The 282,945-nt window shown below is 43.1% G+C and overlaps 16 protein-coding genes across 18 annotated transcripts in view; 9 read left to right on the forward strand and 7 right to left on the reverse strand.

Annotated features, from left to right (window-relative positions):
• Positions 1-18,506: 18,506 nt before the first annotated feature.
• Positions 18,507-26,226, reverse strand: prox2 (prospero homeobox 2). Its single transcript, XM_069718552.1, has 4 exons — positions 24,676-26,226; positions 22,693-22,800; positions 21,057-21,251; positions 18,507-19,267 (listed from the first exon to the last, which is right to left on the reverse strand). The coding sequence occupies exons 1-4, from the start codon at positions 26,224-26,226 to the stop codon at positions 19,100-19,102; spliced, it is 2,022 nt and encodes a 673-aa protein (XP_069574653.1). The 3' UTR covers positions 18,507-19,099.
• A 2,619-nt stretch (positions 26,227-28,845) lies between these two features.
• Positions 28,846-35,545, forward strand: dlst (dihydrolipoamide S-succinyltransferase). Its single transcript, XM_069718509.1, has 15 exons — positions 28,846-28,967; positions 30,137-30,170; positions 30,260-30,299; positions 30,550-30,611; positions 30,734-30,808; positions 30,896-30,951; positions 31,241-31,349; positions 31,429-31,599; positions 31,797-31,882; positions 31,960-32,057; positions 33,470-33,600; positions 33,990-34,063; positions 34,168-34,251; positions 34,361-34,528; positions 34,838-35,545. Exons 1-15 carry the CDS (start codon positions 28,905-28,907, stop codon positions 34,970-34,972), a joined length of 1,386 nt encoding a protein of 461 aa, XP_069574610.1. The 5' UTR covers positions 28,846-28,904; the 3' UTR covers positions 34,973-35,545.
• A 1,122-nt stretch (positions 35,546-36,667) lies between these two features.
• On the reverse strand, positions 36,668-42,271 carry rps6kl1 (ribosomal protein S6 kinase-like 1). Its single transcript, XM_069718508.1, has 12 exons — positions 42,205-42,271; positions 41,350-41,466; positions 41,010-41,183; positions 40,590-40,714; positions 40,272-40,364; positions 40,067-40,114; positions 39,485-39,617; positions 37,924-39,357; positions 37,756-37,845; positions 37,539-37,621; positions 37,338-37,433; positions 36,668-37,207 (listed from the first exon to the last, which is right to left on the reverse strand). Exons 3-12 carry the CDS (start codon positions 41,143-41,145, stop codon positions 37,097-37,099), a joined length of 2,349 nt encoding a protein of 782 aa, XP_069574609.1. The 5' UTR covers positions 41,146-41,183; positions 41,350-41,466; positions 42,205-42,271; the 3' UTR covers positions 36,668-37,096.
• A 2,930-nt stretch (positions 42,272-45,201) lies between these two features.
• On the reverse strand, positions 45,202-48,709 carry LOC138632762 (leucine-rich repeat-containing protein 74A). Its single transcript, XM_069718554.1, has 13 exons — positions 48,591-48,709; positions 48,274-48,433; positions 48,078-48,185; positions 47,872-47,965; positions 47,623-47,672; positions 47,451-47,532; positions 47,229-47,314; positions 46,967-47,161; positions 46,775-46,870; positions 46,515-46,658; positions 46,207-46,311; positions 46,012-46,097; positions 45,202-45,811 (listed from the first exon to the last, which is right to left on the reverse strand). Exons 1-13 carry the CDS (start codon positions 48,707-48,709, stop codon positions 45,202-45,204), a joined length of 1,935 nt encoding a protein of 644 aa, XP_069574655.1.
• A 5,360-nt stretch (positions 48,710-54,069) lies between these two features.
• Positions 54,070-56,930, forward strand: angel1 (angel homolog 1 (Drosophila)). Its single transcript, XM_069718534.1, has 9 exons — positions 54,070-54,188; positions 54,300-54,517; positions 54,615-54,684; positions 54,777-55,219; positions 55,373-55,505; positions 55,610-55,720; positions 55,843-55,876; positions 56,097-56,260; positions 56,368-56,930. Exons 1-9 carry the CDS (start codon positions 54,146-54,148, stop codon positions 56,523-56,525), a joined length of 1,374 nt encoding a protein of 457 aa, XP_069574635.1. The 5' UTR covers positions 54,070-54,145; the 3' UTR covers positions 56,526-56,930.
• A 1,393-nt stretch (positions 56,931-58,323) lies between these two features.
• vash1 (vasohibin 1) lies at positions 58,324-63,707 on the reverse strand. Its single transcript, XM_069718551.1, has 7 exons — positions 62,739-63,707; positions 62,154-62,242; positions 61,729-61,785; positions 61,286-61,360; positions 60,614-60,995; positions 59,832-59,941; positions 58,324-59,663 (listed from the first exon to the last, which is right to left on the reverse strand). Exons 1-7 carry the CDS (start codon positions 62,958-62,960, stop codon positions 59,591-59,593), a joined length of 1,008 nt encoding a protein of 335 aa, XP_069574652.1. The 5' UTR covers positions 62,961-63,707; the 3' UTR covers positions 58,324-59,590.
• A 472-nt stretch (positions 63,708-64,179) lies between these two features.
• On the reverse strand, positions 64,180-66,091 carry fcf1 (FCF1 rRNA-processing protein). The gene is made up of 8 exons (XM_069718526.1): positions 66,079-66,091; positions 65,757-65,821; positions 65,477-65,548; positions 65,247-65,395; positions 65,066-65,138; positions 64,892-64,979; positions 64,536-64,630; positions 64,180-64,432 (listed from the first exon to the last, which is right to left on the reverse strand). Exons 1-8 carry the CDS (start codon positions 66,079-66,081, stop codon positions 64,384-64,386), a joined length of 594 nt encoding a protein of 197 aa, XP_069574627.1. The 5' UTR covers positions 66,082-66,091; the 3' UTR covers positions 64,180-64,383.
• A 129-nt stretch (positions 66,092-66,220) lies between these two features.
• Positions 66,221-78,045, forward strand: arel1 (apoptosis resistant E3 ubiquitin protein ligase 1). Of its 2 annotated transcripts, XM_069718524.1 has the most exons (22): positions 66,221-66,771; positions 67,064-67,285; positions 67,573-67,741; positions 68,792-69,012; positions 69,696-69,767; positions 69,908-70,134; positions 70,291-70,528; positions 70,632-70,801; positions 70,944-71,124; positions 71,263-71,507; positions 71,636-71,713; positions 71,800-71,941; positions 72,038-72,159; positions 72,282-72,357; positions 72,480-72,589; positions 72,681-72,860; positions 73,194-73,319; positions 73,812-73,941; positions 74,068-74,126; positions 74,210-74,299; positions 74,376-74,551; positions 75,760-78,045. In XM_069718524.1, exons 2-22 carry the CDS (start codon positions 67,138-67,140, stop codon positions 75,860-75,862), a joined length of 3,063 nt encoding a protein of 1,020 aa, XP_069574625.1. In that variant the 5' UTR covers positions 66,221-66,771; positions 67,064-67,137; the 3' UTR covers positions 75,863-78,045. The 2 variants fall into 2 exon arrangements, with proteins under 2 accessions (XP_069574625.1, XP_069574626.1); XM_069718525.1 differs by lacking the exons at positions 66,221-66,771; positions 67,064-67,285; positions 67,573-67,741; positions 68,792-69,012 and adding an exon at positions 69,040-69,115.
• A 16,652-nt stretch (positions 78,046-94,697) lies between these two features.
• Positions 94,698-175,502, forward strand: LOC138632740 (latent-transforming growth factor beta-binding protein 2-like). The gene is made up of 41 exons (XM_069718527.1): positions 94,698-95,223; positions 97,872-97,945; positions 109,294-109,564; positions 125,448-125,713; positions 126,565-126,741; positions 129,713-129,919; positions 130,852-131,135; positions 132,191-132,293; positions 140,823-140,897; positions 144,523-144,645; positions 144,737-144,901; positions 146,289-146,573; positions 147,294-147,313; positions 147,555-147,591; positions 148,068-148,145; positions 148,967-149,092; positions 149,527-149,655; positions 149,845-149,964; positions 150,277-150,396; positions 152,811-152,930; positions 153,135-153,257; positions 153,367-153,492; positions 153,601-153,726; positions 153,931-154,056; positions 154,223-154,348; positions 154,856-154,981; positions 155,863-155,988; positions 156,252-156,371; positions 156,495-156,620; positions 158,309-158,431; positions 159,066-159,194; positions 164,559-164,687; positions 166,221-166,355; positions 167,422-167,619; positions 167,741-167,833; positions 169,789-169,917; positions 170,112-170,252; positions 170,384-170,557; positions 170,669-170,938; positions 171,372-171,530; positions 173,164-175,502. Exons 1-41 carry the CDS (start codon positions 94,763-94,765, stop codon positions 173,337-173,339), a joined length of 6,222 nt encoding a protein of 2,073 aa, XP_069574628.1. The 5' UTR covers positions 94,698-94,762; the 3' UTR covers positions 173,340-175,502.
• A 1,010-nt stretch (positions 175,503-176,512) lies between these two features.
• Positions 176,513-182,361, forward strand: pomt2 (protein-O-mannosyltransferase 2). Its single transcript, XM_069718555.1, has 21 exons — positions 176,513-177,200; positions 177,286-177,370; positions 177,450-177,554; positions 177,701-177,809; positions 178,101-178,209; positions 178,402-178,561; positions 178,661-178,767; positions 178,859-178,941; positions 179,277-179,386; positions 179,490-179,556; positions 179,661-179,721; positions 179,826-179,904; positions 180,097-180,248; positions 180,338-180,429; positions 180,524-180,600; positions 180,699-180,770; positions 180,862-180,921; positions 181,008-181,113; positions 181,217-181,357; positions 181,432-181,543; positions 181,690-182,361. Exons 1-21 carry the CDS (start codon positions 176,929-176,931, stop codon positions 181,793-181,795), a joined length of 2,265 nt encoding a protein of 754 aa, XP_069574656.1. The 5' UTR covers positions 176,513-176,928; the 3' UTR covers positions 181,796-182,361.
• A 773-nt stretch (positions 182,362-183,134) lies between these two features.
• Positions 183,135-194,524, forward strand: lin52 (lin-52 DREAM MuvB core complex component). Its single transcript, XM_069718545.1, has 6 exons — positions 183,135-183,191; positions 184,125-184,199; positions 184,295-184,332; positions 184,444-184,510; positions 184,689-184,772; positions 192,332-194,524. Exons 1-6 carry the CDS (start codon positions 183,173-183,175, stop codon positions 192,385-192,387), a joined length of 339 nt encoding a protein of 112 aa, XP_069574646.1. The 5' UTR covers positions 183,135-183,172; the 3' UTR covers positions 192,388-194,524.
• Positions 194,525-197,370: 2,846 nt separating this feature from the next.
• On the forward strand, positions 197,371-202,670 carry vsx2 (visual system homeobox 2). 2 transcript variants are annotated; one of them, XM_069718535.1, is made up of 5 exons: positions 197,371-197,907; positions 198,174-198,258; positions 198,815-198,938; positions 201,185-201,365; positions 201,715-202,670. In XM_069718535.1, exons 1-5 carry the CDS (start codon positions 197,484-197,486, stop codon positions 202,092-202,094), a joined length of 1,194 nt encoding a protein of 397 aa, XP_069574636.1. In that variant the 5' UTR covers positions 197,371-197,483; the 3' UTR covers positions 202,095-202,670. The 2 variants fall into 2 exon arrangements, with proteins under 2 accessions (XP_069574636.1, XP_069574637.1); XM_069718536.1 differs by having other exon boundaries at positions 201,778-202,670.
• Positions 202,671-214,684: 12,014 nt separating this feature from the next.
• Positions 214,685-222,140, reverse strand: LOC138632749 (synapse differentiation-inducing gene protein 1-like). The gene is made up of 4 exons (XM_069718539.1): positions 221,543-222,140; positions 219,263-219,758; positions 216,253-216,390; positions 214,685-215,558 (listed from the first exon to the last, which is right to left on the reverse strand). Exons 2-4 carry the CDS (start codon positions 219,686-219,688, stop codon positions 215,400-215,402), a joined length of 723 nt encoding a protein of 240 aa, XP_069574640.1. The 5' UTR covers positions 219,689-219,758; positions 221,543-222,140; the 3' UTR covers positions 214,685-215,399.
• Positions 222,141-236,115: 13,975 nt separating this feature from the next.
• LOC138632741 (RAS guanyl-releasing protein 1-like) lies at positions 236,116-252,009 on the reverse strand. The gene is made up of 17 exons (XM_069718528.1): positions 251,820-252,009; positions 251,053-251,228; positions 245,783-245,890; positions 244,181-244,241; positions 243,962-244,093; positions 242,986-243,139; positions 242,626-242,799; positions 241,682-241,798; positions 241,308-241,583; positions 240,821-240,901; positions 239,901-240,005; positions 239,613-239,722; positions 239,101-239,245; positions 238,972-239,008; positions 238,449-238,580; positions 237,457-237,782; positions 236,116-237,373 (listed from the first exon to the last, which is right to left on the reverse strand). The coding sequence occupies exons 1-17, from the start codon at positions 251,951-251,953 to the stop codon at positions 237,239-237,241; spliced, it is 2,403 nt and encodes an 800-aa protein (XP_069574629.1). The 5' UTR covers positions 251,954-252,009; the 3' UTR covers positions 236,116-237,238.
• Positions 252,010-255,109: 3,100 nt separating this feature from the next.
• exd1 (exonuclease 3'-5' domain containing 1) lies at positions 255,110-259,220 on the forward strand. Its single transcript, XM_069718584.1, has 10 exons — positions 255,110-255,239; positions 255,579-255,647; positions 255,844-255,948; positions 256,067-256,137; positions 256,247-256,333; positions 256,449-256,553; positions 256,639-256,719; positions 256,841-256,984; positions 257,067-257,258; positions 258,489-259,220. The coding sequence occupies exons 1-10, from the start codon at positions 255,110-255,112 to the stop codon at positions 259,218-259,220; spliced, it is 1,716 nt and encodes a 571-aa protein (XP_069574685.1).
• A 21,046-nt stretch (positions 259,221-280,266) lies between these two features.
• Positions 280,267-282,945, forward strand: part of LOC138632761 (delta-like protein 4) — a 6,979-nt gene continuing 4,300 nt past the window's right edge. The window contains exons 1-4 of the mRNA XM_069718553.1: positions 280,267-280,682; positions 280,787-281,038; positions 281,627-281,684; positions 282,188-282,442. Of these exons, the coding sequence (XP_069574654.1) occupies positions 280,629-280,682; positions 280,787-281,038; positions 281,627-281,684; positions 282,188-282,442 (619 nt within the window). The 5' untranslated portion in view covers positions 280,267-280,628. The remainder of the gene's footprint in view (positions 280,683-280,786; positions 281,039-281,626; positions 281,685-282,187; positions 282,443-282,945) is intronic.

Raw genomic sequence — 282,945 nt, forward strand, 5'->3', positions numbered from 1 at the left:
GCTGTCCTGCTGCCAGCTGGATGCAGGGCTCCTGTCAATCAGTGGCCGACCCCTGCCGGGACCTTCCTCTGCTCAGACAAGGTTCCCATTGATCCTTCCGTCGCCCCTCTGACAGGAAGCAGTTTCAGTGGGGGATATAAGCAGGTAAAATATTAAGTTATAAGTCAGCTTCCAATCAATAAACAGAGCCAGGAGGAGGAGGGGCCGCGCCAAGTCCCCACATCGGGAGCCCCACTAGCCAGGGGGTAATGCGATTGAGGTCTGTGGATCACCCCAAAGAGCTGCGGGCAAAGCCAAAACTACTTCTCTGCTCCCTGACTGAGACCATCACACTGAGTCCACTGCCAAGTCCTGCAGCAGCTGCTGGCACCCGCTCTTATTGTCCTCCGTTTGGCACTGCCACCCATGTTAGTGCCCAGGCAGAGCTGGACACTCTACAAACGGCATAAATAAAACATATGAGAGCTGTAATGAGAAAAGAGGTGCAGGGCCAACAGAGTCAGAGAGCGGTGTCCATGGGTATACACAGAGAGAAAGGAGTTACAGTGGTAACGGAAAGGCTGCAGAGCCAACAGCTCCACCTTTGGTTTTCACTGAGAGCTGCAGCGTGACATTGATCATGTGTCTGCATGTGCCTCATGTCCATTGTCCTGAGTAGTTTGCTTGAATTGGTGAGTCTCTGGCCCTGGGGTTGGATAGCTTGGCAGGTGTCAGCGGTTATCTTGGCTCGTCTTCTGTGGGCAGGACAACTGAGGAGGTGGAGCTGAGCCCCTGTCAGCCCCCTCCCTGTTAGGCCTGGAGGGGGCAGGGGCACGGGGGCAGTAGGGCAGCTCAGAAGGCCTTCTTCCTGCAGGGCTGCATCTCCAGGGCATGCTCCTCCAGCCCCCTCTCCACCCCCCTCAATGCATGTGCGTCTGACTGACAGCTATCTTCCAGCTGCGGGACATGCACCCCAGCAACCCACTGCTGATAAAATGTTAATGTAATTAACAGATAATGGCTGTTGTTTTTAGCTGTCAATACTCGGACTGGGAAGGGATAAAGGATTGAAGCTGCACAAAGTCACATTCAGATATCTGCCAACCATTGTAGAATTCAATTATTTCGGCAACGCTACCCCCACCTGTCTTCGGCGGCTAACCTCCACCGTCACAGGCCCCCAGAAGCACACATCTGATCGTCTTTATGTGATATTGACAGCATTTCCTCCGGCCAGCTATTCCAGCCGGAGGGTTACGTGACTGGGAGACATGCGGCCTCTCCGGCCAGCCGTTGTGAACTTTTTTCATATTCAACCACGTCTCCCTGCTCGCAGCTTTTTAGATCGTAAATCATGTGGAGGAGGCAGGCAGGCAGCCACGGGGCTCCTCTCACCTCGGACAGCGCGCGGACACAAACAAACCCAGCCAGCCAGCCAGCCTGCCACAAGACAAATGTATTTATATTTGTAACCAAAAACACGACGCCTATCAGGACATGGTCAGTGCTGCTTTGGACATCGCCTGCCTGACTATTCTGGTATTTTAATAAGTATCCAGCCCAAACAAGATTAGGCGCTTCCAGTTTACGAAATGTCAGTGAAGGCAGCGCTATCACTCATAATAAATGGGCTTATGCAAACATTGGGGTTTTTGCCATGCATAAGAGCTTGTTTGGTGTGCACCACAGTGATGCTGTATGCTGATATGCAATTATTCTAAAGAGTATCAAAGTTCAGGTGTGAGTCTACCATCCTTGCTGTAGCAGTGGGGGGATGCTCTGAGCAGCTACAGATTACCGCAGGAATATTCCATGAATAAAGAGGGGAAAAACAACTTGTGACGATAAGGGGGAGCCTGAGAGTATGATAAAATACATTCCATAATGGATGGTTCTCTGTGTATTCATATTTGGTTTTTGGTCCAGCTCTATAGCTGATGCGAGTGATAATTCTGCAGCTCTTACCCTTAGCTGAATTCACTCCAAACAATGTCAGACCGGAACTTTGATCAGTCCATCTCAAGTGTTTGTGCTCCTGCTCCCTAATTAACCCAGTTTGTATGTGCTAATGACACCTAATTATCATTTGTGTAACAAGATTGCTCTCATTGCCATAATGAGAAAAACTCCTTCAAATGTTGCGCCGCTTACAAGCGGGTTTCTGCTGTTATTAGCGGAGTGTTTATGCAATCACATCTAATTGAAGTGTTAATTAAATCAGGAATACTATTTTGCTAAACAAAGACACTAAGTCGTGGGAGTTTTAAGCTAATGCTAAAAGCCTATACATCCCGTTCCGCACCAAACATGACTTTAGGAACCTCGTCGCCCACACACACACACATACAAACAGCATCTCACCGTTTCCCCAGCAGCATCCACACCGGGAGGAAGGAGAACCAATCAGATGATTGGCACTTTGACTGGCTACTGAATTCAGGCAAACTTCCCTCCCTCCAACTGACTGAATGCTAATTGCAATGCACAAGAAGGTGGAGGGCCGCTGGCTCTTGACCTTGTCCTCCCATCGAGATCCATGCAACCGTGGATGAGGGCAAACTCAGGTGACCACATCCACAGGACGAAGCGAAATATCAGTAGTAAATGCAGACAGACGGTACACATTTTAGAACGTTTGGTAGCATATGTGCAATGTACACATTTAAATTTTTCTCTGGATAATATTTGAACTGTATTAATATGAATTCATGTTATATTTAATCATGTTATACATGGTGTAAGCACCCTATTTTGTATCAATGACTGAGTACAACAGTAGTTAGTTTTTCAAATTCAGTCTGATGAATTTGCAGCTTTATTCCAAATGTAATGCTTTCGAGAAACCCAGTGTGAGCTAAGAGATTGTAGTGATTGAAAAAAAAGGTTTTTGTTTTTTTTCACATTTGCAGTCGTCATTTAAAGGCCTGCAAACAGAGTGAAAGATCAATGCAGTCCCTAACCTAACTTTGGCCGCCAAAACAAACCCAAAATGAACCTCAGGGCAATTTAACAGAAGCAGACAACTGCTATTCCAAAAGTTAAAGAGGCCATCAGAAAAAGGGAAAACATCTTAGCTACATTGATTTACTCCTTTCTGGTGTTTTATTTACAATCTTAATATCCTTAAAAGATTTTATTTTTTTCCATTTTTTTTTTTTCTTATCAAAAACCATCTCCATGTACTTTCTTGATCTTCTCTCTGGAGCTCTACTGAAAATAGGCTGCTTTGCGTTTGTGTCTTTTTGGAGGGGGAGGTAAATTCCACTAGCACTCGTACCCAGGTGAGGGGGGCGGAGTCTATAAAGAGGGGCAGGAAGCTCACCTGGGCCTTTCTTCTGGTACACCTGAGAGAGCAGCTGCTTTAAAATCAAAAAAGAGATGAAACTCTGAATTTATTCAATATGAATTTTTTTGTTGTTGAAATTGGTACATGTGGTTACGTTTATTTCCTCCTCAACACCTACAGCTGATATTCCAAACCTCATGTTTCTATATGTAGGACCGAACTGCTAAAATTTGTAGAGCATTTGTTTGTCCTCCAGAATAAAACGAGCTCAACACAGCTCAGCTGTTGTTACGACAAAGGGAAAAAAAGATGAATTCATGTTTGTCAATAAAGGAGATCTTCAATGAAAATCTAAAAATGGAAGACTTGTGTTATTTCTGGTGTCTACTGAGGTTATGAGTGAACCGATGCCTTTCTACTTTTCCAGCCATCAGATATATCTGCTTGTCCATGAGGGTGAGGGGCTGGAGCAAATCCCAGCTGACACCTGGTTATAGGCAGCGTACACCTTGTACAGATTGCCAATCACATGGCTGACGCGTAGAGAATGACAACCGACATGTGCAGACCGACGCAACCACGTTTACTCAATTAAGATGCGTCGTGTTTTTACACTGAAGACAACAGCAACCGGAGCGTTTATCCACGCAGGTGAGATCAACATGGTGCTAACCACTGTATAAAATATGTTTGAATGTGTATGGGGAAAGACTTTTAAGGTATCAACATTTCATTCAAACCTCTTTTTTTTCTTCTTTTAGTTACTAACTTCTGTCCATTCATTAATTCATTCATAAATGGGTTTTTTTACACACGGTTCCTTTGTGTTTTTTATAAGTGTGCATCTACACCATTTGTACTTTGGTTTTGTTGCATTAGATAAAAGTACCTCTTGGGGAAATTGATAAATACATTGTTCCCTACAATGTCCAGGAAACTACAACAGTATAAATGGAGTATTTAAGTACGTGTTGGTTCTGCATTGGTTTCCCTGTAATTCTCTCACCTTTTCTCTGCCACAGACGGACGATCCATTTCTCTCCTCTGTCTTTACGTTCCTTTCCTCCTCCTCTCAATCTCATTTCATACCCCAGTCATTATGTCTCTCCCCCCTTCTCCCATCCTGCTCCTGAACAGGACCCATTGGCCCTGATTAATCTGCTGCATTTGACTTAATGAGAGGTCATTCACATATCTGATCACAATGGCTACAGGAATCAATGATAGATGGCCACTTGGCAGAAATACTGAGGTGCTGGGACAAAAAAAAAAAAAAAAAAAACGGAATCTGTTAAGACTTTATTAGATATTCCCCCTCTGTGCTGTGTACCCGAGACTGTTGTATTACCGTGTGTAAAATATCTCCATCCAACCTTTTAAAAGCGTCTGAGATCACTTCTTTCCGCTACTGTGGTATTATAGTAACTTAAGTGTGCTGTTTAGATTCCCAGTGCAACACTCAGGAGCTGGATGCAGCGAGTGTTGTGACTGAAATGCGTGTTTGTGTGTGTGTGTGTGTTAAGACTAGATATACAATAGGTCATTCAATAACGTAGCGTTGTGATACACACATCTTCAAAGACAGATATAGCGGGTATTGGCGCACACACAGGAAAAGCTTCAGTTAGGAGATTATGAATTGATTTCTTCCGCCCTATAAAGCCCATGTCTTCCTCGGTGAATGCAGTAATGTGTCCACTTGACCTTTCTTGGTGGGCTCCTTTCTGGTGAATTGACTCCTAAGTGTTTGGCCCTGGCCTTTTCAGCACCATGGGTGTCCTCCATCTGCAGTGTGGCCTGGCTGGCACAGACATCAGCAGCCTGTCAGCACATCAACCTCACTCGTACGAATGCAAACTCTCTCTCTCTCTCGCTCGCTCTCTCTCTCTGCTAGAGACGTGGCAGAGATGTCCTCAGTGCAGATTCTTGTGCGTTCCTCAGGCTGTAAAGATGAATTCAGCTGCATTTTATTCACACGTGCAGTGTAGGCAAATGGAAAACAAGATGTTGCATGTGAGTAGGCCTCCCACATGACATTTCTATTTTGTTGACCTACATGTATGTAGCCTAACAAATATGTACGGTATAGCTCCACCCATTGCACTTAATAGCCTCCATTATGCAGACTGAGACATGTGTATGGAGTATTTGCTGCCACTGAATTTCCTGGTCCTTGTCCAAGTGCCATCTCAGGTCTGCGCAGTGTGGTGGCGACGAGAATGGTCAGTGACACTGAGGTCCCGGGCATCTGAACTAGCATCTGTTGCGGACGGGAGCAGCACAGCGGCCGCCCTGTCCTCGCTGTTGGCCCGACACCATCCCGCACCATCCACTGTCTGTCACACCCAGCGCCATGCAAAGTTAATTGTGAACTAGAGTGGCGCGTTGGGGCCCTCTCGCTAAGCAGCCCCTAATGACAGGCAGGGAGACAGCTACACATGTTCGCTGACTCTCCCTCTGGAGGAGGCTACCGATAGCGCTCCGGCACAGACACTGACCTGTCACAGTGCTGTCAACAGCCAGCCTGTCAGCCATGCAGCCCAGCACGCAGCCCAGCTATCCCAGGTGCTCGGCTGACAATCTCCGCACCCTGTTCTGTCTGCTTCTCTGCCAAGCCTGCTGCCACTAAGATTCATTAAGGCTTTATTCGAAGCAGCCTTGGTCACTTCATGGTGAACACACTTAAATGTGTGTGGGACACAAAGAAACACCTTTTTTTCATGCTTTGAATGGCTGTCCAGAGTCTTCTAGAGTCGATGTTGTTCAAGCATCTTGTAGTGATGTTAGATTTCCAGAAAACTCTCGGCACTCTGTTCCACTTGGTGTCCGTTGTTAAGAGGACTCCTGAGGTGTGCGTTTTGTGTTTATGAAGGATCCTCCTGGTCGCGTAATGGAGCTCAGCACAGACGTATGGAACACATGTGCTAATATCTCCTCATAGGAGCCCAAATGAGCCATTACAGGAGCTAATCTGACAGGCACACTGCTTTCACTTCCCCATCTGCCAGCCACGGTGCTGAGCGCCACAGTGTTTTCCTCCTGAGTGCAGAGCCGGGATGGATGGGCCAGATGGAAAACACTCTACTTTAGAAGCGAACCACTGACCATGGATGCAGAGAAATGCAGGGAGTAGGAGGATCGAGAGCGTGGTCACACCACAGATGAGCCATCTGATCAGGGCGTGAAGTTTGGAGGGAATCAACATCCAGTTCAGCACGTAAGTTTATTAGGTTGTGGGAAATCCTTGTTACTGTATCTTCTTTGGTAGGCTGGCCCTTCGCCTCTTTCCCTTCCATGTGGTTTCCAGTTTCTTCCACCCTCTTAACCCACGGAGATCGGGGGGAGGAAACGTGGAGGGAACAAAGGGCCAATACGGGCGGCTGTCTACCTCTTGGGGAAGAAGACATATAACATTAATGGTATCCGTTAACATCTCCTTAACCCCAATCCCCCTTGCTTTCGGAGCAACTCCCATCCCCTTCTCCCCCCCCCCCCTGCAGCCAACCGCAACCCACTCTCAACCCCACCACGGTCGCCTCTGCCTCCACCCCCTCAGGCTCAGCTCCCTGGGGGCCTGTTTGTTTCCCTGCCAGGGGCACAGGCGGCGGAACACTGATGAGGTGCTCAGGCCACCGTGAAATGCGCCATAACCTGCCAGCGCAGGGGCCTGGTGAGATTGCCGTATTTACTTTTTAATCTGGCTGCCTTAATACATGCGATAAAAACTTTGTCACATTAGATGGTGACAGATGGGCCCGGAGATGTTATTACTGGTCGGGGGAGGCAGGGAGAGAGTGTGTTGGGAGGAGCGGGTGTGGGATGGGAGCACAGGGCGGCAGAGGAGGGTAAGAGAGAGAGAGAGAGAGACAGAGAGAGGCAATGCCTCCAATCACGATAATTTTTCATCACCCCAATTACATTGTTGAGTGCGTCTCGGCGGTGGCATGTGCACACCCAGTCCTGCTGCTGGGAGAAGAGCGAGGCAGAGAGACATAAATAAAGATAAAACGAGGTGCCCTAGGTCTTCTATCCCGCTGACTATTCCTCTGCCATCTCTCCAAACTGATGGAGGCCCTGTTTAAATGAAGGCTAAATCTTATTTAGATAAGAGAACTGAACTGCTGCCCGGGACGAGAGCATCATTGTTTGTTACTGATGGCTGGAGAGGTGGAGGGGAGGGGGGACCTCGGGAAGGGTGGGGGTGGGAGGGGGAGGGGGGGGGGCTGGTCTGTGCATGTTCTTATGCTATAAGAGAGATTGAATGTTATTTTTGTTTGTAGGAGTGCAGGCCCGTAGACCACAGGAGGAGAATATCTGTCACTATACAGGTAGACAGGTTTGGTTTTTGTTTTCTAAGTGAGCGTTTGTGAAGTCAGACCTGTGGTAATAAAATTTCATTGTAGTATATCCATCCTAATGTCATTTCCTACCTGGGAGCTCTTTGGCCGTGTGTTGCATGGAATACAATATCAAAATATAGCCGTTGTTTATAGTTTCTCTTTGTAGCCAAACATCAAAATGTGTGTTTGTGCATGCGCGGGTGTGTATTTGTTGCACAAACATTTTTCTTTGAGCCATTGAGCACACGGTGCTCAGCTGCCTCAAGCAGCACAAGTTTAGCAACTGTTTTCCTTTTTTAATTGTTGTGGAAATTAAATAAGAGTGTTTGTGACATGAATGTTGCAGGTAATGAGGGCCCGAGAGCAGCTGGGAGGCTGCGAGCCTGTGTGTGCATCATTAGGAGCTCAGAGGCTCCCAGGCTCCATGCTAGCGTAAGCCGCTAATGAAAAGAATGTAGTCACAGATCTCATTTTTCAGGCAATTCTTGTGTAAACTGGAGATTTTCCAGTGTATGCACAGTGGAACCGGGGCCTCACATAAATCACACAGGCTGGCTGCCTCCAGTGAAAGAGAGAGGGGGTTTAGAGCACATGCTAACCGTTCAGACATATGCTGCAGGAAACAGAAAATCTGCAACGTTACAGCTAGAGGGAGAGAGCCACTAACGACACCTACACCTGGGTTACCCCCCCACCCCCCTCCTTAACCCCCCATGTCTTCGAGCTCTCTATCCATCTCCACTGTGCTGTCCACCAGCCCAACCCCCATCCTCCCCCCACACACACCCCCTCGCCAACATCCCCTCCTACCCGCAGGCGAACCAACCAGCAACGCCTGCATGCAAGCCATTGAAATGGGTCATTTTTTAATTAAATACAATATTAATTACTGCGAGCATCATTACCGATATGTGAGATTTGACTAATTAGTGTAATAGTTTTGGAGTCACGCTCATTAAATATGAAAATTACAGCAGTAGAAAGGATTGGTTCCGTGATCAATCTTGTATGGACAGAGAGGAAATGATTTAGAGAATAGCTTTTATTGTACAATTAACTCCATTACAACCTGCCAGACAAGAATAAAGAGAGCAGGGAATTTGGTCAGTGTTAAGAGTTTCACACAAGTGCCGCCTTCGGGTGCTGGCTCTCGCTCACTTTCAAATGCAATCTTTTGCCTGTAACTAAACGAGACACTTGCCAAAGCATACAATACCCTCCAGAGAAGCCGAAGCCTCATCACCCACTCAATTGGGACAGCTGCTAAATGGAAGACTTGTTGATCTCCTCTATTTGACACCCTCAGAGTTCATTGTACTTGAGTTTGGCAGCTTTGCACTCGAAGAAAAAAAAACAGAAAAAAAAAAAAACAGGTCATTGTCAGCTGACGGGGCTGAATTGCTCTGGGGAACTGTGATTCATTTTGAGGTTCATATAAGCTTCGAGGCTGTCTCCGGAAATGGCAAATTGACCCTCAAGCAAGACATAAGAAAGAGGATTTAGTTATCTCAGGGTTTTGTCAAAGAAAATGAAATGAAAAGTTGAAATAAAGCAAACATATTATTCTACAAAAGAGAACAACAGTCCTGGAAATAGAGTATGGATGGTCTCCAAGGTGGCCAGCGGCTCCACTGTTATTTGTGTGCATCAGGGTCTCTCTCCACTGCTCTGGTAAACACATTGCATAGGACCACAGCCAGTGCATAAGAGCTGAACAGAGCTCCTCTATGTCCTCACCGTGTGTATCGCTAAACACCGAGCAACAGAAATTGGCCCTTTTGCTGGAGTGGGTTTTGTGTGTTTAGCATATCAAAGCTGTGAAAATAACTGTGTTTGCATTGCCTCTTCTCATTCCAGGTGGTCTATCATATCTGGGCCCTCAGACCGGGTGGCACGAGCTGTGTGTGTTGATCGCTGTGGCATCTGGGTAAGAGGAACACCCCTGGCTGGCACTGCAAGTGTGTTAGTTTCAATAGAAGTGATGGCAGCCATGGCAAAACAAACAAGTCACAGACCTCATTCAAATCGGGCCTCTTTTTACACAAATGTGAAAATTTTGACAGGCAAATGCCATCAGTTATAGTTCTGAGCAAAGATGTCCTTGTAATGATTATTTAATAAATTAATAATATGGTAATTCACCAGATAAATTACTATTTTATTTTTTTAATTAATTATTAAAAAGATTTATGGAAAGCATTTATCTGTCAATGGTTGAATAGTAAATAAATTGGATTGTCATTTCTAATCACTTTAAAAGGGATTTAAATATTATTTTTGTGAAGTGTTTTGTATTAATTTTGCATTTTATTGGCATCAATTTGAATGAAATTATAATATCCTTGTAGTGAAACTACATACTGCTTCTGACCTTGTACCTTCAATGTCTTTGAGCACCTCTGCTTGTATGTACCATAAACATTTCCCTCTCTTTGAATATATGCAATAATCCTATCTCCAGCCACATGAATACTGGCCTTCCATATTATTGTAATGCTAACCTCCAGACTGCATGCCTGATAGCCAATACTTTATCACAGCTTTGCCTTTTTTATGGGTCTGGTGTCTCTTTAAAATGATTGCCCCTGTTTTGATCTGATTAATTTTGTGTGAGCACAAACAATTACTTTTCATCTTTATCTGCTCAAGAAATCACCCTTTTTTTATGGGTATCATTTATTACAGGTGGACAGCTACTTGTTTATTAGAATTTCAAGCAGCCTATCGCCGCCGAGATCTCCCGCGGTCTATATTTACATTTCAACTTCAGCTAAACAGGTATGACAAACACACACAGCAAAGGGCCAGCCACGGCCACACTTCATTTTCATATTGCCTCCTCGCGAACCAGACGGGCTGGACTTAATGCAAAAGTTCCTGACATGGTGGCAGAAGGTGCTGAGCAGGAGGGAGAGAAAGAGAGAGAGGGAAGCTGAATGAGGAAGGAGAGAGAGAGAGAGAGAGAGAGAGAGAGAGAGGAAGGAGGTGGGATGGTGGGAGCAGGTTGACTGAGTATGTATTTGAGCTTTCAGGTGAGTGTCCATCATTCAGGGGAAGAGGATGGGTTCATGGCCTCTGAAATCCATCCATGGCAAGGGGGTCTTCACAATGAATATAAATATATATGTGTGTGTGCCACGGCCAGGGCCACTCTTGACAAGCCAACAGCTGTTAATTATGAATTGGCCTGCAGAGAGGGAGACAGGCTAGTGAATATGCAGAGCTGAAGGAGCGCGCAGAGCCCATGCAACACAAGTGTCAGACCCCGACTGCACCCGGAGTGGCAGGGGTTGACCTGGGTGTCAATCACTAGCACCGGCCAAGCAACAGGACAGGGATTACTTGGAATGCACCCAAAAACCTGCAGTTTGACTCAGAGAAATTAACTTTTTAATTTGATGGTGGAGAAAGAAAGTTAAAATGTTTTTACTTTTACATGGCTCGTTGATGCAGAAAAATGCCAGTGCGGTAGTCCGTTTTCTTCTAACTCCGACGGCAGGTTAATCATTTTCTGAGCACATTAAGCAAGTCAAAACTGCTGTTTGCATCCATTTGGAAGAAGGCAGGTAACACTTATTTAAATCACACGTGCGTAGATGTCACAAAGTGCTTCGCATCAGAAGACGTACACAATTTGAAAGTAAAAGATAATAGTCTGAGGCTTTAAACTAATTTGTCATACTCATAATTACAATGCCATTTGTAATTTCTACTATTAGCAAAACATTTGCCAATACGCTGATGACCTGAGGTGGTCAGTTGGATGTCATTAGTTTTGCATGTATTTGACAGTGAAAATTTGACCCGATGTTGGCACTTGAAAAAACATCAAGGGATCAACGTACACTTCATCCCGTGTGGATGAATGTCTGCTCAAAATTCACGAGGTATTTAGTTCATACCAGAGTAATGGACCAACTGACTGATGGCTGTCACAGCTAAAAATGCATACAATTAAAAACAAAAGGCTAATTTAAATAGGCAAGTCTTAAGCTTCTGTTTAAATGTACCAAAAGTACCAAAGTATTCAAGGTTTAAGCCTTGCACACAAAAAAGCAAAGACCTACTGACACAAATTGATAATTGAGATGAAGTCTAACAAAAGGTGCCTGATCATAATAATATTGAATTGTAATCTGATTTTGATCATAACCGAGTGTAAAGAACTTGTGTAAGGAAAAACCTAAACAAATGAATTCCAGTACTGAAACCTTAATAACCCGCCTTAAATGGGGACTTTTTAAAGCTTATTTATCATCGCCCAAAAAAACCATATATCTCCTTCCAGTCACTGTGGAGATACCCTGTGTGCACACACTGTTCACAGTAGGACCAGGGTTAACAGGGCCTGTGCCTTTAATGACAAGAATATCTTCAGGAATTTTAATTAATTTTCCACTCTTAGCAGCTGAATCTGCGTTAATTTCCCCCTCAAGGACTTTTATAAATTTCATCATTAATAAAATCAGACATTCAATTAGTCCCAAAATCCAGATTGCCAACTGTTTCATAACAGTCCTGGTCTGATTTTCCCTTTTTTATTAGGTTGGGTGAAAAAAAGTTAAAACTAATTTCATTAATCTAATTGTCATAACTTCGAACCATCTCTTAATTAGTTCAAATTAATATGATTAATCACAATAATGACAAAAACTCATTCAATTACAGGTTTTCAATGGCAAGTGGATGTGTTGGGGGTGATAGGGGCATAAAGGATGAGGGCGGGAAGCAGAGCTGGCTGTGAGAGACGGGATTGGTCGTGATTATTCCGATGACTGACAGGTTATCAATCATGCTGCACATTTAATAAAGGCCGCTGGAACTTCAGTGGAAGGCCTGGCTCGGTTGTCCTCTTTCTTGTTTTATTTCTTCAAAATCCTTTGGAACTCTCCTCATTCCTCTATGAAATATGATCCCGCTTTGAATGACTCGAGCTGCACATTTTAATGAAGAGAGTGGTGTGCATGAAAACAAAAATGGACTCATCCATATGTAAATAAAAAAGATGGCAGTGCTCAGCTCCACTACCCCATTATTGCAGAAAATTGCATACGTTTATGCACTGGAATGATGGCGCTTTATTTTCATTTGTCTGAGCTGCAGACGAGTCTGCCCCCTCCTGTGGTACTTTTTCCCAGTTTCTCTGCAGACATATGGATCTGAGAGATGCCTGCTGCTTTGCTTTCAATCAGGCCACCCATCTAACAAAGCAGAGGAGCAGAAGCATGTCACCATTTGTCACATGCCACTGGGGCACAAGCTGAGCAGCAGGTACACCCCCGGGTGTGTTAGGCCATGAGGGAGTGCTGCAGCTGCCAGTCCCAGGCAGGTTCCCTCTTGTCCCATGCCGTACCCCTGGGACCAGCCACCCAAATGTCCCCAGTCAGTCGTCTGGGACGATTTGACCTGTGATCCACCCATCTGGGGAGACGGCTGCATTCAAAACGCTGCTTAGCTTCCATCACCCCGAGGAAGGAGTCAGATGATCAGTACGCCCATCTGGGGAATGAGATCCCCCCCTGGAGAGTCCAAACCTGGGAGTCCTAAAGATGCCCCTTCACCGTACCTCTCTTGGCTGTTCACGTCAGCTCCTTCTCAACATTACTTCAGACATTTTGATCCCTTCACTCATGCTTTGCTTTGGCACTGAACAGGGGAATTCGCCTGCCAGCCCAGGTGAGTCAACCGAAGCCTGCTGAAGCATTGAGCAAAGCATAGCATAGATACATATGTTATGTCTCTGACAGTGCTTATCATGCAGCTCAAGGGCTCCCATCCTTTACCCAATGGTTGTATCTCACACAGCACTGGATCCATGTCTGATGCATATCTTGGCTGACAACATAGTTGAAAGCCTGGAGCATGACAGACATGTAAAAGTAGATATTGTGTACCCATGTGCGCCAAGCACTGCAGCTTTTAGGTTCCTGTGCTCTGCTGTGGCATGTGTTTACCACTGGCATTGTTTAGAGACCTGAGTGATTAGAGGCTACTGGAAGTGATGCAGAACCACACTGAGCGGTGCCATACTCTCTGGATGCTGCGACCACATGGGGCAGCATATGGAGCCATTTCCTCTTCTCTCTCCAGGACTTTTTAGACATGTCAGTTGGGCCTTAATCATGCATTTTTCTGCATGAGGGGACAACTGGAGTATCTGTGCCAAGCTGGCTTTTGTGCCCACCATCACAGTCAATCAATAGTGGCCAGTATCACTGTGAACACAACACATATGCAAACACAGACACGTGCAGACAAGTGCAGTAAGACAGACGCACACATACAGTTTACCTCGGTCCCATTCAGGAGCCTGTGCTTACTCTGTCTATTATTCAGGCCTACATGCTTTAGACCATATCCTTATTGTCATCATGCTATTTAATTAGAGGAGAGTGGGAACTGGTGGATGGGGGACCATACCTCAGTAGTTCAGCCTTCCAGAGACTCAGGGACAAAAAGGGCATTTTTCAAGGTCTAAACCCACCCTCCCCTCATATGCACAGCCATCTCTAAGTCCCCAGCCACCCTTGAGAGGGAAGCACAGCCCTTCCATGTGCATAAAGTTGAAATAAACTGCAGTCTGTATTTTCATTGGGGAAAGTGAACCCAATTTACACGCTGCTCCATTGGAGATGAGCACTCTAGCGTACCCTAGCTGGTAATCTTGCCCAGATTCCCCCTTTGTGTCCCGCATTATTGTTGAAATAAATAACCTTTCACTGCAATCAGTGCGTGGATCTTCACTTAAATTATCGCCCCACAGATAGCTCACTCATGATCTGCTTCTATATCCATTAACTATCCGGGAAAGTGATTTATTGATGAAGGGTAAGAAAATGGGAATGAGGAAAAGCACGAGAGTCAGTTTGGTTAGACAATAGTGCCCTCTACTGTTTACAGAGTGGATCGCCTTGACAGAGGAGAGGCTCGAAACGAATGCCTCTTCAACAGTGATGGAGTTTTGGAAAATGGTTCTGTATGTCTTCCAAACTAAAACCAGATCCATCAAAGCCTTAAATGGTGCAAATCTTCAATTAAGATGATCAAACTGAAGGAAGACAGGTCAACCACCTGCAGTTCAAAATAATCTGGAGACCAAGTCAAGAAAAAAATTATGTTAATGCAGAATTTTCTCTGTATAAAGCCACAAAAAAAACTGAGCTTGTGTGCAGCAAACTGTCATTTCAGAGGGAAGCATGGACATTGTGCCCTCTCTCAGCAGCAATTCAAGCCAAGGCTCTGGTTCGTACCCCCCCGCCCTTCTCCCCCCATCCCTCCATCCCTCCATCCCCTCCTCCGCAGTCCCTCCTTCCCCACACTCCTGTGATGTGTCGTTACACGCTCGGCTGGCTCCTCTTCCATGACAGACTGTTACTTCCTGGAGCGGAAACGCATTTGATTGTTAACATCTGGGCCATTACAATTGCAAACTAGGGCTCTGTACATCAATCAGGAAGTGATTTCAAAACAAAGAGACCGTCCTCCAATCAATCTATTGGGAAGCGGGGGCATTACATGCTCCTGTAATCCCGGCTAATTAGCGGGATAATGGGAATGAGATTTATGAATCTGCCGAGGAGAGTGGAGGTGCGAGGGCATACTCAAATTAGCAGGGATGCGCGCCAGCCAGGGCTGCAATAAGGAAGATGTGATGTTGGTTTTTATCAACTTCTTGCTGCCTGGCCACCTTTGGCTCAGTGTCACTGTGAGGGGAGAATTACAGAGTTATGTACAGGTCCTGTGTAAGGCAGAGGTACAGTCATCACATCTGTTTTAAAAGGACAACCAGGGCCAGAAGATGCATGTTTCTGTTTGACATCTACCACTTCACACGCAAAGGAACATGGTGCACAGGCTCTTTAAGTAGCTTATTATTAGAATGAATAAAATAGATATATTAGATGTATTTTATATCTACTTTGTACATATACCAGTGGTAGACCTGTAGACCAGTGGTTCCCAAGCCTTCTCAAATGAATAATTTTTCTCTCATTGCCCCCTCTCATCCCCTTCCCCCCCACCCCGCCCCACCCTACCTCACCCATGCCCACCCGACACATTCATTTACGTCCTTAGCTAAAGAGTACCCACTTTGTGAGCCATAGCTATCAGTCAGTGTTGGTGTGAAGATAAAGGAGCTCTTCTGATTTGAATGGGATGCATTTTGGGAGTTAAATCATCAACTCTCCCCGTCTATATCTCTATCAGAGACAATTTAAAGGCTCGAAACCTTGTTCCATAAATGATAATAATCAAGAGAATAAAGTAAACCCTAAAATAAAATGCAAGATGCTGATGCACATTTTGACTGAAATATAACAAACAGTCTGCCTCCGAGTGAGTGAGAGAGTCTGTATGACAACACGTGCTGTGTGGCAGTGTGTGTGTGTGTGTGTGTGAGGCGGTGTATCCCCAGAGGTAGCTGTCTTGGTGGCACCCACCCTAAAGCCTCTTCCTCCCCAGCGGCCCTGGGCCTGACCTTGCCCGCTGGCGGGGGGACATCTCCCATTAAAGCAGTGCATTGTGATAAGGCCATTTCTTTTCCTTCAGCATCCCTTTAATGTCATCCCTGAAATATGAAGTCATTAAGCGATATTAAAACAGTGCTGACAAACTAATTAACAGAAGACATTATACGGGATGGGCTCGATTAATCCGCTTTAATTGCTCTTTTAAATGGGGGCTCCAATTAAAATTAATAAAGATTTACTGGTGATCACACCAAACTACAGCAAGAAGTGGTTGTCTGAAGGGCAGCCTAAAGTCAGCGGCCTCCGTTCTCAAGTTACACTCCCTTTTGCTCCCAGCGCCCTCCCAGTGCGAGTGTGCCAAAAAGACCATATCTATGAGCTGGAGATTAAACGGAGGGTCTGTCCCAGTGCCCCCAGTCCCACAGCTCCTATTGTCTCTAGCTCAGGGGCGTTTGATCCTGCCTTTGTCTTCCCGGGACCTCGCTAAGGAGACACCAGCTCCTTCTTTTAATTTCACACCACACACACACTGACTGCAGCATCAGCCATGCTTCCTCTTAAACACCCAACTGTGTGGAATTAATATGTTGGCATGTTGTTGATGGAAAAACGTGTGACGATAAAACACATTTTAAAATATTCCATAGTGTCCACTTTTCTGTTTTAGTTCTCTCAGCAGCATCTCCATTTCTACACAGTGACAAGTGCACCCCTGTGTGGAGATTTGTGTACATGACAGAATATGATGCTGCACGTTTAGTAGTTTGAAATCTATGGAGCAAATTCAGTTTGAAAAGATTTCTATATCGGCTGAAATTTAAAACATTTTTACACACTATACACCAAAAAAAACACATCTTATTTGTGATGTTGGAGTTGAATCAGTTGACTTTGAGGGAGGCCGAGTTGTGTGCATTACAGCAGCGATTCACTAGATGATGCTGTTACTCCTCTGTGAATACGCTCATCAATCTCCAAGAAAAAAAAAGAAGCAATTGGCTCTGATTTTGTTTTTACTGTCTCTTTCAATGTTAAATGTGAAAGAAATTACCAAACAGCATTTCATATGTATGTGACTTCCCAAGAGCAGAGCACCTGCTCAAACGGTGCTTTTATTTTAATTTTATCACGTCCTGTTGCCTTTTACTTTTCATTTCATCTTCATTACAAAACCTGCTCTGTTTTATCTGAGACTCCACAGAACATAATTTCATATCGTACTGTTTAAGTTGAAGCCTTGTCAGCCGGAGGCAGTTTAACAACTGAAGGTATTTTCTTTGTTTTCTTTCATTATACCAGAGGTTACCAAGTCGTGTTCAGAAAATGTCACACAACAAATTAATTTGAGCAAAGCACTTTGGTTCAATCAGAGGCAGTTTAATTGAGTTGAGAATGTAAATCAATTTACTGAAGAAGACTGATATAATTGAAAAGAAATGTCTATTAAAAGATTAGTGAGGTTTATTGTCTCCAGTCTTTGGCATCAACCAATCCAACTAATGTTTTAATTTCCTTAATGTTATCATTTCTGATGTAATTGGTGCTTGGGTGCCTAACAGGTTTTCCAATTAAATGTTTGGTTTTGGGCACTGACATTGTAATCTCTCACAGTGACAAGGAAAGGTGTACTTTTTAAAAAAAAAAAAGTCATCTTTATTATTTGTTCTTTTTTATTTTTAATGAATGTTTTGGGTGTTGGTAAAAGTTTTAATGTTTAAAATGACCTGTAAACATGCAATAATAGTATTGACAATGTGTTCAATACTTCATTCATATGTGTTCATTCACAGTGACACAAACAGGTGGCAGTGAATTTAATTTATCATGTTTAATTCGCTGCTGTGATTGTCTGGTTTATATTAAGTCCAGCGAATGAAGAGTAGCCCATCTGTGATTATATAATGACATCATCTAACTTGGCCTGTGTGTGTTTGCGATCAGCTTGTTCTGAGCGGGTGCCTGGAAGAAAGAGTCAACGGGTTTGTGGAATTTTGCTTTGGTGGCACAACTGCGATATGAGGTCACCTCGGGCATTAGTCATTAGGAGGGAATGCATTGTGGCTGTTTTTAAGACATGGCAGTTGTCCGCATCCGCACCGGCCACACAATGAATGCAGGCCTTAGAAAGTTGACTTGAATTGGCTTCGGTGAACAATGTGAACAGCATAGTTTGGGGGACATTTAACAGCTGGCTGCTGGACGTGGATTAGAGGCACCTTAGGGGCTCGGCACTGGGACACAGTATTTTCACTGGATAGTCAAACATTTGCAATCAAAAATAGAGCATTCACCTGGTGAATCTTGTTTCTTATAAACACTGAAATATATATTCATTTATTGATTATTGCTGAAGAAACACACCAGTCTTAGATTATAATTTAGTGCATCTTTAATTTCCATAATCCTCCAGTACAATGTTTGTCACTGAAATATCTGAAAATGATTGTTCTTTACATAACAAGAGCCGTACCTTTACACATGATAATAAAAACCATGACCTGCATTATTTTTCACATGCATTCTGCCAAGCTCATAGTTTACAACATATTTTTAGTACATTATGCAACATATAACAGCAGCGCATGCACATTTACACAACACACACAGGTCTGAAATGAAATAAAAACAAACTAATACTGACGGTGATTTCCAAATAAACTCAAGCCGCACTATGAATGATCACATCTTCATAAACATTTTTACACATCTACAAACTCAATAATTCTCTAAATGCATTGAGGCAGATTATATATGTAAACACTAAACAATAAATTCACAAGAGCATTACTACAGTATCTATTATTATTTGCTTTTGTCATAAAAGCACAGCACAATATTTCAGACTATAGATTTGTAACTTTTAAAATGGTGTGTGTGGAAAGGGAAAGTTTGGTTGTTGTTTTTTATACAAATTTCATCTACATTTCACCTCACTAAAATGCACTACAAGAAGTGATGAAATAACACTGTCAAGTGACTAAAGTCAGAAATCACTTTTTCCTTCACCGTTTCTCCTCTTCGACCTATAAGTAGGAAGATGTCTTGAACTCCTCGGGGACGTCGCTGTCCAGTTTACAGATTACCTTGTATATGGCCTTCTTCCAGGAGGGGTCTGAATCTTTGGCTGCAGAGATGGCGTTGTAAAACTCATGCAGGGTGATTTCAGCAACCTCCAGGAACCGGTCGGGAACCTGGAAAGTAAGAGAAAAGACTCCAAATTAAAAGTCAATCTCGTTATTCACGTGAAGCTGTGTTACAAATGTACTGACACACACTGAACTGTCTTCAGTTTTCTCAAAGTCCAAAATTCATGAAATGAAGACCTGTAGCGCAGGTCTTCAAACACTCCAGCTGATGAAAGGCAATGCAACTCTTTGTTCTCTGCAGTCGTAAAATAAATGCAATGCTGCGATCATTAACTTTCAATTAGAGGCCTCTTTGATTAGCTAGTCTTGTTTTCTTGAACTTGAACTAACTATTGGTGAATGTTCTTTCAGGGGACTCTGCCCAGCTCCAAAACAACAAAGCGTGGTTATGAATGCGACCAGGAATATGACAACAAGCTAAATATTGAAATGAATAGGTTCAGGTATGGGACTTGAGATGGATATGTTTAGCTGCGAAGAGAGGCTTTTATGTAGTTATTGTGGGGCAAAGAATCTGTGAGTGGCCTGTAAGTACAGCAAGCTCCACAAAAACACGTGAATAAATGAAGGCCAGATGCAAGGGATGCTGGGAGAAAACCATCCATGCTGCACTTGTTTCCCATCCACTGGCCAGTTAGCACAACAGTTGTTGGCACAAGTTATTTTTCTTTCCCCTCATCTCCTGACACAAAAGCATCCCTGGGAAAGGAATGTCTTGGTCCCAAGGTAAAGAAAACGGTCTCATCCCTTTCCCACCGAACGGCCTTCTCCCTCGGAATCCACAGCGTCTTTCTCAGCATTCCGCATCAGTAGCAATCTCGGTCTCGCTCAGGCGTACTGGTCCTCTAATCCTGAGTTGTTTTAGTGGGATTTTGCGGCTTCCTCTTCCCACAGTTTGATAAAGCATCACTCTGGAGTTTAGATAATGGCTGTAAAGGCCCGGCCAGCCACAGGTGCAGTGTGACACACAGGTCAGCACGCAGACATACATGACCACAGCCACATGCTTTCAGGCCTGACGTACTTCTGCCGGTTAGTAAGCGATGAATGTGTCAACTCTGGCATTTTAAATGAATAGTTTGACATTTTGGGGTGGGGGAGAAATACGCTTTATTCACTTGCTTGTGGTGAGTTAGATGAGATGACTGATATCTTCATATCTGTGCGGTAAATATAACGCTACAACCCACAGCTGTTTAGCTTAGCATAAAGAATTGAAAAAGGGGTAAACATCCATTTTTTTCCAAAAGTAACTAAATCTGCCTACAAGTCATACACCTCAAAATCACAAGTTAGTTACAAAAATCCTGTTTCTTTAATCCTTTACAAAAGCCAAACTGTCATTTCCAATTTGATGGGAGTTTATGTGTTTCTTGACCCAGCACAGTGCCTTCCTGGAGGCTCTGCACAGACTCAGGAAATACTCTGGTGCGCGTAACCTCTCCAGTAAAATGGCAAATTGAGTGTGTTAATTAGTGACCTTCCAGTCTGTGCTTGGCTCACTGGCTGCTGCTGGTTACACAAATCAGAGAGGTATCGACCTTCTCATCAAACTTGCCGTCAGAAAACATATTTGTAAATTTTCCAAAGTGTTGCACTTTTGCCTTAAGATTGAGAGTCTGAGTAAGGTTTTTTTTTCTAAATATATGGCAATAAAAATGTATTATTCCAGATGCTTTTTTAAAAAAAATGAAGATTAGGCCTGAAAATATCTCAGTCGCACACCGTATGGACAATACGAGAGCAGCAACTCCCATCAGCAAAACAAATCAGCTACCTTTGTCAAACAATTCAAACTACAGCATTAAAGAGGGATGACTAATAAGTGACTTACGTGAAAGTCGTTGGCTTTATTGTAGTGCATGTTCAGTGCCCGGAAGAGCTCAGAGTCCCTGCTAACTGTGATGTCTTTGACAACGCTGATGCCATCAACGATGGCCTGGCGGGCGAACTTCTCCATCTGGATGTAGTAGAACTCCCGGAAGTTACTGAACCACTTGATCAGCTGGGAGGTGATGCAGCGATTGAACTAGAAAAGGAGAGAAAACAGTTGTTGACCATTAAGACAAAAGTTTACTGCAAAGGATTAAAAGGCCTGCATGCAACTGAAGCCACGACAAGAATCATCCCACTGTAGCTGTGGAAGTGGCTTTTGTTGCTGACTGTGACTTTTGTCCTCCTTGTGAAGATGGCAAATAAAAACAGATCATTCTTAAAATGCAATATATGATTTCAGGTTTCAATTTGAAAATTGACGAGGTATAATATAAATATATGATTCTTCATGCCTTTTTGATCAACAATCTAATGGCTGTCTGATGTATTAGAATTAGAAAACCTTTCCATTATTGACCGAAAACCTGAATTTGGTACCTGTAGGGCAAAATGCCTCCTAATGCTCTGTCACTCTACGCAGCATTAATTGCTCTGATCTTTTCCCACCAATGTCCGGGATGAAAAAACATCTGTCAGGGCTCTGTATTTCTAAACTCAGTCTTGACATTAGTCTTGTTATTCTATCTCGTCATCCAGAAAGACAGAAAAAAAATGCCTAAGGGCTGGGCAGGCATCAAAGACGCTTCTTCTCTCTGGTGTGGTGGGTGAGAAAGCGGCAGCATAAGGAGAGAAGGAAGCTTCCCTCTCATTGACTCGGGCTGATAGGATGGAATCAGACACTGGGATTAGGTGCTCTTTTGTCCAGTGCCACTTCCCACCACAGAATTGTAAGCAAGGAGGAGACGTTCGCAGGGCTGCAGCAACAGCATCCTCCCCCCTGACCCCGGGGGTCAGAGCAGATTGAGAGGCAGGGGCCCGCGCTAGCTTAGAGATCCAGGAGAGAAAATGGGAGAAGAGGTGGAAGAGAAAGTCGAGAGGTGTTTTGGGGAAAATTGGACGGAAGGCAGCAGAGGAGGTATAAGTGCGAGCTGGTGCGACAAGCAGGAAGGTAAAACAAAGGAGGCTGAATGAAAAGAGCTAACAATGGGAAAACAGAGGAGACAAGGGCGAAGACAAAAAGAGGAGATAGAAAAGGATGACACGAGACCAAGGCCAAAATACACAGGATGTTGTGTTTAGGACCAGCTCACCGCCGCTTGGTTGCTACCGCACAAGTCTCTAATACCAACTCTCTGTTGACACTCAATAGCAATGCCTTGCCTACAGAGTCCTTTGTCACTCCATTTGCTGACTGGAGTGGCTTTTTTAAAGAGAGAATGCCCCTGTATCTCCCTCTGCCCCCAGGACATACTAGCAGCTCAGTGCCTTTGTTATTTAAACCCTCTGCGTTTTTGTTTCTCTCCTCCGACACACTGCTGATTTTTTTTCTGGCCCAAACACACACTGACAAGTGGATACCAGGGAGCTAAACACAGGACAAACAATTCTGTAGGCTGTTTGACATTTTAAGATAAAAAGTGTGTTTTTTTTTATTTTTTTATTCATGTATATATGTAAAAAAAAAAAAAGAATACCTTGACATCAGGGAAGAAGGTTTTGAGCACATTGGAGCTGGGGTAGCGGGTGTAGAAGAACATGAGCTTGGCCTTCTTCAGATGACTCGGGGTGAGACCCTCCTGGATGTTCACGTTTACATTAAGGAAAAACTGACAATTAAATATAACACACAGCATACAGTCCAGTGCAAAGTGATAGCACAGCAGGGTATTGTGTTGCCTCGATCTTCAGCTAAATTCAATTTCACTAAAGAACAGCTCGGCATTAACCAGGGAGTCAATAATGACCCTAACATGTGCTTATTGGCAAAACAGAATTACGAATTAGATTAGGGATTTTTAATTAGAGAGCAAAGCACTTCATGCCTGGCAGTTAAGACAGCTTGTTTGGAAATGTTTTGAAAAAAGAAGCTGATTTTTGGATATAATTGAGTTGATTTAAAGAGAGCATATGTTGCTATATTTTTTTTTTCTTGGGAAAAACCCTGCAAACATGTTGGAGCTGAAGTATATTTTAAATAGTTTCTTTGTTTGTGTGTCGTATTTAAAATAATTTAAGTGGTCGAAAGAAAGAATCCGTTTATCATTTGTTCAGCACGCGGTATATAAAAACATTTTCGATATTGCAATAACTAATAAATGCAATTCTTTCACAAGTTTTCCCCCTTTGGCCATGAAGGTGCCCGGGACCAATTCCTCTGTAGTCCACCACCTCGCCTTAGGTCATAATATTTCCTTATCGGGTCATCACACCACACATTTATTAGGGAAACCTAGCTTTGAAATGAGGAAGTTTGGATGAAAGATTTATGTGGTATTGTTCAAAGAGAAGCAGAGCTCTTTGCACAGTAAAGATGAAGCGAATCCTGAGAGGAAGACCCACATTATATTCCTTTCTAATACCTTGCAACAAGTCAATCAACAAAACTCAACACTTCAGGGATTATTTTTAGGATTATTTACTTTATCATAAACAATATTAAAGAAAGTAGTTTTTGGTGGATGATGGAATTAAGATATTATTCAAACCATATTTGCTGAAGGTGTCAGCAACCCCAGAATTAACAGAAATATATTTAAAGTTTTCAAACAGTGTCCAGATTTTTTTTTTCCTGAACAAAACAATCTGATTTTCTTTGAGTTGCTACAAAAGCAGAATTATTGTTATCTTGCACTTCAATCATGTACATTTTGACAAAGGTATCCAACAACAAATGCTCAAGACAAGAGCTCAAGTGTTATGGTTGGGAGGCACTTGTGGTTTCCACCAGCACTCAGATGTGACCTTTTAGATGCTCCCCTATCACTCTGATGATGGAGAAATAGATCCTGCACCTTTTCAAGTCTGAAAAAACGACGCTTCCTGAAACAGAAACCGATGCTTTCTCTGCCTTTGAAAAATTGGCTTTTGTTCCTGGCAATTCTTATCAAAGCCTTGTATTCCTTTTTATTTGTCTTTTTCTAGACTTAAAGTCATTACTCTGCTCAGATTAAAGAAGATGCTATAATTTTCTATGGGGTTAGCGAGATCAAAGAAAAAATTCTCCTTGAAGTTTGTTACTGGAACTGCCCATGCTGCAATGAACCTCAACCAGCCATTGTTCAAAATGGAAGAGCTGAAACATGGGCAGCTTGTATAAAATAAAAGGGAAATGCTGTATATATAAGAAATTATCAAACATACTCAGCTGTGGGAATAGTACACAATATTACAAAGTAGCATCAAGGTTTTCACTGCCGATCGTGTCGATTTGAGCAGATAAATAAAATAGATAGTTTTAAATATATATACTGTAAAATAAAATATAGTAATTCCTTAATAGATATTTGTATTTAAACATTAAAGTCACATCTCTACACTTTCAACCTACATCAGACTATTATCTATTTTTCATTGTGATTTTGAGAATAGAAAAATACGAGATTGTGAGTTCTTAGTTCTGCATCAAGAAAAGGCAAATGCTGCTCTGACTCAACTGTTACATTCAAGTGAAAGGATATGTTGAGAGACATGTAGGGGTTTCGTTCAGCCATGCTCTGCAGTTCACTACACTCGATCTTGACGTGAGGGAGACACAGGTTGTCGACTGTCACCGCCCCCAGGGTGGAGGGACGAGGGTGGTGGCCGAGGTGGCTGGACGTCACCTTGGACCTCATGGCGATTGTGTCCCAGGGCAGGTCCACCGAGTCTGGGGAGGTCCTGTCCATTGATGGGGGCATGCACGGGAGACCCCCAAAGTTGGAATGGGGCCCATACTTGAGAAGGTGCTCGAGGATGTGGCTGTCATGCAGAGGGGTGCTATAATTGAACTGAAAGGGTGTCTGGTGCACAGGATAGGGCCTCTTCACTGTCGGGGTGATTGAAGTCAGAGGGGCCACTGCCGGCTTGCGGACCACCAGTGACAGGGCCTCTGTCTGGTCCTGCGGGCTTTGAGCCTCAGAGCTTTCATAGTAGTCCAACGAGTGTGATTTTACTGCAGCCTCCTCAGCCTGGGGCTGGTCGAGGGTGGAGCTGGCCTGCCCGCTTTTCCTGTCTGCACCCATGCTGATTTGCATCTCTGGCGATGAGCACATACGCTGAGGGGACATGTCCAGCCCTGTGGAAGACACTTTCTTGAACACCCTGTCCACACAATCATTTACAGCCCTGGAGAGCTCCTGCTTCAGGGTGTCCTGTAGAGTCTGACTTTCTCTTTGGTGAACCACGTAATCTACTACTTTCATTCTGCCTTTACAGTCTGCAGTCACCCTGCTGCTCTTCCTCTCAAAATCATCCTCAGCGCTTATGTAACGTGACTCTGTGCTTTCTCCCAGGATGTCATGCTCAACACCCACTTCTGCCTCATCTCTGCTGTCATATTCAGGATCTTCCTGGTTGTAAACTTGAAGGAACTTTTCCTGGAGCTGACGCAGGAGCCTTTGCATGCTGTGGAGCTGCTCTTTCAACTTGTGACACTCCTCGTCCTTGGTGTTGCAGTTATCGCTGTTGCTGCTTGCAGGTTTTCTGCTCACCTGTCCAGCAGCACTATGCTCCTGATGCTGAGGCAACCTCTGCTTACGTTTGTTCTCCCTGTATGCTTCTCTGGCCTCCCTGGGGTCTCTGGCATCTGTGTCACACCTCTCACTGTCTCCATGCGGCCTGCTGTTGGGAGAGCCAGCCATGACCCTGATAATGTTCTCCACTCTGGCCCTCTTGGCCTGCAGATGATCAGTCATGGGGAGCTCTGCCTCTGGGCTGGCTCCTGCAGGGACGTGACCACCGGGGGATGCGGCTTCCACTGTGCTGTCTTTAGAGGAGACGCTGCTCCGGTCCTCCTGGCCGGAGTCAGCGGCAGCGGAGCCGGAGAGATAGAAATGGCTTTCATCTAGTGCTCTCTTGTTCTGGATCGTCTTTCGGAGGAGTTGAGAAATGATGGAGCTGTTTGAGTATGAGGCCAGAGGCTCGTCATACATGTTTCTGCGGAAGCAGGGCAACATGACATCAGGTTTGTCGTCCTCTCGGCAGCCATCACCCGAGTTGTGCATGTTCCGGTCAGGAAGACTGAGGTTCATGCTGACTATAGGGCTTCACACACACTTTGATGAATGTGAGTTATGTGATATATAAGAATCTGAAAAGACAGAAATTCAGAAGAAAGTTCAGATTATAAATAATAAAAAGCAACATTTTGAATACATATATATATATATATATATATATATATAAACATATATAAACATGTATATCTCTTTTTTGTTCTTAACTCCTGTATGTGCTTTTTTTTTTTTTTTTTTACATTGCCTTGTGTCTATTACAGGATAATTAAAAAAAATTACAGGTTTATACAACTTGCAGATGTCAGCTGCTGGATGGTGGACAGAAAAAAAAATCATGCCTCGTCTTGTGTTTAAAAAAAAAAAAAATTAAACGCGAAGACAGAGTATATTAATGTGAGTAGAAAAAAACGAATTGACATAACATTTACTGCTATCATTTTTTTTATATAAAGAAGCTACATTTTAAAATTACTTTAACAAGGAAATGTAGTCTTAATGTTACACTGATAGAAAACCAAAGAGCCTTACAATATTTTCAAGATCCTCCCTTCAGTTAAAAAAAAAAAAAATCAATAAATACTGATCTTAAATAAAGGAGTGTATTCTTTTGTATCCTTTCATCTGTGGGTTGTAATAATTGTTAACGCAAAGGATAAAAAGAATTGTGATGTAACCATGAAGGGTAAATTTCAGCTCATGAGAGCCACAGACCACGCAAAAGAAACGGGCTGCGTATATATTTTATTTACAAGAGAAACTATCATGAAAAGGTCTTTATTTTTTATGGTTTTCATCTTAAGGAATAATCAAGACAATCATCAGTGATAAAAAAAAAAAAAAAAAAAATGTTTTGCCCGGTTCTCGGGTCACTGGCTTCATTCTGTTTGAGCTTGTATTTTAAGTTGTGTTTCTTTTCTTTCTTTCTTTTGTTTTTGTGCAGTAACACTATTAATTAAATAAACACAACTTTACAAACAAGGGGAATTGATGGACTTGAGAAGAAAAGATTCTACTTTCTATTTTTACAGGAGTCCCAATTATGTGTCTGTTTCTTACTTTTGATATAAATAAACATTCAGACTACTATAAGAAAAATAAGTACACTTACTTAGAACACCAAGAAAAGCCTGAGCTAATTCAAATCTTTTACAGTAATTTCATTGTTTATAAATTTTCTGTAAGGTATCTGGCTGAACACCAATAAATGTTGAATTGGCTATTGCCTAGTGCATGAAGAAGAGTATACAATTTACAATTACATTTAAAAAAAAAAAACTTAAACCTATACCTAATGAAGGTAGACTCTTTTCACTATCTGAATTTATACTGAAAGAATAACCATAGTGGTTTTGATTTATAAAATCTGAAACACTCACCAAACAGTAAAAAAAAACCCACTTAATAATTCAATTAAAAACTCACCAAACATTTTGATAATAGTTGTCAGAGTAAAAAAAAAAAAAAAAACCCATACTATAAAGAACATACGTGAGTGTCAAAAACACCCACAAGTGCAAATCTCTCGCAAAAAAAACCCCTAAACTGAAGTGATGAGTTTTGAAATGAAGCGAGTTGGAGGTATGCGGTGTATCCCACTCCCACGGGTCTGCAGCCTAACCACGGTTCACAGAGACAGAGCGAGCGGCACTGATGGGACCTTACCTGTTGCGCTGGGACGTGGTGCCGAGCTGATGGCCTGCGCAGACTGTGAGTGGGTGAGTGGGTGTGCAGGAGAGTCGATGCATCAGACGGAGCTGGGGCGTGGCCATGTGAAAGCAACGAGGTGGTCATGGGCTCACCACCCATATGCACTGTGAAAAAGATGCAATAGTGACAGCCTGGTACATAATAGTTGCATTTATTCAAACCGAACGGATTGAAATCTGCAGGGAAAAACTAAAATGACTGCGGCAATTTGGAAGTGCACATCCATATTCATAGCCCAATAATTGTATCCTAATTTTGGATTATTTCTGGAAAACACAAACTTGATCAGATTGATGTCATACATGATGCAGGGCTAAATCAATATGGACTTCTCTACTTTTCTCATGTCTTTATTAATAGTGGTAATAAGAGTACTATCATTAAGACTTTGTCTCCAAACTCCAAACAGCAATTGATGGCCCAGAGACAGGTGAAAACTGTGTAGACTATATAACAACAACAACAACAACAACAAAAAAACACAAAGGCAAATCGAGGAAATAGGCTATGTTAAAACCAGAGTAAAGAAATTTCAATGAATAAACAAATAATTTCCTGAATACTCTTGGCAGCATCTTTGAAAATAGATTACCAGGTCATTTGAAAAAGTTACCTAACTTATTTGAGCCTTACCGTTTTCTATTAAATTACAGTTTATTCTATTTACGCTTTACTATTGTTACATATAAGATATCTATAAGTTTGGCTGAACTGTGTTGCGTCTTGCCTTAATTTGTAGAAGATTATTCGTATTTATCTGGAGTAAAGCGGGCCAGAGCGTACCATAATAAGGACTCCCCCTCCCTCCCCCCCCACACTCCCGAGCACTTGGATTGTCCCACACCGCTTTTCTCGGTTGTTGCGCGCGCCGCCTGAGCCTCGCTCGTCGGTGTGTGTGTGTGCGTGCGTGCGTGTTGTGTTGTGTGCGCGCGTGCGAGCGACTGGAGCTTCCCTTCCCGTTGACAGCCTGCTGTCACACAGCGACCATGTTATCCCATTCCCGGTGTCTCACCAGGAATTTCGGCCGTTCCCTCTCTGCCATCCGCCAGGTAGGCAACACCGAAATAAAGCGCCGCCGTTGCCGCCCGCGGCGGGACTCCTCGCCGCCTCCCGTCGCGGGGTAGCGTTAGCGTTAGCCCGGCTCGCTGTTACAGGCCGCGGACAGGCCGAGAGCCAAGGACGGTCTGACGCCTCCCTCCTCCGGCCTCTGGTACACTTAAAACAAACAAACAAACAAACAAAAACAAACCGCTGTTTATATCAGGGTGACGTTGAAAGCGTTTTGACCCAAAGCAGCTTCCATAGTCTTCGTCCAATAACATTCAATAACACTTGAGTTAGCTTCCGAGAACTAGCCACGCTGAGCTACATACAGCGGTAGGTCAGCTAGCTGCTCCTAGCTGTCATGCTGAGGTCATATTAGAAAATAAAACTCAAAAAGACCTGTTGGGCTTAACTACGTGTTAATGTTATAGATATTTTATTTTTAAATGGAGCTGCAATAGAAGCTAGTGCAGTAAAGTCACGTCAAAACTAGTTGGAAATGAATTATCAGCTCGTTAGTAAGATTAGTAGATAATTGAACTATGATGCTGCTGTTATTATAGCTATGAAGTTAAAATACTTATATATATTTATATATATTCTTTTTTACCTTTGTGCTCTACAAAGCACTTTTACCATGTTTTTCACCCATTCACAATCACACACACACAATACACACACACACACACACACAACTCACACACACACACACACACACACTAATGGTGACAGAGCTGCCATGCAAGGGGAGAAACCTGAGGTTCAGGGTCTTGCCCAAGGACACTTTGAGATGTGAACAGGAGCGAGTGAGGGTTTAACAGTTAACCTAATTATTATTAGTGGTTAACTCACTGTCGCCCCTATCCGTCCCAATGACTGTTCCCGTCCTCAGGCTGCACCACACAGACCCTCTTGTCTGCCTGATCATTTTATTGATCACGTCGAAGCTCATTGTCTGGCATAGTCGAAGTGACCTTTGACCTGCGGTGCAGATTTCTCTCTCCAACTATGAGACGTTAGTATTTAACCAGATGTTAACGTAAACCGATTTATGAGTACGTATTATTTTTTATTTTTTTTTACAAGTATTGTTATGATTGTGAAAATCTGCAAAAAAAAGTTAAAAAAAAAAAAGGTTGCCTATGTTTTGTAATGCTTGACTATCTTTTCACAGGGCAATAGTGTGTTCGCTCGTCGGGCCACAGGAGGTACGTGTGCTTACCGTTGAAGCGTGGACTTTTATCTCGTTGTCACAATAAGTTATTTACACGGTTCCTCCTGTCTTTCCTCTTAACAGCTCTATCTGCCGGCCACTCTATCACATTCAACAACAATGTGTAAGTATACATGCTCACCAGACGTACAATTAAAGAGTGACTTTCATGCCAGATGTGTTTTCAGCCCCGAGCTGATGAAAAGTCCGTTTCCTCTTTAAGCGACTCATCAGAAATGAGTGCATGTCGCTTCTCACGCAAAAGCCAGATCCGAAGGAGAAAATCTTTTAAACCTAATTTGATGATTAATGTAATCTGTTTTCGGATTTCTGTTTCTTCTCTGATTTTAATTTTAATTTTCTTTCATCTTCAGAAAATACGATCCCCGATCCAATGTCTTCCAGATCCAGTACTTCAGGACTTCTGTAGCTTACAGTACGTTTTAGCCTGTTCTCGTCTTTCAGTTTTACACGTGTCTGAATCTGAATCTGAATCACACTCATACTGATGTGTGGAGTGAAGAGATGCATTTCCATTCATTTGTCTTTGTCCTCTAGGAAATGAAATTATCACAGTCAAGACCCCTGCATTTGCAGAATCTGTCACAGAGGGGGATGTGAGGTGGGAGAAAGGTAATGCTTTTCATTAATAAACATACATTAGTTGCTTGTAATACAGACTGCAGCCAGACGCTAAAACAAGGTTTTTCTCCCTGACAGCTGTTGGAGACACCGTCTCTGAGGATGAGGTGGTGTGTGAAATTGAGACTGATAAGGTAAAACTAAGACAATGGCATACAAATTCATTATGTGTGAGATTTCTATTGATTGTCAGGCTTTGCCTTTAAATAAGAAACCTTTAGAGTATGAGGCGCAAAAACTGGAATATTAAACTGTAACAAATGTAAGGAATTTGTCATTTTAGTTATGTTCACGCTTAAGTTTGCATATAATATTTCGGCACCAGCCTCATCACCAAGGTATTCTGCACGGCGTCTAGAAAACGGCCTTGAACGTGTGATTAATTTAGACTTTTTTTTTTTTTTTCTATTATTATGCTATTAGACATCCGTGCAGGTTCCATCTCCGGCTGCTGGAGTGATTGAGGAGCTTTTGGTCCCAGATGGAGGGAAGGTTGAGGGAGGAACTCCACTTTTCAAGCTTAGAAAAGGAGGTCTGTACATTTTTTTTTTTTTTTTTACTTAACACGTTACTTTTAAGCCCGTGTTGTCCTAACTGTTCTGTATCTTTAGCCGGAGCTCCCAAAGCTGCAGAAGCTCCAAAAGCCGAGGCCCCGGCCGCTGCAGCCCCTCCACCACCTTCTGCTGCTCCTCCACCTCCTCCCCCTTCAGCTGTGGGCCCCATTCCCACCACCATGCCCCCTGTGCCACCTGTGCCAGCACATGCTATGGACACCAAACCAGGTTAGTTGTCATCAGCCAGACGGTCTTTGTCATGTGAGAACTGTTTTGCTTGACATCTGTGTTCTTGACCTCCAGCTCGCATGATTAATCATTGCTTGGTGTTCTGTAGGCAGCAGCTTTCAGCAGTTCCACTTAATCTCTGTATCTGGAGACACCGACTACTTAAAAAAAAAAAATGTTTTATGTCTTTTTCATAGTTTCCGCCATCAAGCCCACTGCTGCTCCAACTGCACCGGCAGCCCAAGCAGACGGAGGAGCTAAAGCAGGCAGGACAGAGAGCAGGGTAAAGAGCTTTTAGGTTGGTTTAATAGTGTAGTAGTGTGGAAATTGTTTACTCAGACTAATGACGTTTTTATTTAGGTTAAGATAAACCGCATGAGACTGAGAATTGCCCAGAGACTGAAGGAAGCCCAAAACACCTGCGCGATGCTCACTACATTTAATGAGGTCGACATGAGGTAGGAAATTCAAAATTATTTGACCTACATTATTAAACCTTCAATGCTATTTTAGATAATAAACGCAAAATGTGCTCTGCTACATTAACACATGTAAAAAGATGCGACTGAAAAAAAGGAGTCCAATTCTGTCTAAATAGACATTTGTTTGCAGTACGTGTACATACGGTAAACATGTATCAGTGCTAAAAGCTAAAACAACACTTGCACAAATGGTTATAGATTGGAATCGCTCCAATAGGAAAAGCTTTTTGAAACCCAATATCCTCTTAAACGGGGGAATGTAAATATTTGGTCGTAATTCCATCTAAAACCAAGATAAGAATTGTTAAAACAGGTTTTATTAATTTACAAGGAAATGTTATTGTCTGCACTTGCCCCCTGTGCCAAAGAGGACACTTTGAGGATTTCTTTTCCCCGCAAATGTGCGGTGTCGGCTTTCGGCTATTCAGGGTTTTCTATGCATCCTAATTGGATTGACATTGACGGTCTGGAGGAAGACTTCCCAGGCCAGAGCTCATCTGGAGCCGAAGGAGCTAGTCAGAACAGGAGGCTGGAGCATCTGCGGAGGCCCACAGAGACCTGTGCTCTGAGTGGGAGAGCTGCCTCAACCGATATGGGCTTTTATGACAGCCCAATAAGATTTACAGGCTCTAGAAAGTGAAGATTTTTATCGCTTCTTCTCTCCTTTCTCGGAGAGTCTGTGTCTTGGGAGGGGCTAATTATGTTAGCGGAGAAACCCTAGAGCTTCAACAGGGTTAGAGACAGGAAAACAAACAATTAAAAAGAGAGATACAAGAGAAAAATGACCAATAGTGAAACAATTAGCAGGCCAATTTCAATAGCTTTATTCACCACTATCTGCAACAGCATTTTGTATAGCCATCAAAAAAGTATGTGTTTTTTCTCCTGAAAATGATGTCAGATTTATTACCCAATATTGAAGCTTGGTTAAAAAAAATTAAAACTATTCCCATGACTTGTTTGTATATATTTGTGTGGTGGCTTGACCACAAAAAAAACATGAACCAACTTAACAACCTGTCGAGTACATGGAAGACTTTAAATAACATGAGACAGTTGATCTGTCAGCGGCTGTGGTCGGCCATCACTTTCAGAGATTATGAGTCACGGGACAACATGAATATAATATTTCATGTTTTTTAGTGATAACACCCCCCCACACACACTTTTTTTTTGTTTGTTTTTTAGTCTATAATAAGCACAATTGTAAATTTTGTGGAAATATGTATTCAAATCCTCAAACCGTGCCAGACTTATAGGTCCACTGGTAGTTGTTTTTTTTGCCCTCCTTTATTGTCACAACTTCCATCAAATCCAGTGTCTGCTTGTTGCCAGACTGCTGGATGATCTCAACAGTTTTTCTTTTCTTTTTTCCTGTTTTCCTGCAGCAACATCTCGGGGATGAGGAATTCGTACAAAGATGCTTTCCTGAAAAAGCATAACATCAAGTTGGGCTTCATGTCTGCGTTTGTGAAGGCTGCTGCGTACGCTCTGTCTGACCAACCTTCTGTCAATGCCGGTACACATTTCACCCTAAAAGACTGAACCACCTCACGTTGTGGTGCCAGTATGACTGTTTCTTTGCACGCTTGGTGTCGAGTTGCTGCAAGTGTGTGTGGTGAAGGACAAGATTTAAGTTTCAGTATCTTTTATTGCCCGACCTCAAAATCTACTCTCAACTTATTTCCTTTCCTTCAGACCACTCTGACCTATTTAGATAGACCACAGTGTGACAAGTGGGCTCTCATTGCTGCCTTTTAAAAATCTATACCGGTCTGTGGGTTTTACATGCCATAGCTTTTTACTTACATGCAACAGAAAACGGTGCACACAAAAACAAACGTAATCTTGGTAGCAAATGTACTGATGATTTAATCTGTAAATATGTTGGTTCTTTTATGTTTCCAGTAATTGATGACACAACCAAAGAGATTGTGTACAGGGACTATGTTGACATCAGTGTGGCTGTGGCCACGTCAAAGGTAAGGCAAGTGCATTATATGGTGATGCGAAGTGTAAGAGCTCAATACCTCACTTGTCTCTAACAAGAAGGGCAGAACCTTCAGTAATGGGACTTCCTCCTCAGGGTCTGGTGGTTCCTGTAATCCGAAATGTCGAGGTAATGAACTTTGCTGATATTGAGAAGGCCATCAACCTGTTGGGAGAAAAGGTAACATTTTATGTGACATGTTATGAGATATTTTAAGCTTTTTTTCATTCTGTTCCTCGTTGTGAAACTTTCTCACTGTGTGATGGGAATTGTCTTTGCGTGTTTCCAGGCCCGTAAGAACGAGCTGGCTGTTGAAGACATGGACGGAGGAACGTTCACCATCAGCAATGGTGGCGTGTTTGGGTCCATGTTTGGCACCCCGATAATCAACCCACCACAATCTGCTATTTTAGGCATGCACGGCATCTTTGACAGGCCTGTTGCAGTCGGTGGCAAGGTTGGTGTCTACTGTCGGACAGGCACATTCCTAATAAATATGCGCCTGCTCTGATACATCTCTACGACTAATGACAGTTTGTATACCTCATTTAACATGCACTGCCTCGGATGTTATTCATAAGTCACACCGAGTTTAATCGAAGCATCTTTTCAGCCGTACAATAGATGCAAATGAAAACAAGCTTTTTCTGTCCTTGTTTAAAGTTGAAAATGAATTGTTATCAGTTGAGTTCTACCTTCACTGCTTGTTCAGCAGGTCTGTTTGCTGCATGACGAATTTGGTCTGAGTGTGTTTTCTCTCGTCCAGGTGGAGATCCGTCCCATGATGTACGTCGCGCTGACGTACGATCATCGTCTGATCGATGGAAGAGAGGCCGTCACTTTCCTGCGCAAGATCAAGTCCGTGGTGGAGGACCCCAGGGTGCTGCTCCTCGACATGTGAACCCTCGTGGACTCCAGGCCCAACCAAACAAACCACCCTACACAAACAGTGGCTGTACTCACCTGATGAACATTACCGTAACTGCAGTTCATGTATTGTGTTGTTGGTTAAAAGTAGGTGCGAGGATTTTTGGGGAACAGTCGGGTTGTGCAATGGACATTTGTAAGGCTGGTAGTGATTTAAAGGTTCGCTGCTGTTGTGGCGAAACGTCGGGCTCTGGGTTTTCTGGTGCTTGTCTCTAGATCAAAAAAAAGATACTCTATAACTCGTGTGCGCCATATGTCATTTTCTACATACAATTGAAAAAGTTTCCACTTATTGTGAGATGAATGGTAATTACATGCAAAAGTGCATAGTATGATATTATTTTGGTTGAGAAAAGAACAATGAGCACACATTGGGCCACAAACCAAGACACACTATGTTTTAAAATTTCTAAAGTGAAGAAAGCCTCAGAATTTTTGCGCCATCTGTTTCACAAAATATGAGGAAAATTCTCTTTTTGCTGTGTGAAAAAGACTATTTAAAAGAAAAGAAAGTTTTAAACAATAAAACCTGCATTACTCGACTGGACTTGTTGTACGGAAGTTGTTTTTATGCTTTTATATTGACGGCAACACTTTTAGGAATAAACTAATGGTAAAATGGCACTTTGTCACCTTACGGTCTCGAAGCACTTTCACAGGATTTTCCATTCACACACTAATGAGACTGAGCTGCCGTACAAGGTGTCACGAGTACTTTCACACACATTCAAGGACACTTAGACATGTGGACCGGAGGAGGTGGGGGTCGAACCGTTTAGTGCGCAACAGACTACCATCTGAGCCACAGCCTCCTAATGGGATTGATAGCTTTAAGGATGGCTTCACTAAAATCTTAGATGAAGGTAGCTGCTTCTGCTTTTGTGTTTCATTTATGGAGGTTTTTCCTTTAACTTGTAGTGCTGTGTAATAAGTTTAAACAAAACAAGTGAAGTGAAGATGTTGAAAAAAATAACATTTTTCTTTAACAATGTCACATAAAGTCGTCTGAAATATGATTAAAAAAAAGTCATACTATAGCATGTCGTCTGAAATGTGATTAAAAAAAAAGTCACTATAGCATGTCGATTAAAATATAAAAAAGTCATACTATAGCATGTTTCTTTCCTCCTACTCTTTAACTCACACCTCACCATCTTTTTCTCTCCCATAGTTTCTTCTTATTATCTGTTGTCTCCATTCAGTTCCTTCACTCGCTTAGTTTCTGTTCTTTCTTTTCCAGATGTCCCGTCATGGAGCTGCATGTCTCTGCTCTGCGATTGTCGTCTCCACCAACAGTTCTTCTCTTGTATCTCTATACTGTCCTTTTCGCTCTCTGCTCTCCTCTCACCCCAACCGGTCGAGGCAGATGGCCATAGGTACGGTCTACATGTCCACCAAATTTTGTGCATGTAGGTGAAACTAGGTGTCGGGGCTGCAGTTTAGGGGGCGCCAGTGAGCCATTTGGCCACGCCCACTCGCGAAACCACTACAATACGTCAATTTTCACCACGACTGACCAAGTTTCATGAGTTTTTGAGTATGTTAAAGCAAAAAGGCGATTAAGCTTAAGGAACGAGAATAAAAGGGAAGAAGAATTCCTTGAAGAACAATAGGGCTTTCGCACCATTCACAGCTCGGGCTCGAATAACAACAGCTTCAAAACAGGAAGTAAACATTCAGGGATATGCAAAAAAGATGCACCAAATTTATTGCCCATTATTGTTGTCCTTTAACAATAATTGATGGTAGGTAGTTAAAACATTTTAAATTGTCAGAATTTAGGTTTAAGTGGTGTCACTTGTAAAGCATGCATCATGGAGTTGATAAGCTGATGTGTTAAACTTGATGCAAATTGCATCAAAGACATCCAGAAGTCTAAAAAAATAAAGTAATGAATCAGTTTCATGTTGTGTAGTTCACCAGATCCGTTTCAGTTTTTATTATGTCATTTTTTTCTTTGGGAAGCACAAAATGTGGTTAAAACCAGTGTCTGATGCTACATCCATGTGGGCCACGTTAGGACGCTGTGATTCAGCTGAGTGTCCATCATCGTGTCCAGTGTCTCCCACAGGGATCAGAGGTGCAGCAGCCGCTCCTGCTAGCAGCTCAGAGCTTTCCAGGACACTGCGCTGAAGAAGGGATGACACTTGATGTCGCTTACACCTCCACCTCCTGAACCCAAGCGATAGCCGGCATCGAACTGAAGCAGCTGTGGAGCAGTGTAAGGCAGAGTGCAAACACTGTAAGATTCACTGCCAGTGTTGTCGGTGTGTGTTGTAATTCCATGTCACCAAACATAACATTTAAAACAAAAACCTGTTTCAAGCCTTAAATCTAACCTCGGTGAGCAGCGACGCAGCTGCGGCGCTCAGGTGGTCGGGGATGAGCAGCTGCGTGTGGGAGTGGATTCCTGCTGGGTGGAGCTGCCACAGGGGCTGCAGGAGTTTGAGAAGCCAACGCCAGAGGAGTGATGAAAAGTTAAACAGTGGCACACTTTACTCTGTTGAGTTCTGAATATGCTTGCCGAGCTTTCAGCTTACCATTCCTGTTAGAAGTTCAAACAGCAAAGCCCCGAGACTCCACCAATCACAAGCCTCTGTAACCCTGGACACCCCTCCGATTTCTGTCAACAAACAATGACATGAGTTTACTTTTATTAATGCTTAACATTTTCCCCTGTGAGTCACAATAAAGCGGACCAACTGCATATTGCCACTAGGTGGCAGGTGACACTAAGGAGTAAGCAGTGGTGTTTACCTGGAGCACAGTACATCTGTTCCATGGCAATGGAGCTGATCTCTGACTGGACCTCACTCCACTGGCTGACAAATGTCAAACACACCTTTCCTGTGAAATCGTCAGGCCGAGTTAGACTCTGCAAACTATAGTGGGTGTCTACATGTACTGTTATTTCGTTGGGCTCACCGTTGCTGGTGAGCAGAACGTTTCTAGGGTTGAGATCCCGGCACAGGATGCCTTGCTGATGCAGACTCTCCAGGGCCAACAGGATCTGCGCCCCCCAGACACGCACCTCTGCTTCAGGAAGCCCCCAGCAGGTCTGCGTGGTCTTATCTGAAGAGCTGGAGGGCTTGACAGGGAACCGAGGCAGGTGGCACCAGCCATCCACCTCTATGATCTGGTCCTCTCCGTGTCCCTCTGGTTCTTCTGGTTTAAGGAACGCGTCCACGTCCTCCCTCTCTCCGTGAGTTGGAGCTCCATGAACACTTGAGGAGAACCAGCCCACAAATCCCTGTTTTACAGGCGCTTTCTTCTCTCCAGGACTAAACAACTCACAGGCCTCCTCTACACCGTCTTTAGCCTCACCGGCACATGTGTCCGCTTTATATCTGACCCCTGTGAGGGCCACGGGGTCCCCTGGAAATGTCCCCTGTTTTTCTACAATGCCGAGTGAAGCAGAGGAAGGCCTTGTGTCCGTGTGGTCAGAAAACACCGCTCGGTCCGTGCTCCTGATGACTACCATCCCATTTCTTTCTTCTGCAGTGGGACTGCTGCTGTCTTGCTTCGAGTCTGTAACTATTTCTGCACAGTCGCCACTTAAAACAGATCCCTGTTGAGAGCCGTTGGTATCCCACAATGCCCTGCCACGGATCTGAGTTTGGCAATGGAGAGGAAGATGCAAAATGGCAGGGGAGGAACTCAAGCAAGAGAAATCTTGACTGTTTGCTGATCCTGCTTGTATAAATGAGGTCTGATTTGTATGAGGTGTAGTTTGTCCTATTGTTCTTGGTAAATCCCTGTCAGTCACTGCATAGGAGAATCTTTTCTCACAGTTGTGCACTGGATCAGCTGCTTTCCAAGCCACTTCAAAATCAGAGCTGCACTCTATCAGTCCCATCCCAGGCTTCTTTTTGTGGAGTTCTGACATGACATCAAGAGCTTGACTGACACGAGCGCAAGAGAGAGGAAGAGCGGACTTTTCCTGAGTTTCACCGGATTGCAAACACAAACTGGGAGCTGGTGGATGGAGGTGGGTGTCGACCTGTGTGCTCGTCGGGCCAGAAAGGAGAGTGAGCTTATCGAGCTTGGTATAAAAGGACGCCGCAGAGCGCGTGTTCTGCAGACAACCTGTCTCCTCGATGTAGGAGTGAGTCCCGCAGCTTTCCAGTCGCTGCTGAGTCTCATGCCATGAGGTTGGGAAGTCCGTATCCGGGCTTTCGTCGCTTAACTTCTCTGGAATCGGCGCTGCGCTCCGGTTGATGTGCTGGTAGTCTGTGCTGATTGTGGGGGAGGTGTGGCTGGTCTTCAGCTTGATGCTGTGCTGGCCAGAAGTGAAGCATTCTGGGTGCTCCTTGGCCTTCTCGTTCCTTAGCTTGTGAAGTTTTGAGAAGAGCCTCCCACCTTCAACAGTACAAAAAAAAAAAAAGACATTAGATTATATTGTTGTTAATGGTACTGTTTATAAGTAAAGCTTGAAAATGCTTCCAACTTTGTCCCAGCAGCAGTGAGAACGGTGGTTAAAGCTCACCTTTGATGTGATCAAGATGCAGATACACAGCATCCTCACTGACATAATATCTTAGCAGCTTAACCATGTAGGGCACCCCTTGAGGAATGATGGTTGACTGGTCCCTGCTCTCCCAGCTTGACTTGACCAGACTCTGCAAGAAAACATGGTGACGGATCTCTTTAGAGAGGGAAATGTACACTTTCTTTCAAAGCAGAAAAATGTGTGTATTAATATGGAAAAAGTTTATTCATTCAGACATAGAAAAAAAAAAAATGAATGGCTGCTTGGATTTCACCCTCGACTGTCTGTTATTTCTCTCTTCTAGCTGACATTTGAGGTGCACTTGAACGGGCTAAAAGGGTGAGAGCTCTCAGGCGGATCAATGCAGGGTGATACTCAGGGAGACAGGATGGAGAGAGCTTCCATCGACTGGCCTGACATAGAATAGACGGACTGGCTTGGTGCCAGACGACAACCCCCCAAACGTCTCCACTATCACTGGACAGATGTTAGCCAATGGTCACGTCTTTTTGTTTTTGTTTATATATACATGTTAAAGCGTAATGTCCATCAGATTTTTAGTCTGGAGTGCATACTCACCTTTACCACAAACGTCTCTTTGTTGACCATACTTTGCACGATCAGCACCTTTGGGATGAAAAATACCGTCCTCAGGCTCGAACTATTGCAGTTCACTATAAACAGCTTTTATTGTTGAAGTGCAGTTGATCATTTACATTTTCATTGTGTTGTTCCAGCAACATTTATGTTGCAATAAATACTGTATGTAGTAGGTCTGTCGTACCTTATCAGTCACTCCTACCACCTTACACATCTCCAGGTCCTCTACAGGTGAACTCAGGTGTCTGATAGGACGGAATCTCAGGCTGCTGTAACCCTGGTGATGAAAACCACAACGGATATTAGCTATAATGCGATGCAAGAATATATTCAAAAATATTTCCTGACAGCAGGCACTAAATGTTTTATCTCATGTAAGAAGCGACACCGAAGTCCTATTTAATGTTCATTCAACAAGAGTAAAAGCCGAGACACGACACTAGTCAGCAAGACTTCTTTTTTTAATCTTTTTATATAAATGATTTAATGGTGATTGTCTTACCCCTAAGTGAGAGCTCCCCTTTCCTAAGTTATCCTGTAGATGTGTGATGAAGATTTCCTCGGCTCTCTTCAGATACTGGGTCGTCTTCCTCTTCACAGCCTCCCGCCGCTCCTTGTTTGGGTCCACTGTAAAACAAGTAAACTCTATTTGACACTGAGCGAGAACAGTATTGTAGCTCTGTGAATGTAATAAAACTCACAGACAAGCCCCTGACTAAACCTTTAAACTAGGACAAGAGACAGTAACACGCAGCTAACTACTGACACTGTGGGGGGTAAAAAAATCTGTGCTGAACCTTTGGTTTGGGACTTCCTGTTTCTATTCTGGTCCAGAAGTTCCCATCACATGTCTTGTGCAATCACTCATATTCTCCATTCACTGTATCACATAGCATGTAAAGAGCAGTTGTCGTCCACTTACGCTGAACCCCATTCAGCAGCAAGTCCACCCCGTTCTTGTAGTAACTGAAAGCTGCTTCATAGTCCTCATTGACCTCGCTGTCCAGGGCCATGCGGATCTGTTTGGCCGCCTCCACCAGGTAATCTCTCTTTGCCATCGCTGCCTTGTTTTGGACCCGTCAAGGTCCAGATGGGCCTGAAAAGTTAGAAACGAATGTCGATTGAGTTGGTTCTAGTGCAGAAGCAGTAAAGATGTGAAACATAAAATTAGAAACAGAAAGTAAATCTCAAAGGAATCATACTGCTGCTGTTTGGCTCCTGAAGTGTAATCAAACACTATAACTGCTGAACATGGGACTCACCTTTGCTCCTTGGTCTCATCAACAGCAGGAAACATCTCTGTTTGTTGTCACTGGGCTCGGTGTGTGTCTGCCCCCCGTGACTCTGTTGCTGAGTTCTTCGCGGCAGAGCATGATCATCTGAGCCAGAGGAAACAAAGAGTTAACCTTCAGAGCAGCACAGGAAGTGAGTACAAGCTGCTATCTACTATTTTGGATGAATGGAAAGAAGCAAGGCTGCAAACGTCCAAGATGACAGAGAGATGACTCAGAGCACTGAAGCACTGTTGTATGTCTCAGGGTAATTACATATATCCTCACAGCATGACAAACACCCACTGATATACCTAGAAAAGAAGTAAACACCAGTGACATTATACTAGCGACATATGCAACAAAAACATGTGTCTGTGTATGCTACTGTACACACACTGATGTAGTCTAAGACTTAAATCCACATACTTACACAAATCACATGAAATGGATGTTTTCCAAGGAAATTCCTCGCTGACAAGAATCTTGAAAATCACCATTATTACACCATGAATCTTTGTTGCATTATATAAATGTATAACCGGTCTGACACTGACACTACCTTGCAAACCTCCCATGTATAAAAATCTGCTGTTCACTGTCCCCCAGTTTAGCCAACAACACAAACATCACACACATACACACCACATCCTGGTTACAGCCATGGAGGCGACATCATCTAAGGAGTGTGATGAAACCCACAAAGCCATCTTCAGTCTCCTCCATTATCCTCCTTCATCTTCTCAACATGCACGCCCGCAGCCAGCGAGTGAGCAGTTCACCACGATAAATCAATGCCAAAAATAGCACAGAAAACAAGTGTACACGCACAAATACACACTGTACCTGACGTGAGGCGAGCGTGGACTGGACCGTCCGCCCCAGCAGCAGCGGCAGCAGCGGCAGCGGCGGCGGCGGCACGCAACACTCTCATCCCAGAGGAAGGAGAGGAGGAGAGAGATCAGGCGAGGCCGCTGATTGGCCGAGCATGATGTCACTTTAGGGTACCATTTTACACTTCCTCCCCCTCTCATCCTGAGATGCTGGAAGGTTTAAAGAGACAGTGCTGTTTTTGTGTGCACTGAGCAAGGGCCACTTTTTAAGCTTTGATTTTTACTTTGAAAATGGTTTGGGTGTCAACATTTTTTTTGTTTAGAATCGACAAATACCATAAAGAATTACTAATCTTATGAAAAGAAAAAAATTCATTGTTTGAAGTCTGCCATGCCGTGTGGGATCACCCTGCCCAGATTTGATAATCTGCTGGGTCTTGGTGCTCAGTACCAGATGGAGCCTAGCTCCAACCACAGCACAAAGGAGAGTCGCCCACCCCAAGGGAGGGCCGGTTTACAGAAGGGGGAGGAAACTCCGGCTTGGCCCAGAGAGAGGAGGAAGAGAGGGACCTCAGAGCAGATGCTGCAACCTTATCCAAAAAACAGAAAGGGACAAGTCTCATTCATCCCATAGTTTCCTTCTCATTCAGTCTTATGTCATTTTGCACACTTCTTCTTAAACTGAAACAAAACAGGACACTCATTTGAATGCCTAATTTTGATTTGATTTCAGAAACAACAGTATAGTCACAGATATCAGAGTATTAGAGAAGGTCAGTGCAGATCATTTGTTTCAGTCACAGTACAGCAGATCAAGAACAAGAGGCGTCAGTCTTTGCTGAACCTCATGCTGGGACACATAATCGCCATCGTTGTACATGTAGAGCCTCTAAACAGTGAGATTGTAGTGCAATACCAAATCTATTTTAGCCATCACAATTTCACCCTTTGGCCTCCTCTGTGGAATACATTACCCACAATCCTTTGCTCGTCAGCTGAAAAGTCCAAGTACTGTTTTAGTGAATAAGCGTAAGAGAATCTTTCGTTTGCTTCTGTGATTTGTCTGCGACTAAAAAGCGAAGAAGCTTCTCAGTAGATTAGCAGCCTTGTAATATACAGCGTTACCACGAACAATGTAATTATCACCAGCACCATCGCAACCTTGTGGCAGATTGTCATAGTTAGAATACAAATAGAAATTCATACATTATGGTGTCCTGTATGCACCATACCAGTGCATTGATTCATTGATTTGAGTCTTTTCTCCAGCCCCTGAATTGGTAACCGGTGTTCAGATGAGCATTTGGCTGTTGGCCTGCTGACACTAATGACTCCTGTGTGGTTGCAGCTCTCTGGAAAGACAAGAAAAAAGTTGCCATCACTGTCACATATTCAGTCTGTTTACTGGCGACTCCATGTAACTGTCTGATGCTCTCACCAGTCTCAGGCTGGATGAACTCTTGCTCTTTCAGACACTCCTCCAATTTCCTCTGAAGCTCAGCAAACTCAATGCGGATCACTTCCAGGTCGCTCTTGTCAAAAGCCTCCAGTTGATTTATAATGAGGGTCATGTTGTTAATCTGACACAAACAGGCACAGTTAGGCACATAATCAATAACATCACGGGAGTAGCTAAGCTGAGTAGTAAACTCTTTTCACCTCAGTGTACAGACCGTCAAACATGGGCGAGGAGGAGTTGAGGGAGTCTTTGAGCTGAGACACGAGAGCCTCAAACTCTCTTCTTGCATTTACGACAATCTTGAAATTGAGATTTTCTTTACATTGAGAATTACAAAATTCAAAACAACAAAAAGGATGGATTATATTTTGTTTATGTAGTTCATAATCTTTATAGACTACTTTTATGGTACTCTGAAAGTTAACAAAATTCATAAATCTCATAAAATGTCTATTTTGTTGCTGATCAAGACACAGTAGAGCCAAGACCTGAATCTGTGCACATAAAGCCTGCAGAGACTTGAAATGTGATGTATTAAGCTTCTGTTCCACTTGGTTCATTGCATAATGTCATGCATGTGATTAGGATGCTGCTTTTATGGTTCACAGGGAGGAAATATTGCACCACAAGGGAACAAGGAATGAACTGGTGACTCAAATCACGACCAAATAAATGTTTTCACTGACTGACTCTCTTACGTGAAAAACAAACATTTGAGCAGAGGAAATCTGGAATCCAACAGTGTTTAAGGTTTCAATTTAAATTAACAAAGGCGTTTGATTATCATCTAAAAAAAAAGGTTGTGGTTGATTGTTGTGCAGATACCATATACATATAAACGGTTGATAAATGAACAGAAACACGTATATAAAATGAGTGGAGGTACATAATGAATGCAAATGTTGTGATGAGACTGAGGAGAGGAGCCGGAGGAACAGAGATCAGCTTACCTCGACTGTGGTGTAGAGCTTCAAAGAATAAAGGATGAATGAGTTGTCGTATATGCCCCCCAGGCCACCGTGGAGCTCAGCAGTGCTGAGAAACACAGCGTGCCAATCATCCTGGTGCAGTCAGAGTGGTTATGATGGAGATAGCTGGATCTTCACAGCGTATATAGCGCTATTCCTAAAGAGTGCAGGATGCCAAGTTCACAGCATTGTCAGCCAAGACACGTGTCAAGATGTAACGCTTCCTGTTATCATTAGCAAACAGAAATGAAAGACTCGGATGTTTGATTGAAACTGTCCACGAGCGTGTGGAAGTGCATCAGAATTTGAAGCCCGATAAGAGTTCCCATGTATTATAAAACATTTTGTGTCTGCAGACGGCCCATCTCTCTCCGCAACAAACTAAATTAATTGACAGAGAGGATGAGTGTCTCACTTGAAATAATAAACAGCTGATTACACCGTTCGTGTTTTTAATTTTTTGAGATTAGACACAAGATAAATAATTAAATTCCTTTTTTCATTTAACAAATGTTTATGACAGAATCAAGGCCAAAAAACCAAACACATGACATGGATAATCCAGTATTACACCGACTTCACATCACTTGACAGTTTGTGCAGGATGCTTGGAGCCTTTATCTGCCAGTTTTTTTGGTTTCTTTTTTTTCACTTTCTTGGTTTTGACTTTACCCTCCGGCTGCTTGGCATTAAGAGCCGGCCTGGACCTGGTCAGGCTGTTAGCAGTGGGACTTAGCTTCCTGTGGCCCATCTCTGGATCTGAGCGAATGCCCTGAGCACAGACGGACTTGCCCGGAGCAGAGCGAGGGGAGTCAACCAGCAGGTTGGGTTGGGAGTAAGAGCGCATTGCCGGGGAACTGGTGGGACGGTAATGAGTGGCGCCCCCTAACGTTGGCAGGTGGACATGCTCATTGCTCAGATTAGAGACAGAGTAGCGACTGCTGGTGGACATGACGATGTGGTGCCAAGAGCTGAGAGGGGTGGCAGAAAAGGGTTGGGGGCCACTTGAGTCTTCTTTGGCCCCTCCTGGAGATATGACCATGGAGCTGCGAGGTGTCACCGCCTCCACAGCGCTCTGGAAGGTTTTGAGGATGCGGTCGCTCTTCTGCTTCTCTTTCTTTTGACGGGACTCGACCTTCTTCAGCTGCCGGCGGTGATCTCTCATCATTTGTTTCCTTGTATCTGCCAGGCCCCTGCATAGGAAACATCCGATGACTTTGTGGGGCCAATGTATGCATGTCTGCACCAACATCATACTTTTACAACATCCTTTCTGAAGGTGTCATTCAGGGTGAAGATCTGGATAAAACCAGCAATTGTAAAATTGCACAGCAATATTTTTTTTTACTATTTTCCAACAATAATCCTCCGTAAAGCAGTTAGGAAGGCTCACCTGTAGTCGACCATTCCTGTCCTGTCCCGATCGAGTCTTTGAATTAGCTCCTCGATCTGATATCGATCCAAAGGAATGCTTGATTGCTAAGAAAGTTTCACACAAAAAGAACAAATAAGAGTCAGTTTAAAAGTTGCTTCATGGATCATTTCATAGTAATTTTCCACAATGAAATGTTTCAGTTTGTTTGGAAACCTGCACGGCCTTCCTGAAGTCAGCGACAGGGACTCGCATGGTGCCATCTTTGTCAATGTTCCGAAAGAAGTCCCACAGACGCAGTTTACGCTGATCCAGATAATCCTTCGGAAACATGTGTTGACAGTAATGAAATACAAGCAGAACCAAAATATAAGTGAATAGATGTTATTTTTACCAGAGTGAAAAAATACTTATTATGCATGAGACATAAATATGACATTACATTTTTCAGAGAAAAAAAAAGAGGCAAGTTTTTGTCAGGTATTTAGAACTTTTTTTTGTTTCTCAGATGAGCGAACATTGACCTGGATGACTTTCATCGGATCAACACGTTTTGGTGGCTTCTTGGCGATGAAGCCTCCGACGCCTCCGTACACTACATCCAGAGCAGGGTGTTCCTGACATGTCAGCTCCAACAGACGCACAAAGTTCTCATTGACCAGAACATTCTGTTCACATAAAATACACACACAACAGAGCATGCGTTGTGCTTCATGTGTCAAAAACTGTCAAATCTTTTCTTAAAAAATAAAACACAACATGGTCGGAGCAGCACATCACTCACACATATGTCGATCTCCTCCAGGGCAGTTTTCGGTGTGTTCTTCACCACGTTGACCAGGGACAGTGCTCCCTCTACCGTTAAAGAGTTATACGCCAACTACGGAAGCAAAAGAGTACAGAAGTGTCATCTTGCAGCGTATTTGAAGTCATACCGATGTTTGTATGGCGCCTAAATGCAACCTCGTCCACCCACCAGCAGGACTCGGAGTGTGTCGTTAAATTCGAGACCTCTGCACAGCATGCTGACACCCTCGTTGGTGAGACGGTTGTTGTTGAGGCTCAGATACACCAGAGTGTTGTTGAATTTTAGGGCCTCTCCCATGGCCAGCGCTCCCTCGTTCCCAAAACCGTTCCACGATAAATCCAGGTGTTGTAACATCATATTCACCTAAACACGGACATTGTGATGTCACGTTCAAGTCAGTGATTACATTCATTGTGCTCTAGAGCTGCACCTTCAGGCCAGCACAAAAAGCCACGGCTCCTTTCATTCGGAGATGATTCCAACTGAGGTCCAGCAGCTCTAAGCCTTCATTGTTCGCTGAAAGAAAGAAAGAAAGAAAGAAAGAAAGAAAGAAAGAAAGAAAGAAAGAAAGAAAGAAAGAAAGAAAGATTCATGAAGTAAGGTAAAGCATGTGAACACATGTGCAGTGATACTAAGAACCAGTGAATTTTACCCAGCAGCTGTCCCAGATGCTCTCCTCCTTTACCACAGAACTCATTATGACTCAGGTCCAGTTCTTTTATCTTGGAATTGGTCTGAACATAAACATAATAGCAACATGATCTTTGTCAGTAGAAAATTAACAACCATCACGATATAACAAAACACAGGAGTTGGTAACTTACTGATAAGGTATCTGTAAAATATTTAGCATCATCATCTGTGAATTTATTGCCTGCAGGAGGGAAAAACCTGTTTATACGTGCAAAATCAACATTATTATAACAGAATTATCACCATAAAACGACTGATATTATTTTTTTCATCTTCTCTCCTTCAGTAAACTGTCTGTCTCTACTGTGGATGCTCGAAACTGCAACCTCAGCAGTCTCAGCACGTCTACCTGCCAAAGGCAAAGTTTAAAGATGACGTACCTGAAAGTTTCAGAGATTTCAATGAAATGTTGTCCAGCAACATTTTAGCCACAAACTCAGCTCCAGCAGATTTCAGATGGTTGTTGGAAATATCCTGAGGGAAACAAAAAAAAAGAGAGAATTTAGTTGGTGTTTACCGCTGCAGTTCAGAATATGACCTGGAAAACACTTGCGCCCTCTAGTGATCAGTTTGCGGTCTTACATACTAGGTGCTGGATGGTGAAATTCGCCCTCAACATCTCCACAAGGTATTTGGCTCCCTCAGCTTGAATGTGATTGTCTCCCAGTTCCAGAGTGTTGATATGCATGTCAGACTAAATAATAATAATAAAAAAAAAAAGAAGCTCATCAGAAAACGTCATAAATATCTCACTCTATGACATGCTTGCATTTTAAACTTACCACCAAAGCAATAGCAAGTGCCTTGCAGCCCAGAGGTCCGAGCCCGTGATGGGTGAGTGTCATCGTTGGAGAGTGAAGGTTTTGAATGAAGTGAGAGACTGGCACCACACCCACCAGCTGGCAGGCCTGAACGTACACGTCAGCTGTGGACATCGCCTCGCTGATCTTCTCAACTTCTGCATCTGAATAAGCCCAAATAATGTGAGCACTTCTGTAAAGGCCTTCGCCAATAAAATACAGTATTTAACATTTTACAACACAAGTCGAAACAAGCCTTTTAGTTAGATTTTTGAAAAGAATAAAGGCTTTAGCTTCACAGCCATAATTGAAAGAACTTACCGTCTGACTCGCAGTCTTCCTCTGAGTCTTGGGGTGGAGTTGGGGACAGACAGTCATCATCTTTTAAGCAGAGGGACTCAAAAGACAGTGCTGACATTGCAGTCGACCGTCAAAGCTTATATGCTGTCTTTGACATAAAAAGACTTTTGGGGAATTTGTTCAGTTGCTCTGTGAGCTGGTGTGGTGAAGTGAAGGCCGTGCAGCAGGTAATTCTACCCTCCAGGTAACGTGTCACGTATTGTGACATTAACAATTTATGCCTCAGTAGGGTTTTAACCATCTTGTTATTTTCAGTAACTCAAACTGCAAGTAGACCAACTTCAGCAAAGTACAGCCTATATGTGAAATATTATTTGGCATATTAAAAATTTCATAGGGTATTATCTTTTTGTATTTTGTATTTTATTTTCCTTTTATTTTTTTACCAGATTTGGACAAATTAAAATCGAAAGAATCACAATGAGGAAACAATAAGTGACAGTTGACACTTATTTAACGTATGACCCCACCCCACCCCACACCCCACCCCGCCCCCCACACCACCACCACCACCAGCTTCACATTGCGCATGCGTAGCTTTATGTATAGAAACATGATTGGCAGCTTGATGTTTTTTGCCCTCTACCCTTTATCCCGGTACCTGACACGTCGACCTTCAGGTAAATCTTTCAGCACGTGTGATAAGGTATCTTGAGTTTACTGTCGCGCGCTGAGACGCTGTGTGTTATATTAAAAGTGCGTGTTCATGTCTCCTGACCAGCTGACCAGCTGGCGGTGGCTGCGTTTAAGTTTGCTGCTGACTGAGCAGGTTTCTGGACATTTGTTGGCGCCGCCTGTTTGGTCGGTAGCTCAAAGTCTTTTGGTCTCCAAACGCGAGTCCTTTCTGCTTTGTGCAAACGGGAGCATGTTGCGTTAGTGCACTTTAGTTCTCGGCAACTTGCTAGATTGCAACTGTTTTGAGCACTTGATGCCGCCGCACCCCCCCGTGACGTCAGCACGCCACCACGTGTGTGTGTGTGTGTGTGTGTGTGTGTGTGTGTGTGTGTGTGTGTGTGTGTGTGTGTGTGTGTGTGTGTGTGTGTGTGTGTGTGTGTGTGTTTTGCTGTGTGGTTTATGTTCAGTCAGACCGATATCCATGTTTCACTTTGCACTAGTTTGTCATTATTTACTCTCAGTATGTTTTGCCACAGTGTGGACGAGTCACTGTTGTCCTTTGTGGACATTGTCTTACAGATGCCTCGGAGAAGGATCTCCCTCCTGCACCACTGAATGACTCGACAGAGTCGGATGGTGGTACTGTCACAACCAGGAGGTCCATCCAGTCCCAGACGACCCCGCCGGACCACCGGCTCAGCCCACACGGTGCATCGAAGGGAGAAACGGAAGAAAGGGTAAAAGCATCAAGCCCAAAAATGGAAGACAACACAAGGCCAGACATGGACAAAGAACTGCCGATTGCTGTCCTCCACGAAGACACAAATGATGGCACAGCTTCAAAAGTGAGTGAGGTGCAATCTGCAGTGAAGGAAACCGACCAGAGACAAGTGGAAGCTCCCACACATGAGGATGGGGAAAGAAATATCCTCTGTACCATGCTGCATCAGAAACAAGACACAGAGGATGGAAGTAGTTTTCTAACTGAAGATGATGGTCCAGCACTTGGGGCGCAATTAAAGTGCCCGCAAACAGACGACAGCATACAAGAAACCACCTGTTCAGTCCTGGAACAAATCCAGATACAAACCTTGGAAGAATCAGGAAGTTTAACTGAAGACAACAAACAGAAAATCACCTGTTCAGCAGAGGAACAAATCCAGATTCAAACATCGGAAGAACCAGGAAGTTTAACTGAAGACAACAAACAGAAAATCACCTGTTCAGCAGAGGAACAAATCCAGATTCAAACCTTGGAAGAACCAGGAAGTTTAACTGAAGACAACAAACAGAAAATCACCTGTTCAGCAGAGGAACAAATCCAGATTCAAACATCGGAAGAACCAGGAAGTTTAACTGAAGACAACAAACAGAAAATCACCTGTTCAGCAGAGGAACAAATCCAGATTCAAACCTTGGAAGAACCAGGAAGTTTAACTGAAGATAACAAACAGAAAATCACCTGTTCAGCAGAAGAACAAATCCAGATACAAACCTCGGAAGAATCAGGAAGTTTAACTGAAGACAACAAACAGAAAATCACCTGTTCAGCAGAGGAACAAATCCAGATTCAAACCTCGGAAGAACCAGGAAGTTTAACTGAAGACAACAAACAGAAAATCACCTGTTCAGCAGAAGAACAAATCCAGATACAAACCTCGGAAGAATCAGGAAGTTTAACTGAAGACAACAAACAGAAAATCACCTGTTCAGCAGAGGAACAAATCCAGATTCAAACCTTGGAAGAACCAGGAAGTTTAACTGAAGACAACAAACAGAAAATCACCTGTTCAGCAGAGGAACAAATCCAGATTCAAACATCGGAAGAACCAGGAAGTTTAACTGAAGACAACAAACAGAAAATCACCTGTTCAGCAGAGGAACAAATCCAGATTCAAACCTTGGAAGAACCAGGAAGTTTAACTGAAGACAACAAACAGAAAATCACCTGTTCAGCAGAGGAACAAATCCAGATTCAAACCTTGGAAGAACCAGGAAGTTTAACTGAAGACAACAAACAGAAAATCACCTGTTCAGCAGAGGAACAAATCCAGATTCAAACCTTGGAAGAACCAGGAAGTTTAACTGAAGACAACAAACAGAAAATCACCTGTTCAGCAGAGGAACAAATCCAGATTCAAACCTTGGAAGAACCAGGAAGTTTAACTGAAGATAACAAACAGAAAACCACCTGTTCAGCAGAGGAACAAATCCAGATTCAAACCTCGGAAGAACCAGGAAGTTTAACTGAAGACAACAAACAGAAAATCACCTGTTCGGAAGCAGAAGAACAAATCCAGATTCAAACCTCTCGGAAGAACCAGGAAGTTTAACTGAAGACAACAAACAGAAAATCACCTGTTCAGCAGAGGAACAAATCCAGATTCAAACATCGGAAGAACCAGGAAGTTTAACTGAAGACAACAAACAGAAAATCACCTGTTCAGCAGAGGAACAAATCCAGATTCAAACCTCGGAAGAACCAGGAAGTTTAACTGAAGACAACAAACAGAAAATCACCTGTTCAGCAGAGGAACAAATCCAGATTCAAACATCGGAAGAACCAGGAAGTTTAACTGAAGACAACAAACAGAAAACCACCTGTTCAGCAGAAGAACAAATCCAGATTCAAACATCGGAAGAATCAGGAAGTTTAACTGAAGACAACAAACAGAAAACCACCTGTTCAGCAGAGGAACAAATCCAGATTCAAACCTTGGAAGAACCAGGAAGTTTAACTGAAGACAACAAACAGAAAACCACCTGTTCAGCAGAGGAACAAATCCAGATTCAAACATCGGAAGAACCAGGAAGTTTAACTGAAGACAACAAACAGAAAATCACCTGTTCAGCAGAGGAACAAATCCAGATTCAAACCTTGGAAGAACCAGGAAGTTTAACTGAAGACAACAAACAGAAAATCACCTGTTCAGCAGAAGAACAAATCCAGATTCAAACCTCGGAAGAACCAGGAAGTTTAACTGAAGACAACAAACAGAAAACCACCTGTTCAGCAGAGGAACAAATCCAGATTCAAACCTCGGAAGAACCAGGAAGTTTAACTGAAGACAACAAACAGAAAACCACCTGTTCAGCAGAAGAACAAATCCAGATTCAAACCTCGGAAGAACCAGGAAGTTTAACTGAAGACAACAAACAGAAAATCACCTGTTCAGCAGAGGAACAAATCCAGATTCAAACATCGGAAGAACCAGGAAGTTTAACTGAAGATAACAAACAGAAAACCACCTGTTCAGCAGAAGAACAAATCCAGATTCAAACCTCGGAAGAACCAGGAAGTTTAACTGAAGACAACAAACAGAAAACCACCTGTTCAGCAGAGGAACAAATCCAGATACAAACCTTGGAAGAACCAGGAAGTTTAACTGAAGACAACAAACAGAAAACCACCTGTTCAGCAGAGGAACAAATCCAGATACAAACCTTGGAAGAACCAGGAAGTTTAACTGAAGACAACAAACAGAAAATCACCTGTTCAGCAGAGGAACAAATCCAGATTCAAACCTTGGAAGAACCAGGAAGTTTAACTGAAGACAACAAACAGAAAATCACCTGTTCAGCAGAGGAACAAATCCAGATTCAAACCTTGGAAGAACCAGGAAGTTTAACTGAAGACAACAAACAGAAAATCACCTGTTCAGCAGAAGAACAAATCCAGATTCAAACCTCGGAAGAACCGGGAAGTTTAACTGAAGATAACAAACAGAAAATCACCTGTTCAGCAGAAGAACAAATCCAGATTCAAACGTCGGAAGAACCAGGAAGTTTAACTGAAGACAACAAACAGAAAATCACCTGTTCAGCAGAAGAACAAATCCAGATTCAAACCTTGGAAGAACCAGGAAGTTTAACTGAAGACAACAAACAGAAAATCACCTGTTCAGCAGAAGAACAAATCCAGATTCAAACGTCGGAAGAACCAGGAAGTTTAACTGAAGACAACAAACAGAAAATCACCTGTTCAGCAGAAGAACAAATCCAGATTCAAACCTCAGAGGAATCAGGAAGTTTAACTGAAGACAACAAACAGAAAATCACCTGTTCAGCAGAAGAACAAATCCAGATTCAAACATCGGAAGAACCAGGAAGTTTAACTGAAGACAACAAACAGAAAATCACCTGTTCAGCAGAAGAACAAATCCAGATTCAAACCTTGGAAGAATCAGGAAGTTTAACTGAAGATAACAAACAGAAAATCACCTGTTCAGCAGAGGAACAAATCCAGATTCAAACCTTGGAAGAACCAGGAAGTTTAACTGAAGATAACAAACAGAAAATCACCTGTTCAGCAGAAGAACAAATCCAGATTCAAACCTCGGAAGAACCAGGAAGTTTAACTGAAGACAACAAACAGAAAACCACCTGTTCAGCAGAAGAACAAATCCAGATTCAAACCTCGGAGGAATCAGGAAGTTTAACTGAAGACAACAAACAGAAAATCACCTGTTCAGCAGAGGAACAAATCCAGATTCAAACCTTGGAAGAACCAGGAAGTTTAACTGAAGACAACAAACTGAAAATCACCTGTTCAGCAGAAGAACAAATCCAGATTCAAACCTCGGAAGAACCAGGAAGTTTAACTGAAGACAACAAACAGAAAATCACCTGTTCAGCAGAAGAACAAATCCAGGAAAAAAACACGGAAAAGTCACAGGCTCCAGTTGAAACTACAGCTGAAGTGTCCGAGTGCTGTGATGAATCTAGAGTTCCCACCGCTGATACTTCTAAGCTTGTATCAGTCATCTCTCCGACCCACCTTAAACTCAGCAAGGAACACCATGACCAACCTGTCTGGCACTTCCCTTCAGGACCTGGTCTGGCACAAGAAGTGCAGTGCCTTCGGTGGCACTTTCCTACCATGAGCTACTACCCTTCTGTGAAGATCACAGTGCCCTTTGAAGGTGAGAGTTTGTTTTCTCAGCTTTACTATTTTCCTGGCAATGAGATTTCTATAGTTCAATATCAAGCTCTGTGTTTGTGTTTGTTTGGATGTGCGTTTGTCTTGCACATAGCCGTGTGGAGAATATGGGAGGATCTGGCTGAGAGCACCCCGACACCCCTCCCATTCACAAAGACCTCAATAGACTTCACTGTCATGTCCTACAACATCCTTGCTCAGGACCTACTGGAGACCAACCAGGAACTGTGCATACACTGCCCCCCGGAGGTGCTGGACTGGAACTACCGCTACAGCTTGCTTCTAGAGGAAATAAAAAAATGGGGACCAGATGTGAGTACAATTTTTGGGAAATTTAAACTAGCTACACGTTGCGTCTAAACTTACATGTTGGATAATGATTTGTTTGTTTGAGTCCTCTTCTGTGTAGATTTTGTGTCTCCAAGAGGTTCAGGAGAACCACTACCGTGAACAGCTGCATCCTGCCCTGTGTCAGATGGGTAGGTCACTGCAGACGAACCAGTGACTTAGTCATGTTTGTGGATATTGTGACAAAGATGTTACACGTCTTCTGTTTACGTTGTTTTTCCAGGCTACACCTGTGTGTACAAGCGGCGCACGGGGACCAAGACAGACGGCTGTGCAACTTGCTATCGTAGCAGTTGCTTCTCTGAAGTAGCTCTTACTCAGCTGGAGTACTTCAGGCCTGAGACGGAGCTGTTAGACCGCCACAACGTGGGCATTGTCTTGCTGCTTCAGCCGTTGGTCACGCTGGGGTCAGAGGTCAAGGAGAAGGGCCCGCCCCTCTGCGTGGCCAACACCCACCTGCTCTTCAACCCCAGTAGGGGTGACATAAAGCTGGCTCAGCTGGCAATAATGCTGGCAGAAATTGACAGCATGATCAAGTTCTGCAAGGCCAAAGGTGAACGCTGCAACATCATATTATGTGGAGACTTTAACTCTGTGCCACGGATGGCTCTGTACCAGCTGATCATGACCGGCCAACTCTTCTACCGGAATCTACCAGCGTGGAAGGTGAGAGAGAAACCAACTGGTCATCATCAGTTGCTCCCACATTACTGAGTGTAAACCGGAAAAGCAATTTCAAGCTCTTTATTTCAGGCTTCTTCCGACAATCCTTGCAGCAGTTACCTCTCTAATAATGTGTTTATTCACCACATCCGACAGATATCAGGCCAAGAGGAACTGTCTTACAAAACCAAGTGTCTCCGGCTGTCTCGTCCGCTGTGGCCCAGCTCTCTGGGGATCACCGACACCTGCCGGTACACCAAGGCGCTCAAGAGCCAGAGTCCGAAGCCAGGTCCGTGTTTGTGCTGCTATTTTGATCCAAGGAGGGGGCTTCAGTAGGAAGTGGTGTATTTCCTGTCGCTCACTCCACTTGTTATATTTGTTCTGCTTGTGTAGGGAAATGTCAGTACAGCCATGACTTCATGCTGCGGCTGCGCTATTGTCCAGCTGCATATATCCGTCCTCAGGACCTGGAGCTGCTTCCAGGAGTGACTGACGACAAACCAGGTGATTTCCAACATATAACAGAGAAACCACACAAGGACTTACAGTCATTCCACCATTTACAATACCTCATTTCTTTTACTGTTCCGTGTAAGAGCTCTGTATTTTCCTCTTGTTGTGCACAGACGCTTCAAAGGAAAATCAGCCTTTTGATAAAAGGTCAGTTTACCCGCAGGTTTTTGCCATATATGTGATTCTTACCTTAATGTCACAGCAGCAAACAGGAACACTGAACAACACAATAAATGTTAAAGCTACTCTACTTAATAGGAATTTTGTTTATCTCCACCTAATCGTCCTGCCATGTCTAAAAAACAGGAAAACATGTAAAGGGTCGTCAGACTTCATTAATTGATCATGAGATTTTATGGTTTCACAGGATCATACACATCATCAGTCATAGGTTAAACCTGGAGTCAGTCTACAAACACACTCTCCCGGGTTCTGGCAATCCAGAAGTCACGGCGTTCACCTCTCAAGGAGGAAATACAGTCGACTACATATTCTACTCCCCAAAACTCGGCTCCACCTCCTATCAAAAAGGTCTGTGGGAATGACACGAAGCAGAAGAAAATCTGAGATGTTGCAGCTCTGAATGAATTATTTGCCACTTTAAATAACTTATGTGTGTGTTTCTTTCTTTTCCCTAGCTGGTGGAGACGTTGCGAGTGAAGGTCTGAAGCTCATTGGTGTTCTCTCTCTCCTATCTGAGGAAGCCTTGTGGTCAATGAACGGCCTTCCCAATCACATATTCCCTTCTGACCATCTCAGCCTTGTAGCCAAGTTCCAGCTGGACATACTGGAATAATAATACTATAATATGATAGGAAGGACTGTGGTTGAACTCAGTGAAACGGACGTCAGAGGAAAAGCATACATCCGGTCAAATTACTCAGCTCTTGCTCCGACGCTTGTTTGTGTTAGTGTGAATGCCATTACTTGTGGTTAACTTCTGGAAACAAAGGATTATGGTTTTGCAGCTGAATAGAAGTTAAAAAAATTTGTTCAAAGAGCAAGACAAATAATAATACCAAAGCACAGTCTTCCTCCACATGGTTTTCATCAGATAAATGATGCCGAGCCATTACTGGGATCTGACAGTTCCAGTTTAATGTTGCTTGAATAGTTTATTTAATAAAACAGATGTCGGTGGTTGCTTAGATTCTTATTGGTGTGATAATGTGTTCATTTAGCTGTTTCTGAATACAATGTCGTGGGGTTTTTTCAGATGGTAATAAATATTTTCCACTTATGTCTGACTCTTTCCATCTGTTTGACCATGACAGAAAGCACAAGCGTGTCTCCACGTTGTTTAGTAAGAATTGAGGTTATTTCTCCTGGATTCCTGATGCAGCACATTAAACGCATCCACGAGCACCACATCCTCCGGTTGGTGTCGGGCTCTGTTTTTTCTTGCCCGGTCTCGTACTGAGACGGTGACCTGGATGTCGGCTCCCTCCCCTCCCCTCCCCTCCCCTCCCACCGCACTTAGCTGCTCAGTTTGTCAGTGTGCATCTGTGTGTCTGGCTGATGCATGAATGAATAATTCATGTATATAGTTGAGTATTAATGCATGAAGGCACTTAGTAAGGCATTCTTTTGTTTGTGTTGGCTGTAGAATGTCTGCAAAGGTGATTGTTGAGTAGGATTACTTTCTCTCACACCACCTAGCTGTCAATATATTTGCCATAAACAATTGCTAAAAACTTTATTATGGAGAGGAGTCAGACTGTGTGACTTAATAAATCCTTTGGGAATTAAGTATGTGAAAGAAAATGAAGTAGGTCAATGGGTTTTTAACCAAATAGAGCATTATGCCTTCTGTTTCCATCTCTCACAAACACTGCTGCATGTTTTGATGCCTGGAATCCACTGGAAGGAAGATACGGGTTTGGCAACTGATATAATATTGACAAACCCATATCTCACCACACTCTTAATAGTATTCCATATAGTCCTCTCAGAGGTATATGTTATCAGCCTACACACAAAGTAGTTCCTTGCGTTCTGGTTTTCATCGAACGTGTCAGCCATCCCATCCCGCCTTATTGGCTGCTTGCTGTGTGCTGTGCTGTGAGCCAGAGTTGCATTCGTCCATTTAGGCATCTCATCATGAGAACAGCACATATGCAGTCAGCTCTTATTTAAATGACTGCAGCAAACACTAGCCGCACCTAAACAGTATAATGAAGACAATATATGTGCTACACAGTCAGCTTCAGCTTTGTCAGCAGTTTTTCCACTGGAAACGACTTAAATCTAAAAGATAGACATGTGGAGCCGTCCCACTTAGTCTGACTGTTTTAATTCACTGAGGCTTATCCTTTCCTTTTATAGGGTTGTTGGCACTGAGCCTCTTTTGTATAAACCTAACAGAGTGTTTGGAGATCTCAGTCTGCTCTCATCTGCCTTGGTGCTAAAAGCTGAGGAAAGCCTGTGCTGAATGTCAACTATCGGTCGACAGAAAACCAATTAAGACACCCCTCTCGTTAACCACAACAGAATTTTTTGCATTTTTCGGGATACCAAATATCCATCAAGTAAGGATATGATATTTCAATACTTAAACATTTAACACAAAATTCAATCAAAAACCAAAAGTGTGTTGCCACTATCAAAGTGACCCTTTATTGTCATTCTGGAAATCAACTGTCTTTTGGTACAAAACATGTGTGTTATAGACCACTGAAATTAAAATGGACAACAGCTACTGCACAGATAAAAATGTTGACTGAAACAACATTGTGGTAAATATTAAATGTTTACTGGTGATCACCGAGACTGAAGGTAGTATAAAATGACAGAATTTCTGATTTAAAAAACAAACAAAATTACAAAATACAGGTAAAGGTGCTATAAACAAACTGCTTCACACCTTATCTGAAACGGACGTCAGTCGCTTGGATACCACTTAAGGCAAGTGAAATATTAGATAAAGTTGCTACAAATAAAAGTTAAAAACCGTACATATAGCAGTTGTACAATACAAATAAATTGACTCCTCGTTGCCTTGCGTCTTCCTTAAATGCAGACAGGTCAGTCAGCTGCTTTGCCATTCGTCACCTCGATCATTGTCTTGCTTCTTGTGTAAGATTTTAGACTCTCTTACACTCGGAGATACAAAGGTATAATGTCTGTTGTCTTAAAAAGTAAGTAGCATGCTGCTAACCTCTGGGTGTTGCAGGTCTGTGTCACAGTCTATTTCATAGTAATTTGGAAGAGCAGAGATCACACTGCTTTGTGTTAAGTTAGGCAATAAGAATAAAGGGTTTAATATATTAAAAAAAAGAAGTCTTTTTCTTCTTTGACTTTTCATACAAGGCACAAGGGTAGTGGTTTGCAAACTAGTCACTACACAAGCAGTTGTTGCCCAGCGGAATCTAAGTGGATTTATATTACATGACATGTATTTGCACACTTACAGTACCACGATACAGATTGCAGAAAAGCCTTGAGAGCTTTTGTAGAACATAACAACAGCACAGAAACCTATGATATGTCCAGTAGCACATTAACACTGAGTGGGACTTTTACCCAGCTTCAGGGAAGGATCATGTTTCATGGTGTATTAAGTTAGCAAAAGTCTGCAGTTGTTGAAAAATGTTTCTATATTATGCACTTTTACTCCCTCCTTTGAATAGCTGGGAGCAGTGCCAGCACCAATTACTAGTAACTGCTACAGAAAAAGCCGGTAACAATATAGGAGAACTGAATGAGGCGTTTGTTTTAGGAGGAAAAGTTGCTGGTGACCTATTCAACATTGCATCCAATGAATAGACCAATGTGTACACAAATTAAGCTTTTGAGTAAATCGGTGGCCTCATAAACAAGTGTGTGGTACCTCAAATTTCACAAGCAGACATAAACTTCTCCTCAGACTCTAATCTGGTATCCATTTATATCTGTGGAGGATTTTTGATCCAAAACCTTCTTCTCTCCAGACGGACTGCAACACAAAAATATGAGACAAAGGTTTATTCATATTTAGAAGGAAACTGTGACTAATTCTTCGGACTGATCATGAGACATCTAAATATATTCCAGGGGCTGCAGAGGTTTCACACAAGTGGTTATAGTGCCTGTATTTTCAATGAGAGCATGTGATTAATCATACCGTCTCTCAACACGGCTGATCCTCCGTATGGGGCTGCTCGGTACTCTGAGGGGTGAGCCCGTGCCGTTTCTCCTGTCTTTGGTGGGAGAGGGAGGTGCCGGCTTTCCTATCTGCAAAAACAGTTCATGGAAAAGGACATCTTCATCAGAATTTCCATCTCTTTAAAACACCACACGGGCGATGCTTATGTCCTCGCTGTACGAGTGTCAGCGGCTGAAATCTATCCGTGTCTTTTACACGGAGTGGCCTGCACAATCACATTAAAGATCGGCGCTTGATGGATTGAGCCAGCCATGCATGAAGCACAGCAGAGCAGATTCAAGTTATCACATTAGTTTTATTACACGGAGAGCCCAGCATCAAGGCTGCCTTCATTATTGAAGCGTGAGAGGTGATGACCGAGCGGCGTTTGAGAGCAATCGCCCCTCAAACAGCAGATCAACTCAGTGTCACTGTGCATGAAGAAGCAGCCCGTCAAAGGAAATCTAATGAGCAGTCAGGAAGGGCTGTCCATCTGCTGCGGACAAATTATATTTCCCATCATTAGCTTTAGTCCTGTAAGAGGTCCAACAGCTTGTGTTGGTGTCAGTTGCAAAATAATTTGTCAAATATGCAAATTAAAAAAAACAACAACAAACATTTAATACATATTTCCTTTAGGATTTTTAGTGTTGTAAGTTTTTGCATTTGTTCTTCCATAGACGTTCTAAAGGACAGAAGCAACCAGCAACAACAACGAGTAAGAAATCAATCTCTTTGTCCCGGCTGCCGCCGTACTGTACCTTCAGCCTCATGTCTCGAGTGTGTCTCTCCAGCTCCTTCCGCAGCTCCTCCTTGGTCAGCTTGTCCACATCGAGTATGGAGTGTTTCCACTCGATCTGCTCTACGCTGTGAGGGTCGTGGGACACGTACTGGCCGATCTTGACCTTGCGCAGGGTGTGCCAGTAGCCCCTGTAGGCTCCGTCATATTCCTGCACCAAGTCCATCAGGGTTCGGAACTCCAGTGGCTTGAACATGAGGTCCTCCCTTCGGCTCGTGCCCAGCGCACCAAAGCGCCCCCCGCTGTGAACTCCCAGCACGATGTGGTGGAAGTGGTTCCCTGAGAACTGAGACTTAAAGCTGAGGGGGAAGCGCTCGACACCTGGCATGTTGTTGGTGAGGTAACTGTCCCGAGTTGGGTCAAGGAAATCTACATTTGGTCTTTAATTCCTCAGTGCAGATGTCAGATTTGGTCTCTGTAGTCAAGGCTTCCATTTTATATGGAAAATCCTTTTGTTTTGTTCTGCTCCATCAGACTACATATTGAGCCATATTTGGAGACACAATATACAGCGAATCTGCCGAAGAAAAACATTTCTCACTCCATTAGCCGACTAAATGTAAAAGAAAAGCACTCTACACCATTGCAATGAAACACATTTGAAGACATACTAATACATGAAGTGGAAAGATACATCCCCAGGATCACCGCCTCCAAACATTTGATTGGCAGAGCCTCCCGTGTCATCTCCTTAGCAATGTCCATTAACCTGTGCAAAAAAAGAGAGAAAGAAAGACACTTCAGATGCAACTCCGTGTTACAAGACACCTGCACACGAGTGAACTAGTGCACGGCCGAGAACATGAGCCCACCGTTATTGATTCTATGCAGTCGAACAAAATCATTTTCCATGAGCCAGGGAAATAAAAATCTGTGCAACTAAATCTAATAAAGTGGGTTCCAGGCCTCTACTGGTTGACATTACTCAAAGCCCTGGAGTAAACCAGACACACAGCTGATCCACATGCGTCAGCCATCACTGGCTAAGAAATCAACAAAACATCGTCCCTGTCATCCCGCAACGGTGTGAAGTCTAACACCGATTTCATCCTTGGATTGAAAGGAAGATTTGCTTACGCAGTCAGAGGACGGCTTTTCCTTATCTCAAAAAACTGTGTTCCCGTGTGATTGTACCTGTGAGATACAGTTAAGGACGTAACAGCCGTGTGACACGGCCTTGTGAGAGCACTCTGCTGGAAGAAGACAACTATTTTCAGTGCTTTGTGATATTCATAGATTGTTGGTTAAATATGAATGAATTTCTTCTCTGACTGGAAATTAAGCTTTTGCTAAATATAGAAAAAAAAAAAAAACGTGTCTACGGTGGCCTACATTTTAGTTTTGACTGTTTGGCTCATACTATTAATCTCCGACGAAAGAGTGGGTCAATAGGAAATATCTTTCTAACTATGTGACATATTTTCAAAAAAACTTTTAAATATACTCCGTTGTCATCGTTTTAGTTCAAACCAAGTGATTCGACCAGCGTGGTCAAAGGATACTGCAATTCCCTGATGTACTTCTGTATGGCTTCCAGGCGCTGTGGGATAGCGGTGGTAGGTTGGTATGTAGGCACGCTCGGTACTGGAATCTGTGGGACAGAGCGTCCAAACAAACTGCATTACAATCATACAATCCCAATATTCATCGCAGCTGGAGAATGTCGTCTCGTCTGACATCTGTGCTCTTCTCTACTTGGTATCAGTAATGGCAATAGTTTCGACAGCTCTCGGGAGGAACAAATGAAAAGTAGCATTCTTCTGTGTCGAAAACATCCTCATGATGCAAATGTCAGTTTGGACAAATTCGTGCTTTGTATTTTACGACCATGATGACATTGGCAAACAATAGTCAGCAAAAATAATCATTTAAAAGAGGATTATTTATAACGGGTTTAAAGGCATGTGGTTGTCTGTGTTCCCCTCGTGGTAAATACTGTTTTCCTCCAACACATGGGTGTGAATGGTTTCTCCAGCATGTGCAAGTTTCAGATGGATAGTGTGAAAAAGCAAAGTACTGCGCTGAGTAACCATCTGCAACTGATCAAACATATTGAATGTAAGTTGTTTTCATATTATGCATTTTACCTTGGGCAGGTCAGTGGCACCTTTTATCTCCTTCCCAAGTGCTTCACCTTTGGGGTGGATTCGAGCCACATGGCGCCACATCCTCTCCCAAGTCTCCTCATCCACCGGGAGGCCTCCCCTGTTCACGAAGAAAGGCACCCCTCCATCCCTCATCTCTTCTTCGCCTTCGTCCTCCTGCTCCTCGTCCCTCTCCTCCACCGAACCCACCGTGACCCTCAGCATCCCTCCTCCACCTGGAAGCCCACGCAGTCCTGGCACAGGCGAGTCCAGACGGAAGGCGCTCGGATCCTTTGATTGGTTAATCTGCTTGCAGGTTTAAGTACGTTCCCACAACAGATGGCCAGCTCATGACATCCAGCACATTATGGCATCAATAGTGTCAACAACAACAACAAAAAGTCAGCGCAGCAGTGACTAAAAATGTGAGCTGCTGTAATTAAAACAAAGATGTGTAGTTGAAGCAGGAAAATATGAAGCAATGGGTCAATAAGTGATTTATAAAGAAATAAAAAAAATCTTTTTGAATAAACAATTACTCTGCAGTGAGTATTTAGCACTTTAGAAAAAGAAAAAAAAAATCTTGTTGACTGCAGGCCATCCAATAATCAGCTATTGATTAAATCAAATTGAGACATTAAGACTGTAAGCAGTCTATTTTACAGACGCTGCTGTGAAGGCTCGTGGGCAAACACAAGCCCGTCAACGTAACGCGCTCACAGTCTTTCAGAGAATTGACTTTGCGGACAGCAAAGTATCAGAAATCCCTAATTCCCTGAACCGTTAGAGGTCATTGACGCCACAGAGATCCACTAAATCACCGCTCCTGCACGCGTCCATCTCCCCGCCGCTCCTCTCGCGTCCGTTTCACCGAGTCATTTCCTCTCAAGTCAGCCGGTTCATTGTTCATGCAGATGCTCTTCTTCTTGGCTTCAGTCTGCGGGTTCACGTTCACGTCCAACAAAACCGCTCAGACACTCCCAGACCAGCCTCTACTGCGCATGCTCTCTGCTTAGCGGATGATCTCAGCGGTGACAAATGCTGCATTTAGGTGCTCCTCGTAAGATGTTTATCTGAAATAGTAATATTAGTGCTTTGGGTTATTTACAGCACTAAAACACGCACCTTTTGGTAAGTTTTGATTCACTAATCCAATAGTGTCGTGTTTGGTGCTGTGGAGAAGAGAGGAAATGTAGCTTCATTCTTAAGGATGAAATTAAAACTATAATAATTTTAATTTCCTATAGTAAATGAGCAAACATCCCTGTACGCCTTTGACGTGGATCCTGCAGGACATCTGATGCACACAAATATCAATTTATCTGCTGCACCTGTTGTTGTTACTTCACTGGTCTCCATTCGTATCCTTTTCTTTGTTCTTGTTTGACTTTGTAAATTGTTAAAAATCAATTTCTTAAAAAGAAAGAAAGGACTGAAGCCAACATGCATTTCAAAAACTCTTATTTAATTTGAGGAAAAACACTCAATTTTTTTCACAATAACCAAACAGGATTGAATTTGCAGTTTGATCAGTATCACCACAATAAACTTCAAAACCTCAATATTTTTTTAATATACAAAAAAAGAAAAATAATCATCAACATGAAACTTCAGTCTTATTTACAGGGCCAGCTCAGTTGTGGAGATATTAAAACCTTGGAGCACCGTAGTCATCAGGCATCCGTTCGATATTAAACCTGCATTTGGAAAATAGGAAAAAAATATTTTAAAACAATCTGTAAAAGCACAAACAGACACAAAGATGCCATTCATTTCAAATTAAAGTTGGAGCATTGTTACCTGTGGTTTGAGATGTACATGATGGGCACTCCAGGGATTTTCCTGATCCTCCTCTTTAGATCTCTGTCCACAGTAGCCAGGATGTAGCACTTGTGCTGCAGACATTTTTTTATTTATTTAATTGGTTATCTCCTATACATTTAGAAAAATGTATTTACTACAACGGTGACTTTTCTACCAGCAGCTGGTTTTACAGGCAGTGAAATTCTGCCTCCGCGTTGTTTGTTATCGAGCTACTGTGTCTGCTGTATGTTTGCATGCCAAATAGGCATTTCTCATTACAGTGTTCATCACAAATTAAAGACCCACATGTATGTGTGTGTGTGTGTGTGTGTGTACATTGAAGTCTATATTACCTGCGTCACCCTTTGGACTAAACAGTCATCAGCATACGTTCCCTTGTGTGCGCACGGTAAGCGCTCAAACCGTGGATCCTTGGCTATCCTACAAAATAAATTAAAACATTGTTATGGCAAAACTATTCGGAGAAATTACATCATTTCCTGTCCCCGGTGATAATGTCCACGTACCTCAGCGCAACTCTGTATTTCATCCCAAGCTTTTCAATCTCAGCCATCACGCAGTCTGTGATATATGGAATACCTGCAGTGGATAAAAAAAAAAATATATATATACACATGATTGTTTTGTTCTATTGTGAAATTATAACACGTTATTATTATCATCACACCGTTGAGCAGCAGCACTTACATTTGGCATACAGACAATCCATCATAGACTGAACAATGTCCAGCTTGGCCTTGATGGAAAAGTTTATGAAGTTGGTGTCGACCAGGACGTGGTACGGCGGGCCGAGCTGAGTGTTGTACTGGAAGAACAGACATGATGGATACTTTGGCCTGCAGGGAAGAAAACAAGTCAAGGGAGCCAGAAAACAAGCAGTTCAGGAGCCAATCTGAGCCGCCGGGTGGTAAACCTACACCTCTCTCTCCTTCAGCTCAGACGGATCTTTCTGCTTTTTCTCCTTCGCTTTAGCACGCTCCTTCCCTTTGCTGCAAAACAAAAACAAAAACAAAAACAAAAACAAAACAAAACAAACAAAACAAAAACAAAACAGTTATTGTGCCTGCACATAATTCAGTGCTTTGGTTTGGTTTATTTTATAAAATGACAATCTGGTAGATTGATGATCCGGAAAAGGGGGAATGAAAGTGAAGAAGGTTTTATCAGGTAAACATAAAAGTAATGATTAAAACTCACATCCGGTTATCCTTCAGATTTATCATTCTCTTCATTGCAGCAAACTTCTTGGTTTTCTGTTTCCCCTGCAATTGGAAAAGATCAATAAACACTCAGAAGATATAAATATATATATATATATAGATGTATATATTTATATATTTATCAAAATCGTAGCACGTGTTAACTATGAGCTGGCGAGGCTAACTGAGCTAACGTTCACCTAGCACGGTGCCCGCTGACGATCTTCTACTAATTACTAAAATACAAAATTAAAAGCTTTAATGTAAAAAAAAAAAAAAAAAAAACAATTATCAAAATCAGCCGTGGTGAAATTACATACCATGCTTTATTTTATTTTTATTTCCGTTAACAGCTCCGGAACGCTCGCGCTCTCTCTCTCTCTCTCTCCCCTTTTTCGTGTAGCAACGCGACAACGTCATCAAACCGCGACGTCTCGTCCTGCGCATTTCCCGGTTGCTACGCTAACGCGCTACAGACGAAGGTAGATGCAGCGTCTCGAAAGCGTGGAATAATTGCAGTTTTACGTTTGCGGAACGTCGCTTCGTGTTAGCCGCGCGGTTGCAAACGGTGTCTTATGAACGTGTGCGTGTTGTAGGGGGAAAAAACAAAACAACAACAACAAAAAAAACAGCAGGTTTTGGCGACGTTTGTTGGCTAACTTGGCTAAGCTACATTAGCATTGTGTTGTAACCGCCAGGAACAGCTGTTAGCATTTAGCATTTAGCTTCTACCTGAGCGCTCCAGGTGGTCGGTGGGACCAGCGGGAACGGAAGATGCTGCGGTTTACCGGGTTATTCTGCGCTACCGGCCGGGTTTGTTTGTCTCTCTGCCCTCTGAACGTCTTTGCCCGGTGAACTTTTTGAGCTTGAAACTCTCCGTTTGGGAGAGAAGTTGTTTGTTTGTGACCGCAGCAGCTCATCATCGCCGCAGACTGCCGCAGGACAGGAGTCAAGAGTTTCATTAAGACTTCTTTCTCGGACTCGAATCGCTTCTTCTGGCTAAACGGAGGCCGGTGAGAGTTTTATGAGCTTTCTTCAGCCGAAACTGTTCATGCATATTTCAGAGCTGTGTGGATTTCACGTCATGTTATTCTCCACATTTACTTCCTTAAATATTCACGCTTACTTGGCAGTTCGCAGCTGACCTCGGCCTCACCACGTCCAGACTTTTTGAACCGTGTTTCTTACAAGAATATATTTGCTGAAGACTTTTTTTTATTTTTTATTTTTTTTATGATCCAGCTGTTTTCAGCAAAAAAAACAAACAAAAACAACAAAAACAAAAGGTTTTGTTTTCCGTTGCAGGTGACCTGACGGCCTTTCTTTTTTTTTTCCTGTGAGCATCGGAGGGGTCTGAGTGAAGGCTGAAAGATGGTCTGATGGACCGCCGCTTCTTCCTGACCTTCCTCTTCTGCTCAGTGTTGTGGATCTTCTTCTGGGAAGTGCGCTGGAAGAAAGGAAAAGAGAGTCAGATTGAGGCATGGATCCAAGGACATAGACTCTCCCAATACAAGCACTTATTTGAAGGTCAGTGGATCACAGTCGGTGGTTCTGGAGTCAAGTTCAGTGATATGCACGAGGACAATTTGAGTTTGTATGTTTGATTCAGTAATTGCTTATTGCTTCAACCCTGAACCTTTTTTGTTGTTGTTGTTTTGAACACTGAACATTTAAAGCTGAAGGCACAGCACTAATTGTATTTATGGCTGTGCTGGGGCCATTACTCATTTCATTTTATTTGATTGCTGTTAGGAGCAAGGGGGATTTTTTTGTTTTGTTTTTGTTTTTTGATGTGCCGTTCATGTGTCATCCAGATGTGCAGACTCTGGAGGAACTGAGTCTGAGTGTACTGAGTCGTCTGGAAGAGGTGGTGAAGGAACAGCAGCACTGGAGGGAAATTGCAGACGCTCACATCCAGCTGCTGCGAGATTTTGCCTTCCAGGAGTGGCTTTGCTCCCAGAACCTGGAGCACTATTACAAAACGTAAGAAATGAAAGATCTTCAATTTAACAGATACACTAATCCGGCACGCATTGATGAGCAACGTTCCCCCTTTTTTTTTTTTTTTGGGAGGAACCGCTTACTTGTTGGCGTTTCATAAATGTCTTTTTTTCTTTCTTTTTGTTTTTTCCCCCGGCATGGTTTCATTTCTTTTTTTTATATCTTGAATTGGTTATGAGGTTATGTTTCGTGCTGCTTAACACAGGCTCTTTAGTTATGTCCACTTGAGGGCAGCCTCACCGTTCATGGTTAGCTGAGTTTGCTGACACTGAGCTGTGGAGGCTGCAGTCTTTCAGAGGGTCACTGCAGTAAAAAAAAAAAAAGTCTTCTAAGTGTGAGACCCTGTAGCATTGCAGATGTTTGTGTGTGTGTGTGTGTGTGTGTGTGTTGGGTGCTTTCGAACGTTACAAACAGAACAGACTATGATTAGTTTAGTTTTTGCCGCACCAAAACAATGATCGTTTTTGAGATAATTGAAATGTTCCTAAAGGTCACCAGTGTTTCAGAGATGCACAGCATTGGGTTTGAAATGAAGACTGTCTGAAACAGTATCACATTTCTCAAGGTCGTGACTGTCATGCTGTCAGTCCCGTCCTCCCTGTTTTCATCCACTGGACTTTAATTTCATTCCTCACATAATTTTGGCTGAGCTTTTCAAAAGTGACTAACCGCAGTGAAACCGAAGATGCTCTCCTTTATATACTATAATGAGGAAGTTCAAGTTGCAGACTTATGTCTGCCTCTCGTTACTTATTAGAGAACTAGAGTCATTGAGGGCGGGATGAGTGTGTAGCTGAATAAAATGCCACACGGTCTAACTTCTTCCTGGTGACACAACTGACAAGTTTATCTGATATGACAGGTTCCTTTCGGGCAAAGTTCCACATAAATGAGTGTTTGCTTTGTGGGCGGGTAGAGAAGCCGGTCTCGCTCGCTGAACAGTAACGGAAAAGTTCCAGGAAAAAAAGTAAAAGTAATTATTTAATTTGACCCTTCCTTTAAATCATCTTCTTTACGTACTTTTAATTGCAGACTGAAGACCTTGGGTTGTAGGAATCTGGATGATCTGTCTCAGTTTGACAGTCAGCTGCAGCTCTCTCTAGCTGCCTGGGGTTACTACTACGAAGACTACATAAGGTTATCCACCGGCGTCAAGATCCTCCAGACCTCCAGAGGCAGTCGGGGCCAGGACTACGAGATCCGGCTGGTGCACAGCCTCGCGCAGAGGCGTCTGAATGAGAAGTGGTCGTTTGGTGAGGCTCGCGTCATTAATGGCTGTAGAGGGTTGTAGTTTTTGGTTGCTTTCCACAGCTGCAAAGGATCAAGAGTCATTCAAGTACAAGACATAAACATGAGGTAGATTGTATTGTTGCTAAGTGTTTTCAAAGATGTTGTTATTACAAGAGTCACAGATCATTTGAATGTAGCTCAAGTGTTGTAGTGGAGAAGTTTGGTGTTGCTTCATGTCTCTGTCTCTCTCTCATAAAAACATTACCACTGAGGAGAAATGTACCGTAATCTAAAACAAATAAATGATATCACTAATTAGAGATTCTTCCCGATGGTCAACCATACCCTCCCTGCCAGCTGTTTTTATAATCAATTATTTGAGTCGTTTTAAAAATCCTTTGATTTCAGCTTCTTGAATGTGAATATTTTCTGGTTTCTTTAGTCCTCCATAATCTTAAACTGAATATCTTTTGGTTCATCATTGGGGCAAAACAGGGATTTTAAGCTGCAACTTGGGCTTCAGGAAACACTACTTGATATTTTTCACCATTTTCGGACATTTTAAAAACTAAAAAGCTGATTGATTAAGTAAAAAAAATGAACGTGTTCATGAATAACGAAAATAATTATTTTCAATTATTTGCAGCCCCATTATATTGTTTTTATTTTAATAATTTATTGTGATGTTTTCCACTTGTCTTTTCAGCGGGAGCTCTCATATTTGGCTGTACTGTGGCCCTGTGCTTCTTGATAAGGGACCTCATGTTTTACGTGATTGGTGAGTCCAGTGATCGCTGCTTGGATTTGGCTTGACTGTGTGACTGTTTAACTGAAGTGGTTTTACGTATGTATCAAACCTTATTGTTTGCTCTACATCTTCCAACCACTTTTGTTTTTTGTCTTTTCTTCTTGTGGTAGGTGGAATTACTGTTTCCATCATAGCGTTTGTCTTTACCATCAAGTTCCTCTGTGAGCTTGCAGCAAGAGTGGTCAGCTTTCTGCAGAATGAGGATCCAGGGCGACGCGGTGACCGCAGCATCTACGACTACGTCCGGGGAAACTACTTGGACCCACGTTCCTGCAAGGTGTCATGGGACTGGAAGGAACCACAGGAAGTGGGGCAGACTATGAGCTTCAGAGTGCAGGTGATGATGGATGGCTAAAAGTGTAGTGGATCTGTTGTTTCTTGTCCAGCTGACTTTCTGACAAGTGGCTTATGCATGGAGCAATAGTAACAATATTTGTTCAGTTATATAAATCGACTCGTCTGTTCTCTGGTCTCTTTTTTTTTTGCTTCTCAGCTGTTCTATAAGAACGGTCAGCCGTTCCCTGCCCATCGGCCCGTGGGACTGAGGGTCAACATCACCCACATTGAACTGGCCCTGGACATCCCTGTTACACAGGAGGTTCTGCAAGAACCTGAGTCCAATGTGGTCAAAGTGGCCTTCACGGTGCGCAAAGCCGGACGCTACGAGGTTGCTGTCAAGCTGGGTGGCCTCAATGTGGCCTACAGCCCTTATTACAAGATATTCCAGCCAGGTATGACTATAACTGATATGTAAACAACTTTCACCCTATGTACACTGTCATAACAAAGTCGTTACTTTGGTGGATTCTTTTTCTGTTCTCTTGCTCACTTCAGGTACGGTTGTTCCATCCAAAACTAAGATCGCCTACCATTTCTCCACTCTGGTGCTAACAAACGGCCAGCAGCACACTTTGCAAATAGAGCCCAGGGACGAGTACGGAAACCCGACCAGTAACTCCACATCTCTCACAGATGAAGCCAACTACAGCGTCCATGTGCACTCTGTAAGCCCCTTTTTCTGTCACCTATCATGCTGTCATCTGATTGTTCTTTTCTTGATTATGACTGTAGAAATGAAAACCAGCATTTCTTTACTGTAAAGCAGAACTGAGCTGGTGATTCATTTCACATTTCATGTTCTTCCAGCTAGGAACTGTGGATGATGACAGCCTGGAGGACTTCTACAGTAAGTCGGTTGCACTCAACAAGCAGCAGTGCCAGGTTCTGCTGAGACTGACCCTGAGGAAGACGGGCTGCTTCCGGGCCCGCATCTCCTACAAGGATCAGCCGCTCAGCAACGGCGAATTTGACATAATTGTTCTCAGTGGTGAGCAGCCTTCAAATGCTAAAGAAAAAAAAAACAGTACTCCAAAGAAAATGGCCTGGAAGTGCAGTTTACCTTTCGGTATACTTGGCTTGTCTTCTCAAAGTCTAAAACTCGTATTTTCACTGCATTTTTTTTCAGAGAATGAAAAGGCCTGTGTGGAGAAGAATGTGTCCACTCCAGGCATCAGCATCTACTTCGAGGCATACCTTTACAGCAGTGGGAACTACAGCAGTTCATCGTGGCAGTTACCAGCCTCCTCTTTGCTGACTCCCCAGAGGAGGCCTTCCATGGGAGAGGAGGAGGATGAGCATGACTCTCCTGTGGAGGGACAACCGGAGAAGGTCAAGAAACCAAAAAAGGTCTACTGCTACATATCGCCAAAGGTCAGTGACTGGCATGTATAATGGTTAGGTGTTAGTGGTTTAATATGTTTGTGAATATATGTAGTTAAGATCTGTTGTGAGGGAATAACTAATGTACGACGGCACTGACTTGGACTCTTGTTGAACAGCAACTATCCGTGAAGGAATTCTATCTGAAAATTATTCCATGGCGCCTTTTCACCTTTCGAGTGTGTCCAGGAACGAAGGTAAAGCACAGCAGATGTCTGAGAAATCCCGGAGAAGGAGTCACTTCGACTTAATCTCACAGCTCGTCGTCATCTCTCTTTTTCAGTTTACCTATTATGGTCCTGACCCGGTTCACAAGTACCTAACTCTAGTGGTAGATGATGGGATACAGCCTCCTGTGGAGCTCAGCTGCAAAGATAGGAACATCATGGCTGCCACCTTCATCCGCTTCCTGCACAAGAACATCGGTTTGTTTTCGTCTATTTAGGTTCCTTTTGACCTTTAAGTTACACTCAGTAAATGTGTTTTTTTGTGGAGCAGTAATTTGATGACATTGTCTTCAGGTGGATCTGAAACCTTCCAAGACAAGGTGAACTTCTTTCAACGTGAACTCAGGCACATCCATTCCAAGAGACCTCGCACCAAGACCTGCCTCAAAATCACTCGACACGCCATCCTAGATTCTGTGAGTGCTGCTGACTTGCTGTGTTGTAAAGCTGTTTCATGAGATGCTCGTTAGGAATATTCGGCGTGTAATCTTACCAATGATGTGACCCGTGTGATGACGTTGACTCTCTCATTGTTCAGTCGCTCAAAGCTACAAGGAACTTCTCCGTGTCCGACTGGAGTAAGAACTTTGAGGTCGTGTTTCAGGACGAGGAAGGTAAACGAAACATCTCAGTATAACTGTGTGAACTTGTGGATGAGTTTGTAATAAGTTAAAAAAAAAAATATATATATATTTTCGGGGGCCAGACAACTAAAATCTTTGTCACGTCTCTGCAGCTCTGGACTGGGGGGGGCCTCGCCGGGAGTGGTTTGAGCTCACCTGTAAGACCCTCTTTGATACCTCCAACCAGTTGTTCACCCGCTTCAGCGACAACAACCAGGGACTTGTGAGTTCATCGTTTTTTAACCACTTCCACATTCAATGCTTACTGGTTCTCTTGAAGCTTAAAAAACTAAAGAGCTTCCTTCATTTTCCAGGTGCACCCAAATGCCGACAGGCCGCCCCACTTGCGTCTAAAGATGTACGAGTTTGCGGGTCGCATCGTGGGGAAGTGCCTGTACGAGTCGGCTCTGGGTGGAGCGTACAAACAGCTGGTGCGAGCTCGCTTTACACGTTCCTTCTTGGCCCAGATCATTGGCCTCAGGATGAACTACAAGGTATGAAACACAACACATTCCCACAGAAGAGACGTTTCTCTCGGAAGTTGGAAGGTCCTGTTTTCATTGTTTATCCTCCGGTGTCAGCTGGTCTATCTCATCACTTTAACATTCGTCACACGGCCAAAAAAACCTCATTTGTTCCTTGGCCTTATTTATGTCACGGAAAATTAGCCCAAGTGTTTTGCTGTTTATCCAACTTACTAAGATTTCAAAGCTGAAAACTGAAGCCCACCCAGTCCTCTTTTGTGTCCCTCCCTTTGACAAGATGAAATGCCGTGTTTATTTGAAAACGTCATTTCCCTGTGTTTTGGTTTTATTTTCCACACGCAGTACTTTGAGACGGACGACCAGGAGTTCTACAAAACTAAAGTCTGCTTCATCTTAAACAATGACGTGAGTGAAATGGACCTGGTGTTTGCCGAGGAGAAGTACAGCAAGTCCGGACAGCTGGAGAAGGTGAGGCAACACTTTGGAAAGGAACCTCCCCTTTTTATCCCTGATGTCATTTCACAGCAGATAGGAGCAATAAACCAAACAAAACAAACCATATTGCTTGTTTGGCAAGAATCTCATTTTTCTTATAAGAGCGGGAGTGGTGAGTTTATATTAACGTGGACGATTAGTATTTGACATCCACTGCGCTTTTTAAACTTTGTTGTTCCGTTATAAAATTCTGCGCAATAGCTGGCTGTGTAACTCCTCAACCTCCTTTTTTAATTTTTTTTTTAAATTACATAAATATGTTACTGCATCAAACTGCTTTTTAAACATTTAAATTCTTAAATATTTATAAATCAGCAGGCAGATGAGTGACATCCAAACACACATTGAAGACAGTTTCTTAACTTTGAAATGTACTAACCCTGTCTCTGTGTCTTGTCATTTTTGGAGACCCTGTTCCACATCGTGTTCTCTGACATTCATATCGTGGCTCGTGCTCTTCTGCAGGTGGTGGAGTTGATATCAGGAGGAGCTCAGATCGCTGTGAACAATGAAAACAAGATGCATTACCTGAACCTGCTGGCCCAGTACAGACTGGCCAGCCAGGTGAGAGATGAGGTGGAACACTTCCTCAAAGGTAAGGAAACTCGCACAGCTGCAGACTGCCTTTTATTTTACCCCTTTTTTTTTTTTTGCCATTTCCTGTCATTTGAGATCTCCGGTAATGTGCACGTAATTAGTGTAATTTCCTGATCAATTGCAGGTTTGAATGAACTGGTTCCAGAAAACCTGCTAGCCATATTCGATGAGAATGAGTTGGAGGTACGTGTGAAGCCCGTAATAAAATCCTGTCGGATCTTTAAAAACACCTCTGGGTAACTGTGCTTTTCTTTTCATCTCTTCAGCTGTTGATGTGCGGCACCGGTGATATAAACGTGCAGGACTTCAAAGCTCACGCTGTGATTGTCGGCGGTTCCTGGCACTTCAGAGAGAAAGTGTGTCCTGATATTTTCTGTCTTTACCTTTTCTCCCAGCAGCAGGAGGCTGATGGAAATGTTGTTGTACCCACAGGTGATGAAGTGGTTCTGGGCAGTGGTGTCCAGCTTCACCCAGGAAGAGCTGGCCCGTCTGCTGCAGTTCACCACCGGCTCGTCTCAGCTTCCTCCCGGCGGATTCAACACTCTTTGCCCCTCCTTTCAGATCATCGCTGCCCCCACACACAGCACTTTGCCCACTGCACACACCTGGTGAGCAGAGGAGCACATGTGTTTAATTAAGCTTGTGTTACTCTATCCTTTTCTTATTGTCGATGAATCCTGTGAGTTGACCAAAAGAAGCTGTGTGTTAGTTGGTCTTTGTACTTTTTGATTTGTTAACTTTGTCTGTGGCTCTCCAGCCTGTCTACTGAAGAAAAACAGCTCGCACAGTTTACATTTATAAAAATATCAGTCAAACGGTGGGAAATTCGACATTTTCAAGCAACACCTTCAGTGTCATATTTATGGCCGTAGCAGGATGGTATATAAAAGTATAAGTATGTAAAATAAACTTGTGTGTGTGTGTGTGTGTGTGTGTGTGTGTGTGTGTGTGTGTGTGTGTGTGTGTGTGTGTGTGTGTGTGTGTGTGTGTGTGTGTGTGTGTTCATAAAGGAACATGTCAGTGCAGCATTGTGGCTCACTAATGTGTTTTTAATCAACTGTGGATCCGTGTGGCAGAAAAGAATCTGCCATATCATGTTAGGAACTACTTACAGTAAAGTCATTGTTGGTTCTTTCATCTGATTTCCCAGCAACAGAAGAAAATTGAATATTTTTCTTTTTCGATCTGCAGATGTTTAGATGGCCTGCAGCATTTTGCGGTCCCTCCAGGAAATTATGATCGAGCAAATTCGACAATATTTACGGGAGATTTTAATTTTCCAAAATTCCTGCTTACTTAATAGAAACTCTGCTGAAGGCATTGTGGCACACAGTAAGCTTTTCCGAACAAAATATGCTGTATCAACAACAGTAACTCCTTATTTACAAGTCTTTTAAACCTCTGCTCTCATCATCAAAACAACTAGAAAAAAAGAAAACAAAGATATTTCCAGCTATTTCTGTGATGTGCACGATGGCCATCATAGGACATCATTATATATGAATTTTTCCCTATTTAGGTAGTTATTAAAACCCCACAAAAAACTATATATTTTTCCTTAACTGAGTTTTTGTCAATTCCCACCATGTTACCCCCCTCCCAAAAAAAAAAAAAAAAAAAAAAATCACAGAACTTCACAAATTGCATTGAACCCGCCGGAGATCACTTCAAAACTGCTGCAGAGTCGAGCAGCAGTCATATAAAAAAAAAAAAAAAACCCACCAAAAAAAGTTAAATTGTCTCGGGACAGATTTTGTCTGAATATTTGAATGCTTTATCTACATATGACCCGAGTCTGTGGTTCTTCTCTGTATAGTTTTAACCAGCTGTGCCTCCCTACCTACGACTCCTACGAGGAGCTGCACAAGATGCTGAAGTTGGCCATCAGTGAGGGCAGCGAGGGCTTCGGCATGCTCTGACTCCGCCATCACCGGCGCCGTGGTTCCACTCGTACGAGGGGCGAGCAGCGCCGCTCCACTGCCCTGGTTCCCTGCATTCATCGGCATCTACCAGTTGGACTTCTCGACAGAGAAAACTCCCAGACGCCCTATAAATACTCTCTCAGGATAAGAGAGCGTTTCAGGAAGTCCCAGAAGGCTGTGCTGAACCTGGGACTCAATCATATGAACTCCAATGATACTGTATGTACAGGAAATATCTCACTTTTGTTTAAGGAAAAAAAAAAAAAAAAAAAAGGAACTGGAATCTGCTGAAAGTAAGGTTTGGTCTACTTTTATTTCTTATTGCTAAGGGTTGCTTAGTTTTATATGTTTGAGAGAGAACTGATGTTAGAGCAAAACTGTATAACTGATTTTTTTTTTGCATTTTGCAAACTGAGGAACACTTAAGTGCAACAGCAGCCTACACGTGATGTGGGTGACACGTACATCTACGGCACTTTGGCCTTAATCGATCAGGGACTGATGCGTGTATGTAAATATATAATATCACTGTTTTATTTCAAACCCTGTACATAGTAGTGTGCATACATAGGTTTTCATGTCATTACTTTTTGAATTGACATCGGAGAAGGGATTTCTTTATTCTTGCACGTTGGGTTTGAGCGTTAATATAATATTTACAAGGTTGTTTTTTTCTTTTCTGTTTGACATGAAGGAGGTTTTAAAAGAAGCCAAGTGGATTTCTATTGTTTCTATATGGTTTTTTAACTTATTGTGTCTTGGAACAGTATTTGTGTTGACCCATACTGCTGGAAATAGGTTTCTCTGGAGTGGTAAATGTCTTCATTATGTTTTTTAACCTGCCTTATCCATGCCCTTTGCCTCTGATCGTATGCAGAGAGGTGAGAGGAACGTAGTCGACAGTAATAGGTAATACTTATAATAGTGTGTTTCTGTTAGTACATGCAGGGGGTCTCTGGATGTGAGTGTTGGTTGGACGGCCCACGTATAACAAACATGTTGTTATATATGCTGTATGCTTTTTACTTTCTCATTTACAGCCTTTTATAGGTTTACCTCAGAATCTCCTTTTGCCACTTATGTATCCTCTGACACGTGTATGTACGTATGTTTTCACACACACGCGTGTGGTAAAACATTTGCATACAGTTTGCTCATGGTTGCCTCCTTCCAGCCCCGACCACCCTGCAACCTTTAGCCATATACTCCCTCGTCCTCTGTCGTCTGAAGCAAAGCATTGTATGGCGGGAGAATGCGCTCCGTGTGTTTTTCATGATATTATTGTACCACTATTTATTTTTAATGCTGTTAATGTTGTCGGTATCCTGAGCCAACACATTTTTTTCGTTCATAATTTTGTAGTAATTCCTTCGCTGTTCCCGAGTTTACATGATCATTAGGCACGTTAATAGCGTGTGCTGCCAGTCGGAGTGTTTGACCAGCATTTAGAAAAAGTTACGTTTCAGACTGAAAGCAGAAAGAAAATGTTCATAGTGATTTTTCTCAGTCATATTTGTGATTTGAATCCTCACGGAGCACTCTGAATGCAGCTTCACTCCAACATCTCGCTATCGGCGGGAAACGTTTGACTTCGGGCCACTTAGAGATTTAACTTATCGAATGGCAAAGACGTCCCACTTTGACAGCAGGTCTTACAGGCTGGAATTAATCACATGGGCGCCGATATAGTGTCTCAGCTTTGACTGCGTTACGTACTTTATAAGAAGGGTTATGGATTTGTGTTTGGGTTGTGCAATGTTCAACATTGAAAATGCTATAAGTGCTAATGAAGATATTTCATTGAAGGGTGTGTTTTCAGCGCCAAGACCAATGCCGAGATCATATTTATCAGACACTAAGGTAGTTTAAGCATTACATGTGTGACGTGACCATTCTTAAGAAATGTGAAGGAGGTCTGTCCCGTAGTTTTATGTTGCTGCTTGATGTTTGGCTTCTCATGAGCATCTACTACTGTGTTTTATGCTTGGATGAGTTCTGGGTTAGATGACCCCAGGGTGACTTTTACCAATGTAGATATTGTGAAATATTTGCCTCTGACTTTGAAGACGGGAGAGTTTTTTTTTGTTTTTGTTTTTTTTTAATGGCAAGCCTCTGCTGAACAATGTTTGAGATTCTCTGGACTGCAGGTCCTTTGTTTAGGGGAATAAAAAATGATGGGAAAAAAAAGTTATTTCAATTTCTGGGCATCATATTTGGATTGTGTTAAGCAGTGGGATCAAACATCCTTTTTACAGCTGGATTTAGACTCAAACTGCGGTCCAGTATTCTTGGTAATTTTCACACCAAAATAGTGAAGGTGTTGACGACATAACGAATCTCTTGAACACTGCATTACTGAAAATGTTCTCACTGCATGACACGAAGTATTCGGGTTGTATTCGGGTTGTCGGCATGAAAATATCAATGTGACACAAAATGTGGCACAAAAAGACCACAAGTCCTACTTGATAAACTACATCAAGTTCATTTACAAATTTGGGACAGAGGTAGCAGTTGGTGCAATGATGGCAGAAATCTGACTTCTTGTAGAACCAGATGAGAAAATAAAAAAAAAAAAAAAAAAACATTTCTTGGCTAGATTAGTGCCTGTTTCAGACACAAGGTGGCACTGGCTCTCCATGTGACGCCGTGAGCGGAGGATACGTGCCTCTTCTTCTGTCTTCCCCTGGGACAGCTTAGCAGCAGTAAATGATGAGGGGCTTTCCTGTCTTCAGCTGACCCTCCACACTTTAAGTCTTTGAAAGAGCAAGCAGGCCAGATTGAATCCCCCTCCATTACGGGCACTTCTCATTTTCCCCAACACACTCACACATACCTCATGAACACAGGAAAATAAACAAAATTCATTCAAACCTGCTGGTTTCACATCAGCTGGAGGCTTAATGAAGTCAGTCTATTGAGATCTCTGCTGTGTATGGAATGTGATAATAACCTAACTGCTGAAAGTGAAAATGGAAAACAAGGGCTCCCTACCCTTTTAACATATGGAGACTGGGGCAGATCTGACAGCCGTATCGGTATGCGATGGAGCTACACTCCTGCATGACTATGCTTGCTTCCTGAGTCAGTCTCATACTGAACTCCAGTAAAAATTCATTTTCAAGTCATTAATTGCGTCGCCTGAAGGCTGTGGACACGAGGCCTCACGGCCCTCCGCACTACAACTACACCCACATGTTCCTGGCGTGCCTCCTCACTGTAGTCTGAACACTATCAGGAGCTGGCGGAAAGGCATCTTGAAGTACTTGGAGGAAGGGGTCCAGTTATTTGGTCTTGGCATGCACCTGTGAATTTGCATAATGGTCTAACTCAAATTTCCCCCAGGAATGCTCGCTAAAGAGGGACCACAAATCAGAAAGTCATCCTCTGGCACTTACCGGGAGTAATGTACCACATTGGAACGGTCCTCCTTCCCCAGAGAACCTGTGGGAGATCACTCAACAACAATACCGTGCATTTTTATAAATCCATCTGATGATACAAATTCCCTGGGAAAACATGTTTCCCTGACAAATTTTCCATGTACTATTCCATAAACAACTCCAGACCTGACTGCAGCTTTTTTTTTGTGTGGTTTTTTTTAGGTGGTGGTGGTGGTGGTGGTGGTGGGGGGGTGGTCAGGGTTGCCAAGTTCCTGGGGGAGTCAATTTATGGGTGGTTCTCCTCCTCAACCAAAGAATTTGCATGATCAAAAATGCGGTGCCTCATTTCCCACATGTGAGTCAGACACGTGGCCTCCGAGGACACGTCCATCAGTCTCTCTGATCAAAGGCAATTGTCCGCAGACGGTGATCCTCACTTGTGCATCTTGAGAACATGACCACCCTCCCTCCTTCCTGCTACACAGCCGTGGGGTTGTCTGCTTCCCATTCCAACATGCAGGTCCTCATTACCTGATTGGATGCCGCTGATTAACTGCCAACTGGATTGGCTGCAGGTATTTATCATCTGCGATGATTGGGCCAGTCTAGAGGCCAATCTTAATCAGGGCTGCTGAACGACAGACGGGGGAGTACGGCTCCAGCAGCAGGCCTGGACCGAGGTTCTCCTCAGGAAGTTTACTGTAAAGCACGGTGACTTCATGTTACATGCAAAAGGTTGCTCAGGCCCTGAGTCCAAACACTGGCAAACATCAGGTCTCTGTGTGAGCACACATGCAAAGACCTCCTCCAGGAAAAGCAGAGCATGAAAGAAGAGCTCCCTCTCTGCTTCCACGATGGCTGACCACTAAAGTGACTTTGACGGTTTGGCTTTTTGGGGGAATTTCTGCCTCAGTTGTGTCTTCTCCAGTTGAACTATCGGGCTCTTGACTGGCTCTCTTTATGGCTGGTGACAGCGTTGTTCTGCAATTGACGTTGCAGAGGATTATGGGGAAAACAGTTGTTAGAAATGCACATCAATGTGATGACAATGGTCTGGCACCTAAGTGCAGCACAGGAATGTATGGATGGGATACTGCTGCTGATTAAAGACATTTTCTTCCCCTGTTCTCTTGATATTTCACAGATTCTCCGTTGCTCCTATCCATTCTCTGTGATATAGGTGCTGAGACCGGTTCTCAACACCCGGGCTGGGGTGCTGCAGGTCCACGCTGAATAGCACGTATGAGCGGCTGCACGGACATGAAAAGGAATCATTGAAACGGGACCGCCGACACATGTTTTGTTTTGAAAATATAAACGTCCATGCGTGCAGCTGAGGTCAGACACAAGCAGAAGCTTACAGCCGCAAGCGGTCTTGGAAAAACTGCTAGTGCGGAGATTAAGGGTCCCCCAGCTGATGGCTGTCTGTGTTATATATGATGTTGGGAGGGAGGCTATTGATTCACAGGGTTGGTTGTCCTGCTGGGATGTGCAGCTGTATTATATTCAGCATGTTGGGAAACATTTCAGTCCTTATATTTCCTCTGTAAAGACAGGGCCCCTCATGTAGATTGTCCAACTGATAGACATACAGCCCATGCTGCGCCGCCCTTATTGTCAGTACGGTTGTCACTGTAGCATGTATGTATAAACTGTGAAGTGAGCTTCATCCTGGTGTCTGAAGTGCAGCAACAGTCAACACAGAGAAACTGCTATTAGCCTCTGGTCAAGTCTGTCATTGGATCATTTTGATCCAGAGTGAAATTCCTCAACAGCTACTGGATGGACCGCCAAGACATTTTGTACAGACATTCATCATCCCCTGAGAAAGAATCTTACTGACTTTGATAATCCCTTGACTTTTCCTCTCATAACACCAATATGTTTTTTTGTTTGTCAGTGAAATGTCTTGACAGATGCTGGACTGATAGACCTCAGGCTAATGTTGAAACTATCGGAGCAGCCATTGGCTACCAAAACTCTACCACCACTGCAACTATATTGAGTAAAAAAAAAAAAAAAGCTTGACTTTTAGCCGACATCACACTAACCCTCCGGCCTTTAGAGTGGCTGAGCAAATGTTAATGAGAAGAGGTTTTCCAGACCATAATCACAGTGACGAAGAATGAAGCTGTGAGCTGTAGAGCGAGGCTATTTTTTACGGTGCCCAGAGGCTGATTCCTGATTACTTTGAGAGTTGTCACGTACCATCCCCTGCACAGTTTCTACTATTTCAGCATCTACCAAAGTTAGTTGGCACCAAATACATTGTACATAAAGCCAATTAAGACATGCACAGTTCCTGCAGGGTAAAGACGACTGACGTTTCCTCTAATGTTCACCATCCGATACACTTATCATCTAATACCATCACTGGGTCAGAATTTCACGTTTCAATTTGATATATCACATAACACCACAAGAACAAGTTAGCACATATAGTTCAAGCACAGCTTCACAGAGTCGCTCCTCTGACTCTGAACTCGTTCACTCTTTCTGTCTGCCGCCTCACAAACTTCCCCGTGTCAAATTGTCCCTTTAACTGTACATGCATGTAAAATGCTTCGTACGATTCCTGAAGAACATGACTGTTTATGACACATTCTTCCAGCGTGATGAAAAGCTTTACAGTTCTGGTTTACGGTCACACGGTCAGGATCAACGTCATTAATCCTGACTCCCACAGTTTTACAGATAGAAATATGAAATATGCCAAAGTCGAGTTGGCAATGAAAAATAATAATAATAAGCCTGGCGTTGGCTTTCTTTCTAACCACAGTCAGTAAAAGCTCCAGGGCCACTGGGTTGGTCCTGAACATCCTGAGTAACTCCTCACTAAGTCAGATCCTCTCTGCAGGCCAATCCTGTCATTTTTGTCCATACAGCGACACGGACTGAGTCAGGAGGCCGTTTTTGAGGCTCCATGTATTAATACACAAGTTGTTCATTTGTAAATTATTACGAATACTTAGCAAAGACTTCCATTTGAGGAGTAGATGACAATATGTATAATCATACTACAGAGCCTTAAATGTATTGAGATTCATAAAATGTAAAGAATTAATTCAAACGCTTTGTTTTTTTGGAAATCCAATTTAAACCATAGTTTCTGAAGCCTGATGTCCTGCTCCTCATACAGTGGTTGAATTTAGAGTATCCCAGCACCAGTCGCACCAGGTGGTTTGAGTCAAAATTCAACCGTTTTAGTCATCTTTTGAGGTAGAAGTCATTGAAAAGTTTTTCCAACTCATGGGGGAATTCCTTCAGTCATACTTTCTCCACTTAGAAGGATGAGCTTTTAATTGGCTTTCACTAACCACAGCGGTGCAACTACAACAATAGTAGGCACATCTGGCCGGCACATGTGCCGTCTTTTTTTGTGTACACATCAGCAACGTCCAGCTCACAGTGTGTTTACAGTTCAGAGCCACATATCACCTTCACCTCGGTGCTGTGAAGTCAAATGTGTTGAGAGAAAAACAGTTTGACAGGAGCATCAAAGACAGGATGTTAAAAAGGAGCCAAATAAGGATTTTTCATTGGCACACGTTCAGCTCGACTCGGGGATGCCAGCGAGTGTGAGAATCTCGGCTGGCACCACACGCCACTCTACATACTGTTAAAGTGACTCCAGGGGGAACTGGCAGCAGCCGGTGAGTTAGAGATGTGGATGAAAGAGAAGAGATGTACAGCGCACCTGCTGGAAACTGCTGATTGAGGGGAAGCGTGTTCCTGTCTGCTGTGGTTATCTGCCAAGTCGTTCCGGACGGAGATGGCCAGCACTGTCGGGACCACCCTGGTAAGAGAGGGGAACAGGGTGAGGCTCTGTTCGGACTGACAGAAAGATTGACTGCATCCTATCAGCTGCTGCTTCCCAAACGTGCCCAGCTCCCAGTTTAGATAATGGCAGGCTGCCGTCTTACCCCTTTGAAAAAGAGACCGCATGTTTTCAGCCTGATTTCATTTCAGCTATGTTCTCGTGAATAGCAGATTCACATGACTCTTCCTGACAGTCCCTGCTGCACGTGGATGTGGATGTTGATGTAATCATGGTGAATAAATGACACAACAGGACATTTTTCACACTTTTTATGAAGTTATAATCAGCTTCCATGTGCCAGACATCCTGAAGAGGATATGATGTAACTCGTCCAGGCTCTCTGCTGTGTGTGATGGTGTAGTGGATCATGGCAGGAGTCTCTTCCTGTTTAAGGGTGTCAGCACCTTATGGGATGATGAGGATACCATCCAGGACATCTGGTGACATTAAAGGTCAAAAACGATTGAGGACGATAAAGAGAGGCCACAGACACGGCAGCAGGTGTTTGCTTTTCTCCGGGTGTGAGCCATGCGAGGAGTTGCCTGTGTATTTTTCTTTTAATGGTAATCGGTTGAAACAAAGCACCATAGAGGAGCCCCCCCATCAAGGGTCACCACACTGCTGTACCAAGAATATCAGGGAGAAACATGCAAACAAATCTGGATTTTAAAGACCTTCTGCTGGACACGCAACGGTTTCACACATTTGTTTTGAAAGGAAAAAAGAGCTATTTGTGTTTTCAATAAAAGCAAAAGAAATTCGTCAGGCTCTTTAAAGGTCATTTCTCAAACATGAGAGCAAGGAGATGCCGACAAAACAAAAAACTTCTGGTTTACAATTTACAAGAGAAACATCAAAGTGAAATGAACAGAACAAAATGCTAACAGGGGAAAGGTCCTGCGAAAGGGGAGGGGCTTGTTACTGGGGAATTACTGCCTGAGGTGAGTCAAAGAAAATACATACCTACTCTGATTGACAAAGCAGAGAGACGCTGACATGCAATTTGTTTGCTTTGTTTGGACAAAGAAGAAGAAGATGGATAAAGGCCCACCGGTGACACCGTGAGCCCCTTTGAACGCACAAAAAAATACTTGATATCCATTGTTTTCTCAGCCATTAAACTGTCATCAAACTCAGTCCGACAGTCTGTTAAGACGTTGCGTTTCACCTCTGTCTTTGTTTCTTTCCCAGCATCAATCCTGCCAATTAGTCAACATATTTCACGGACCTGATGGAATCCCCCCGACTTCTGAAGCCGGCCTTTCCAAACCGCCGTCATCGTTTCAAAGCCCTTCGCATGATGAGCCAGCTGCTCCACAAGGACATGCAAATATGGCCAGATATACAACTTTGTCCGTGGACTGCGGTTCACATATTTTCCATCCAATGAATTAATCTGTGATCTTGTTGCAGTCATTAAGAGAATGCAAAGAGCAGGATTTTTGTGGCAAAGTAAACATTACATCAAGAAAGAATTTGCCCTGAGAGCCTTCTCCAAGGAGATTCTGCATGGAAATAAATTTCCAAGTAACTACAGCGTGTAACACTTTTCAGTCACAAGTCACAGACACCCTGTATTTATTACAGCATAAACATGAAAAAAAACCTTCCATTTTCTTACTTCAGCTAAGAACGAAAATGACATAATAAAGGCTGTTATGCAACTAAAGAAGGTTCTGGGTGTTTGCAACAAAGAGATTGAGCTATTTTCTGTTTAACTTTGTGATTAACAGCCCCCAGGTTGCCTCCAGATGTGACTTGGCCTCAAACACACATCGAGTACATTTCTTGATCAATTCACCAATAAAAAAATGACCCAACACGACACTATCCATCATCTCAAGGGATGACGCAGTGATCTAATAAGTAGATCCGACTCCTTGCTGCAAACATGGAATCATTCTTTATGCTAAATGGCGGACAGATGCTTGGCCCTCTGCAAGCAATCACAGCCAATGATTACCAAACTTCCCTTAAGATAAAAACCATAAAGTGGTGGGGAACGGTAGTAGGGCTAATATGAACTTGACCATCACAGCCTCTAATATCAGCCAGGCCTTTTGAACATCACTGACTGGGTCGGTCTTTGTTGTTTCGCTAGAACAGCAGAGAATCTGGTTATTTTCAGACGGCGGCTTAAAATATTCTGGATCATACAAGACAACAAACAGAGAGTGGTTTGTTTGTGAATATAAACTGCACCCTTCCTCTTCCCCTATTATGAAATCCCCTGCAGAATTTCCAAACATAAAACCTAGTACAGAACAAAATGTGCAAGATTTTAAGCCAAATTTTGCTCGAAAATTTATGTAAACATCCCACACAGAAAGGACTTATAACAACCCCAGACATGCAAGTCTTAATATACAAGCCCCGTGATTGATGCCTCTGGGTTATCTTATCGCCGGTTAAGTAGAAACAGTTGAAGGAAAGTTTAAGGACTTAATTGTTTTGTGAACAGCTCTCAATGATTGTCATGGCTGTCATCATGTATTTTTCTGCACTGTCATCCTGTTTTTATTCATTTAGTAATTACCTCTTCCTTGGATAAACACGGGCACGGGCTGTGCCAAGATAATCCACGGAGAAAGCAGGCTGGGTGCTCACTCAGCAGGAACAACACTGGAACCATTATCATACAGTCAAAGACGGAGTGATTAAGTACACCCTTGATATACTCTTGCGTAATCATCGAGCCGTATATTACTGGTGTCCTGCATCTCAACATTCAGCCAGTTAGCTTAGCTTAGCATGACTGGAGACAAATAGGGGAGAGCATCAAGCCTTTGTTGATTAGGATCAAAAGAGATAAAACATGTTCATTTGTGAGCTTTAGGGGGTTGGTAGGTGGATTTTGTACCAGTTTGCACAGATGTACTGTTGTACTGGACATTCAAGAAAAAGGTCTTGATTTTCTCATCACACTTTTGGCAAAATCATTTTATTTTTTGAGATTTAACATTTAACAGGCTGTGATCAATTATTAATTGTATTAATTATTAATATTTTGCTAACGCTTTTTACTACTATACATTTACTTCGGTCAAATCTTAATTGCAGGTCCTTTTACTTGTAATGCAGTATTTTTAAATATTAATATTGCTGCTTTTATGTGCGCAACAGAGCTGAATACTTCTTCCACCACTGATGAGAAAATAAGAGCCTGAACCGCCTCGTTTAGTTGCTGCTTTGACCTGCTGGATAATAAATTAGGGGAAGTAAATGAAGACCTTTCACTTTCCTTGGTGCCCTCGGGCAAGGCATGTAGGCCTCACCCTGACAATCTGTCTGAGCTGGCGTGAGTTTGAAGCATGTACTACACATGCTCAGTTAACTTTCACTTGATAAATAAAGGTTGAAGTAAACATTGCTTCACCCTCCTCTGTTTCAGTTCAGTCGGACGTATCCAACAGTCCGCTGACAAACTATCTGATACATGCCACACCCTTTCCTCCCGGGCCGGAGGGTCAATTCTGTACAGTAGGTGACCATTGGGTCATGTACTTAGATGCGTTGCTCATGATGCCATGCGAAGTCATGAGGATCAGCAGGATAAGTAAACTCACCTCTTCTGGCACTTGAGCCCTTTTAGCAGCATGTCTGTCTGCGGGCTTATTAAAACTTGGCTCCCGAATGAACATTCGCCCTTGAAGCCTGCTGAGTGCTTAGTGCTGCTCAGGAGACGGGGCTCTGGACACACGGGGCCTCTCTTCCTGCTCCCTACGGAGTACTCGGTATAAAAGTCAGCTGTACCGGCGGGCCGGGGTAAAGTCATATGAATACTTTTACATTACAGTGAGCTGGAATGTTAACAAAAGACCGTCCACAGAATCAATTCTGTACTCGTTGCAGTGTGTTTTATTTTTGCGGAAATTCATTTGGTGAGCTGATGTGGAGAGCTGTTTTATTGGCTCGGTACCTCTTTCTATGTATAGTTTTGTCATTGTCATCTTCTCATCTTTGTATGATTTAAACCTCACGGCTGCGGCATGAGAGAGTGGGAGGAAAAAAGCAGTTCCACATGGGCCGATTGAGAGCCTGCAACCATGCCATGACTTCACACTACAACATGCCGATTGATGCGCGTGTGTGTGTGTGTGTGTGTGTGTGTGTGTTTGTGTGCATGAGAACTCTGGATGTGGTCTGGGATTGGAGACAGAATTTCACAATAACCCGTCCAGCCCAAAAGCTCCCTCAGGGGTGTGATTTACAAGCTGGTCAGTGATGGGAGACATCCAGGAAGGAAGGCCTACTTAACAGACATGGAAATCCTGTTATGATTAATCCATCTATCTGTCTGTCTGTCTGTCTGTCTGTCTGTCTGTCGGTCTGTCTGTCGGTCTGTCTATCTATCTATCTGTCTGTCTGTCTATCTATCTATCTATCTGTCCGTCCGTCCGTCCGTCCGTCCGTCCGTCCGTCCATCCGTCCATCCATCCATCTATCCATCTATGACTCTCCATATTCTATCTGTTTCTGTCTGAGTCGACTTTCAGAAAAAAAACAGCAGTTCAAAGAGATTCCTCCAAAGTGCCATGATGAATGGGGCACTTTTCCCAAACATCTGTGGGAGGCCGAGGCTTGTGTCTGCCCGGGGGGCTCTTGTAGACAGGTCAGAGTAGTCAGAGAGGCGTCCTCCCTGAACCTCACTCCTGTCCCTCCCCTCAGTCCCGTCCCATGGATCCCATGGTCATAACAAGGTTTCATTGATGGCCGACGCACCGGCTGCACTGAAGTTTAGCCTTTGTTATATGCTACTGTTGATGTTACCCTATTGACCCTCGCGCTGGAGGGATCCCCACCCAACACTGGTGTCTGATAATTAGCGAAGGCCTGTGGCAGAAAGCACTTTGAAGTCATCTCGGCTAATTGTCGTGTCATCCTCTTTTTCCTTGAAGCTTGCTCGTGGTAAACAGAACGTAGGTTATAGCAGGCCAAGGGTTTGTTCTGACTAAATGGACTATGGGGAAAAGGTTTAATGGATTGAAAAATAACAAATTTATCATGCTTAATAGGAAGCTATTCAGGTCAAATTGACCTCATGCGGGGGGTTAAATCGCATCATAACTTTCTGGCGCTCGACCTTCACTGTTAATTGGGGCCAGCGAAGAAGATTTTTCATCCTCCTCACTGTTGCTGGAGAAAGCACATGATTCTCTGCTCACAGCTAACCAAGCATGAGGCCCGTGCAGCGGGACGAGCAGTCAGCAAACATGGACATTAGGGCTTCGTATGGGAAAAGGAACATTGCCTGAAAACACAGCAAGCAATTAGTTTGGCCCAGCGTACAGCAACATAGCAAATTGATGTGCTGTCATGTCGGAGGCTGGAAGGCACGTGTCATCAGTGATTCAGCCACCGAACGGGGTTTACTGAATGCCTCATCCATTCCCAGCAGTAAAGGTAAACAGACCTTATCCTGCATTACTCAGCAGGCTGCAGTTTAATATCAAAACAACTGGCAATTTGGTAAGTGTTTGCTTTATGCATACGGTTGGACTGTTCAGTGGGCGGCTTAGGGATAAAATTAAGGAAAAAAAAGAAAGGTTTTCAGCGTCACACAATCACAGACTGCAACAGCTGTTTGTTCTTAAAACCCTAAAATAACTTTATGGGTCCTGAAGAAAAACAAGAGGTTTTAAAATTTCCATTGAGAGTGAGTTACAGCTGACAGTCTTGTAAATAAACTGAGATTTAAAAGGCAAATATACAAAACATTTACCGTTCATGTCTTCACTTTCAGCATTATAAACGTTAGGGGCTGTTTGTTGAAATAGGACGTGACCCTTTGGAGGCGATTACAGGGGTTGTAATGCTTCCTGCATACGTGTGAACAATATTTTTACAGGTCCTGCTTCAAAAGTAAAAACACTTTTATGAGATGCTGCCTGACACTAATAAAGTTTAAAAAAAAAAGAGGACATGGATAGTGTTGCCTCTCAACTGGTGAAAAACTGTGAATTTGTTTTACAATAAGACACCAGAGAGGCTTTATTACATTTTCTGTATAGCTGCTCACACTGGATTTAGATTGTAAATGATTTGAGTGACAGTTTGGTGCCAGACAGTTGGCATGAACTCCGAGGTGCCTACCTCACCTTTGCCCCAATTTCTAAAATACTATTTTGCCTCTACATCATTGTAGTCGTCTGTTATGAAACTGTGTTGGAGAGAAGCATCAGTTCTGGGACATACGTGTGTGTGGAGTTTTTCTGTGGTGGGTGAGGGGGAGTGAGGAGGGTAGGGGTAGAGGGAGGGGAGGGGGGGTGCATGAAGGGTAAATGCAGCAGATATCCATTTCGAACCTCCTGGTAAAGCTGCTAATGTGGAAAATGCTCAACCTTGATTTTCCACGGTCGGCTGATGGAGACACCGTAAACCAACGGGAACGGGGACTGAAGCTGCGTGGCGGGCAGACATCCATCACTCCTTCAGGACAAACAGCAGCACAGTCGGTCCAGAGGGACATGTGTCCAGCTCACAGCCAGGAGGACCAAGAAGGAGGAGAGGCTCCTGGGGCCCGGGCCAGTGGCTGGAGAGGCATGCCGGATCGAAGGGGAGGGGCCAGGAAAACTGAACGGGAGGGGAGAGAAGGAATAAGAAAGCTCACTGTGATCTATCTACACTTTAACTCCCTCTGCTTTTTCTTTTGTGAACTAAATGCTAAGAATTTACACGAATGCATGTCAGATGTCACTCCATCCTACTCTTACAGTATGTAGATATCACTGCCAGCACTGATTCATATAGTGAAATCATTTAGGCTACTTCTAATGACTCGAAGGCCCCACAGCATTGTTAAAATGTATGTTTCCTGAAAAGTTTTGACAAGTTCTTATTTGACCTAGTGATCCACCCTTTGAATCTGCTGCAGTGGCTTTTATCATGCAGCACTGTGACATCATTCTGCGTATTGTTCACCAGAGAGGCACTTTTAAATCAAACATCAAGAGACAGAAGGACTAAAGCGGAGCACTAGGAAAAAAATAATAGAACAGAAAAGTACATTCTCGAGCTGTAGTTCAACAGGCAAGATTGCCATCAATTCTGATGTGACAAATTAGAACATTAAATTTCAATAAATCCACAGGAATCTTCCTCTTTCCATGTTTGATGTAGGTCTGTGGGAGCAGTGCCAACTGTCTGTGCCGACTCCCTTCATCCAACAGATTTTTACTTTCAGTTAAATGGGAGAGAGAATCGGACAGACTTGTGATCAGATTTCGCTGTTATTCTACTTTAATGCAGCTTCGTGGATCACATTTCAAATAGCAGACATTATACTGTCAGCTAACCAACCCTGATAACACCACAGCAATCAGACAACTGTTTTACTTTTCGCATTTTTAGCCCTGAGATTGAATCAGGGGAACAAAATCAGCCTCTCTGTCTATCTCTTTTTGTTCTTTCATTCCTATCTCAGCAATTAGAGTCCACTTAAATGCTGAAGGAGCAGAGCTGCAGGGCACCAGCTCCACAGTGGCTTCCTTTCCCTTGTTCAGTACACTGTTTATCATACAAAACTCTGCTTCTAGGAGTCTATCCATATCACACACTGTGCTGTAATATATAACATCATGATTTGGGCATCAAAGCCAGAACCGCTTGTCTTCCGCTGAAGCTTTTCAAAGGGGGCAAAAGTATAATTTGTAAGAAGGAAGTACTTAATGTAATCTTTGTTATAGTTTTCATCATTCCAGGCAGAGAAAAGTCTTTGTTAACTTAACAACTCACACCCATAAATGAATGAGCCGGTCACTCAGCCGTGAAGTAATGCAGGGTGGACGTATTGCCAGTGCTATGACATGCTTTAGAAACATTGCCAGTGGTGCTAAACAGTGTCTAACTTTAACATGTGTCTGGATCGCTCCAGTATTTGAAAGTGTAGAGGGAGTTGAGAGATTTCCCCTTTTGTCTCCAGCAGTGTGTAACAATGCTCACATGTACAGTACGGCTGCTCCCACAACACTGTTCACGTCCCAGTTTTTTTAAGGGTGCACTTGCAACACCCATAAAAAAAAGAAAAAAGTATGAATATCATGAAAGGCGAAGTGGAAGTGGCTGTCTTAAATAACGCCCATGTGACCTACTTCTATTACACAGCTGACAGCACTTCATTCATACAAGCTGGGAAAGACCCTGCAGTCCTGAGCATTACATTTATCCCTCTCTATCTTCAACTGTTTCCTCTTGTTGCGTAAATGTTATGTACACTGCTCAATCTGCTGCAAAGCACGATGGAGGTCTTCTGTAATATTCCTTCAAAAGGAGAAGTTGTCATGTTCAATGAAAAATAACCTCCATTAATAAAAGCACATAATTTCAGCTTTTACGGAGAGATTCTCTGCCAAGCGAACCTCCCTTTTTATTTTTCCACGTTTTCCCCCAGGTCCTCGCTGCTGCCCAGTCTGAACAATGTCGGTATTATGTTAGCTCCTGGGCAAAAAGAAAGGAGAGCTGAAGGGCTCTGATACAAACAGCAAAAAGGTAGCGGGCGAGGAGATTGACGTTCCTTGTTGGCGCTCTCCATTGAAAGTCATCACAGAGACCGATTCACATGGATCACTTAAAATTCTGGGGGCGAGGCTCAGAACACACTGTTGATACTCGCTCATAATGAGAGCCCTACATTCTGGGTGGAATGATACTGTTTGGCTTTCTAATGGGTACACTTGAACTCTGACCCTTCACTCACTCGACGGTGACGAGGCAGTCACTCTCAGCTAAACGGGTGTAAATGTGACATTCATGCTGACAGGTAAACACGTAGATGTTCTTCCCCTTGATAGAATTCATTAACTTCAAAACATCTGCCTCATATTACACATCTAGAAAGTGGAACAATTAAAAGCATGACATGGTTTTGAAGATTAATCAAATTCATTAAACACGCGCACGATCTGTTTGCGCCAGTGCAAATGTACGACTTGGATATTGGTTTTGTTACTATGACCCCGTGCTTTGTAAGAGACTGTGTAGTGTAATGCAGTTATATTTCTGCTCTGCATTTGAAAGATGATAGGAGTGGCTTGGTTGTCATGCCAGAGCTTTCAAAGGACTCTTTGTGTAGAAGCGTCGGTCATAGCCAGAGACATCCTCCTGGTATTTATTCTAGAGTTCCTCCAGATGCTGCAAATTGTATCAAATTGGGCCACGTTGAAGCCTACTTTCATAACATGGTTAGCTGCTCCAAGGATCTCTAGTGATTCCCAAACAGGAGTACTTGAGCTACAGGGTTTACTTCTGCTGCTGTCGGGGCATACGTGAAAGATTGTTGTGTAGTATAACTAATTTACAGAAACAAATTTAATTTACAATTTGATTCACAAGTAAAAAAAAATAAATCTTATTATGTGAGAGGAAATTCCAACCAGGATAATAAAAAAAAAGTTTAAATCTAGCCCAGTGGCATTGGGGGCAATCTCCCCCGGCAGTGATACATAGATGGCTAATTATTGGATAACATTTTTAAATTTACCACGATAAAGGTATAAATGGTTGAATACCTAAAAGTAATTTCAAACAGATGCAGGAAGTGGCGGCATTCAGCAGACGGATACATTGTCGCCTCTTGTCTGACCGTGACGCACATATTCAGCAAGCACGAGACATTTTTGAAAAGGACAAACTACTGGAAGATGTTGACATACTTATAGAAGTGGAAACAGGGTGTTTTGGATTGAACCGAGTTGGTTACGCTGATACGAACTTCCCGTGAACACTGGTGGAGCTCACATATTAGCCCGCCGCGTGGGAACGACTTAAATCTGCTGTGTAATCGTTTTTACTTCGATTGCGTTCTTTTTGTGCTCTTTTGGAGTCAGGTCAACTTTTTGGAAAGATTAACGTAACGCGGCAGTTAACAGCAGGCACGCGGGGCGGAAATAGGTGACCTCATGCAGTATCCTCTGGGTAATGGAGTTTATTTGGGGCCCTTAAGAATCGCACAATCCGATATGGGGAGGGCAGAAAGGAGGGACACAGGCCCACTTTGAGCTTTGCAACTGCAAAAAAAAAAAAAAAAAAAAAAAAAGTTACGAACCACATTGCTACGCAGATACAACAGGATATATATATATATAAAAAACCGGATTAAGACAGACTGCAGTAGCTACAGCAGCCTGCGTGCTGCAGTCAGCTGCTCAGTCACAGAGGAGATCTGTCTGTGCAAGTCCTGGTCACCCACAAGGATGCTGAGGTCAACTAGTCACGATCAGCTTCAGAAGCGGCATCCACCCCATGCAGGCCACAAGCCCGGGGGTGGGGCGGGACTGCAGGACAGTCGTAAGATAAATGTTACCTTCTCTAATTAGATTTCGCATGGTTTGGAAGATAAGCTGTAATCAGCTGTGGTGCTCAGCCCGTTTCCACAGACCCATGTTCTCTTGGAGAGGCAACAGAAAAGAGAAGGGCAAGAAGAGGCTTTTGTGTTCAGTCTCCTGAAAAAAGGTTTTTCTGGTGAAAAGTCAGTTTTCAGAGGTTTGTACGGTGGGAAAGAGGATGAATAGTCCGAATACAGTCTACTATGTGTTTTGGACGGCGGTTCTGTGAGTGGTAATGGTGCCGAGGGACCACTCATGGGAGAGACATGGCGCGCATCTTTTTTGTGGGTTGAATGAGAGGAGTGAGCCAACTCTCGATGGGTTGTTTAAGATCTTATGGGAGAAGAGAAATGTGTTGTTTCCAGACAGTCGGAAGGAAAGTGATGATGCAGCATGGAGGAGAAGTAGAGATGAATGGGATCTGTTACATAACTTCAGTGGTTTTCCAAGGTTTTAGTGTGAGTTTGAACTGTGGGCTTCCCATGCTTTTCAGTGCCAGATCAAAAATACGTGTGTGTGTGTGTGTGTGCGCGTGCCTACACATGGTCAGAGAGCACTTATAAAAACTTAACGTACTTCAATGTGTGCCTCGGTACTGTCAGAAAATAACAAAAGCAATTAGCAGTCAGTTAATTTAAATGAAATAAACAGCCTTACTTGAAATAATTATTGTCATAAAGTCTGAAAGAAAAACACATGGAAGTTATTTTTTTTATGATATGGTGGCAGTCTTTCAATTCAAATATTTAAATTAAAGGTAAAAGGAACAGAGTTCAAAAGAATCTCAGAAAAAACAAAGTGAACCGCAGCATCATGTAACTTGGCAGAGAGAGTACGTGTGGGCACATGGACCGAGCAGTGCTGTGAGTGGAAGCAACAATACAGCCGACGAGGGGGAGTTTCTTCTTGCAAAGCGCATGCAATCCAAATTCCCAGTGACTTCAGATCCAAGGAGGTGGTGATATTCATGGGAGCACGATTCAAACTCTCTCACTTGGAGTAGGAATACAGCTTCAGCAGCCCTGGAGCCAACGCGCTGCTCTCTCTGCGCCTCTTTCCTTGTTTAACATAAACTAAAACAGATGGAATAATGTCTGCTTAGAACAACTATTTCTCAGCGCTGGAAGGAGAAAAGTTGATAGTTTCAGTTTTCGACAGTTTAAGTGCTGATTTGCTAATCTGAAGACATTCTGCTTAAGTGTTACCTGGGCATTATGAAGAGGTATCCAGGCTTCTTTCATTCTTGGGAGAGGATGCCGTTTTGCTGAGCTCGTGTAGACTAATCGCGTTTTTTTTCTTTTCCTCATATTTTAGTGGGTCTTGATAACTGTTACGCGGTCTGCCCCTTTACGCGGTAGTTTCAAAACTTTGCATGCCCAAAATGGACCGTGAAGGATTTGCTGTTTTTATGCTTTTGACTGTTACGCTCATGCTCGTTGCTGACAGTCATGAGGACATAACAGGTGGGAGGAAAGCGGGTGCAGGGGCAGACCCGGCGGTCTGGAACCAGCAGCCGTCTCTGGGGATCAGTCAAGGTCACTCGCCCAGGGGACCGCTGGACGGTGCATCCTCGGAAACATCTTCTCCGGGTACCAGCAAGTCTAGGACTCTGGTCCGCCTGCGCAGGGGCACATCAGCTCAAGAGGATCGCAGACACATATCCAAAGCAGGACCGGTTCACTCTGCAGGCGCTTCCCGGGAAGACCTCGTCTCTGCGCCGCGGGATGGTGCGCAGCGCACCGCCAGACACCCGGTCAGCCAGCAGCAGAGAACCAGAGTGAACCGCAGGCAGAACAGCAAACCCAGCGCTGCCAACACAAGACGACTTGTCGGGTAAGAGTACACAGCCGAGTGCTCCACAATCTTTACTTTGCTTTGTCAAACTCTTCAAGCCCGTGAGGTTCAGTGCAGGAGCAGGAGGAATTTGGGTGACCTATTTTACTGTAGCTCACATGTGGTTTACTGTTAAGTGGTGGTGGCCCACTTATGCATAATCTTTCTCCCTGTAAGGCAAACCAATTGATGATGTAACAGTGGCTACAAAGTACTAGTGTGTACAGCATGGAATTGTCATCTCGGAGGTAAAAGCTAGATATGAATTGCAATAACGTAGCCCTATGTATTTTGACACCAGGGTCATAGCAGGGCATGGAATAATAGCAGAGGTTAAACACTGGGCTGATATAGTGGAAGCTTGTAATGAACAGCAAATGTACAGGTGAATGGATGAACTCTCTCTGAACTGTTTTGAAATTCATGCAACATTGCATTGTCACCATTTGCTCCCATTACTCCACAGTGCAGGATATTTAAATGGTGGTTGCAGATTTTGCGTGTGCCCCAGTTTCGTGCCGCTGCCCGTGGCCATGTATTGTTGTGGCTGAACCAGAGCATTGGCTAGTGAACATTTCCAAATTCGCCTAGTGATCAGAAACACCTGTTTCTCCAGTGGCCCTCTCTCTGCTGCAAATCTCTCTGCTTTTTTCGGTTGTTTTTTCGTCTGTGGTAAACTCCAAACAGGACGATGGGTTGTTTCCATATTAGAGCTCTTTTCTTTTTGTTAAATGAAGCCTTGTGTGTCCAGTCCTGTTTGTTCCATAGGGACAAAGCGCGATACACACTGGAGGGGTGAGTGTTTACATAATAATCAGAGGGGGATTTGAATGGCTCACCTTGGGCTGCAGACAGTGAAATATAAATAAAACATCTCTTTTGTGTGTTATAATGGGGCCTCTCGCCTTTAGAAAATTGATGATTTATATGCCCAATTTATGGAGGACACTTTATAAGAAATAGAAGGATTCAACCAATTGGTTCACATAGGCTTACATATAATATGGACTTAACTGTGTTAAGCCGAAACCTCGATAAAAAGCAGAGGAACAGGACTTCTTGTATATTGATGTCAATGCCCTGAGTCTGCCCCCCCCACACCACTTAACACCTAAGAAGGGATGTTGTCTGGTAGTTACATCTGTCTCTTGTTGTTTGTCTCTGTGGAATACATGTGTTATATTTATACCTCATCACACATTAATAACAACATTTCTGGACATATCTTCCCCTCAGACAGCAGCACTGATGAATGGTTGAACTGAGACGCCGTCTATTAAAAGCTGAGTGCGAAGAAAATATCTGCCTCCAGTATAGGATTCAACATGTTTTATGTTTACGGGGAGAATGCCTTGCTCGACATTGCCAAAAAAAACATATTGCAGTGTTGAATGAATCAGTTTCTTTCAATTATATAGGCGGTGTTACATAAATCTGCGGTGACATTACCTCGGCGGAGTGATTTTAGCACCTTGAGTCATTAGATTCAGATGACTCGTCCACTGCTTGTTAGAGAAAGTGTTTGCATGACACATTTCCTCTTGGAAATCCCACTCAGCTTACTCCTCTACTGTCCCCTGCAGCACTGGCACATTCAAGTTCACTCAGTACGACTCCCTTTCTGTTTAAGTGCACCTGTCCGATTCCTGATTGATCCAGATAGCTCAGTAGTGAAAAAACACCTCAACTCATCATGTTTGGGTTTAAATAAAAACATAACAAGGTGTGAACAAGGTGTTATCTGCATACACAGTATTCTAACCTGAGGCATGATACTAATTATGTTGTATAAAGGTCTCCATTACATACTTAAATCCCTTGATGGAATTTGAATGTGATGACTGATGTCTTTGGCACGGGCCCGGCCCGATGTGTTTGATTTATGACAAAGCTAAGGCTGCCAGAGGGCCCGAACAACTGCATGTTATCCATGTGACGCCTCAGTAACACTCGCAGCATCTACCGAGCGCAATCCAACTGAGGTCAATGAGTCAATTCCCGTTATCTTCTTGAATCACCATGAGTCAGACATCCACTTACTGTAATATCTTGTGAAAAGATGATGGGGCACAGATCCATGCCAGCACCTTGACTGTTGCCCTGGGGTTGCTCTTGCGGTCTGCTGCCTCTTCATCTATCCCACTGCAAAAAAATTGGCCCGCGCTGCAAGTGCGGATTAAAGAGTGCGAAGAATCCAGTTATAACAGTTTAAAAGTTGTCATGTCTCATTTGCTCGATGATTTATAGAAGATGCGGGGTGTTTTTCATATCCCGGGTGTCTTCCTTAATCCCTGCAAGGCTCACACAGCTCTGTATTTGTTTTCACTCTGGACTCTCACAGAACAGACTGAGGGACTTGTGGATCCACGTTCAGATAGAGTTTCGTGACTTGCCCTGAAACCTTTATCAAATAAAATGCAATTATAGCGTAATCTCAAAAGTGTTCATATCAATAGGCCAACCCCATCCGAATGATTTGAAACTCTTAACAGACTCTGCAATCAGATCTGTTTTTCATGCAAAGGATTGAGGCCCTCCACAGTCTCAGTTATTGCTCTATGGATTATGAAGAGGCCCTTTATTGAAATAGATGTTTGAAAAAGTTTTTGTTTTGTATCTCACCGTGGGTTTTGTGGTCCTTTGTTTAGGCCGAATGTCTGTGGAGGTCAGCAGTGCTGCTCTGGTTGGGCGGTGGCACCAGGAACCAACCGCTGCATTAAACGTAAGTATTGTTAATTCTATGTAAACTTGAAATAAATGTAACTTTAGTGAATATTGTTGGCCACAAAATTTTATTGTTTGGCCACCAAGATCATACATGTTCGGAAAGTCGTGAAGCAGCACAAAAGCACACTCACATGTGATATACATTTATTTAACATTCTAGCAATGTTTTATAATGAGATTTTTTTTTAATAGGACATTTAGATTGTAAAAAGGCAGAAAATATCTACAGTAATATCTGCATTTAAAAAAATAATAATAATGTTTTACCTGAATTTGATGCTAAGTGATTGGCAACATTTGCTGCCAGACATTTTCCCATTTGTTTTTACTATTTCTTTTTCTTACTCTAGAATTTCCTCCACCAGTAAACTTAGCAGACAGAGAGGCTTTATAATGTTACGCACACCGGCTGAAGAATAACAGAGTAACTTTCTACTAATGACTATCCTGTCAATGTGGAATTGCCCTATGAAAGTTTTTCTAGGGTGTTATTGCCCCCATGGTCATGTTCACCATGCAGCGTTTGCCTTTTCTTTTCATGTAAGATCCTCGCATGGAAATTACCAGCACTTAGCACTTGGCTCTCTTTTTGACACCAGCCCCTAATTATGGGTGGAACTGCTTCTTCTTTTATTTGACCGCAGCAGTATTGGATATCCAAACTGCCAGATAATTAAAAGTGGAATAGAAGTCACCGGCTGTACACGAATAATCAACCGCTTCTTTAAATGCAGAAGATGCAAGTCTTTGAATAGTCCCCTTCCATCACAGTGATGTCGAGATTACTGTCTTTAACTTGCATGTGCAGCGAAAATATCATCTTTTTAGACATGTTCTCCAAGCTTATCTTAAAATAGAAAAGGCTACAACTCACGCCACATGTACACTTTGCACGTCATGTTTCAATTCCACGTTTATGACCTCCATTGTTTGCTACAGACTGAAATAACAGGTTGGAAAATAACTTTTTTTTTAGTTAAAGTTATCTTTAAATTTTACAAGCAAAGTAAAACCCCACACGGCAAGTGACATCTATCAAGCAGCTGGCTGGCGCTCTTTTTTTTTATTTAATTATTTTTACTTGTTTACTGTTTTCTCTGTTTCTTCTCAGCTAATTGTCTCCCCCTCACACACACACACACACACACACACACACACACACACACACACACACACACACACACACACACACACACACACACACACACACACACACACACACACACACACACACACACACAGTTGACACACATTTCAGCCAGTCAATTACACAACAAGATGATTGGCCCCAGCAGTCTTCGTATTAGATCCCCTTCCCTCCTGCACAGCGCAAAGCCTCCTTCCATTTTTTTCTCAATCCCCGGATAAAGGCACACTTACCAAGGCGTAAATTACATCTAACATGAGGCTGCAGTTACCCAAATTAAAAGAGTAAATACTTTTAATCTGCCAGAAAGTAACAGGTTGAGTCTAACACGCCTATGTTAAACAAGGCAGTGCATCTGAGCAGGCCAGGGGTCTGTCCAACCATCTGGACCCTCTTACAGCTTGGCCCTCACCCAGGTCTGACTGCAGGCTATGCTATCATCAGCTGAGTGAAGCCCCGCGGCCGGCAAGGTGCCAAGACAAAGGCCCCAGACTGGAGCTGGGACTGGAAGCCCCCAAGTAGAAGACCTCCATGGAGGAAAACAGGCTCAGGATATCTTTATTCCGTCCTCGCCTGAGACCCAGGCTGCTTTATTAGGGGATGGCAGCATGAGAAAACATGTTCACAGTGGGGGAAAGAAAAGGAACAAACCCGTTGGCTGCGAGCAAAAGTAAAAACATAACGCGGCTGAGCTATGTCTAGGAAACTCCTGCTGAAGGCATTGAAGTAATGTCTAATATTAAAAATTTCAGCTGCAGGCTTCACCCACGAGGCTGGATTGGGTGTCTAGAATCGTGGCTTCCTAACAATACCTCCTTGTTCGTTTGGGTTGAGCTCAGAGCATATACACGACAGGAATTGGATCACTAGTTGTCCAGGGAGTGCGCCTACATGTCTTCAGAAATGTGATTAGAAAAAAGTGCGTGTCTGGTTAGAGGTTGTCATCTGGCAGGTTCTGGTGTTGACTGTCTCTGTTTTCAGGATGGATTGTGAGCAGACTTGTTTGTATATTAAAGCGAATTCCATATGCCGAAAATAGCCAGTGCTGTGTGACAGAAAGCTTTGATCTGCTGCTATGTCATGTTTATTTGTCTTCTGGTCAACTTAACCACCATAATTAGAGATAATAGTTCATAGGATTTTATGGCTATGGTTTTACCTAGAGAACGGTAATTTTATTAATGAGGGTGAAAAGCCAAAGGTGTGTGTGTGTTGTGGTTGGCTGGTAAAGTGAGGCCAGGTGTGAGCTCGGCTGTATTTCCATCTGTTTGCTCACAAGCAGGACGGACGCTCTTGTCGAGGCAAATGCTGCATCCTGTTTATTGGGTCAGCACTTATACTTATTCCCTCAGTGTTGATATTCACATCTGTTCATCAAAAGTATTGTTACTTAAATGAAGAGCACGGGGAATCTAAGTTGCGGCCTCGCCCAGCAGAAGTCCTGCTGTAGTTGTGAGACAAGACTATCAGTCAGCTGCATTACTGCTGCTGTCAACACTTTCCTGACACGAAGACTGATGACATGTTTGTGCAGATGTCAAATCTCTAGATAATATTTTCGAATGGTTTCCATCAATTTCAAAAAAGTTTTATCCAACAGCTCAGCAACACAGGAATCGTTGTATGGACCGGTACTGGTAAGCCATGGGAACGGTGTACAGCTGCCTAAACAGTAATTGCCAAAAAGAGAAAGCAGCATGTTGGTTTAGTACCAACAAATCGGTCCCGCTGCCTCGTATCGGGAAAGTTTACAAAATAATAAGTTACTTAGCTGTGGAATTAGAGTGGAAGTTTGAATTGCTGGAATGTTGTAGGATAAATACAGTAACCCTCAATTAGATGTCTTGTACATCAGTGTAGAATTACTTGTTTAAAGTTTTGGTTTACTACATTTCTTGGGAAGAAAAACAATTAAAGCAAGAACTTTGAAAGCCTCTGTTAGCGGATGACAAATTTAAATCAAATCTCCTTTCTGCCCGCCTTCAGTGGTTTCATTCATATCTTTCCACTTCTGAATGTGGCTCTCCATCAAACATGGCTGGAAATGGTTTCATGAATCGGCTTCCACGTCGCACACACACTGAGCTGGGAGAAGTAGTTGTTTTACAAGAGTCTACGGCCGCTTTGTGATGTGGTACTCTGGCAAAGCAATACGGTCAGCTAACATGCACACAGTGATATTGTGAACAGGCTGATCTTTAGCAGGTAATATGTGCCATTGTGCTAAACACAAACTGAGGTTGACGGAAATGTCAGTTATGCAAGTAGTTGTCTATAAACTAATGTATTTGACCAATTGCCGTAACACCGTTGTCTGTTTTTCTTGGTTGTTTAAATATAAAAAAAACAAAAAACTTTGCACTATTGTTTAGTTAGTTTAAATTTAATTATTTAATTTAATTTTATTCTATTTTATTGTATATACTGTGCATTTTTATATTTCCCCTTGGGGATTAATAAAGTATCTATCTATCTATCTATCTATCTATCTATCTATCTATCTATCTATCTATCTATCTATCTATCTATCTATCTATCTATCTATCTATCTATCTATCTATCTATCTATCTATCTATCTATCTATCTATCTATCTATCTATCTATCTATCTATCTATCTATCTATCTATCTAATCTATCTATATCTAATTGAAATTGAAAGAATCACCAAATGTATTTCAATTTGTTAAGAGGGGGCATAAATATCTGTTATGGAAATCCTTCCAATAATTAACAATAAACAATGAAAAGTCACTAAAAAATGTCAGCGTGCGTGTCGAAAAGGAGGGCTTGTGTTGGTGGCTCCAATTCGCAAGTTAACTAGAGTTACCTTGTTTTGCTTCTCAGGTTGACATAGCTGTTTTAGTAATTGGATTAATGGCTTGGTCCACCACACACAGAGTAGATGTATGGGACAATATAGAACACTTAGATCAGGAAACACTGGGGAAATTGTCCCTGCAGCGCCAGACAGGAATTGGCTTTCGTTTCATCCGAGCTCATAGTGCTCCCTAAAGTGCACGCTTTTGGACTCTGCTGCAGAATTATTTTCACCACGCTATACATCACAATGTTCTGGTGAAAGCACACAATACATATGGCAACATGCTGCAAGTACAGCCGACGATGAGAGGCCGACCCATACAGCAAAATTCCACAGATGGCCCTTGATTTAAACCTGTTGTCTGTTCCAGGGGCGGATGAAAGGTGCATCATTCACGTGGAGGAATAAAGTTGTTTTCAGTCTCTTAAGCAGTTGGTGATTGACAGAGTGAAACGGTGTAGAGAATAGTTTCTTTTTGATTACCTTCCAGCTGTCTTTGGCCTGCGATGCTGCTCAGAGTCCCATCCCGGGTCTAATAACTCCTCATGCGGAAAAGTCCCTCTCTCTCTCTTGCTTACCTTAGCCATCACATGGTGACCGCTCTGCTCCTTCCAAACAGAAAATACAGCATGTAACATGTACCTTTAATTCTGTAATGTCCCCGGGGTAGTTCGAGCGGGATTACAGGCCTCCAGTGTGGACACACTGAGAGTCATGTTAAAGGCTCAACTCGGCTGTTCAACATCTAATGCTTACCTCATTCTTCACAGCGTAACGTCGGATGGCTGAAGTTAGTAAAAGCTCATTTTAATCCCACAGAGGGAACACAATTTCCACAGAGTCCAATGGTAAAGTAATTCATTACATACATTTGTAACAAAAGTAAAATCAAAACTTTTTCCCCCTGATGTTGAGTTATTACTCTCAACACTTAAGAACTAAACCTGATCTTAAGTGTAAAATGCTTTTCATGCCCATTTTCTGCTGTTACATGTGGGAAGCAGCTGCTGAAGTATCAAGGACATACATGTGTGAACGTTTTGTGACCTCCAAACAGTACCCAAAAAATGTAGGTTCACCATCTTCACCTAATAGATACAAGCCGTCTCAGTTTGCCTCGTGTTCACCTCCCCGACGCACAGAACAATAGTTTATTGAACCAGAGCTTGTGACAAAACCTCATGATGTAGTTCAAGAAACTGCCGTGACATTTGCTCTTATCTACTCGAGTCACATGTATGTGTTTTCATGGCAGAAGAGATATTTATTGTGCAGAACAAATGTTTGAACTGTGGGATGAGAGGTTCGTCATGGCGTGTACACTTCATAAGCGAGTTTGACATGCAGCTTAGAGGTCATGAACCAGAGTCAAGCACATGATGCAGCGTGCACCATGACCCACTGAGTCACCAGGACTTTCCTGCTGAATAACACTGCTAAATGCATTAGTTGTATAGCAGAGGTAGTTAAGATATGATGATTCAAAATCCTGTGGAAAATGTGCAGGTTTTTTTTTCATCTACAACATCCGATAGGAAGCTGCAGATATACGAGTTTGGCTGAGCTCCTGTGATGAAGACGAACATTAAATAAACAAGAGTGATAGATCGTGAAAGAAGAGACATTTAGCTGCATCTCCCCTGATTGTACCGGCTCCATTCGCCTCGTATGTAGTATCAGGTACTTTTATAGGTTTAGTTTTCCGCTGCAGGCAGTGCCCCCTCGAGGCAGCGGCACTGTTATCGCAACACCGCATCAAATCGCCATTAGCCTACGTCAATGTCAAAATCACCTCAACAAAATCGCCTTTCATTTCTACAATAGAATATTCCACAATCAAAAATTGCTCGTAAAGTTCAACGTCTTTCCGTAGGACTCCAGCCGTTTTTTACTCTTCAGAGAGAGTAAAGAGAGAGTGTCTTATGGTCTTCAGTCTCTTCACGTCACCTTTTAATGTTGCCTCAGCTTGCTTGGCGCACCGACGAAGGGCGATACTAAAATAGTAGCAGGTAGCAGGTATCGTCCACGGACAAAGAAAAACCAGGGAGCATCGAGTAGAGTCGAGGGCTTATTATTTAAAAGGTTTAAATCAAACTAAGAAAAAAAGTCTTAACAGCATTGAGAACCAGGCTAACCCAGCCATGTTCTCGTGTTTTACAAGAACAGGATGAGGTTTTTAAGATGCTGGTGTTTCAGGGGGCGTCATAGGTTGAAATTGCTGCAACACAGACAGCCACAGACGGAGCCGTCCTCAGCTTTAAAAGTCGTGTGTGGACAGTTTACAGTTTGGGGGCATGCCGCTCCTCTGACAGCCCCGTGGAGAGTTATGTCCCATACACATCCCGAACCCCGTCATTAACATAGATGCTGGACAGCTCGATCTCACTTTGTCTCCCCAAACCAGGAGTGCTGCTTTCTTCGCTCCAGCTGGTGCGTCTGTTTGTAGGGTGCAATTGGGTCCTGCTTTGAGGGCCACATGTTTTTCTAATTGCTACCATGGAAGAAAGCGTGGTGAAAATGAGGTACTACTCAGCGTCTGGACCTAAACAGCCTCTTGGGGATTTTCATTTTTGTTTATTAGTCCATATTTGTGCATAAGCTGAGGAGAGAAGTAGAGCATGCTTTGTCACGCAAAGCTGGGAAGTATTTATTTACACTCAATAATGCTGTTTTCCAATTAATAGCATCATAATGTGAAAAAGGTCCACGTGCCGAAGCAGATCTCTCAGCAATGAGGCTAAGAAGCAAGCCTGGGCTTGATTGACATTTACAGAGCAGCAATAACAGCCTCCTCAGCACCTCCTCCTTCAATCACACACACGCTCACTGAGGCCGTCGTGTTGTTAGAGCAGCACGTAGCCAACCATATATCATAGCACCCTCCTGCTTAAAGACCATATGGAAGTTGTTGGGGATGTGATCCCTCAGGAGGATGGAGTTTGTGGGTTTTTGGTGAGCACCACGTCTCAGAGTCAGCTTTACAAGTTGTACGCGCACTCCCCCACATCCAGATATCCTCCGCACAGCGCCCGAGCACGTGGCCCATTAGAGGCTGAATGTGGGAGTCTGACGGTGTGGTGGAGGCACAAAACAGCGTGGCTCAATGTAATGTACACAGTGTCAGGGGTCACATGTAGGTTTACAAAATCCTCCCGCAGAGCTGAGGTGGGATGGGAGAGTAAAAGCTACAACTGCTGTACTGTAACACCCCCCAAAAAAGAAGCCACGCTATGATTGAATAATGTGCATTTATGACAGAGGCACCTTAATTTGCTGAAATATTACGCTTGTAAAGTCCACCACAAAGAGCAAATAAAGGATCAGTTAAGCAGCGTCGGGTTTCCTCTCTTCTGGTTTTGATTAGAAAAATGAAGAAGTTGGGTTTCTGAACTTTTAATGAAGGCTTGCAAAGTTACAGCAACCGCAGTTTGGTCGTAGACGGCAAAGTTTTGCATTTGGAAAGCTTGAAATGATAGAAACTTGTACTGGCAAGCATGTGGAAATCACATGTTGCGAAGAGATTAACACTCACTTGAAAATGATTAGCATTGAGAGGCAATTGTATTAACTGCTCAATAGACCGATTCTTACTTCATCAGTGGAAGGCGAGTCCGGATGAGAGGCACATTTTTTAAGCTCGTCTCTGCAATCTGCCTCCCACGATCTTCAACACTTCACCTACTTCATGAGATCTGTCAGGTTCGGTGGTGACTCCTAAACAGAGACTCCTGCTGTCATCACAGGAGCTTCGCCAGACTATTCACTCTTAAGAGTCTTGTGATGGTCTGCACAGTTTTGTGCAAATTTTTAGAGCCGATGTCAGACTTAAGCTTTAGCCCAGAGCTGCCCAGTTTGGGGCCCAGCGGGACATTCGACATGCTTGTTCTCCCCAAAAACAATCATGTAGATGCTTTATGTTTTTTACAATAATTTCTGCAAAGTAATACAAATTCATGCTACCTGATTAAAGAGTCGTTTTTTTAATTGTGAAGTTTTATTTTCGATCTAGAATGTTCATTTTCTGTCAAATATATTACATTTAACTAAATGTAATTTCACACATGAACATTAATTTTTGTCCCACAGTCCTCCATCCAGATACATTTTTGGCAATTCATAGGAAAGAATTTGGGCACCTCTGCTTCAACCTCTTCACAAAAAGTGCATCCACATACTCAGACACATTCCACCTACAATGTTAACTCATCATTAAGTCATGCTTCAATAGCCAGTCCAAAGTTGCCAATCTTATTTAATCGTATTTCCTAAATTCCCGTCGCTCAGTTTCAGGCTTTGAAGCCTTTTGTCAAATTCTACTAAATTCGAATCTCCGGCACAGCTCCCAGCCTCTAAATCCCATAATGGCTCATAATGCTCTCAGACTGCAGAGAGTCCTTCCCAAGATTATTGTGATTACGCTTTCATTATCAATATTATTTTCAGAAAAGTCAGGTTACCTCTGGCAGCTCCGTCGACCTGTGCAAAGCGAGCAGATTTCTCTACGTGTTTGAATTATGTCAGATATTGGTTTCAAATTGCCCCTTGCTGAATGAGAGGACTGTAAAGATTTGATGGGTTGTGTTACTCCGAGTCAGAGTGAGAGGAAGGCGAATCTCTGGTGGATTGTAATGGAGTGGAAACGAGCACTAAGTTGGAAATACGAGTCCGTTGGAAGGGGGACAAGAATGGCAACCTTACATGCACATGCAAACCTTAAACGTCTGACAGGTAACTGACTAACAATACTTGGGGCTCTGGGAATGCTTTAATATAGGTAGAGAATTGTTGTGTGATCGCCTCAGGTGCAACCAAGAACTTTGACAATAGTTATTTAATTTAATTTATATTATAGAAAAGTGAATATAGGATGGATATGTGCATTAACCACAGCTGTCAGGTGTTTCCTTAGAGATGCTACTTAAGACTCTCTTAAACCCGATGTGTATCTTCATGTAGCTTAAGTTTGAGAGGATTGAAAGACCTCCAGCTTACCCCAAATTGTATCTACTTTAGCCGAGCCCAAGGCCCAGTAATGTGTTTATTAGTGATTCGTCTGGTGCAGTGTGTTTGTGTGGAAAGCTCAAAGCTTCCAACAACAGTCTAACAGTCTCCTCTTTTCAGATGACTGGATGTCGACACAGTCTCCAAAAACTTGGCCAGTCTGTCTTGGCCATAATTAAGGCTGAAGTGGCAATGCCAGGAATGTTTTCCATTTCTCCTCTTTTATTTCCGATGGATTCTCATTTTATTAATACTCTTGCAAAGTAATAATTGCTGCGCATATTTGCGAAATGGATGGAATGCGAGGCAATTAGTTTTAATGATGTGCAAGACAAATCTGCACGACAGCAATTACTGCGACAATGTGTTCAGCAGCCGAGAGGCAGGGCGCAGAGACAACACAGATAGGCAGTGACACTGTACGCCGCGGCAATGCTGCAAAGCTTCACGTGGGGCGCATGTCAGGTCCGGGGTCACTGACCTGTCCTCTCTGTTGTCGGCACCGGCGGCGTGTTTGTCTGGTGTCACTTCTGCATCTCACAATTGAACACATCCCATCGTAAGCCAGCCGTCAGCGGGTTCATTTGTTTTTGCCCAGCGCTGTCTCTCGTTTCGGGTTCAGATAGTTTGTTTTCGAAGAACGCAGTTTCACACATTACCAAGTTCTCCAGCATAATGTCACTGGAATTTGTGGCCTATTTGATCCGCTGCTTCATCCCCAAACCTTGAGGTTAAGCAGACTCCGGACAAGACGGTGGCACCCGGCCAGCCCGTACTTTAGTTAGATGATGTATTTTACCTCTTGCCAAACAGAGCTCAGACAATCCCCATTTTATCCCATGATGGAAAATTCGGATCACATACCAAGTTACACAAATCCACAACCACATTTCTCAAAATGTGTACACTTCATCAAAAAAGGGGTGTACATTTTCCTCCGAGTAGTTAAAACGAGATGCTTGAGTGAATTAGTTGGTCCAAATAAAATTCGCTTCACCGTAAAGCAAAAGAGAGCAGTGATTATCTGATATTTAATCCCCAATTTGTTAGTTTTTCTCATCCTGCCACAGCCTGATGATGCGTAATGCAGTGGTTTTCTATTTAACTGCGATCTGAGGAAACCAAAACACGCTCTACAGATTTTGTCTTTCTTTGTTGGAAGATAATAAATGTGTGACACTACGCGGCGCCGTCGTGTTTCCTTCTGTCAGTCTAGCTCATCGTGAACAGCCCCCCGGGGAGCCCGTGTGCTTTCACTCGAGACCAAAGGAAACATGGAGCGCATAACGTGCGCTGCGAGCGGCCCGACTCAGAGCAGTTATTGCAATAACAGGAAGTGTGCAGTAGGTAGAGCGCCGTTCGCACCCAGTGGGGTCCTTCTTTTGACTGCCAGCGCTCGTCACTTGCCAAGAGCTGCGGCAGCGTTCCCGATCCGTCAGTGTCCACAGCATCTGTGTCAATAGCATTCCAGAGCCCTGTTGACAGAGCGCCGCTGTTTGTTTTAGCTGCCACAGACCAGTGGCCTGATTTACTGTTTGAGGACAATGTCATAAATCCCCAAGTGCCGTCGACTACATACATTTGTGTCACAAGATGGAGAGCTTGTTTGCTTTAAAGTGCGTGCCGCAGTGCCTTCCGCTGCTCGAGTATCTGGAGTGTGATGGCAGGCTTTGGGGTAGGCCGGTAGACTGACACAGATTATTTTTCCATGACCACGTAATAACCTCAGCGCTGTGTGTTTGCAGACTATATTATGCACGCATTCATCTTCTAAATACAGTAATCCCCATCAGATTTCAGTTTCTTTTTCAAATAGAGGATAACAGCTCCACAGACCATTTCTTTGATGAAGTGTCATATATTTGCAGTCGGCCCTCCGGTATACACTTTTTCCTATTTGCTCATTTTTTTTAGGACCTCTTACTTTTATGACCTTTTTAAGCTGCCTGTGTTGCAGTGAGAGCACACACTGGAGTCTACATCAGCGACACAAGGTACTTTTAGGAAATCATTGCATATAGAAATGCCGGCAGCGCTAAACTGAGCCGCCGACTTGTCTTATAAGCTTACAGGCTGTGAGAAATTGGATAAGGATTTAATGAAAGTGATCATATACATTTAGACTAAACAGGGCAGTTAAATACTCTAGAGAAATTGAACCTGACAGCCCCTCCAGGCTCTGTGCTGAATGAAAAGGACCAAAATGGTTAAGAAGTGAAAATAATAGCCCCTTGATTGAATCAATTTAAAGTGATCCCCGGTGTTGAGATCAGGGAAAGCCATTTCTGCTACCGCCCCTTCATACAAGGGGGGGACACACGCTCTACCGTGACCTGCTGAAAACCTGATCTCCATCTGTGCTCTCTCTTCAGCTGACTGCCAGCCCCCCTGCCAGAACCGGGGCTCCTGCAGCCGGCCACATACCTGCGTGTGTCGCTCAGGCTTCCAGGGGCCCCGCTGTGAGGAGGTGGCCCCGGAGCAGGTGTACATCCGCGACGGAGGTGGCCTGAGGCGCGTTCGACCCGGCATCAGCCCTTTCCAGAAGGACCAACCGCAGAGAAGGCCCTCAGAACGGCACGCCATCGACACCACCAAAGTCCAGACCGCACGACCTGCGACCACCCGGCAGCCTGCCCACACCGTGTAAGTGATTCTCCGCCTCTTCGTATTATAGCCAGACAGAGCCTCGCAGTTTCAACAAATAAGGATGCGTCAAAAAAGACAATTTGTAGAGGAAAGATTTCCATCAGATCTAAATCAAACCCTGTCAGACGAACTAACAAAAAACACACCAGCCCAAACTTCTCCACATTATCTCGAGATATTAAAGAGGCTTTTTAGAGTTTACAATCTTTTCAGTTAAAACTCAGTGTTTACTGTCAGTCAACAAGCTCATTAGACAAGTCACCGAATGGAAAATAACCTCACACAGTTTATTTAAAAGATTTATTTGTACCAGCTACTCTTGTTTCATAACTGTCTGTTACTCACCCCACCTGAGAGTTTATACTGAGACAAAAGGGGTTTAAATAAAATTGCATGGAGCACAACTTCCAATAATAAACCAGGAGTTCTTCCCAGACTGTGTACCTGCGTTCATCCAGCTCTTTGCTCAGAGCTCCGTGCCGTCAGGAAGGTTTGCTGTTGGTAAACGGCTCAAATTTGCTTGTCAAACACTTTCTGAGGATTGACTTGGATCTTGCAAGCAAATCCACAGGTAGCTCCACTGAAATGAAGGGATTTTGAACCTCAACACTCTCAGTTTGCAGTTTTGCGATTCTTTAATTCGCCTTTTCTTTTTGTTTTTGAACCCATCAAACTCACGGACATGATGTCATGTTTTTTTTCCAATTTGTTCATGAATGCTAATACGCAGTATTTTGTAGTTTTAGATACAGTCATACAGGCTGTCTTGCAGAAAAACAAAGTGACACATTTCTCTATTAGAACTTATGTAAAGACTCATGAACAAACAGTAGTTCATAACTAACAAGTTCAGCGCTGGTTGTGTTTCTCGTTGCAATAAATCAATCCAGATGACGGGGTTCATATGTTAAATCTTTAATACAGTCTAAGAAAAACAAATACGAAGTAAAGCTCATGAGCATTTGCTGCCATTTGCTGCCGTGCTTGAAAAAGTATTAACTTAAATCTGTAAAATGTCGGAAAATAGAACATGGCTTACCAGACAGAAGTATTAACCCACGCGTTTGCTTTGAAAATAGAGCAGGGAGATTATATTTTCTTTAGGCTTTGAGCGTCTCAGTTTGTTCTTTGATTTATTGAAATAACTGTGACTATAATGCATCCAACTAATAATTTCTCAGACGAAGGCCTCTTTCGGCGCATTCAGCAAATTCTCCAAAGACTGCTAATCAGACAGGCCTAATAGTTTCTTGGCTTCGACCTCTGACTGTTTTAGTTCCAATCTTGTTGGAAATAACGATTTGGTTTGATTAATTACTTTACCATGGCTCGAACCGTATTCTTGATCACGGATGTTGAAAGGGAGTAATTGTTTCCGGGAATATTTTGATGGATTGTTATTGCTTACAGGTTCAGACTTATCTTGTCAAATTGTGCTGTATTTTTGGACTTATTCCCAGTGCTTTTCTAATTCGCTCCCAGTTGGTTTAAGTGCCATAATTTGTTTGGGCACTGAGGTCATCATTCACTTTATAGCCAGTTTGTCATCTGGGTAATTTCTCTGCACCAAACCACTGAGACATTGTCAATTACATCTGACATTTATGGTGCTCCTCTTGCTAATTGTGAAGGTCTTGTATCATTTTTGGCTTTTGCTGGTGTCATGGAATTATGCTGGCCGAGCCGTCCATGTGTTTGTGGTAGCTAAATGAAACTCCACTGAATGTTTTGGCAGATGGTTCATAAGAGATTTTATACATCCTCCTTCCCAAAACAATTATCTTGAAGTCATAGTAAATCTTTTAATCAATACAAGACCTCTGCAGCGTGCACAGTTGCTATGCATATGTTTGCTTTGTTCTTGACTCGCAGGACATATTTGTGTCCTGAGTCATAGATCTGAGTTGAATTGCGAGAGATTTTGCAGCAGATTCAACATCGCAAGAGGCAGACAGTGTTCATGAATCACAAATAACCCTTCTATGACTGTTTTCACAATCATGTTTCTGCTGAAGCTGACTAACTGTTTTTGAGAGCTGCTGTAGGAAATAGGAAATTCACCACTTTTTCTGTGGATGTCCACTCAGTGCTGATGGTAAATGTCGTTATTTGAAACTATATATTATTCAGTGTGTGCTATATTTACCAAGGAAGCTGAGTTGTTTCTTAGTTTCCCTGCTTGCCATGCTGTGCTATGCCTACATTAGTGGTCTCCAACCTCTTTCCTCTGAGAGCTCCTTTAATCTATTGGGTAGATAGCGATCTACTGGTTGGAGACCACTAACCTACATGTACCAGGATGCATTGATGGCAAACTTATGATACCTATCCCCAAATCCTCCCTTTGCCTTTACCAAGTCTCCCCATGTAGGGGGCACTCAACAACAAAAAGAAATAAGCAGCCAGACGATTCTGTTTGCAGACAGCAAAGACAGAAACGAATGTGGTTATTCTTTAGGAAGTTTCTAGAACTGATGAAATATTCTGATGATGATGGTAAACAAGATAACTGCTAGTCTAAGGTTGCCATGTATAAACACGGTAATCCTATTTGTTGGCAAACAGATAGTGTTACCTGACAAACATGCTCACCCACAGGTCGTCTGTTTATCTTCGGTACCCTGAAGAAGGTCTCCAGCACACGTCTGTCCGAGGGAGGAGAAAACTTTCACGCAAAGTAACGCAAACACGACTCTCTCGGTTGGTTGTTGGTGACGGCATCCCACAAAAACGGCCCATATTAAAGTTTCTCTCAGCGAAATGATTTAGTTTCTGTTGGCATTGGAGGGCAATTTGAGCAAAAGGCACCACGGGTTTGATCTCAGCAGCTCGGTTTCTGGATCGTCCCCGCCGACCATAATCTGTCACAACTAATGCAGCTGCAGTGCCGACTGCTCTCCGCTGCATTTTTTCCACCAGATACTCTGGTTTAAATAAATATAGCAGAATATCTGAGTTAGCCAAAACAGTAAAAAATGTTTCCTCGTCTCAAACATCCTCATCATTCGAGATTCTGTTTTCGCTGTTGGAAACATAACTAGTTGCAGAACAAGCAAAGAGAACAAGGTCTTGTTTTGTGTTCGAGCACGTCGACCCAGACATCTTAACTAGCCTGCAGTTCTTCCATTCACCAAAAACATCACTGCACACAGAATAATTTATTGCTTCAGTTGATTTCATTTATTATCAACACTGATTAAATATCAGTGTAAAAAGGAGCACATTTTCTCTTGAAGTTCTACTATTTCCAGCCAATCCAAGTATTAGTTGAAACCAAGATATTTCCCCGCTGTTCTCGGGACAAAATAAAAACTTTTGCCAAAATTGACAAATGTCTTCATTTATACATTAATCAAAGAATTATTTGAATACTTGACTTTCTTTTATTGGTGCTTCCAGGAAGCTATTTGAGAGCTTGTGTAATTCACACTTAAACCTCGTGAACTGCTGCGAATTTTCTGCATTCTCTCGGCTCAGACTGATCTTTCAGGGGTGGAACCGTGGTCCCCCTGGAGAAGTGGCGGATGCAAGTCTTGGTTTCGTATATCAGGCTGCGGCTCCGCTGTTTCCAAAGCCAGGAAAGCACGAGCAACGTGAGGTCACGAAGAGTGAGAGTCAGATAGGAGGAGCGGTGCCAAGGCTCAGCGAAGGAGTGAGAAGAGGGGAATAGGGAGTACAGATGCTCAGGCTGAGATAGATCATGTTGGCCTTGCCCCCACTTATATAGTGAGGGAGCAAAGGCCGCCCAGTACATGCAGCACCCGGCCGGTCTGCTCTAATTTTTCCCTACCAGAGAAGGTGTGAGGTACTATATATGTCTTTCTTGGAGCAGACGTGGCTTGTTATGTCAGCAGCACCCTGTTATTAACCCAGCCTGTCAAGTGGCGCCAAGAACAAGAAATAGTGTAGAGAAGGAATGAGACAAACCACAAGGGGAAAAGAACAAAAATAATGTTAATTAGGAAAAAAACAAAAACACTTAATAATCTGTAAGCGCAACAAGGTAACTTGAAATTAATTTAAGGATATAGTCTAAAATCAGTTGTAAGCCTTCTGTCCAGACCAACAGCTCAATACTCCACGATGAGAACAGTTGAGTTGACTATTGATTGTCATACAAATTCACGTGAATAATGATGTAATTGTAGTCGCTATAAGACGAATCATACAGTAATACACATACACTTAAGAAGAAGAAGATACATTTATTGGCTTTGCAACTAAATCCATAATATTTGCATCAATAGATGCTCAGTCAGTTGAATATTCACTCATTATAAATCTACTTTTCATTCAATTACTGAATAAGGAAAAGTTCCAGACTATCCTGTTTACATCATAGTTTACAGTAAATTAATTGCCGTGTCAACACCAAGCGGCAACCGATAGTAACGTCACCCATTGGTTTGTGAATTGACGTTATGAAGCCTTTGAGTTTGAGTTTGAGTCACCATCTTGCTTGTTGGGAGTGGTTTGGAGCAGGAAATGACCATATTTGGACGAGCTGGAGCGAAGCGAGCGGTGGATCTGACTCGATCTGATTGGGAACCCGAGGACACTACGCCCCGTACATCAATAGCGGAAACCTGACTTCACCCTGGCCTTTCAATCAAATAGACACACCATCAAAAATACAACTTTTTGAGATCTAATATATACTTCTTGATGGGATTATTTTCAGATCGACTGCCAGAAAACGTATAAGAAGGAGACACTTTAGCTAACAACAGCATATTATTGAGTCGGAAAAAATTATTGACTTTGTATTTTATGAGAAGTTCAATAGGAGTCTATGGAGCTGTAGGGTTTTTGGAGCCAACCCCCAGTGGCCCTCGGTGGTATTACATACTTTGGTTTTGATATACTGTCTATGGTTGGAACATTTTTAAGACACTCGACATTTCGTCTCTTCCCTAAATTCACTTCCCTAAGCGTCTATTCGCACACGCTGATGTCTTTCTATTAACTTTGTATGCGGTTAACGATCTTGAATTCACATGCATGTTCTGCTAACAAATCTTTGTAATTCTCTCTGTAATCAATCCACGGTGACAAATCCTTCTTTCCAATAAAGGTTTAGCTTACTTGGAATTTTTCTCTGACACAAATGATCACGAACATAATTGTTGTGAGCCACGTCTGGAAACAGCTGCCCTCTGAAATTTAAATTTAGAGAATGAACTATCCCATTAATAGTCCTACTGCATGAATTTATGCCTGACAGCCTGAAGTAAAAGTCTTGGTGGGATGGAGAAAACATATGAGGGTTGTCTCCTGTAACGGTGGGATTCGACTCCCTCCTCCTGTATTCCTGTCTTCAGCCTTCCACCTTTCCTCTGACCCCTTCAAATCACTCCCAAATGTCCCGACTCCCTGTTGAGTGGGATTAACTGTAACTTTTAAAATAGGTACATCCTATATGCAGCTGGCAAACAAATAAATCCTCTGACCCATGCTGTGGAACAAATACTACAACCCAGTGTTTCCTGTGAGCGCTGTGCTCAGCAGTAGTGAAAGGCTTTTCCCTGTCAGCACGAGATCCTGTGGATCACGGGTCCGTCGGCTCCCAGTATGAAGGTCAGGGCCAGTGGTGAATACGCCTGGCGAGGCTGGAGCTGTGATAACGCACAGAGTCCTCATTGTCATCTGCGCTGTCCCGATGCTCTCTGACATCAGTTCTCTGCAGGAAACAGAGCAGGGCAGAGCAGGATGTGTGTGCAGTCGGCAGGTTGTCCCTCCAAAGGTCATCGCTCTCTTACATAATTAGACTCGGGACAGCTGGCAGCCGCTACCTGGATAACTGAGCTGTTCATTGGCTCCGCGCACAGCTCAACCTGTCTTAGTCTTTGAACTAGAGTTGAACATACAGGAACTTTGATGACTGAATGATGAACTTAATTGTTACTCGTTAGGATGTCTTGTGATCCAGTAAGATGAAGCATGATGTACAGTACAAAATCTAGTAAATCAGATTCTTATTCACGGTGATGTTGAACATTTTTTGATTCCACCCAGTTTTCGGTGTTGAAAAAAACTACCAACACTCTGTAAGACAGTCAGACATACAACTTTCCCTGCATTAGCTGTTCAGCTTATATCGACCCCGCTGTTCTCATGGTGACTAATAGAGCTGGCGGTTATGTGGCTTGTTGACTCAAAGCTTTGCACGTAGCCACATGGCCGTTTCTCAGAGGAAACTGTGGCCACAGGGGGAGTTCTCCATGTTAATCATACTTTTACTCCCACTCCAGACAAACCACACCACCAGCGCTGCCAGGAGCTACTGTCAAAGTCCTCGACGTGACCTCTGCACCTGTATACAAATCCTGCTTCCCTATTATCACCAGTGTTCATGGTAGCAATGATCGTTGAAGAATTTCAGGTATCAAGTGTCGGGGAAACGCAAAGCTTGAATAAAATGTAATAAATGTCAAAAGGCGGGAGTGGAAATTCACTCAACAAGTTGGTCTCGACTCAGTTGAGAGGATAATAAATTAAAAGAGTAGCTCAAATCCCACAGTAGCTTTACATCTGATATTACTCTTGATACCTTAGACTTTGATCAGATATGTGTTCTTATGACTGAAATATATATATATCCAAACATTCAGCCTGGGAAAGTTTTCTGACTGTACCACCTGGCAGTCTACTCAAAGAGGACATCTACACAATCATCTTCTTTTCTCCCTTTTTGGCTGCTGCCAAAACAGAGGAGGCCTGCAGATGGGGAGTCGGGTTAATGTGGAGTGAAGGGGTAAAGGGCAGGTTAATACCCACAGGTTGTATGTGCTGCACTCCTCTGAATAAGGCTCTATATTTCTTCTAAACCAGGCATACGACTGCGTGTCCAGAGATGTGATTTGCATCGCTGCGTGGGTAGACTGGGAATGACCTTGAGCGGGGTCAGGTGAACTGGCTTTCTGATTGCAGGCGTGTTTGTATTGCGCGTTGGTGCTACAAACTTGACCTCCGCCCTGTCTTTGGTCCCTGGTGAGCATTTTCACTTGTGATATGATTGGAATAGGGCTTTCCGGAGTATGGCTGGACATCCTCTGTCATGGTTTTGTGGTGCTGGGAGGGCATCATTGTGGACCTCCGCTACTGTGGGTTTAACGTTATCATGGCGGAGTGCAGACTCAGCTATGGAGGCCAGAACAGGAAAGGAAATGGTGGATTTCGATAAGATACGAGTGTAAAAATGTATTAAGATCGATTCAGCATGTGTTGTGTGTCTAAATGTACTCTCGATTTTTGGATGTGAGCAACTTTAACACACCAATACTGATCGAGCCAGGCCAGGAAGAGTTGGTGTGTTTCTTTTGACAAAGACGGAGCCAAACGAGTCCCATGAGTGTTTGGCTTCCTGCTAGGCCAGAGGGAACAAAGGACCATAGAGAACTCAGCACTCAGCATGGGACAGATATGTCTTTCTCTCCCTCCATCCCAACGCTCCCAAAGCCCCGTCCCAAACACACTCCATGTGCCGCGGTGCCAGCGGGCTCCCGAGCCAAATCCTTCTCATCAAGCAGGCCTGTACAGATGCAGCTGTCGGTGGGGGGACAAATACTGAACGGCAGTTATAGGAAGAGGGGTGCCTATCCCAGAATGCACTCCAGCCTCCAGCTCCAGCGCTGAGGCAGATGGAGATGGCATCAATCAGGCTCATCTCCCAGATATGGGGCCGTGGTGTTGAAAGGTTGTATCAGCAGTATGGCCGTGCGTGGGACCAGTTAATCCATTCAGATGTCAGGATGTAGGGTTCCTGCGGGGCCGAGCGGCGAAGCAGACCTCCAAAAGGGCCAAACATACGCATCCAAAATGCACATGTTCGACACACAAGTCAGTCTCATCTGTCAAATCTAGACGTCAACAATTCATCACCGTGTTGGCCTTCTTCATGTCTACATTCCCCCACTTGTGTTCTCTGTGGACCTCTGAAAGCCTTTTCAAAGCAGTGTTTAAAAACTCCCTGAATCACCTCTCTCATTGGAAACCCTTTCGGCTTATTGTCAAAGCAGTCTGACACATGACACTGACCAGCATATCGATATAGCCCCAGTCAGCACTTTGTAATGGCTCTTCCTGCTGACCTTTCTTGCGGCATTTTACTAACTGAATGATCGGAGCAACTTCAGTAAACTGGATTGTATTGAAAGGCCCCTCAGATCACCATGCCTCCAAGCATTTTTGATTCAAGCCCCCGAACCACAGCAACCGCACTGCCTGTCTTCCATCCAGAACCCGGGCTTTCTGGGTTTCTTATAGTTTGAAAAGCCTCCTTTATAACTGCTGAGGTGAAACCAGACAGATTGGCACTGCTACTGGCCCCCTGGAGATAAAAAGGGGAGCTGTTTGTTTCACAGCTTTTGGCCGATGATTGAGTAGACAGCTGTCGTCATATGTTTTGATCATGTAGCGTCGGCAAACCTCAGAGAGGTCAAATTTACAGAAAATCTATTTTCATGCAGGCAGTGGGGGAAGTTTCTCCTATAAAATTAAGGGGGAACTTCATCTCTTCATTTGTCTGTGCAGCACTTTGGCTGATCCAAATAACAGTCCTTCTCAAGAATCTTTTCTGCTTTCTGTTGTGCGCGAGGCCCAGTTGTTGCACTAATATAAGCTTCATCCCCAGGAGGAGAGAAAAAAAACAACTTTCTGAATCAACCTCCCCCCCCGTAATTCATTTCACCCAGGCTCTGGCTGCTACTTGCGGGATTCCTGGAAGGCCGTCCAGACAGAGAGAGAACATGATTTAATCCAGCCTCCGTGGCTGGTGCGATAAGCCCTCAGACACACCCAGATTTTCACAAGGGGAAATATTCTGCCAGGACCCACAATTATCGAAGTCATAATGACTAGAGATGTTATCAAAGAACGACTGGGCCTTAATTGCTCACTGATGTTTGGCCTTATGTGACCGAGTATACGAGAAAAACTAGTTTCAGTAAGGAGCTTATCGTTAAAGCAAGGCACATGTTTCTGTGAGTAGGTGTTTTCCTCATAATCTTACTTCATATATGGGACACACATTGGACCACTGGCACTACTGGCAACGTTAAATCCAATTTCCAGGGAGGGCTTGGTCAAAATGTAATCATTATAAAATGAATATCTTTTATGTCTAATCAGTGGCAGAGGATAAATACTGTACATATACAGGGCAGCCAAGGAGTAAATGTACAATTCGGTTTTTTTGCCAAGAGAATTATGATATCACTCTCTTGCTTGTGCAGTAAAAATGTAGCATAGTTTAGCACGAAGGCGAGCAACAGGAGGAAACATCAAGTCTGTCTCTGTCCCACAGTAAAAAAAAAAAAAAATCAAACCAACTACTACCCTATTAAACAGATTCATTTGACAAACAAACTATAACATGTCATTTTGTGAGCTTTACAGGTGCTGGTGGGTGGACTTATTCACTTTTGAACAAAACATATTTCCTAAGATGTTGAGCTATTCCTTTAAATCAACATCAAGCTTCACGATGAGCAGCAAAACAAGCTGTGAGAAGAGCCAAGACTCTGGAGGTTCCAACATTTACTGACGGAGATTAAACATTCACAAAAAGCTGTAATTTGGGGTAGGACTTTAATGTGACAGAGGCCTGCGTGGAGTTATTTTTGAATTCCCAATGAACACAAACTTTACTACCATGCCACTGCATGACCTTGTTGCCATGAGGAACACGCAACAACAATGAACATGCCCGTTGGGTTGGATATTATATTTATTGGTGCATGCTAAGAATCAGACCTCAGGGTTTTATTGAAAGCAACACACAGGGACCTCACTGGTGAATGATGAATAGATGAGGGCGTTGTGCATAAAGCCTGACGAATGAGATGTGTGACCACAGTGGGGTTTGACCAGTGGTGGGGCAGATGGTTTGGTGCACCGACTGGGTGGGTAAGAAAGGATTAAGTCTTTTGCAAAATACAACAAAGACACAACAAAATGTGACTGGAACGTTTCGCCCCGTTTTCCTGAGGGAACGTGAGAGGCAGATCAAACCTGGGAAAACTAGCCCATCCTCTCAAAGTAAAAATACAATTAGACTTAAAATATCCAATTCGTAATTCATTTCTTATCAAATATCAGATAAAAAAAAAAAAAGAAGCAGAGTTTTTACTAGATCAAATTCTGAAGCGAACACGTCATACTTGGCAACAACAAGGCGAGTCAGCCTCCAGGATCTTTACTGCTAATCTGGAATATTTTATCTTTTCATTGCTACACTGTGTCTTGGACGTCACCGAGATTCATAACACTGCTGGGCTTTGAATAGCAAAACACGAACAAGAGTCAAGTGTGTATGTCTTTGCTAATGTTCTTGAATAACACCTCCCGGGACCGGTTTCAACAGTCTGCGCTCTCCTTTCTCGTCTGCGAGCTTTAGTCTGTGAAATGTGGAGCACCATCTGTTGCCGGGCCTTCTGCTGAAAAACATCTTTCTTTACAGTTTCGACTTTAAAATCTAGTGCAAAAAGATCGATCATGTCGGTCCAATTCAAAGTTTAAGACTGCCTCCGCTGAAAAATGTTGTGTTTTTTGCGACCTGCCCAGTTTATTCTTTCACAACAAACCTCTCGAATTCAAATCTCTTCACTGTTGCTTTGACACTTGGTAGGAAACACTTAAAAGCTGTGGAAAAGAGCCAGTATGCTTTGTTGTATCCCAAACTGTTTGCACCCCTCACACAGTGCCCTGTATAGTCCACAGTGCTCCCTCTTTGACTGCAGAAGTGCGTGTCCCAAATACACTCATAAATCTTCTTGTCATTGTTGCCAACAGTGTTTGCAGTGGTTGAGCAGTACAAAGTTTTCATTGTTTCAGCTGCTGTTTGCAGTTTTTTTAATTTCTGCTGCTCCCTCCAGTTAGACTGATGATCCGAGCCGAATCTTTCAAACGAACAACAGCGTTTAACGCTTCCTCTGAATGAGATGAATGTGTGTAAACTTTGATTTACACTTGGTCTTTGATGACCGTCATTTATTTTCCCATTTACCGAGTAACCTTCAAATTGCCCCAATTATGTGCAGTTCTTATGTAATGAGGGTTTTTGGCCAAGGCTTCGTGTTGGAAAGAGGTTAATGGAACTGTTAAACATTTTGTTTAAATGAAAAGAATAATGACTTGATTTTCCTTAGCAGGATGGAGCAACTCTGGTGTTGATTGGTTGTAAACCTACTGGCGGTTTCGGAGGTTTGCCACTCGTCACTCGGGAGGTCATGTCCAGTCCAACACAAAGAAAACTCTGACGAGACAAAGCGACAAGGCTGGGAGCTCTCGGGTTATGTAGAGTGACCCAGACTGGGATGCTCATGCCAGACCCTTCTGCCTGCTGTCAGGCTGTCTTGTTTAGACAGCCTGTTCAAAGCCAAATGGCTTCATCCCGACAAGCTCTTTATATCAGTCTATTTTTTGCTTTGGCTGCTATAAGCCAACAATCCAAGCTATTAGATTTGGGTTTCGGACTTTGGTATTCTCAAACAAATCAAAATGAAAAATGAGCTTTGCCAGGTTAGACTTGTGCTCAGCATTAAGTGCTGAACGGAATGGAAAAACTCCCATTTAATATCACCATCCCAACCTTCCTTCCAACCTACTTGGCATCCAAAGCCCAGAACTAGGTTCTCCGCCTGCAAGTGTGCTGTATTTCATATAGAGATTCATGGAGACAAAGGATAATGAAAGCACCTCACAGACAGAACTGTTAGTGGATGAATCAGCTGTGGCCTATACGTTACTGTGCAGCGCTTCACATAAACACCGATCTGGCTTTGTCATGGAGAGTGGGCTACAAAGATGTTTTATGATGTAAACAGTTCCTGAGGATCTGGCTCACTGCATGTATGTGTATGTGAGTGAATGTTTAGGGCGAACAGGATCATCAGATAAATCCAGGATTTCTGCTTGTATCTGCGAGGCAGCGGGCAACTTACAGGAACCACGCAGTCATCACTGGGATGATTGGAAGTGGTGTTTTCTGAAGTGCTTCCTGGCACTCAATCAAAGCCACCTAACTGAATTTCCCAGTGTAACACACCCTTCCCCACCAACGCACTCTCATCAAAAAACACAAAAGCTTCAAAGTACACCTAGCATTTGACTTGGCAGTGTGATTCATGGGGTTTTATTAACGATGTAGTTTATATACAGCATCAGCAGACTTCCAGAGATCAGAAGGTTTTATAGGCTCTTTGACTGTCCTCCAGTTCTCGATACTGGCTGGTGTTTGGACAGCGCTTCTCTTTGTGCCGTTTGTGCTCCAAACTCATCTGGGTCAAGGCTGGAACTGCCATTCACGCTGCCTGTCATGCCTTTACAAGCCCTAATATTCACATGTTGTAATGCAGCGAAGAGTTCAAAGATGCTTTTGCAATGCATTGGAAGCTTTGCAGTGTTGTTTCATGCACATTGTTAATTCTTGGCCATCACTGTGATTTGTAATTTCCTCAGATGCGATGAGGTTTAGATGTAATTGCTTGCCATACATGTGAAATGAATGATAATGAGTCAAAGCGGACAGTGCCAATGTCTTTATATCTCAGTTGGAGGCTTCCTTCGCTATCAGATCTAAACTTACGCTTTGATCAAGTGTTTGGCCTGAGATTTATCAGAATTCATTGTCTGTCCTTGAATATAATTATTGAGCACATGTTCTTAATGTGAAATATAATGTCACGCACTAAACTCAAACAAGCCGTGTGCTGGATGCAAGCACTGTAAGTCTCCTTGATGTAATCAAAGAGTGTAAGTAATATAACTGATCGAACCTGATTTAGCTCCATGATTTCAACATCTTGTGTCGTCCACAAAGCTTTTTCTTTGGCCATCTCTAATGTATTCATACTTTACTTTACGTGTGCTTATTTTAGAGAGTTGGTTCCAATGAGTGAAACGAATGTCATATGTGCGTGTTAAAGTGCTGGAATAATAGAAAACAAGGACAATTCATTTTAGGGTGGATTAAGGTGAACGTGGGGTCCCTCGTGTGCTTTGAAAAACATCACAGCAGAAAGTCAAACCAAATATGTAGCATAATTCTATATTACTTAAGCTTGAGCATAAACCCTGCCCACTTATGTAGTTTGGATACGGGTTGCTGGTCAAGATGACAAGAAAACCAGGAGATTTTCAACCTTCACGCTACGATAGATGAAGCCAGACACACAGGCCTGGGGAGAGGTGTTCATGGTGTCATCAAATTTTTGGAAAGAAAGGGCATCAGCTCGTTTCTCTAGGTGTTGATCTGTTCCTGTAAACATGAATTAACTGATTTACATTAGGCAGTACACGTATTCAATTGGAGTCTTGTTTCTGGAGACCTGGATGAGGTAATATAAATCCAATGTCTCTCTCTTTTATCTTTGTTTTGGTCTCCACCAACTCCTCAGTGAAATGTATGACTCTTCAGCAGCTACTTTCTCCATTATGCATGACAGCTTATGTTAGATGCTGACTGGCTGTCTCCCATTTGGTACTTGGTCAAAGTTTTTTTTTTTCTAGTAATGCTTATAATCATGTGTGAAAGTAAACCAAAACTCTTAAATTCTTGGTCGCAGAAACCAAAACAAAGAGCTGATGGACTATAAAAATCGTTGTGGCGCTGAGGTTAACTGCACAGTGCGATGATAATAACTGCTTTAATATTGGGGTCTACTCAACTTTCAACTCGTAAATGTGAGTTTTAAGTTCGCAGTGAACAGCGTCACTAATTAAAACCAATATAAAACACAAACTTGTATATTCTATATTTTTTCTACTCATTTACCTCATTCCCATCTTTGTACCATTTGCTCATTCACAACTCTCTTATCAGCACCATCAGTGATTTAATTAAAACTGTATGTTCCATATGATCTTGGCAGAGGTCTTCAAAATTGCTTTCAAGTCACCCAGAACAAGGCGGGGAATGGTTCCTCCTCGGGCCGCAGGGGCCTTGAAGTTCCTAATGATGACATCAAACGTGGAGAGAGCAAGTTGTGCTTTCCCTCCTTGCCCCCTGATCTGCATGCAGAGAGGGTAGCGGTGAGCTCATGCTGGGAGGAAGTCACTTTGCCATTGAAAGGGAGAGAAGCAGAAAGAGCAACATCTGGCAGAGCCTAGGATGTGAGCAGGATGCTTGCAGGCCATGTGTCACTGTTAACACTGGAAAAACCCCATCATGATTTAGGATGGAAGGTGTAACTGGGTTGGCCACCTCCTGTTCGTCCTCACCACCTTGACTCGAGCAAACCCTTGTTTCCCTTTGTCACATCCTATCCCCAGGTCCCACCCAGGAGATTCAGCATCTGGGTCAGCAGCTTTCAGCTTAGGTGCTGCCTGTAGTCTTTGAAAAGATGACGTGCGAGACCATTATCAAATGTTTGTCTCCCTTTTCCCTTTCTTGTTTAGTGTCCTGTTCCCTTTGGCAGCAGGAATGTGGTTTGTACTCTGTGAATAAAGAGACATGCAGAGGCTTGTACCTCTTCTAACACAGCTGGGACAGGGTGTGTGTGCGTTTGTGTGGACGCACATGCATCAGTGTGTGGATGCACATGCCATCAGTGTGTGGACGCACATGTGTTTATTTGCCTGATTATTGTTGCGTGTGGACCGTATGGGGATAGACAGAGGGCATTCAGTGTGTAAACACGTGATGTGTGGCTTAAAGCCATATGTAATGAATGTTAATGCATGGTTTATATCCTCATCAGGGGTTTGATTACAGCCTCCATTACTTTGCATTAGAACACAGGGACACAGGTGTGTTTTGCAGAACTGTCCGTCTAGTTCATCTTTGTCTTGCTCTGCTGACTGTCAGGGCAGATCAGTGGTCTCCAGATGTTTTTTTTTTTTTTGCAGCGCTGAATCCCAGCATTCCCCAATCAAACTTAGACCCCCAGAGTCCAGGTAGGCCTGTCTGTCTGTCTGCCTGCCTGTCTGTCTGTCTGAGAGGCACACGCCTCCCCTTGCTCACTCACATGAGCTCAGCTTCCAGGTCGCGCAACACAGGCTCAGTAATTGACCCAAATGAAATGTTCACCGGTAAAAAAAAACTAGCCCCTCGCAGCCCCGGTCGAGCTTTGTTCGTCGACCCCAGTTTTAATACTTCCTCCAGTCCAGTGCAACAGTCAGGATGTTGCTCCCTGGTTGGCCACAGTCAGACAAAACAAGGAGTTCATAATCTAGTCAAGCAGACACAATGGGTGATGGAAAGGTTTTATAGTCATGATGGAAAGATCTAATGTGTGTAATCACACACTTTTCTGAGACCAGCCACACACGGACACACACAGACACAAACTGGGACCTGTGTGTCCAATTCCCTTTGGCTGATACTTTATTTTATGTTCAGAGGTGAATAATCCACTCTTCAAGCAGATGTTTGGTTGTGAATCCCTGCCCGCTTAAAAAATTATATGGTATTATTAATTTAATTAAAACTAAATTATTTCCAAATTATTGTGTCCCATCTATAAAATCAATTAAGCATAGCTATGACCTCAACAGCGTGTTTGTCTCTCAGGAATATTATTTTCTGTTGCAGACACTGGCCACACTTAAATGGATTTCATGGTGATGCACATACATTGCTGATGGGTGTATCTTCGTGGGTGTATATATGTGCGGGACATTATCTCTTGTCTGAGGTCATGTGTTTTAGGGAGGCTGTGAGGGAGGGTAGAGTGGGTTGCACACTAATCGGAAGGTTGGTGGTTCGATCCCCAGCTCCTCCTGTCCACATGCCTGAGTGTCCTTGAGCAAGTCACCGAACCCTAAATTGCTCCCGATGGTGTACCATCGGTGTGTTGTAAGTCGGGTTGGATAAAAGCGGCAGCTAAATGAAATGTAATGTAATGTAAAGTTTATGGTCCTGTGATGATGTGATTGATAGGACCCAAGTGAGACGGGGACCCCCTGACTCGTCCCCTCAGCAGACTGGGACCTCCCGTACCGTGAAACGCTATCCGTCATCCTCGGCGCCTATAACCTCCAACGCTCTGCCCGGTGGCAATGGCTATGCTAACGGCCACGGCAGCGAGCACAGGAACTGGTATGGACACAGGAATGGCCACAGCAACACACACTCGTTCAACTCTCACAGGCCCAACGGCGACAGCCAGCTGCACGGACAGTTCAACAATGCACTATCACCGGCAGGTAAGGACAAAAAAAAAAACCACACACTATGAAATAAATAATGAAACTTGTGTCTGTTCTCATTTTACGTTCAAACTTAACACTTCCACTCTCCCCAGCCACATGAAAACAAAATACGCACTGTGGTGCAGTTCAGTGACCACGAAACACGCATACACACAGCAGAACATTATCCACAAGAAATAAACAAAACCCTGGCAGCACCCCAGGCTGCACTTCGCTTCTCCCACTATCCACCCACTTCAGCCCCTCCACTGCATCACACAGACAGACGTTTCATATCACCGCTGAGTTCACTGAGTGAGCATGTGTGTTTTCACTGATACGCGCTTTGATACCGACACTGTCACCTCCCTGACATGACAGGCACTGAACCCTGGCGCCGTTCCCCCACGACAAAAAGAAACCTGTCCTTCCTAATTTTCCTAATTTAAATGCTCCAACATACCAACATCGTCAAGCCTCTCCTGTACCATGGCAACAGCTGTTGAACTTCTTCCAAATATTACTCAATGTTCACTTGCACCTACGTTCTCTTTGTCATTTTCACACATGCACACATCCAAAACACCTTCCCCCAAAGATAAAGGGCTTGGAGGCTGGCCCGATACCCAAGAGTATTCTTTTCCCCATTTACTGGCCTGTGGTACATTGCTCGTTCAGCTGCAGCGTGCCACTGGCCAACTGTCAGCACACACCCTCGCACACTTATAAACCTCGCTCTGCCGCAGACGGGGAGTGTGTCACAGGGACGCTGAAGGGAGAAAGGATGCAGCTCGACTCCAGGCCGTCTCTGCTGCTGCTGCTGCTGCTGCTTCTTCTTCTCAACCAGGTCTGTGTGTGTCTTCCAGGGGCCAACCTCACCTCCAACCTGGACCGCATTAAGATTATCTTCACACCTATGCTGTGCCGCAGGGTGTGCAGTGGCGGCCGCTGCTACAACAGCTGTGAGAAGGGAGACATCACCACGGTCTACAGCGAGAACTCACAACAGCTACTGCAGCCAAAGAACCAGGGCTTCCGACTCTGTGAGTGCCGACCTCAGGCCCTCTGATTAGCATTAACGCTCATCGTTCTTCTCTGCCTGCTTTTCTCTCTTCTCTCTTGTCCCTGAATTTCTCTTCTCTCCCCTCTCAGTGTCTCTTTTGCTTACTTTCTGATTCTCACACACGTTCCCTGTGTCTCCATTCTAGTATCTCAGTCCGTTTTTATGGGGTGAGCTTGACAAAATGGGTTCCCAGTGGCATGCTGTCCGCACTGAATACCAAGCTCAGAGAGGAGGCAGAGTGCTGTAGATTAAAGCTGAGAGCTCTGCTTAAAAAACCCTCACTGTCAAAGGCAAAGAGAGACAGAGAAAGCAGGAGAGACGGGGGCCGAGCAGATTAAAAGCGGGCTCTGTAAAAGGGGGCTAATCTCCCCTCGTACACACACACGTGGAGCTGGTGGTCCCACGCTCCCAACACTTAGCCCCATCTCTTTGCGGTTTACACCTCGCGGTTGGCCCCGCCGTTAACCATTTAACATGCTCCCTGGGAGAGCAGGAACGAATGAAAGAGGAGAGGGAGAGGCAGAAAGAGAGAAAGAGTAGCAGCATGAACAGGATTTTATAGGGATTACATTAAACCTGCCATTTATCCACAGGGCTTTGCTCCAAATTCACACAGGAGTGTCCATGGGAAGGGAGGGGGCGGTCAATGCCAAGGGGAGGGTCGTACCCCACATGTTTTTTAGTTTTCTCATCAGTTTCAAAGGTCCGGCTAAGACTAAGGCTAATTAATACTTGTGGATTAGAGGTGAAGGGTGCACATACCACACACATACATATATACAGTAGGTCCTCTCCTGTTGCAGCTCACAAACAAAGACATGTAACCTTCACCTAAATGCACTGAGGTCTACCGCGAGGACCAAGCTAATTTGTGAAGATATAAACAGCCTTGATGTTGCAGATTTATGATCCCATTAATGGGGTTTTGGAGCGTAGTGTAGATATTCCAAACACTTCAGCGTCCTGGCAAAAGGTCCTCAGCGGTTTGTTTTTATGCCCCACTTTTATTCTCCAGAGATCTCCCTTCATTCTGTTAAGGCATGTGTTAAAGAGCATGTTAAAAAGAGATTGCTTTCCATTTAGGCTTGCATCCTGTTATTGCTCGGGTGTGCGTGTTCGTCCAGGAATGTCAAGTGGACAGCAAACGGTTATCTCATGCTGTTGTTATGTTGCCTACATGGTGCAGTAAAATCTGGCTGGTTAATTATAATAGGCCTCTGTTTTTATACACACCCTATATACAACGCTTACTTTAAAGCCTGGTATTAGATTGGGTAGAAGTTTGTTTATTGAGTGAGAAGTGTGTGTGTGTGTGTGTGTGTGTGTGTGTGTGTGTGTGTGTGTGTGTGTGTGTGTGTGTGTGTGTGTGTGTGTGTGTGTGTGTGTGTGTGTGTGTGTCTGGTTAGTTGTTTAGAGGTTGTTAAATGGTCGGACAGATAGGCAGACGGGGAGTGTGTTGTGCAGAGTTGACAGTGGGATGTTGTCTAAGAATAGTTCCTGCCCCATGCCGGTTGGGGACCGGCTTAACACAGACCAGTGCAGACATGCATCCCACATTGAGAGGTTTTAATAGCCTCCTTGAGTTGATAATTTAGCCAGCATGTCAAATCACAGGAGGCCTTCCTGTGTGTCTGGACACCAACGCTGGGCCGCTCTCCGTCTGTGTGTCTCTCCCCTTCTTTTTCCCCTCGTTCCTGTCTTTTTTTCTGTTTTCGATCTATTGCAGTAACATTCTCCTCTCCTAATCCCCTTCATTCTCTATCTGTTACTCTTCTCTTCCTCTTCCAATCCTCCCTCTCTTCCACTTACAGTCTCACTGTTGTTAATGCTATGTGACAGGGAGCTCATTCCCGACATGCCATCGAGACTGTCCAGCGTCTCTCTGTTCCCTGTTTGCGCCCTGTTACTGTGTTTCATGTCTTTATCAATGAGATGGAGAGGATGCAGCTCTGAGCATGTTTCCATGACCAGCATCTTCTTTCATCCATCAGGACGCGGGCTGTCCATGTCTTTAACTGTCTTGCAAAACAGTTTCTTATATTTCTGATATGTGGTACTGCCAAGCCAGAACCAGCTTCACTTTTTCATCCTTTGCGCCCCAGAATAATTCTGTATTTGTCATGGATGGACAGTTTTTTTTTTTTTCATTTGAAAGTCTTTGATGTTTTGAGTTAGGAGAGGTCAGGTCAGAACGAATCTGTAGATGGGAGGGGGCTCAGGTATGTCGGGTGCTGGGCTGGCACCCATCCCTTATGCCAGAAGATAAGGCCAATGAAAGGGCTGTGGAAGCAGCACTGTCAAACACCATCTGGTCACGGCTGGCCTTTCCTCTTTTTCTCTCCATGGTAAATTGCAAACTATAAATCAAATTGTAGACAAAGCACGTTTTGTGATCTAATTTACTTGGACGAAACCAGTTGTTCTCCCTTGAAAATATGTACAAAATTTGACAGTTAAATTCTCTTTTTTTTTCCTCCCTCTGCCAGCCAAGTGCATGCTCCATACACACATCCATGCACTTGCTATTTCCTCTGAATTATTACAGAATGAATCATTCATCATCACTCCTCACCCTGCACAGGAGTATGTAATTACTGACATGAGGCAAAACATGCCATTGAAGGAGGCACAGCATGAGGGGCAGTGCCCTCGGGACAAAGTTTGCAATTTCATAAACATCATGTGGCTCGAGGTGTCTGGTTGTGCCAAAGTAGAGAACAGCATGAGCATTACGGACCGTTTGCAAACAAAGCTCGTCCGCAGGAAGCCCAAGCACATGCCCTTCCTATTAGGACTACTCCTTCTGTTTCTTATTACCAGATCCTTGTGTGTGAGGAGGCATGATGCTGTGCAATTAAATGCGGCGTGGTGTGTATGCTGAAGAATCTCTCACATGTAACTTTTTTCTCTTTACCTCTGACACACCCACCCCTCTCCCTCACTTCTTGCAGTCTTCTGTCAGATCCCCTGTCTTAACGGAGGCCGGTGCATCGGCAGGGACCACTGCTGGTGTCCATCAAACTCAACAGGGAAGTTTTGCCACCTGCCAGCCCCGCCTCCTGCCAGGCCCACCCCACACAGCCACAAGGATGGCGGCCATCAGGGACCAAAATCTCCATCCCACTCCATGTACACCTTACCACTGTCCAACCAGCAAGGTAATCACTCAAGGTGTGACCAATGAGAGGACAGACCTCCAACTAGAAATTAATTTTGGAGGTCATACTCTATTTTGAGTAAAATATCTAATGGATGACTCAGTAGAAGCCCTTATATTGTTCTCACACAGAAGAGGATATTAGAAACAGAGCAGATCGGCGTCATGAATTTACGCAAATATAAAAGAGAACTCACTTTATATCTCTCTTGGTACCATTTCTCTCATTCCCTCCTCATGGCTCTTTCAGTATCAAACTCTGACAAACAGTAAGTAAAAGCAGAAGTTCTGTCTGATATTTCTGCCCTCTATTCGGAAATAAATTTCATGACTAATAACAATTAAATGACATCAGTCCGATGTCTGTGTTGTTATGTCACAACAAGGAAATGATCCGTCCTGTTTTCTGTGCTTTATATACAGTCGGACACAGTTTTAAGTCGGGGACTCTTGACAAAGTCTGCGTTTTCTCCGTAGACCCTGCCGTCTGTCTGAGACTGTGATTAATGAGCACTCATCAGGATTCTGGGAAAAAACCTTGGCACTCCCTGAAGATAGATGCTTCCCCTCTGTCAGAAGGACAAAAGAGCCTATTCTCCAGATTGCAACAGCGTTTCAACTCTTCAGAAAAATCTGTTTTTAGTCAATAAAATGATTTGATTTAAACCAGACAATCTAACGCTCATCGTGATGTTGTTGTTTTGTAGTATCTAAATAGCATCTTCGCTGCCGGGAATTCCCAGTATGCCCCAGATCTCATAACACGATGATGAAGCAAGTGTTTTCTGAACAAGTTTGTGGAAGATGTTAGCTGATAGTATGTATATGCAGCTTTTATCCCTCGGCTGCGGATGCTTCCACTTACATCGTTCAAAATCGGAAACTATAAACTATGTACTATATCGTATTAACTCTGGTTCTGTCCTCTCGCAGTGTCGTTCCACCCATCCTTGGTGAACGTTCACATCCAGCACCCTCCATATGCCGAGGTCCAGGTCCACCAAGTAGCTCGAGTCCAGCCTGGGCAGAGACCAGCCACCACCGAGGGGGCTCACTCGGTCCAGCAGCGCTCCCAGCCCGGGAACGAGCATGAACACACCCATGAGCACAGCAGCAGACAACCACACACCAATGGGAATGGGAACGGACACGCCACAACGCACGTCCGTCAGAATGGACATGTCGGAAGATGCTTTCAGGAGACAGTAGATGGACAGGTACTGTGATAAGTTGTTAAAACATAAACATGATCCAAGCCACATGGGATATCGTAGTCAAGGCGTTAAAACGCAGGTGCCATTGTGTTCCTATTCCTTCACCTTCTCTGATAGCATGCTGTCTAAAGCAGGAAGTGAGCCTGTCGCAATGATTTCTCTAATGTCAAGGATTTATGAGCTCTGGCCACACTGGTCATCTCATGTTCCAGAAACTCCCCCAACAAAAGGCATGTTTTGAGACTGGATGCATTCAGAGCACAAAGGTTAAGCTTGAAATCCTGCCCATGTGGTCCTCTCTTTCTGGCTCAAACGGGGAGATGTTTCATGGTGCGTATGCATGCGCTGTGGTACGCACTGCAGATTTACTGTGCTGGGTAAAGCACGGATGTCAAAACAGTCATGCGTCGAAGAGAAGTAAGGAAAGGGAGGGACTTAAATGGCATCTGTTTGCTTAGTTATCATGGAATCTTAACCTCTAGATTTACAACGCAAGCAAAAAAAAAAAAAGTGTTTGTTTCTGCTGATGTGCAGTTCCCATTTTCTCTACCCTGGGTTTAATAGGGAGGTTGTAATTAAACACGCTAGTCACAATGTCAAAGAGGAACACAACTTCAGCACAAAAGGAGCATGGAAAAACTTTAGTCTCCATTTTTTCCCCTTTTTTCCTGCCAGAATGCCAGTATTCACCAGAACAAATCTCCTCTCTTAAGTTTCATCTCTATTGGCCACAAATCCAATAAGTACAATTTGATAGGAATCTCCCTTCACAATTAACCAAGTGCCTTATTGAGGCACACCCACGAGATTCATAGTTGTTCTTAGGAGTCAGTGTTTGTCCTCCTCCAACTAAATAGTCTCAGATGTGTCTGGTTCACTCTGTCTTTGCAGATAGGTGTACACCCACACCCACACACACTCTGACACGAACACTCTCAGCACCCTTGCCAGCGTGCACACACACATACTTGCACACAAACAAGCGTGCATGCACAAACACATAACACTCATTCTCAAAACTTGTTTTGTAGATTTAACACAGATGTGTGTTGTTGTAGTGTGGCAAGCCTCTGCCAGGCCTGACCAAACAGGATGATTGCTGTGGAAGTGTTGGCGCCTCCTGGGGTCTAAACAAGTGCCAAAAGTGTCCAACCAAACCAGGTAAGACCTCCTCAGTAAAGCCGTCAAGCAATTTTTTCTTCCACTCTGTTCCATTATATACTTAAATCTAATCTGTTCTGATTCCGTTGGTATAATTCCCTGTTATGTCATCGCTGTTGATCTACTGTGCACATTGGTTAAAAAAAAAAAAAAAAATCAAGATGCAACTCGGCTCTACTTTTATTCCAAGGTAGACTTTCTCACTCCGACTTTTGAATATGAAGGTGTTCACCGAGTGATGCCTTTTTATGCTCCTCAGCAGCCACTGTTTACGCTTGGTGGATTTTTATCACAGGCCTAAACAGCACTGATGACTGATGATGATTAACACGTAGCAGTCTTCATCAAATTCCTTTCGGGGTGGTTGCGTGGCTCGCCCACGCATCCCAGTTGTTAAAATGAGGCTGTTTTCGCTTCCATAAAACCAAAACCGTAGAAGCAAATGAAAACACATTTCACATGAAGATGAGAGCTTAGCAGGCGTGCCACCCACCCTGCGGACAGAGCAGAGCCAACGTGGCCTTGAAAGAGTGAGGAAATGAGCCGCCGTGGTTCAGCTACTTCCCAACCAGAGCTGCGGTAGGTTTGAGAAACTGCAGCAGGGTGTTTGGATGCCGGCTGGCAGGGTGGGCGTTGACACCGTCCACTCACTCGGCCTGACAGCTCTGTGTGGTATTTCCAGGGTGTGATTTTGTCCCTGCGCTGGTCTAGGCCTCGTGTGTCGCAGCCTGAGTGGTGGCACATGAGTTATTTCCCAGCACTCTTAATCACATTGCATCCATGCCCGCAGATGGCAGTTGGCTTTTAGAGCGCGTGTGACCTGTTTAATGTCTGACCGGTCTGACCATAATCAGAAGCAGACATCATCCCCCTTTCTCCTCCATCGATAATAGATGTCGATCCATTCTTTTCTCTCCCAGTCTCCCATCTCCTCCGGCATGCCAGATTCTCGCTCTTCCTAAGTCCCCGGCATGATCACTGTTGGCTCCCAGATGTTCTCCTCTGCTCCCTCCTTTGAAGTTTGGGGGAGAAACCGAGTGAAGACCCAGTTTGCTCATTTTTGTGGCTGTTTTCGGGGGCCAGCTTACTGAAGGCCAGAGCCACACGCAGGCAGAGAGGAATGGATAGAGAGAGGTAAAAAAGTCCAAATGAAGTCATGTACAAGTGTCCCAGAAGTCTCGGAGAGAAGTTTAATGAGAAAAATACTTTAAATTCCTCCAGAGTGTTATTGTTCGCACTTGGCTTTATCTTGAAGCCACATTCCTCCCGTACTGGCCTAGGTGTACACTTTTTCATGTGCTTGACAGGAATGATATGCAACCCGGAGACAACAGCCCCTGAAAAATGAGGTTGCTCTTTTTACTTCACAGTGAATGAGTCAGTTGTCGGCTTGCAGTGTGGAGAGAGAAGTCATCGAGCTTTATAACAGTCTCCTGTGTGTCTTGTTGAGTATGTGATAATGATGTCATGAAAGTCCAGTTTGTATTTAGGCTTGCACTGCTACCATTGGTCAGTTTATAGCTGGTTACAAAGAGAGCAAGGCTTGCTACTTCATTTTTTTATGGTTTCTACAGAGAATGCCAGTATGACCACAGTTTAATGGGGCTCTGTTGCAGACGGGAAGCACAAACTAAAACTTTGCTCGCTGCGTTAACATCACTGTCAGTACATTTGCATCAGCCGCACTTGATACAGGGACATATTGCTACTGTTCCAGTCTTTGAACCAGCTGATGTGCAGCTGATGACATTAATATGGCAGTATATTATTTATTACTATACACCAAGGGGTTTATGTTGCTGTTGTGGCAATAAGGAGGGATATTGTGTTTGTGTGCATGTGCATGTGAAGGAGGGCTGACGTTATGGAGGCATGAATACCAGTTTGTCCCATCTCAGTGGGAGATGAAGCCTTTAGGAGCCAGTGCCTTTAAAAGTTGCATGCTGAGGATTCCTGGACCGTAATGAGATCCAGATCAACCAACTCTATCCCTCTGGTTCTGATGATGAGGTTTAGTAACTACACAGCCTTTCACTCAGTTTGGATTTCAAACCTGATTATTGCACTGCAATTTCTATAACAGTATAGAGGTGGTCGAAACTGTCCTGCGGTATGAGAACTAACCATTGACTAATGGAGCAAAGTGAGAATGAATATCGGCGAGTTGGGGAGGGGATGATGTTCCAAAAGTTTGTTTGTTATGTTTCCAAAAGTCCTATTAAGCACTGTTCAGACCAAAGATTCATCCCGTGAGGAGACGCTTTTAAAACAAAAGGAGGGAAAACTGGCCCGCGTCAGCTCGACTCAAATGTTGATGTTGTCGTGTTGTCGCCTGCGACTCAGCTTGTCAAGTCACAAGTGGGCAGTTTATTAGAGGAGACACCAACTCCTCTGAACGACAAAACTGCTCCGGAAAAGGAGGGGAGAAATTGACATAACGGAGGAAATCTCCTGTCTCAAGCATACAAGCTCAAGCTCCCTCGGTATTGGGTTTAAGCACTCATGGACAGCTCCAAATTCTCGTCTCTCTCGTTTTTTTTTTTCGAATGACTTCGCTGTTTCGTCACAACTAAAAATGCAACTGCTGCAGATAGCTCACTATCACTGTCCTCGTGCTTGTGTTAACACGCTACAAATTATAAAAAAATCTACAAAAAAAAACAAACAGAAAAGCCGGCAGTTAAAACAGATCTACAGAGTCGTTGCTATGGAGATGTCACACCGCCTCGTCTGTTGCTTTGGTGTAAACTGTCACATTGCAGAGTGTTGTAGACTAGTGAATCGCAAGTAGCTGCGAGTTTCAAATCATTTCATCTCGAATCTTTGGTCCAAACTGGGCCTTCGAAGCACATCACAGAATCTGGATCCACTATGACATCATGAGGAATTGTATCCTTAGAAAGCAAGGAGTCAGTTGTTCGTCCAACTGTGGGCTTTTCTTACGAATATATTTCTGTCAGTAAAGTAATCAAAAGTTCCTGAAGCTAAGCGAAGGTGAGTTGCTGTGGCCCGACTCTGACCCATACTGTAGCGTTAACAGTACTGGCAGCTCCTCCCTCTCTGTGCGTTTCACAGCTAATGGAATTTCACAAGCCGTTTGTCTCCCCATCTGTCATTGATGGGCAGCCTCCCTCTCTGTGACTCTCCCCGTCAGCGATGCTGGGAGGCTTCCCAAGGAGCCAGAGCAGACGTCCCCAGGGCCCAAAGTAAACACCACACCCACAGGAGCCTTGGCTTCCTCTAACTCTACCTCCCCGGGTCATTGAGGTCATGTGTGTCTCTGTGTAATTAGGACACTATTCTTCACGAGTTTTAAATCAGTAAAGTCAGATGAGGCAAAGGAGGGGGCCCGCAGAGCTCCACGACTTCTACATCTTCCCACATGAACTCATCCCTCCCGAATCTCCCAGCTATTCCCGAGACATTTCATCTGACATCCACAGAGAGGCCTGTGCTTCTTGCCTTTTATTAGCACTGATCAAACATGAAAACTTGTTAATGACCAATGAGAACCAGAGATGCAATGACTTTGCCTCATGAACAGGCAGCAACAGAACAGATGCACTGGAACGTCTCCACAGCAGCTTCACATGGTGACTGGATAGAGACATCACATCTGTGACAGCATTTGATTTATCGATGTTGACTTAGTGTTATCCCGTCACAACCCGAATGATGGAATCTATTAGCCGGGCAGTAGTGTGCCTAATCAGGGCTGAGCAGACCTAACCACCACCAGAAATATATCCTAGTTGGAGGCAGATGGATATGAAATTTGTGATGGATTTCTTAATTGCTAAGTTAAGCATATTTTCTTATTGGGAATGTACCGTGGCATGCCTTCTTCTGGAACGAGCCCAGATGGTTAATACTCAACAGTGAATTGGAGATTGTAGAGGAATGTGGGTCTGTTTCAAATGTGTTTGATGCGGGTAACGCTGCCATCAACATCTTGGAGAAGGGCGTGAAGCAAAATTGTCAAACTAAAAACAGAGATATAAAATGCATACTTTCATGAATAGAAACAACGGAAAGTGTGTTTTGCGTAAAGATTTGATGTAGCAGAAAAATTAAATAAGCTCCTCATCAAAGCCTTTTTGAAGCTGCTTCACATGTGCCGAGGGACGGTTGTGTTAAAGCAGTGTGATACAGATATACTGCCAAGACTGCTAATGATTGAGCAACTGCAGTATCTTGTAGCTTTTACACTGGTTTTGTGTGTTCATGTGTGTGTCAGCAGGAAGATGGATGGATATTGGTCCCATGTGTCCGAGCTGATTAGCCTTAGCTACACAAGCAGGGACACGTTATTTACAGGATATGTGTGATATGGACCGTGCCAGATTGGCAAGTGTGGCGTGTGCCAAGGAGACGTTCTGTTTCGAAAGAAAATGACTTCCCTTTTGAGCTGTTTTCTCCAATCAAGCTTTGGCTCAGAGACCTCGAAGAGATGGCTTTGCCATTGAAGAGACTCAAGAGACCTGAAATGGTGATTAAAGAGACCTCTTTGCTCCTGGTCTTCTCTCAGCGGCACCAGTTTGTCCTGTGGCAGCATGTCAGAAAGTAAATTGCTGGGAAGGATCCCGCGGAAGTCTTTGGCTTTGGTGTTGCTTGTTTTCCTAAAGAGCGGCCCCCAATGGAATGGAAAGGAAGACTGTCTCCTGTGTGTGTCCTGTGGATGGCATCCATCCCTCCTCTCTTATGTCTCCGACACATTCTCAGGTTTTCCACCCGGTTAAGTAGAGAAGCCCAACGCTGAGGTTGCCTCCCAGGCAACTCCCTGGAGAAGCTGGCGAGGGGCACCGAAGGGCCTTGTGATTGATGGACCAGACCACTTAATCGTCTTAGAAGAACAGCCTGCAGGCCGGGTGGTCTACAGAGTGATTGTACAAAAATTTTGCAATTAAAGATTTCTGTACAGCTGAGGAACCCAACTGACTCTAAACTCTCCTCTGCCTCTGTTTCTCTTTTCCTACTTTCTGATTTTGCATGAGCTGTCTTTTCATTTGAATACCCAGCAGAGCAAATTTAACTTTCATATCAAAAAAGAGACTTAAGGGATTCACTCAGATTTCAGTTAGAACCGCATCAGCCTCCAGGACACTTTAAGGAATTTGAATTATACTATCAGATTGGGGAATTTCAGCAAATATTATTGAATGACTGCCAGTGGAATGCACAACACAATTGAATGGAGGCGGACAATAAATTAGTGAGGGGTGACAAAGTCTTTTGTTGAGCAGGGCAAAATGGATAGACGACAATTGGAAGGTTTTTGTCTGTAGGCTCTGTGGATACAGACAAGTCTGTCTCTACAGTCTTTGTAACCAAGGGTGACACTAATGATGCGCAGCTTGAGCTCACTCTTGCAAGCCACTGCCTGTGTAGCCCTATATTTTCTACACAAATGATTGTAGCAGCAAGCATGGGAACTGGCAAGTCCTTAACTCCTCTAAGGACACCATCATTGTTTGCTTATTTTGTAAAAATGAAAATTACATTTCCAAATTGTCTCTGATTTTTAAGTCTCAGTGATGAGTGTCTTTCCTTGAGGTAAATAATCAGAAGGTGCAGCAGCAGGACTCAACTACAGCAGTTTATCTTTAGCTTTGCTCCAGTATTGTTTTTAATCAAATGCCCAAAACCCTCTGTATACTATAATAACAGCAGGCAATCAGTAATTAGGCAAGTCGTTGTCAACCTCTGTATGCCGAGTTTCAGCAGCTGTTTTTTTTAATTTATTTTTTTTAAGTTAAATCGCTCTGAGGGAACAATAAACCTCTATTGAAATGAACTCTGATAGTAAGCATTTTTAGATCCAGGGCGGACATTAGGGAGAGTACAACCTGCCAAATTAGATCCTTTTTGCAAATAAAGTTTTATGAACATATACAGTAAATGTGTCTGGTACATATGGAATCATTATGTTTTAGGGCTACTCAAGACTTACGTAACTTCTGTACCTTTTCTCTGAAGCCATTTTAACACATTTGACGTGAAGTGTCTCAGAGATTCATGTTGGAGCGGTTACCGGCTGCAGAAGTCTTCTTCTTCCCGCTAATAAGCTTTATTGAGACTCCTGGACCTCCCCCACTGGGCTTTCCTTGGCATGTGCGCCCTGCTGTCACTCAGGCCAGACTTTCCCTGATCCCAGCGCTGCAGGAGGACGTGCCCGCCGCCCTACCACAACAGCTCATTACTCAGAAAGTTTGGAGGGGGATTAGGAGGGTGTGGAGGAAGATGAGGAGGTGGGCAGACTGGAACAGGGGCGTCGCTCTGACACAGTTCCCCCCTTTTTCTCGTTGCCCCCTTCATGCTGACCCACTTCTGCTCTGTCAACCCTCAGGTACATTGACCCTGCCTGGTCGACTGGATCACAGCAGGACCAAAACAAACCTCAGCCTTCAGACCTTGTTCCCAGAAAACCTCCATGCGACACAAATTCCAGTCACTCCTGGGAAAATGACACAAACTCATGACTGATTGCTGTTGTTGTTTTTTTTATGGTTGACAGGAATACCGTGTTGATATTTTAAACCTCAAACAACACAGTATGTAATTCTTTACAGTTAACTTTACAGAACATTAATGACTGAGCTTCTGAGCTGTTTAAGTACTTGGGCCCATCTGAGCACTTTTGGGCGTGTTCGTCTTAAAATGAGGTGCGATCAGCCATGTTGGCGCATTGCGATCTTGAAGAAAGCTTTTAATGGGAATGAGACACAGGCCTGTCAATCAAACAAAAACACAGCTTTTTGGAGCTTGAAGATACGTCGACTTTTACATACAGTCTATGTGCCCTACGTTGAGCAGATTATCTGCCGTTAAAATAGCAAAAGTGGATTCGAAGACGCCATAATGCACTTCAGACCGTGTGTTTAGATCATTAAAGTAGACCCCTGAATGTTTATGGTGTACTTTACTTTGGTTTGCATGAGCTGCGGTCACAAACACAATGAAATTACTTTTCTCTTTTTCCCAAAAACCTCTGCAAGGGGAAGAGATGTGTTGTCTTTGCTGGCAGGCGGCGATGCATTCGTTTCTGGCTCGAGTCACCTCTGTTTCACCTCTACGAGTCAAAGCAATGCATTAGTTTGTTGAAATAGTATTTTCTAATGCGATTGTGTGAGTCTGTTCTTCTTTTTTTGTGTGCGGGGAATTTCGCATACATGATTTCTCTCTCTTTTTGTTTTCACTCCCTTGACAATGACGTGAATAAAAAAGAATGTATACAGTACTGTATATTATATGCTTTCAATTATCAAATCCTGTTTCATAGTTTTTAACAGTAAAATTCCTATTCATGTTCATGACTTTAAAAAGCCCCCTTGAGTGGAGACATAAAAAAGTTTGTTGTACATATGTCACACAATTTTTTTTTTCCAAATCTTGGCAAAGGCAACACTTTTCCAGTGTGAAAATCAGAATCGCGGCTTTCTTGATTAGGAACTTTTGTGAAGAAAAGTTCTACCATCACGGCTCTGAGCTGTACGATTCTGTTGTGACTGTAATCTGAACAGACTATAACAGCGAGAAACGATTCCGTCATGCTAACATGCGTGTCATTATTCTTAACAGCTCTCCTCACCCAAACACACATTTTTCACTCCAAAATCAGAAGTTCGATCTTCTCCTTTCAACGTGATGTGCGGAGAAACCTGTCATCGCAGTTTATGTCATGGAAAGATCTGTTACCAATAATCGCTCTGTCTCTGCTGAGAAATGTATAGAAATTCAAACAAACTCGCTCTATCTCCCGTTCTGTCAAACACACAGACACACAGATTCAAACACAAGCAGACTTTCCTTCTGCCATATGATGGTCACATTGACCCTTGTGTACATTTAATGAAGCATGCAGGGGCTTGACTGGGTGCCGAATGAGTAATGACAGTCTGGCTGCACCGCAGCGTGAACAGACACACCGTATTATTTACTGCAACACTTCTGTGAACCTCTAACATACACACCTGAAGCACACACACCATATGATTTTTATTGCGTTGGCAAAACAAGCAAAAAGAAGTCTTGGCCAATCACTTTCCTGCGAGACGTACATTAATCGTCATTCCTAGTGTGCACAGTTAAAGCATTAGGCTCATGTTTAAGTAGATTTGCACTGTGGTTGGTGATGGAGGTCAGGGCTGTCACGTAGGCTTCCTCAACATATTTATGATATAAGCACTTCCTTCATCTGTCCCCGGGGGTTGAGGAGTTATAGGTAATATGATTATAAATGACGTCGAGTGTTATCCTTACATTCTGCTGGATGGCAGCGCTATCTTATAAATGTGGTTGATGGGGATCCATTTCCATGCACTCACTCTGGAGTCCCACGAGGCCCAGTTGTGGGTCCCCCGTCATTTTTCCCCTCGCCGAGATGCTCACATCTGTAAGTTATATGGTCCCCTCCAAAAGCGGCGCTCCTCTTCTCCCTCTGCGATGAATGCAACGCTTTGTGACAGAGAGGCACGGCTTTCGAAGATCACTCAGCTCCTCTAAAACGCTGCTTTCTCTTTCTGTTTGCAGCGTATGCGGTGATCGCAAATGGACAAGTGGAATGCTCCAAGGGTTTTAAAAGAATGAACCTCACACACTGTCAAGGTAAGCTCGAAAATACATTGAAGAAGTAGTTTTACTGGTTTCTGACTGGCATCGTGATTTAACCCTCTGCATATTTTAATGGGTAGTTTATCCATCACACAAACTATTAAAAATAATGTCGTGGATATGATAAAAACATACTACCCAGATGTTTCCATGCATACATACATCCCAGTGGACCTCTATAAAAGTACTACTCCTTGCTGTACATCTGGCTCCTATGGGAACCAGGTCAAGACTACAATTAGGCTTGGCCCAGGGTCAGAGTTCAGCAGCCAATAAGCACCTGGGGCTGCTGTTTTAATTGGTCTTGAGGTTGTGAGTAGAGAATGGTACAGCAGACCACTATCACATGGTAAATGTGGATCTTTGAGTATTTGTGAGGGAGTTTGTTGCTCTAAACTCCAAAATGCGACGGCTTCAGAAATTCAGTATGACCGCCTGCGTTCCCGACCAAAACAAATGCAACGTTCCTGGACATACACACTGTGTTTCCTCCACTGCAGCGTCCCATGGGGTGGCAATTTGTCAGCTGGCCGTCGGTTCAAGAGGAAATAACCACCCACAGTGTCAACTCTGTAGACGATCTCCTGCTGAAGAATTCGGACCATTTATATTTGTTGTTGGTGTTAGTACACAGCGTTGGAATTAATCGACACGAACAAATAAACTAGGCTGAAAGTCACCAGAAAAAATGCACAGCTTGATCTGCGCACAAGACTGACAACTGATGTTGACACGTCGAGTAACAAAATGCAGCTTTTCTGACAGTCTACTTGGAGCTGTGTCACTGACTTGATTAATAGTGTCATAATCCAAAGGCCAATGCTTACTGAAGCCTGGAGTATAACAACATAACGGTCCAGTGGACAGCTACCTCTATAACAGGCCTCGTCCACTGGTTCAGCAAGTTCAACGTGTTTCTCCGCAGAATTATTGGCTCATTGATGTTTTCAGGTAATGATTGAGTAGGGCAACATTTTTAATACAGCAAAGACTTGTGGACAAGGACGCACTTATTTTCCAATAATGTGTCAACCGGCCAACAAATGTGGAAATTTATCTTTCTATTATTCCTGCTTTTCTTTCATGATCGTTTCAAGATGTTTCTCTCTTTTTCAGTTGCTCCTTTTTTGAGTTCCAAAAAAGCAAAGCTGACAGTTACCCACAATATTTACTGGAGCGCTTTAAAGTCCCACTCAGCTGCTGCTCCATCCCCAAAAATGATTTCTAATTTCAGGTCTCGCACCAACTGCCAAGAAGGAGAAATCAGATTTTTCTGGGGTTTTGACATTATTATCAGGATGATGTCCAGCTCGCTCAACTCGCTCTTCTGAGCTGCTTGTGTTTTATTGGAACAGAGCGGCGCTTGTCTCATATTCTGCTTTAGGCCTGATTTAACGCTGACCCTTTCGGTCACCGACGTCCTCACTACAGGATGATAAGATGCCCCGTCAGAGCCATACTCACATCTTTGACTTCAGAGATAACTCCTTATCTTCAGAAGCTGCTTCTCAGAAATGAGGTCAGCTCAATTGGCCGTTTGTAACTGTGCTTGTTGGATGAAAGGCCCCACAGAGATGCATGTGCAGGCTCTGTTGTGGGTGGTAAACTGGTGGTGGGAGCAGGTCATATTACTCATACGCCACTTCAAAGAAGAGATGATGGAAGTCTTACATAACTCTTTTGACATTTTGAATTAAGTTAATAAAGGATGCTCACAATTTTAAAACACTGACATTTGACATTCATCATCTTGAATGCTGCCTGGGTCAACAGGTTAAGACTTCCATATATCAGTAGGAATGTGCCTGAGAAAACTTTCTTTTCCCAGTAATAACTTTGGCTATATTTGAGTGCATTCATTTCTCTAAATGGATGCATTCTGGCACCATAATCCATGTCTGGTTTGAGACTTCCAAAGAAGTCCTAAGGTACTATCTTTACCCATAACAGCCGATACATAATAAAGAGCGATGCTGCCAATTTACCATTAATATTTCTGCAGGTGTTTTATGTGAATCTTGGATTTTCCAGAAGTCAAGAGGAGCCAAGGTCGTGTAAGGTCGCAGCAGACTGTCATACATCATTATCTATCATTAGACTATAAAAACAACCTTGATGAAAGCTGTTGATACATGTGAGTTCTTACCACAAGCGCCATTTGTCAATGAGAGCAACCGAGCATGAATTCAAAATAGATGTTGAGATTAGTGCTGGTCATGACAGGTTGTCATGGAAGTCAGTTTCAATCCCAATCAACCCAGCAGCAGACTGTAACAATAGCACTAATCTGGGACTCTTACCGGACCATGGATTAAAGACCCCATGTGATGAAGGCTGAGCCCATCGCTGACCTGAACTCTGACCAGATGCTGCTGAAACCGAGTCACCGCAGTACCTGCAAACACAAGTTTGTTGTTCCAGAGCGTAAACTGAGAGTTTTGGTGTGACCAGGCATGGCATCTGCGGTATGCTTTATTGTCTTCACAGTCTGTGCCTCATCCTTACTCATCCAAACAGGTCGCTTTCGCTAACAGAAACACAGACTTGTTTATGTTGTCCTATGATAGAAGCTGCAGGCGTCATCATTGTAAGGGCTTCGCTTCAGAACTACGCAGAGATGGAAAAGTGCAAAGAGAAACGGAAAAACAACGGAGATAGAAAGGAAAAAAAAACAAACAAAAGGAACAATGAGGCATTCGTTGGATTTTTTTCAGTCCACAAAATCCATTTATAAACTCACTTTTTCCAGCAGGAAGCAAAACAACAAAACAAGAGCAGATTAATTAGAATTGGGAAAATCTGTGGTGGCAGGCTGTCGGGTTCCAGTCATCAAAGCAATGGGAAAAGACCTAATGGTGTACTCTTTGTTTAACATGGTAGAACAACAAACTTCTCCTGGTCCCAGTGTGATCGAATGACTAAGCGCCTCAGATATGTCCCCCTATGTTCCTGGCTGGCACTTGAACTGGCTCGCTCGCCTCCGTTTGGCTTTGTGACTCAGGAGCTGTTGGAGCAGAAGGCAGACTCCACAGGCCATTGTATCACTCCTAACACATGGAGGGAAAAACCTCTCCATGACTTACGCTTATTGACGTAGGCTGAGGATGCTGTGACCTTATTGGACACTCTAAAGGAAAGATGCCGAGGAAGATGCTAATCTAAAAAAGAATCGGTGATTTCTTGTAGGCATTTCTGCAACAAAATATTTCATACTCAAAAAGACACTGTATTTTTTAGTGTGTTTTGTTTTATGCTGGTCCAATTTATTGCTCATGTTTCCCTCTTGTCATCACTCCTCGCTTTTATTACAATTGTGTAACCTTTCCATGTTTCGTCACCCCTCAGCAGCGAATGGTTATGACAGCATGATCTATTGCGTTTTTTTGACAACGTTATAGTCGTAAATGATTTCTAAAAGACTTACATCATCTCTGCTGGTCTGCAGGCATGGAATCTTTGCATACTCAATGTAAAATGCAGTGCACTAAAGTTGATACTAATAAATGTACCAAGTTTGGTTCAGGAGTTCAGTGGCTGTTCCAAAATATTTTCTTTTAAGGGGAAAAACATGATCTCAAGTACTAGATATTGTGTGACTGACGAGCACCATATTTCACAGACATCAACGAGTGCCTGTTGCCTGGAATATGTAAGAACGCCGAATGTCTCAACACCAAAGGAAGCTACAGGTGCACATGTAAAACAGGCTTCATGTTGGACGCTGCCAGGAGCCACTGTGTCTGTAAGTGTGTTGAATTATAACGCATACAATTTAAAGCCACTTTCGTGTTTACTGTACTGGAATATGACGGATGTGTTGACTTCTCTTCCAGCGGACAAAGCGGTGTCTGACCAGAGGGACTCGTGCTACCGGTCAGTTTCAGCAGGCACATGCTCTCTGCCGCTCGCCAACCACCTCACCAAGCAGATATGCTGCTGCAGCCGGGTGGGCAAGGCCTGGGGCATCACGTGTGAGCGCTGTCCTCTTCCAGGATCAGGTACGGCCCCAAACGCTACCCTGCACTGCTGCTCAGTCCGTTCCGAAGAAGGATCCCGTACTCAATCTGCAGAACATCCATTTCTGGTTTTACTGCACTCGCTGAAAAACTCGGCGCCGGGTTAAATGTTTTTGCACATATAAAATGCCACATGTGATCATATGCAAGAGCTAGAAATGATAGTGAAAGCACAGGCAAAGAATATTTACCATTCGGTCTCTGGTCTGCTTTCTGCCAGGCGTGTAAAGCAGTTCAAAATAACCCGATGTGTTTGGAGTGGAAAAGGACCAGAAACATAACAGTTTTCATATTTTGGAGGCTACATAATAGTGGGAGTCAGGCTTGTGTTATCACTCCAACCCTCAGAGAGAAACCCCACTAATAGGCCGGCAAAGCTTCACAGCAGAAATACATAGCTTAGCCAAGTGAAACATGGGAAGTAGTTGTCATCTTTCCTTTTTTGCATCCTGATCTAATCTTCAAAGTCTCTGAGAGAAACAAGCTGGTTTTGTGGAGTGTCTGTACTGGCCAGTGATTCATGGGGATTGTCATAGATCAGATATCACAGACACCGACCTCCGTGTTGCGGCTCAGTCCGGACTGACACAGTACACAGACAAACAGCCTCTGATTATTATGGACGCTGGCTTTGGTATGGCTTGACAAGCCGTTCTGAACAAAGCAACCAGGCCCATTACTTGGGACCCGGTAACAGGAGCCCATTGAGCTTCGTTCCATATTTACTCCAGATCCTCTGATGTGGCTCCTGATCATATATAGGCCCATTTCCCTCCACTTTAAATTCATCATTCAGTAGCCTCTCATATCCACGTTTCCTGCATTTACAGCAACCACATATCTGTCATTACTCATATCTCTATTCCAGACTATTTTGGCGTAGACTTGCTGCTTTCAGGTCAGGTAGGGGACACGGCACTTTTCACTTGTAATGGATTCACCATCGCTGAGGTTTGTTGGACTCGGACACAAAGAGGTGCAGTCTCCCTCCTTTCATCTAGCCAGCCAATCCTCCATTAGCCTCTCACTCACACCTCTCTACACTAAAGAGTTCAAAGGTCAGTCAGTATTACATGATCCACTACTTCCCCCACTGGCATGGTTGTGTCTGTTTGTTTGAGTGTGCAGATACCCCCCCCCCCCCACACACACACACACACACACACCACCATCTTAGAAAATCCCCTCGCTGGTAGCCCCCTGTGACAGCTGCCACCGGCCTCACTCGCTCTGCAGCACAGAAACCCACTCTCCTCATTCACAGCACAGTGCAGCTCATCATAACAGAGATGTGATATGTCAGCGTTTAATGATATATTTATGTTTTCTCCCGCTTATTGTTTTTGCGCCTGTGTTTGCTCTCCCACAGACCACTTCAAGGAGATCTGCCCAGCCGGTCACGGATACACGTACTCGCGCTCCGACGTGCAGATTTCTTTCCGGCAGCTGGAGGACGATGAGCTGCAGAGAACAGGAGTGCAGTTGGAGGAGCAGAGCCCAGCTCACCCTCAGTTTCCATCCTCTCAGCCTTCACTGCCGCAGCCCAGCAGGCCTCACTACCCCAGCTACCCGCAGACACCACAGGCGCCCCAACACCCTCTGACTCCGCAGCATCCCTCCCATGCAGCCAGAGAAACACCCAGGCAGCCAGAGGGTGAGATGTTTGGTACATTCAAATGTTTAGTCTGAACGATAAAGAGATGAGTAGTTGTTGCTGCTGAATGCCCTGTACATATTCTGCACTCAGACCATGGAATTACCCAAACATGGGATTCACTTTACTGCTTGAATATTTTTACCATAAACAGTGCAGGGAAGCTGAATGATAACACGACAGGATTTTTTTTTTCCTACAGGATGTCAATGGATTACCACTTTTGTGAGAATCCAAACATCAACAGGAGATTTTGATCCCCATAAATAAATGCTTGATTCAACACTGAACACACTTTATTCCTGCCCCCCCACCCACCCACCCATCCGTCAAGACAAAACCCCTGTGAGCTTCACACATCTACATACATCTAAATCCTGTGGATTTTCTCTGAATGGATCTTCTTGATTTAATGCTTGTGAGATACTTTATTGGCAATGCCACGACATTTTGATTCATGTGAGACAATTTTACTGATATTGTGGGATTTTTGTCTTCATTATCAGAGATGCCTAGTTCCTTGTCTTTCTTTTCCCTGGCCACTTGTCTGCAACACTTCTCAGACACAACTTTTTTTTTTGTCTGGCTCAAAAAATATGTGTCGTCAGGTTTGTTTTACTAGATATAAAGACCTCCAAAGCTGCGGGTCAAGTGCCTAAAGGGAACATGGGTTTCGCTACTGACAAACATTTCCTCTTTTTTTTTTATGTCTTGTGGCAGATGTGGAAATTCTGAGCCCGGTAAGTTCTCCCTCCCTGTCAACCTCTTGGCACATGCTTTTGAAATGTTTTTCTTACAACGATACGCTCTAGGTATCTCAGCTGGGGGGTTTGTTATGATTATATAACTTATTCAGACCACATTTTGGTAGATACACGCACCTAATTAGCACAGAACTGACGTACTATATGAACGTGAATATGGTGATGAAAAATGTAACCCAAATCTTTTTCTGACAAGTAATATTTGCTTGTTCTCCAGCCAGCTGTTGTGACTGACTCACCACTGAAACATCCAGGTATTTTTTTTCTACTTGGCTTCACTCATGCAGATCACACAACACTGCTTGTTGAACAAGTGCCTCACCACTGTTGTTTAATCCCTGTTGCGGTTTGATTTGGCATCTCTAAGCTCGTGGGCCAATAGCGGTTTTTGGTCAGGCACAGACATGTGATGTGATTTCCAAAAATTGCTCCCACACAGCGGTGGCAGTCTCAATCCCCGTCTGCTTTGCCCTCACGCCAGGGAAAACATTGACGTTAAAGTCTGAAGGTTGACAACATTCAACGAGTCTACTCCATTTATTTCGGTCTTTGTAATGTTTTTAGCCTGAGGGAAAAAAGAGCATCTCGTATTTATATCGGTGAACAATAAATGGCAGCTGAGGCACTGGGGGTTGGGAAAACAAGCAGTGTCTTGTTTTTAGAGCCTGAGGCTGTGTGTTAGGTGGTTCTCTCATTTATACCTCATGATCCACTTTATTCCTCTTTTTAGAGACTTCTCCAGACTCCTCGAACTCCCCGAGCATCAACCTGAGTCCAGACTCAAGGGAAACAACCTCCATAGACTCAGGTACATTGAAAGTACCAGTACTGGAAAATATATCTATCGTCATAGGATACAACTGTAAGGTGAGCAAGGAGCTGTAGGACTACTTTACAAAAGAGCAGCACAGAGTTCAACTCCATTTTTTCTGCTCTCTGTCGATTGCTGGCCGACTCAAAAGGCATTTTTGCAGGCTTACCCAAAGTAAAGCCGGAGAGAGCTTTGTTTGACCCCTTTTTCTCAGAGCCAATTTGGCTTGAAGCTGCCGCGCTGCACAGAGGGTGAGAGGGCGAGAAACCAAGAGAGAGTGTGCCTCTTGGAAGGGGAAGCTATCCCGAGTGGACAAAAGCCAGAGCTCTGAAAAACAGAGAAAGAGCAGCACAGGGTGAAGGTGTGTTTGGGTGACAGATCCGGTGAGAGAAGGAACGACAGAGTGATTTAGGAAGTGAGAAGAATTTACAGTAATCCTATAGAGAGTGACAGGGTTTTTTTTGTGGTTTTTTTCTTAATAGCCGCCAAACTCCATGTCTCTGTTTTACCACACTCTTTTTGGATGGAAAAAGACAAGAACAAAACTAATGTCAGGCTCTACTGTGCATGACCTGTTTCTTGCTAAACCCTTTGTAACCACCTGTTAGAACACTACAGAGCTGTAAAACCCGTCTGCTCATCCAAGACTCCACCTATAAAACAGCAAGATGGGTTCCTCTGGAGAACAACATGTGTTACTGGAATGCACTTTTTGATTTTTTTTTTTTTTTTTACAGTGTCTATAATATTGTGTAACCGTAGGTCAGAAATATTCTCGTCTGCTCTCTGACTGTTCACGTCTTTTTGCCTTCTTATAGATATGGACAAGTGTGCCTCTATCCCGACTATATGTGGCCGTGGGAAATGTATTTCTGTGCAGACCGGCTACACGTGTCACTGTGAGCCAGGATTCAAGCTCAGTGCGCTGCAGACAAACTGCATTGGTAAGTAACAATGGGGAGTGAGAGATAGATGGAGCAAGACGGGGGGAGAACGAGGGGGTGCACATGCTGACACTATGGGCCACGGCGGCTCTGCCTATCATCAAGCAAGTCTTCAGCACCGGTCATTAAACAAGCACAGAAGCCTCGAGAAAGCAAGTGAGCCAAAATGAAAGGGATCCGTTTGTTTATGCTGACCTGTTCTGTGATGCCTGACAACAGCGTACAGGCCATCCAAAGAGCTGACACGATGCTGTGATCCCTTACCTCACAAAGGCCTTGGCCGCAGTCTCCGCTGCACTCGGCTGGGCTCAGGCCCATCACAGAGGAATGCCTGAGTCGCAGAGGGCCTCCAAAGTTTAGGGTTTTGAAAGTGTACGTGTCCCCTTGGTGGAACGCAACAGCAAATATGCTTCACTTTCTGTCTCCCATCAAAGATGTGAACGAGTGTGATGAGGACGCATGTGAAGGAAAGGGCCGCTGCATAAACAGCTACGGCTCCTACATGTGTCAGTGCCACAGCGGCTACAGCCAGGTGATCACTCAGAACAGGAAGTTCTGTCAAGGTGAGACACGGCCCAATCTAATCTTTCCAGTGGAAACACAGGCTGCTGTTAACTCTCTCTCTGTTAGAGACCTGCGAGTTCTAGTCTGTCAGCACCGTTCATTTAAAAAGCATCCTGGCCTAATTAATTCTGTGGAACACAACAGTCACTTTCTTTCCCGTTCTCCTTGGTTTTCATTCGCACTGGCAGACATTAATGAGTGCAGTATGCCCAACAAGTGCCAGAATGGTGAATGCGTCAACACAGAGGGATCTTACACCTGTGAATGCAACGGTGGCTACGCCAAGTCCTGGAGAGGCCTATGCGAAGGTGACTCGCACGCACGCACAATCATCTGCGCACACAGTGTCAAGTTCACATCTCACACAGCTCGATCCCAGCCAGACCTATTTGTTCGCTGCCATGAATTAATGTGTAAGCCCAGTAACAAAACCTTATTGTATTTTCCTACAGTCGAAGCCAGGAAGAAAGCTTTGCTCACTCCACGACAGAGGGATTGTTTGTGTTTATATATTAGCCTTTGTGGCTTTACGCCCTGCTTCCTCCATGAATGTTAGCAACATTGTCTTCGTAACAGTTTTTTCTAATGATATTTCCCTGTTTCCCCGTCTCCCTGAGCAGATACAGATGAGTGCAGCGATCCCAGCTCCTGTCCCAACGGTGTCTGCGTCAACACCCCCGGCTCCTTCCAGTGCCAAGACTGCGGCCCGGGATTCAGGCCTTTGAATGAAAGATGTGTGGGTAAGGCAACCTCACAGCCCATCACAGCCCCACCACCACTACCCAGAGTACTCAGGGTGTTTCCAACCACTGCATGGAAATAAGCTGAGTTTACCTCTTCCACTTTAAAAGCTTCCTGTATTAGGTAACATTTACCTACATGTAGCTGCTGTTTTCTCGGTTGGCATCACCAAAACCCCCCGAAAAAATACAAGGCGCCATGGCAACAGGCCGTACCGTTAAAGACCCGTTGACAGCTTATGATGCAGTACAGTTAACCAAATAGCATGAGCTGAATTAAACTTGCAGCGTTGCGGTTTTTCGCTCAAAGGGACACTGTGACTGCTGATGTGCATGAAAATTCTAAAATAAATTGTGTTTTTGCTTCAAAAGACTTTTATATTGGATGTTTTACGTCCTGCGTGGAGCACTTCTGGGCCCACATGACGGCTCAAAACCGCAGTGATGATGGCTATATTGCATGGACCATCACAAGTATCCAGCGTCTTTGTCCATTCAGCGTTTCCACGTCTGATATATCAGCTCCTCCGCCCAGCAGTCTCTTGCATATCCCCAATATTGTTTAAACACATTCACCGTGTTATTGCTGATCTTTTGATATCACTGGCCCCCGTAAAAAGATTGTTTATAATACTTCAATTTGGGAGAGTCCAAATATTTTCTCTTGGCCACAGTCTTGAACAAACAGTGTATTATTGTTGGAGAACTCTGGCCACTGTACTGTTGGACCCAGCAGAGGCCAGCGAGGCTTTATTACCACTGCTGGGCCCGGTGAGAGGACCGAGCTGTTACAAGGAGATGTATGAGAAGGTCAGAGGGTCAAATCCCCACTGTGAAGAGGTCCTGGCACACAAACAAATTTTCTCACCCACCCGTTATGTTGTCTGTGCTCCACTGTAAACCTTTCACTGCGGATGACTGGATTTGATGACACGAATGGTCGACAGACGACAGTTGGTGCGTGTTTTGTTTAAGCCAACACGCTAGCAGCTCTTAACCTGAACGTAGCCCTGTTACATAACAGCCCGACTGGTGTTACTTACCACATCCCCGCCATATGACCTTGCACCCCTCTAATTTGTTTGGAAACCTTAGCTCCTGGAGTGAGTATTCCAGAAATGTGAAAAGCTTACACAGCAAATGAATGATGGAAAATGTGCAAATTAGCTTTCGTCGTTCTTCTGAGTTCTTTATAATCGATTTCTCAGCGAGTCTGATGACTGATGCTCTTGTTTAAAGTCACCATTTCCTTGCCTCCAAAGAAAACACTACTTAAGCTACTTTCTGCTTGTCAGCCGTCTAAGATTATTCATTCTGTGTAAAATCCGTGGTGTATAAATAGTAACCTAGAGGAACTGTGTAAATGAGGGATAACACTGGAGGTCAATATTTTTACTCTTAACAGTCACACAGGCAGCCATAACAGGCCTGCAGTATACGTCTGGCGCTGTGGGAGTCGCATAAAACAGGCAGCGTTAGAGCTGGCGTTCCAGTATTTGCTTCAGTCAATTGACGGTAGCTCAGTACAGTAGTTTGGGCCCAATTGGCCGAATCGTGGATAAGCCTAATTGTTGGTGCGATAGAGAAAACAGCTCCATTCCCTTGCCAGCGCTTATTGAGGGAGGCCTGAGAGATGCCAGATGATTGCAGAAACAAAGCATCGGGCCACACTGACAGATGTCTGGCAATGCCCACGGCTGGCCGAACAAAACCCGGTCTGTGACTCTCCCGCAGTGTTTTCACTGTGTGCGCTCAGAATCACCTCAACAACGTCCTCCCTCTGACCACCATTCCCTTCCTCTGTCAATGTCTCCTTCACTTGCTCTCTCTCCACGCAAACTCACCGAACTTTAAAAAAAAAAAAAAAAAAAATGCCATTGTTAACACTTGGTAAATTCCACCATAAAACAATGTTTCGGCAGGAGGTTTTACACAAATGTGGTTCCTGGGTCAACTGTTCTGACTCATGGAGTGGAAAAGACAGCTACTGCCACAAATAGTAAAAGTCCTTCATGAATGAGGTTTGTTCTGTGCACTGATGTAATTGAATGGCTGCCGTTTGCAGTCATTGTGCACACTAATGATGCTGTAATTGTTTCCCTTCGTGCTGAATACTGATTTTTATTTTTTCTGGATTGGTCCCATTTAGCCCACGGATTATTATTTATGCATCTTATCTTTCGTGAAATGGTACATTCACCCACACTACACAAAAATGTACCTTCAGATTTTTTAGATTTTATGTGCGGTAAAAACTAATTTACAAAGGAAGATACCATAAAAGTGATGAGAAAGGAGAGAGGTTTGTTGTATTTTCTGGGAATTTATCCTTTAATCACGCAATATGTGTTAAAATGAAGATTTTAATCCCGTCTCATATATGTTGTTCCCTTCCCGTCTCCTTCTGTCCTCAGATGTTAACGAGTGCTTGAACCAAACCTTGTGTGGTCGTGGTAGGTGTGTCAACGCCGAGGGCTCCTATAGGTGCAACTGTTTCCAAGGTTACCAACTCTCCCCAGACAATGTCTGCCAAGGTAACTGTCAGTCAGAAGTCAGTCAGACATTATTAACGGCCCACATCAAAGTAAAAGCTCTGTGAATGGTTCTCCACAGTGTTTCTACAGAAGCTGTGCGGTACCATTGAAGGTGTATTAAAAAAAAATCTACAAAGAGTTAGTGGTTGTCTTTATTTTCTGAGGCCTCCCCCCGACCCGCCCCCTTCTGTATCTCCCCTCCAGATGTGGATGAGTGTGTGCTTCCGGGAGTCTGTCTCCACGGCCGCTGTGTCAATCTGGACGGCACCCACAAATGCACCTGTAACCATGGTTACCAAGTCACCTCAGATGACAAATCCTGTGAAGGTCTGCAAAGGATTATCTAGAGCTGTTGGGTGTAACTCCTCACTGCTTGTCCGCTCGTGGAGCTCTCTCGACAGCAGCATAATGTCTGCAAATTATTTCTTTTCGTTAGATGTCAACGAGTGCGCAACTGGTAATGCCTGCCCCGCGGGAATTTGCATCAACACTGCAGGTTCCTACACTTGCCAGAACTGCAGGCCTGGGTCTGGGCCATCTGCTGATGGACTGAGATGTGAAGGTACAAAATCGTCTGTCTGTCTAATGATTTACATTGAACTGCAGTTTGCAGGGACCCTGTAGATAGTGACGATTTGTCTGCACACAAATTTGTTCCGTTCGTTTCCAGATGTTGACGAGTGTGCCCAGGGTGACTTGTGTCTGGGTGGAGTGTGTGCCAACACGGAGGGATCCTACACTTGCACCAGATGTAAGGCTGGCTACAGAGTGTCTCAAGACCGCCAGAGGTGTGAAGGTAAATTCATTGTCCAGCTGTGCCTCTCACTCAGTAAGAATTAGTTTTGTTACGATGGTAAAAACTTACTCAACACGTCTGGGCAGTTTTTCAATTCACCATTAAATTCCCTTTGCTGTGCAAGCTGCACTCCTTCCACATATTATTCATTTTTGATCCCGATGTTCATGCATGTCTGTGCTGGTGTGCATGTGTTTCACCCAGATGTTGATGAGTGCCAGTCTCTGTCCACCTGTGCCAACGGGATCTGTCTAAACTCTGAAGGCTCTTACACCTGTGAGAACTGCCCCACGGGCTACAGAGTGTCGTATGACGGGGAACTTTGTGAAGGTTAGTTCACTCAACACTTCTCATCCAAAAGGACCACACGTATCTTAAAATCACAGAAACAACACTGGAGGTGAAAATACTTCTTCCCATTCATCATGAATTTGGATCATTCTTGGCTACAGAGATCTGATGTGAATGTCTAAGTGTGCTTATTGTTTCACAACAGATATTGATGAGTGCGCGCTGCCCACCACGTGCCCCCAGGGAACATGTACAAATACAGAGGCTTCCTTCACATGTGTCAGCTGTCAGCCGGGCTTCAGAGTCTCAGAGGATGGACAGCAGTGTGATGGTGAGGCTTTTGGCTCTGAATGTGCTTTGTTATGTTTGTATACCTGAGCTCAGGTGAGTGTAGTTTCTGCTTTCATATCAAACATGCCAGACCTTGCCTCTACACCTTAATTGAGGTTCCATTTGGCCGCTTTGTTCAGCAAGTCTCCCAGCTGGTTCAGGTTGGAGGTAAATAGCATCAGGTGTGACAGCTTGGAAACCAAAGTCTCTTCATCTGAGCCCAAAACTCCAAAATACTCCTAGACATCACATCATAGCTGGATCCTCTGCCTTTGGCACCACTCGTCTGATCCTTGCTCAACACAATGAGACACCAGCCTTCAAATAGAACAAGATGATGTCAGGCAAATGTTCTCTAGATAGCTCATCTGAAAGGACAAAGGTGTCGACATTTATAATTTCTAACCCCTGTGATTATCCATCTAACTGATTACAACTGGCAGGCTTTATTTATTTGAAGCCAGAGATGGTAATCTGTGCGATGATGTGTCCACGCATTTGTGTCCAGATGTGGATGAGTGCTTGGTGGGTAACTTGTGCCTGGGCCAGCTGTGCTTGAACACGGCGGGATCGTACAGCTGCAGGAGCTGCGAAGTCGGTTTCCAGCTGTCTGAGGACGGTCATGACTGTGAAGGTAAAGCTATAACTCTGTATTTCTCCCCCTGCTCACTATGGTTAGCATTGAACCAGGTACTAGACCACAGTAACAGAGGAATGTGTTAAGCCTTTACTGCACTCAGTAATTTGTCAGGACATGATTTATGAGATCAATGCAGTGTGATGGCTGCTTTGACGAATCCAAATCTGTCATGACTTCATGGGAAGCAGAAAAGAAATGATCACTTAAATGGACTCGAACGTGGCCTCAGTTAGTCATAAATACTGCGGTGTGTTTTTCGATGGGAGCGTGGCTGTAGCCTGAGAGGAAGATTCCCCCCACTGATATGTGTCTTTGCGCCGGGGAAAAGTTTCACAAAGTCCAAGTCAGCCTCTGATAGGATTTTAATGGATGTCTCCGATGCCATGAAAAATATTAAAGGCTTAATTTGAAATGAAGTCAACCACTCCCATGCTGTCCACGTACTGCAGCGGTTCTGCCCTGTTGAACTCAGTTCTGTTCACCCAAAGGCAAAACGGAGCTATCTCAATCACTTGACAATGGCTTGCACTATTTTCTTCTTTAGAAATACAATCTCAAGGAATTTGCAGTGATCACATAACAGTGAGCCAGTGACTGTTTGTAGATACAGTAATTATACGCCACCTGTAATAGCTTGCTGTTTTGGATTCGCTGACCGTCCCACATACTTATCTTTCCACCCTTTTTAATAAAACACTGTCAGTGCGATCTAATAAAGAGGGCTTTGCTTACTGTATGTTCGGCGGTACGTTAAGCTGAGTCACACTTTGCTATTAATAATATTCAACAGATAAGGCAGTGGAAGCACAGAATGTGGGCTCTTGGCTTAAAATACTAACCCATAGCTAACCTTTTCGTCTCCCTCTGGCTCTTAGACGTGGACGAGTGCCAGACTCCAGGTGTTTGCCCCACGGGCGTGTGCACCAACACAGACGGCTCCTTCTCCTGCATGGCCTGTGACCCGGGCTTCACGGTGGCACCCAACGGGCTCTCATGTGAAGGTACGGTACAGCGGGCGGCTTACTGCGGTCACCAAAATTTATGATCTCTATGCAATCATTTTCCAAGTCATCTGTTGCAGCGCAGTAAGATCTGCGATGGTAAGTCATTCCTCACCGCTGCAGATGATGCATGACTCTTTTTGACATGCTCACTGTGGTCTGGAAGCGCTTCATCTAATGACAACACTCGAAGTGAGGCCCAGTGATTAACAGCTGGTGTGAATGTGTCACACCGGTGACGTCTGTGTCGTGTGTCAATTCAGATGTGAATGAATGCGAGGACGCCAGCATGTGTCTGGGCGGCCAGTGCACCAACACCGCCGGCTCCTACAGCTGCTCCTATCCCTCTGGTCTGGAGCTGGTGGACGGGACGTCCTGCAGAGGTACGCACACACGTGCACTGTGGATGAAATATACCATCAGTGGTTCACTGTTCCTCGTGGCCTACCTCATGTTGGAATATTGTCAGACAATTGTCAGTGTATATTTGTGCTTTCATGTGACAGATATGAACGAGTGTTTAACCGGCGTGGGGATCTGTGGAGGAGGAGACTGCCTGAACAATGAGGGCTCCTACTCCCGCATCTGTTCTAATGGATATACCACCATCGAAGGCAGGAGCGGCTGCCAAGGTACAGAACAGTAACACACTGCAGCAAGACAACTAACAGCAACGGGAAATCATTATTCAGATGATTTTATGGCCCCTCTGTACCGGGGTGTGGCGGACTCACAATTGGAGCAAGTTGCGAATAATGTAGTAATGTTTTTTAGGACATGTTGCTCAAATAATTTTACAGTAACCTTGTTAGCTTGCACAAGTCCCTTCGTTCAGTGCAGGCAGGCTGTTCTCACCATACTGTACTGGGTGCTGAGGTCAAGCCTGGGACCCCTGGCATGGGTGCTCAGGCCGGCCTTTCTGTGTAATGGACCATGGCCTCATCAACTGTTTTAGCTCACTCTCTCTCAGCTCGGACATCAGTTTGATGTTATTCCAGCCGCACCCAGTGACCCACTGGTCATAGCGATGGGGGGAAAAAAATGTAGCTTGATCATCAACAAAGGAGGACTTCTCAACAAACTGGAGCGTTTACTGTAAAAATACATGGAATTACTCTGGTGAGGTTGTCAGGATTGGGTCAGTGTTGTTTCTGGTGGGTCTGGCTAGTAAGAGGTGAGGTTAAGTAAACAGTGGGATGTCTGGCAGTGAAATTTTCTGTCATGATACGAGGCAGGTAGATTCAATCTTAAGGTCGACGCTGGCACCGTCCCGTAATGGGCATTTTTTACTGGAGAAAACTCGGGTCAGTCCTTGAGCAGGGACATTGTTCCAGGCCTTGCAGCACTTGAAGATATCGTCCACAGACTCTGAGCAAACTGCCCAGCCTGCATCAGGTACTTTGGCTGCCCGCCACAGCAAATACTTGGCTCTAATTGTCCTATAAATCAGCAGTTGTCATATATTTTCTTGCAGTCTGCCATTGTGTGTACAGTGCTGACACAATGAAAGCCAGACCCCTCTGACATGAGCCTGCGAGGGGAGGTGAAGGGAGGATGAGGGTCTGAGAGGTTGTGGGAATGAGAGATGGTTTTAGTCAGGTGAGGCCAAAACAATGCTTGGCTTTGACCAGAGCAGTCTTTCAGCAAAAAGCAGAACATGTGTAATAAAGACTGTCAGCAGATCGTCTAATCCAGACCAACAGGTTGAGCCGTAGACTTGATGTGCCTTTCAATAAGGCTCTAAAGCCCTTGACTTTACTCCAGAACGATCCAGTCATTGCATATTTATGTGTTTACTCAAAGTCTGGAGAATTCTTTCTCTTTTTTTCTCGATCTTTACAAATGGATGTTTACCTCAGAGAGGTTCATCTGATTATCAAAGGTTGGAAAAGGAAGATTTTTCCTCAGTGATGAATTTCCCCTCTTCCCCCACCTTTTACTTCAGGGCCAAGTGTACCTTACGAGTTATGTTGTAATGCTGCAATTATCCACCCATCTACATCTAATCAAGCATGTAGCACTCATTATTAATTTTTGCGAGTCTGAGGGAAATGTCCTCAGCCTGAAAAGCTGAAGTTATTATTTTTTTCTCCTTTGCTTCCTGTTTGCCAGTATAACGCTAACTGATCCAAAGGCCTAATGCATCTTGTGGTCAGACAAGCGTCTGATTGCACTTTTTTTGTGATACAAAAAAGAAGGAGTGGTGCTCCCCGAGGGCTTAATGAAGACAGATGATATATAATGTGTGGATTTCTAGCGATAACCAAACTGGACTCACCCTTTCTCTTCTCATCTCTCTTAATTTGTCTGTCCACCTTAGACGTGGATGAATGCAGTAAAGACAATGTGTGCAACCAGGGACAGTGTGTCAATACTGATGGCTCCTTCTTATGCTTGTGTGAGGCCGGCTTCAAGTTCAACACCGACACGGCTGATTGTGAAGGTAAGACGGAAAGACACCGTTATGACGTCCACTTGTGTATGTCATGGAAGTTATTGGCTGAGGTTTCTTCCCTCGGCGTGAACCAACATTTCAGCATTAGCAGTTTGATCGTCACGCTACATTAAGGCTCACCCGGTATAGCCCAGTTGGCTATGATTGATTATCTATAGCGTGTGAGGAGTGGGGCTCCAGTCAAAGTGACCAAGCCTGGCTTAGAGGCTTTCCTCCATGGTCTCAGGACTGAGGGGTGCCTGGATTATGTGGCTGGAGCCCTGAACTCCCTCTCCCCTGAGGGAAGTATGAATGACCCCATTGTGAGCAGGAGGTGTTTCTCCCTCTGGAACATCTCCCTTTAGCTCCTTCACAAGTTCTTTGGTTGCTGTGATAATATTGTTCTTGGCCATTCCTGTTGCCTGCTGCGTTTACTGAGGACAGCTACACCGCAGGCCTCCTGGCCGACTCCTGCTCTACAGCCATTACACTGGAAGCAGAGGAGCAGCGGAGGGAGTATGAGTCTGTGCGCTGGGGTGCATGCGTGTGTGTTACTGTCTGATTGCACATGTGGTTGTGTTTGCGCCTCTGTTTAGTTGTCAGTTACTAACCAACATCTGTCTCCTTCTCTGTCTCGGTTCAGACCAGAATGAGTGCAAAGAGTTTGGAAGCTCGGTGTGTGGTACCTGGCGCTGCGAGAACACCATCGGCTCATACCGGTGCTTCATGCGTTGTCAGCCGGGCCTTGAGGGAGAACTCAACACAGACTGCGGTGAGTAATCAAACCAGGTATAGGTCTAGCACACACATTGTAAGGAGCTCCCTTTTTTTTCAATCCATGTACTGTTAAAGATATTAGTTAAAATTTAGTTAAAGATAGAGCATGGCCTCAAATCAACTCCACAGGTCCCCCCCCCCTCCATGCCTAACTAATAATGATATCAGTTTTTCATGCAGGCACAAAGATGCTGATGTGAATCTAAAGCTATCAAGTCCTCTGTATCTTCCCGCACAAAAGGCCATGGGGGAGATGATGAGAAATGGCCCATGAAATTGGGGCCTTTCAGAGACAAGAGTGCACAGTCATTGGAAGCAGAGTGTGAGACCAGAAACTGATTATAGTCTCATCCTCCTGGCGACGGAGCTAATGGAACACCTCTGGCAGAGACACAACGAGGAACCTGATCACTGCTGTCCTTTTAAGAAAAGATAGGATTGTGAGGCGAGCTTATCTCTCCGTCCCCCCCTGTGGAGGAGCCTGTTCGCCTGACAAAGCTGGTTGGGTTTGTGCATGCTACATATGTGCACACAGCTGGCCAACAACAACAGGCACATCTCTATGACCTCCAGAATGCATGAAGATTTGTGTGTTTACTGGCAGGACCAAACACCGAGGGCTTGAGATATCAAAGTGGCCCGTTGCGCAACAATATGAGTTTATTACCCTTTATTTTGTAGTGTGGTATTGTTTGTCTTTGTTGCTCTCATAGCACCATAAAAAAATAAACTGGGTTTATGAGTACTCTGAGCGACAAAACCAAAGAGGCCAAATATTTTCCTCGTATTAAGACGGGATCCAAACAGTCACCGGAGAGTGACGAGCGGCGAAGGGAAAGTAGGCTGTGAACATCAGAACTGAATGATGCATCGGACTGCAGATGGAAGCTGTGGCTGTTTCAGGGGGATTGTGTGTGTATGGGAGTGTGTGTGTGTGTGTGTGTGTGTGTGTGTGTGTGTGTGTGTGTGTGTGTGTGTGTGTGTGTGTGTGTGTGTGTGTGTGTGTGTGTGTGTGTGTGTGTGTGTGTGTGTGTGTGTGTGTGTGAGATTGAGATTGAGATTGAGATTGAAACGTTTCTGGAGACACAGCGCAGCTTCACACGTTCTCATGACCCTGAGTTTTTATTGGACGATCAACAAGGGAGAATACGATCAGTGACAGATCGTACCTCCGCCCCCTCCATCGCCCTGATCCCGACAATGTGTGGCTGCCTCCTTACGGCACTTTATGATGTTGTCTGTCTGGCAGCGGTCTGGAGTGCGATAAGGCCTGATTGAAACCAGCTGCTCACCTCCACTCTTGATGTCAGAGTCACAACACTGCTAAGCAGCTCATATAGGTTCAATAGTGCTGATGGCTGAGTGATTTATGTATACACTGTCGTACGGGCCAAGGACTTCCGCTGCTATGTCTTATGCTGTAATACAAGTTTTTACCTGATGAGTACTGCAGGAATCTTTAGTTGGGCCTTGATTGGAAAATCTTCACGTTGTCCCCTATGGTGCCACAAAACTCCAAGCTATGACCATCGCTTTCCCGTTGCTATGTTGTGACGCTGTCCGTGTTTTCACCAGACCCTACAACAAACACTCACACAGCTCAGCATTGACTCACAGACCCAGCTTTGACAACCAAGCCCTCTTACCCAGAGAAGCCCAACACCACACACAATAGTGGCTTGTTTCACCTCACGATGGGAAGTTGTGGGAGATGCTGCCGTCACCTCAATAAAAAAGTCAGAGGAGGGAGCTCAGTTACTTCGGGGCATTTTTGTCTGCTTGTAAAAATCATCAAATATTTAAGAAGAGACCAGACGCTGTAATTTGCAGTTTTTCTGAGGGGCGTTGTTTTATTTTTACTCGCCGGCCTTCGAAGGGGCAGCGGTTGTCGTTGGCTCCGCTCACTGCGCTCATTTAAATTTAGAGGCCATGACACAAAAGGGAAAAACAGAGTTTTTCCCCCCGCAAACGTCACCCGCAACTGTGCTGTAAGGGTTGAACTCAAACCTACCATGATGCATAGGGTTTGTACGTATGTCTTCGTGCATGTGTGTATTTGCAGGTCATTGTTTTTAGCTTTAATTGACCATCATGCTCATAAATTCCCCCCGAGTTAAGCCTTGTCTTTAATAAGCCTTGCCGAGGGGCGGAAATTGTCTGCGGTCTCATGCCAACCTCCCACCCCTGTAAACGTATAGAAATTTGAAGACTTTACCATGTGTGCGATCCCTCGTACTTAAACATATGTACGTTTTGTTTTTTTCTTCTTCTTAGAACTACAGACATGATATGACAGGCTGTCCCCCCACTGTAGTTAACCCAGGTCAGGTTGTAGATCTAATGTCAGATAAAGCCCACAAACATGCTTCCTTGAAAACAAACACCTTACTTCAACCTTGCCCAGTCGTGTGTGAAATAAACGTCTGCATATGGGACCAATCAGATGAGGGGTTGCCCCGAGAATATGGGAGAAGTGTTGGCTGCGGAGGGTGAGCCAACAGTTACTAACTCCTATATTCCCGTTGCCTACCATGTGCTCCAGATTAACACATGCATAAGACACCAACTCCTAACCCCCATCCATACCCCAAATCACAGCATCGCCGGATCCAGGAAGTAGTTCCTCCTGGGTCAGACCATTAGGATAGGTGCTTACTGGGCCTGTGTTACCCCTTAACCTCGGCATCTCCCATCTCACGCTGAACTTCTCACCCTCCTCATTTCCTCCCTCAGGGCAATTTACAGCGCCGAATGGGTCCTAACGTAGCGGATTATTACATGGAAAGAAAGGCAACCCAGCATCCTGCTGGTGTGAGACGAGCTCTTGGTGGAGTTATCTCATTTTGTGTTATTCATTTTTTCCCACCAGCGATTAGCGCTGCGATTAGCCTCGCTGACTCAACGTGGACGACAGATAGAAATGTCTGGTCATGTAATGCTGTCACTCACACCGTTGCAGATGCACAGAACAGCAGAAGTCTTTAAAATAGTTTTGGACTGGATGCTCTCCTTCCTCCCAGGGATGGTACTGTGATTATGTCTCATCACAACATGTGGTTTCGCAGCAGATTTTGTTCCACGTTATACATGAGTGAAAAGCTGCCTTCAGACACTGATTATTTCGAATATTAGCAGAGCGCTTTCATCGCCTTCCTCCCAGACATCCCAGCTGGCCGCCGCTGTCATTCCAACATTCCTAACTCCACTTAAGCTCTTCACACTCGTGGAAACGTCCTTAAACTCCGACATACGATACTTTTCAAATTACTCGGAGGATATTTTCCATCAACCTTTGGATTGTTCTTCTCGAAAATGTATTTTTCTCAATTACACAGAATTTATTAAAGTGTCCAAAAAACTTCACCACTTCTGCATCGGTTTGCAGTCTGCATCTCATGCCACAGCTGCAAAATGCAAATCCGGTGGGTTGGCGGTTTTCAGTATGTGTCCATCTATTCTCCCGCTGTCTTCCTGCAGCCATTTGAGCCCACAAGTCTATTCTAGCAATTTTGGTCCTTTTCAGCATTTCCTGTGAAAGGTTTTACAAACAACAAAGACAATTCTGTGTCTGTCGTTTTATTAGCTTGTGGGAGCCCCCCTGTCTCTGACCCCAGAGGCGTGTTGGAGAGGTCAGGACAGGAACACTGACAGTGGCCTCGTCCCTTAGTGAGCCTCACACAGCAGTCGTCTGCGTTGGAAGAGGAGACGTGGCCAAATCTGCTGCTCAAATCAAAGTGGTTGTTGTTCCACCGGTCACTTTCTTCCTTTCTTCCATCGATAAAGCCTTTATGAGGGTTCAGAGGCAAAATAAAACAAGCTCAGTGAATGAATCAGTTTGTTATAAATGTCCAAGGGGCCACTGGACTCGACACCTTTCTTCACTGGATTTAAGAGCAGAGTGTTTAGTGGAACTGATCAAAATGTAATTTAAACAATCAGCTTGTCGTTATTTCTTTTTCTTTTTTTCCTCATCATTTGCAATAGGTCTTCCTGTTTTTCTGGAGTTGTTACTGTTAGTCATGGAAACTTTGAGTGGAATGCTCATGGAGGGTTGTTATGAAACTGAAAAGTCAACAAAAATCAAATTATGCTTATGATAAAACAGACATAGTGGAGTGTCCTGTAATTTCATCAGTATTGTTCATATCAGTTAAGAGGTCCGTCGGTCATAATGTTCCCAACTTAATGCCTCACAGAAATTATACAAGCACTGACATAACTCACTGGCTTTGTTTTTTTTATTTTGAACTGCAAAGAGCTGCCACGGCATGAAACAAGTTACCTTTAAATTAATATAAAAATGTTGCTGGAACGAACCGAGATTGAAATTGATTGGTAAAAGCCATTTTGTTTGGATGTTCTTGCTCTTTAGAATGAAAGTGTCGACTAAAATATCTTGTTTACTTGAACTGAGAATTGGCTAATAGAGGTTATGTTACTCGTGAAGAAACCAGCGGCCAGCCAAACTGATCCGAGAGCAAATTCACGTGACCAAAGTGTGATCATTAAACTCTCAAATTGGTTTTTAAACAATTATAATCAGCCCTGCCCTCGTGCAGTATCGGCCTTTGGCCTCTCTGCTATCCTGGAGGTGCCAAGAAATACGAAATCTTGTATGTAAGAAATTGCTAACAAATGTTGCCTTTAAACAGCGACTGGTAGAGAATCAGCAGGTCTGTCCCAAGGTCCAGCGTGAACAGCCTCAACCAGCCTCCTTCACACTGACATGGAGCATGCAGTATAGTCCTCTCATGGATTCAATCAAACTCGTTTTATGATTTTCGGCCACTCAAAGAAGAAATTACTGTAGATCTGCCAGAGTTGATCCCTGACTTCTATTTAACAATAAAGCCTTGTGCTTTCAAATCATTCATAGTACTATTGTTGTCAGAGAAGGCCTTTAAGCAGATTCATTGATCAGGATGGAAACGCCGTCCTGCCAGAAAATGTCTCCATTTTTCCCTTGCTGCTTGTAAAGTGTCTGCATGAATACTGAATATTGGCAGTATGGTGTAAACTCATCCATCACTTCTCCCACCACCGACACAAACAAAGAACATTCACTTGCAGCTCTGCAGATCCACACCACACTCACAAACATCGTGTTGATGCAGAGAGAAAGTCGGCCTGAATTCTTTAGCACACAGCAACGTTTGAAAGCCCTCTTAATGAATTGTCTAATCTGTACACTGTTTCTGACATGTTATGATGGCAGGCCGTTCTGTTGTTATTGTACACTCAGAATGGTAGTGGTGTTTATTTTGGAAGAGCAGCGCTGTGTTTGCGGAGGAACTGTTTGAAAGTGTTGTGCAGACTGACACTGTAAATATTAATGTTGCGCTCACCTCTCACCTTGCAGATATTGATGAGTGCGACAATGAAACCATCTGTGGGAACCACGGCTTCTGCGAGAACACAGACGGCTCCTTCCGCTGCCAGTGTGACCAAGGCTACGCCAACCCACCCGGAGACATGACCACATGTGCCGGTGTGTAACTTCTGTAGATTGCTGCTCACGATGATTGGTGATACTCAATGTTGTTGTTTTTTTCTTTAAACAACCAAATCTAACAGTGAATGGAGCCAACACCTGATAAAGCTCATTCCGCTGTAGTTTTTTTTCTAACAAATTGTATATATACTGTATATCCTGCTGCCCTAAACAGTGGTGATGATATTTCATAGCACAAGGACCACTCGCCTGCTGATTATTTATCTTTAACGTGTATATTTACTTAGCTGAACATGCAGCAATGGTTTATTGTAGTCAAAGCAACCATAGCCGACCTGCTTGGGGACTCCTGTATGGTTCCCAGGTGTTTTAAATGTTTCTCAGGCTAAAACAAAAACAGAACATAATTCTAGATTCCCTCTTATCTATAATTGTCAAGCTCTTATTTTCTACCTTTCCAGCCTTGTACACTTATGGTTTTGAGTGATATCTATTTTATGTTTGCTACATTCATTCATCTTTATTGCATGTTTTATTTCAAATATATTTCATTTCTAGCAGTCACTTTCACCTATTTAATTTGACTGCTTTATTCTCAAAACACATGCTGGGAAATATGAGGGCACGAGCCTTGAGAAAATGATATCCACCGGGAAAAATCACAGTTATGTTTCTCTGCAGCACATACGTCTACTACGCCAGCAAGTTAGAAAGCATGAGACATTGATCCATTTTCAAGTTCCTGACACACCACCATAAAACTCTGATGAGCCTGTTTGCACCATAACGTCAGTGTTTGTGAAGCCAAAGCATGACACAGACTCTGCTGTTGTCACATTTTTATTTTCAACAATGGAAATTCAAGAAAAACAAAATCATAAAAAAATGTACGCACAAGTGTGTACAAGATTACAGCTGCCAGCGCCACCGGTCCTAAATACTTACAGCTGCACTTATTGTGTATTAGTGTGCACCTGAATATAGTCCAAAGCACATGCACTATTTATAGCTGTTTGGTTAGTGTTTGATAAAAACTACAGTGCCCAGCTGTTTAAAGTTAAAATTATTCTGCCTTTTTTTGAAGAAGAAAATCTATATTCACAGCCCCTTGGTGAAGATGTACATCTCCAGTAGGAACCAAAAGACATGAGACAGCGAGGCACAAACAGGGAAGGAAAAATCTGTATAAGAGACGGAGTAAAATACTTCTTTTTAAGACTTATAATTGTGTACATTTGACACAAGTGTTCACTCAGCTGCTCACAAATATAAAAGCTCAAAGCAATAATATTACAGAGCTGAAGTTTGTTCCAAAATTGTATTTTAATCATCTGGAAGACATGTTTTCTCTTTATAGAAAATTAATGAAATTCACAAATGTGTGAAACTACATAAAGAAGTGCCTAAAATACTTTTTTCTTTTCAAGTTGAATACGAAGGAGCTCTTCCAATGAGCACATGATAAAGATGATATTTTGTGCGAAGTTGCCCGGACCTTGCCGAGGCATGCCTGCGTGTACGTGCCTGATCCTTTACTGACCTCACGCCCTCCTCTCCTGCCTCCCTCAGACGTGAACGAGTGCGAGATGAGCTTGGCGCTGTGCGGGGAGGCCCTGTGTGAGAACTTCGATGGCAGCTTCCTGTGCATCTGCCCCAACGACAATGAGGAATTTGATCCCATCACCAGCCAGTGCCGCTCCATGGGTAATAGAGCAGGACTAGCGCTCACAGTGACTCGCAGGACTTAATTCTCCATCCCATCGTTGGGAGACGGAGTTATCCCTGATTTAATGAGCCGTCTCTCATTATCCAAACAAGGGTGACGAGGTGGACATGGCTTACTCCACGTCTCTTCGAGTATCTTTTTGACCTGTCTGTTTCCATTTGTTTTGCAGGCTGAGGTTATGGTTGGGTGGGTTGCCTGCAAAAAATGTGATTTAGCCAAATTTCTCAGACAAATGATGAAGTAACTCCTCCAGTAGAGCCAAGCAAATGCCCTGAGGCCCTCGTTACTGTAAACCCATTTCCCCACCAAGACAAACAAGGTTAAGGTGTAGCTATTGGCAATTAGAGCTAAAGACACATTGCTTTCTTGCGAGCTGAAATGATCTAAGGTGCAGAGATTACAGATATGCAACATAGTGCAATTTTCAGAATGACAGAACAAGCCCTTTGAGTCATGGAAATACCATCACATATCCAGCATGATAGGCTTATGAGTACAAGAATTGGGTGTATTTACATTATTAAGCGGCGCGCCCTCAGCGGGGATGTTTTTTCTTCTGCCTGGGCACTAAACCCCAGTTATGCCTTTGTGTACCTTTTTGCCACATTCCGCTGTTTGCTTTCGACGTGTGCTAATCAATCATGTGAGGCTGAATGGTGTGTTGACTCACATGCCAGTGTTTCCATTTGGCTAAGCCAGCAGCTTAAGGGTGAAATGCCTGAGCCCATGCCTTTGGACAAATGAGCAGGCTCAGCAGTGACAGGCGAGGGTAATGCACTACCTGCTGGAGGCATGTGGACACACTCCGACGGATGGAGAGCCCGGCAGACACCGTTTCGACGCCATTACTGATGTATACGAGTGATAAGTGTAGGATCTTCTGTAACTTTACCTACTGGGAAACCTCAATAGCGAGATTTGAAGCGCTGTCAGTGAGCCTTTTGCCCTCCTGAACACCCAAATCCCAACCGAAATCCACAGGTGCTTTGACCTCTGACCTCTTTTCTGGCCTTAAATAAACCCGCTGTCTTTGTTCTTCTACAGCTGAGGTCGACGCCAAACCCGTCCCTCCGTCCGCTCCGTCAGCTGAGGAGAGGAAGGAGTGTTACTATAACTTGAATGACGCGAACTTCTGCGACAATGTTTTGTCTCGCAACACCACCAAGCAGGAGTGCTGCTGCACGGTTGGTGCAGGCTGGGGCGACAACTGTGAGATCCACGCCTGTCCTGTCCCGGGAAAAGGTACGACGAGGGCCCGATCATCCGCATCAACAGAATCAAGACGAAGTGCATGTTAGAAAATGAGATCAGTCTTTTAGCATCTGTTCTGTAAGTAATGAATGCATTTCTTTTTATTTTCCAGATGATTATAACCAGTTGTGCCCTCGTGGCAGTGGATTATTACCCTTGCCTGTTTCCTCTGCACAAAGTCTGGGAGAACAACGGTTTTACATAGGTACACACTCCCGCTCATAAATACGAACTTATTTTATAGATATCCCTGAGTTTTTATAGCTTCCATTCGCACAAAACTTTACATTGGCACGGGAAGGTGGAACGTCAGACCCTGTTTTATTTCATTTTTAATTTTACTTTGAAAGTCACACAGACTGACATAATCTCTCACCACGTTTACGAGCCGTTGCTTAATGGGATACCTGCCTTTCAAATACAGTGCATCCGGAAAGTATTCACAGCGCTTCACTTTTTCCAAATTTTGTTATATTACAGCTTTATTCCAAAATGGATTAAATTCATTTTTTCCCTCAAAATTCTACACACAATACCCCATAATGACAATGTGAAATACATTTTTTTTGACATTTTTGCAAATCTATTAAAAATCAAAAACGAAAAAAAATCACACGTACATAAGTATTCACAGCCTTTGCCATTACACTCAACATTGAGCTCAGGTGCATCCTGTTTCCACTGATCATCCTTGAGATGCTTCTACAACTTGATTGGAGTCCACCTGTGGTAAATTCAGTTGATTGGACATGATTTGGAAAGACACACACCGTCTATATAAGGTCCCACAGTTGACAGTGCAGGTCAGAGCACAAACCAAGCCATGAAGTCCAAGGAATTGTCTGTAGACCTCCGAGACAGGATTGTATCGAGGCACAGATCTGGGGAAGGGTACAGAAACGTTTCTGCAGCATTGAAGGTCCCAATGAGCACAGTGGCCTCCATCATCCGTAAATGGAAGAAGTTTGAACCACCAGGACTCTTCCTAGAGTCGGCCGCCCGGCCAAACTGAGCAATCGGGGGAGAAGGGCCTTAGTCGGGGAGGTGACCAAGAACCCGATGGTCACTCTGACAGAGCTCCAACGTTGCTCTGTGAAGAGAGGAGAACCTTCCAGAAGGACAACCATCTCTGCAGCACTCCACCAAGCAGGCCTGTATGGTAGAGTGACCAGACGGAAGCCACTCCTCAGTAAAAGGCTCATGACAGCCCACCTGGAGTTTACCAAAAGGCACCTGAAGGACTGTCAGACCATGAGAAACAAAATTCTCTGGTCTGATGAAACAAAGATTGAACTATTTGGCCTGAATGCCAAGCGTCATGTCTGGAGGAAACCAGGCACCGCTCATCACCTGGCCAATACCATCTCTACGGTGAAGCATGGTGGTGGCAACATCATGCTGTGGGGATGTTTTTCAGCAGCAGAAACTGGGAGGCTAGTCAGGATGGAGGGAAAGATGAATGCAGCAATGTACAGAGACATCCTTGATGAAAACCTTCTCCAGAGCGCTCTGGAGCTCAGACTGGGATGAAGGTTCATCTTCCAACAGGACAACGACCCGAAGCACACAGCCAAGATAACAAAGGAGTGTCTTCAGGACAACTCTGTGAATGTCCTTGAGTGGCCCAGCCAGAGCCCAGACTTGAACCCGATTGAACATCTCTGGAGAGATCTGAAAATGGCTGTGCACCGACGCTCCCCATCCAACCTGATGGAGCTTGAGAGGTCCTGCAAAGAAGAATGGGAGAAACTGCCCAAGGATAGGTGTGCCAAGCTTGTAGCATCATACTCAAAAAGACCTGAGGCTGTAATTTCTGCCAAAGGTGCTTCAACAAAGTATTACGCAAAGGCTGTGAATATTTATGTACGTGTTATATTTTCGTTCTTTATTTTTAATAGATTTGCAAAAATTTTAAACAAACTATTTTCACTTTGTCATTATGGGGTATTGCGTGTAGAATTTTGAGGAAAAAAATGAATTTAATCCATTTTGAAATAAGGCTGTAACATAACAAAATGTGTAAAAAGTGAAGCGCTGTGAATACTTTCCGGATGCACTGTATGACTAATTACTGTAGTGTGCCCTGTTCAGTTTTGACACTTGTTATTTTTCATCCTCCTTCTGTCATGTCAAGGTGTGACTCTGTCTCTCTCCCCTCAGATGCAGACGAGTGTGAGATGTTTGGACCCGACATTTGTAAAAATGGACAGTGTTCAAACCGCTTTTCTGCCTATACCTGCTACTGTCGCTCCGGCTTCTACTACGACAACATCCGGCTCGAGTGTGTCGGTAAGAAATGTCATCAATTTTTATTTGTTTTATACTCCAGCAAGCCTCCATTTTATACAGAAAATCTGAATTAGTGCCATATAATCAAAAACTAATCAAATCATGGTCTACCTACCATGATTAATTATACGAATGAGTTCAAATGTAATGAATTCTAAACTGATGATTGGTTTCTGTTTGTTACTTATTTTTAGATTATGATGAGTGTGTATTTGGAAATATCTGCGAGGATGGAACGTGTGTGAACACAGCCGGGTCTTTCAACTGTTTCTGCAGTCATCCATTAGTCCTGGACAGCACACGGAAGCGCTGCATTGGCCTCAACACCACAGAAGGTTTGACAAAACACACTCGCAAATGTTTTCATATTTTGTTCTTCCCTGGATGTTCAGAAAAAGCCTTTTAGGTCATTTAGATAGATGAATCATTAGTTGGATGTTTTTTTCTTCTCATTCTGTCTTTGCAGAACCTGTCGAGTCTGATCACGATGTGCACATGGATATTTGCTGGCAGCAACTCGAGGGGGACAGCATGTGTGCGGAGCCCCTTCAGGGACGCAGAACTACATACACTGAATGTTGCTGTCTGTATGGCATCGCCTGGAGTGGACAGTGTGCCTTCTGTCCTAGAAGAGACTCCGGTGAGAGCACAAGACACTGATTGATCTATTTATTGCAATGAAATCAATTAATAGCCCACAATGACAATATAATGTATTTTATAAATGAATCATGTGTGCTGCTGTGTATAGATGACTACGCAGTAATGTGCAACCTGCCCCGGAGAGATAGCCTGCGAGAGCGGGTAGGGTACGAGTACGGCCCGGAGGGGCCAGACGATCCCGCAGAGCCTTTTGTTCCTCCGTACTGGGATAGTTATGGCGGAGCTGCGGGCCCCTTCGACATCCCAGAGAACGTCCCTCTCTTTAACGATAACGACTACAGCGTTCAACAGCCACCCGTCCGTGTCCCGATCCCACGACCCCGAGAGCAACAGCCACAACCGGTGGATTCCTACGCTGGTGGGTAAACACGTTCAGCTGTAGCTTAATATTCAATTAGCTTAGTATCTCAGTAAATGTCTGTTTTCACATAGATGTAATTATCATGAATATAAGCCATACAATTGAATTAATATAAAGCTGTAAAAGCTTGAAAAACATCAGACGGTTCTTAATAGCAGCTCTTCATCTGCCATACAAGTCAGTTAAGGACCAACAAATGCACTAATTTATGATATCTGTTGATTTTTAAAAAAAAAAAATTAATGCATGAACAAACAAAATTACAACAATATTTGAAATGTCTGTTTGGCACATGGTTGTCTTTATGTATTTTTACTTCAAAAGTCATGTAACATGTAATTTGCCATCCTGATATCTTAACAACAGAATGACGTGTTGTTTTAGTAAAAAATTGTATCCCAAGATTTGTTTGCTTACACATTTCAATCAGTCCAATCAGAGCGCTATGAAGGCTTTGAGGGTCTCCGAGCGGAGGAATGTGGAGTCCTGAATGGCTGTGAAAATGGCCGATGCGTTCGTGTGCGAGAGGGCTACACCTGTGACTGCTTCGACGGTTACGAGCTTGACTTGGACAAGATGGCCTGCATAGGTGGGTTTTTTGTTTCCCCCTAGCATCTTTTCAAATCTTTTTCTATAGACCACCCACATTTAGACTTTATATTCCAAGTATAACATGTTCAGGGACTTCTTTGAATCAATAGGGGAATCATTCACTTCATGTAATCTTGTTTCAAAATGTGGTGTTGATCTTGAAAGTGAACCGCAGTGACCTCTCCCTTCAGGTTTAAGCCTTTTGGAGCCAGCTCTTAGATTAATTTGAGCATAATAACTCTTCATGCTGTATATCATTGAGCTCAAGGAGAAGCTTTGAATTGAACAACCTTGCATTAAGTTGTGTTTTATGGGAAACTAATGAGAGCAATGTACTCCTCAAAAGCATTGCATGTTACCCTTTGGTCTGAAATTCCCAAGTCGCACACTGCCAAGAGTGAGGAGGCCTTGAATCTCAGCCACTCGTGTATCACATGAGATATTATATCTTTTAAATGCACTTTGTTTGCTTTGTAAGAAAGCGAGACTGTCTTGTTGTAATGAAATGCCATGATTACAGTGTTCTGTCTGCATACGAGCTTATCGGTTTCAAGGCCAGCCGTTTTCCCGAGGAAAGTGATTGAACACTATGGAAACATGTGGGAGCTGCGCAACTCATGCCATGCCTCCTTTTATAAATATCACCACGAGCATTTCCCCTGCAGAACATGACATAAACAGAAAGAGGGTCATTTGAGATTGACTGCTGTGAAATGACAATCAGACCTCCCGCGCTGAAGAAGGGAAAGAACAACCTATTGAAGGCCAAAGGGAAACATAATCCAACTCATTGTTAATTTTACCATCATTCTGAACTGTTCAGTGCTCAACATGGCTGGGAATTCAAGTTCAGATCCTGTCCAGCTGACACGCAACACGACGGCATGTTTGATTAAAGATATACAAGATGAGCTGTTACGCAACAAATCATTACGTGGAATGAAAGCCTTGAACCTCCAAATGTGAACTTTTATGGAACCAATTAAAACACTCTTGCTTGATGCTCACAATACTTTATGTTTGAAAATGATCTCACCTTTCACCACATCACACCTACAGCTACCAAATAGTATGTTGGTCAAATCAGCTTTAGTCCGACCAACACTCCCCAATATTCAATTAACTACAATGTAAGACAAAGACATGCAGCAAATTCTCACATTTAAAAAGCGGGAATCAGACAATGTTTGCAGTTTTACCTAAAAAAAAAAATGTGTGAAATTAGTTACCATTTATCAAAACTATTTCAAGTCTTATCTACTGATGGAGCTGATGGGATATGATGGAAAGGTCCAGAATAGCTGAAACTAAATGCACCTAGAGATGGTTTTGTCAATTGCTTGTTACCAAAGTCAAGAATGAACCTTGAAACTCAAATTCGGTGCGATTAAAATATTGAAAGTGCGAGGAACAAAGTAAGGACAAAGAAAAGAAGAAACGGGAGGGAGAAAGAAAGAAAGGTAGGATGGATGAAGAAAAGAAAAAGGAGACCACAGAACAAGAAATATAAATAACATTTTAGCATCCCAGTGTCCTACGTCTCATATCCATAAGGCTACTCTGCAACAGATGTGGCGCAGCTGTGGAATCTCCCTGCTGACTTAAGTTGTCATGTCTCCTTTTTCCCGCAGACATCAACGAGTGTGAGGACATCGGCGACAAGGTGCCCTTGTGTCAGAACGGGCAGTGCACCAACACAGAGGGATCGTACAAGTGCACCTGTTTGCCGGGCTTCGTCGCCTCTGCCAAGCCGCACAAATGCATCCCGGGAATCCCTGAGTCCGAGCTCATGGAGGCCGGAAACTGAGACACAGAGCGTTGGAGCGCTGGCTTCTCCCGCTCCCTCAAAGATCGCCTTACACCTCCCGCCCCCCCGCTCCCTCCCTCTGCCCTTCTCCCCGAGGGCCCGGCACTAAATCTCCAACAGTAACGCTGAAACGTCCAAACTCGTTTCCCTAAACACCACACGCACACACACAGACACAACCATGTACATACAAAAGCACACACACACACTAGCATTCAGCACAAAACACACTCATATCCCCTTTATACACATTCAAGAGGACCAGGAAATGTGCAGTGAATGTATTACATGGGATTTAGTATTCACCAGATATCCATTTGCCTTAAAGGGATTTTGTGGACTGATATTTTTTTATTCAGTGACCCCGGGCAATTAGATACGCAGATATATTTTCCACATTATTTTCTCTGTCACTTTCCTTTTTCTTTTCTTTTTTTGTTATTTATTTCATTTACATGACGGGCCTCTGCAAACTAACAAAGCAACCTATTTCAGAGGGCATACTTGATTCCTCTCGGTGTATTTGTCTCACCAATTGACCTCAGAGACAGTGTGGGGAGATGATAAATGTATTTTGTAAAAGAAGGAATGTCATAAGAAATCAGCCATATATCAGCATATGCATCACTGTCAAGCCTCTTAACATCATTGTCTCCTTCAGTCATTGTAATTAGCTGTGACCTTGGACTAAATGGATGCCGGGGTCGACACGTCAGAAAGAACTTTTCCCACAGCTGCCTTTCTTCAAGATTAACTACGAGTAGAAGTTGAAGAATCTCCGGACAAAGAGGAGTCAGCACAGCCAAACTTTTAACGTTAAAAACTTCAGCCTTTTACATGAGCATGGAAAGACTGTAGATGTATATGATGATATGTTTTGAAAGCGGTGCAATAGGTGTAACCTGCCTTCCTCTGTTTGACACCATTTTCACATAATACCAGCAATGAAGTAGGAAAACATGGACTCAGTTACTGACCCCGTTTTTGTCTCTCTCTTTTTAACAGTATTAACTTGTTTTATACTTAAAAATACTAAAAAACAAACGTGACTTTAATTCTAGGCTCCGTTCTGGCCTAACTTTTGGAAGTACAGAGAGGTACGTTGGCTGAAATCATCCACAAATATCACTGCTTAAAATGAGAGATTGGTTTTATGCACCAGTATCACACAGGCAAAAGGATTTCTTGATCACCCACAATGCAATTGGAGCTCAGAGCCTACATCAGACCATTCCCATGTGTGCATCTCTGAATGCATGAAAAGACAAAGGCTCCACTGGAGAGGTTTGGTATATTTTGTACAGATTTAGTATTATGTATTATTTTTGTTACATATCCTCTTAATGCATTATAGCACAACCAATATTTTGTTTGACATAAAACATAAAATGTAAGAAAAAAAAACCTGGCATTATAGCTTTGTAGATTTATATATGTCTGTACAAATGTTTTTTTGTTTTTGTTTTTTTAAAGCATATCCTTTTATGTATGAGGAGAGTGGCTGACACTGTACCAGAGGAACTGTGTGTATACCCTGCCCTGTGGAGCAGACAATGAATTATATTTTTTGGAAGTGGCAGCACTGTTCTAATCACAGACGTTTTGTCTCCTTAAGTTCGTTACAAAGAAAATGCTTTTGAAATGCAAGCACCGACTTCTGTGCATCACAACTTTACAGCTAAATACTAGTAACTGTAAAAATGATTTCCTTTAGTCTCTGTTGGATCCTTATGTCATGAATGTATCGTAGACAGTATCGGCCTTCTCATTTGGTTTCTGAATTCCCATTCCTACGGTATCATCTTTTATATTCAGGAAATCCCAACAACGCAAGACGCATAAAACTCTAATTCTAACTGTGGAGGATGACGAATGTTGATGCCTTTAACCTGCATTCATAACCTAGAAACCAACAGTTGTACAAATGTTTTCACTTGATGTTCACTATTACTTTACTGGGTTGTTCAAATCATTGGCTGAACCGGATCGACACTCTCACAGTACGGTCAAAGTTGGAATATTTAAAGCCTTTTAAAAAACGCTAATAACTTGAGATAAATGTCTTGTTGTAAAGCTGTGGTCGATGGAAATATCATGCTCATTCATTTTGTTTACCTCTTGGCTGTAATCACTATCAGTCATCAAAATAAAACATAAAAAATATCAGTCTCTTTGATAATTGACTTTGAAAAGTGGCACCAAAATCACATCACATCACATTCACCATCTGTATATTCAGTGTTGACATATGATAACAAGAACAGGAGATTTTTGGTAGTTTTACAGTGTGCGCCTACTAATGATCAGAAAGTCATTAGATGGTATTCTTACGCCAAACAGGCTACCGAACAGTTTGGTGCAAGCATGTACATGGATCATTTGCATATTATTGTGTAACTGTGATGTGTTCAGCAGTTGTGGAAGTATTTCGCAGATCCTTTACTGAAGTAAAAGTGTGACAAACTACAAAACACATCCCAAAGTAAAAGTGGCCTACTCATCCAGAAAGATCCATCAACTGTGTGGCATTCAGTCAATTTTGATGGATTGTAGTTAAAACTATTATGTTTGATTGATCAGCAAACAAAACAGCATTTTAATGTTGCAGCAGTAGGACAACTGTGCTCGCAGTGTATGAGCAGATTCTTACCTTTTGTTTATTTGACCGTGGATATGAAGAACAAATTCTGTATACAATCCTCAGAACTATTAATAAGTCAGAGCTGGGGTCTGGAAATTCATGTTCATGAATGAATCTCGCGTAACAACATTGAAATGATTTATAATACTACATTCCCCCCTAGTGGCCAGATTATTGAACTACGTAATCACGTCCACTGGTCAACCAGGGGCGTATTCCTTTACTCTGTCGAGCATTAATATAACTGGCAGTGTGTTTTAAAACTATGGATGTATTAATGAGAACTGGATTGGACCAACCCAGGAATTGCTCTTAAAAAAAAAAAAAAAAATAAAAAGCATTCCTGAAGGAAAAATAAACAAAACAGTTTGACCCTTCGGGAGCTCCGTTGGCGAATGAGCCTCATAGGATTCTGGGAAATTGTGTTTATCGCGCAATACCGCGTCCACATCGTCCGCACGAATACATGAGCGTATTGCGTTGGACTACATCTCCCAGATTGCCAACGCGTCGCTCGAGCCGCAACCTCTCGTGCGCTGCTGGGCTGTTAACGGGAATCTTTGCGTCATAAAACGCTCATTTGAGGCGACGGACCGAGAGCAACTTGGTAGCCAACGTTTGTTTTGAATGCCGCCATTGGACGAGTGGATACTTGGCTAGAAAGTAGGAAGACGTATGTTGCACGTGAACATGCGGTAACAGCTTGGCGACAATGTAACTGATATCATGTCTGGTAATTAGTGGAGGTGGAAGGATGCGTTCACGGTCTGTGTCGCCCGTTTTGACGCACAGTATTAAGCTCTCGAGAGCCTCACATTAAAGTATCTATGCTATTCGCCCCTCACAGTCCAGTTACCCATCATTTACACAACACACACATTCGAGAACCAATTCTGTTGTGTGGTGGAAGGAGTTCTGGTCATTTTTATTGCCGGTTTAATTTCCTAAATGGCAAAAGAAGAATGCATTTCACAGTGGAACGAAACGACACTGCGAAACAGGAAAGTCTTTCCCACATTCACTCCTGTGTCAAAGGACACAAACAGTCAAACTGCTGGAAACTCGTCAGAAGATGACACTCGGTCCTCAAACGGGGCAGCAGCTGCTCAGTTCTCGGCCGAGGAAAGCAACGAGTCCCCCGGCAAAGTGCTGCTGATGCTGGTGGTGGGACTGTCCTTCTCCACACGCCTCTACAAGATAACAGAGCCCCCTCATGTGTGGTGGGTAAAAAGTCGTGCATGTAGATGTGTGCATCATTACCAGTGTGTTCTCCCTTGTACGTGACGACTCGTCTTGGTCTTTCAGTTGGGATGAGACACACTTTGGAAAGATGGGAAGCTACTACATCAATCGGACCTTCTTTTTTGATGTCCATCCTCCTCTTGGGAAGGTGGGATGTGCAGACTCGAGTGTCTTCCAGGTAAACCTGTCTCGTGCGATGTGTATTGATCTTTGACTCTGTGTTGCAGATGCTGATCGGTCTCGCTGGTTACATGACTGGCTACGATGGTACCTTTCCTTTCTTAAAGCCCGGGGACAAATATGAACACCACAACTACTGGGGGATGAGAGGGGTATGATGCTTTCCAAATTCTCTCTCTAAAAAAAAAAAAAAAGAAGTATTTTCCAATCGATTATCAGTGCACTTTCAATATACACGTATAGTCTATATTAATAGAGGGACAAGATATATTAAAGCTGCTCGTGCGTTATCTTACAGTTTTGTGCCGTCCTGGGCTCCTTTCTCCCAATCTTTGCCTACCTCATAGTGCTGGAGCTGTCTCAGTCTCCCACCGCTGCTCTCATCACTGCCACCCTGCTCATATTTGGTGAGTTTTCACAACTCAAAGTCAAACTCTCTTCGGTTTCCTTGTTTTTTTTTTCCTTTTACGTGCACAATGTAGGAGCTAGAAATGACAATATTTGGTCCACTTAAAAGTGTGACTTTTAAATAAATTTCTATACTCGCCATTGTATTAGTTTAGATTTTTACTCACACCAATTTTGATAAATATGAACACCATCTATTTAGATATCAAATCATTCAAGCCATTTAAAGATAGAGCAGCATGCATTGTGATAAGGAGGATGAATTGTGCTGAATGTCAACTTCTTGACAGACACTGGCAGCATCTCCATTTCCCAGTACATCCTGCTCGACCCCATACTCATGTTCTTCATCATGGCAGCAATGTTTTGCATGGTCAAGTTCAACCAGCAGAGATACAGGTAGGACACTCCTACACACCACTTTATCTTTTTATTTTTCTGTTTAGTCCTGAAACTACAATCTGATTAATCAATTAGTTGTTGAAAAGTAAAAGTAATTAATCAATATGCTTAATTTATTTTGTTTTTCAGAAGGTACACTGCTCTGAATATGAATTACTTATTTAATAGTTATTTTTCTGGTGTTTTCAGGCCTTTCGCTGCCTCCTGGTGGCTTTGGCTGGTACTGTGTGGCGTGAACCTCGCTGGGGCTTTGGGGGTGAAGTTTGTGGGTCTGTTCATCATCCTGCTGGTGGGGCTGAACACCATCTGGGACCTGTGGAGACTTCTGGGAGACCTGAGCCTCTCACTGGTAAACAGCAGCATATTTTAAATGGCACCCAGTACGGATAGTGTTGATGAATATTGTTGGAGGTTCGACTCTCCTTCTCACTGTGCTTTCTGGCTCCAGATGGACATTGCGAAGCACTTCCTGGCTCGGATCGTTGGACTCATCCTGCTTCCACTCTTCCTCTATGTTACAGTATTTGCGGTGCACTTTGTTGTGTTGAACAAAAGGTGGGTGTGATTGTCGGTGGTTATCTTACAAAGCACTCCGTGATGACATCCACCACATTGTTTAAGGGAAACAATTGTTTTCTCTCGTCAGTGGACCGGGAGATGGTTTCTTCAGCTCTGCTTTCCAGTCCCGTCTGATTGGGAACAACCTTCACAACGCGTCCATGCCAGAGTGTGAGTTCCAATCTGAATAAAACCAAATGTGGCAACAGCTGTGTTTACTGAAACACTAAGAAGAAAGTTAAAAAAAGAGGTCAAAGAGAAATGTAGACATTCCTACAGTATGATAGCCAGATGGGCTGAAATGTTTGTTTACATTTTACTGTCTTGACAAAGTAGCATGTCAGCCTTTCCGTATTAAGGTTTTTTTTTATTCTCAGTTCCATAATAGACAGGTGCAGAGAAGCCTTGTTGCTTTTAACAACATTTCAAAAGACATTTTTCAGTAAATGTTTTGCGCTTTAATGAGCTACCAGTAATCCTCCTGATGTCTTGTTTTTCTCATGCAGACCTGGCATATGGCTCCACCATTACAGTGAAAAACCTCCGTATTGCTGGAGGCTACTTGCACTCTCATTGGCACTTATATCCAGAAGGAGCAGGAGCGAAGCAGCAGCAGGTCAGGCTGTAGGTTTAACATGGAAATAATACTGTGTGTAGTTTTATCTGTGCTGCTTTCTTTTTGCTCTGAATAAATATTTTTCTCTGATTTGTGCTGCCAGGTGACGTCCTACCTCCACAAGGACTACAACAACTTGTGGCTGGTTCACAGACAAGACGAGAACAATTGTGAGAAAATACTGTTTATTTACATTTCCAATTATTTCTTTCAAATTGTAAAAAAAAATCAAGTATGGTAATTTTTTTGTTTACATCTGTTTATCTTTAATAAGCTCAATCTGGGACTCCTGATCTGGTTCGTCATGGTGACATTATTCGATTAGAGCACAAAGAGTATGTAAAGACAGTCTACAGAATAATGAAACTAAAATGTATTTATCAATTACATGATTTTGTAAATGTTTTCTATATAATGTCGTTTTTACGGGTCCTTTCAGAACAACCCGTAACCTCCACGCTCACCTCCACGAGGCCCCTCTGACCAAGAAACACTTCCAGGTTACCGGCTATGGCATCGTGAGTAGGCCCGTAACATCAATCTGCACTGAAGGGAAGGTTTCTTTCGCTCTGTACAGATGAGGTTTGCTTTCTGTTAAAGTTTGGAGTTGCTTCACTGTTTATTGCCTTAATGAGCACTAATAACATATTTGATTCTGACTCAGTTATTACGTGTTTGCGTGTATTAAAATCCATTCGGTCTGGTCTTAGAATGGCTCAGGGGACACCAACGACCTCTGGCAGGTGGAGGTGTGTGGAGGCCGGAAGGGCGACTTGGTGAAGGTGCTGCGTAGCAAAGTCCGCTTTCTTCACCGAGGCACCGGTTGTGTGCTTTACTCGTCTGGCAAGACTCTTCCAAAGTGGTAAAACTAGTCTTCTCTGCTCTGATTACCTACTTTTTCTTTTATTTACTTCTGTGCATGGACAGTCAACACATGTTGTTTGTGTTCAGGGGCTGGGAACAGGTAGAGGTGACCTGCAGTCCCTACTTGAAGGAGAGTCCGAGCTCTCAGTGGAACATCGAGGATCACATCAATCCCAAATGTAGGATAAACACGTTCCAGGCTCTCCTATAACTTTCTTTCAGTTTGTCAAACACAAACTAACGTGTTACATCTCATTGTGTGTGTCCTGGCAGTGCCCAACATTAGTCTGTCTCTGCTGAAGCCCCACTTCCTGGAAATCTTACTGGAGTCCCACATTGTTATGATAAGAGTAAGTAACTATGAGAACATAAATTAGTCCGCCTGCCCTCAAAAATCTGTGTTATTATTGCATATTATTATGTGTATTTCAAAAACATATGTTTTTAGGGTAATAGTGGCTTAAAACCCAAAGACAATGAGATGAACTCCAAACCGTGGCACTGGCCCATCAACTACCAGGTGCATTGAATCATCTATGGTATAAGATTCAAATTGAATGTCTGGCTTTTTTTTTTTCTTACCCACAAATGTTTGATTTATTTCCGTGAAGGGACTGAGGTTTTCTGGAGTGAATGAGACCGAGTATCGTGTTTACCTGCTGGGAAATCCCGTAAGTCTTTCAAGCTGGCTTCATTTTCCTGTTGTCGCATCTGTCCGACCACCACGAGCCCTCCTGATCAAAATGCTCCTTCCCAGGTGGTGTGGTGGATAAATCTGCTCAGTTTGGGGTTGTATCTCATCATGGTGGCGGTGGCATCCGTAGCCCTCCAGAGAGGTTTCTCATTGGGCCAAAAAAGAATAAGTATGATTGTTGACAGTTGCACACAGACTGATCAGTCATGATGGAAGTAAAAAGAGGATTTAAAAGTCTGATAAATGTCCTTTACTAAACCCTTGTGTTTCAGAGCATTGTCATGTGCTAATGAGAGGAGGAGGACTGCTGCTTCTTGGCTGGCTGCTTCACTATGCACCTTTCTACACGATGGGCCGTGTCCTCTACTATCACCACTACTTCCCTGCAATGCTCTTCAGCAGCATGCTATCAGGTACCAAATCCCACTGCACTGTAACTTGTAACATGTCGGTGGCAGGGTTAAAACATTCTGCTTGTCCGTCACAGGAATGACGTTAGACATCCTGCTGAGAAGCGCTGACCTGCTGCTCCGCCCACCTTGTTCAGATTGGCTGCAGAGAGCCGGGCAGATGGGACTTCTGCTTAGTGTTCTTTACGGGTAAGCTTACTTTGCAGAGCGCTGAGAAAGGAACATCCAAACGGTGTTTTAACGATTTTACATCTCGTTGCATATTTTAACGCAACATCGAAAAGTTTTCCCTTTTACTTTGTGTGAATCACTGTCATCTATTTTCTGTGTGTCAGTTTCTACCTGTTTCACCCTCTGGCCTACGGCATGACGGGGCCGCTTGCACACGAGCCGGGCAGCGCCATGACCGGCCTGAAGTGGATGGACTCCTGGGAGTTCTAGCCAGCTTTGACGTGTACTGTTCTGAATATGAGGGACGTGAATCAATCATGTGTCTCATAGATGGACTTTATAGAGTGTGTACACATAGAAATACTTTTCTTAAGGTACTGACTGAATCTCCGTTTGTGTCACAGCATTTCCACACGTTGTAGTTGAATCATGTCTGAAGAATGCTGGTTAAGACAGACCTGAATCAATACGATATGAAAGTCAAGAGGGTTTGTGGAGTATTCAGTATTGAATCATCACCAAGATGCCTTAACTCACAACACAACTTCCTTCCTGGACTTAGTGTGTACTGTATTTCACAATAATAAAATGAAGTGCCTGAAAGGAAATCTGAAAAGTTCAAATGGTCGTCAAATTTAAAAACCACTTCCATAGTTACAGGCTATCAGAGACTGTGTTGTCATTTGCGATTGTTCTGCCACTAGTGACGGTATCTTGGTATTTTATTTAGCCAATACCGCAGTCGAGTACTGCTCCTGTTTTTTACACCATAAGACTACTACTGACTCTCAGTGTTTACATTTCAGTGTCATCAATAAACAGTATTCTTGCAATAATATTCTTGTATTCTGTTCTGCTCATATAATCAATATTTCATTTGTAAATTTTGTGAAAAAAATTCAAAGCTTAAAGCCTAAAGCTTAAGCTTGAAATAGAAACTCCCTCTAGAAAAATTGTCTGTGCATTGTAGTAAAGTATATCGTCACTATAATTATTTTTCAATCAGGTGGGTATAAATAAAATAAGAAATGCCTTGGCAAAAAAATAAAATAGTTAAATACCAATGCTGTGAGACAAGTACAGTAACACAGGAAATGACAAATAATTTGAAATATATAGATGTAGAATTTCAAAAAAAAATCTTAAGAGTAAAAAAAAAGGTTGCCATGTTCAATGGCACCTTAAAGTGTCCCAATAACCATGTAAAACCATGAAAAGATATCAAACCACTTCTGATTGGTCAGACTGTTATCTTTTATCTGTAATTTATTCGGGACTTTTCTGTCAAGAAATTAAATTTCATGAAAATGTAACTTTTTTTTCAGAATTAGTTATTCACAGTTTATAGTAAAATGTGTAAATCTTTGCCGCTGCATTATTCATGTATGTATCTAGGCAAAAATAAATAAAAAAATCAATTGTAATGTAGGAACCGAAGTAAACCCATCCAGTCTGAGAAAGAACAGCACATGATGTCCATCCTGTATTTTGACACCTCTGGGTTTTCCTTCATGTTGATTCCCGTCTTCCGTAAAGCGAGTGGAGCCGCCTGGCGGCGCAGCTGTGGAAGTGCACCGGCAAAACACGTCAACTCCTAATGCGGGGCTGCTCCCATTGGTCGCCGTCGGTCACGTGCCCATTCTGAAGATGGCGTCTCCAAATGGAGGTAAATTCTAATTCCTTACCCCGCTGCGCTGCGGCTAAACTGTCAATTTGGACATTTTTAATCACAGTAAACCGTCAACGACGACAATGCTGTCGACCCGAACGGCGGGACCAGCGGAGTGCGCGTGTTAAGCGCTGTGTTTTAGTGTTTCTTCCCCCTCCCGCCCCGGTGGCCGGAGAACCCGGTCTATGTGGGAGTCCAGTGAACCGGGAAGCGCAGCGGGCTCCGGACCCGCCGTCCGGTCCGACCCGCGGAGCCGGTACCGGTGCTGCTGTGCTTACGCGCGGGTTATATCACTGCACAACGTCAGGCCCGGTTGTCGTCCTGCGGTTCCGTCTTGAACGATGTGTACCGGAGCTGCAACTTGTTCCGATCAGAATTCAGCGCGGTCGTCTTGGACTCCAGCACGGCTGCAGAGATCCGTTATTTCCGGGATGGTGTTATAAATATATCGTGTTTTCCAGAGGACGTGACATAATAAACAGTCATTTAACACATGGAGTATTGAAATATATCCAAAATATTATGTTTTGTGAATGAAAAGTGTGTTTTTTCAAGTCATACCAAACATGACATGTTCTGTCCGTGTCCTGTTTAATTTGTATTTTTAACAATATTTTTGTTTCTCGGCTGTACAGACTATGTCACCATCTGCCCACTATGTTTGTTGTTATCAAAGGTCAGAGGTTAAAGACAGTACGTGGCATATTTGCAATATTCAGCAAAAGGCCAGCTCTATTGGTTAAATTATATTTTCACATTAGAGCCGATATATATATAAAAAAAAAACATAAATGCGTACCCGGTACTTTGAGTGACTTTGGATAAAACAGTTGGGAAGTGCTGGTGTACGATTCCCTCTGAAACTCCACCGTGCACACACATCCTGAGATACATTTTTAAAAAGAAAAAATATGTTCTCCGTCTTTACAGGTGATGATTTTGAGTCCTCTTTGCTGAGCTTTGAGAAGCTGGACAGAGCCTCACCAGACTTATGGCCAGAACAGTGTGAGTTTATATCCTCCCTGCTCCTCTCTGATTGGTTACTAATATGGCATGATATTATGTTTAATCTCCAATTATCCTCTAATCTTTTCACACAGTACCTGGAGTTGCGGAATTTGCTGCATCTTGTAAAAATGTAAGTAAGATTCACTGTGGCTCGCTTTGATTTACAAACTACGTGTCGACGAGATCTGTAAATCTTCTCATGAATTGTCTGCTGAGGGCCTTTGTTGTATCTCCATCGCAGCCAATCACTAATTCGCCCCCCAAGTGGATGGCTGAACTGGAGAGTGAGGACATTGAGATGTTGAAAGGTTCGTTCAAGCAGCAGAAATCCTGTTGCTTTGAGAGATTTTCGGTGTACCTGCAACTGTCGGTGTTAAAGAGGAATATTGGAGAGAGTGAAACAGCGGGAACACGTAATCCCGTCAAATGGGATAACATTTTCCAAAACTAGTCTTTCATTATGGGTCCTGTCATCCTTTTCTGCAGAGCTGGGGAGTCTGACCACAGCCAACCTGATGGAGAAGGTCAAAGGACTGCAGAATCTCGCTTACCAGCTGGGCTTAGAGGAGTGTAAGTACATGAATGACACAAACTCTGCAATACGCTGGTGATCCAACCTAAAAAAAAAAAAAAAAATAAAAAAAGGCCTCCACATTTGTTCCCTCTTCTGAACAGTTGAATAAAAACTGTGGGACAGGTTGCTGAGAACAAAACAGAAGAGGTGAGGTTAATCACAAGCCATCCTGGTCGGTCACATGTTACCACCAGATGGCGCTCATAGCCTTTCTAGGCTTTTGCTTGTGTATTAAGTTGTGGGAGACTTCACAGCATCCTTCAGTGCTTTCACATTCAAATTCAAAACAGGGTGACTTCACATGGGCTTATATGATTTTGTCCAAAACCAGAATAGATAATGTTGGAATTGTAACTTTGCAGCTCTTATGTCAAACAGAAAAAAAAAAAAATGCAACTCCAAGGTCTAAAAATAATGGATTTAGGTCAATCTTGTTAAATGGAATAGGTGAGAAAGAAGCGCATGCCCGCAAGAGCCGGTACATCAAATGCTCAAAGCATTTGATGGATGCAAAATCTATTTTTTAATCCACTGCCGGCTGCCTCCATTGTCATAATCCTTGTGGAGTGTGGATTAGAGAGATGTCACTAAGTGCTCATATTTTAAGAGAAAGAGAGAAAAATGGGTATTTTTTTTTTAAAGAGGAGAAAAAGTGCACAAGCAATGAGGAATTGTGGTGTTCCCCACTCTTACTGTGATGAGATATATAAATAAACATACATGGAGGTTTTTTTTTTTCTTAACTCAGTTATATTTAGCTTTATATGCCGGTACATATAAGAGCAAAGTGATGAGATTTAAAGAGCAGTAGATGACGATGCACTGCAGCCTCCAGATTTTTTTGGGCTTGCTTTTAAAACTCCATCAAGACAGCCTTTACTCAATTAATGCTGGGCATAATTTGGAGGCATGTAAGTGGAAACATTTTAATTATCTAAAAAGATCATCAGATTTAAATGTCAAAGATGTGCAATTGTATAATCTAAGTAGAGAGTGCAAACATATAATCAAGCTAAATAATCCCTCCATATATTGTGTTGCATGTGTTATTTTTGCATAGGCCACAAGTTGCAGTCATTTAGTAGAAAAAAATGTCTAATCTCCTTGACTTGCTTCAACCAGGAGAAGCATGTAATCTGGCTGGTATAAAGATGTTAGCTGTCAAAGGTGCAGGACTGCAGGCTTTGCAATCTTGTCATGTACCGCGGGATGACGGGACACAATGATGGTTATTATTGGTGTCAGAGCAGCCCTGTAATCGGTGCCTGTTTAATGCTCTCTGGTTTAATTTTCTCCTTTTCCTGGCTGTCAGGGCAGGCCTTGTAAATCTCAGCTACTTTTTCATCATGTTTGTGCACTCTTCAGTACCCGTAAACATACTCCACAGAGGCAAGGCAAAGCGAGGGCAGGGTACAGGATTTACTGCCCCTCCCCCTTCAACATGTGGACCATTAACAGAGGGAGCTGGTTAATGGGCCGAGCACAATCAAGCAGTGAAAACTCAGCCGCCCTGCTGCAGTGAGCAAGAAAACCTGAAGCGCACATTCACCCAGAACACACCTCAGCCCAACTAGTGCCGGTTTCCTGCTTTTTCTTTTGTGCCCTGTGCACATACCTTACACTGCACACTCATGTTTGTAGATACACATCAACATGGTGGCGATAGGAGAATGCAACATGCCCTTAATGTCCCGCCTCCCCCCCCCCCCACACACACACACACACCTCCACAAAAAATGGCTGTGTGACGCTGGCCCGGTTAGTCCCAGAGGGGCTCGACGCGTGCCTCCTCCTCCAGCCCCAGCTGTTTCTCCGCCCCGTGATGAATGCCCCTGTCGTGGGCCGCTGAGCGCAGGCATCAAGCCCCAAGTCCCTGGGGAAAGCTGAGGACTCTGATAAGTGCTGTTATTGGAGGTAATTGAAAGCTGAGTGTTCCTGTGGGATGCAGCTGAAGGGCCTCAGCTACTGAGATGGCTGCTAACATGGCTGTGTGGAGAGATGGTGGGATTTGGCACTCTCACACTTGTGGGCTCAAGACTACCGAGTACCATTTAATTATTGTCTTCAGGAGGTGCTGTTGAGTGGGAAAGGTTTGTGCTGTGGACTGCTGTAGATTGTATCTTGAGCAGAAAAGCTGCCACTCAGCCGGTTATTATACTAAAATATTTTAGGCTACAGACTTTTCAAAGTTGTTGACTGTATTTTGCCAGCTTGAGTGGCACTGAAATCCAGTCTGGTCATGAACTAATTTTGTTTGTGGCTTTCACTTGGTTATAAAAAGTCACAAACACAGAACATATGTGTCACTTAGCAGACTACTTTTAAAATGATATCATCAAAATCTTTGGTATGTCAGCAACAGCAGCGTCACTTAGTGCTCTCTGGGTGTAAGACCACCTGCTGGGACTGTTGTTGCACCCCACCTCACCTCACCTCTCCTCTGCCAGGATGCCACCCGGCACACACCCCAGGCTGACCTCTGTTGCCTCTGCCTGTGTGAAGGTGAGACTGAAGGTCACCCTGGGCTGACGGCTCCTAATGGGCCTGCATTCACCGCCACCTCCTCCTCACCCCCAGGATCAATCTCCGGCCTATTAGAAGCATGCCGCTGCTGAATATGATTGCATTCACTGGGCCCCACTGGTGCTAATGTGCCTCCATCAATCCATCAGGGCGGGCTGACCGCGGGGCGGGCGGTTATGAAGTGCCTTAGCCGACAGCCGCTGAATGAGGAACAGGGGATGCTTCCCCATCCACTGCTGCCGCTGCTCTTCCTCCTCCTCTTCCTCCTCACCTCTACTATTTCACCACGCTTGTCTTTTCCGCTCCGTGTCTCCTTGGGCTCATAATTGCGATGAATGGCGGTGATGTGGTGCTTCCCCTTCAGGACGACACCTCCTGTGTAACGAAAGAGTGAAACAAGAATCTGAGATGGTTTCAGTTTTAGAAGCTCAGCTTTTATCATCTTAATCGTCTGAAAAGTCACTAACCTTGAGCCTCGTGTGATTACTTCGCTCAAACTGGCTCCCACAGGGACATTGCTCAAACGATTGCGAGTGCCGTTCGCACTAGTATTTCTAGACACAGTTATCATGTTGGAAAATCTTAAGTAGCTCCGCACACGTTTTGCAACAGGGTGACGTCTCCCTCCACGCCGTGGCAGCTCGCCGCCTGTATCTGATCGAGATTGCCAATATCTAAAACAGGATCAGTGTTGGAGCTGTGTGGAAGAAGAGCGAGGCAGAGCACACACACACACACACACACACACACACACACACACACACACACACACTTACACACCGCTCCTCAGTCCTGCCCGCCTGCCGCCTCCCTGAGCAGATCGGAAATGACACCTCATTTCCATAAAGGCATTAGGAATTCATTGGATTTTCTTTCCCAGCTAATCATAGTGTGGGTGTAAAACCTTTTAGGCTTTTTAATGAATGATTTTTGACTGATTGCCTATTAATAAGGACACCTCTTGAACAGGCGTAGGCTGGGCCAAGGGTTGGGAGGTGCAGATGTGTTTGTTTTGGTGTGTGATATATATATGTGTGTGTGTGTGTGTGTGCGTGTATGTTTGTCAGTCGGGCGAAAATGCATTGGAGGAGGGGGCGGGGGGGTGGGCCCTCTCGGCTGGGACATAAAGAGGAACCAGTGGCTCCCCTGGGAAATCACAGCTCGTGTCTGCATCTTAAATATCCCTGTGAAGTATCAATAAGTGGGTAATTGAATTTTGAACACAAACATGAGCGTCAGGTGTATGTGTTGCGAGGCGGGGGTGTTGGGCGGGGGCCTCGGCTGAATATGTGTGCCTCCAAGTGTTTCCATGCTTGAGTGTGTGTCATCTCCTCTGTGTCTCCCTTGTCCCCGGGGAGCAGGGCGGTGAAAGTGGATGTTAAATCCATTAAATAAAGCTTACAACCCGTAATAGCTGAGCAGCACTCGGAGATGAGCAGTGAGGGTCAGATAAGTCCTCTTAACTCTTAATGAAAGTGAATTGGGGCAGTCGGGGGGCCGGGGTCCAGGACTCCAGTTAACCCAGGCGGTCATCTGTCTTTGCAGCTAACAGGGGTCCGGCGGGCTCACCGGGAGCGTGCCATCAGGAGCAAGGGGAGGAGGCGGAGGGGGTCGGAGAAATGGGGGGATGATTACTCACATTTTACACACAGGGGAGTGGCGGTTGGGGGCGGGGGAGAGGGCTGCGACAATGACACCCAGATCACTCGGAGAAAGCAAGACGTTACACCACCGCGTTTCCTCCACATTTACATTCGAGCCACCTGGGATTGATGGAAATGATTCACCCGTGTGGAGCAGAACATCGGAGGAACCTCTGGGTTTGCAACAGTGTTGGTCCAGGACACATTTTAAATAACCTCCACGTAGATGTCTGCAGATGTAGCTTAATGTCTGCAGATGTAGGTTAATCTCCACATCTGGAGGGCCACAGCACTGATGTGGGAGCTGGGAGTGTCGCTGCTTAGATAATAAAATTAATTCAAGCAGCGGGAACAATCTAATTTAGGTAAAATTGTTATATATTACTACAGTAGATCGTGAAGGAATCTCTGGCCTGCTGGGGCTAAATGAGAATTAGATAGCAGCAAATCAACAGGGCACGGTAATGGCCCGCAGAATCCATAAGGTGTCATTTAGTATGGATGGCAGTCCTAACAAGATGCTGATTAACTTAGTGCAAAATTAGTAATTGACCTTTCTAATCAACTAAACAAATCTCTAAGTCCCCCTAATCAGTATTGATCTGCCCGGGTGTATCACAAAGCCTGTGTGTGTGTGTGTGTGTGTGTGTGTGTGTGTGTGTGTGTGTGTGTGTGTGTGTGTGTGTGTGTGTGTGTGTGTGTGTGTGTGTTGTCAGCGAGCCGTTGTGGGTAGTTTTAGGTTTTCTATCCTCGTGTTTTAATGTTTTGCACAACTGACAGAAATGTAGCCAGTGTCGTTTCGGTGATGTGTCTTAGAACAAAAAAATATATATTATAACTTATATTAAGGAAATCAAATTCACCCTGCAACGAGCAGGTGAAGGTTTTAATTGAGATCAACCGGTTATGAGATATAACATTTTATCAGAGACATTTCCTACAGAATCCCGTCTGCACATTTTACTACCTGATAGCTTCGTAGCTTCGTAGCTGCTACCAACAGGGTTCAGAGGATGGCGGCGTCCGTCTTTACGGTGGGTCAGTGAAGGTACCACTTTGGTCAGTTTATACTTTGGACTAAAATATCTGGACACATAATGGATTTGATGCCATGAAAAATTTAAATTATCAACAACTGTTGGATGTATTGTCCATCTTACACATGTGGGGTTTTTTTTAATAGTTTTTTTTAGTACAGAACACAGAGGTCGTGTGACGGAGGTGATTTGATGGAGTAAAAAGAGTAGAGGAGGTGGAGGTGGTTGGATTGAACAAACAGGACGGTTACTTTCACAAAAGTCAACGTGGATTTCTTTCAAATAACAAAAATGAGGTCACGTCATAATGTCAAGTATTTCAACATAATATACGTTAAGTAACTTTTATAACATTACTTCTGTAGAATGACTTATTTAAAGCCAATTCTTCCTCATTCTAACTAGTAGTTTTGATACCTAATAAGGCATCTTACCTTTCATGCATGACGCCGTGGACTGACCCCGCACCCTGCTGTGAATATAAAAAGAAAGCCAAACATTATAGATTGAGCGCACTGATTTATGTTTAATGGGGTCTTTAACGTAACGATATCCACGCGGCTCAGGTGGAGGCCGAAGTGAACCGTAATTAATGAGACTCGGTGGGGCGAGGATGATCAGGACGGGTGTCACAACCATCTCTGATCTGTTTTCAATGCAGAAATATAAACCTTCACTGTTCCTACTGTTACTGCTCCAAATACGAAAGTGGCATCAGTGTAACTGCAGTTTTCGGGTCATCCCGGTGTAATTGCTTTCCCTCGCCTAATTTTTTTGATGGCTTCATTTCAATCTGAAGCCACCCACTTCCCACCTCCCCTACCTATTGCACGATCAGGGGTCCCTTGATGACTTTGTTTAGGGTGATTTGAAAAGACAGCAAAGTGCAAAATGAATCCGTCCCATTCCAATTAGCATCATCTTTAACCTGATGATGGACACCTCAAGGTGACGTGGCCCCTACGCCCACATGCACGATTATCATTCCACCCTTGGCAACTCATCTAAATTACTAACTGCACCGGCTTTTTCATTAGCCGCTGCGGGCAGGGGGGGTGGGGGGCGTGGCCTCTGTACACCGACACAGGCAGACAGCAGCCAGTTGAGATCCTAATCACATTCTTCTTGCAGGCATTGTGAAGGTGGATGACTTTCTGCTTAATGCACATTTGAAATAAGTCCTCTCTCTGCTGTACTCTTATATTTCTGTGATTTACAAGAATTGTTAAATGCCAAATAACGTCTCTTGAGGTGATCCCAGCTTTGCAGCTCATAAAACCCGCTGTGGAGCCGAGAGGCTGCTCCTCTTCTCATCTTTAACAAAGAGTAATTACTGTTCCTGGGCGAAGTCTCTCCAGGGTTTACGGTGATGGTACAGGAGAGTCCCCGACGTCTTTGACAGGGTTTGTCTAAGACAGAAAAGCCTCAGCAATGATTGCTCTCGCATTGAAAACAGTTCCATAAAGGGCTTTCAGCAGGGACGACTCTGTTTCAGGGCCACAGAGGTTAACACAGCTGTGCTCAGCTTAGATCTCTGGATCCTCATCGCATACAGATACTCTTCACCTCACACCTTAATGGTCAATATGTGACTGACTTTGTGGCACGGTCTGTTATTATTTTTCACATGTGAAGTACAGTCATGTTTGTATTAACCTGGAGGGGATTTTACCTTCTCAGATTATGGTAATTGTTATATATCTTTTAGAGTTCTGTGTTGTTTTGCATTATTTCTTTTCCCACTGAACTTGTCATAGTTCCTCGGGTTCATTTTGTGACACCCCGCCCCTCCCTCCTCCTCCCCTCCCTCCCCCTTGGAGAGTCCTGTCTGCTAGGTTGAAAATCACTGCAAAAGCGCAGAGCTTTGATCAGCATGCCCCCTTTTGTCCTTGTTGTTTTGCATGTCATTTTTCCCCTGATGACATGTAGACGCATTTTGCTTCTGTACTCTCACATCTTTGTTACTTGGTTACACAGGAATACACACTTTGATGCGTATAGTCTGAGTACTTGTACCTCACTACATTGAAACAGCAATCACAAGCATCTTTGGTTGCTACGTGTCCATTTTATGTTGTTTTCCATGTGCTGAATGAACAGATGTTTGTATAAATTGCCTCCCAGTGTGACACTGCAGATATTAAATACATGCTCTGCATTACTAACCAACGGTTCTGGAGGGTTTGGAGCTGCAGGCAAATGCAAAGGCTGTCGGTTTCTTTCTGATTTTAACAACTTCTCAAAGATCGTTGAAGGTCGTAAAGCAAATTAAAATCTTCTTTTCTTGAAAACATCATTTGGATTAACGGGTTTATCTTAAATGATGCTGTGTCTTGTCTTCTTGTTTTCCAGCCAGGGAAATGACCAGAGGGAAGTTCCTGAACATTTTGGAGAGGCCCAAGAAGTGACAAATCTTTATTTTCCAAGCGACAGGAAATTTGGGATTTCAAGGTGATTCACAACAGTTCAAAGACTGTACATTCAAAAGATAAATCTGAGCTAAACGTTCACTCACACAGCTGAGATCTTCTCTTCAATCTCCTCAGTGCATCTGTTGTTCTCCAAATAGATGCCTTTACTTTTATGGAAACAAATCACTTTTCACTGAATTTCTCTGTGGCTGTTGACCTACTTTGACGAAATGTTCCCTATTTATTCTTACCTCTATTTTAAACATGAGTTACATTTTTTGCAGTTTGTGAAATTGTATAATAAATTTTTAAAATGAAAAGATAATCTAAGCCTTTTATGTAAAGTCCTCCGTGAAGTCGTTACGTTTGCAGCCGGAGCAGGTACATTTGTTGATGCAACAGTTTTAAGAGACTACTGAACTTTTAATTAGGGCACTAACTTCATGCCTCTCCACAAAGTGCAGCACCTCTCGGCTGTGGTGAGGAGCTCCGACGGGAGAGCGCTTTCCCGGCTATGGGGGCATGTTTTCCTTCTAATGAGCATTGGAAGCAGGGTCCCCGACACAAAACATTGCATAAAAATAATATTGCTCATTGTCATCGCCGCTAATAAGAGTTGACATAATTACTAGGACCATTTCTTTTCTAATTAGCACACTTCAGCTTTGTCGGAGCTAGCGGCCGGGCAAAAAGGGAATCAGACAGGCATGCCGAATGGGAAACAAAAAGAAGTCCATCCGCCATAATTAGGTAAGACAATGCCTCGGACTGTTCTCGGCTGGAGATGTCGCTGGGGCTCTGTCCGCTCACTCCCAACAAGTTACACTTCTCCCCAGGCCGCTAATAAGCCCCTAATTGTCTTTCCGATTCACACGGACAGAGGCCACCATTGCCTCAGTGGCTTCACCCCCTGCCTCTCACACGGACCCTGGCTCACCCCGCCACAAAAAATATGTATTATTGAATTCTGCAACGAGTGGCTTCCTCTGTTTGTGCCACTAGTGTGTCATAGTGGGTGGGAGGATGGGATTAAGAAAGCACCTATAATTAGGCCGATATCTAACTCTGTCCAATACCTGATCCAGATGCAAGCAGATGTTAAACAAAACTAACACAAATTATAATTGGTGGAACTGTCCACTGCCAAATTAACTGACAGATCTTGATTTGTCCAGTGAATCTGATGTTAATCTGATGCTGTTAAACTCAATTTTCAAGTGCAATTAATAAGTCATGGCATATGGTATTTAGGCTACTTTTTAAATTTTTGTATAGGTATTTACAATTTTTTTTTTGTAGATCATTAAGTATCCTTGAGTATTTTTTTTATTATCAAGACTTATTAAAACTATTATGAAAAAAATTATTAATTACGTTTTAACATTTATATAAATGCAGACTTAATGGTTTATTAGAAGTTGAAACCCTTCTCAGTATTTATTTATGCATTATAAGCATGTTTAACTGTATAACAAAATAGAAAGGATGAACAACATTAACCTGGCAAACACATGTTGGAATATGTCACATGATCAAAATGTTCTGAAAGCATAAGTATTCATTCTGCAGGAAATTAACTCAAATGTTGCACATTATAGGCTCATGGTTGATTTATATAGGCCTAAATTACCAATTATTATTGTGCACATATCTTGTATGTCAGACTGATGTGGTTTTAATGTTGCAACATATTTTAAAACCTCTTGGGTTTTTTGGTTGTTTTTTTTTAATGTGAAGTGATTTGTAATTTATTTGTTAAGTAAGACCTACAATAAAAAGGAGCAATGGTGATAAAGTTGACAAAGTATCTGACAAAATGGAGCTTACTTAACTTCCACCACTGCTTGCTTCTTATAGGCACGAAGCCTTTATAATGGCTACCTCATAGGCTAGTAGACATTGATTATAAGATGAAGGCTTGAATTTCTATTTGATCTTTTTTTTTTTAACCAATAAATACTAAATGGTCGTCCAGCTGTCACTGGAACTAGTTGAATGTGGACACTTGTTGATGCTTGCTGACGACCATTGATCAGTCTGCTGCGCGTCGACGTGGTTAAGCGGCCTGACATCCTCAATACGGTGCACGCACTGGTGGCTGCCTGTCACCCTGCAGCCGGACACCCCCCTCAGGAAACGGGTCAGTCGCTGCAGAGCTGGTCATCCATATGGAGAGAGAGACAGACAGAGAGAGACATTTAAAAAAAAAAAAAAACAGCCCCTCCATCCGTCCGCAGTGCGTTGGCCTGACCTCACATAGCCTCTGTGCCCCGACAAACGTCAATCCGATGTGCCCCGACGACTTAAATTAGCTGTCAATTAGTGCAAATTAATCAACTGCTCGCCTAATTAAGCAATGCCGACGGGCAGCTACCAAACACGCCATTGTGGAGGAGCCATGAGAAAGCTGCGGGACTTGCAAACTCCTTCTGCACTGGGGAGGAAGTGGAGAGGGGGCTGGGGGTGTGTGGTGGACGAGGGAGAGGGAGGGGGGGCAGTTTTCAGTTTTCCCCCTGACTCGGCTCTACATGTGTTCTGTCATCAAGTTGCCTGCACCCGTTTCAACACCGAGCATCCAGTTGGTTTCAGCACTCACACCGGCTGGTTTACATCACAGCTTCCAATCTGTTGGAGAATCTAATGAAACTAATTATTATATTTATTTAAAAAAAAAAAAGCTGCAGCCGGAGTTACATGAATGGGAATGAATCTTCATATATGTGCTTAACCTTTCTGCTGAGAATGATTTAATGCAATTCCGACTCTCCATTTGCACAAATGCATTTCAAGCATTGCCATTCATCAGAATATCATATTTGCTATTCATTGTACAGGAGGCTGTTTGAGATGTTGACCAGCTGCAGAATGACTTTCTAAACCTTTGAGGACACTTGGCTCCTAATTTTGCATCAGACCTAAACATGCAGGACAGAAGCAAGAAGAGCGAAGGAAGCAAGGAAGGGTGTGTGTGTGTGTGTGTGTGTGTGTGTGTGTGTGTGTGTGTGTGTGTGTGTGTGTGTGTGTGTGGGAGAGGGGGTGTGCAAATAAACAAAAAAAATGTCCAACAGCTGTTTGCTTTTTAATCTGCAACCCTCAGATCCTGCAAGTCTTTGATGGGCCACCCAATCTACACGAATGACTGAACTAAATCTTCCCTTAATCTGGAGCTTTATTAGGCAGCAGCCTCTCTTCTGCATGTAAATCAGCATGCAGCCATTTGCGTGGGAGATGGATTTCTTAAAAGCCACACACAGAGGAGAAAGTGTTCCACTATAACTTTCCTGTAATTAACGGGTCACTCTCGACTCTCACACTTCCATGTTAATAAATGACACGATCCCAACAGGCTGATATCTCATTAGCATATCCTAATAACATTGATTTTTTTCATTAATAGGATTTCCACTAAATAGGCCCTAATTAGTTTCAACTGGCCAAACACTAATTGTAACAGCAATATTTTTCTCCTTGTTAATCAGCAGCTCATTTCACTGTGTTTGATAGAAAATGTGACTTCTTCTCCAGTCGCGTGACTCGGTTCCCTCGCGCTTTGCTTCTTTTGCTCGGTAATTGAAATATACGCATGTGTTTATTTTTTTACCTGAGAGTTTCCTTCACTGCCTTTTTGCATTATTATTGTGTGCCAAGTAAAGGGAAGCCACTTCCACCATCCGCGCAAAATGGGCCAGACCCATATTTTCATGATTACAAACGAATTCGTGCCAAAACATTGAAATTTTGCAATAACGAAGAAAACACCATATAGGTTATTTCATAGAATTGCCTTAATTTGAACTGCTAATATATTCAATTATGACATTATTCATAATTCACTTTTTTTTTCTTTTTTTAACCCTCAATACTCTGATTCTCTGACTGACCCTGAAAAATCAAGCTGAATGGATGCATCTTTATCAACAATATTTTCTTAAATCAATTAAAAACGGTATTTAAACAATTAGGCTACACAACCCAAAATAAACACGTTTTATTTTGATCTGCAATTAATCATGAAAACGATCATATTAATTAGGCCTTTTGAAAAGGGCTAAAAATGCAAAAACAAAAAAAATCTCTAGCCTATATCAAAAAATTGCTTTTACAATTCATTATAATTATCAATAATAATAATGAATTTGACATGGTGATAGGGGTGCTTATTAGTTTATTATTTGCATTCTTTAATATGCTCGTGGCCCATATTCTGCGTCATTTCCCTGTGGTTTAATCTGCTGCTGCTGCTGCTGCAGCAGATTAACGCCGTGCAGAACCGTGCAGCTCACACTGCCTCCATGTCGTCCAGCTGTCGTTTTTTTTTTTTTTTTTTTTTTTTTTTAAATGGCCTTTGATTTGCGTGTGATGAGTTTCCTATAGCATCTGGAGATCAATTATCCATTCGTGTGAGCTAGTGCTCGGGCAGGGAGATCATAGCTGCCTCTTTGGGTTTGTATGTGTGTATCAGTGTGTAAACTACTCTGAAGAGGTAGTAATACATACTAATTTACTCCAGGAGATTGAGGTAATTTCCTAAAAACTGCAGAATTTCAAAGAGGTGTGAAATAGGCGGTTTAATTTGCTCAGACGTTCTAACGAACATTTGTGCAGCCTGGAGGGAGGGAGTTTATAATATCATGTGTATGTTGTTTGTTTCGTAAAATGTTGTCATGTTTCTTATCTGTTTTATATCTAAAGTCTGTAAAAAAAATTAAAAAAAAAAGAAGAAAAAAAATAAATCCCAGTCGTTCTCTTCTATTTCAGCGTTTTACTTTTCTTCCAGATTGCAGTCTGGAGAACAGAAATTTCGTTTATCTATTTCTGTCTTCAGCCTAAATCCCCTCCTCGTTCATCCATACAATCCTCAGGAAAATGCAGATATGTATTCGAGAGGGCGTATAATGCATCCGTGATCCACAGGAATCCTGAATCCTTGCAGCTGATTGGCTGCTGGGTCCTGCCGCTTGTTGGGATGGACCTGTTGGATAAAAGGACCATTTTCTAAAGGACTCTTGTGTGTTACACAGAGGATCATGCACTGGGGACCATCCTGCAAGACGTTACAATAAGAAATAGGCCCGAGGAGCATCGAAGACACCATGACGGGGAAACAAGGCGCCGTGCTGTCGGAAAGTTTGAATCTGTCGGAGAAAACCTCTCTGGGTGCAAACGGAGGGAGTAATGGCCACCAGCCGAAGAGCAGCGCGACCCATCCACCGCCCAGGTGCACCGGCTTTGGCATCCAGGAGATACTGGGGCTGAACAAGGAGCCGTCCGCAGCCCCGAGGAGCCCGCTGGGCTCGCTGCCGGCTGGGGCGCACCTGCTCGCCGCCAGGTCCATGCTGGGCCCCGTTGGCATGGGTGTGGGTGTCGGGATGGGATTAATCGGCCCCGGTGGAATTCCGGCGTTTTACACTCAGCCGGCGTTTTTGGAGACCGTGTTGTCGGACGGACAAGATGTTCACCTGCAGCCCCACAGCAGGTCCGTGGGGCCGCTGGACACCAGCCAGTCTGCCAGCTCAGGTGATCTGCGATTCATCACTTTGTATTATTAACCTGCAATCACTGCAACACCAATGTGTGTGTCATATTTCCAAATAATTGAATTAATAATAATGGAAAAAATATTAATATTCCAAATGTGTTAATATTATTTTTATTATTATCATTATTAGTGAGTTTATGTTACATAATTCAAAAATAATGTCATGATTATAAAAGCATATGAGGGTCATCTTTGGTTGTGATCCTTTGATGTCATTGAACTTTGCCTTCTGTTTTTAATCCAGACTCCGAGGATTTATCTTCAAATGAAAGAAAACTCTCCAAGTCATCAGTAAATCAGAGCAAGAAACGCAAGAAAAGACGCCACCGGTTAGTGGGACTTCTGCCTATCAGAGGAAAACAATACACATTTATTCAAACGGAAATAAATACAGAACATGTGATTGTGACTGAACACTCTTTGCAGGGTTAATGCTGTCGTTAAGAAGCAGTAATTGCTCGTATTATTAGCCTATATTATTGCCTTTGTATTGTGTTATTGATAGAGATTATAAACTACTCCAATTACTGAGTAGAATTAACTCAAAAAAGATGGCTTGTCTTTTCTGCCATTGTTCTACCAGGTAGGCTGGCCTACATAAAACAAATGTATAGGAAGTCTCCAATTCGTGGTTTTGTTTTCGTTTGCTTCATTCTTTACACTTTATCGAAAATAACGGACATTTATTGAAATAAATAAAAATAAAAAAAGTGTTTCACCTTTTTCGATTTTATTGTGATTTGCATTTATTTATTTTTTAAATCACTGGCTACACGTTTGTTCTTTAGTTTGAAAGACAGAGCACAAAGCATGATTATATATATTTTTTTAAATTTTAATGTACATAGTAGGTTATTTAACTGGATTACTCGTTTGCACGTGCAGGACCATATTCACCTCCTATCAGCTGGAGGAGCTGGAAAAGGCCTTTAATGAAGCGCACTATCCAGATGTTTACGCCCGGGAGATGTTGGCCATGAAAACAGAGCTACCTGAAGACAGGATACAGGTAAAACCTCACTTTCATTTGAGGATTACTTCATATGTGTTATTTAATAGTAGGTTTTTTAAAAGTAGATTTATCCTTGCTTTGTGGAGTCCTAATTATTTTTGGCATTTCCAGCTTCATATGCCACATTTGTTTTAATTTTCTTTTACTCTTTATTTTCTATAATAAATATGAACAAGCTGTATTTTTGAATGTTTTAATTTATGAATACAACAGGGCACTACTATACTACTATACTATACTATACTACTATAAGGCACTACTTTTCACTGTTCACTTTACAAGTACAAGGCTATGTTTAAAAGAAGTAATATAGAAATATATGTCGTTAAAAATATAATTGGATTACAATTTTTCTTTAAGATGTTTTGCAAATATAAAGGTTAAATAAGACCTGGCCAATCAAAGCAAATATAATGTGTTTCAGAGCATCTTGTATTGCAGATTTCTTTAAAAGATTTGATATTATTTACATTTTTAGAGGCACACTGCAAAAACATTCACGATAACCTGGCTTTTCCTGAAATAAGCCTCTTTAAAGAGTGTCTGCCTATAACAGGCTAATTGTCTTGTGTGGATATTTGAATGAATATGCACCCGTTAGGCCAGATGCAGTTTCCATCTTTCCACCTTTCCAGAATTGAAGCTGCTGTAATATTTGAGTTGAGGCCGCCAGCTTCCTCTGCTGCTGCTCTCCTGTTGTAGACACGGTGTGAGTAGATCGATCAGTGATGCTCCCCTCTGCTGTCTGAACAAAGACTGCTCTCCTCCAGCATCCTCGCCAGGACCATAATCTCTCATCAGGCGCAGTTGGATGTGAAACAATTTGTTCTCGGAGAAGGAGCCACTAACGACCTAATCAAGCTATCAAGGCGGAAGAAGATTGCGGTGTGACCTGGACCATCCATCTGCCGGGCCGCCTTTTAATCTCATTCTCATTACGGGCTGCAACAGTACAGCAGCGAATAAATAATACAGGGAAATAAATAAATAAATAAGGCCTGGCCCGCTCCCTTCCTAAATAAAATTAACACCCAATTTTCTCATCGAGTGTAATTAGTTAAATCAGACGAGCGCAGGAGGCTGGCTGCTGGAGAGACGCAGGGAGTTCAAATGAAATAACTACATTGAATTTATTAGCACGGGTCAATAGCGCTGCTCCCCCGAGTCCCGGTAGTTTAATTTCCCGTGATATTTGCCCGCCTGCCCGCCATCGATTGGGCCTGAAATTAACTTATTTTTCAATCAGCCTCGGCGTGCCCCAGGGTCGCTCCTCCTCGCTGCTTACACACTGCCTCCCTTTCAGGGGCAGAGAAAAGCAATTTCTCATTTAAAAAAAAAAAAGTATCTTGTATGAAATAAGGGTTATCATCAGAATTACCAGGGAGTGAAAAAAAAAAAAAAAAAAAAAAACTTGAAAACGGTTTGATCGTTTTCAATTTAAAATCTGTCCCCTCAATCTTCTTCCTGGCCTCTTCCTCTGCACGCAGAGCCATCCGAGGTGCCTAAGTAGAGTGTTTAACAATCCTGTGTTGTGCTATGCAATCAATTTGGCCTCCCTCCCGGCTGACACAGAGGCTTGCAGGGCCTCAGGCAGTCCTTGGCTGAGGCTAAGTGAAGTGTCTGGATGTGTCAAAGCATCTGTAATGCCACCACAGGTAGCTGCAGATGAGCAGTGACAGGAGCAGCAGATCTGTTCCACCTGTAGCCTGCAGGCTGCCGGAAATCAATGGACTGAATCCAAACAGGGCAGTTGTTAGCCTAAGTCACTCTGAATCACAGAGATTCCCCGGCAGGTGACCTTTTAAATAACTATTTAAAATCAGTTGTCATGCACAAACGTGAGAAGCGGCGAGACCAACTTTTATTTACAATGAATTGAGCTTTTAACACGATCTGTTCTCCATGGCTTGTATCTGATCTGTAAAACTTCAGCAGATGATTTGCTAATCATCAATAAAGCCAAAACCTCTTTAGGGTACCAATTGTTGCATCTTGCATGTAATGACAAGCTGCAACTGGACTGTTTGCTCGAAGTCCTCTGAGATCCAAAGGACCACTCATCTCATGAACCAACAGTCTCATAATCTCAGAAATGTTGAAGGTGATTGTATTGTTGCGTATATTCTGGCCTCTGCTGCGATGACTTGATTTTACAGGACGACTATGAAACCCTAGATAATGACTCAGTGGATCGTTCTCGGGGATGAGAACTATTCACTGACGGACTCCCTCTCCTGTCACAGGTCTGGTTTCAGAACCGCAGAGCCAAATGGAGGAAGCGGGAGAAATGCTGGGGCCGCAGCACTGTGATGGCGGAGTACGGTCTGTATGGAGCCATGGTGAGACATTCAATCCCTCTGCCAGAGTCCATCCTCAAGTCCGCCAAGGATGGCATCATGGAGTCCTGCGCCCCCTGGCTGCTCGGTGAGGCTTTTGTCTTCATCGTTTCTCCTCATCCCTTTTAATCAAACTCTCATTTTTGCTTTCACTTCTTCCTTTTTTGGAGTTTTAATCGACGTAGAGGATTACTCAGTTACTGTAATTTGACAACAAAAGAGGTGTTTTTTTGTTTGAGTTTATACTTTAATGACTGATATGCAGACAAGTCCAAGTGATGTTCTTATTTGCAAAGCATGACCCGTTAAAGCAAAGATGTTTCCTAACTAGAAAACAGCATGTAGAACATGTTCATCCAGTGCCCTGGTCATGCATTGCCACTGTCCGTTTAAACTTTATATTCTAAACCAGAACTATTTTTGCTTGCTATTTTCAGTCCAAGATGGCTTACCAATCAACAGACGCTATTCTAAATCTGAATACCCGCAACTCTTTGCAGGGATGCACAAAAAGTCGATGGAGGGAGGAGCGCCCCCGCCAACAGGAAAGTGCGATGCGCCCCAGCAGCCGAGCTCTCAGGGGGCAGAAGACACTGAGGCGGAAGAGAAGAGGTCAGAAGGCAAGTCTACCATTTCTAAAGAGGAACTAAGAGAGAACAGCATCGCTGCACTCAGGGCCAAAGCACAGGAGCACAGTGCCAAAGTGCTGGGGACGGTTTCTCATGACAGACTGCCGGAGGGCAAACAGGAGAGACAGGCGGCCGAGGAGACGGCCAGTGATCCCCTGAGTCCAGCAGAGGAGCAGAAAAGTCCGTAGAGACTACCGACTTCCTGAGGACTGTTATTCTCATGAGTGAATGGCTGCTTTCAGCAGTTGCCCGACTTACAGTAACTCACTGTCCTGAAGGTTTTCATCCTCTACTGACTTCTCTAAACTGGGCTGCATCTGGACTTCTCCAAGAGGACAACTCGTCTGGTTCGCTGCTGCACAGAAGATGAAAATGCACTTTTTCTGATTACACTTGTTGCTTGTCCATGAGAGAAGAGTAAAAAAAAAAAAAAAAAAAATCTTGATGTATATAGATCCCACAGTTATATAAAGGCCCAGATGAGGAACATTTTATTCGGTACAAAATGACAAATGAGCAGTCAGAGTGTGAAAGTCGACTTTCATTTTAATCTTGCTTGTACAGTTACTAAATGCTGACATTTTCGACAACAACCGTCCCACCGACAGTACTCTTTTAAGAGAAAGAAAGTAATCAATGTTCTCTATTGTGCTAGATATAATTGATATATATAATCTCTCTCACTAAGGCACAATTTGAAATATGTTTTTCTTGTAGTCTTAAAAAAATGTTTGTGTTTTCATTTCAAAATATGTATAGCTCAAAATACAAAGCATAAAATAGAAATCACAGTTTATTAAATGTGGCTTTTGGTGTCTATTCTTCCACTTTCATTTCAAGGAAAAAAGGGATTGTGATTGTGAAGGCGTTGCTGTAACTCCTAGCTGGCATGAAGTTGCCCTCGTTGTTGCAGCAGCTACTTGTTGTCACTTGATGCTGTGCTGGCTGGGCTCATTAGGAGACGGCTCCTGGGTTAGGCCCTATAATCCGTCGCAGTTGACAGCCTTCAATTTCAGATTAAACCAGGGGACCAGTGCTTTTGGGGCAGGAGGAAGAGTGGAAGCAGCCCGGAGCAGGATGATCTCAGCCTGATTTCAAATCACTTTAATAGATGCTATTACCGGCCGACACTCAAGCTGTTTCATCCTCTTATCTAAATACTTAGCTGAAGTCAAACAGCTTTATTTGTTGGTAATCTTGGTTTTCCGCTGCTGCTCATAAAACTTTGTATCAGGGCCTCTGAACTCAGTTTTACAACACATCTCTGTGGCCGCGTCAGCCGTAATCCATATCACATTTTACAATCCATCCTCAGTTAGCCGATGGGCCCTCTTAACGAGTTAAACAACTGATTTCTATTCCAATTAAACAGAGAGCAATTTCAAAGGGCAAGGGACGACTACTATCTGTATGCTGCTGCATGTCTGAGCACCGAGTGGCTCTTAGATTGGAACCATGAAGCCACCAGATGGGAAAAAGTTGCTAATTACATTGTTGGAAAAAAATAAGTGCACATACACTAATCAATAACGGCTAGAAAATGGACTGAATGTTTCAGGATGGTAAAGAAATCTTGATGCAACACAGATTTGTGTATTTTTATGTGCACATTTAGGAAGATGCTTCGCCACGAAAAGGGCAAATTTGTGATAAAGAGCTCATAATGCCACAGGAAGAAAGCTTTGCTTTCCATTAAAACCTGAAAACACTTATACTTGCAAGAACTTCAGAAACCTTGAATCCCCATCCATTAAAAACACACTTTTATTGTTTTATTTTGAGGTCCAAACATCTTCTCTCATCTCCTCCTCCCTCATTTCATAACATGCATACTTATGCTCCACTCTTACCAACTTATTCTACCTGATCTCATCTTACCTCATGTCATATCATTTTACCCCATCTCATCTGATTTAATCTGGACTCATCTCATTTCACCCATCATTTACCTCATGTCCATTTACCTTTAATAAATAATCAAATTTGATCTTATTTCATTTCATTTTCCACTAATCTCAATGAACCATGTTTGACCTCATCTCATTCAATCTCATTTTATTTGATCTAATCTTATTCCAATTTAGCTCCCCTCTTTGTATTTCCTCTCATTATTTTATCTAATCTTACCTCATCTTTACTTTTTGCATTTTACTTCATCTCGTAATCTAACTCATCTCATCTCTCACCATATGTTAAACTATGGAATGATTTGGTGTTCAATTTTGAACACATTCATGGTCTGCAGAGGTTGAACCTCATTGACTTTATTGTTCCTCTAACTTCTCCTTTAATGCCTCCGAAAGGTTGACATGTTCATCTTTTAGAGGAACAACTCGACACCTATTTGGATCGATTGGCAGGACATTTGGTAGATTCATGTTGCTCTCTGGATGACAAATGAATGCAAAAATACATTCTAATCAGCCTCAGTTGTATTAATTGTTTAGTCCTAATTAGCAGATGTTAGTCCTAGCCTGGCCTTGTTTATAGTTTAGTAGTCTCAGTTAAACCTGTTCTTTCTCCTAAAGACCTACAGCTAAAACAGGATAATTTGCTGGCATCAGTTTTTCCAAAACAGTTATTGAACCTCCACAAGTCAGAAAGTTTTGCTTCAGTCTTAAATTTCAGGAGAATTAAGATCGCTGTAAACCCTGAAATACGATATGTCATTTTCTACATCCTCTTTGAAAAAGAATTCCTCATCGAGTCCAATAACTATTTGAAATGGAGTGAAATAAATTGCAATAGACTGAGCGCTCACCTCCACAGACCCTCAGCCCAATTCAGTTATTGAGGCCAAGACATATACAGAGTGAGGATTATTCCTCTAAAGTGCAAAGCTATTTAATCCTCTGAGAGTGGAGTAGAAGGTTATGATACATCAGATTTGCTGAAGATCAAGCTGTTTACGTTGGATATGAGGAGGCAATTCACAGTGTGATGGGCAGACTGATGGTTGAGGACCATCATAAAATCATCTCAATCCATGCAAAGTGAGATCGGGGGAGCTTTGGGGAAAGATTTCCACTAATGCAATATTAACATTCAATTTCCTTTTGATGGGGTTCTGAGCAATATGAGTTCATTGGTGAGATTAAGTGCACACGGATCATTTTTGGAAGCCTCTCGGCTCAAGTTTAATGCCGAAGTGAAATGAAATGCAAGATGTAGTTAGACTGAAGAGCATTGAAATGTGGTGCTGTTCTGCCCTCTGCTGCACAGAATTATCAGTGCAACTAAAGCATGAACTTCTGCTTCAGCTGGCTCCTATTAAAGAGAGCTTCACTTCTATTTTATACTTTCTTACACTGAATTCAAACAGTTTTAAAGCCAAAGCAATTCATGTAGTGACAAAAAAAAAAAAAAAAAAAACTGAACTCAAACTAATCTAATGTGGAAATTGTCAAATAAAGCCCTCAGATAACAGAGTTGAAAATTCCAGTTATGTGCATTATGGTCATCAGCAGTTTGGCAACGAGGTTGATTTGAAGGAGACATTTAAATTATGATTATTATATCTAATTGACTGAGGATAACTTGCACGTTAGCTGGTCTTTTCACTGACCTGTCAGCCGCACCATCCAAAAGGGTCGAGTAAAACCGAGGATAAAAACGGTATTACTTGCAGTATAAAACTGGCCATAACTTACAACTAATTCACACTCACACATTCATTGATTCACACTTCTGGTGAATAAGAAAGAAATTTCACTATAAATATTCATTATTTGTGAAATCAATGTTTGTGTAAGTCAAACTGTTAAGGCATTATGTCATCTTTAGAGTCCAATTCTTACATTTAAAAAAAGGACAACATTTTTTTGTCTTTTTCTTTCTTTAGGTGAAGTGCCTGTACGCATTGAAGGAAAAATAATAATAACTAAAATTGATTGCTTTACCCAAAAAAGTGCATGCATATTTGCTGTATAATGCACATGTTTGCATATTCTCACTGATGATGTGTTAAATCACAAGTTGAAGAGACCTGACTGCACCTGACATCCTCACATCTATGCCACATCCTGGAAAAGGGGCGGGGTTTTATAGTTTCCTGGGTGTGTCAATTTCATGGGCACTCCCAGGAAACTATAAAACCACGCCCCCTTTGGCCTGCAGAGCCTCTTTCCCTCCAAACACACAAGAACAAAGAGAGGCTCTGTAAGTGAAAATGAACCTTTAATTCCACCTGTTATTTAATTTCCCGTGTTCAATATTTCATGTGTTTTATGTCTTTATTATGACTTTAGACCTCTATGTTTGTTACCTTTAAAGACGATGGAAGTTTGTGGATGCATTAAGTTAAACCTTGTTAATCTTATTTACTTAATCATTCAGTGATTTGTTAATGCTGAGATTTAATTTGATATTTAATGTGTTTAATTTGTCTTTGTTTTTGATACTTTCATGTTTAGAAAAAAATCCTCCAATCGTCCATCCATCCCTCCTTTGTTAACTCCGAACCACCAAAATAAACTGTTGGAACAGCTGTTGGAGTCTATATCAGTGTAAATGTTGTGTTTTGTGTGTGTTTCTTTGTGTTTGTGTACAGTTGAATTGTGATATTTTGTTCTTGCACACAGTACACACACAAACATGAATGTCCATGTTGCAGATATACACAAGAGCAGTATTTGTGTAAACAATATATTTATTCCTATACTCAGTATTCATTCATGTAAACCCACATGGGTACTTGCATGTCCAGTTGCTTAATTCATCCTGATCAATAGCACTTCTGATCATATTTCTCCTCATTTCCTCTACTGCTGGCCATCTTCCATTTACTTTTTTTTTCTCAAAAACATTAGTATGATATTAAAAAAAACAAAAAACTTTCAGAGAAGCTCACCACTTTATTATAACCACATGGTGGCAGTCTTGAACTTCCGTCTTGAATATTCATAATAAAACCCCCTGTGAGCCTGGTGCAGGGCTACACCTAAACTGAAATGCAGGTTCAGATTCATATAGTTGACGTAAAACTGTCCATCCATGAAAATGCTGTGCTGCAACACCATTTACATCTTGACAGTGACTCATATCTGTCAGGGTGAAGAAAAAAAATAAGGGTTATATTAGAAGCCTCTGAGCAGACATGATTTGATATCTTGATCAATATTTGTCATCTCTTGTCACTCTTCAGGTGCTCTCGGTGATGAGGCTGTCTGCTGTGGGTTAATGGAGACGGGATTGATACTGCGGCTAAATGATCTGTGCTGGCTGGGGACTGATTTGATCCCCAAGGTTCATTTTTCCAAAGCGACACAGAGCCAAAGCAGCGCTCTCTTACACCTCACTGGGTAGGAATTATCATCTCAGTTCTTCAAAACCAGTGAAATCAGTATTCTGTGTTTGTGCATGATACTACCGCTCTATTTCTGTAACAATAATGCTAATTTATCCCACAAGCCTTTTGATTGGACAGCTGTTTGAAGTCTGTTGTTGATGTCTGTGCCCTGTTGAATGCTACTTTATTTTTTCATTATGGTAGATTAAAGTCTGTCTATAGTGCATGAAGGAACAAAGAAATTACATAAAGCAAAATGAACCACTTTTCATTTCATCACTTACAGACTCACTGCTATTTGCTGAAGCTTCAAGGCAGTAATTGTCCTGGTATTGGACTTCTGCTTGTCCTGTTGTTCAGTTGGTCTTCTTTGTCCTCAGTTTTCTGTCCCTCCATGCTCAGTCTACACCCTCCTCACCTGCTGTCAGTTACCCATCCTGCCTCACAACAGTCAGCCCTGCCAGTAGATATGCTCCTAGTTTTTCCTTTCATGTTGTATTCTGTCTGTTGTATGGACTGTACATGTCGAGCATTTAGTTCATCTCCCTTTAAAGTCGTAGCAGTTATACAGAATTTATTTGTCTCAATGTTGAACTTTCAGAAATGCTCAATACATATTTCTTTTGTTTCTTTAAAATAAGTTGTTGGATCTAAAAGCTTTTTGAATAATATGTGTCAGGATGTTGGTGTCAGTCTGTTTAAAAGTGTGATGGGAGCTGTGTGTCCATCGTGTCTCAGTTCAGCTCTACAGACAGACCCCTCTTTGTCACTGCTGCCTCCAGTAATGGATATCAGTTATCTCCTGAAGTTGGACTTGACTGCTTGTCCCAGAAAGATTTATGATGTGTGGCACAACACCAGCAGCCGTCCACTGCAGCCTCCTGCCCCCCTCCCTCCCGCCTTCAGGCCATCTGTGGGCACTCTTGGATGCCAAACTGCAGTCATCTGGGCCGACATAAACTGTGTTAGATTCTGTTTACTTTAATACGATCTTACCTGCCTTTATTACTTCCTGTTTTTATATTCCTTGTCTCAGAAAATGCGCCCCCCCCCCCCCCCTTCCCGAGAAGTGTCAGGTACTCAGGTAAAAATTAAAAACCAGCACATCTTCCTGAGTCTTATCTGCTGCTTAGGATGCTTCTTCTGGCACAAGATGGTCGTTTAGAGGAATGCTCAAGGCAAAGACGGGGTAAAAAAAGAAAAAGTGTCCAGTCTCTTCTTATCAAGTGAAGAGAAACATGAACGGATCAACACTTCTCCCTTGTTGCTCAAGAGTGATAAGTGAAGCCAGAAGATGAGGCTGTGAGGCCCTTATCAGTCCAGAGTGCGTCCTGGCAAATGCTGGCGCCACAGAGAGAGGCATGTTGCTGTGCGACAAAGGTGTGAGGCCAGATAAGCATGTATGTGTGAAATGCTTTAAAGATGAGCTTAACTCTGATGTGACAGAGAGAGAGAGAGAGAGAGAGAGAGAGAGAGAGAGAGAGAGAGAGAGAGAGAGAGAGAGAGAGAGAGAGAGATGGGTTTGGAGAAATAGATGCTGACATCTGTTGTGCGAGACTCGCTGTGGGGAATTCTTCATTTCCTGATGCACACTGAAAAGTGCCATATAACCCTGCGGGGGATACACAGTTGTCCTGTTAAAGTTAAGCAGTGGTGGAGGAGGTGGCGCTTTACTCAAGTACAATGGATGTATGCAAAAATACTCCATTACAAGTACAAGTCCTGCATCATGTACAGATGTTTTATCAGCTAAACGTACTAAGGATCAATAGAAAAGGTCCTCGTGACTGATTTATTTTTCAACATGGCTGTTAGGATCCAAAAAAGGAGTCCCACAATACATCAGACAGGTCAAAGGATGATACAAAGGATAAAGAATAAGAAGTACCACATATAGGTTCATTTTTTTCATTATTTTCTTTTTGTCCTTTCAAATTCCTTGAAACTCAATTTGAGCAGGACAAATTACTTTGTGGTCAAACACAAGGACAAAAGCACCGTGTTCATACATCATCGAGTAGTGCTTCCACTACAGCTCAGTACAGAACGGTCTTGAGAAGTTCAAAGAGGGAATTATTCACAAAAAAAACATTGAGGTTTTTACAGTAACTAACTCGATGCAACTGAACCAGATATCTCTATTATTCCACACAGCAAAGACAGCTTCAAAGTTGACACGGGCCCCTTGCTATTGTTTTATAACAGTACATCTTTTTTTGAGATATTCTGTGAATTTTTCACTCTCTTCTTCACTTATTCAACAACTGCATTTAGAATAAGCTGCCACATTGTATTGCAAATAGAAAGAAGCCCTGGCAGATGACTGGTTGAACAGACTCTTTCATTTCATCTTAATATAAATAATTACTCTGATAGAAACAGATTACAGATTTCTTTTTTTTTTCATTTTTTTTTTCATTGATTTTGTAGCTCTTACATGCAATTCAAATTTCTACCTACAATTTAGAAGAAGAATTCATCCATCCATACCTATTTAATTCAGGGTGGTGGGAGGCTGGATCTTATCCCAGATTATTCTTACAGTGTGTGTGTGTGTGTGTGTGTGTGTGTGGGGGGGTCTTATAGAGAGGTCACTGAGACTGTAAAATAAGTCAACACTGCCATACAGATAAAAAGGATTTCGATTTTGGCTCTGAACGTGTTGCAAGACCGGTGTCTGAAACTGCTGGTGTGTGGAAATGCTGAGTTCGTACTATGGTGCTCATCGCTTTTCATGTCTGCATATGATCTGTTGAAATCTCCAAGGGCAGCAGGCATGAGTTCCACTGCATCCATTTCCAGAGACGTCATTGCTGCTGCCGTTGACCTAGAAAGTGTCCCCCGAATAATCAAATATACATACAATTTATCTGCCTGCATGGAAAACGATCTCTAGATGAACTTCAAACAGCATGCAAGTGTCTGTAATCTACCACATGAGCTGTGTGGTTTTGATTTAATATCTGAAACACAATGCAGAGCCAAGAGGTTTATCTACTTTTCCAAGATAACCACTGTTTCCCCGACTGCACAAATTTTCACGATACCATTTTCACATTCCTCATCCTCCCATTGGGCGCTGGGTTGAAAATATGTCTGCTGAATCATATTTTTGAGAATCTCGCTTCTCGATTTATCACTTTTTTTTTAAATTCTCTTTCTAAGAGAAATATCCAGGATTTCTTGTAAAAGTTTGCTCTGCTTCAAATAAATCCTCTTTTGTGTGCACAAATGGAAAATATTGTTAATGTGTCAGTTGTCCATGAGCGTAGCGCTGACAAGTATTTCATCAAAGCAATGATAAAAACCTGATAATGCCTTTCAGGTTGTATGAAAAGTGTCATTCTCTTTATTAATGCAGCACTCAGTTTTAATGTGTTTTTGTCTTTCCACTCTGTTCTACCTTCTTATCCTTTTTTTGTTTCAGCTCAATGTTTCTCCTCTAAAAAAAAAAAGGTTTCTCTCTGTAGTTGTGTGTGCAGGACGCCTTCAGCTTCTGTTTTTTGTCATTTGCTAGGAAGTGACAGGTCGGGGAATGACTTTGTCAAGGCTGACAAAAACAGACTTTTGGATCATTACAGATGAGAAGATTCTATTTCGACACTCAGAACGGACGATGTGATAACCCTTTCAAAACAACAACAACAACAACAACAAAAAGATGCGTGCAGTGATACCTTCACTAAAACTGTTTTCACACATGCATTTAAATATTCACAGAACTTCAGATTCAACCTGCTGCGAAGTTTTTATTCACATGGGGGTGGATGACTAATAAAATCAGTGTGCTTCTGGTGGTCTGTGCTAGCTATGGATGCTATGTGTGAGTGAGTGAGTGAACCAGCAGGCGTGGGTGAAGCTTCCTATCTATTGAGGGAGAGAAAATACATGCAGCGCTGCACTTTCTCACAGAGTGAGCCCACTTCAACACCCCATACAGCTCCCATTGATGAGAGCGGCGCTTCCACCCCCGTCTCCCCCATCGAACCACATTTCATGCATTAGATTCTGGCAACACAAGAGAAAACGGACAAATTTAGGAGAGGACAGGCTGGGCGAAGACTTGCTTACCTTGCTATCGGCTCTGTTTATCTGAATGATAAGGTATACACTGTACTGTGCAAAGGTTTTAAAGCGAGGGTGCTTTAAATATCAAATAACTTCATATAAAGTTCAGTCAAGACATCTCAACACCACACACTTAGCTGCAGGATCCACCGTTTAGAGTTACAGCTCCCGTCTTTACTCCAAATGTCAATAAAGGCACACAATGCAAAGAACATAACATCAAATTATTATTGATTGTGGCCATTCTTCACCTTTAAAGCAGCACCAGCTCGTCTTTGTCCATTTGTGCCAAGTTTTTCAAAGTATTTGGCAAGTAGGTTGTTCCAGACATCTTTGAGAAGTTGCCACAGCTCTACGGTGGGTTCAGGCTGTGTCTGTGTTTTCTGTTTCTTTATGCAATCCCAGACTGACTCCATGACGTCGGGATCAGCGCTGCGTGGGCGCTACCTTCCATCGCTGTCCTGTTCTTCTTGTGGGTGAATGTAGTGACTGTATATCTGGGCTCGTTGTCATGCTACAAAATAATTTTGGAACAGATCCGATGGGTTTGTGTGATGGATGAGGGAATAAACATCGAGAGTGCCTAAAATCTTTGCACAGTACTCTATGTAGGCGTCGTGATTTTTCTCTCCTCTGCTTCTTGAGCTCAGTATGTGATCAGTGCCGTCTGCAAAGTTGAACCTGAAGGCCATTGAGTGGTTTAGGATCCTCCGGTCTCTGCAGGCTAATGTTCTGGTTGGATGGGAGGTGACATAATGGTCCTTCCAAAAGTCCTGGAGGGGACTAAAGTGCTCCTCTCATTTTGTTCTGACATCCTGACTTCAGAGAGTCGGCATTGGTCCTGACGCTCGCAGCACTCTGGCAGCTAAAGTCACCTCGAGGCTAGACAGTGAGTGATGCCAAAAGACAGTGTAAAGACCCGCCAGTTACAGCTGGGCTTGTGCCCGTAATAGCAAATAGTGAATATAATGCTCTCTGGTCGACAATAAGCTCTGACAGGCTTCTCAAACCACACAGTCTGTGTCCTGTTCAGCGCTTCTCAGCTTTTGTTGTCTGATGTACCCCGACAGCCTCAACAAATGAGCTCATGCACGCCTCCATTAACTGGGAGGCGTTTTAATAATCCAGGCCGTTGGTAGAGCAGATATCTGAATCACATCCATACATGAGTCTACTTATTGCAAGTGGATATTACAATATTTTCTTTCAATCTCATTGTCAATAAAAGTTGACCTGCTGATGTTCAAGTTTACCAGCTTGCATGTTTTAGCCATTTATCACTTTTATTGAACTATCTCAACTTTTCATTTATCACTTTTAGTTAGGGTTGGGGTTATTTTTTTAATTTTTAGATATTTCAACTGTTCATGCGTCACATTCACATTTACTGACATATTTATTTGAGCCGTTACATACTATTTATGTATTACTTTATTGATTAATTGTAGTTAGCTGAGCTGACTGTGATTACTTAATTATACTTTTTTAGCTATTTCATCTGTTTATGTACTCTCACCTAATGGAGCATAATGGAACTTCTATCACTCTCACCTGGGTTCGTCCCTTAATCACGTGGCTAGCACGAGCCAATCACAAGGGGGCATCATATGAATACAGGTGGGGATTCCCTTGGCTCTCCCCTGACGTCACACTCATGTCCCGCTTCCGGTCTGCGGGACTTCCGCCTCGGCTGCAGGTGTGCACGAGTGCTGCCGAATTGTTTGCTTTGTTTATATTGGCTTTTCTGTGATTTTTTTTTTTTTTTGTGTGTGTGGAAGATCTCCTGGAGCTCCCCTCATCCTGCACCGGGGACTCCCCCGCGGATCGCTGTCGGTAAGTCTCCGTTACCGAAGACTGATCGGTTTGTGATTTTATTATGAGTTTTATCCACTTTAGTGGTAATTATTATTATTCTGCTTAATGTTAATCCTGTATCACATGGGGACTGACCTGCTCAGTCTTAAGAACTCTGCTGCGTTGCGTTGCCTCACCCTGAGTTGCGTTGCCTCACCCTGAGTTGCGTTGCTGCTCATCTCCCAGGCTTTGCTTGCTCTCTGCTGCTTCGTGCTGTTTCATGTTGTTGATTTAATGGAGAAAACTCCTTTTAGCTCGAGCTGGTTTTAACTGTGTACTCTGAGGGAGCTTCAGGCCCATCGTGGTCATTTTGTTGAAATAAATTTGGTATCTGATCGTCCCACCTGGAGGATCAGAGAACCTCAATTATTTAGTTTGCTCTGTTTTCTGGTTTGTTCCTGATTTATCGCCACCGGTTTATTTCCTTTCAGTTTGATCTTTGTTCTGATCTGAAGTTTATTTGGCTGATTAATCTTCGCAATGAACACGTTCCTTTCAAATAATATATTGTTTAATTAAGTTAATATGGCTTTGTGTGGTTTATTTTGTGATTTATATTAAGTTGCAGACCTGCAGTTCACCCTTTAGCAGCCGAGTGTGTGCTGGACGTTCTGCTTAGTTTCTTTTCTAATTTTTCTTTCTGTGAAGTGGAGCCTTGTTAACTGTGTGTGTGTGTGTGTGTGTGTGTGTGTGTGTGTGTGTGTGTGTGTGTGTGTGTGAGTGAGTGAGTGAGAGAGAGAGAGAGAGAGAGAGAGAGATGGACATCGATCGGGGTTCCTCTTTTGGGGATCCTCACCTTTAACGGTCCACCTCTCCACTGGTAAGCTGCAGCTCTGAACATCTATTGAAATAATTGCTTAATTTAAGGCTCTTTTATTAGTAGTTAGTGCTTAAAATTACATTTAATCAAATCACTGTAGAATATTAATTTTGTCTTAATAAAGAATAATTGTTTTGTAATAGAACCACGTCTCCTGCTCATCAGTGTAATGAACCCGAGTGCCTTCTGATGTTCTTGATACTGTTCGGGGCAAAACTTATTCTTTAGGTGAAATTCCTAAAGTGGTGCTGTCGTACTCTTATTAATAATATTGGTTAACTTCCTCAACACTGACACCCTCCTTATTTTTAGTTGTCTAACTGTCACCTGAAACTTATTTGTTCTCTTAGATACAATATTAGCTTTAACTGTTTGAACCATCCCAAAGAGTTCAACTATTTATTAATTTTAGTTAGCTTGCTGTGTCAACTGTAACTTATTCATTATATATATTTTTGAGCTATTTCAACTGTCTATCTGTTACCTGCACTTTTTTTTTGTTTTCTGTCTCTCCATTACTTTTATCCAACAATTTAAACTGTTCAGTTTTTCCTTTTAGTGAGCCAGTTATGTCAACTCTAACTCTATTTGAACTGTTATTTCAGAAATTTTACCTATTCATTACTTTTAGCTATCTATTCCTACTGTTCATTTTTAAAATTAAATCATAATTTCTCGCCGCAGAACTTCGCCTGCTCTAAGACACCACTCGCAGATAAAATTTAAAAAAATGGAATGTAAGACATGTATTTCATTATTCATGCCAAATTTATTGACTACATATGCAGTACACAATAGACACTATGAACCCTTTTGTCCACTGCGCAGCAGCTTTGTGTACACTCTCAACCTTTGTTGTCTTCGGGGCTCATTTCTCACTTCTTACTGACGGGATCCTTTCCTGGAATATTCTTTAAATAAACAGTCACATAAAAATCCACTGGCCGACTTCTTTTTTTTTTCCCCCCAAAGAAATTAATTTACAAAGTGGACAATAGACAAACTGCAATAGTATGGACAGATAATACACCCACTTTAAGGTCAAATAAAAAGGCTATAAATGACTAATGTGGTAAAAGGTAGGTAGTTTACTGCTATGAGTTCGTTTTTTTTCCCTAACGTAAGCGAAAACAGGCTTCGTGGAAGAGTTGTCATCTTTCTCAGCGCTGTCTTTTCTTCTTGTTATGGTGGAATACCTTGGTGGGAGTGTTGCATCCCAGAAATAAAGATTCAGTCTGGATCAATATGCAGTTCAAGTAAAACTCCATCCACACGTTTTCTTCTTTTTCCCCTCCTCTGGTTTAGTCTTTTCTCTTCATACAGCTTCTTCTTTTTGCATCGAGCCAGGCGTCAGCACAGGCACATACCTTCAGGAGAGGCAGAGACGTCTGTCCAACCTTCCTCTTCCTCCCATCTCGCCTCCTCTTTCTCTCCATCTCCTCCCCCAAGCAAGTAGTTCCAGCGCTATACGTGTCCAGGCTTGGACAGGTAGGCTATGAGGGCCACAACCACCCCCACATACATCCCTGCTCCAATGGTAATGGAAAGTGTGGCCAGGAATAGGGCTCTTCTGGAGCTCATCCCTGCTCTGGAGAAGTCTCCCTTAGCAATGGCCTTGCCGGTCTGACAAAACAAAAAGCAGAGTGTGAAATGAGCCTGTGCATTACTCATCAGCAGTACGAGTAGGTGTTAAGCCACAGTTAAAAGAGAGAAAACAAGAAATGCTCTCAGGGAGCCATTAGTTACCATGGCAATTAGGTCATTAACCCTCTGACAGTGACAAATGTGTTGTTTGGGTGTTTTGGTTTCCTATCAAAAAATGAGCCCGGCCTTTATTTATTCTTCTGACATGTAATTTTCTTTTCTGGTAAAGTTTTCACTGTAATTATTGTGGAAGATGATGCAAAACTACTAAGATATGCTGCATTGTGTTTGAGGTTGCAGGGCATGAACCAGTAATGTATTTGAGCGAGACAAATACTGGCATTACACAAACCTGAGGTGTATAATTACCAACGAGGTCTCGGCTGCAGACGAAGCAGACGAAAAATAATGTTCTTGTGCAGCACTTCTAATACAGAGCACACTGAACCAATACCTCAATGTTAATGGTTTCCTGAGGTGAATAGGAATGACTGACAAGTGGGCCGAAGCTGCTGAATTTACACAGTCAATCATCTGAAACAAAATGCACGGAGGGTCACGGGGTGTAAAATGGGCTGCGGTGGCACTTGTCTGAGTGCTTGTGCTCACTGACCTTAAATAGAACGCAGTGTAATCAGAGTTAATGACAGGCTTGAGGTCTGTCGGCCTTTACCTTGTGAGAGTAGTAAAAGGCAACGATGCCCAAGGGCCAGAAGCAGCAGAGCATTGAGAAGATGGCGAGGCCCAAGTAGTCCCGAGGGGGCAGCACGATGAAGTTGTCCTCACTCTCGCTGTCGCTGGAGCTGTCACTCTGGAAGACACGGGGCGTACAGAATATTTGAGTGTGTGTGAAAAGGAATGGATGATATTACTCCGGCTATGTTTACACATTTATGTATTTTGAGACAAACGCATTTATATTGTACACTGAGACAAAAGGTGAGGCTGCGATCTGGAGAATGATTCCTACAGAATGGCTGAAGTGTAAATAGTTAGGTTCACTTTGGACATCTTCACAGTGGTGTAAATTGACAACTCATGCCCTCCACCCCCGCCTCCCGCGGCTAGTGTCTCTGCCCTTGTTCCACCACCAGCCAGGACAGGATGTGCTCAGCCAGCCAGAGAGGATTTGGTGCTTCTGTCAACACCCATGAGCAGCCTGACAGATAACACGGGATTAACGGATTGTTCCATCATTGGGAGGTGACAGGAGAAACAGCAAGAAGACGGTGTCATTTATGTGCTAAATTGCTTCCCCAGCCTGAGAGACCTCCACCATCTTTCCGTAATGCACCCGGCGTCTTACATGGCAGGGTGTGTTCCACAGGCTCCCAATACTGTGCCTTGATACTGAGACTCGGGGCCACGGGGGCTGAGCGGGCTAATGAATGGTAGATTCAAATGCCAGTCAGACTACATCGTGCCTGCAGGAAGGATGGCGGTGTGACTGCATGGTTGACCTTTTAAGAGAACATGGCCTTACTTCTCTCAGCTGTCCCGGAGATGGAGAGGATGTTTGCCTGAGTAAACACCCCCTATATAGAGCAGGTTTCATTTGTTAGTCTTTCTGCCTTCAGGGATCAATCAAAGCAGGGAAAAAGAAGCACAAAACGGAAATCAATATGTAAGGCAGGAACTAAAGCAACCATTTAAGGTGTAATTAAAGAACAGTCAGGGAGGTGAGCAGGAACAAAGGAACCACACTTACTCACAGGCAGCCCCAGTTTTAAGCATCTTCTCCATAATATTCTTTTTTAGCTTTTAATCAGATCCACATTTACCAAACCACAGGATATAATGTAATTACATTCAGCTAATTTGAGAGTATTTCTGTGAAGAAACCTTATTCGCATATTAGAGGTGAGTGGAGGATGGGAGCCCTGTTATCCAAACCGTTTACAAACCGCTGCCGTTGCCAAGAAAAGATTATCTGTTATCTGCTTTATGAACACTGTCCACCTGGACAGCCGGGTGTGATCCATCAAAACAGCAGCTGGTCGTAACTGCATAATCTGACATCACATGAATAAACTGGTGGACACACACAGCAGTAATCTCCTTCTATCTTTGTAGCAAGACCTGATAACAGACCTGAGTGACTGGTGCATTCAGTGCTACTGACGGGCTGCACGACACCGATTCCGGTCGGCTGGGGACGCTGTCCCAGTCTGCTCTGCAAGTATAAGTGACGGGGCTCCACCTTTAACAACCCTGTCACTGCTCTCACCGAGGCCTCGTTAGTGTTCGGAGGGGACATTTGACTCAACACCAACACACACACACACACACACACACACTGTTTGTTTGTTGTGGCAATCGTGGCATCATGGACAAGGTCTTGTTACTCTCTGTGACACAGATGTCAAAAATGACAAACTGCTGAATTATTTTTTTTTGTTCTGTTGCTGTTTGTACACAAAGACACGATGGAAAAGACACACTGCAGACTATATCCTGGGAAGTCGATGCGTGTAATGCCTTGTCCTGCTCTGTTCTGCTCCTCTTATTTTTTTTTTTTATCCGTGTGGCCATGAAATTCCTCTTAATGTTGGATTTACTGCTGCAGAAAGCTGCCACGCATCAACTCACATGTGGCACAGTTTGTGTGTGTTTTTGTGATTCACGCAGGAATATAGCAGCGAGGCACACGTACATACAAACACACACAGGCACACTAGAAAGAAAAGTAAAGAAACGTTAGTGCAGAGCAAAAACTCAAATAAACCAATGGGAAGCCCAACTTTTCATCTGAGCTCTGTTCATCAGATTAATTTGCTCTTTTGAATTGACATGGAATAACTTTAACTCCAGGCTCACCTGCTCCGACAGCCATGAATCAGCGGAGTCCTCCTTAACATCCTCAAAGCACGACATTACTTATGGCATTAATGGCAGTTGCTTCCATGTCTCTATCCATCTGCCAGGCCTCCGAGTGACAAGAGCTGGCACAATCATCAGCCCAGTTAGGGTGCTATACTTCTTCCTGTGCCAGCTCAGAGCCCTGAGTATTTCACGAGCGGGGTGAAATTCGATTTTCTCTACTTCTGAAAAGACCTTGCTCTCTTTGCTGGCTTTTTTTTTTTTTGGGGGGGGGGGGGGGGATTTTAGTTATAGTCCCAAAAAGAACAAAAGCCTGTGTCATATTCTTATTCTAAAACAAAACTGTACCATTACCCTGCTACAGCATGCATTTGAAAGACTTCAGCAAAGTGACCACTTATAAAACAGGGAGAGAAATAAGCATGACACACACTAGCACTCTATTAGAACAGTAAATGAAATAAGAAGCATCACTACATTATACACACCATGACTCATTTTCTGCTGAAGGATAGCTCTGACAGTTTCAAGTAAATCTTAAAACGCCTGTAATTTCATATAGCAACTCAATATTTGAATTACTCTGTCAGAAACTGCTAAATGACTCTTGCATCGGTTTCTTCTCTAGCATGTGTAATTACACTACTTATTGCGATAGAGCTTGTAGGAGTCCTGAGAACACTGAAGTTGAACTATTTCTACAACTACACAGTTAGAATTTAACCATGAGTCAGCCTACAACTGAAATATATTCTGACTCACAATGAGGTACCTACTACTACAGATAAAATGCCTATAAATCACTGCACATGTCCAACTATGCAGACAACATGTTCATAGTTTGCTCCGGCGTGACCGCTGACCTCATATTCAGGACCTTGCTCATCCTCCACCTCATACGACACCGTCTGGATCTTCACATCCTTCTCTCCCAGTATGCTCTCCCCTGTGTTTCCCGAAGACACTCCGTCTGACCCGGCGTCCTTGCTCTCTGTGAAAGTGGTCTCGAAACTCTCGCTCTTCGAGTCCTTGCTGTGAAGGCTGACGTCATCCTTGTAGAGGATGAAATTGGGCCTGTAAAAGGCCTCCACTGCTAGATGAAGGGAAGTTGCATCCAAGAACTGCTGAGTCTTATGCTTGTCATTGGTCCCAGTGTAGTAGTAGCCAATAAGGCTGTCCCGATAAGGCTGGCTTGGGTAGTCGCACTGGTAGCCCTGGTAGTCGTTGTGAACCGCATGTCTGTTGGTTTTGTCCAAGAGGGGGTTTTGGAGCTCGCTGAGGCTCTCCATGATTGGGGGCTGGTTCAAATGTCTAGTGGATCACAGGATGGAGTCCAAAGAAGATCTGGAAGGCTGGTAGCTGAAAAAAACATGTTACAATTTAATGTGATGAATACAAACTAGAAAAAAGCAATCCAATTAAAACATCCCACATTTAAGGGCCTATGCTGTTTATCTAGGTGCAGTGTTGCAATAAAGTTTGTTCCAAAAATGTGTTTTTTAGTGATTGTATGCCCTGCGGAAAATTTTTCATCTTGTTTGGCAATCAGCATTCCTCTCACTAGCTCTCGCCAGTCTGATCCATGAAATCACCATCTGCTGTATATTCAACTGTTGCATCTCACACCCCCACTTTCATATAAACATGTGGGAAGAAACATCTTTCGCATGTCACGGCCACCTATACTGAAAACAAGGGGAAAAGTGCAGCAGGTGCTGCAGTATTTCACAGTGCATACTGATTTCACTATTGTGTGTGCTGACTGATTAAATGCCGCTGAAGAGTGGCACAAATGAGTTAAAAATGAATGACAACTGTGGCTTTGGTAAAATAATCTTTTTTTTTTTAATCAAACAATAACACTTTCAGGAGAGGCTGTCACTAAGGCAACAAGTCCACCAATGAGAGGTTGTGTGATCTGAGCATGTCCACATTTGAGTAAGCAAATACACTGTTTTGTTTTGCAAACGGCCATCCAGCTCCAACGGTCAGTCCCCTTTGGCCCACAAAAAACTCATCCATTGATTTAATCTTTCATCCCATGACTAATGATGAAATAGGATAATAGTCACTGAGGGAGCTGCATTATATTTTGGAATTAGAACGTAGCAAATCAAGTCACAGTCATTTCATGCTATTATGTTGAAAGATTCAAATGGAGAAACAAGCCACAGGGTAGAAATATACAAGAAAAATGTAGAATTTTCCAATGATTAGAAGGAAAAAGTATGGCGGGGCTTGATTTATGAGGTTTGGGAGGTGACTGAGTTGCACGGGATGATATACGGACATACAAGGGCTGAGCTGAATGACTAGAATACTAAAATGTAATGCCATGTAGCGCAACAACATTACAAACTACAACCTTTTAGACTTGAATCGATGCCTCTAACAGTCTCAACCAACACTAAGGAAGCCAAAGCCAGGGGAAAGCCACAGTATTTATATTGGTTGCATTGTTTCATGCATATGTAATGATTTCTTGTCCCTCAGAGAAGATATGCAGATCTACACAAGATCTTGGGACCCTTTGACCCCCATGAGAACAAAAGCTCATGGCAGCTACAGCGGCTTTCACGGTTATTTGCCGTGTGGAAGCATGAATAATGTTGTGCCAGTGGTTGAATCTGAGCCCCCACACACAGGACTCAGGCTCAGTATATCTCCAGCACCGTGTTCATCCTCACATGCTTCTGAGGCAGAGCCACTCTCCAGATAACGAGGAATTCCATTACACACCACATTAGACAACAAAAACCACATCCAGCATCCACAAATAATTCATCTGACACTGGAAGAAGTGCACTTAACACACGTGAACTGAGCTGAGACTCCACGATTATAAAATCAACATAAACACACGTCTCTTTCTGTCTTTGTGTTTAGTCTGCTACAGTTTACATTTCATTTTCTGGTAGACAAACACAGCATCAAAAGCACCATATTTTCCTGACATCGCACATTCCTTTACTTCACATAAAATTGTACAACTTCATCTTCAGATTTAATGTAGCTGATCATGAGATTATTTTCATATTATTCACTCTTTTGCTCTTTCGGATTCGAGCTAATAATTTACCCAATAATAATAGCAGCTTATTTTTGGGACACGAGCAGCTAAACATCTCCGACAATCTCCTTACCTGTTGTAGAAAATCCTGCCGTAGGTTTGTTCAGCATCGTTCCTCGGCGCAACTGAGTCGACGGAGAAGGACGGACGGACCCACCTTCCTACTTCACATGATCAGTTTTGGGAAAACTGCCATCGTAGCACAACATACGGCATCCGTGTAAAAGGAAGTTATTCCGTGTGTATAAGAATGGACTTTGCTCGCGGAACTCTGGATGCCATGGCACCGCTGCTGCGTCTGGCAGGTCGATTTTACGCACAGTATCTCTGAGCTCAGGCTCCAAACAACTCGGACAGAGGCTGAGCTGACTCCAGCCAACTGATTGGCTGTGTGAGGCGCGCTGTAAACTCTATTACCCACCACGGATTTGACATTTCCAAACTCAACTTGCCTTGCTTGGGCGTCTTCGTCCATTCAGTGTGTAATGCGCTGGCTGGTGGTTTTTACGCTCTTATCTTGCCTGGTTGCATAAGCAGAGAGACTTTTTGAATCCCGAAATAGCCACTGAAATATGTTTTAGATCACGTGAGCCAATATTATCACTTTTCACACATGATTTGTATCATGAAATAGTTGTTATATTTTCTCAACCTAATTGGAAGTTGTTCCAGTGTTGTCCTTCCCAACTGCGAACATCCACTAAACACAAAACACAACGCAGAAACCCCACAGATCGTTTCTGTAAAGACCTCCTTCTGCTACATGAATTTGAGGGTTCCCCCTTCACGTCATCTCAGCTTCTATTACTTGTTTCAGAAAATATGCCAGTCTAACTTAATCTCATTACCTCCTGTCCCAACAATGTGCATGGCTGTTAATTGGTACTAAATATAACTCAGGTAAGCCACTATTAAATTCATTGCACATTTATATTTGATTAATATTTTAGACAAATCCCATGCATTTATCATGAGCCTGCCAATTTGGATGTGCCTTTAACCCCCCTCTGCTGAGCTTATGATTACACACTGCAATTTATCATTGTAAGCACTGTTTACATAACATTAATATAAATGTATTTTTCCCCGTGCGAGCAAATGGGTGTCATAATGGATTGCACACAGCAAAATGAAGCTTAATCTATTTTGATCCCATTGGAGAATAATTATAAGAGAGTTACAATATTTACAGGGATGCAGTCTGCAGTTCAGCCTCATGTAAAAACACTAAAAACAGTGTCTATCAAAGGTTCTGCTGCTATATGCCAAAAACTACAAGACTGATAGAGAGCCGCTGAACACTGGACACATATCTTATTCAAAAGGAGCACTCTGTTCCACAGGCTCATAAAAATGTCTGGAGTTAATAATGTGCAAACCCCGGCTCTGTCACTTTCACTGGGAGATGCATTAAGGTGCTGATGGACACTTTATGGGAGAAACATGGGGCTGCATTTATAAGACTGGGCACACATGAGTGGCGTCTCTCCCAGAGTCACCTTGTGTTCACATGCACGAGGCAACGTGGCATAACAGGCCAGCCGTCTCTGTGATGGATACCACTCCCTCAGGAGACGAGTACATTAGAAGAGGGGGTTAGAGGGGGAGGAGAGGAACCTTTGTAACTGTTTATCCTCCTCCCTCTTTCTGTCTCTCGCTCTCTCTCTCTCTCTCTCTCTCCATCTGCCTTTATAGGAGGAAAATTTTATAATGAAGATCTGTTTCAGGATGACAAATATTCGCAGACTGAGACATCCAAATCCAAAAGGATGAGGCAAAGCCTGTAGCCACATTTAGCATGAGAAGACAAGATTTCTCCTAAGACCTTGCTTTTACCCGCCTTCTAGATGGACTGTGAATATTTATGGTCCACACTGTGCCCCTTTCTTCTGCTCCATTTTGCACTCTATATTTAGGCACTGTGTCAGCAGATGCACTGTTTGTCAAGCATCTTCCCCACAGAGTCTTGCAATTTGAAAGAAACAAAAAGACTATACAGTTGAATATGCAGGTGTGCATTCTGTTAATTGACAAATAGCAAACATAAAGCCGGCTTTGTTTTTACAGTTACCTCTTGTGTTGTTATTCCTCCACCTCTGTTTGATATGGCTCTGACACCATGAACTTCCCTTAGGCCCATTAACCAGCTTTAATCATTTAAACACTTTTGAGAATTAATCAGTCTAATCCGATTGGCAGAGAAAGTATCAAACCACTTAATTTGATCTGGCCTAGCCGGCTTTGCAAAGACAGGAGGGGATTTAAGCAGATTTTCCCACTTAGCCGTTCTGTGCATTATTTCCTTAGCGAAGCGTTTGCCAATAGAGAACCCCTGACCACTGAAACAGCCCGTGGGACTAATAGGAAGGAAAAGGCTCCCTTACATCTGTTAGAATCCTTCGCAGGTGGTTTAATTTAGACTTATATATTTAGAGCACTGTTTCAGACCAACACTCTCACTCTCTTTATCAAAAAGAGTCCACCAATTATTACATTTGTGGCTATTTTAACTCATAAACTATTTGCTGCAGCTGGTGTTCATCGTAGACATCAGGTGCTGTGTGAGGACCTCATCCATTTGGCCAAAGAGGTCAGTTTGTAGAAAACAGTTGGTCTTCAGTCCCTGCGGCACCAGATTCAGGTGCAGGAGCAGGAGGAGGCTCGGCATACGGAGAAGGCTTTGGCAGGAACTGACGCTACAGCTCCTTCCAGACCTGGAGGCACATACAGTACTACGAGCCCCAGACTGAAAACTCACAGTGCAGACAGCCACAATTAAACGCTGCTTCCTATTTACCACCTGACTCAGGGCACAGTGAGGCGGCTCGGAAGCGGACGACAGAGTCGTGCTTAGTTAGGGAAGGAAAAGAGAGTGATAATTTAATAGTGGTGATGAATAGGAGAGTGGGTGGAGAAATAAATAACAGATCCTGTTCAGCTTCAGACAGCAGCTATTTCTTTGGAAAGCAAAACAGAGCTCAAGATATAAAGCTCTGTTTATTTACCATACCTGCTATCAGGAATCCAAAGAACTTTACTTTGGTTATTTGTTAAGGTCTGAGTTAAACCAGGCACTGTAGGGCATTAAAATAAATGGATTTATTGCCCTCTTACATCCAGGGAAAATGAAAATGAGCTTGACTCCCACAGTAGGTTGTCATAATGAAAAACATAATAGTCGGTGAATGCCAACATTATGAGAAGCAATTTCATTAAAGTGTTAGAAAGTTGCACAGTATGTGACTTTTCAAGGTCCCTCTACAAATGTTCAATCAGATTATTAACAGTATATGTCTGGAAGTTGGCCCACGTCTGTGTGCCGGCGCTGGGGGAATGGATGTGCTGGGAGTCCCGAGGGACTGGCGGAGGCTTTTGGCTTTGCAATTATCCAACACACAAATGCAATATGTGTCGAATTAGCTGAAAGCGCTCCATCAGGAGGGGATAGGTCACAGTTTTTCATCTGCAATTTCAGACAGAAGTACCACTTTGTAGCTCTGCCCTTCACCTGTAAGCACACATCTGTTTAGCAGAGCATGAAAAATGCAAAGTGTGCAACTTGGATCCGGTCTGGAGTCACAGTAGTTAATGTCAATCATAATTGAACTTCCTCCCACAGAAGGAAAGTGAACGAGGACAGTGGGGAGTTTCTCATCTTCACAGATCGCTGGCAGTGTTGCAGTAGTCGACCGTTCCACTCCAGAGAGACTCTGTGTGCAGATTAATGACGTTCTCCGTGGCGAGATTTAAAAACTTCCATTAATGGAACACCAATGATAATTTATTTGGACAGGCGAGCGGCTTCTCTGTGAATAATGGAGTGGCCTCGGGATCATTAATATGATGGATTCCCTCTAATGCACTAATGCTGTGGCAAAAGTCCTTGTTGTTAAAGAAAAGAGAAGAAAATAAAAAAAATATCATAGCTGTGTTGTTTGCATTATGGATTTGTAAAAGTGAAAACAGTTGTGATTTGGTACAGACATTGTATCCCCCTTTAAAGGGATTTAACATTTTATAAGAAATAGCACATCAGAGGATTACCACCATTTGAAGCATTATCAGTCTTAATGAACAACATGCTGCTAATCCCGTGGAGTATTTGCAGGTACGCCAGGTGATGAGCCAGCCAGGCATGACAGCGCGCTGTTTGACTTGAAGGGATGTGGTTTTATTCCCGCTCTATCCCATCAGTCCAATAAGAAGAATTACCAATTATGTGAGTCCATTCCTGCCAGAGCTGCTGTCCCTGATGTGACAGGGACCAGCCTGCATATGTTAGAGCTCTCCACTTTAGGATTTTCCATTAAAGCTATTAAACGATTTATTAAACAGCGGAGGATTTATTATTGCGTCTTCAATCTGCTTCTGAGCAAAACAGTGCTGAGACGAAGCCAGACTTCCCCGTCTGTCAGTGGTTGTGGGATTGCTGTGGAAGGGTTATAAATAGGTAATTGTTTAGGAGCTGCTGCAGGTTTAAAGCAAGGGAGCTCGCTAAGGGCTGGGGTGACTCATCGCCCTGTCTCATTGCATCATGTCAGTTACCTGGTGTTTGCACCTGTCACTGCACCCCCAGCTACCTTCTCCGAGCCACTGACACGCACGCATAAACAGGAACCTATTGCTCATTGAACTTGTCAATACAGATATATTTCCCAGATTATTAAAGCAACTTTACAGTATTTCTATAATTTCAGTGGATGAAATTACAGTGTGTAATGTGAGAGGAGTTGCTGCACAGCTCAACAAAATATAGGGCATATAGATTTGAGACATTTTAGTGTGGAAAAGTTACACGGTATAGACCGGCTGATTGTGCTTTATTCATGAAAGTCTAATGCCTTGGTGCATTCAGCATCTGTGGATATAAGGATGTCCAGGACACACTTTATCATTAAATTACAGTTGTTGTCATGTACAAATTTATTCGGTGCACTGTGAACTCTAAAACTAAAATGCTGATGTAAAGAGTGTTGTAGATTGCATAATCCTCCGCAATTGAATGTTTTTGAAAACCATAGCCGGACGAAACAAAAACTGTAAACGTAATTATTTCATTTCAGGAAGCTTGCATTATGTATGCACTGTAAAACTCCTCCACCGCTCTCTCCTCTGACACGAATCAATAATCCCACATTCCCTAATGTTCTTCTTTAATGTTCTTCTCTGAGCTGTAATTTCAGGTGGGTTTATTATCTGAGTCTTGGCAGGTTGCTGCGAGTGCCCTTTTTTAAAAGCTATTTTCAGTGCACGCTGTCACACCGGTAGATGTTGTGACTAATAAACAATATAACCCTGGGATTCCTGTGGGTGTCAAGAGGTCAGGGAGGACTAATTGTTTGTGCCTTTCATTTTAAAAAGCCTCTAATGGACCCACAGGAGGTGTGTGCCTTGTTTCCACAATGAAGGACCAATCTGGACATAATTAAAGCCTGCCACTAATCTACTACAAAGTTTTCTGTCAGTGACATCACAATACTGCTCCACAGGATATGTGTTGACTTGGACAGCCTTTTTAAGAGGAACAGTGCTCACATGTGTAAACCCTGGGAGGGCAATAATCATCAGGACTCTGGTCCAACACTCTTTAAAATGGCCGCTTTCCTCCACTATATTACTTTGGGCATCTATTCCCGAACAGCTGTCTGCAGAGTAATGGTCTGAAAAGCAGTGCAACAGGAGAGGATGTTGCCCATATTGTTCATCCCAATGCCCTCTAATTAGCAGGGTAATAGTTAAGTAAGCCATGAAACAGGCAATAAGATCAACATGAGTCTAAAAACAGTTGTTGTAAAATTATATGAAATGAGAAAAATGTCATTGTTATTACTGAAAGTCTCTGCATGAGCTAATATGACTACGGATGATACTTGACAACATGTCTGCACTATAATTGACATTGCTTTCCCTTGTTAGGCTGAATAATAGATGCCTTGCTCTGCATAATTCATTGTAATGCAGTATTTGCCATTTTTTTTTGCATTCAAGGCCGTGGAGTTGTCACTTGTTTATTCCCGTCGTCAGGAGAGAAAGAGGCTATCTGCAGAATGTAATGAGAACATCACAACCACAATTGGAGCAATCAGAGCATGCTAAACCACAGAGGTGTTGCTTTGCTTTTCTCCTCTAACTAAATTCTGAATGCATACATGCCCACAATCTCGGCGTGTGCACACATTTAACAGATTTATTAAGTTTTGCGAAGAAGGGCATGTGACTCGGGAGACGCTGGACAGTAAACTTAAGTCAGTTTAACAGAGGAGACCACTGAAAGTGTGCATATTTGATTGCCATATCCATAATTTATTGAAGTGCTCATTATGGTGAGTGATGGTTTGGATGGAGGTTTAATCAGGTTCTCTTTAATCTCTCTTTCATTTCATTATGACCTATTTTGCACTTGACATTGAGCCAAAGGTGGACATGCTGTTTTACTGCAGTACAAACAGTCAGTAAGAAAGTCCAGAAAATTGAACAGAAAATTAAAAATTAAAAAAGTCACATACTGATGTGTTTATGAAGGCTGGGAAACCGAAGAACTTCCCCTTTTAAGGACTGCAACAGAGTAGATGATTGGCTGCAGAGGTGCCGGATTACATGTTTTCATCGTCTGAATCAGTGTTGTTTGTTTTTTAATAATGTTGGGCATTTTATTCCTGTTTGATAACTTCCTGCTTGTATACATCTTACATCCTCTGTCATATTTTGCAGCATTAAGTCTAAACAACACGAAAACTCTACAGAAGCTCTGAGTCTGTATAGAAGTGGTACGTATTCAAACTTAACAGTGAAGGCAGCATGCTAACAAGTTCACAATTATAACACGAAAATGCAAAATTTTTGAATGAATGTTATTCATGTTGCGTGTGTTTATTAACCTGAAGCAATAGAGTTTTTACAATTCATCTTAAAGGAGCAGTGAGTAGGATTTAGTGCAGATTGCAACCAATTTTTCACGATTTCCATCACAACACCTGGTGTGGCTGACAAAACAAGTATTTGTGAGCACCACGAGTTATGTGTAAACTTCCACTTCATCCCTTTGCAAAATAGTAATCTTCACTAGTGACGTGTACAGCCAACATGAACTGGCGTTGTGTTTACACTGCAGGTGCTATGAAGAGATTAGGCAGAGTTAAATATTACATAACTGAATGTATCAGCATGACAAATAGAGTGGCTTCCTCCTACAAGGTGTGTGTGTGTGTGTGTGTGTGTGTGTGTGTGTGTGTGTGTGTGTGTGTGTGTGTGTGTGTGTGTGTGTGTGTGTGTGTGTGTGTGTGTGTGTGTGTGTGTGTGTGTGTGTGTCTATAATAGGCAGGATGATGATAGTTTCTTAAAATAGGTTGACAAAGTGACACACAAGGTAACCATGGTTACCAAGTAGAGGAAGGAGAGAGTGTGAGCCTGTCCAGGAAACACACGGGTTATCTGGGTTAATACAGTTAATTCACGAGAGATTCTTCCATTATTGTTGGTGAATAATTTCTCCTTCTCCATTCTAGCAACACAGATGGTACACATGGTTTATGTGTGTGCGCAAAGACCCAGTTTGGACCAATAAACCCCTGCAGATTGTTTGAGCAGAGACTGGTGATATAATAAAATTAAAGCTACTGAAATGGCACGGTTCCATGTAACAGCTCCTGTAACTGCAGGCTCGCTTTCGCCAAGTTGCACTGGCACACGAGTATGTGAGAAACAGAAAATCACAGACAGTTGTCTACAGAAGAGAAACATTTTCACTTAAAAGTATTTTTTGACAAAATGTAATTTATTTGAAACATTTTATTATTCTGTGCAAAAACATCTAATGGAGAAAAAAAAATGCTCTTAATGCAGTCTACAGGACTGATATGATATTTTGCTGGATGTTCACAAATAGTACTGTCCATATGTGTGATCGCAACACTTGACCGCGAACAACAATATAAGATGAAAGAAAAGTAGATATCAATCTATTTTCAGGAGGTTATTGGATGCTTTTACTGGTTTTCAATGTCAGAAAGCAATATCTTGTAAAAAAAAAAAAAACACAACCCAGCAGAAATCAGATAACTCCAAGTATTTTACAGTGTAGTCCATAACATAGTTTTATGATTGCTAGATATATTTAATGACATACAGTATGCAGTTTTTTGAAGTGATAAGCCACTGTGGGCCACAAAATTCTTCTAATGATACTCTGAACTGCGGTGGCGGCATGTGACCTTGTTTTTGCTCATTATTTCTGTTGTTCCTTCTCTTCCTGTCCACCTCCCTCTCCAGTTTTACAGTAAAGAGTTCTTGCAAGTAATTGCAACACTGTTCGAGTCCAAAGTAAAACATCCTAAATATAGTTTTATGTAGCATGCAAGTGAAATGTCACCAGGCAACAACCAAAAGTACTGCAGTTGAGAGGCTACAAGTGGGGAGAGGTGTCCTCTTAGCCACGGCTACCTGCATATCTTCACTCATCAAAATGCCCAAACCTTTGGACTCGACATGGTCTGTCTCTGAGTGTGTGCAGCCATTCAATGATCCCGCTGGGACTTGAGAGTTTGATGTTTTCTGACATGCCAGGAGAGAGGTTCCCAGGCGATGTGATGTATAAACGAAGAGCTGTGGCAGCGCCGGTCGAAGCTGTCTGCTCACATTATCTGTGCTCTTCCTCCTCTCATGCAGTTGACAAGGATCAGGCGAGGTCACGAGTCTGTCATTTCTCTCGACCTTACGGGTCGACTGAGAGTGGACCTCGTGAGTGGCTCCCTGCTCGTTAAATCGCTGTAGAAATTTCAGATGTGTGGCTGCTGAACAATCCACGTGCGTCTCTGCTTTTTTTCTGCTGGTCAGATCGACTCCAATTTCAAACATCCGTAAACAAAACATGACCCTCGTTCGTTTCCCATTATCCTGCTCTGAGGGATTTGGCTGCAATGCTAATGGTCACTCTCCAGGCGAAAAGCATCAAATCCCGTTCGTCTGAACAGTTGGCTGCTCCCGGTGGGCCGGCTGCTCACAGATGGTGAAGAGTTGTGTGTGATGTGTTTAACTTCTCTCAACTTGACCCAAATTAGCTTGCGCTCATTGCACTGCTGACTCCAGAGATCAGCAAATAAGTCTACAAGTAAAACAAGGGGTCATCCAGTGTGGTATTGTTGCTGTCGCAGTATTAACAGCGATTATTTGTGTGTCTTTGGAAGGAATCTCTTAATTAAACCAATTATCTAAATGAAGCTTCCATCTTCCTTAATTTTGATATTTTAGGAGAGGCTGCACAATGAGCTTGACAGAAACTCGAAGGAATGTTTCATTTTGGAAATTGAATACATGTCAGTACAAATCAGGACCCACTAAAAACATCCCCCAGTTGTTCTTTAAAATGTCTGTGCCTGTGTCCCTCCGAGGCCGCGCTGTAAAGCAAAAACGGCTGTTCAACACCAAATTTGCTGCATTACAATTACAAGTTTCTTTCATTCTGAAGCGACGACACAGCCTTTCTTTTCCACTTTTCCTACTGGGGGTCTGACCTTCAAAGAGAATATAAAGTAGACGCAGAAGAGGAATGATAGAACCATCTCTACTTCTGACCTTTAAGTGATGTATTGCCTCTAAGCAGTAAGTGATATCAATGGTTTTGTGCCGTTATCATGTGCCAGCTACATATGTCACTGTACCCTGCAGGCATCTGCAGGTGGACTGCAGCTGTACACCCGAAGACGTCCTCACATCTCGGATCATTGGGAAAAGCAGCAGAGGGTGGTCGAGCGACAGTAACGGGCTCTTAAACAGCCTGCTGGCCTTCATTAAAGTCCTGTGGCTATTTCAGCCAGCCGTGATGGAGAGGTGCGAGTGCCTGATGGGGTGAACAAATGGACAGTCTCAAACTCCCTCTGTGTTAATGCTGCCACTTACTATCCAGAGATGCGCTGCTGCAGCACAGTGAAGCGCCATTTCATAAATTAGCACAACTCCAGCGTAGCGGTTGTGTTTAAAAAGCCACTTTCTGAAATCTGAAACCAATTTGGGTTGATTGTAGCTTCATGTGTTGATGTGAACATCACAGGCTCTGTGAGGTTTCCTGGGTCGAAATGTTAAATCAAAAGCCTGGAAGTATTACCCCTCTCCAAACTAGTGTCTAATTAGAGCATTAATCAATCAGGGAGACAGCAGAATATGACACAAACTGCTGACAGCGTGTATCCTCTCTCTAATAGTACAGTGCTGAATCCAATTTGTATTTCCTCTTTTTTAAAGTGGACATGGAGCAGTTATTGCAGATGATTTTATGTGCTTTCACGTTGAGCCATATGTAATTCATGTAAAAAGAAACAACACAGAGCTCCAGTTATTAAGTTTGTCCTCATAGTTTTTGCTTTATGTCTACATCTATGAAATCCACAATGAATCTGCTCCTGCTGGTGCACGCATATTGGAGCAAACTCTGATTGTTTGGAGATGCACTGTGCAAATATAACTGTCTACCAGCTGGAAAATGCAAATGGAGTGCAGCAGCTGTAGAGGTCTTGCCTCGAGGAAAACAATAAGAACAACAACGTAGAGAATATGTGAGGAGAGAAATTAATTTAAAGTTAATGTTCTCCGTATTATTGTACCTTGTGACATTTTAGGAAGGGAAATAGAAAATCTACAAGCTTGAAAATAATTCTGTTTTTGTTTTCTATTAGTCGGTCAAGCTGTCAGTTTGACATTAACTGAAATTTCTGAAAAAGGAGTGGATAAGTTGCCATGAAATGTTCCACATATTCATGATCCACAGAGGACTGACTTTCTAATCCCACTTTATTATCTTGCATCATCATCATCATCTGGTTTATGACTAACTATCATTAAAATAAATGATATTCTCGGCCTTTGTGTTTACGTACTTATTAGAACGTTTATTTGCAAAATGTTCCACACTGTAAACACAACACCTAAACATCAGCTTTGGAGTTGCCTCCGTGAACATGTTTATCATGCTGACAACAACAAGCTGTGCCTAATTACAACCTCATTACTACATGTGTGGATGTAGACTCAGTCTTGTACCTTTACTGTAATTATCGGATGTGTTGCATTAGGTTTTCTGCAGTACTTATTATAAAACTAACACTTTGTCGTGTTGCAGTTTAAATCCATGTCTGTCCAGTCCTACACAGTGATATGAAGTGAAGACTAGGAAGGTGTCCTCTTTTTTGTTTTTGTTATTGTGCTTAATAATTGCAAGAAAAGTGGATTTTGCTAAACATTTTGGTGTCACAGAGAAGTTGACCTTTGACCCTTTGGATATGTCATCACTTCATCATTTTATCCTATTAGACATTATTGAGTTACGGCCCCCCCCCCCAAAAAAGTGACCTTTGACCTTTGACCACCAAAATCGTATCAGGTCATCCTTGAGTCCACCTGAGGGTTTGTGCCCAGATATGAAAAAGAAATTCTCTCCTGAGACGGCAGATCAACGAGAATGAGACGGACGACTTGAAAACATAACATCTCCGCGGCTGTCGTCAGCACATAAACACATTCTCAATGACATATATATATTTAAATGAAATGTTTTGTAGTTGACACAAGCTGTTCACAAAAAAAAAGAAAAAAAGAAGGGAACTTCTGATGTCAGTGATCAGTGCGGCTCATTTTGATTTTGTACTAATAAGCAGCAGGCTGTGGTTGCTGTTCGGCAGGTGGGGAAGTCCGACTGTATCCCACAGCTCCGTGGAAACAGAAGGGGATGTTGAATTTCGAGGGTTCAGACACACACGGGCTCAGACGAGTGCTTGATTTTCTCTGTTGCTCACCTTCATAAGAAATTGTCAGTGGGGGAAACTCGCGCTCCTCCTCCTGCTTCCTATCCTCCGCATTCTATATCTGTTCCTTTGCAGCAGCCATGCTTTGCTTCACTTTCCTTGATCTCTGCAATGAGTTATTTCGAAGGGTTCAGCCGACTGTCGGATGCGTTCTCGTCGCTCCAGCACTGCAGCATCTGTTCTTCTCTCAGCTCTTGCACATATACGTTTTCACCTTCTTTTCCTCACCACCCGGCTTCCTTTTTTCATCAGTAAATCTCTATCTTCTGCATGCTGTCTTTGCAGTATTTGTTCTGTTCAAGCCATCAGTTCTTGGCATCAGAAATCACAGTAAGGTTTGGCATCTTCACTTTTCGTACCTTTGAAAACACGAAACAAGACTTAGATGTGCTAACGATCTACTCTTCAGTTCCACTCTAGTAGGAGTCAATATGACGCTTACATTTGTGTGCAATTACAGCTTTTAAAGCTGCTTTATTTGTCCATTCCTCTGTCACTGTTCACAAAAGTACACCTTGAGGAGCAATAACGGAATTAAAATTGATCATAAATCATTCTGACAGCTGCACTGGTGAGTTGTGTATTAACATAAATCTCACATTACCTAAACAACACATAACTCCAAGCGGTATCCTGTTTCCTTCCTTGTGATTCTGTATTATTGATGCTGTGACGAACACACTGCATGCACTGAACAAGCTAAACAAAGGATATGTTTCTGGCTTTTAAATGCATCTTTCTTTGAGTGTGCTTCTGTGTCTCCTGCCAAAGATATAAAGGCCTGTGCCAAAACCACTGATGAAGCCAGTTCATTGGATATTTGCAGGATATGAGTTTCTGCACCCATAGATTGCTTATTGTGTGCGTGTGCGTGTGAGCGCAGCTTTATTAGGTTCAACTCCGAGCCAGAAAGGTAAACTAATGTTTCTTTGTGGGTACTTGCATTCTCGACAGTGTTGCCCACACATTCATTACCCTGGTATCAGCTCCAGACTCCAGACTTTGCCTCTTCTCTCTCCACTCTGCCTCCACTAGGAACTGATAAATGGATGAATTTGTATTGTGAAGTTAAAACTACATGATTGTTGAAGGCCAAAAGAGGACATAGTTGAGCTGTGATTTTTCTCTTTGCAGAACTCCTGTGCGGCTCCTCCGCTATCATCAAGGTTAATTAAAAATGTCACCACAGCTCTAATTTTCAAGCCACCTCCGGAAATATTTCTGCAAAGTGTGTGTCTTTCTTTCCTTTTCCTGTACCCTTCACGTTGTCTCTCTGCTCTTCCACAAGAGTCCTTTGGCCATCATTAGAACTTAATGAACTCAGTTTAATAATCAAGGGAATTAGTGGAGTTGAGTTCAGCTGTGGCGTTGCTGTATCCTACAGGCATTGTGGTGGTGGTGGCGCCTCTTCTTGTTTGAAATGTGAGTTGCCTGTGTGTGTTAAATGTTGTGTTCTCTGTGTCCCACTCCTGCTATCAGGGGGACATAATGGCTTGTTCCACATCTTTCCCTAATTAGTTTTAGAGTGTGTTCATTAGACTTAGCAGATTTAGTTAACTTATGGGTATCTCACTATGGCCCCATTCCCCCAAGCACACTGATGCCTGGGTGATAAATCATCTCTGTCTGCATGCTGTAATTAGGCTGACTTTTGAAGTGTCATATTTTGCTCTCAATGTATGGAGAGTGGAGTTATGCACCGTATCGGTTGGCCTAAATGTGTCTCGCAAAGGCATTGAGCCTTAAATGCATTACAATTAATTATGTTTACATACTCTATTGGGTTTGTAAATGCATGAGTCTGATATATTTATCTCTATGGTGGCTGCTTTAACGTGCCAGGGTAAATACATTCCTCTTCTCAGGTTTTTATCACAGTCTTGATTGAAAAAAATCAGCCTGAGCGAGGGCATCATCTGAGTTTAACACATATTCAGTCACTTTCCCTCTGCCAGCCATGATATTGGAAATTATCTGGCATTATTGTGCACGGAGCCTAGTGGACTGGGGGTGTGACTCCTCAGCAGATGGGTGTCACATTCAAATAAAAGTAAATTAGCTGTCACCGAGGCTGGGCTTGGGAGCTGCCGCTATGCCTCGGAGACTATCCTGTTTCACTGGGTCTCTGCCCGCTCGCAAGCCAACAAGTCATTATAGCTGCGAGAAATAAAGAAGCACAATATAATTTTAGTCAAATTGCTTTCTTGATCTGAAGATGAATTATAGCAACCGAAATGTGCACACTGAATCACACCTACTAGAATACAGCAGTGTAATAATCACCTGCTGTTTGCTGCATGGCTCGATGGAAAGAGAAGAATTTAGTTTTGAAACTCTGCCTTTTCAACACCAGACAGTCACCCTCTCATTATCTACAGGCCAACATGTACTGTGGACTTGGACTCATTACCTGCAGCAAAGCCCCCGAGGAGAGGGCAGATTGGCACAGTCTCCAGACAACAGGGTGACACAGCCTTGTCTTTAAAGGCTTGTGGCTCACTAATCCATAATTCCACCAGTCGGTATGATGCTCTTCAATTTATTTCAGAAATACAGGTCTATGTTCATCAAAACGTGCAAAGCTTTTAAACCTAATTCTAAAAGCAATCTCATTCAAGTTGACCACAAATTATTTGTGAAAATTAAATGATTGGGATGTTTTTCTTGCTCTTTCATTTGACAGCAATAGTCCTCTAGTTAAACACACAGACAGCTAATTAGAGTGTAACATTCATAGAGGGAGCATGTATGAATCTGGAAGCTGAAAGTCAACATCATTAGGGAGATTCTGCAGGATGACCATCATGGGGCTTTGGCGACCCCCAGTGGTCATGTTCAGTAACACGAGACATGATTTTATGTAGAATGTAGATAATTTATTAGAACAATAAGAGAACAATACTGAGAGAGGATGAACTTCGACAGAACTAAGATGTGTATACTTTGTATTTACAATACATTGCACACATTACAAACACATGTGTCTTGACTCACAGTACAACACTGCTACAATGGACCACACAATAATAGAATTACATGGCTGCACTATAAAAACAAAGTATTCATATGAAGCCAACTCACACGAGCATAAATAATTAAAAGGAAGTACCACTATACTGTACAAAATGCTCCTTCATGTATCTGTTCATATAAACTGTGTAGTGTTTCAGACAATAAATAATAACAGAAGCACTGTATTGTGCACTGAAAATGAACAGGGACAAAGATACAAAGCAACAACAGTTTCTGTAGATCTGAGCGCCCCAGCTTTCACCTGCTGCTATAATCAGTGGTCTCCCGTCACTAATATCAACTCACCTGGGTTATACTTTTTGAAAACTGTTGTGCCACATACATTTCACTGCAGCCTGATTTCCATTTTATGTTTAACATAAATATCTAAGCTCATTAACTGATCAAGAATTGATCAAACACACTGCTATATTTTTCACTCTAAAATACTGCACTCCTTTGATGCCTTTCACACTTTTAACTGCAACTACTTTTAATGGTGCACTATATATAAAGTTAGCACGTGCTAATCATTTTCATTTTCAGAATGATTTTCCTCAGAACGTCTTTAAATGTAACACTTAAACCGTTTCACCATCTTCATACTGTAAAGTAATTTTGATATACGTGTTTTCTCTAAAAAAAACAAAACCAAATTGGTATTCTGTATTTACTGCATTATGTACTGCAGTTGCTTTCAAAAAATCCATACACACCTCCAAAATGTTCTTACCCTCATTATTGGTGACACACTGATTGGCTTTTGTGTGTCTACCATTACCTTTGAAACACCTTGGTTGGCTTTGTGCATTGTGTCCCACTTTATATTATGTGTTGCCCGGGTCTCATTATACTGATAAAATACAGGCACCATTTATGATCAATAAATTATGATTTATACATACTGCCATACGGGGGCAGCACCACTCTCCCTGGAGAAGGTTCGGTGTATAGGATGGATGAGTCTAAGAGGAGGAGTCCTCCTCCACAGCGTGCAGAGCGTGTCTCTTCAGCAGTATCTTTAGTCTCTCCACCTCCCGCTCTGCCTCTTTCAGTTTCCTCCGTAGTGTCTCGTTGGCTTTTTGGAGCCTCTGGTTGTCCTGCGAAAGAGACATCAGATTTGTGTATCGTATAGTAGGTGTAGTACATTGGAGCACATTGCAGCAGTAGCCCTGATACTCACTGATCCCAGAGATTCATAGGTGGGTTTGTTGTCCTCCTCAGGCTCTTTAAGCTTTTGCAGAACTGAAGCTCTGTTTTCCCACTTGGCACAGTGTCGCTGTTTCCTCTGGGGCACCGGGCTGGGACACGAGGTGGGGGTTGGTGGTGCCGGGACTAAGAGAGCAGGCTGGAGGCGGTTGGCCTCAGCGGTGCTGGAGGATAGCTGGGGTCCTTCTGTTTGGGTGGAGCTGTGGACTTTCTGAGGCCTCAGATGGGAAGTAACTGGGGAGTCTGGGCTCCAGTCTTTGCTGTCATCTGGCGGGTAGGGGAACGGACATTCTTCTGAACCTGTGGAAAGGGACATTAGCAGTAATTATTTCAACTGGGACAAATGAAAAAAATGCTGATTATTAATCTTGTACTTCCACTTTTTAGCTTTACATCAAGCAATTAATGACCACAAAACAAAATGACTTCGTTCAGTATGTAATATAATACAAGATAAAATAAACTATATGACAAAATAGACCCTGTTTTTAAAGGAGTCTCTTGGTAAGTCACTTCATTTGAAGTGAAAAGGAAAGTCCTGACTTCAGCTCTGAATATAGCCGCTGTCTTGCAGCAGGTGGGCAGCTCAAGTATTACTGTAAGTGAATGAGTTCCTACTGGCAGGTGGAGGGAAATCACCCTGACAGCAGACTCTGCGCTCAACAGCGGTTTTCTGTTAGCTGCAGCAAACTGAAGTGAAATCATGTAAATTCTGACTTTTATTGTTTTCTGTGTATCGTGGCAGGCGGTGATCACAGGAAATAAGACTGCTTCGTTGTTGAACATGTGGTCTAAAAATGATCTGCCACCAGATGGCACGTCACAGGTCTTTAGCATTACTCCCATGTTTTTTTTTTTTTTTTTTTTTATTATTATCTGTATGCTGATGTGACTGTGTGATGAATAGTGCCGAGTGTGTAAGTGAGACTGTTTATGCTGCGAATGAAACCCATCAACTCAACCCACCCTCCGAGGTGCCCATGGCGCCAGGCGTGGAGCTCGGCGTCGGGCTGTCAGTGGCGCTGGTCACTTTGGCGTTCTTCTTGCACTCGAACGCCACCTGGTCCTTGCACAGCTTGTGACAGTTCATCCCGCAGTCTGTGCAGGCCACAAGAGTGTACAACACGTCACAGCAGGAACTCATCTGACTTGACTGACTTCTCTTCACTTCTCTTTGAATGCTATCTGTTCTGCAAAATGCAACTGTCAGACCTTTGCATGCTCACTGTCAAGCAAACAAATAGCACTGATCTTCTGAAGGACGGGGGAGGGGGAAAACTGTGGTTCTGCTTGCAGATGGTTTCTCTTTTTTTTTTTTTTTTTTTTCATGTGCTGCAAGGTTCAGCTAACAGTGTGCAACTCAGAAAACCACACTCCACTTCACCTGCTCCCCACAAGACTGCACCTTTTCTTGTTTCTAGTATGACACTGACTGTCATTTGGCCAAAGATAAGCACACCAAGGTTACACAAGTGAGTGTAATAATTACCCCTGCATCTGTAGCCTTGCTTGATGACACCCCACAGCTGTAAAAGAACACATGGAGAAAAACACTGATTGTCACCTAGTGAAACTAAAATCCTTATCTTTCAATTAAACTGAGTTTGTGTTCGCTTACAAATCCCGAGCAGTTGTCACAGAAGGTGGGTTTCATGTAAGTGGTCTCCTGGAAGTTGTGGACAAAGCCAAGGCCCAGTTTGGAGCAGATGACACTGGCCCGCATGAAATAAGCCGTGATCTGCTCTCTGCTCACGAGGCCTTCCCTGGACGACCACAGCGAATATTAAAGGAAGCAGAGCTGTGATTGATACAGTATTTATGCAAAATATTAATGGATGTTAACGTTGTACTTCATACTGTGGTGATGTATTAGTCGCTGCACCCACTCATCTGCCCCATATTGTGTAAAACACTATCCTGTATACCACGTTGTCATTGTGTAATGTGAAAAGTCATTAATATCGGCGGTGTTGGTTTTCATGTGAATACTCAGTGGCAGCTTTATGGTTGTTCCGCAGCTATTTTATGTTTCCTGTTGCTATGCTTATCACTACAAATACAGCTTTTGCTTCCTCTCCTCTGAAGCCACAAATGAGCTCAGAGTGAGTGCGTGACCCGTCGAATACTCACTTCTCTTTGTCCATGACACAGAAAGAGAAAGGAAAGCTAGCAGCAATTTTCTCAAAGTCCTCTTGAGAAATAAAGCCGTTCTCATCGTGATCGTAGTTCTTAAACACGGACTGTGAAAGACAAGAGGCAAACACCATTGTTGCACGACTATTGGTGAACAATGGCTGCAAGAGCAGGCTGTCAAAATGGCAGCATGCAGAGGAATAGTTGAAATAGAGGATTATGGTTATATAAGAGCGTCACTGAGTACTTATGCGGAGGCTACACTTAAAAAAGGGAAGCACTTACGTCCACCATTCTCTGCACATGTTTGCTGATGGTTCGGGGATCAGGCTTTGGAGCTACTCCTGATGCCCAGTCCACACACACGGGAGGTCTGGAGGGAGTGGCCGGCTGATAGAAAATAGATTGGTCATTAAAGAAACTAGTCTGTGCAGACAGATAAACGCGCCACAGCTATTATATTACAATACATCTCTGCTAAAAAAAAACAAAAAAAACTTCATCATGAGCCTCATGAGCTGGACCAATATTTGGTCTCTCCAATTTTCACCCTTCAGTTTTCATATGGATTAAACAACAGAAATATGACATGCTAATTAGTGAGTTTTAGAGGTGCTACTAGGTGTTTTTCTTTTACTTTTAGGCAGAGCCAAGCTCGCTGTTTCCCCCTGTTTGCAGTCTTTGTGCTAAGCTAAGATAACCAGCTTCTGGCTGTGGCTCCATATTTATCATCCAGACATGAAGGTGGCCTCGCTTCAACCTAGCTCGGGGCGGGAGAAACAGCCAATAAGTGTAATTCCCACTAGGTTGACCTTTTCTTTTAAGAATTACTCCAAGTTCATTTGAATAATTTTGACTTCACACTAATTGTCAGACTAGCTGCTCTCCCATTTTCAGTCTTTATGTGAATCACATCATGTTCAGCATAGATGTGAGTGTGGGGTATCAATATTCTCATCTAGGCCAAAATGCAAATAAGCCTGTTTCTCCAAATGATGAGCTGTCCGTTGAAGTATTATTCAGCTTTCACTTACACATTTTGTACCTTTTACATAGAGAGTTTAGGCCAAGCTAAAAGGCTGCTGACTGAAGCTTCATATTTAGTTTGAGTAGAGTGAAGAATAACATGAATATGTTCCTGAAGTGAAAGACCATTATTTGAATTCAAAGTGTTAACTTAAAGTATCTCTGTTTCTATCACTTACAGGTGCTTTACAGTTCTTGGGTTCCCGTGTATAAGACAGTTCATAAATCTCATCTTCAGTGTAGTAAAGGTCCAAGGACAGCTGTAGGGAAAGAGAGAACTCATATCAGCACATGTCGGTAAACAGAAAGAGAAAGAGCGCTCTACAGCTCCAGATTTCTCCTTGAAACATGTTTGGATGGGGGCAAATTCAGGTCGCAGTTTAACTATTATGTCTTCATGGGCATTCTGTCATTCAAGTACGATTAAAACACTGCACACAGACAGCACAACAATGCAGCAATCTGAACTCACCCTCATTCACATTCAGTTTGTCACCCACACACTCATAGATCATGCACTCTCATCACACCCACACGAGCACAGACAATCCACATGCTGTAACACGCTCATTTGCATCTGTGTATGTGTTCGATGCAGCTGAGTGAATTACATGAAGCTGAAAAAAAATGTTTCAAACGTATCGATGCACCGAAACGGTTCACTACCGTCAACAGATGGACCAGGTCCTTGTTTGCGTCCAGCCTGGGCGGGATCTGCTGGAGCTGGATCAGCTCGTTGATATGGCTGTAGAGCGCCTGGAGCTTCTGGACGTTCACCTTGTTGTCCTCCACGTAGTCTGACATGGCCTCATTGACCGAAATCAGGTCTTTGAGGTGGACGCCCAGGATGGGGATCTTAAAACCTGTACACTTGTTGTAAGCTTGTCGATAGTTGTCATAGTTTCTGCAGGACGACAGCAGGTCGGTCATCTCGTTCAGCACCTGGGGAGTGAATTGAAGTGATGAGTAATAGGAGGATTTTTTTTTTTTATCCCTGACTCTTGAACTAACGGGATATTACTTGGTTAGTTAACTTTTACCTTGGTGACCTCGTTGGGGATGTGTGACGTGGTGTCTTTCAGTCGGGAAATCGAGCTATGACAAAGCCCTCCCACCACCGCCATTAGTGTGTTATAGTTGTGCATAAGGTGTAGACTCTGGTTTGACACACACAAAATACACAGATATTAGTCCATTCACGCACACGCGTATAAACACACAATTCAACTTGCTCCAGGTAGCCCTGGTTATATAATCCACAACAGGGATGTTACATAAGCCACTTATATTGTTGGCTTTTTCTTACTGCTCTCTGATATCTCACTCTTTTTTGGAAGTGCTTTTGCTTCTCTTTTCAGTCATCTAATTCGTGCTGTCACTGGAGCATTATGGTGTGAAATTCGTTTCCACACCCGTGGATTTTGAGGTTGACAGCAGCGAGCAGCAGCAGACTGGTGCATTAGTGTTGCAGTGCAAAAGGTCCTCCAGAGTACAAGCCTTCCTGACGGCTCCCTGAAACCAGTGTATCTCTTCTCAGCAGGCTGCACGCGGCTTCACATTGGAGTGGTTTTAACAAGCAACGGCTGATCAGTGACTACACTCACAAGTCATTTTTGTCTTTTCCACTCCTGGAAACTCCTCAGTGTTTAAGTGTGTTCCACTTGATGACTCCATTAGCTTGCATTCAGTTAATATTTTTCTATTAGTAAAATCTTTGGATATGCTAAAAGCCTGCTGCAGAGCTCTTGAGAATCATTACAAGCTCTTTGTGAATATGCATTATGCAAATGATAAATTATGTAGCATAGTGTGACAATAGTAACACTGTCATTGGATAGGTAAGGTGTGCAAACACAAGCACGTAGATGCAAAGCAAAGAGGAAATGTGTTGGATGATTTTTTTTTTGATTTTTTTTTTTTTTTTTTTTGCTCTATGATGAACAGAAAGTGTTAGAGTCGTAGTGGGAACTGATGTAACCACTACCTGGGCCACGTGGAGAAACTTGGTGAAAACCTCAGCTCTCAGCTGAGCGGTTGGCCGGCTCAGGACCATCAGCTGAACCCACTGAGAGATACCGTTGCATAGGGCAATGGAACGCTCCATCACTGGGATGTCCTTCATGCAGCAGCTGCGAATGTAATTCTGGTAGTCTACGAACTGGCAGAGAGAGCAGAGAGTGGAGCGTAAACCGCTGCACGGAAACTGCAAGGCATTTCATGTCAGGAGGAAATGCCTAATTTAGTTCACAAGGAAGTCTATCACACGAACAAAACACCAAAGTACCAAAGACAGCCGACATACTCTTGAATGTTCTTTTAAGTTGACATGAGTGTGTATACTCACTGATATTCTGCAAAAGGATTTATACTCCAGGAAGGTGAGATGTTCAGCCAACTCGATGGGCTCTAGGTGATCAAAAAGAAGAGAAACCTTCCTCTTTTTACTGCTGTTGGCTTTGATCTTCTGGCTGGCCTTCCACGACCAGTCGCGTTCGCTACTAGAAGAAACCATGAAACACAACACGACCATCAGAAAAGGTCAAGTGATCACATAACTGTATAGACTGGAAAGTCTGTCCTGACTGCTTTTAATATAGCGAGGCATTCCTGAAAGCCACAGACCAGCATTATTTAAAATTCTAGTCAAGAAGCAAATATTTCCAGGGACCATTCAGAAATATTTATGTTTTCAGAAAATAAGGCACAGTACACGTAGAAATTTCAAGCTGATAGAATAATAATAATTAAGTTGATTAATTAATTAGTCAAAGAAAACCAAGCAACAGCACTTCTACAACAATGTGTTCCCATTTTTAGATATAATGTATTAAATCAGCCATTAAGTTAATTTGTTTAAATAACTATTTTTAAAGTTAATTATTAAATCAACCACTCAGTTTTCATTAAAACTTTGCAGTTTTCTATGAAACTGAAAATCTTAATTATTGGACTCGTGGTCAAGCAAAACAAGGCATTTGGAAAATCGCAATGGACATTTTCTGACATTTAGGGATTAATTATGGGCAGATCAATTGATAATGAAAATTAGAGTTAGCTGCAGCTTCAATCTGAATATTGAATTTAATGCTGTGTAGTCAAGTGTGACAAACAACAACTTTACTGAACCGGAACGAGGTGACACAGAGTAGAACACAGTGTAAGAAAACTCTTCAGCTACTTTAGCAGCGAGGATGTTGTGTTGTTCTCAGCTCAGAGTCCGTTTTCTTCATCGTGACTGATTACAAAACTTTTCATGACGGCAACAAAACAACTGAGGCCTAATGTCTCAGTTGGCCAGCTGGTCAGAGATTAACACTTACATCCACTTGGTCTCTAGGAGAGAGCAAAGGCGCTCCTGTCCCTGCTCTTGGATCAGATCCCGGAAATCATCCAGGCTGTCGGTCAAGCTGTGGTGCAACCGGAACATCATCCAGAATTCCTGGATCCAATGTCTGGAAGTCAGAGACGATATCGATGTTACTGATACACTAAACACAAGTTGAATTAGACCATGAAAATGTGTCTGTGTTCAATCTGACCTGATGAGGTAGCATATCCTCTGGCACTCTGCTGGCTGCTCGCTGTCCATTGCTGTTTTAAATGTGAGGACTTCAGTTAAGGAGCTGATGACGTTGACTAGACACAAATATGAATTAAAATTGTACCGTCTGTAAATGAATGATTCACATCATGAGGGAAAAAGTGTTTCAGGTTGAGCACCACTTTAGTTTACCACGAGCTTCACCATTGTTCGAGACAGGTATAATAATGAACATATGGCCAACTCGACTGCGGAGCTTCTTTCCAACAAACAAGCTCATTAATAAAAACTAAAGCAACTAAGCTAAAAGGCAAACACAAGTGACATTTGGTAATGTGGGAGGAGGCGACTGCATGCAGCAAAACTCCGATAAGCATCACTGAATGAATCATTCTGGCATACAGAGGTAAGTGAATAACAAAATGTACAAAGAAAACACACAATCCGCATCTCCAATCCTGTAGAACAACTGTTAATGTGCACTGCTTGGTGGCAGGACTCTAAAGATGTTTTAATCAGTGTCGTCAGCCCACAAGAATATTATTCAATTCTGGTCTCCATTTTGCACATGTCGCTCACAAAAACACCGCCCTATGAATTTATATACAGTACACACAAAAGCCCTTCCTTATCATACAAAGGAGCTTTTCTAAACAGACTGACAGTATGGCTCTCGATTGGCAGAAATCAGCTTGTAGTGATGCACATAAAAAAAAAAAGAAAAAAAAAAAGGCTAATCGCGTCATGGGAGAAGAAGAGCTGCCCACGCAATCCCAAGGCCAGACTGTGGTGAAGATTGTTAATGGCCCCCGTGTCTGTTCCCTGATCCTAACCCACACACTGAATTTATTTGATGCATCCTTTTGGGTCTTCGGCTCAGAACGAGAGGGTTAAAAATAGCAGAGGGGCCATTCGGCTGTGCGAGCGCTGACGTGGGCTTGTGTGAGCAGGGGCCTCTTTAAGCAGTGGAGGGTCTGTGTTTTATATATAGTTGAGGAGGACTTGTATGTGAAACAGGCAGAGGTAATTAACACCTGAAACCCCAAGGCTGCTCGCCGGGCCAGTGAGCTCCTCTGAGGGGCTTTGTGACGCCATCGCTGTTTCCTGAATGGAAGCCGAGATTGCATTGGGTCACAAGACATCAACAAATAAACAGGAAAAAAGAAGCTTTTTTTTTTTAGGTGTGAAGTAGGGAAAATGAAAAGCACTGAATCAAACGTTTTGAAAGAGACCAAATACAGAACACTAATAGACTCCCTGTTATTGAAAGCGTGAGATTCAGAGCTCAGAGAGAAGCAAAGTTAGACAGTGAAACCTAAAATAGGTAAATGAGATATAAAAAGGTCTACAGAGACTGACAGTAGGAGTAAACACGAGCTGCCACTTGCCTATCACATTTTACACTGACAGCTACAGGCTGCATTGTGAGCCAAGTACGAGCCTGACGGTGCGTTGCTGCTGACAACCAAACGAAGGCAGCACACAGCAGAGAGACAGATCTGATCCAATGCTCCATTTGCTTCTCAAAGTGGGAGCCGATCTGAATCGTATGGCTGTGCTGTGAAAGCAGTTATTGCTTCAAGATGCACTGCTGCAGGATATAGAGAGATGAGTTTGTCCAGCAGGTCACTGGAGGAGATGAGGACACGGTGCATGGTCAGGGTGATGTTCAGCAGGTGACTGCTCCCATGTACACAACCATCCGCATCTGCAAAACAAAATGCACACACTTGAATTCACCCTCATTGTTGAATTACATAACAATGTGTCACCACCCTTAAAATATAACGTGCTCTGGTGACATGAGATGTCCCCTGTCGATGTTTGGTTTGTGGTTTGTTAGGGCTGCTTTAGTGAGCACTGCTAATCGGGGCAGTCTTTAAGGCTGGATGGATGTTCGTGGCATGTTTTATGGAGTTTGAAAAAAGAGCATGAGCTACAGAGCTTTGAGAATTTGCAGGTTAGGTTCGATTATGTGATCAGAAGACAATAATTTAAGTCATGTTTTTAAGCAAAAATGCCCCAAAATTCATTGCAACCAACTGGAAATATTCGCTTTTTTTTTCTTTTCTCTCCACGACTATCAAGCCATTTAAATTAGTGTTTTTAGGCTGAAAGGTACATTTTATAGACAACTGATTTATTAATCAAAACAGTTGGCAGATGAATAAATAATAAAAGTTATCGTTGAAATTAATCTCCAACTTTGTCTTCGTTTCGCCCTGAAAGGACGAAATAATGAACATTTACTATTTTTAGCTGGCCTAAACTGCCATGACGGACAGACCACATTTTGTAAATAAACCATGTCACTGGATAAAGTGTTTAAGTGGGCTCTACATAAATAAAATCATTTTTAACCTTTGATTACAAAGTTGATTTGCTTTTATCAAATGTCGCATTGAGACGAGGATAAATAAAGAGAGATACAGCCGTTGAGTAGTGCCGGATATCTCTCTTTTAACTGGCAACACAACAAAGAATAAACCTCAGGTCTTATCTCCAAAACCGTAAAACAGATATTTCCAGCAATGGAGAACAGACGGTTAGTCGAGTGAAACACCACACAACGCAAGGCTTTTAATCATGCTATGCACAGGGCCTGTTTCTGAAGATTTACCTTTTCCTCTGCTTGTGGGAACCTCTGCAGCTTGCTTGTCTCACTACTTTTTTCATTTCCTTTTTCCTAGAATGCATCTAACTTCCTCTATTTGTGACTGGATCACCTTTTCTTATTTTGGTTGTCCGACTCTAAACTCCGAACTAACATCTGGAGACCCAGAGAAACCTTCTCGTCAATGTCTTCAATACAAACGAGGCTTCATGTGTATGAAACGTTACATCACGTCACAACGACAGATCTAACCTGTAACTGCAGAAAACACATTTTGCTGCACATTTAAACAAAGCACCGCTTATCTTAACTTCAAACCACTGCAAGACGCAGTGAATTAGTAGTCAAGAAAAAGAGGAAGAAAATGTATTTGCGCCTTTGAAAAAGAGGCTGATAGTCTATGGGACATTTTAGGCTTTTTAAATCTTCCTTCCCCCACAATCTGTAGAGAATGAAAACATGCTGAAAACCTGAAGAACAGCAATTCTCAAGCTGAAATTTGTTTCCCTTTACCAGTATCTTGACACCGTCAAGGACATCAGGCATCTGAGGACCCACTTTTAAACCATATCACCTTGGAAATACCTCAGACACCATGGCAACATGTTTTCTAATCTTTGTTATCTGTAAGCAATTTGCCACTCCTGCCGCAGCTGAGTAATCCATCCCTCATATCCTGCATGAGGTGTGTTTGTGTTAGCAACACCCAGAAACTGCCATCTAAACCCAGTGAATGTCAATGACCTCACCAATAAAGTCATTTAGAGAGTAAAAGAGACAAGTGAAACAATCCCTCATTTTCAAAATGACATAAATGATGAGTAGCAGGTAGATTTGGTGCAGTTAAGACATGTATATGAAGATATATACAGTCCTTTTTTATATATATTAAAACATAGTTATAAGCTTGTATATTTATGAATTTATACTCATGTTGTAGTTGTGAATCAGCCCCAGTCAGACTTTTGCTACTGTAAATGCACAACAGGAAGTCATGGCTCTCCATCAGGTAAACAATTGCTCCATTCTTCTTTTCACAACTTCCCAACCACTAACCCTCCCTGTGCAGGGTTAATTGCATAAGGAAATCCCCTCCGGACTGTCTGTTAGTGACTGGAAAATTAGGAAAGCTGCCGCCCGCTACACTGGCTGGCGATAAACACTGCCGATGGCACGCAGCGCCTGGCCTGCTTTTAAGGTTATCTTAGACATTCATCTGCTGCTCCAAACCTGCACGTTGCTTTTCCTTGTTTTGACAGAGGCTATCAGATCGAAAGCTCCTTTTGTTTTAGAGGAGTCTAAGTCAGATGCAGGACAATAGCTATCTCTCTGTACTCTGTGTGCAAGATTCTCCATAACAATCAGGACTCACTGCAACTTAATAACACTCTGCATTCATACGTTACAGCAGTGATTCTACAAGTTAGCAAAGGAACAAAGCTGAAACGGGTAAAAGGAGATAGATATAGTAATCGATATATGGTTAAAATATATGGATGAAGTATATAAAATGAATAAAAAGAGTTGAAACTGATAAAGATAAAAAAGTAAAAGTAAAAACCAGTAATGGATGAGTGGGTGAAATGGCTAAAAGTAATGGATACATGCTTTAAACAGTTTAAAGAAGTGGATAGATTTTTTTTTTTGGAACTATATTACAAGTAATGGATGAATAGTTTAAATAGCTGAATGCAATTAATAGATGTTTGAAATCGCTAACTTAAAACAATAGATAGATGGTTAAAATCCTCAGCTTAATGGGCCAGTATGAAGGACTGAGTGGCATCTAGCAGTGATGTTTCAAACTGGAACCAACTGAATGAGTTTGATTTGTCCATTCTGGGCTACTGTAGAAACATGGTGGTGCAACATGGGCTCCGTTGAAGATGAGCTGCTGCCTATGTTTACATTAAGGACTCATTCTAAGGTTACACAAATATAACCCCATTTCCAAAAAAGTTGAGACACATGTAAATGTAAATTAAAAAAAACTAAATGCAATGATTTGTGAATCTCATGAACTCATATTTAATTGCAAATAGACATAGAATTTTCCCAGCCACTCATTCCCAGAGTGAAGAACCTCTCACCATCTTCACTGCTGAGTGACTCTACTTTCTGAAATGCTCTTTTTATACTCAATAATGTAACTGATCTGTTTCCAATTAACCTAATTAGTTGTGAGATGTTCAAACAGGCGTTTTTTTTTAGCCTGTTGTTGCCCCTGTTCCAACCTTTTGAGACATTTTGCTGCCATCAAATTTAAAAAAAGAGCACATATTTTACATAAAGCCATCAAATTTGATTTTTGTAAGTTTATGGGATTTGCAAGTCATTGACATTCTGTTTTTATTTACATTGTACACAGTGTCCCAACTTTTCCGGATACGCGGTTGTACAACCATTTGGGGTTTTCGGTGATTATACACCGATGACAACATACTGATGAATATATTGTTTGATTTCTGCAAATAGATTCCAGAAATCCTACCCACTGTTGTGGTAATGTGGCCAATGACCAAGTGGGTAAACACCTAGGACAGAGGAAGTTCAGAAAATGACATCACTTTTCTATAATGTAACCTTTAAATCGAGGAAAAGACAACAATTATACCATATCACGATATTATGACATCTAAATCTAAGACAATATCTAGGGTCATATCAAGATATGAAAAAATATCGATATATTGCCGAACCCAATTGCAACATTAGCCATTATATTCACTTTTATGTCATTAATATTCAATCAATTAAAAAAGAAGACATTTGGAAAATGCCATGTCGTGTTGATGAAGATGTACTTGAGTAATCTGACACAGCTGTGGCAATACGTCAGACAAAAACCACAACCAAGGCCAAGGACTCTGTCAAACCAACAGAAAACTCTCCGTAAAAATGAAGTTCCAGGACAAAGAAAGCGTTCGAAGTCTACAGATATAGATTTCATTAGGATGATTTAGGATATCTAATAAAAATGTAATTTAAAAACAAATGAAATGCAAATTGTATTTAAATTTAAAAAAACAACAACATGGAAATGCTCTGAAAGCAGGCCAGCCCGGTGCAGTGTGGTCGAGAGAGAGCGACGATGTCAACAGCTATTGATCCACACCTCATAGTGCTCTGCATTTCAAAGGTTGGTCAGGATCTGAGGACGACTGTTCGGGGAGCTGACCTTTCAGCTGCGCCAGGCTTGAAGCTGTCATCAGGTAATCCTTCAAATAGCTCTTACGTGCACTCTCACATTTGAAAAGGTGGCAGGACTCGTGCACCCTAGGGGTTCACCTGTGATGTGAGCCAGGAGAGCCGGACTGTGCTCTATTTCATCAGGAGAATCTGTTCAAGGAAAACCCCCTGTCACAACAGTTTGTGCTCACAGATAGCATCTCGTGCATGTGCGTACAAGTCTCATATTTTGCATAGTGACAGTGATTTTTTTTTTTTTTTTAAGCGTTCAGAGCGCTGCATGGTACTGGACTACTTGGATCCTTCACAGATTCATTTAGTTTCCTTCATGCGTCTGTAATGAGAAGCAGGCTGCCATTAGTGCCCACTACTACCTCGCCACAGATAAATGTAGTTATGGGATGTCATTTTATGTGCAGCCCATTGTAACACTTTTTCCACTGCTGCTGCTGCATTTGCGTATCCAGGCAACGGCAATTTGAAAGCTTTGTCGCTTCACAGATGCAATCACCATAACTCTGAGAGCACTCCAGACAACTTGATGAAGACAATGATCTTTGCTTGATTGATCCAACCACAGCTTACACAATCACTGCTGCGTGTCTTCGTTTTCATTTAAATAAGGTAAAGCCTGAAACATGAGCCATTATAAAATTAGCAATCATCAAACTATTTTCTTCAACATTCACATGAAGCAAAAACAGAAAAACAGACTGGCAAGTATTAATGAGAGGAATTTTAATCTTCAAAGCCGTAAAATCCTTCACGAAACAAAAACAAATGCAGCAGTGGTGCTTTCAAATCCAAAGCTCCCCCTTTTTTTTTTTTTTTAGAGGCCTGCCCAAACCTGTTGAATGTTGCATTAAAATGCCAGAGAATGTGGCAAGAAAACCACAAACTCCTTCTAAGCTACAACAGTGTGTGATCTCACTGAAAAATTAGGTCCAAGGTCTCAAGTTATCGAAGGAATTGTCAAATTCCACAAGCGTGGACCTGTTTGACTTCCCAGCAGCATCTCAACTTGTTGAGCTAAACGCTAGTAATGAGGCCGGTAAGCATGGACTTACCGAAGGACTGCAGACAGGCCTGGATGAGCTCCTCCCAGCTTGCCCCTTTGGTTAGGTGTCCCAGAGACATTATTGATTTACCCGGGACGGTCTGTGCCGGGCTCGGTCTGTGGAACCTGTGAGGGCGGCCTGGAGGAGAAACTCTAGACTTGGAGGTGCATCCTGGAGTCACTTTCCTTGAGAAACACCAACACAAGAAGAGTGAGGGGGAGGAGGGACAGGAGGGCTTGCTCTGATGAAAGTGTGCCTTTCTCTGCTATTTTAGACTTTTTAGACTATTCCAAACATTAAACTATAATTTTAGGAGATCATATTCACACACATGAAAGGCTTTACTAATAGTCACAAAAGATGAAAAGCTGTTGTTTGCACTGAAGGAAGCCCTCATGGGATTTTGCTATTCATTGTTCTCATTTCCTTCCTTTAACTTGGGGAAATACCGGCTGATTTCGGACATCCAGTTTCAACTGCTGACTGACCAGTAAACAAGGAATAATTACTTTTTCGCATATGCAGTTTAGCAGATCTGAAAGTAACAATTCACGCACCTAAATGCGCTTGTGCGTCAATTCAGTTTCGGGAACAGATTTCGACACACCGTTTTATTTCCCATAAAAAATTTAAAAAAAAACCTTGATTTTAATAATAATAATAATACAACTCTGAAATATTGAAGGTAGCTGCTGAATAAACGCGCACACGTTATCGCCCAAACAAATCACACCAGAAACTCCTCAGTGAAACCATTAAACGATTATCTGACTTACCCATCATCTTTTCCCTTTTCGTCCGAGATTATACTTTCGGTTTGGTTCTCTTTTGACTGACACCCCATGGCGAGGTACTGGGCGACGAGCGGCTGAACTAGGCTGTCCATCTGTGTTCTCCTCGATGGGAGCATTTCACCGCTCTGCTCGGCTCGGTGCGCCTCCGCGGTCTCAGCAGCATTGTGCTGACTCGTCAATGAACATTACACAATTAAGATTCTCCCAGCTTGTCTGTGAGTGGGCGGCCGCGCTGCTGTCGGGCTTGTCGCTCACACAGAGTGGGCTCTGCACTTCACTGGTCATTATTACTTGCGTCAAAAGTCGTGTTTTACAGTTTTACAACTTTTAATCAAGGAGCCAGTCGGAGGTCGGTGAAGTGTCTCGCGAGGATGGGATCCAACCATATGAGAATATATTTCACCGTCGCCCCACTCATTTGACACTGTATTAAGGATTCATAATTTGATCATAAATTAGTTTCCACACTTCACCTTCTTTCTGCTGCTCTACATTTTATTCAGCAAAATTCTCAGTTGATTTACACAAAACCTGGTTCCATGTCACCATGGTCTCCTTGGCATAAATCAATTCTGGGAAACCTGTGTGGTGTGACTCCTTTGGTTTCACTCAAACTTTTTGTTTGTTCAGTCTGCAGAACAGGAAAGGGTGGATCTTCCCTTCAGAGATAATATAGGCTGCAGGTCCCCTTACAGCTTGTGTTAGGGATAGAGTTATTGTGCTGTTTCAGTTGCTTTAAGACGTCTGCTTCAGTCCATCACAATCACTATGGTGGAGATTGGAATTAATGTACACATTATGGCAATGGATGACAACACGCTCACTCAATATTTTACTCCTAAAGTGACATGAAAGGACCATAAGCGACTGATTTTGAACTTTTGAGCACCACCATGACTTAAAAACAGAATCGGGTGGGTTTCATCTTTCCTCAAAGGGGAACACTGAAACACACTTCTTAAATCATACTAATGAACTGAAGGCATTTATAAGTGTTTTCACCTCACGTTGAGAGCCTTTATTGGTTTCATTCTCTTAAGAGCCTCAGTGTTTGCCCTCATGTACAGTACGCTGTTACAGACTAGAAATGCAATTAATCACAGCTTTTCTTTGGCAATAAAACACCCAATTTATGCAAATAGGAATTTTGTTCAATTAGCTCTGGAGCTTCGGTTTTGCCCTTTTAGACTTGACTTTAACAGCGCATAAACTCAGGAGGACCGATACACACAATGAGACAAAGAATACAGCATACAATCTATGATAAAAGCTCAGTGCCTCCTGCACCCAAAAATATCCTCTTTGATGAAATGCCTCCATGTGTGCTGTCGACAGATGACCCGAGTTCATGTTTCCAGGCAGAGTGAAATCATGAGATTGTGTATTAGCAGCTGGCTACTTGTGATAAGATAACAAGTCTGAACCCTTCTCTGTTAGTCAGTGGAGCCTTAAGCTTCGTGGCTAAAGGCACATCTAACTCTGATTTCTTTCTGTTAGTTTTTTTGTTTTTGTTTTTTGCTGTCATGATATTGAGCCCAGTAGTACCTAAGGAAGTATACTGCTTAAATAATATTTTTTCAAATGACCACATTTTGTATGAGTGTAAGGCGTGAGAAAAGAAGAATACACTTCAGAACTGTTTACATCAAACGTTAAACACAATGCAAAGAAAGGAAATGTGCAAACAATGATGCTTAAGTAGAAAAACTGTTTTGTTTATGATTAAAATAAGTCAAAATGAGAGACGGTTTCAGCTGATCCAGCAAATGCGTTGAAATTAAATTGACTGTTTAATGCAGTATTACCATTAAGCAACATTTCCCTAATTGGCCCATTACAAGAATGACTGTCAGCGCCATGGAGCAAGGCATTAACAAACTAAATCTCCGAATCCCACCAAGTGTCTTCAGTGTCCTCTCTGAAAATAACAGACGATGGAGGAAAAGAAAGAAAGTTGCAGAGGGGGAAACTGAGAGAGGGAGGAAATTTGGAGAGTGAAAGACATATAGTAGAAAAAGAGACAAGAGGCACATAAGCATTTCTTCCCTTCTCACTATGTGCAGAAATGACCCTCACCTATGTGAAAAAGTGTTGGGCTGCCAGACAGCTCTGTGCACCATAACAGCATGAGGCAGTGAAAACAAATCAGAGCTAATTAGCTTCAGATGATTGTGATCCATTCAAAATATACATATGGTACGGTAGGTAATTACAATCAGTCTAATTCATTAATAATGTGTGGAGAGAACGATGGAAATAACAATGTGATTATAAATCTTCAACACTTCAAAACACCCGCAACTGAATTCTCACATCCAATGGTTTTCTTAGTGTGTTACTCTGGATCTATGATAATTCATTTCATAGAAATGATATTTCATAATGTTTACATTTAAAACATGCATTTTATAGCCTATGCCTACAAAATGCAATGGCACAAAATGAATGGCCCTATGATGTAGAGATGGAAAACCACCAGTCTTTCAAATTCAATTCAAAAGAATCAGAGACCTTGGACTAACAGCAGTTGGCACAATACTTGAGCTGTGATCACCCCCTAGTGGATATAGTGAATTACCTGTTGCTATCCAATAGGAGCACACTGGCAGGTACAATAATGTGTGAATTAGCTGTAAGAATACGTCGATCACTCAGTGGGACAGACATGTATAGTGACCTATACCAATATGTTTAATTTGGGATATAAAAATTCCACTTGCTTTTTCTAACTGACTATCCTGGTTTTAAAAAGATGTGTTTTTAGATTTTGAGTTATAACACAACCATACTGAATGAAGTCTGAAATACTTGTCTGACATCTGGTCCAATTAAAAATCCAATGAATTTTTTTTTTTTTTTCAGATTACTTTTAAATGCCACATTCAAGTGCCGTGTAACCATCTCTATTATTCCACCGGGGAGCGGGGGAAGAAGGGGAGGGGGTTCAAATTTCTCACATAATAGCTTTAAACAAGCAATCACAAATAGACGATAAAATAATATTTACAATGTTATGCCATATTTTTTTGCCTTTGGAAATGAATTGCCACGAGGTTGACACTGCAAGTAACGAGGAGCCCGTGAACGCAACATCAAATTCAACTCAACGTCACGTTGGCGCGCTAACGGCAGCTGGCTCACCTGGCTCACCTGGCTACCAGACACGTTGTCAACCTACTCGACTAAAAGAAAAGCGTCGCTAGCCGGGAAAGTCTAAACTATCAGCTGCACCCGTTTTAAAGTGGTGAAACAACTGTTTAACACGAGTTGAAATGGTTGTGGACGACGTCCAGTTCATGGCCGTCCTCAAAGGAAAACGCATCAAACTGACGCTCAGGTCCTCGTCGTATTTCGGGATCGTTCAACGGATCAACAACAACAAAACTTTGGTTTTGGCAGACGGCGAGTAGTTTTTAATTAAAGAGTATTCGTATTTATTAGTATTATCTGTTCATTTCGTGTTTTTCGACAATACAATTCACAGTAACATATAGTTGACGCATTAGTGGTTATATTGGACAATTACATCAAACCCTTAAAAGCATCAAAACATGAAAAGGACATTTCAAAACAATAAAGAACAAGTGATTAAAACATTTTAAAAAAAATTCGGGGAAAGGCAGCAAACCGAGAAGTCTTCAGTCTTGGTTTAAAGGAGCTGAAGGTCTCAGCAGACCTCCATCAGAAGATACCTGCTCATTCAGTGTCACGTGTTTGTTTGTTTGTTTGTTTGTTTTCCAGTTGTGAGTGGCAGTGATGGCTGCAGGTATCCCGGCACCAAAGTGTTTTTTGGCCATGAGATCCTGAGCGGTGAGTGGGAAAAAAAAAATGATATCAGAACATATTTTTAGACTTTTTGTTTGTCATGTTTTTTTTTATTTTTTTTTTTTTTATAACCTGACACATGTTTGTATAATTCAATCAACAGTGGAATTTTTTGATGAGGCAAACGGTGACAGTCGGTAAGTTAAGCAATGAACAAAGTTTCTTATCGGTGACAGTTAAGTGCTGTTTTCTGAAAATAAACCTGCAGGATGGAATATGTTGCACAGACTCGAAGAACATTTGAATATAGACAAGTTTCAGCCGTACAGGAAGACCATCTCACCTGGTGAGTTTAATCACTGATAGTTTCACACTGATTTCAATGAAACTACATTAAAAGTAAAAGCTACAAATTCATTTTCTTTGAAAGAGAAGTGTTTTTTTTTTTTTTTTTTTTTTGGCAGGTGTCGCTGATGAAGCGGAGTACATCAACTTTGTAGTCATCGATGAGTTTCACGAGAAGTTTGGACCTGCTGTAAATTGATTTAACGTTTGTTTTCTGTCGCGTAATTCGCTCACAGTAGATGAATGTACATTTTCCACTGTGCAAATGAAAGTACTGACTGTCAGCTGTTGTCTTGTAGTTGATGCACATCAAGAAGCAGCATGTGATCGGTGTGGGAGCTGAAGGAGTGGAGGTATATAACAGTGGAAGGCTGTCTTGGCTGCAGGTGAGAGGCCATCTCCTATTTTTGGTGGGTTTTTTTGTCTCCTTCCCTCTTCTTAGTTTCCTATCCTCATCACAGGAATGACAAAAAGAAAATAACTTCAATTTCCTTCGTCTAGATCGCCACTAAAAACAAGGTGTACCTGTTCGATGTCCTGTTACTCGGAGCCCGGGCGTTTAAGAACGGCCTCTCCATGATCCTGGAAAGTAAGCAAATATTGAAGGTGAGCAGTACGAACACATCAGAGGTCCAATCCAGTCACTGAATATTATTCTTCCTGTAACATCTGTATTGATTTGACATTACAGGTCATTCATGACTGCAGAGCCATCACTGGATGTCTGATCGCTCATTTTGGAGTGAAACTAACCAACGTTTTTGACACTCAGGTGCGTCTAGTTTGGCCTACTTTAAAAGTCAGCATCACTTCTCTGTACGTTTAGAAGTGTTTATTTATCTCCTTTTTTTTTTTTTAACATTTTTTTATTTATTTTTATCGCTGTGTTGAAGGTGGCAGATGTCATGTGCTTCCACTCGGAGACGGGAGGGTTTCTTCCCGACAGAGTCAGTACTCTCCACGAGGTGGTGAGCCTCCATCTGAAGGTGTCGTCCTCCCAGCTCTCGTCTCTACAGATGAAGTCGCAGCTCACCAAGGTACAAAAGGCAGTCCCACCCAGGACTGCTCTTACATCTTGTTTAGAAGTGTGCGCTTCAATAAGCAGTGTTTTTTCTGCAGGAGGAAGGGGAGATGTGGTTCAAGAGGCCTTGCCCCCCGCCCCTGCTGAAGGTGACGGCTCTGTCGGTGATCCACCTGCAGCCGCTCAGACTGGTGCTGCTGGACGCTCTCATGACCGACTACGTGATGCTGGTGGATTCCTACATCACCAGCAGCCACTACAAACCAGATGAACTGGAGCATGTGAGCATGGTGAGTGATTCAGAAAAATTCTTCTTTTTTTTTTTTTTTTCTATTTTAATGAAATGAAAGATTAGTGATTATTACAGAAATGTGCACATTTCAAGGATGTAGTCATTAGTTTTAGAAAGCAAATCCAGCACAATTTGTCTTTGGTAGATGAATAAACAGATCATTCCTTGTATTTAAAAGCTTTTTCAATTTTAAAAATGTGTACTTATCACAACTAAACACGTAAAAGCAAAGCAATTCATTTTATTTCTTGCCACTTAAACTGATTTCCTTCTGCCTGGGTAGTTGAGTAGCCTCACAATAATCTTAATTCTCGGTTCAACGCTTCACACTACATGACGACAAAACGGCTAATGGGATGAAAATAAACCTGCAATTAATAAATACTTGAGTTTTCTTATCTGGTGAGACAACATTTTGGAAAGCTGCATTCACGGCTTACAGCCGGCCAAATGTATTTTTGTAAAAGTTTTTCATTTTGTCATTTTATTGACTCGCCAAGATCATGCTGATGGGTTTAAACTGTTTTTGGTGTGCTGCTGTCATGAAGAAAACAAACCTGGTACTCTTTTATTGAAAGGGGGGTGTGACGTCCACAAAATTGATTGTGAGCTCCATATCGTGGTTATGTGGTCATGAGTTTTGGTTTGGTTTGGTATGTTACATGTGTTGTTGCCGATCTCCGGTTTCCAGTCTCGGTGCATTCGAGAGCTGCTCGTCGTGTCTGTTCAGAAAGTTCGGGCAATACTCGGGAGAGGAGATATTATAGCTTGAATACTTTTATTATATGCTGAAATTGGATTTGCCGTTTCCGACCAGAATCTCCTCCTTTCTCTGTCTTCTTAAACGCTTCATCATGTTGGAAGTATTGCTGCTGGGAGAAGCCACACGTGTTGCGGTGCTTTTGACACAGTCAACGTTTTATCACTTTATCCACCTTTTAATTTTTTCCGTCATCGTCATAGGAACCTCTAAACCCGCAGTGCTCTAACTGCATTTTATCTTGAGCGCTTGCCATTTGCGGGACTGAATGACGAGACTGAGTGACAGCTGAGAAGTGCCACTGTTTTTCTATTTCAAATGTACGAACCGTGACCAGAGGCCCAAACGGGACAGGCTTTTTTACTTGGACCGTTTCATCCTCAGTCTTGAGCTTATGTGGTGTTATTAATGCGAAGCATCCAGGTGAGTAGGTTCATCTTCCGTCTGCCTGCCTGCCTGCGTCCACAGGGAAGTGTGTTGGCGTTGCCCAGTGAGCTCAAGCAGCTGGATCAAATGCGTCGTGAGCGACGGGAGTGGGCTGCCGACTACTATCCTGTCACAGAGCAGGGTCTGCTGGCTCGCTTCAACCCGTGGCCTCAGTGTTCGTCCCAGACCTCAGCAGCTGCAGAGGATCATGGGAAGACACTGACAGAGTCGTTTCAACCTGCAACTGTGGAATCACCACAAATAGACCTTTCTGTTAACCAACCAGCCGCGAGCCCTTCGGAGGCCACCGGAGCTTCTTCCGTGGATGTCCACGCTCCTCCCAGCCAGCCAGCCCGGGCTCTCGTCCCAACCGCTGTGTCACACCTGATGAAACAAACACCTGCCAACAGTCCTCCGTCTGCGGGTGAGGACGGAGGACGCTCGGAGGTACTATCAGATGTGATGGGGAGAGGAAGGCCCGTTGGGAAAGAGCCGTTATCTCTCCCGGCTTTACCTTCAATCGGACGAGGCTTCCTTCTCCAGACAGCTCAGAGCCCCACAGAGATCTCCGGGTACATCAAAACCACAGCGACGACGGAGACGACTCCTTCATCTCCCGGCCGCACGCTTACACAAGAATCAACCCCCGAGCCCGGCCGCCGTGATGATAACCTGCCCGAGGACGTTTGTAGTTTGAGAGAAGAACATCTGACACCAACACCCCAGATGCTTTTATCTTCACTGGCCCACTCCTTCAGGTCTTTCCGATGTTAAAGGAAGCATTTAAAAACCTGACAAATGTTTGTTTGGTACTCCTGTGATTTCCCAGAGTGACCAGTAGATGGCAGTAAATATTCTGTTTTTGCGACGTCTTTGCTTGATGTCACTGGGACACAAAATACAAAAAAAAGTTGATTTTGTCCTACAAACAAAACTGGGTGGACCTTTATACTGATTTTTACACCGAATTCAAATTTTTATTTTGCTTTTTAAATGGCAGAGTTTGTATTTCTTAATCATAAATAAGGCCGTTGTAACATGTCCACAAAACTACTTCTAAAATTTTCAAATGTATGATTTCCACTTGTATTTGGCATCAGGACCGTCCGTCAATAACGACACAGGAGCTCCACTAAATGTGGCATCACTTCTTTATGTCCAAGTGAGTTTACTGGCACAAAAAAGTTGTGGCTGATAGAGATTCTGAAAACATGTTTGTACTCGGTGTGCAAAGAAACATATTTTTTGTTAATGTTTGTTAACCTGTGCATCAGATGTTTGTGAAAAGCCATTAATGTTTTTAAAAAACAAACAATTTTGTTGTTTGGTTCAGAAAGTCGAGTTAAATACGCAGTCTTTGTGTTGTTTGTGAAAAAAGGGATTTTAATTTATTCCTTGGTTTTTTTATTGTTTTGTATTTTCCCGCTTAATCCTTCTGACTTTTGTTTTGATTAAGTCGTATTCTTCAATAAAAAAAATAATAATCAAGGGTTGGTTTCTTTTATGAGATTGTGTTTTGACAGTATGTCACAGAAATATTAGTTCTGGCTGGTGGAACACAAACGACAACCAAAAACAGCACCGCATACCCATTAAATCATAATGTGCTAAGCTCAGCGTGATTGATTGCCCGTGCAGCTCGGCTTGTGTGTCGCGGCTAATTGATTGTGAAAAGCAGAGACCGACGTTGATGGATCTGTTGTTAATTGAGCAAAAAAACATTGCTAGCTGACATCTCTTTTAATTACAGATGACCAAAAAAAAAAGATGAGACTTGGCTCCGGCGGAACGGTGACGCTGACTCTGCAGATCGCTGCATTTTGGTTGATCACAGGTGGCCAGCACCTGCCATGTTCTACAAAAACTCATCCAAACTCGCCAGCAGCCAATTCGTTTGCTGCTGGCGGTGCCATGCAGATTCTGCAGGGAGAGGCGCTGCACACAGCCACGTTCGCTTCGAGGTGGTGCCTGAGATTAAAACGAGGCATGGACACAACAGCAGGCCGTTGCTGCAGCCTGCAGTGCAAATGGGGCCCCCGGTATTAATCACATCTTATTACTATGGTTATCTGCATGCAGAGGCTTGGACCCTTTCCAGAGCTTTCTAATTGAAAGCATGAAACAGATAATGTAGGATTTTTAATTAACTGGGAGGCTGCCCCACACAAAGCCTCGCATCTCTCTTAGCAACCAGCTCCTCCTCAGCTTCTGCTGAACACAGGCCGGGTGGATCCTCCCCATATGCCTTCTTTAACCCTTCGAAGCGCTGTTGCTGCTCAGTGCGTCTGTGGGTGGTTTTGTATTAAATCACTTCATGTTATTTTTGAGTTGCTGCACTTGAAGTTAAAACTATCCCACAACAGGAGAGCACAGGGGAGTCGTGTATCTCGACAGAAAGGGAGCTTGTTTTTATACATGTGCGTCACTCAACAGTAAGGTGGGGGGGGGGGGGCGCGCGGTAATGTTTTGGGGCCATGGGGGACAGGCTCCTGTCATTGACCACCAGATTGGAGCTCTTATTTTAGAGGACCTTGCATTTCCTGTCCGTCACAATAATGCCTTGTGTGCAGCACTTCCTGTTTCTCAGGCCCGGGAGGAAGGAACAACGCGCTTGTCACACGGTAGTCACCGTTTCCTCCCCCCCACCACCCTCCCCGCTCTGGCCTCCACTCTCCCCCCCCCCCACACCCCCTCCCCAAACTTCAGACAGTGTTATGTCCCTCAGAGGGGAAAGATGACTGCACCTTAAGCATCACAGCAGGATGCGGCCGAGCTATTTTTAGACTCACGTCGGAAAAGGTAGCGCACAGACATAAACACAAACTTTGAGATGTCCAGCTGTGTTGATTTAGCATCCGAAAATGGAGGTTGCACTGTGTAAGACCAATAAATGTTTTGACTGAGCAGTGGGAACCACAAGGCCTCCACATGTAATGGAAACAGGTCACCCATAAACAATGATTTGCACTTTTAAAAGTCGAACCAACTTTGCTGTTGACAGTTTTAAACTTCCACACAAAATCCATCGATCAAGACGTGTCAGTTTCTCAGCCATTATTCAAACACATATCAACTGACAAGAAAACCACCCAAACACGTGCCAGACTGCATTATTGATCACCTGAGCTTGTGACAGCACCCAAAGCAAAGGTGTCGTGTCCGTCCGAGCCCACGGCCTTACAACTCCAACGCAACATGCGCCTAGGCAACCCTCTCTCCTCTTGATTATTGGGCTACAGATTTGTTCATAATTAATAGGCTTTGGTAAATTATTAAAAAGGGAGGGCTACTTTACTGACAACGCCTCCCTTTTAAATGGCACTTTGAATTGTCGTGTTGTTAGCCGGTTTGCACTCCGAAGCACATCATTAAAATTCATTGTCGAGTTTGCTGACTAAGTGCACGTTCAGATCATGGTACATTTCTCTTCAAACGCTGACGAGGGGGAAAGCCGATGAGAGTTTGGACCGGTGGGTCGTCAATAATCTGTTTGTTTGTGAGCATTTAAAATTTGCTCCTGCCACAGAGACATTTTCCTGCCTGTTATTTCCTCGTGGGACTCGCTCTGGCCTCACAGGTGGCAGACTTGGCCAGAAGCGACTCATTTGATTGGCTTGTTGAGAGAACATGAGCCGCTGGTCTTACCCGAGTGGTGTGGTACAAAGAACCAGACCTGATGGGCAGTATTCAGCAGGTCTCGCTGTGCCACAACAAATTAGACACGTGTCAACAAAATAATCTCAATTTCATTATTCATGTAACCACATGTAATCCCTTTTGTATTCATAGGGAGGGAGGAATATAATCAGATATCAGGTTCCTCTCCGCCACTGAAATTTATCCCTGCAGTCAATCTTCCATCTGTTAGGAAAAACCTATTGTTGAATCCTGCTCCACTCCCTCCCCTCCCCTCCCCCAACACACACACACACACACACACACACACACACACACACACACACACACACACACACACACACACACACACACACACACACCACCACCACCCCCTTCTCTTTTTCTCACGTTACAAAATGACCCTGTTTTGCTCTCTGCAGGTCATATTAAACGGCAGAATTAATATTTAACGTGAGAAAGGCCGACCTGTCCAGATGGCCTCTCAAGTACAGCAAAAATGAGAACAAAACACAGCATCAATATTTCAGCCGGCCTCACTGACGGTATGCTTGTATCCCGACAGTCAGGAAACCGTACTCAGGAAGACCCCTTAGTATGCTCACATTCATTCAAACACACACGTACACACAGGCGCAGGCACACAACACGCATCTTTATGAACCGCTGTGCCGTGTTTACTCAGGCAGCGTGGTGCAGGGGGAACCCGGAGGGCCTCTCCAGAGGGAGCAGCCATATTGTGACCTTCAGCTGGGGCAGACAGGTGCAGACGGAGGATGAGTGACAGGTGACGGAGCAGATGAGCATGTGCTCGATACGGAGAAAGCAGGACTCAGAAATGTCAGCTTTCAGTTGTACACTTTGATCAGTCCACCACTTCGGTCCAGCCTGAGATACTTCAGGGACTGTTGAAGGGATTGATATGAAAGATTCATACTTCCCAGAGGATGAATCTGATAAACCAGCACAACCTTTTGAAAGAATACATTTATTTAATGTCTCGCTAAATTTTATATTTAAGGTTGCAACAGTATTTATTCTCTTTGATTTTTTTTTTCTCTTGTGCCGTCATCAGATCAGAGTTCCAGTTTGCGCAGGGTTGCAACCTACCCATCAGCCGAGACTGCACTTTGTGTTTAGTGCTAATTGGAAAATTGCTGGTGCGTGAAAACACTAAACTAAGATGTCGAACCAGGTAAATATTACATGCTAAATGATGACATGTTGGTATTTATCCCAAAGCACTGGTGTGGTTTGCCTCACGTCAGAGGGAGCGAGTGGAAAAAAGAGACACAGTAAAGTTTTTTTACTTCTATGTTTACTGATAAAAAAATTTTTTAAACTGGATAAGCGCAAGCAAGAAAGACCAATCTGATCCCTCAATAAAGCTGTGGAAGTCTCAGAGAAAGAGACATTTGGATTGTATATGACAAATATCTAAAATGGTTCAGGTCAAGAAAAAGGTTTATCCTTCCCAGCACGGTCTTTGCTCAGGAAACAGCAGGATTTATCTCAGAGACTCTCCAACACGTCAGAAGAGCAGCTGAACGCGTCTCAGCATTTTGTCTGTCACTTAACCGACCGCAGAGCGAGCGGGCCGGCGACGGACCCCGGGGCTCGGGAACTGCCCTTCCATTCACGCGGGATAATGACAAAACGAGCGGGATGTTAATGGTTTGTGCCGTGAACACGGACATGTGTCGGAGACAGGCATGCACATGACAGATGCAAGCCCCCCATCAAGACTGTAATGTTCAGGAACAGTACTGTTTAAAACATTTTTGATTTCATGTTGGGATCTAGATTATAATCAGTAATAACTTTGGGGTCCACAGTAGCTCTGGTTGCTCTTCCACAGCAACATAAAATGTGTTTTTCAAGGTTCAGTTATTAGAATATTGGCAACCTGCTCAGCTGCAAATGTCTTTGATTAAAAGAGATGCGCTATTAGGTTTTGGCAAATTCGTCATAATTAAAGCCTGCATTGTGTATTGTGTGTGTGTGTGTGTGTGTGTGTGTGTGTGTGTGTGTGTGTGTGTGTGTGTGTGTGTGCGCGCGCGCGCACACACATGAGAGGTGTTTGTAGCCACTGGGAGGGCCTGCAAGGAGAAAGGGTGGAGGGGGCTCCCTGTGGCTGGCTGAATTAGTGCCCGATGGTTTGGCCTGGCAGCTGGTCTTTGAGCCTGGCACGCTCACGGCCCGGCACTGTGGCGTTGTGTTGTCAGGGGCAACCAGCAGACAGTTAGGGAGGTGGCAATGCCAGGCGCAACGAACACAAACTCTTTCACCGTCGCACGCTTTGTCTTCCAACTGGCGTGCCGTACTTGTGTTACTTGTTATGGCAATATCACTGGATTAGTGAGATTAAAATGGGTAATTAAAAAGGGCAAATTATGTTCATGTCATCAGGGAAAATGTAAATGCAACTAAGCTGGTTATGACATTTACCCCTAATGAAAAAAATGTGGCCGATATGTACTTTAAGCAGCTGTTGGTTGTGTTGTTATATTAACTTTTTTCTGCATTGCCCCAAGATTGGTTAAAGTAAAGTAAATGTTCATATGATTCACTGAAGTAAAATTCTATTTAAACAGCTTTGTCAAGATCTGCTAAAAAAAAAAAACAACAACAACATAAATGTTAAATTAAACGTGATTCTCAAAGCAACGCCATCTGTTTCAACACCCGCCTTCAGCTGCAGTAATATGAAAACCGCCTTGTCAGCTATATGTATTTCACAGGGTTACAGAAGTCTGACATGATGATGGAGATGTTTTACGCTTCGGGTTGTATTTGAATAGATCAGCAAATCCGTCTTCATGTTGAATCGACGGCGGCATGCCTGTCACCAAATTAATGTTTCATACCACTGTTTTTAGTGCCATTAAATGCAGCCATTTCATGCCTGTAGTAGTGACATACTGAAAGTGTCATCATGTATCTGCCGCGGGCTGCTGGAGGTGTTTATTGAGTCTTTGATCACCCCTTGTGTAGCGGAGGGTGTCACCAGTGGGATTTGGGCAGATCCTGGTCCTGGGTAGGCTTGCCAGGGCCGGGCTGAGCCCCGTCTTGGCCCAGATGCCGCGGCTTCTGTCCAGGCATGGCACCGGGATATCTGTCGGGCCCGAGTGCACCAGCTGCTATCTCCTTGTCACAGACAGCTGTATCTGAATATTCATACAAAGTGCAGATTAATGTGTGTTTGTTTGGCCCCACATGGTGCGCCGTCAAACAGAGCGAAGCGTGACGCCGCCCAAAGGAAGTCGTAGGTGTAAAACGTCTACTTCTGCGTGAACTCCCACGATTCCCGAACCTGTGCAGGGGAAGGAGGGGTTCAGGGTTGTTTATCATTCTGTACGTCTTCAATTGATTTGAGCTGTTGTGGCACGCTGGCTCATGAACTAAGTATATTTTGGCTACACATCTTCTTTTTTTTTTTTTTTACCGATGCCGGCTCTTGTGGCTGCATCACCACAGCCTGCGCTCGGTCCAGCTTCTCCTTTGGCTGATGCCATTCATCTGAGGCCAATAGGAGACGAGGACCAAACGATTCAACCATTCACATTCAAACCAATGGACGCCGTATCAAGCTTGATCAAACTTGGCCTTCTTTGAGATGTGTTTTTGGATGGACTTTCAGCGGGTGTTTGGTTAAATAATCTGCTGGCTGACCACAATAGAACTGAGTGAATGTGCATTAGTGAATGTTTCCAGACTGAACTTCTTTAAAATGAGCAGATGGTCTTTACTTCTCTGCCTGAATGAGTGGAGTGAACCAGTGGGCACACAGGGGGGAGATTTGTGGGTAAACTGTTTTACCTCCCCTCGCTTTGTTTTGTAATGAGGAAGGCAAAATGGTTGCTAACTGCTGACAGACAATGGCTCGGTCCTAATGAGACCAAAGTGTTTTGGTGTTGCTGGTATAATGGGGATGAAGTGGAACAGCTAATTACTGTAAGCATCTGAAGGTATCAGAGCCAGATGAGCTTTTATTCAAGTTTCACTGTAACACAAATGTGTTGTCCAATATCTAGTAATTTTCCAGAATTACACAATATATTTGAATCGGGGCACCAAATGTGAGATATTTGAACCACCTGTAGGAAACGCTGCGAGTACAGTGTAATGTACTGTATCTTATCACCACAGTAAGTCTACTGTATGTTAATTCATCACAGGATAGTAAAACCACAAGGCTACCGGGTGTATAGTGTATTTGCTCGTGTAGGTGTGTTAGAGCTCTTATCTGCTGTCTGGCCCCTTGTTGAACCTCAGAACTTGTTTGGCTCACACAATAACAGCAGCTGTAAAACGCATAGATCTCCTCGGCTGCCATGTTTGTCTGGTGGGTGTTCCTCCTCTATTTTTAACCGGTGTCCTTCAATCTTTTCCACGACTGGATCCGTATCCTTTGTGCATCTTCTAGTGCAATAATCCAGATTAGTGAAAAATAGATTAGTGTATTAAATAAGAAGACATTCACTTTTCGCTTTCGCAGATCTGATCTCTGCCAGCTGTTATCGTACTTCTTTGACTTTGTTGTCAATAAAACCTTTGTATTTTGCTTTTATTCTACTCTTTCATGCATGGCATCATTCCCCTCTAATCACTGTGTAATGATCTCTGATAATAAGGTGGATTTTGCTTATGCAGAACTATTGGTTGATTACAGAGTGGCTTGTTAGCAGAAACACTCCCCTCATCAACAACAAGTGATTGCTGCATCGATGCCCAGGCGGAGTCCGGCTGCGTGGTGGTGATTGCCCCCGCAGAGCACTGGGTGCAACACGGAGACAGCTCATTTATAACCAAAAGGGGAAGTCGAATAGCTTGAGAGGTTACATGTAGAGGAATAGGAGACGCTGACTTTATGTGGCGACAAAGCAAAACGACATCTTGCTGTTTTTGTACAATTCAATTTAAATGAACAATAGTGTCTCTGCAAACAGCACAAATACTGCTCATAGTGTGCTGGCACTTTTTCACTGAAATGAATGTGTGCATTTCATACTTGTCTTGGCCGCTGGTGGTATATGCACGAGACAACATTTAATGAGACAGAAAGACGTATATATTATATTTTTATTATTATTTAACGAGTTCCAGTTGACTTCCTCCATGAGAAGTTTGGGCTTTCTAGACTCTTGGGTTCACTTTTTTCATTTTCCCTTGTGCAGAAAAATGCTTTATATTGTGTAAATAAAGATAAGAGCCACATGCTATTTCATCTATTTAAATTTATGGTTGCAGATTGTGGGTGTAACAGAGCTCACAGTGCCCTAAAAGGAGACGTTTATGCAGAGGCTCACAGTTTCCCATCAAGCCTGTGCCTTTCGCTCTCTGTGGCAGCAGGGCCAGAGCACTTTCCTGTCATTATGAGGGAGAGAGGAAAAAGAGCAGCAAAATGGTTTCCAGGTTTTACTTTAATCTGTTGAGGGAGGGGTGATGGGAGGTGGGGGGCTCGCTCGCAGGTAGCTGTGTTGACTGGGAAGGAACACTGTGGGAAAATAGAATAAATGAGCTCTTTTCTGGCAAATATTAATATAAATACAAAAAAAAACATGCACACATCCATTGTAATTTAGAGTATATTATCAGTCATTTTTCAGTCTTCCATGCGTTATTCTCAGGTTGGCAGCCAGAGGCAGCCATCTGAACAATGCACATTGTGATGTCTGACAGCGACAAACTCTTACAATTCCATGAGTTATGCCAGGGGATGATACCCGTACGAGGGGGGAAATGGGTGTAGATTAGGAAGGAAAATGACACAATTTCCAAGTTTAATTGTGTCAATGACAAAATACAGCAGGGGGCTTGAGTTTCAGCAGGATTCATGCCAACTACATTACATTATGAGCCTTTTGCTTTTAAAATTCTTTCGTGCTACACAATAAAGGCAGATTTCTGCCAAAGATGCAGTAAGTAATATTTAATTTGTCTTGTAAACCCAATTTGTGAGTTAAGCGGCGATAGTGAGTCACTTTAGTTTCCAGTCTGGATTTGACGTATCGTTGGCCTGCCGTCAGTTAATTGTTGACTTTTATTATATAACCGATGGTTTTAATTTAAACCCTATGTACCCAGTAATGGATCAATAACAGCCTATTGTTTACATTATGGTTTGCTAATCTCTAACCATCTGGGAAGATTTTTGGTGAAGTTTGTGTTGTCATCAGCAACACTGAAGAGCCCTTTTCAATTGTCAGGAAACCTGGTTTAATTGCCTCATAAATGGATGACGAGCGGATTAGACATCTGTGCAACACGATACATGGACATCTTTGCCATAAAGTCAAAACTGTTATTGCATAACATTATGTGGATGATCTCAGTTCATTTATGAATGTTTTCATCTAACAAAATCTTTCGTATTGTACTTTTAGAAAATGTGCCATTGATTAGATAATGATCACACAAACTAATTCGTCATTTCTAAATCTTCAATTTCGCATACTCAGCGGGTGATGTGAATTCTCACATTGTACCCTGTCCAGAAGAGAACCTTATTGTCTGAGGAGGAGCCGTGTTGTCTGCAGAGGGTCCCATTCTCTTTTGTGCCCTGATAGGTTTACCAGCAGCAGCACAGACTCAGGAGACACTCGCTCCCACAGGACAAACAGGAACCAGCCTGAATGTGGCCCTGATGCTTATCTGTTTCTACCATGACTACTGTCTGTTCTTTGGAAATCAAAAGCCATTCATGCTATTTTAACTGTTCTTTAAGTGAGAACGTATGACGTGGAAGAAAACAGGCTACAACAGAAGATTCAGACACGATTCAGACATTTCTAGATTTTGCATCTGTTTTTGCATCTGTTTTGGGGATCAAAGAGCTCTGAGCCAAACCAGCAGTCGTGTTCCATTCAAACCCGTTTGTTTCCCCAACAGACACACCTGCTGCTGCAAAAAAAGGGGCTGGCGATCGTTTTCGGGCTTCCAGTGTTATCCAGTATATACACAAAACACCGCTTTAATGTTGTCATCCTGCCATCTTCCCCTGCAGAACACAGGGTGCCATGGTAGCAGCTATTTAAGGAGATTGATGATGGGTCAAAATGGGCTTGGCAGCAGGGAGCAGAGGGTGGCCATCCTCTCTTCTGCCACCAAGACCAGCATGGGAGGATTCAGTCTTAAAAATAAAATTGGGCAGAATAGATGTGAAATTAGTCAACTTCCCATTTTTTGGTTATTTCTTGGCATTTTTCTGTCTTTACTTGACCGCGGACAGAAGTGACTGACAGGGATCATGGGAGGGAGACTCAAGCTGAGGACACTGGACTCGAATTGTAGACTGCTATCCAAACAGGGCAACTTTAAACAAGATTTTTATCAAAATGAGTAGAGGTCACATAAAACAAATAACAGTGAAAGCTGAAGTAAATTAGAGAATAGCCAAAATATATTGCATTCAGATTACAGTGTGTCAGTTGCTTTGGTGATGAGCTTTAAATTCAATACTTTTCATGTCCCGATGAGGAAATCAAAAGATGCAGAGCTAAACAAATGCACACTCATTCCAAATGAGCCATGCAGTATTTGTTCCGGTACAAAACTAGAAGCACTTCTGTGATGCATTGTGACATAATTTAAAGCAAACATGTTTAGCTTTGCATAAACAATCAAAGTCAGAGAACAATCCTCTCTCCGATACGGCAGGAACTTCCCTCTGACTTCCCTTACACTTGCAGGAATCTGTTATTTTACAGTTGGGGGGAAGTTGTTTTCGTACTGAATTGCAGTAATTTTTCATGCTCCCAATGACTGCCAGGGAGCCTTTTTCCCCTCGGCTTGCAACATTTCCTTATCAAAGCAACTTTGTAAAACGGTTACTTATTTGGTTTTATAACTAAAGTCGCGTGAGATTCCACTTATGTAGAGTTAATCTTAAGATTGTGTGCTTAACTTGGTTGGTTCCCAGCGTAGTTCAGCCTGGCATGAGGTTGCGGAGCTGCAAACGGGGCCTCATGTGTGACCTGCCCCCGCTGTCCAGTGGGGGAACGACTATTGGCATAGCCTGGAGCGGAGGGGGTTCCCATGTCACAGCTGAGGGCATGCTGATGTTGTGGGCATGCTTTACAGCTTATTTTTTTTTATTTTTGCTACTTCAACATGCGTATTGTGTCTTCAGAGACTTTTTATTCCGAGTCCGACTCTGCTCACTGTCAATCTCTGCTTCCCTGGGGGTCATTTCCATCCATGGGAACATTGGTTGTGACAGTAGATCCCTCAGGGGGATGCTACAGGGCAGATCCTGACAGAAAGGCATAATTTTGTCTCTGCTGAAGCCAAACTGAGGCGGTTTGAGGTACAGAGAGATATTTCATCAGGACTCAACTCTCAGCCCGGCTGCAGCTCCCTTAAGGCCACTCGCTCCTTCCATGAGATGTCAGGAGCAGAGGGGATGTTTCACCCCTTGGGTCACTGCTGAAGGACCTTGATGATATAGGTGAGAGCATGAGTGTTGATTAAGAGACAGGATGTGCGTTAGACATCCTCTGATGTTCAGGAATTGGCTCATTAAAGAGGGTCATGTTGATGGTCAATAGGAATCAGCCTGTGGAATAAACAGGGGTGGCTCCTCCTGCAATTTCAAATAAACACACTTTTCATTTACTCAACATGGAAATGGTGCTCACAAATATGCACATGTCTTAAGTGTGCCATTTCCTGTTGATTAGACCAAGAAATGTTCAAGGTTCCCTTTGACTGCAGGGGAAAATACGAATTTGCGTTTTAAGAAAGTATTTTGTTGTTGTTTTTCTCTACATTTTTTCATCTATGTAGTCCGTCTTTATATACAGTAAGCTACCTCTTACCTCTTACTGTACTTCAGCTTGTCATAAAGTGCTAAATATGAAAATGCCATAAAGCTGAAATAGCGTAAAGTATTCTGAGTAAATCATAAAATTAGAAGATTTCTTCTAGTCAGCCCACAGCTGAGTGTTCTGGATAGTATTTTTTCTTAATAGCCTGAATTGCAGCAATTAGAGGGACCATTAACATATTTGTTCAATCTACGGTTCAGTGCTGGGGCCGCACCAGTGCCCCGATTTTCTTGTTGTTTTTTTCCCCTTTCCTGGCTCTCCCCTTTCTCATGTCTGACAAATCGTTTCCAGCTAATTTACGATGGTCAAACTGTGGGAGAACAATACCTCGTGGACGTAAGACGGCGCGAGCCCTAACACATGTCCCAGAGAGGAGTGAGGCGCTCGCAGGAAACACTTGCTGAGATAACAAGATAGTAAGGAAAGCAGGGCCACTGAAAGGCCATGTGGGGGACCGCAGAGAGGAGGGGAGGGGTACGAGGGGGTTTATGAGGGGGGGCTGACCGGGCAGATAACTGTCAGCGTTGAGATGTTCTCTTTGTGCTGACCACTAAAACTGAGCATCACATGCAAATGTGCAGACGCCTTCAAATTGATTTAATTTAGTCTTCGGTCAGAATTTAGGAGATTGGGATTTGAAATATTGTCCCGACACCTATGATCCACTGTCAGAGTCTGTAATGTCCGATGACCTAAAGCCTTGCCAGGACAAACACTAAAACTGACAGGGTACCAAAAGGTACCAACTGTGTTGGTATTAATTACACAACAAACCGCTTTCACTGCCTCCGTCTCCCGTGAGCAGACGCGATGCTCAGCCCTCCTTCCCGGTGACAATAAACATTTGATAAAACAGTTTAGATGCGCATCTGCAGAGACTGATTATATGTATTCAGCCCAGATAATCATTTCTGTAGCTCATGTGCTCTGTAATTACAGACAGCACCTGTGTCTGGCCCACCTGCAGCCATTACTATGAATGGCAACCAGCAATTTAATCATAATTATATCAACATGGGGAAAAGGAAACATTCAGCAGCAGCACAACTCAATAACTTTAAAAATGCTGCAGCATTTTCATCCAGAGAGGAAGAGCACTGCCTCGATAGAATTCCTGGAATATTGAATTACCAGAAACCACTGCATGAAAACATTTAAAAACCCAGACCCTCCCTCAGGCAGATCAGTGTTTAAATCTTGCCAGCTGGGTTAAGGTTTAGCAATACAGGTGACATGGAGGACAGCAGGATCACGGCTATCAGTCAGGCTAATTGATGAGCCTACTTGTCTTCTCTGAGTCCAAGAAGAGGAAGAGGAAGCCGGTCTTCAAGGCTGCCATGTTTGTGTTGTGAGGACAGAGGTGAGAGGTCAGGCAGAGCTTTGAGTTTTCAGCTTATTAAACTGATCTGTGTATTTGTCAGGGAGCTGCAGGATTGTTGAGGGTGCATTTATTCTCTGTGGTCATTGTGGTGGGAAAGGAGAAACAAGGAAGCAGCCAGCCCTCTTAAGATCAATGAATGTGGTGGAAAAAGGAGTGGCCCAGGGTAGCCAATAGGGGCTGGGCCACAGGGAGCTGCAGGGAGATAACGTAAACAAGGAAACCACCTGATGTGAGCAGGGTCAGATAAATGCTCAGCTCTCCGCACAGGCAGGTGCTTCCTGACGCCTGCTCGCTCAATCAGTCGAGTCTCGCTGCCCTTCTCACTCGTTTTCCTCGTTCTTTTTCTGTTTTCTCAATCTGCTGCAAAGTTTTACTGAAAGTATGAGTGATAGCAATGTTTTATATTTACTGCCCGGTTTGTTTTTTCACACAGGGGCCAAAAGCAAACATGGTAGAACAGTAAAAAGCAGAGTGCACTGAGATTCACTGAAGTGATGACAATCATACAGGCAGTAAAGATAAAACCAGCTTGATGTTATAACAGAATAATGATGAGCCTGTTTCATGGGGGTCTGTGCCTGCAGATAAAGGACCTTTACCTCTGAAAGGGACAGTAAGGTGAATACTGGCGATTGCACATCTATGTGTTTCCAGCCACAGATACACAACCTGCACAAACTGAGAACACTTCTCTGAATCCAAGCTGCTACCTACTGCTTCTCTTTCCTTCCCTTTCTTTCTTTTTCGCTTTGCTGGTAGGTCTGGGATTGTTTTGTGCTGTCCAATGAGGAAGGAAGTCGGTGTGAGAAAGTGCCTGTTTTTTTGCGACCAACAGGAATTGGCCTCATCACAAGCGGTTCCTTTTTTTGCCGCTGGAACAATGCACTGGCGTCACACCCCTCAACTGGACCTCGGCATTTCACATGGAAAAATGTTCCCAGAATTCCGCTCCCAGGCTCAGGGTAAGGCCGAGGATGGGGTGAGGGTGAGAGGGCGGAGGGGAAGGGGGTGGAGGGCGAAGGGTATAATGGTTAAGCGGAGCGGGGGGCACGGAGTGACCACTGGAGACTTGTCACCACCACAACTATTGGACAAAAAAACACAAAAAAAGGTACCACTTACACAGCACATTAAGTCTTAAAATACCTCAACTTCCAACGCAAACCTTTAAAAGTCTTCTCTACACTCTTTACGGTCCATAACACAAACTTAAGCATCAGATTGTAGCTTTAGCTCTTCAAATGAAGCCCAGCAGCATAAAATCACAAATGCACAAATCTTTTCCACCCATGAATCCCACCTGGTTTGACCGTGTAGCGGCGGGCCGGCGTCTGAGCGCTCAGATGAAAGGCTCGGTGTGTCGTATTGTGTGACAGGTCAGCTGAACGCTTCTCAGGGCTTACATAAGCACTGTGTTTGTAATTACTGTGAGAGGGTACACACTGCTGCTCTCTCAGAGCCTTATCAGCTCCAACACATTATACAGACTTTTGAAAAGATTTTATGGTGTAAAATCACTGTATGCATCACAGCAAGTAGATGAATGTAACTTATATATATGAAGCATAAAATGGAAATTCATTTCTGAAAAGATGCTGTGTAAATATTTTTTTCATTCTGACCAATAAGAGGTTATGCATTTTAACCATAATGATAAAAAAAAAAAAAAAAAAAAAAAGTGAAATCATTTGATAGCCACTGTTAAGATATTCACAATTGGAAAATAATTACTTTTTCAAATTTGATTTCCCTTGCAGATGAAAATTAATGAACAATTTTCTTAATTGTCAAACATTTCGGTATTGGGACCGACAACTTGAAATCATTACAAATCCGTTTTATAAATCTGGGGGCTGCAAGATAAACAAATTACTGCATAGATGTGTTAAGTCTGCACTTATACTATCAGTGTCATTCATCACCCCGGCTAATAAATCATCGTGGAGTGTATGAGAACACAAACTGAGCGGGGAGATTAATTTGCATGGCACAGTAAATGATTCATCTAAATCCATTTGAAATGTGTTGAGGGAAACATCACAGATCCAAATGTGTCCGTCGTAGCAAGGCATCATTCTGTATGCCATTTGACAACAATGAGGAATTGCTGCATTTCGGCATTCGTTTTGCATGTTTTATCCACATAAGGAAGAATTCGGTTCTTTAAAGTGCAACCAAAGCACAGTGATTCATTTTCGCAGTGAGGTCATATTCAACGACATGAATCCTATGAGTGCAGTCTCGAAAGCACTTGAGAGTTCTTGAGACATGTCAAATATTGAATAGTGACATGAAAATTGCCTGTGAGAGCCAAATCGGGGGGAACTGGGGCAACTTCGGACTGATGGGGTCAAGTTGGAACAACACTCCTCGGCCATTAGGCCTGACAGCGAGGGAGCTCCTCCCGCGTTCCAGGGCTGAATTCAGAAATGAAGCCGAATGCATCACCGCTGCAGCCCATTAGTTCGGCCCCGTGAGAGCATATTCATCACTCCAAACATGAGTCCCTTCCACACAGTCTCATCAGTGAAGATCCAGCCTCAATGAGCCTTCACTGGACTAACAGTGCTGCACACCGGCTCCTCACCACCAGCTCCCACTGAGAGAATTCATCAAACGACACCCGGTCGGGCTCCGCTGCCTCGTTGTGAGGCTGAAGCATGGACAGCGGCCCGAATGATGTCAAACATGGCGTAACGCCCGCTAACTCACTGTCGACAGGAACACAAACTGGACGTCCAAATGTATACATCTCCAATCTGCGGCGCACTGCTGTTAATATCACGGCCTTCAGTTGACTCGGATAACAATCACTGCGCACTAAAAGGGCCTCGCATCTGTTGTTTGTCCTGCCGAGTGGAGATGGGTTTGTGTGTATGTACACATCGAGCAGTTATGAGGTCAACTGCAGTTCAACTAACCAAACAGAATCCAAGCAAAAGGTCACATTTCACTCCTGATGACTTTTGGTAGAACAAAGCCCTCGCACAGGTACAGCTGAGTGGATTTCTGTGAATCCTCACGCTCCCTGAGCCTTTCACCTATTAAGACACCCGTTCATGCGCATTTCCAGCAGAACAAATTGCCAATAATTGCTGTTCATGAAATTGGAAGCAAAGGTAGGAAACTACTCGTGTATCGACCAGAAGGTGAAAAAAAGGACAACAAGGAATTACAAAACCGGCGAAGGAAAAAACAACGGGGCCCTCCTACAATACTTCCTGGTACGTCTATATAAATAAACAATAATATAGCGTGGAGCACTGTAGAGGTCATGTGCCCCTGCTCAGGAAGTGGGGGAAGAACGGCAGATAAGAGATCATTAAGCCTTGGGATAATTAAAGCAGAATCCGAGGCCCTTATCACACTGGATCACAACATCTAACAGCTGGGCATTCCAAGGTCAAATTACGAGATGCTAATCACGCTGATGGTGTTCGGTGATTGCGGTGAATTTGCCCTGCGGTGACAGTGAGGTCAACACCCTTGCGACTTTGAAGATTAATATTGGCTATTACTTTGATGAAAAATTGTTCTCAAAGCAACTTCAATGAAAAAGCAGTTAATCGGAGCTCTTTAAAATGTGCTGCGCCGCCAAAACCACTTCAACACCGAGAGAATCTCCGCCGTGAAGCACGTGAAGCAAAAGCACCTGTTCACACCCACTAACAGGTAGATTAGTGTGTGAATTGTAGGCTGGCGATTGGTAGGTGGTCTCAGGCTGATCTTCCTGATTGGCTTTAACAGCCCTCTTCACACCAGCACGCTCTTCCTTCTCCTCCATTTATGTCTTTCCTTTTCCTGCTGTGTGGTTTTGTCCTGCGTAAAGCTATGATGCCTTGACTCCAGTGAGGGAGGATTTCCTCAAGGCTACAGTAGCTTCACACACACACACACACACACACACACACACACACACACACACACACACACACACACACACACACACACCTGAAAACAATTATATGTTTGACTTTAATGTGCTGTGCCTGGGAGAGTCCTTCGTGTATGTTTTCTGCTTCACACTAACAGCAGCAACAGGAGGGAAAAAGCCAGGAGGCGTCGTGCATGACCGAGATCTGCTAAACTGCAGCAGGATATAAACAGCTGAAGTGACAGATGTGCTGATGCCCACTGCCCCTGCTGACAGTCTGCGTGTCAAAGGTGGAGCTGCTCTGTTAGGATCAATACTGATCACTCAGGGTGGCACTTGGAATAATCACAGACTCTCCTCTGTTGGCACGCTGGCACACAGACAGCTGTCACACACCAGTTCTCCGATCACCCTGACCCGGTTTACGCACTTCACTTCGGTGTGTTGTTGAACCCTGAGTTATGCCTCAGGCGCAGATGATGTCATCCACCAGCCGTCTTTTCAGCAGGCCAAAAATCTTCACTCGGGTGTAGTGACACCTGCTTGCATCACGACGTGGTGTCAGTGACCAAAGTGTGTTGTTGGTTGCATCGTAAGTGTGGACAAGTGCTGAGGGCGGTGTTTTGTCAACAGGACAGAAAGAGGGTGGCTGGAAAGTTCCACAACAGCTCGCGGGCTCTTCTTCAACAGGCAGCCACAATGTCAAGGGATTTAAATTAAAGGTTGAAACGGAGTGAAAATGGTTAATGCATAATGATTTACACAATATGATTTACGAAACGCGTTTAAAAGCTCGCAAACGTACGCAGAATCTGATCAGTAATCACTTTTAGGTCCAACATGTGGTGACACATTAAATGGTTTTAATTTCAGCGTGGGCTCCAAAAAGTTGTTTAATTTATTGCAGCCAGCTATGGGCAGTGAGACAACATGTAATTATTGGCTTGAGCACATAAAATCTTTCTGCTGATTCCCCCTGACACTCGCACTATAATGTTTGGACAATTTTGGTTGAAACAAATGCTTCCCCAGAACTATAGCAGAGGGTGGTTTTTTTGTGTTTTTTTTTATATCTGTGGGGAGTATTAAGTTAAGACAGGACAGCATGGTGCAGCGAGAGAACGAAACCAGCCCTTGTCTTTCTAATTGCGACAGCAGGTGATTTCTCCTCCCAGGGCGACATGCTCAGATGCCTCAGATGCATTGGCAGCGCACATCAAAAGCCCCATTGATTGGCCGGACAGATTGGGGCATAGAGATCAAATGCGCTGTAAAGAAGTGTTAAACTGCTGTACATTAAACGGGGCAGATTTCTCAACTAAGAGGATGCCATCTGTTAGCACTGTAGCTAATTTCCTATTGCACTTGCCCAGATTGTTGTTGCTGTTGTGACAGTGCCCGGAGCAGACCCACATCAGGCCATGCAGGACACCGACACCAGAGGTTAGATCAAGCAGAGAAAGTGTCTGATGTGTCTCCGTGCTTTTAAGGAGAACATTTAATTTAAAAAAATTTAAAAAAGTTTGATGCTAAAATCTTAAAGTAACGTGACCCATAATCACACAGCAGCTGATGTTTTCACACGAGTCGGATGACTTTTAATACATCAGAGGATTCACTGTTCACTTATTTTCCAGTGTGAATTAACAGTAAATATGTATCGGCATTTAGCAGAGGACAGTTCAATTTAAGAAGCTCTTTGATCCCTGCTGTAGTTATGAGGGATGCATGTGTTTTGGAAATAATAAGTATTCACAGTATGTTGGTGTGACATTTTGAGTAAGTGTGACCTCGGTCAGTCTCTAACTTATGGAAAAAAAAAAAAAAAAGTCTTCAATTCAAACTGAAATATCATGTCGGATTGGACTAAACGATTATAGCTTTGATTGATGAGATTCCAAAAGTCTTCTTAAAATCTATAACTTCGGCACAAGCCTTCCTGGGAAGAAACATCCGTGTGCCAAAGAAACAAACGACCGCATCAGACAGTTTCTCAGAAACTTGCCTAATAAGTCCAAGTAGGCACTTTAATAGCTCTTCGTCTCCCAATTAAAATGTTATTTTTAGGGTTTGGATGCCAGCCGGAAAGACAAAGAACAATCAGATGTCAGCTTTACAAAACACTGTCACAAAGAGAAATGATGTCCTGTATACAAGGCTGCAGATGGAGCTGCAGTGGGCCGCTGTCCGTTTCCAAGGCCGTGTTTATTCTAGCAACACAGCAGAAAAGAGCCGGCCATATTATTGTTTGCATTGGCTGAGAATAAGTATGCCATACAGCTAATTAAGGATGAAAATGTCCTTTTAAATCAGGCCAGGCTTTCTGTCTATTTACATCATAATGATAGAAAAGGAGCGATAAAATCACAGGAGATTAATATGTAAATATTAAGAAAGGCGCTTCTCGATATCTGGTCCAAGCCAATGTTTTTGTTAATGCTGCACAGAGAAGTCGCCAATCCAAGCATCGCTGCTTGTTTAGCACAGTCCAATTCCTTGTAAAGGAATTGGAACCTGAGCTACAGTTGAGAAACCTTAACCATGCTCCATTAAATATTAAAGTATATGGATGTTTTGACGTGTATGAAGGGAAGGCAGGCGCACCTGTGCACTGGGCACTTTTCCTCCCGTGCGAAGAGACTGATGAGGCTCTCCGGTCTGTGGCAGCCAAACTGTACAAACCAGTGAGATGGAAAATAGTGAATTAAAGTCATTTTTAGACAGACAACAGAAGAGTTTAGCTCCTGTACGAGGCTGCGTCGATCCACCACAGGATCTGTTGTCAATGGTGGGAACGCCAAAAGCTCCAGTACAGCAGAGCTCTTACTCACACTGCTCCTGACTCAATAGTCCATTGTCTCCGCTCTAAAGTGGAACCTCAAACCTATAAGTCAAAGATGGGGGGGTTAGATATGAAGTCATCTCGGCAGGAGAGACGCTCAGTCACACACCTTCGCGGCCAGGGAACAGTTCCTAAATCCTGTTCCCTTACTGTAAATCTTCCCGGACAAGCTGGCCTGCTGCAGGGGTGATAAAGGCAACAATGCCTGCGCCCAGCATGAGTTTTCATGTGATAAAAATGCATACGGCATTTGAATTTATTTACTCAGCAACGTTCATATACTCTTTTCACTTCATTTTTCTTTTCCCACACACACTTGAAAGGAGTACTGTGTGTTGGTTTTAACTGGCCCTGGATGTTAGTTCAACAAACAAATGTAGGATACAATCTGGAATTTAATTTATACAAATGTACTTACAATTGTGGGCATTGTGAGTTTTAATGTAAAATAAAGTGCCTGAACAGCTTATTATATAGACATTTTCGTTAAGAATAATAAACAACTTTAAGTAACATATAGGGTTTCTTTTTCTGCCTTTATGCATCACAGCGTGTGTGTTTCTATCTTAATACTTTACAATAATAATTCAATTCTTAGAGGTTTATTTGAGGCACGTGGAACTGATTTCTTAACGTTTCCTCCCGGAAAAAAAGATGACTAAATTTGTATTCATTTCAAAGCTTTTCAGTGTAAGTCCAGGACGGCCAATTCAACGGCGTAATTCGACGGCGTAATTGAATAAATTGGTTAGTTTCTTTCTAAAATGTGGGCTCTTCAGCTGATTTATGAGTGACAAGACATTATCATGGCGCTACCTGCTGCTCCATCTTCAAAAATAAACACAAGGAACAAGAAAAAACATCTGGGAGGCACTTGACTCCCTGTAAGTGACCCCTGAAGACTGATTTTCTTTACTGTCTCTGAGACTTTGTAGCTTCTAAAAAGCCAATTATAAATGTAATCACTGCAGACATGTAGATTTTATCTGGACCTGTAAATAAACTACAAAAAGCCAAACCTTTTCTTGATATTTGCATAAAAAGAGCATTTTCCTGTTTGTTTTTTTCAGGAGCAGGTGAATCAAAAGACAACATCCTCCAAAATCGTATTAAGTGTTGATGACCCTCGGAGCGAAAAGAAGGTGGAGAGGAGAAGGGGCGGCGTTTCCTGACTGACATTGTCTGAACTGACACTACACCGAGGTATATAAAGTGGGAGGGACGTCAAACATCCCTCACTGGGAGTCACCATGCGCTGATGCTCCGCCACATGCTCGCATCACTGTTGGCAACACACGGCTCTCATCAGCACAGCAAACTCAAACAGCCTCTGACCGGCACGATGGATGGGCAACATAAAGACCGCAGAATGACTCACTTGTGGATATTGACGTTACTGATATTTGTCTAACCTCTGTAGCACTGGATAACTCCGTCTTTTCCAACTTCTTCTGGATACGGATTGCGGAGCTGGATCTTGTCCGACCGGCTTTTGGATGAAGGATTATATTTATTCTGATCACTATTCTCATCGTCACTCCGTTTTTGCCACTTGGAATAGGAGCGTTTTGTTGGAGGACAAACAGATTTTTTTAAGGATACGCACATAAAACTCTAAAGGATGGCCGTTTGGTTCACTTCTATCCTCGCAATAGTTATAACATTATTTACTCAGGTATATATATATATATAATTTAAATATTTACACCTGGAAAGAATTATTTAAAAAACAAACAAATGTTACATTGTTTTCTGTGCTCACTGTTTATTTCCTTTTAGGTTCTGGGATCAGGTGTGTTCGAGATAGATCTCCATCATTTTCAGAATACTAAAGGTTTGCTGGCAAATGGACTCAGTTGCAGCATGGCTGGCTGCAGGACTTATTTCAAGGTGTGTTTAAAGAACTACCAGACGGAGGTGTCTCCTGGAAACTGTATATTTGGCAAAGCCACCACACCTGTTCTGGGCACGGATTCCTTCAGCATCCCGCAGGACGCCAGGCTGCGTCTGCCGCTCAACTTCACCTGGCCGGTAAGAGCACCTCTCCTGCCGTGCACACTGGTGGCTTCTCACACTTTTGTGCTAAAAAAAAGAAGCCGTTATGCGCAGAGCAAATTCATTTATATTCACGTAACTTAGTCACGAATTGAAAAGACCAGAAAAAACAATCTGCCTTTCACCAAAATGTGCTTGAAAAAAATAATAAATAAGAATCATAACCATAATACCCTGGTTTATTATTATAGTCTACACCAATTTAATGTAAAATTACCCAATACGCTGTTATTGATGTCACGTGTGTTTTAAATGCCATCGATTGTTCTTAGTGTCATTAATTCCAAACTTAGTTGATCAGATGTTTTGTTTACTTTGTGCGTAAAAATAATTATATTATGTTAGGGCCTTAGCACCACTCGGTGCTCGGGCCCTAACTATGAAAGCATCCATTCTTTCTGCTTTGGATCATTTCTAGAAAAATGACACTTTAAAAAAAAAAAAATATTGTTACTTTCCAGCACTTCTACGTCACTCTTTCAGTAAAACAAACCTAAAGATGTTCACTAATTCGTAGGTTTTCCGTTTTTTTGGTGATGTTTATTTCCTGATTTGTCCCCACAGGGTGCTTTCTCACTAGTTATTGAAGCCTGGTATTCTCCTGCAGCGGACCCGCCTGGAGGTGAGCAGATGCCAACTACTTTTCCACCACTAGAGGGAGACATGGCGCGAGCAGCCTCGTGATTTATTACCTGTCACATATTTGAATCAGTAACCCTGGTTGATATAAGTGGTGGCAAATCCATCTGGCAAGTTCAGCGTCATGGTGTTTGTTAGGATGCCGCATGACTCACGCGACAATCTTTTACAATCAAACCTCACCAGCACAATTGCACTTCCCTTGTTTTATTTTTGGCATGCATGGGAAAGTGTACAGTTTACGTGACAATATGAAGCCTTGCCAGAAAAAAAAATCCCATGACAGCCTCTTCCTGGATTTTACACCTTTTTTGTTAGGTCCTTCATAACAGGAGGGTGTAAAGGTCACGTGAGAAGGAAAGAGAACATTTCGGCACTCAGATTGTGTATTGTCTCGGACAAATAATTGCAATATTTATCAACCACATCATGTTTCAAAATCCTGCGACCCAGTTGGCTTAAATCTAATGCTCTTTTTCTTCCCAGATACCACCACCCCTGAATTCTTGATTAGTTCTTTTGCCATCCATGAACAGTTGGGAATAGGGCCTGAGTGGTCGCAGAGCGGGACGCAGACGGAGCTAAGGTACTCATACCGGTTCATCTGCAATGAAAATTACTACGGGGACACTTGTTCCAAAATATGCGCACCGAGAGACGACCATTTTGGCCACTACACCTGCAAGCCTGACGGGCAAATAGCCTGTCTACCGGGATGGAAGGGACAATACTGCCAAGAACGTAAGCAAGAGTGAAGACACCCTGTGGACACTTTTTGTCTTTGTTTGCAATAATAGATCACAAGTCAGGTTTTAGGCAGAGGGTAGGCTCCTTCAGGGAGTAAATGAAGCACACAAGTTTTGGAAGAAATGGGTCCTTTTGTCTTTTCTGTCATAGCTCCGAGGAAGCAGGATTCTGCCTGAATTTGATTTAGGAACACGCTGAAAAGGGACATTTTACATTCCAGAATTGTGTGTCGATATTAGTTTAAAGCTTTAATGTGCACCTGCTGCATGACCACAGGTGGTTGTTGTTGTTGTTGTTGTTTTGTTTTGTTTTTTCCTTTCCCCGGACGTCAGGCTGTCAAACACACACCGCTGATAACGAGGTTGAAATTTGAGGACAGACAGCCTTTATTTTCTCTCGTGGGCGCGTGCGGTTTAAATCCAGGGCGGTGGTCGCGCAGCACCACGCGCCGGGGTTAATCGCGGCATTACCGGCCGCCACGCGCCGCTAAATTGCGG

The sequence above is a fragment of the Brachyistius frenatus genome, unplaced genomic scaffold (assembly GCF_029030835.1).
Source record: "Brachyistius frenatus isolate BFR_SWC_R1_liver_20210118 unplaced genomic scaffold, ASM2903083v1 Contig_193, whole genome shotgun sequence".
Classification (NCBI taxonomy): Eukaryota; Metazoa; Chordata; class Actinopteri; family Embiotocidae; genus Brachyistius; species Brachyistius frenatus.

What these genes read in the sequence shown, in the direction of transcription:
- prox2 (XM_069718552.1), bottom strand. Translation starts at nt 26,226, where the DNA reads ATGAACCTCAGTCTTCCTGACCGGAACATGCACAACTCGGGTGATGGC. An exon ending in ACCCCTACATGTCTCTCAAC is followed by an intron (nt 22,801 to 24,675) that starts ATATCCTTTCAC and finishes GTAAACGTGAAC; the next exon opens with ATCCAGGAGGGTCTCACCCC. An exon ending in CCTTCTTCCCTGATGTCAAG is followed by an intron (nt 21,252 to 22,692) that starts GTATTCTTTTTT and finishes CTCCTTTTCTAG; the next exon opens with TTCAATCGCTGCATCACCTC.
- dlst (XM_069718509.1), top strand. Translation starts at nt 28,905, where the DNA reads ATGTTATCCCATTCCCGGTGTCTCACCAGGAATTTCGGCCGTTCCCTC. An exon ending in CAGGCAGGACAGAGAGCAGG is followed by an intron (nt 31,883 to 31,959) that starts GTAAAGAGCTTT and finishes GTTTTTATTTAG; the next exon opens with GTTAAGATAAACCGCATGAG. An exon ending in CTGTTGCAGTCGGTGGCAAG is followed by an intron (nt 34,529 to 34,837) that starts GTTGGTGTCTAC and finishes TCTCTCGTCCAG; the next exon opens with GTGGAGATCCGTCCCATGAT.
- rps6kl1 (XM_069718508.1), bottom strand. Translation starts at nt 41,145, where the DNA reads ATGGCAAAGAGAGATTACCTGGTGGAGGCGGCCAAACAGATCCGCATG. An exon ending in GCTGCTGAATGGGGTTCAGC is followed by an intron (nt 40,715 to 41,009) that starts GTAAGTGGACGA and finishes CTTGTTTTACAG; the next exon opens with TGGACCCAAACAAGGAGCGG. An exon ending in CTGCGTCGCTGCTCACCGAG is followed by an intron (nt 37,208 to 37,337) that starts GTTAGATTTAAG and finishes ACTGCTCCACAG; the next exon opens with CTGCTTCAGTTCGATGCCGG.
- LOC138632762 (XM_069718554.1), bottom strand. Translation starts at nt 48,709, where the DNA reads ATGTCAGCACTGTCTTTTGAGTCCCTCTGCTTAAAAGATGATGACTGT. An exon ending in ATTTTACAGATACCTTATCA is followed by an intron (nt 47,533 to 47,622) that starts GTAAGTTACCAA and finishes GTTTATGTTCAG; the next exon opens with ACCAATTCCAAGATAAAAGA. An exon ending in CTTTTTGTGCTGGCCTGAAG is followed by an intron (nt 47,162 to 47,228) that starts GTGCAGCTCTAG and finishes GTCCGTGTTTAG; the next exon opens with GTGAATATGATGTTACAACA.
- angel1 (XM_069718534.1), top strand. Translation starts at nt 54,146, where the DNA reads ATGAGCTACTACCCTTCTGTGAAGATCACAGTGCCCTTTGAAG. An exon ending in AGTGACTGACGACAAACCAG is followed by an intron (nt 55,721 to 55,842) that starts GTGATTTCCAAC and finishes TGTTGTGCACAG; the next exon opens with ACGCTTCAAAGGAAAATCAG. An exon ending in CTCCACCTCCTATCAAAAAG is followed by an intron (nt 56,261 to 56,367) that starts GTCTGTGGGAAT and finishes TCTTTTCCCTAG; the next exon opens with CTGGTGGAGACGTTGCGAGT.
- vash1 (XM_069718551.1), bottom strand. Translation starts at nt 62,960, where the DNA reads ATGCTGAGGGTCACGGTGGGTTCGGTGGAGGAGAGGGACGAGGAGCAG. An exon ending in GAGGCGGTGATCCTGGGGAT is followed by an intron (nt 60,996 to 61,285) that starts GTATCTTTCCAC and finishes AACTCGGGACAG; the next exon opens with TTACCTCACCAACAACATGC. An exon ending in ATCAGCCGTGTTGAGAGACG is followed by an intron (nt 59,664 to 59,831) that starts GTATGATTAATC and finishes TTTGTGTTGCAG; the next exon opens with TCCGTCTGGAGAGAAGAAGG.
- fcf1 (XM_069718526.1), bottom strand. An exon ending in GAGCTGAAGGAGAGAGAGGT is followed by an intron (nt 65,396 to 65,476) that starts GTAGGTTTACCA and finishes TCTTCCCTGCAG; the next exon opens with GCCAAAGTATCCATCATGTC. An exon ending in ATGTACATCTCAAACCACAG is followed by an intron (nt 64,433 to 64,535) that starts GTAACAATGCTC and finishes TTCCAAATGCAG; the next exon opens with GTTTAATATCGAACGGATGC.
- arel1 (XM_069718524.1), top strand. Translation starts at nt 67,138, where the DNA reads ATGGACCGCCGCTTCTTCCTGACCTTCCTCTTCTGCTCAGTGTTGTGG. An exon ending in GGTGGAACACTTCCTCAAAG is followed by an intron (nt 73,942 to 74,067) that starts GTAAGGAAACTC and finishes GATCAATTGCAG; the next exon opens with GTTTGAATGAACTGGTTCCA. An exon ending in TCGATGAGAATGAGTTGGAG is followed by an intron (nt 74,127 to 74,209) that starts GTACGTGTGAAG and finishes TCATCTCTTCAG; the next exon opens with CTGTTGATGTGCGGCACCGG.
- LOC138632740 (XM_069718527.1), top strand. Translation starts at nt 94,763, where the DNA reads ATGCCCAAAATGGACCGTGAAGGATTTGCTGTTTTTATGCTTTTGACT. An exon ending in CTGTCCTCTTCCAGGATCAG is followed by an intron (nt 144,902 to 146,288) that starts GTACGGCCCCAA and finishes GCTCTCCCACAG; the next exon opens with ACCACTTCAAGGAGATCTGC. An exon ending in TGACGGGGAACTTTGTGAAG is followed by an intron (nt 154,057 to 154,222) that starts GTTAGTTCACTC and finishes GTTTCACAACAG; the next exon opens with ATATTGATGAGTGCGCGCTG.
- pomt2 (XM_069718555.1), top strand. Translation starts at nt 176,929, where the DNA reads ATGGCAAAAGAAGAATGCATTTCACAGTGGAACGAAACGACACTGCGA. An exon ending in ACAGAGCCCCCTCATGTGTG is followed by an intron (nt 177,201 to 177,285) that starts GTGGGTAAAAAG and finishes TTGGTCTTTCAG; the next exon opens with TTGGGATGAGACACACTTTG. An exon ending in ATTCGATTAGAGCACAAAGA is followed by an intron (nt 179,722 to 179,825) that starts GTATGTAAAGAC and finishes GGGTCCTTTCAG; the next exon opens with AACAACCCGTAACCTCCACG.
- lin52 (XM_069718545.1), top strand. An exon ending in AGACTTATGGCCAGAACAGT is followed by an intron (nt 184,200 to 184,294) that starts GTGAGTTTATAT and finishes CTTTTCACACAG; the next exon opens with TACCTGGAGTTGCGGAATTT. An exon ending in TTGCTGCATCTTGTAAAAAT is followed by an intron (nt 184,333 to 184,443) that starts GTAAGTAAGATT and finishes TCTCCATCGCAG; the next exon opens with CCAATCACTAATTCGCCCCC.
- vsx2 (XM_069718535.1), top strand. Translation starts at nt 197,484, where the DNA reads ATGACGGGGAAACAAGGCGCCGTGCTGTCGGAAAGTTTGAATCTGTCG. An exon ending in CGCAAGAAAAGACGCCACCG is followed by an intron (nt 198,259 to 198,814) that starts GTTAGTGGGACT and finishes TTGCACGTGCAG; the next exon opens with GACCATATTCACCTCCTATC. An exon ending in TACCTGAAGACAGGATACAG is followed by an intron (nt 198,939 to 201,184) that starts GTAAAACCTCAC and finishes CTCCTGTCACAG; the next exon opens with GTCTGGTTTCAGAACCGCAG.
- LOC138632749 (XM_069718539.1), bottom strand. Translation starts at nt 219,688, where the DNA reads ATGGAGAGCCTCAGCGAGCTCCAAAACCCCCTCTTGGACAAAACCAAC. An exon ending in AGCAAGGTCCTGAATATGAG is followed by an intron (nt 216,391 to 219,262) that starts GTCAGCGGTCAC and finishes CGTGTCTTCCAG; the next exon opens with AGTGACAGCTCCAGCGACAG. An exon ending in CCTTTTACTACTCTCACAAG is followed by an intron (nt 215,559 to 216,252) that starts GTAAAGGCCGAC and finishes TTGTTTTGTCAG; the next exon opens with ACCGGCAAGGCCATTGCTAA.
- LOC138632741 (XM_069718528.1), bottom strand. Translation starts at nt 251,953, where the DNA reads ATGCTCCCATCGAGGAGAACACAGATGGACAGCCTAGTTCAGCCGCTC. An exon ending in AGGATATGCTACCTCATCAG is followed by an intron (nt 244,094 to 244,180) that starts GTCAGATTGAAC and finishes TCTGACTTCCAG; the next exon opens with ACATTGGATCCAGGAATTCT. An exon ending in CCTATGAATCTCTGGGATCA is followed by an intron (nt 237,374 to 237,456) that starts GTGAGTATCAGG and finishes TCTCTTTCGCAG; the next exon opens with GACAACCAGAGGCTCCAAAA.
- exd1 (XM_069718584.1), top strand. Translation starts at nt 255,110, where the DNA reads ATGGTTGTGGACGACGTCCAGTTCATGGCCGTCCTCAAAGGAAAACGC. An exon ending in AAAGTAAGCAAATATTGAAG is followed by an intron (nt 256,554 to 256,638) that starts GTGAGCAGTACG and finishes TTGACATTACAG; the next exon opens with GTCATTCATGACTGCAGAGC. An exon ending in TGAAGTCGCAGCTCACCAAG is followed by an intron (nt 256,985 to 257,066) that starts GTACAAAAGGCA and finishes TTTTTTCTGCAG; the next exon opens with GAGGAAGGGGAGATGTGGTT.